At 43.0% G+C, this 243,793-nt stretch overlaps 4 protein-coding genes and 2 long non-coding RNA genes across 17 annotated transcripts; 2 read left to right on the forward strand and 4 right to left on the reverse strand.

The window, feature by feature from the left end:
• Nucleotides 1–15,252: 15,252 nt before the first annotated feature.
• On the reverse strand, nucleotides 15,253–65,787 carry PLA2G4F (phospholipase A2 group IVF). 3 transcript variants are annotated; one of them, XM_053266641.1, is made up of 20 exons: nucleotides 65,593–65,787; nucleotides 60,417–60,489; nucleotides 58,236–58,372; nucleotides 51,703–51,828; nucleotides 50,988–51,028; nucleotides 49,863–49,905; nucleotides 47,115–47,181; nucleotides 46,415–46,587; nucleotides 46,223–46,336; nucleotides 43,807–43,844; nucleotides 43,052–43,187; nucleotides 42,623–42,759; nucleotides 39,553–39,775; nucleotides 38,113–38,227; nucleotides 37,237–37,374; nucleotides 33,500–33,607; nucleotides 21,953–22,147; nucleotides 21,490–21,656; nucleotides 19,053–19,239; nucleotides 15,253–18,064 (listed from the first exon to the last, which is right to left on the reverse strand). In XM_053266641.1, the coding sequence occupies exons 1-20, from the start codon at nucleotides 65,701–65,703 to the stop codon at nucleotides 17,844–17,846; spliced, it is 2,550 nt and encodes an 849-aa protein (XP_053122616.1). In that variant the 5' UTR covers nucleotides 65,704–65,787; the 3' UTR covers nucleotides 15,253–17,843. The 3 variants fall into 3 exon arrangements, with proteins under 3 accessions (XP_053122616.1, XP_053123364.1, XP_053124183.1); XM_053267389.1 differs by lacking the exon at nucleotides 21,953–22,147; XM_053268208.1 differs by lacking the exons at nucleotides 58,236–58,372; nucleotides 60,417–60,489.
• A 14,825-nt stretch (nucleotides 65,788–80,612) lies between these two features.
• VPS39 (VPS39 subunit of HOPS complex) lies at nucleotides 80,613–123,410 on the reverse strand. Of its 2 annotated transcripts, XM_053264696.1 has the most exons (26): nucleotides 123,143–123,410; nucleotides 119,282–119,347; nucleotides 118,134–118,160; nucleotides 117,657–117,721; nucleotides 115,358–115,400; nucleotides 110,903–110,997; nucleotides 109,836–109,934; nucleotides 108,034–108,126; nucleotides 107,574–107,757; nucleotides 104,339–104,459; nucleotides 104,041–104,161; nucleotides 102,305–102,434; nucleotides 98,808–98,950; nucleotides 98,154–98,297; nucleotides 97,306–97,447; nucleotides 96,448–96,534; nucleotides 93,132–93,205; nucleotides 90,536–90,634; nucleotides 90,125–90,242; nucleotides 89,108–89,236; nucleotides 88,324–88,426; nucleotides 86,340–86,385; nucleotides 85,177–85,326; nucleotides 84,812–84,946; nucleotides 84,491–84,582; nucleotides 80,613–82,745 (listed from the first exon to the last, which is right to left on the reverse strand). In XM_053264696.1, exons 1-26 carry the CDS (start codon nucleotides 123,213–123,215, stop codon nucleotides 82,670–82,672), a joined length of 2,655 nt encoding a protein of 884 aa, XP_053120671.1. In that variant the 5' UTR covers nucleotides 123,216–123,410; the 3' UTR covers nucleotides 80,613–82,669. The 2 variants fall into 2 exon arrangements, with proteins under 2 accessions (XP_053120671.1, XP_053121476.1); XM_053265501.1 differs by lacking the exon at nucleotides 118,134–118,160.
• Nucleotides 123,411–123,452: 42 nt separating this feature from the next.
• On the forward strand, nucleotides 123,453–129,725 carry LOC128335579 (uncharacterized). The gene is made up of 5 exons (XR_008311720.1): nucleotides 123,453–124,046; nucleotides 125,053–125,114; nucleotides 125,913–125,993; nucleotides 127,599–128,859; nucleotides 129,589–129,725. It is a non-coding gene; the product is annotated as an uncharacterized LOC128335579 (long non-coding RNA).
• Nucleotides 127,409–172,092, reverse strand: TMEM87A (transmembrane protein 87A). Of its 4 annotated transcripts, none has more exons than XM_053271127.1 (20): nucleotides 171,786–172,092; nucleotides 167,599–167,659; nucleotides 164,449–164,546; nucleotides 161,358–161,474; nucleotides 157,453–157,506; nucleotides 157,305–157,361; nucleotides 156,121–156,286; nucleotides 152,966–153,027; nucleotides 151,160–151,343; nucleotides 149,691–149,790; nucleotides 149,116–149,209; nucleotides 147,817–147,892; nucleotides 141,636–141,740; nucleotides 141,013–141,071; nucleotides 140,054–140,157; nucleotides 139,153–139,226; nucleotides 137,996–138,057; nucleotides 137,230–137,282; nucleotides 130,978–131,008; nucleotides 127,409–129,793 (listed from the first exon to the last, which is right to left on the reverse strand). In XM_053271127.1, exons 1-20 carry the CDS (start codon nucleotides 171,939–171,941, stop codon nucleotides 129,752–129,754), a joined length of 1,755 nt encoding a protein of 584 aa, XP_053127102.1. In that variant the 5' UTR covers nucleotides 171,942–172,092; the 3' UTR covers nucleotides 127,409–129,751. The 4 variants fall into 4 exon arrangements, with proteins under 4 accessions (XP_053127102.1, XP_053127922.1, XP_053125403.1 ...); XM_053271947.1 differs by lacking the exon at nucleotides 147,817–147,892 and adding an exon at nucleotides 145,438–145,510 and having other exon boundaries at nucleotides 171,786–172,088; XM_053269428.1 differs by having other exon boundaries at nucleotides 137,230–137,285; nucleotides 171,786–172,086.
• A 3,726-nt stretch (nucleotides 172,093–175,818) lies between these two features.
• GANC (glucosidase alpha, neutral C) lies at nucleotides 175,819–240,749 on the forward strand. Of its 4 annotated transcripts, none has more exons than XM_053285842.1 (25): nucleotides 175,868–175,956; nucleotides 176,087–177,595; nucleotides 181,070–181,132; nucleotides 183,599–183,707; nucleotides 185,655–185,782; nucleotides 189,358–189,540; nucleotides 189,682–189,733; nucleotides 191,861–191,927; nucleotides 195,356–195,452; nucleotides 206,436–206,616; nucleotides 209,055–209,205; nucleotides 211,774–212,012; nucleotides 217,561–217,687; nucleotides 219,978–220,057; nucleotides 220,540–220,683; nucleotides 223,116–223,212; nucleotides 227,497–227,598; nucleotides 227,991–228,234; nucleotides 230,484–230,548; nucleotides 232,620–232,696; nucleotides 233,563–233,637; nucleotides 233,771–233,884; nucleotides 235,515–235,627; nucleotides 237,207–237,310; nucleotides 238,588–240,749. In XM_053285842.1, exons 2-25 carry the CDS (start codon nucleotides 177,267–177,269, stop codon nucleotides 238,695–238,697), a joined length of 3,051 nt encoding a protein of 1,016 aa, XP_053141817.1. In that variant the 5' UTR covers nucleotides 175,868–175,956; nucleotides 176,087–177,266; the 3' UTR covers nucleotides 238,698–240,749. The 4 variants fall into 4 exon arrangements, with proteins under 4 accessions (XP_053141819.1, XP_053141820.1, XP_053141817.1 ...); XM_053285843.1 differs by having other exon boundaries at nucleotides 189,685–189,733; XM_053285844.1 differs by lacking the exon at nucleotides 176,087–177,595 and having other exon boundaries at nucleotides 175,819–175,956.
• On the reverse strand, nucleotides 190,405–211,077 carry LOC128340578 (uncharacterized). 3 transcript variants are annotated; one of them, XR_008313810.1, is made up of 4 exons: nucleotides 211,034–211,077; nucleotides 201,725–201,791; nucleotides 198,052–198,142; nucleotides 190,405–191,486 (listed from the first exon to the last, which is right to left on the reverse strand). It is a non-coding gene; the product is annotated as an uncharacterized LOC128340578 (long non-coding RNA). The 3 variants fall into 3 exon arrangements; XR_008313809.1 differs by lacking the exon at nucleotides 190,405–191,486 and having other exon boundaries at nucleotides 197,303–198,142; XR_008313811.1 differs by lacking the exons at nucleotides 190,405–191,486; nucleotides 211,034–211,077 and adding an exon at nucleotides 209,865–210,339 and having other exon boundaries at nucleotides 197,303–198,142.
• Nucleotides 240,750–243,793: the final 3,044 nt, after the last annotated feature.

Here is a 243,793-nt window from a genome sequence, read left to right on the forward strand (position 1 = left end):
TCTTAACCCCTCATCCACACTATCAAGTGCCTCAAGGACTTCTCAACCTGAAACACAGCAAAGAGCAGCTTAATGTTCTCATCTCCAGCCTCAACAAAGCCGTTCCTTTCAGTCCAGTTCCCATTAAGTCACCCTAAGTGCCAGCTAGGGTTGCAAGGTGGCAACCCAGAGAGCTGGGCCAGCACTTCCATGAGGCAGTCAACTCACATGCGGGTGCAAGGAGGGGCATGGGAGTTGTCAACCACTGGACTACCACCACGAGCACCACACCACTGGCCTCCCTACCTACAGTTGTCACTGCTCTTCCTCACCCAACTGAGGCATGCTGTTCACTTTTCCCCCTGCTAACTGGGCAAAGAGGCACCTTTTTAACATTAGCAGGGGGAGATTACAGCCCCCAGCACAGTACCTCCAGTTACTGTTGCTGGTGTCTATCTTATGTTTCTTTTTAGATTGTGAGCCCCTGGGGCTCTATTTCTCTGTGTAAACCACCCTGAACCATTTTTGGAAGGGCGCTATAGAAATCAAATAAATAAATAAAAATAAATAAATAACGATGGGCACTGGGTACATCCAGAGATGCACCTAGGTAATTTTGGAGCCTGGACCTAAAAGCCTTTGGAGCCCCCTTTCCCCCGCCCTGCAAATTAAGCATCATCATGCTCTGCTGGGCAGTCACACCACCCAGGACAGACTAAGGAGGAATGGGGGGCAGGGGCTGTGGAGTCCTGGACTTTGGCCCCAAAGTCCAGGGGTAAGAGTGCCTCTGGGTACATCTCCAAAGGCATGAGGTTCTGCCATCTCCTTTGTGCTCCCCCTACACCTTTCAGCTGCTGATTAGCAGTGATGTGGTGTGCAGAAGTGTAACCTTCAGTCTCCATCAGTTTTTAGAAAACATATGAGGTGAGATAATCATACTTTGCATAAAATTACAATTTATGTATTTGATAGCTATTTACCTCCTTACAACTGGCAGCGGGCTCCTCAGACATTTTGCCGTCTCAAAAGCATGCAGTCAGATATGCAAAAGCTTCAGGTTGTGCTGGAGGGAACTGGTTCCTTTCTTAGCCGGAGGAGACTGGTCCTGGTTTCTGCTAGCTTTAAAAGGACAGAACCTGGAAATAGTTGAAACACAACTCCACCCTCTAGAAGATTTTTTAAAAAAATCTTCAAATGAATGTTCCATACACATATAAATAGCAGGGTCTGGATTATTATTTTCAACACCTTTGCATTGTATTTTTATGGTGTGGCCAACTGAATTATACACAAACAAATTTCCAGAGTTTCTGTCCAGGTACTGATTCATTGCCATTTGTGACCTCAGTCTTTTTGCCAGATTATAAACCGATTCATGCCCAAACTGTTTGTTGTTGTTGTTGTTTTTAAATCACATACTGTTCCCATACATTGCTACTGACACAATAATCAGCCCCCAGGCTGATTACTACCTGTACTGGGGTGTGTGGGCAGGGTGTGTGTGCTGAGAACTGTATTACTGGCTGAAATTTATTGTAATTCTGTCTGGGGAAGCATGTTGGAAGAGATGGGGCAAGCATTTGGGAAGAGAGGGAGAGCACTGAGAGCTGTGGGGTTGGGTAGAGTCATGCTGCTGTAATCCCTCTTTAAACAATGTCAGTCAATCTGGAGTTGAGCAGATTGTACAGTTGTGAGCTGCCTCATTCCCATCCACCTCAAACACAATGGCTGCCTTCAGATGTAATGTAATTCTGTGCCCCCTCCCGCAGCTCTCCCATCCGCTTTCGGACATGCAGGAGAGCTGCCTCTCTTCAGTCAGCGAGACTGCAGAGAGGCATGGGAGCTGGCTGCGTGGGCTTCCTTCTTGACAGATGAACAGCCCACACAACAAATCGGGCCAGAGTGAAGGAGGAGCTTCCTCTGTCAACTCCAGTTCCATGGAGCCGAAACTGCAGTGCCAGTATTTGGATGTAACGCTGGAACTGCAAAACTGGAGTTGAAGGCACGCAACCTCCTTCAACTTCTTTGGTTCAGAGTAGAGTTTGGGGAGGGAAACCACAGGTCCCTTTTTGCCTTTAACTCTGGTTTCCCAGATTCAGACATGCAACTAAGGAAGCCAGAGGTGAAGGGACCTCCAGTTTCCTATTTCGTCTGAATTCGGCCAAAGTTAGACAAGTACTCTCTTAACAGAGCTGCTATTTATCATGTGAACTGAAGGAACCACTCCTAACTAGGCAAAGAGACCACTTTTAAAGTGGAGGGTGACTTATATTTAGCAAGGGGAGAGCAATCGTCCCACTTTAGCCTCAATACAATATCCTTCCCTGTGACTCTTGCTGGAGTCTATCTTGTGTTTCTTTTTATATTGTGAGCCCTTTAGGGCCAGGAGAGCCATCATCTTTTTGTTATTCTTATTGCTATAAACTACTTTGAGAACTGTTTAGCTGAAAACCAATGTATAAGTAAATTTTACATGTATTTATTGCTTGCTTGCTTGCTTGGTTATATGATGGCAAATTCCCCTAACTGCCCCTTTCCCTAGGAACTGCAGCAGAGACAGCCATTAGAAGGCTGTTACATTGGAACATATGAAGCTGCCTTATACAAAGTTAAGCCACTGGTCCATCTAACTCAGTATTGTCAACACTGACTGGCAGCAGCTCACCAAGGTGAGCTCACCTAGCTCAATGCAGTCTTTCTCAGCTCTACCTAGAGATGCCAGGATTGAACCTGGGACCTTCTGCAGGGAAAGCAGATACTCTACCACTCAATTACAGCCCCGTAAAAACTATCCCATCTAATATCATTGAAGTCAGGGGGAGAATATATAGTCCATTTGTAACTATCCTTCCTATACCATTTGTGATTACCATATTTTCCTTCCAAGTCTGTTCTCTTCATTTCTAAATAATATTAGTTCCTAAGACTGATATATTTCATGCAATTCTTTGTAAAAAGTGCTTTCCCCACCTCCTTCTCATTTGGATCATTTTGAAAACTTCATCACATATGTTCACTTATGGTACTAGTGTTCTTTCTTTTGGACAGAGGTTTTCTCAGAGATGAGTAAAATTATAAGGCAGAGGTTAAGTTTGAGTCCAGATTTGGCATTACTAAATATATTTCCGGGGGTTAACTCAGAGTTGTCATTTAAGGAATTGACAGTATTTATGTTAACAGCTGCCAGATTGTCTATTCCACAACACTGGAAAAATAAAACTATGACTCCTAATACTTGTCATCAGCTCATGTGGCACATAGCTAAATTGGAAAAACTGGCCCATGCTTTCATCTTTGATTGGATCAGGCTAATCACGATGCTTTTTTAACCAAATGGTCTGATTTGATTTGATTTACAAATCAGGAAAACTTTGGTCATTCGCCACCTTCTGATTATATTATTATCTGGAAAAATTGTTAAATGAGGCTGCTGTGTCCATAAGTAAAAATTAGAGCTTATGCGACTTGTAAAAAGGGATATAACAGCTTGTGATGCTGCTTGTTCTATTTTAAATGACTGTATGTTTTGTGTTATGTTTACCCAATAAATGTAAGGGGGGAAAGAGAGGAAACAAATGATATCCTAGTGGTAATGTTTCTGAAGGGGTGCATTCTTTCTTTGCTTTTGAAATATGCTTTAAGGGGAATTAATTAATTAATAACCCATCTTTTCATATTCAGAAATTTTAAAAGAATACAGTAACATAAACACATCAAAGCATTATTTTTTTTTAAAAAAAGGAGACAGATCCTGCTGCTGCTGCTGCCCTGTACCTCTGCCCAATTCCACATGGAGTCTGCCTCTGCCATGCACCCCTGCCCCACAGCTGGCCAGTGTGCATGTGCAGGGGCCATTTGAGAAGTCAGTTTGAGAAGTCATGTTGGGGTTTTTTTTTTAACCAGGCTGGTCCCACAAGAGACTGCCGTGCATGTGCACAGGCCAACTGAGTGGCAGGGGCAAGGCATACAACAAGGGCAGACTCTGTAGGGAGTGGAGCAGCAGCCGGAGGACATTTTACCAAATTTTAAAGGTATAATCTGCTTCCTTGTTGTTCCTCCTGCCCAGCTGCCACTAGGAGCCACAGCTATTCATTGCAGGGGAAGGGTACCCCCATTTCTACACCCCACAGTATTTGGTGCCCTAGACAACCACCTAGGTCTGGTTAGTGCACAAGCCAGCACTGCATGCAGATGCTTCCACTCAGTGCTAAACCAAGTAACAGCAACCGTCCTTACACAGATGATCTGTGATCAGGAAAGCTGGTCTTGTGGTAGCAAGCATGAATTGCCCACTTTGCCAAGCAGATTCAACCATAGTTTGCATTTGAATGGGAGACTACATGTGTTGGCACTGTAAGCTATTCCCTTTAGGGGATGGGGCCGCTCTGGGAAGAGCATTTGCATGCATGTACGCAGAAGGTTCCAAGTTCCCTCCCTGGCGTCTCCAGATAGAGTTGAGATAGATTCCTGCCTGCAAACAGGGATGCATCTAGATAATTTGGGCACCCGGACCACCCAACCATAAGGTCCCTTGGCCCGCACAAGGCCTCCCAAAACCTCCTCACCAAACCTCCATTTTATTCTTTGGAGGTTCTTTAAATTATTAATGTGACTGGGGGGGAGCAGAGCAGTCCTTCTCCCCTCTGCCCCCCCTCCCCTGGCGGCGGCAGGAGCCGGAGCAATGCTGGGCCTATGACATCACAGGCTTGCAACGATCTCAACCATGCAGGCACACCTCGCAGTTGGAAAAAGATGCTGGCCCGAACAGATGGGGCCAGCGTCACTCCAGCCCCTGTCACTGCCTGGGGAGGGGAGAGAAGGACTGCTGCACTCCCCCCAACTGCAGCCAACCCTCAGCCACAGTAATACAATTTTTTTAATTAAAAAAACAGAGGTTTGGTGGGGCTGTTGTGGGGTGGCCTCCAGAGGCCCCAGCCCCAGGCATTTGGAGGGCCCCATGGACCTTGGAGGACTGAACTGGGTCCCCAAGGTCCAGGGCTTAGAGTGCCTCTGCCTGCAACCTTGTAGAAGCTGCTTCCAGTCTGTGTAGAGTCAGACAATACTGACCTAGATGCACCAATGGGCTCAGTATAAGGCAGTTTCCTATGCTCCTAGCTGTGAAACAGCAAAGACACCAATTACTGCTCCTGCACTACAGGTTGATCCACTGAATGAGGGTTGTCAGCAACTTTGATGTCATGATATCCCATGGATGCCTGGGCGTTAGCCAAACAAAATTCCTCCCCAAGGTGGTGTCACAGTTTTAACCTAATGTACCAGGTTGTTTCTTCTTGTATGACCATGTCAAACAAGGTCCTTTTCAAAACCCAAAAGCATGATGTGTGAAAAACTTTCTTGTCTAAAGTCTGTTAACACACTGAATAAATATTTTGATGATAAGAAAATATTTTGCTGCTTTAAAGAATCATGTTAAAGGCTTTAGGGTAAATCATTCACTCTAATGTTTCCTTTGATGTCCAACTATTTAATCACTTTATTTAAGCAAATAAAATATTGTAATATTATGTATGCATAGCTGGCTCATTATAAGCTGCATTCCTCTACAGTGACAATTACATGAGTTATGATCACTGCTACATTCATACACCGTTTATTTTTAGGAATTTTTTGAGGCATTTAGACTCTTAGGTGTGTTACGACCTTTCCTCATAATGAATCCCTATGAGGATTCATTATACACCAAAGAGTCTAAGCACTTCAAAAATTCTTTAAAAATAAACTAAGTACCCCATTGCATTGCTGGTTGGGGGGTAGTTAGCACCCAATATGCTCTATCCCCCAAGAAATCTCATCAGATTTGATTTTGCAGATTCGAGTTCAAATTGAATCTGACTGATTTGGTTCAAATTTGAATCGAATCACAAAACTTGAGTTGAATCGCAAAAAAACCCCTTGAATCGAATAGCAAAATCAATTCATGCACATCGCTAAGGGAAAGTACATTTTAAACAGAAGCGACAGATCTCAGCTTCCTGTGTATGTAATATGCCCCCTCTGGAGTGAAGAAGTGACAGAGCCTGTCCTCTGCTTCCATAGTCAAAGGTAAAGAAGGAGAAGGAGGAAGATGAGAGGGCAGAGAAGTGGGGTTCTAACACTTCTAGGTGTGTGTGTATGTGTCAGCCTCTTCCATGAGACAACCACACATTTTTTACAACACACATTGTTTAGGAATGTGTGGTGTGCATGGAATTACAGTCACAACACAATAGTCATGAGAGAACCTCTGGACTCTGCGTTTGTAAACAAACATATAGAATGCACTCAGCAGAAAGTAAGAGGAGTATCTGACCAAAAACAAACAAATGATATTTACATTGAGCTCCAGAGGACCACCAATAGCAGTGAAGCCTAAAGATACAATCCAGATAAACTTAAGCATTTTGGGTCCTGTGTAATTGTTCTAACTGAACAGCTGCCAAAGTATTTACTAAGAATGTTGCTGTGTCTTCTATTCCATGTCAACTAAAGGGCTCAGAGTATTTTATTTATTTATTTTTTAATTGCATCAGCAGCCAGCTAAGCATCAGAGAATGGAGCATGGGCGGCTGGGTTCAGAAATGTGCCAGGTCTGCACTGAACATAATAGAGGCTTTGACATCACTAGCCAGTTTCATTGTAAGAACAAGTCTGCTATGCAGTCTGCTCAAGAAGATGATGCAACGTGCCTCTTAATAGTGGCCACGGAAAACAGAGAGACCTGTCACATCTGCTTGATAGACTTTGATAATACTGTCATGTTTTGAAACAGAATTATGTTCTATGGAGATATAGCATTCTGTAGTTGGGATACATTGGATAACCCTATTCCCCCCCACCCCCAACTACTTTATTAAAACAAATTTACAATGCTAAACAATATTGAACCAAACACAAACAGCAAAACATAATACAACAAACCCCAATCATTCAATCCTTCCAAACTATAATATTGTCTGGGGTAGGAAAACAACCATAATTTTGTTTACATAGTTACATAATGTAATAAATAAATAATTGTTCCAATTCGTGAAAAGAATAAAATCTGACCAAATTACATAAAAAGCATTATTTGTAGTCTGGTTTGAACAGGACCGAATAACATGGGTTAACTTTTCTGAGATTGCGATATGCCATAGTGCTTGTACCAGATGTCCATCGACATGGTTTGATTTTTCCTATGTTTGGCTATAGCTAACCTGGCAGCAGTTACCATATACACAATTAATTTTTTTAATGTCACATCTGTATTTACCCCAGAACATACATTTACTAACAAAAGCTGGGGGCATTATCCTATTTCCTGGTTTGTAATGCTGCTCATCTCCATGAATACCTCTGCCCAAGAGGATGAGACCCTCGGACAGGTCCACTAAAGATGAAAATGGGTTCCCTTCATCCTGTATATGTCCAGCTAATCACAAGTTACATTGAACACATGTACAGCAGTACACTTCCTATGGGCTGGACCAAATGATACTGCCTGGGAGCAGAGACATGAACAGGAAAGGGCACACAAACAGTGCGCCAGTCAGGACAACCTGCACAGGCGTCCCAACCTCCTGATGTGTCCCTTAATTGCATGTGGGGGTTGTTCATCTGAACAGCCCCTAAAAAAGCACTCCAAATATTTAAGGGAGAGTGTCTAGATGTCAATGGACACTGTCTCAACAGGTGTGCTCTTGGCACACCCCTTCCTGTTCACTTGTGGTGCTAAGCTGTATCGTTTGAACCAGCCCTTCTCTACCTATATTTGAGAGGGTTTGCACCCAGGTGTACTTTTAAAATGAACACATGCACAGTCATTCACACATATGTACAAACATCTGAACACACATACAGTATAATTTTAACTTAATGGGACTTAATCTAGTCATGACTAAGTTGTCTCATTGATTTCTGTGATTCTTAGCCATGACTTAATCTGGAGGCTGCCCATTAGTAGTAATTTTTTTTAAATTCCCCTAGTGCAGGAAATCTGTCATTGTGTCCCACTTTTACTTGTGTGTGGCGGGGCAGGGGCAGGGGAGTAGAAGTGGCCCTCAGACATATAGGGCTGGTTCTCATGATCAAAGCAACTGGAAATCCAAAATTCCCATGGCACAAACACTCCCACAAAATATGAGAACCCGGAAAAAGTTGGTGATCTTCCATTGGCAGTGCACCAACATATTTACCTAGGATTGACAATCTGGTTCAAATCTAAGATTACCAGTCTTGGAGATTGAAGTGCACTGCAATCCTGAAGTGAGTGCACTACAAGAATCTCAGATTTCCAGTTAACTGAGATTGCTTTAATTATGAGAACCAGCCCGATGTTGTATGTGCATACAGTTGTCTGTACATATGTACATGTTTGTGTGTGAATGACTGTGCATGCATTCATTTTAAAAATGGACCTGGGTACAGGCCCCCTCAAATGCAAGATACAGATAAATATATTACTGTTTGTGTGTTGAACATAGCATATGAATAGGCCTATTATGCTCAGCACATATACAGTAGTACACTTCCTATCTGTACCTTGAGTTTGAGGAGGCCTATTCCCAGGCCATTTTTAAAATGAACATATGTACACAGGCATTAATATAATTCACAGGCAATATATGTACACAGGCATTAATATAATTAATATAATTCACAGGCATATGTGTGTGTATGGACAACTGTATATACATACAGCATAGTGTCTTAATAGGGCTACAGATCCCACCAGTTTAGCTTGTGGTCTTCAAACTGTGTATGAAAACTCACAGTACATACATATTCTTTCCCCTAAGATCTCCACACCCTTGTCTCTGTCTGTTATAGGAACCAAGTATAGTCTCTCTCAGAGAATTACACCCATATTTTTGCTGCAGAAATTAGTAACTAAGGGTCTAAGGATGGGTGGAGAACTATATGTAGCTATGAATTTCCTGTTTGGTATGATGTTTGTTTCAGAATTATACATGAAATGTGCCTATTCTCCCCCCACCCCCTTTGACTGGGATTTTTACTGCCCACATTTTCAATTTTCAGGAGTACACACTGCTGCTGCATTTTGGCTGGAAGCTCCTCCAACTTACTTGCTATTGTGAGAACCAGTCCTCTGTCTGTTTTTCTATTCATACTCATTTTCCCTTCCATCTTTCCCCCCTTTCTTTCCATTAGAAAATTCTGAGGATGCTTATGGATGGTCATGAGCTGCCTCCACCACTTGTGCAACAGGAAACAAAGCTTAGAATAAACCTTTGCTTACTGCTTCTTAAGGACCAGCTTCTCCAATTCAAGATATTAAGGTCATTCACACAATAAAAAACTGTGTTCAACCCAGATTTGGGAGATGTATGCGCTGCTCCCAAATTTTCGGTTGTGTGGAAGCAAGGTAGGAGGACAACCTGGATAGAAGTGATTGTGTGGAAGCAAGGAAAAAGGAAAAGCTACCCTGGTTATCCTCCTACCTTGCTTCCACACAACCAAAAATTGGGAGCACACACAGCTCTCAAACCCAGGTAGAACAGTTTTTGGTTATGTGAATGACCTCACTGACTGCAGTATTGTGTACTACTTCTTTAAGCAGCAAGCACAAAATGGGTGAGTTCACACATAAAATGCAACCTATTTGCAAAGTAATTAGGTAATTAACTAATTTGTGACTGTCTGAACCCACACCAAGGCAGGAGCCTGAGGTTTATATGGGGCCTTAAACCAAGATACGTCAACAAGATTTGAAGTTGGCTTGCCAAAGTAAGTATACTGCTCCCACTGAGGTGTCTGCTATGTCTGAACCCATGATCTTCTTGAACCTCTGATTCATTCCAGGTGAACCTGCCCTCTTGGCCCACGGGACCAATGGCTGCAAGGTGGCACAAGGCAGGCTGGGATAGCATCCAGGAGGCCTAGCCAGGGGGCTTACCTCTGGTTCAACTCAGCTCCTTCCAACAAAACCAAGATATGTGATATCCTCCATATCTCAGGGTTCAGGAACTGCAGGTTGCTTACCTGTAACTGTAGTTCTTCTGGTGGTCATCTGTCCAGTCACACAGATGGGCTTCACGCCTGCATGAAGAAGCATCCAGAAAAAACTCACAAGCTCTTCTTTCTGTCTCTCCAGACAGGTAGCTAGGCTCCTCCCACTAGGTCATGTGGTCCGCACCCTTCTCCTCAGTTCTTGAGTCTGCCGCCACAGGCTCTGCAGCGGGGAAGGATGGGTGGGTGTGTAACTAGACAGATGACCACCAGAAGAACTACAGTTACAGGTAAGCAATCTGCAGTTCTTCTAAGTCGTCTCTGTCCATCACACAGGTGGGCACATCGCAAGCTCCCAAAAACATTAGGAGGAGGGAAGCAGAGCCCAGTGACCTGTGGTTAGAGTATAAACATATCACACCCAATATAGAGGATCAGAGATAAATGTTATGTCCTCAGCAACAAGAGGAAAAACTTGATTGAGAACCAACAAACAAAGAACCCAGATGTAAAGATACATTTTCTACTGAAACAAGGCTTGCAAGACCAATTTTCCAAAGGCCATGTCATTACAGGCCCTGACATCCAAAGCATAATGTTTTATAAAGAATGAAGGTGACGCCCACATCGCAGCCTGACAGATGGAATCCAGTGGGAGTCTACGGTCAAAGGCTGTGGAGGTAGCTACGGCTCTAGTGGAATGAGCCTTCAATCCTTTTGGTGGTTCCATCCCCGCCACCTAATAAGCCAGTCTAATGGCATGCACCATCCAGGTGGAAATAGACTGGGACGATGTCTGCTGGCCTTTATGTGGAGCACCATATGCACAAACTAGTCTGTAGTGGATCTAAAAGGTGCTGTGCATTGGATATAAAATGCCAGGGCCCTCTTAACATCTAATGTGTGCCATCCATGTTCCTCTTCCGAATTTGGGTTGGAGAAGAAAACCGGCAAGGAGATGGACTGTGACCTGTGAAAAGTTTAGACCACCTTAGGTAAGAAAGAGACATCAGCTCTCAAAACCACCTTTTCCCTCTGGAAAATTAGATAAGGGGGATCAGAGCGCAGGGCCCGGAGTTCTCCCACCCTCTGTGCTGATGTAATTGCAACCAAACACACAGTTTTAAGAGTCAACAAAAAAGGTCACACGTCTCCATAGTTTCAAACGGTCTCCCCATGAGGGCAGATAGAATATTGGCAGGTCCCATGAAGGTACCATAGACAGTGTGTCTGGGTGGAGGTAGGCCAAACCTTTCAAGAACTGTTTAACATCTGGTAGGACAAACAGTGGGGGGGACGATGGAGGGGCAGTTCGAAAGGCAGATATGGCAGCTAGGTGGACCCAGGTTGATGACATTGACAATCCAGATTTTTTAAGTTCCAGTAAGTGTGGCAGGACAACTGGCACTGGCACGGTGGAGGGATTGGCATAAGAGGTAGATTTAACAAATTCTGAAAAGCATTTCCATTTTGCCCTATACGAGGACAAGGTGGATGATTTCCTACATGCTGCAAGGACCTCCCTCAACTCCACAGGCCAGGCACCTGGATTCACCACGCTGTCAGCTGCAGGCTCTGCAAGTCCGGATGGAGTCCCCTCCCGCCCTGCTGCGATAACAACATTGGAAGGAGTGGGAGCCAGATATAACGCTGCCTGGACAGATGGAGCAGACGCAGAAACCAAGGGCGTCGCGGCCACCACAGAACCACCAAGATGCAATCTGCTTTCTTGTTCTCCAATTTCTGTAGAATTCATGGAAGCCAGGGGACCAGCGGAAACAGGTAAGTGAAGATGCCCAACCATAAAATTGCCAGAGCATCGCCCAATGAGTTCTTTCCTATCCCTGCCCTGGAGTAGTATAAAGGGCATTGAAAATTGTCCTCGCTTGCAAACAAGTCTATGCAAGGTTTTCCCCACTTTTGAAAGATGTCTTGAACAACATCCATTTGCAACCTCCATTTGTGTGAAAGTGACTGCCTTCTGCTCAAGCTGTCTGCAAGTGTGTTGTTCAGTCCCTTGATATGCACCACAGACAGATGAACGTGGCGTTGCAATGCCCAGTGCCATAGATCCAGTGCCAAAGGAAGCAAGGTCCGTGAGCCACTCCTTGGCAATTTATATAGGTCTTCGTAGTGGTAATCCGAATGTGTTGGCCTCTCACTTCTGGAAGGAAGCCCTTCAGAGCTCTGAACATTGCCAGAAGTTCTAGGTAATTGATGTGATGTCTTGCCTCCATCCTGGACCAATACCCATTCAGGTGAAGTCCTTGGAGATGAGCACCCCGTCCCCAACCCTCTTCGGAAGCATCCACTATATGTGCCTGAGGATCGATGGCCTTGAAGGGAGCAGACTGAAGAAGGTTCTGCTCTGAAGTCCACCAAGAGAGGGCACATTGTACATGTCTTGGGAGGTCTAGGACCCTGGAATTAGGATGCCTCATTGGGTGAAAAATGTCCAAGAACCAACTCTGTAAGGCTCTCAAATGCAGTCTGGCCATAGGCAAGACATCAGTGGTTGACGCCATTAGTCTTAGCATACGTTGAATCTGGTGTGCCATGTGGGTAGTAGACCCTCATAGTTGGAGGACGAGATCTTTTATTTGCTGGATACGGTCCTCTGGTAAGCTGACCACGCCCTCGACTGAGTCGAACAGCACACCTAAGAACTTTATCCTGCACGTGGGAGTTAATTGTGACTTTTTGTAGTTTACATTTAGACCTAAGTGTCGCAAAAGTGTGATCGTTTCTGCAAGGTCCCTTTGAAGATGATCTGGTGACACAGCTGCCAACATCCAATTGTCTAAATACGGAAAAATCTGAATCCCTCTCTCTTGTAAGTGTCTCACAACAATCGCCATGCACTTTGTGAATACCTCAGGACCGAGGATAGTCCCAAGGGCATGTCCTTGAACTGGAACGCATTTTCGCCGACCTGAAAATGCAGATATTGCCTGTGTTGAGGATCGATGGAAATATGATAGTAGGGATCCTCCAGATCTATGGATATGAACCACATCCCTTTTGATAGGAGTGCCTATCAAAATATGAAATATGATAGTAGGCATTCTCCAGATCTATGGATATGAACCACATCCCTTTTTATAGGAGTGCCATAATTTCTGAAAAAGTGAGCATTCTGAAGTGCTTGTACTGCACATAGGAATTGAGGAGTCTCAGGTCCAAAATGGGTTGCAGGCCTCCGTCCCACTTCAGTATGGTAACGTACGGGATGGGGGGGAAGACCATCCTCTTTGTGAGAAGCGACTGGTTCTATAGCCCCCTTTTGAAGGAGAGTTTCAATCTCCCCTTGAAGGATGGCATTCCAGGGTGTGGTTCTTCTCCCAGAATCTTGAGGTCATTCCATGAATTCTATGCCGTATCCTAGATGAATGATGGTGAACCCAATCATCAGAACCCAGTCATCTGACATGATGCTCTCCCACTGTTCCAGGTAAGGTCTCAAACGTGTCCCTATCCAGGAATAGTCATGCTCTTTTTTGAAAGGTAGAATGCTTGGACTTTTGCTGAGAAGCCTTGTAGACTGAGAAAGGTCGCACCTTATGCTGCAGGTTGTACTGAGGGTATCTGGGCTGACGAAAAGGCTGGTCGTAATTCTGAGACAAAGAGAAATGTGAAGAGAAAGACTTCTGCAGGCAATGAGACTTATTAAATCTGGAGTTAGACTATGAGTATAAGCTCATGGACGTGGCTGTATTCCTCATCTTATGGATGCATTCCATCGTCTCATCCAAACTTCCAAACAAGGCTAAGCCATCAAAGGGCAGGACCTCAATACGAGTTCTAGCTTCAGGGTTTAAGTCAGAAGAGCGCAGCCATGCATGTCTGCACAGCAAAATCATTCCTGCCAGTGCCCTGGCAGCACAGTCAGTGGAATGCCGGGAGGTATGTTGCAGTTGTTTACTGAGAGCAAAACCTTCATGCTGTAAAGAAAGGATTGCGTTCTTCTCAGTCTGTGGGAGGTTCTCCAAATGTTGGGTAAGCCGTTTCCAGAGCAGTTAGTTGTAGTGAGACATACACGCCTGATATTTTGCTTTCTTAATTTGCATGGTAGAGCTTAATTTGCAGGGTAGGTGCCCTTTGGGCATTCTTGGGGCATTTGTGCAGCTGGGCAACTGAACAGGGGGTGGGAGCAGGAGCCTGGCATCCGCCATCAGAGCCCACAGGAGGCACGGACGAGGTCAGCCCAGGAAACCACTGACATCAGTGTGCAGCAGGCAACAGTGGAGTTGACAGGGGGGTAGAAACTGAGGCAGAGGGGGTCACTGACGGAGTCCCAGGCCCTCCTGGTGGGATAGTCACCGCCTCAGTGCCCGAGCTATCAGTAGATGATGCTGGAGGATTGGCAGGTTTCTCCATAGTGACCCGGGCTGACAGGGCACGCTCCCCAAGTAGAGGTGGAGTCTAGAGGCCCTGTTTCTTCATGCCTGTCTAGAGAAATTCTGGCAGTGAACACAAGCAGAAGTCAGGTGAGTCTCACCCAAACAAAAAAGGCAGAAATTGTGGCTGTCTTAAGAGGGGATAGAGGACCAGCATAGGGGCAAAACCTTTACCCGAATAAAACTAAAAGGCACAAAAGGTGAAAGCAGTGAGTACAAGAGTAGGAAAAGGGAGAGAATAAAACTAAAAGCAAAATTAAGGTTTTCTAATTATTTCTTACAGAAGGGCTTGTAAGGTTCCCAGAGATTATTCTCCTTTGGCGGAAGAAAAAGAACTGAGGAGGAGGGTGAGGAGCACATGACCTAGGTGCCAAGTGGGAGGAGCCTAGCTACCAGTCAGGAGAGACAGAAAGAAAAACATTTGAGGTTTTTCCGGATGCTTCTTCATGCAGGCATAAAGCCCACCTGTGTGATGGATAGAGACCACTTAGAAGAACCTCAGGTTCCATGTTATATATGAACCTGACCACTGTCTCAAGATGAGGCCGGCCACGTGAGAAAATAGAAGTTTCACTTTTTCAGCAAAGTGAGCAGAGGTCTGAACAGTCTTAGGCCCAGATGGATCAATAACCAGGGAATTCTAGGAAGTTCGGCTTTTAGCCATCTAAGTTTTTTTCTGCGCAAGGCCTTTCCAGAGGGTTGTGAGCATAAATAGATATTAGAAGTCTAATTCATGCCACTGTTCTCACATACCTCATATTCATGAAACTTTGAGCTGGAAAACATATTCATAACTCTAGATTTGGATACAGCCAGGTATGGCCTGACTAAAGCTACCATCCCCTGCAACTTGCCAATGGTACATTTCTTCTCTACAAGTCCATTCCTTTAGACTTTTACCCAAATGCCCCAAACTACTGGAACCATATTGGAAAAAAATAATTTTATTCATGGAAGTACATAAATGTGTTTCTTTACAAAACATTACAAATTAACATAACTTTTTGAAATACATAGAAGTGCAGTTTCCTGTGGATTTCAAGTGAATGCTAATATTTCTGCCCTGACAATCAAAATGTATGCTGACTGCTTTTCAGATAAGTCATGAATACTCCTCCTCATGCACAGATGTTGGCCAGTTCACCCAAACCCAGGATTAAATATGTTGGCATCACTAGCCCTATTCACACATAATGTTCAACGCAGGAACAGTCTGGGTATACCATATAGACATAGTTATTCACAAGTTATGTTGAATGCAGGTACAGAAGTACACTTCGTTTTTGCATCCTACATTTCAGGGTCCCTGTGCCCAGGTCCATCTTTAATATGAACACAGGTATAGTCATCCAGCCGAGAACATGTACATGTGTACTATACAGAAACCTGGACCTATGTACAACATAATATCTGAACAGGGCTACAGTTTCTATTCCAAAAGCTTCCCACTTAAGCACGTAGTCACTGCATCCCATGATCCACAGGAACAGCATCTTCAAGTCATATCGATTCTACATTCATTAAGACAATTTACAAGCATAACCATAAAAACAAATATAAAAAGTTCTCAGATTTTCTCAGCAGATTCTGCCTGAGGTAAGGAGGAGACAGAGAGTAGAAAAGAGCAAGCCTAAACAATGAGCACTTTCTCACGATCTGTGAGAAAAGGCTTGGGGTGTGTGGGGAGGAAAGCTTTAAACCTTACCTCCCCCAGACAACTGCCCCGTCCAGCTGGGTGTGCGGATCGCATGCCCACACAGGCTCCTCCCAGCAGCGGTGGAGAGTCGGGGGTGGGACATGTTGTCCCACACACACCTCAGAAATCCCATAATGCACCACACGAGTGTCTCCCTGCCTCGGTTACAAGTAGCCAGGGCTGGCAGACAATCAACAAAATGGGGCCAAGAGAGCACGTGCTCCCTTAACCTCATTTTGGAGGCGGGCTCCAGAGGCAGGTTTGCTGCAGCACAGCTACTGACAGTTCACATGAGCAGCAAAAGTAAGGCTGAGGTAGCCAAATTCGATCTTTGCTGCATGTGTGAACAGACTCAATGAATTGCCCAATGAATGATTTTGTTAAAGGGACCATTCCCAGACTAACAATGTAGTTGAGAAGGAAGGTCAGACAGTCAAAGGAAAGTGAATTTTCCACCATGGCCCGAACGTTCATCAAATCCAAAAGTGACAGATGAGAGAAGAGAGAATAATTTCAGAGTCAAGTGTACCATACCTAGACAATTAGTTTGCTCCTAATTAAAAGCAGGAAATTGCAAATACTCTGGTATGATATTAGGTTAAAAGGGTAATTTTTTATTTTGTTAGAACTCAGGTCACTTGATAGTTTAAAGCTGAAAATTAAACTCAGATGTTCTTGTTGCCCAGAATGAGTTAAACTCCAAACAAGAGCTAGCTTAGCTTTGCCCAAGTGTTATCATAGGAGGCTCAGCTAACAACAAAGCCTTGTTTTTCACTGGGTTGGTTTACAAGTCCTCTCACACAATGAGGGTTTTCTTGCCTCCAGCTTTCCATGACAGCCCCCTGCTTTCCATGACAGCCCCCTCTCAGCTCACCCCCCACCAAAGCTGAGAGTTAGAAAAGTTGGGATGTAGTGTGCAGAACTGAAGGATGGCCAAAAATTGCTGACACATCCGTCACACCCCTGTGGACACCCCTTCTGACACACCCCTGTGGTTTGTCAACATAGATCTTAAATACTGGACTGGCAGCACCAATAGAGCCAGCATAGCATAGTGGTTAGAGTGTTGGACTAGGACCAGGAAGACCCAAGTTCGAATCCCCATTCAGCCATGAAACTCACTGGGTGACTCAGGGCCAGTCATGTATCTCTCAGCCTAACCAACTTCACGGGGTTTTGTGAGGATAAAAATAACCATGTAGAATGCTCTGAGCTCCTAGGAGGAAGAGCGGGATATAAATGTAAAAAATAAATACATAAATAAACAGATTATTCCCACGCTCAGGGTTGGCCCATCCACTAGGCAGACCTAGATGGGCACCAATTTGAGCGGGAAGCTACATGCCTCCCTTTTTCTCTCCAAGCAATTACTGACATATCTGATTTGCTGGGGTCGCCCACCCACTTTCCTCCCCTGAGGGGAGTGGTGGAGTGCATGGGGAGAAAGAATGAGCAAAGCCAACTTTGCCTTGCTTTGCTCTCCCATCCCAGCAAATGAGCAGTCTGTATGGCTCAAATTAAAGTCGGGGCTCTGCACTTTTTGGCTGGGGGTGTGCCTAGACAAACGTCATGTAGGGTGTCAGAAACCCTAACCCTGCCCATGCTCCATCCTCTGGGGCCTTTTCTGTATACAGGTGGGAAAGTTAGAAAAGGGAAGAGTAAACAGTTTATTTGTATATGGATGTGTCCAGTGCAGTCTCAAGGGAATTTATTTGTGTAACTTACATTCACATAAAAGGATACTTTGCAGGCTCATTATTCTCTTACGTGTATCCTTCATGAAGTACTGCAATCCATTCACGTTTTGGTTTCCAAGGAAATGCTCATTTCCTACTGTCATTTTTTAACTTGCGCCGGTTTAAACCCAAACTCAGTGCTTTCAAAATAGTGTCCTTGTTATTCAGTACATTATAGCAACTTAATTCTACCAGCCTGTCAAAGTCATGTGACTCAAAGGTGAAGTTTAGTGTCCGATATGGCGAGTCTTTCCCCTCAATTGCAAAATCACCAAAAGATCTCTCTTCTTCCGATTCACGCTCTATTCCTGCATCCAGAGGAGGGATGGAGAAAATAAGATACATTGTGTGAGTGCCTTCCTTCATACTTATTCTTTATATTTATACTTACCAGAATCAGAGCAACTAAGGAAGTAACCCAATATTCAGTTCAATTTACCTCAGAACAGGAGTAAATGTTATACATGCCATGAAGCTGCCACCACAGATATCATCCCCATGATATAAGTAATTTGAGAGGAAACACATTTTACTGTAGTACATTATATGTAGAATTTATTTATAGAAGTTACATCGTGAAAAATTCAAAATTAATTATTCCTGTGCTCCCAAATTTTCAAGCAAGTCTGTACTTACTTTATAAGACATTTTTATTTGGGTTATTTTGTAGGAAAAACATTACTGGGTGCCTCAACTTACCAGTCTGGTTACCAAAAAAAAAAAAGATCTGGGATTTTTGTGGGGTTGTTTTTTTTAACAATACATGAATATTGATACCATCAGGACATCCCATTAGTTAAATATAAATTACTAAAGTGTCAAATCAGATCTCCAGCATGCATGACAGAACTGGTTGGTAGGGCAGAGACTTGTTCATACTGGAGTTACTAATTTTCTTTTGAGATTTGCCAGCTCCACTACTTAAAACAGACTGCTCTGAAGACATCCAGTTAATCTCTGTACTTCTTAGGTAAGCTTTTTATGTTTGTTCTATGAATAGTCCTGACTCTTAGGGTTAATGCTATCTGTTTTATTATTGTTTCATTGCTTTATGCATTATTTTAATTTTGTACCTCACATAGAGAATTTCAGTTGAAAAGCAGGTTATACATTGTATAAATAAATAATAAAATAGCTCTCTTTGCCCAAACAGAAAGTTTCTGCTGTTCTGTACAACAGTCTAAGGACCACACCAAAATCTGAGTGCAAAATAGTTTAGTCAATCCAACATTTTGCCTGAGAACACCAACCATCAATGTACTTTTAAAAGCAGGATATTTAAGCATACATCCTTACCTGGTGCTTTGTATTTGTGGAATGTGTCATTAATCAGAGGGAAGTGAAGAATTATGGGAGCCTTTGGATTCTCAGCATCCATAAACATGTAACACTCCTTAGGATTTTCTTCATCCTCTTTGTTCAACACAATTTGTGGGAAGGGAATTTCCCGTTCTTTGCAGTACTTCTGAGTCAGCTGTAAAACCTACAACCAGAGGGGGGAGTAAATAAGACCAAGCAATCATTTGATAGGTATCTGAATATATACAGACTTTTCTCTACTACTAGCACAGTACACTTTTGCCTCAGTCAACTCCCAAAGGAGCTTTGGAAATAAATAATGGAAAAGTGTTTGAACATAACCTATTGCTTCTGTGCATCTGTCTGTCAGATTTTCTTTCCAAGCACGCAACCAACTTTCACAGGGTTGTTCTACCTAGATTAAATTAGCTTATTCAATGTTATTTATTCAATGCAGTTTAAAAATGAGATTCAGCTAAAGATCAGTTATCTGAATGGAAGAACAACTGTGTCAATAAAGATGACCCCTGCTAACTAGGCAAAGAGGCACCTTTTCAACATGGTGCTTTTCTTTATTTAGCAGGGGGAGAGTAACTGGCCCTATCCACACCCAGCACTGTACCTCCAGTGACCGTTGCTGGTGTCTATCTTAGGTTTCTTTTTAGATTGTGAGCCCTTCAGAGACAGGGCTCCATCTTATTTATGTATTTGTTATTTCTCTATGTAAATCGCTTTAGGGACTTTTGTTGAAAAGCAGTGTATAAATATTTTTTGTTGTTGTTGTTGTTGTAAAGATCAAGGATAGCCAACTGTTTAAACCTTGGAAGCCTTGTTCTTTAGCAGCTGGCTACTCAGAGGCTGGCTAATTAGAAGTAGCAATCACTGTTGCTGCCAGCTAATGTAAGGGAAGGCAAAAGCCCCTTAGCTTCCTTCCTGAGGGCATCATTTTCTCCTATAGGCTATACAATCTCAGTGTATTGAGAGGCAAGGAGGCTGATGCTATTGAGATCCTTGCCCTCATTGATCTGTCCAAATTAAAATTTACACTGACTGGCAATGGCTCTCTGGCATCTCAAATTAGGTCTTTTCCAGCCCTACCTGCAAATGCCAGGAATTGCACCCGGTATTTATTTATTTATTTACCGTATTTGATTTCTTCGATTTCTATACCACCCTTCCAAAAATGGCTCAGGGCGGTTTACACAGAGAAATAACAAATAAATAAGATGGATCCCTGTCCCCAAAGGGCTCACAATCTAAAAAACAAACAAACATGATAGACACCAGCAACAGTCACTGGAGGTACTGTGCTGGGAGTGAAGAGGGCCAGTTACTCTCCCCCTGCTAAATAAAGAGAATCACCACATTAAAAGATGCCTCTTTGCCAAGTTAGCAGGGGCTAGTATGTTGTGCATGTGAAACAGGTGCTCTACCACTGAGCTATTACCTCAGGCCCACCTGTTAAACCCTGTGGGTCAGAATCAGGGCCCTTTATACCACAGGGCTGCTGTTCAGAGGAGAGAACTGCATGCACTTATAGCTAGAACTAGGAATGTGCACGAAACCTGATTCGGACACCGAATCGCAGTACATCCCTTTAACAAGGAAGGATTACACACCCCTTTAAAATGGAGAAGAACAGGTCCATACTACTACTCCGCCACTCACCACCACTTAATTAATTGCTATGCCCCACCTCAGCTATCATCACACGCTGGCAGTACTCTTCCCTAGCTGCCCCTGCATGACGCCAGCACGGACATGGTCTTAATGCATATGCGGCAGCTATTTGCAACCACATGCGGAGGCCATGTGCATGCAGACGATGCACAGGGGCAGCTGGGGGAAAGTGTCATCGGCACACAATGACAACCGGGGGGATGCCACGATTAAGGAAGTGGTGGTGAGCGGCACAGGAGCAGGTATGGACCTGCTCTCCTCCTTGTTAAAGGAATGTGCTGTGATTTGGTTTCTGAAGTGTGTTTTGTGCATATCCCTAGCTAGGAAAACCACACCACAGCCCATAATTCTCTTGTCTGTGAAGTTTGGTGATACCAGAGGACCAAACTGGTGCTACTGATTTGATAGAAAACTCTCTGGTGCACTTCCTTTCCTCATTCTGGGCCACCAGCCTACGGACCTTCAGTCTCCACTCAGTCTTCAAGATCAAGGTACTGAATGGTTAAGGAGGGAAGTGGGCAGTCCTATCCCTGTTCTGCTAGGTTGATTCCACAACTGTTGCAAATCAGTGGATAGCTCCACACTCCTCCTACATCTTGGGCTTGATCTGGGACATACAGAGATGTTCCTAACAGCTCTCAGAGTGCAGGAACTCCTGTGAAACCTCTGTGTCTTACTCCTCCACACAAACTCAGTTTGTGCTCTATAATGACTATGGTGGTGTTCTGACTAGTTCTGCCCTTTTTTCTCTCACCTCAAATGGTGCTTCCCAAGAGTTATTGAATGACAGGATGATATCAACATCTCTTTCCGGCTGAAGCACCAAGGGAAAAGGAGAATTGATAGAAAAGCCACCATCCACTAGATAAAGATTCTCTTCCATTGGAGTCAGCATATTAGGAAAAGCATCTAGATGGGTCCCTAAAGTAAAACATTAACAGTTAAAATACATTTGCACTTTTCTTCAAGTGGCAAAATAAAAGTAACCAAGCCTTCAGTGAAATCTAAAATATCTTATAAATGAAAGTATTGTACTAAAGGAGAAAAACCATGTTTGTAGATGTATATTTACAATACCTCACTGTGGAGATCTACCTTATTGTCCAATCATATATATTTCCCCCACTATGAATGGATTTCATGTACTGATTTAAAGACCCTGGGAACTGTCAGGTTTTTCTAAAAAGAGAAATGGCGGGTGGGGGAGAGAGAATTACCTTTCCAAACCACAAATTTATTGAGGCTGACATAATCCCTATGAAGGTACAAGCCTTGCATGTAATTAAAGGTTTCCCCAGCAGTAACACGGGACTTGAAGAAGTCCTGGAAAATTTGTATCAAGGGTCCACCTGGTATAACTAGACGTGTTTTCAACCTCATAGGGTCCCGGAGATGGAATCGTCGACAATCATCTATAATCATAAACCATGTTAAATATGTAAATTTGATTATTATTGTTATTATTTATAAAGCATTATCTATGTGTATAGCTCTTGACATAGAGCAAAAATATAAAAATCCAATATAGGCTGCGAGGCATCCATCACTTGTGGAGAATTAAGACATTTCAGTAAGCATGAAAACTATCAACATTGTGTGTCACTTTGTAACCATGTGTACAAGTTCTCAATATGAGATACAGGCACCGCCTAAGTTACAAACATCCAACTTACAAACAACCACACTGACGAACAAAGCTCCATAACATATTACATTAAGGAAGTCCTCTACTTAAAAATGCCAACCCATAGATACAGTACAAAAAGGTCACCACTCTTGGGAACTATATGCGTTCCAAATTATGAACATCTGACTTACAAACGAACTTTTGGAACATGATGAGGTTGTTCACACGACCGGGCAGGGCAGCAGGCAGGTGGGAGGGAAGGCTGGTTAAATTCACCTTCCCCCCCACCTCAGACAAGCGCTGGACTCTTGCTTAGTGTGTGTACTGCACTGCCAGACTATCAACACTGAGTGGTGCAGCACGGAGCTCTCAAGACTGGGATGCATCATCCCAGTCTTCAGATATCCCACAATGCACCACGGAGCATGTGTGATGCATTGAGGGATTCCTCCATCTCTGTGTCCACTAGGGCTGAACATAGCTCCAGCGAACACATGATCCCAGAGCTTAACCTCGAGCCCTTAACTCCGGCTAAGAGCTGGGTTTCAAATGGCCAGCTGGGTTTCAACTGGGCTTCCCTAGCCTGGGTCAGGGTGTGCGTAACAGGTTCAATCTGTTGTAAGCACTGTTCCCTCTAAGGTACCTGTGTGCACAAGCACGTACAAACCCCCAGGCCACCACGCAGCAGTTTCTGGCGAGCAGTTTCTGCTGAGCCCACCACCACCACCCAACAGCCTGGCACCCCATTTCCCCCTCACCCCAGCATTGCCCCGTTTCCCCCCTCCCCAGTTGGGCCACCATTGCCTCCTCCCCACTTCCTGGCCAGGCCTCCTCCTCTAGTTCCAGCTGCAGATCTCGCAAAACGTCCGTCAAGATCTGCAAGTGGAGCCAGAGTAGGATGGGAGGCAGTGGTTCCCCCCGGCAGCTCCCAGAGGACTGAGGGAGGATGATGGGAGGCAGCATTGGCTCCCTGCGACAGCTGGAGAAACTGCACATGGAAGTAGGTGTAATGGCAATGTCTATTGCCCTGTTGTCACCAACATACCTGCTGCAGTCTCACCTTTGCTAGGCACAGGTTCAACATGCCCTGGCAGCCCCACCACCGCCGCAACCCAAATATTTGCATGATGTATTGATAGTGTGTGTGTGTGTGTGTGTGTGTGTGTGTGTGAGAGAGAGAGAGAGAGCGAGAGAGAGAGAGAGAGAGAGAGAGAGAGAGAGAGAGAGAGAGCGCAGAGGCGTAACTAGGGAAAACGGCGCCCGGGGCAAGCACTGAAATGGCGCCCCCCCCGCCCCCCCCCAACATACTACATTATACTACATTTCCTCACAAGTGCCCGCCGCCGCCGCCAAGCCAGGCCACTGACTGGCCACCAGGCGCCAGCAAAGCAATGGGGGGGGCGCAGGCGGCGCAGAAGGGACCGCTCATGGGGAAGGGGGCACCGACGCGCTCCCTTGACTGCTGCAGCGCTGCTGGACTGAGCAGGAAACATTTGTATTAACAAAAAAATTTTAAAAATTAAAAAACAATTTGGTCATGGCGGCACCCCCCACGTGACCAGAAAAGATGGCGCCCGGGGCACGTGCCCCCCCTGCCCCCCCTATAGTTACGCCTCTGAGAGAGAGAGAGAGAGAGAGAGAGAGAGTTTGTTATGTGCATGCACTGCCTTTATACTGCAGCCCAGAACAAAACTCTTTCCGCTCACTGATAATCAAAATTAGAGGGAACACTGGTTGTAAGTTAGAGACTTCCTGTATTTTATTTTGCAGTTATTTTTGCCATCAGAAATATTAAGATGACTGACATTTTTTCCCCTTTGAATATGTAATAAGATAATGAATGAAGCTCAAATTTTGATTTTCACTGTCAATCCTCTTACCCAATGACACTCAAGGCTTCACTGCTTATAAGTAATCATTTCAGACTTCCAGCAATGTAAATATAATATGCTACCATGTGATGTTACTGATAGCTCTCTATATACCATATATATTATTAATTCTCATATGGATTTTGGGGTGGATTTCCACCCCTAGATGCATAAAGGTGCATAAATAAGCCAACCACTCCACTCCCAACTATCCTTTTCTTATCAAACCCTTATCTGCACTCTGGTACACGATATATCCACATAACCCTCACCAGTTATGATATTTATGTTATTAATAAAAATATTACACAGGGTGGAAAACTTTCCCAAAATGAACAGGCGTCATATGGTGGGGTAGTTTCTATCCCATTCCCATTTTAAGTCAACTGGGAGAACAATCACCCCAGAAATAAATGGATTTTCTATGGTGGGTTGGAATCTATCCCATGCCCATGTTAAGCCCTTTGGGATGGAGGAGAACACCCTGTTTCTCTTTGGAAACTTCATTTCCATTGATGATGATAGTGTATCAAAACCATTCTGACTGTGTAGTTCTGGGCTCTCAAATCACAATGTCAGACCTAGCGTTTAGAACAAGTAAAGCACTTGGAAGCATCTGACCTTGCAGAAGCAGGGATTTTAGCCAGCACAACAAAGCCAAAGGGATCACAACAGCAGCAACCACAACAACATGTCAGTTTCACTAACACTGGAATCAGTGGATAAACCATCCACAATATATCTCTGGTCTTTCCCCATTTCTTCTAGTGGGATACAGCCCAGAAATGGAGGGTTGTGGTTGGAACTTGGTTCCAGGTGGAGAGAGCAAGAAGACATAGAAGTGGGATGCATTGCACTGAACAGTCTACTAAACCTCACTCACTTGCCAGTGCAGGTACTCAGATAATGGGCTACATGAGAAATAGAAATAACAAAAGGTGGCCTACAACCAGGCTATCACTTGCCCACTGCACTGTGGTGAGGTGGGGTTGGGGACTCTGGTGAGAGGCCAGACCAACAGAAGTTTAGTCCAGCAGGAGGAGGCAATAAGTGAATCAACTCTCTCCCCTGCAATCTGAGAGAAAGAGAGAGAAAACCCACATCATGCACCCTGAAGGAAGAGTCCAAATACTGCCTGAAGTCCTGGAGAGCCACTGCCAGTCAGAGTAGACAATACTGCTCTAGGTGGACCAATGGTGTCCAACCCAGTAGGCAGCAGCTTCCAATGCTCCGATGGAAGTACCTTGACCTAACAGAACTGAAGGAGTATCTTGGCCTGATATCCCTGACTGGTGTGTTTCATGCCGATCAGGAAGCACTGCAGGGACTGTAGGCAGTATATTTGAGGGCCTCCTATTTCTGTGCCATGATGCAGCAGAGATGATTTGAGGACATCACAAGTAATTTAAGGTTCCGTGACAAAGCCACATGACCATGCTGGCAACCATTAGAAAAATCTGGACCTTGTTTGTGCAGGAGTTGCAGCACAGCTACATGGCCAGCCATTGATGAGCAACTGTTAGGTTTCCGAGGCACTGTCCCGTCTGGCAACACATACCAAGCAAGCCAAATAAGTATGGTTTGAAGATATGGTTGTGCTGTGATGCAAAAACACCGTAACTACTGACAGGAGATACTGAACTTGGGAAGCAAGCTGGAGGACTACTACAAAGACAAGTAGGCTTGCCGGTTTGCAGCAATGTGTACGGCCATGGAGCAACTCTTGGGGCTGCTTCAGGTGAATGGCCCCTCTACATGCACTCCAAAACCTTGTTGAAGCACACGTAAACGGAGCATTGGTGTTCACTTACCGTGAAGGCTCCTTCTGGTTCTTGATGCCAGGGACATCTCTGGGTTATCCTTTCCCACCAGCTCCAAGCAGGACAGATACTGTGAAAAAACAAACAGAAAGTGCCCGCCCACTTGGGGCTGCAGAGGATAACCCCGCCCCAGTTCTCTGTTCGAGCGAGGTATTAGCAACACATAAACTGAACATGTAACCGGTTAAGACCAAAGACAACAAATAGAACTGTAACGGAGAGGTACCGTTTAGTAAGGAGAGACACGTGTTTATCCTGTCTAAGAGATAGGGACGAACCTTCCATCCGACGGGACCAGGCAGAGCGTACCACTGGGTGGGTCGAGATGTCCCTGGCATCAAGAACCAGAAGGAGCCTTCACAGTAAGTGAACACCAATGCTCCGTTCTCAGTTCCTGATGCCAGGGACATCTCTGGGGATATACCCCAGCTTGTTCAACAGGGAGGGCAACCGCTTCTGCCTAGTCCCGTGGAAGGACCTGCTGAAGGATTCTCCTGCCGACGGCCGCCTGGACAGTGGCGTGCGTCTCAATTTTATAGTGTTTTGTGAAGGTTGAGGGCGTAGACCATGTTGCCGCTCTGCATATATCCTGAACCGGTGCGTGCGCTGAGAAGGCCGCTGAGGTCGCTGCCGATCTAGTGGAATGTGCTGTGATTCCGGGAGGAGGGTCCTTGTGCATAGACTGATAAGCCAGTACTATACAGTCCTTAATCCATCGAGCGATGGTTCTTGTGGAAACGGCGGACCCCTTTCCCTTTGTTCGAACTTCCACGAACATGGTGTTGGTGTTGCGTAAAGAAGCTGTGCGCTTAATGTAGGCTTTCAAGCATCTACGCACATCCAGTTTGTGCCAGAGCTTTTCACGTGCATGCGTCGGATGAGGGCAGAAGGAAGGCAGAAAAACGTCCTGAGATTGGTGAAAAGTGGACGGCACCTTCGTGCGCACGAAAGGATCAGGGATGAGCCGTACCGCCTCCTTTTGGAACACACAGAACGCTCTATCGACCGAAAGAGACCTCAATTCCGACACACGGCGTGCTGACGTAATAGCCACCAGAAAGGCCAATTTCTTCGACAGTGTTTCTAGTGGAATGGATGATATCGGTTCAAACGGAGGATGCTGTAATGCGGAGAGGACCAGATGGAGGTCCCATGATGGGAACCTGTGTATTACTGGGGGAGATAGTAGGGTAGCTCCCCTCAGGAAACGTTGCAAGTGTGGGTACGATGACAGATACTCTTGGGGTCTGCCTGAGATAAGGCCCAGCAATGACGCAGCCTGGCGTTTTAGAGTGTTGGGCTTGAGGCCCTTGTCTAACCCATCTTGAAGGAATTGTAGGATGTGTTTGATGGAAGCCGACCCTCGAGGGATGGAGTGCAGGGAAGACCATTTGAGGAACGCCCGCCAGGTTGTCTGGTATATCCGATTCGTGGAAGGCCTCCTGGATGCCAGGATCATGTTCGTGACCGCCGTGGAGTGTCCGAACTCCTTCAACAAGTTCCGTTCAGTTTCCAGGCGGTCAGCCTTAACCACGCCGGGTCGGGATGGTAAACCGGTCCTTGGGAAAGCAGGTCTTCTCTGACAGGTAGCTGCCATGGTTCCTCCTCTGCCATGAGAACGAGTTCCGGGAACCATGGTCTTCTGGGCCAGAAGGGGGCGATTAATATGACTCGGGCCCTCAAGAGGCGAATCCTCCTGAGGACCCTGGTCAGTAGCGGAGTCGGGGGGTATGCAAACAACAGTCCCTCGGGCCACGGGCTGGCAAGGGCGTCCACTGATGCCGCTCCCTGAGAGGGGAACCTGGACATGAACTGGTGCACTTTGGAGTTTATCGGGGACGCAAACAAGTCCATGCAGGGAACGCCCATGCGGAGGGTTAGCAGGTGGAAGACCTCTGGGTGAAGACTCCATTCCCCGGGATGAATGTCCTCCCTGCTTAGCCAGTCTGCCTTTGTGTTTAGCTCCCCTTTGAGGTGATGAGCTATTAGAGAACGCACATTGGCCTCCGCCCAGTGTAATAGTAGCATTGCCTCCAGGTGAAGGGAGTGGGATCGAGTGCCCCCCTGACGATTGACGTGTGCCTTCGCTGTCGTGTTGTCCGTTTTCACTAGGACGTGGCGATCCCGAATTGTTGTCTGGAAGGCGGCGAGTGCTAACCGGATGGCTCTCAGTTCTCTCCAATTGATACTGTGTGCTTTTTCCGCAGGATCCCAGCGACCCTGGGCCGAAAGATGAAGACAATGAGCTCCCCATCCCCGGTCGCTGGCATCCGTCGTAACCAAGACTCTTGGTGGATCGAGGAATTCTCTTCCTGCAAACAGGTTGAGCGGGCTCAACCACCATCTTAGGGCCTGGCGCACTTGCTTCGGTATCTGCAGGTACAGGAGCTTCTTCTTTGCGATGGAGTGTTGGTGAGGTAGGAGGAACCATTGCAGGGGTCGAAGATGGAGTCTCGCCCATGGGACGACGTCCAAGGTCGCAACCATGAGACCCAATAGCCTGGAGAGGGACATCAGTCGACTTTTTGATGACATCAGTGCCGACTTGACCTCCTTTGTGATGATTTCGAAGCGGTCCCAAGGTAGGTACAGGCGATCCTCTTCTGTGTTCATCACCACCCCGAGATGTTGCAGGTGGTGTGTTGGCTCCAGGTTGCTTTTGTGGTAGTTGATGAGGAATCCGTGAGTCTCCAATTCCCCGAGGGTGACCTGTAAGTCCCGCTGAGCCTCCTGGAGGGTGGGGGCTTTCAGGAGCAGATCGTCCAAATACGCAAACAGTCTGATACCCCTCACGCGCAGGAGGGCGACCAAGGGTGCCAGAACTTTTGTAAAGATTCTGGGGGCCGCTGATAGGCCGAACGGTAAGGCTGTGTACTGGAAATGCTTGCCGGCGTATTTGAAGCGCAGGAGGTGTCTGCTGTCGTTGTGAATGGGCACATGTAGATACGCTTCTTTCAGATCGATGGAAGCCAAGAAGTCCATGTGCAACAGAGTTTCCGCTATTGATCTGAGAGTTTCCATCCTGAAGTGGTATTTTTTGACGAACTTGTTGAGAAATTTGAGATCCAGGACTGCTCTTTTTGTTCCGTCCTTCTTTGGGACGGTAAATAAGATAGAATAAACGCCCCCCCCCCCTCCTGACAGGATGGGACGGGTTCTATTGCAGCAATTTGCAGAAGATGCTCGATGGCGAGCATCATGTCTGCGTGTTTGAGGGTGCAGCGAGATCGAGGCGTTGGAATGAACCTGGGGGGAGGAGGGGTGTTTAATTCTATCTTGTAGCCCTGCTGAATCACTGACAGGACCCAGGAGTCGTTGACTGAAGACTCCCAAGCGTGGGAGAATTCTGACAGGCGACCCCCCAACCTGATGACTTTGCAGTCATTGTTGCGGTTTTTGTTTAGGCTGCGAGCCCTGTTGTCTATAGCCGCCCGCACCCCTGTAAGGGAATCGCTGACGACCCCATGTTCCCCTCTGCTGTCTGAAATCCCTGAACCGGCCTCTAAAAGGCCGGGAGGGCCGAAAGGGCTGAAAATTCTGAAACTGTTGGTAATTCTTTTTAAAAGGTTGGCGTTCTGCCTTCCTAGTTGTTGTGGGCATCGTTCTGCGCTTGTCCACTGACTCAACTAAAATATCCTTGAGGGCCTCCTCCCCAAACAACTTAGTGGCATCATAGGGCACAGCGGTCAGGTTGGATCTTGAAGTATTATCCACTGCCCAATTTTTTAGCCAAAGGTGGCGCCTGCCGAGAACTGAGGCTGCAGCTACTCTAGCTGAGTATCTTACAGAATCTAGAGTGGCATCCGCCATAAAGGCTTGCGCCTTCTGAATTTTAACGAGCTGCTGTCTAAATCTGATGTTGTCAGCAGGTGGATCGTTTAAAAGGCCATCAATCCACAGTAGGGAGGCCCTAGCTGCCATGGATGCCGCAGCCGCCGCTCTTGTAGCATGCATTGAGTTTTCATGAGCTCTTTTAAATGCTGATTCGGCTTTTTTATCTGCTGGGTCTTTGAGTGTGACTTCTCCATCCCTAGGGACCAAGGAGTTTGACACCAGCTGAACTATCGGGGCATCTGTTGCAGGAGTCTTGAGCAATTCAGTCACTTCAGCCTGGAAAGCATAAAAGCGGTTAGAGATAGCTAAAGGCTTTCTGTTGGCTGCAGGTAACTTCCATTCTTGTTTGACTACATCTGTGAAAAGAGAGGGAAATGGCAATAAAATTTCTTTAGGGGTGGCCCTGGGGAACACCCAATCACCCTTTTCATTAGATGGTTCCTGATTATTCGACTGCTGAAGGCCAATAGTCTTTAAAATCTTATTCATCAGTGGATTAAAATCATCAGCCACAAAGAGCCTTTGAGACACTGCAGATGTGTCGTTATCGTCTCCCCCTGACCAAACTGCCTCCTCTCTATCAGGATCCATGGGGTCCTGGGGCATAGGTTCTGTGGGGTCAGCGTCTTCCCCCCCAGGGAGTGGGCTCTTAGGCTCATTACTGATAGGGGTTCTAATAGGCCTGGGATTTCGTGGGTTAGGGACCCCTGATCCCTGGTCTGACAACTCAGAGGAGTGTGCATCACTGCCCTTATCCACAGGTTTTTTAGGATTAAGGTGCTTAATCTTCTTTTTGGCCTTCCTGGGGGGAGAGGGGGAGCATTCGCTGGAGGAGTCTGACTCCGAGGGGGAGGGGTCCCGCTTCCTCCGTTTCTTAGACTTTCCCGCCTTACGGGGTGGCCTTATTTGATAAATGGTGTCCACAATCGCATTCTTGAACCAGGCTTGCCATTCTGGGGGTACCGCTTTGGGAATAGAGATAGTAACGCCATGGCTAGGGCCCACATCTCCCCCGCCCCCTACCGATTCGCCTGGTACCTCAACCTGCTCTTGTTGCTGCAGGGAAGGCTTCGGAGGGGCCTGCTGCGATGACTTCAAAATGGCCACCGGCTGCTTTCGCGCCTTTTCGAGTTCCGTCGCCATTTTATCCTCCTTCCCACTCTTACTGAGGCGAGCTTGCTGAGGCGATAAAACTTCCGAGGGGCCACGAGGACTCGATATGGCGATGGCACCCTCCGCTGCCCTCCGGGCCGCTGAAGCACGTGTCTCGCGGCCCGAAGGCAGGAGACACGCCGCGTACCCGGGAGCGACCGGTGCGGGCGGCTCCAAGGCAGCCGTCACCGTCGCCGCAGCTAAACTAAGCAAACGGAGCTTCTTTAACTGCCCGATGTCTTTCCCTCGCTCCTCTGACCTTGCGTTTGATGCTGAGCAGCTGGGGAGTGTAGAGATCTCCCGCCTGCAGGAATGCCCCGGTTCTGGAGAGCAGAGCGGCAAGCTCGGTCGCGTCGGAGCTGGGGCGTGAAAAGCCCTGGAAAGCCCCGGACCAAAACGGTCCTGATTGCAGCCTCTGGGCACCAAGACGGTTCTTGCCCTAATAGGGCTGCCCATGAAATGAGGAGCTGAAGGAAGGGGAAGGCGGGAGGAGAGGTAAGGAGAAGACTAACAATTTTTTTTTTTTTTGGTTAGGGAACACACACAACAAGGTAAAGAAGGAAAAAGCTGACAGAAAAGTACAGTTAAGAGGCAAAAGAGAGAGTCAAATTCGAGAAAGACCAGGAGAGAAGAAAATCTGCTGCTGGAGCTGAAGCGAGGACAGAAAGAACTGGGGCGGGGTTATCCTCTGCAGCCCCAAGTGGGCGGGCACTTTCTGTTTGTTTTTTCACAGTATCTGTCCTGCTTGGAGCTGGTGGGAAAGGATAACCCAGAGATGTCCCTGGCATCAGGAACTGAGAAAGGGTGATTTAGATGAGCATCCCTTTCACATGATTAAAGAATGTGCCAAGAGTGCATCGGCACATCCACCTATGACATCAGGGCAGGTGTGTTCTTGTCACAAATCTGATGTTCTCATATGTGCAGGGCAATATTAATCTGAACCCACCCTCAGAGAACTGTGGTGAGGGATAATGTTTTTCCCAGTGTATAGCTGGCAGAGGCACCCCTGAGCAAGGGGTTAAACCTGTGTGTGTATTATGAGACACAACCACATTCACAAAGAGAAGCACTGTCATCTGTGTTTGGCTTGGATGAACATTAGGGACATGCACAAACCTGTTCGGAGGCCCCTTTACAGGCCTCTGAACAGGTTCAAAAGCCCAGCGGTTCAGTCCATTCAAAGACAGGGGGAGTACCTTTAAGGGCGGAAAAGGGTTTTCTTACATCTCCCACCGTGTTTCCCCCACTGGTGCTGCTGTTCAGACTGGAAGTGACTGAAAGTACCCGGCATGCGCATGCCCAATGTATGCACAGGCGAAAGCAACGTGCGCCAGGTACTTCCAGTCACTTCTGGTCCGACGAGGCAATGGGGCAGCAGGGAGATATGCTGCCGCACCACCGGACCCCTTTAAAGTGCAGTGCTGGTGGGGAAAACATGGTGGGCGGGGTAAGAGCACCCTCCCCAGCCCTTAAAGGTATCTCCCCCCTCGAGCCACCCCCCTGATGGTTCTGTGCACATCCCTAATGATCATAAGACAGAGTTTTGTCCAAATCTGACACTAACCACTACAGCAAAAACAGTAGAATTTAATATATTTAGGGCAAAAAGATAGAGGTTACTTTTAATTAGAAAAGTAGCCAAGAAGGTAGTCAAGATATCTGGGCTTGATTCTCATTGCTGGGCTTGGATAGATCCCACATGTTTCACCTCAATACCATGGACTTGGATGTACCTGCTAGCACAAAACCTCTTCTTCTCACAGAAAGGCTGCTTCTGACAGAGCAAGAGTGTTGTGTGAGAAATATGTGCAAGCTTTTACGTAAAACTTTGTACAAGCAGTTTTCATGGTCCACTAGAGTGTATATGCTAAGTGTATATGCACAGTCTTCCTTATACATTGGCTTCTTGCTATATGCTTTGGCCTGTATCTTCCTTATTTACTTGTTTCAACTCCCCATTACATTGTGATTCAGTACTGCAAGAAGTATTCCCTTAGGTTTTGTTTAAGTCTACAGAACAGCATGCAGTCATTTTCTCGTTTTGCTTCACTATTCTTTGGATCCAAGCAATGGGACTTTCTTCAAGGAAATGTGCTTAGAATACATTCACAGCTGTTTTTGAAAAACAAAGCTAGCACTTCCTTGCCTTGCTGCTAAATGTTCAGGGGGGAAAGGGTAGCAACAATCAAGTAGCTATTCTGCATTTCTGAAAGATCAAGCTAAAAATAATCATCCCACAGTAGCTTGATGCTTAGTTAAGGAAAATCTGCTTTCATAACATTTATGTTTAGGATAATTGAACTTTCCAGTCTATAAATGCCTCTGTTGTAGCTGTCTATTCTACAAGAATTTTCAAACATTTCAGCATCATGTTTCTGCAAAAGATCTCACATCTGAGAAACCAAATTCTAATACAAAGGTATGACTGTGCAAAGTATGGATGAGCAACTTACTTACCTATAACTTTGACAACAGCACCCAGAGATTCGAGAAAACTGAATCCTGAACCAACCACCTTCAAAAAAACGTCATCCAGACTTGCAGCAAAGGCACTGCCCCACATTCCTGTAGAGATAATGGAGAAGGGTGATGATATCCAGTCCAAGTCCACTTTGCCAAACAAAGACACATAGAAGTAAGGTACAGGTGAGATCTTAATCTTGCATTGCTTAATGTTAAACCACAGCTTTTTCACATGAAAAAGCCCTGAGGGCCTTTAAGCTCCTAATTTTAATTTATGAGCTTCCTCCTCTGTAAATTTCAAAGCATCACTACGTAAGATTATTTCAAAATATCTCATATGAAGCAATAAACACAAGTCTGTGAGAAGGACACAAGTCTTTTTCCAGCTAAAAACTGTGGGCTGTGAAGTTACTGCCAAATTCTTCAAAACTGCCTCCAGTGTAATTAGCTGCTGATTAAAGACTACATGAGTCCAGTAAGAAAATCAGAAGAGCCCCACTGGATCAGACAATTATGTTTATCACAGTAGCTAACCAAATGCATGCAGGAACCCCACAAGCAAAGCACGATGGCAACTGCAATTGTTCCCTCAGCAACTGGTATTTGAAGTATATTACCTCTGAGTATGGAGGTTCCACACCACCATTACAACTAATAAACCATTTACTAATGGTACATGTATACATCCTCAGACAATAAATGCAATGGTCACAATGACTGTAAATGCAATGAGTGCAAAAGAAGCAAAATGCCATCATTCTTCTGCACAGGCAAAAAGTCTGCACAGGCAAAAAGTCTGCCATAAATACAAAAAGGTAAACTTTAAAAAATGAGGTCATTTCTTGAGATGAATGAAACAGTGGTACATATGCTGGTAACCTCCAGACTTGACTTCTGAAATGCACTGTATGTGGGGCCTTTGTATGTAGTCTGGAAACTCCAGTTGGCACAGAATGCAGCAGCCAGGTTGGTCTCAGGGTCATCTCGGAGAGAACACATCACCCCTTTGTTGATAGAACTACACTGGCTGCCAGTAGGTTTCCAGGCAAAATAAAAAGTGCTGGTTATAACCTATAAAGCTCTAAATGGCTTAGGACTTTCCTTATGAGCCCCAACGCCTATTGAGGTCATCTGGAGAGGTCAGTATCCAGTTGCCGCCAAGCTCAGCTGGTGGCCACACAGGGATGGGCCTTCTCAGTTGCTTCCCCGAGACTGGAATATGATCTTCCTCATCTCTGACAATTTTTAAAATGCAGTTGAAAACCCACCTCTTTCACCCAAGCTTTATCCGCTTTTTAAATTTTTAAGTTTTAATCTGTTCTTGATTTCTAGACCGCCTAAACTGTTTTAAGATCTTTGTGTATGTTTTAACTTGTTTTTTGTTATTGTTAACTGCCCAGAGATGAAAGTTTGGAGCTGTGTACAAATTTGACAAACAAAAATCATAAAAATCATAAAAATTAGAGTCATCTGCAGGGCTATCCCTGAACCAGTACATTATTTCAAATATATGACATTAAAGCTTCTAAGAAATACTTCTCTTAGAAGCTTCACAGGATTCTTGAAGATGCTGTTCTCAAATAGATTTTTTTTACCCTCAGCCACAACCTCTCAAAATTCATTCCTACAGACAGAACAATATCTATCTATCTATCTATCAATCTATCTAATTATTTCTCCAAGACAGTCCAGTCTTGGATGCGTGGCAACCTCTCGCGAGAGAGGCAGCACTACTCGCGAGAGTTCCACACCATGCGAGAGAGGAGGCAACAGGCGCGGCAAGAAGTTTGAGGAGAAGGGCGGGTGGGCGGCTGGCGGGCAGCAGGCAAAGCCCCACCAACCAGGTGGGGGAAGCGGGAGGTGGCGGCGGGACAACCTGGCACTGGCCCACCCACCAGGATGAGGAGGAGGTGGTGGTGGGCCAGCCTAGGCTGGCCCCCGGGAGGAGGAGGCAGGAGGTGGCGGCGGGATGGCCTGGCCCTGGCCCAGCTGCTGGGGTGAGGAGGAGACGGTGGCAGGCCCTGGCCTGGCCACCAGGAAGAGGAAGCCAGTAAGGGGGGGGTGCAAGAAGTGGGTGGTGTGGGGGGGTGGCTGGGCCCAACTAGAGGTGCAGATGCTCTGCGCCTAGGCACACTAGTTATTGTTATTATCACTTTAAGTGTGCAAAATGCTTTCTGTTTTCTCCTAGTACATCTGCGAGTAAAGGTAATTACTGCTTTATTCATATTTTATTAATTATTTTCAAGGTACAGCAACTTAGCCAAGACCTTACAGAAACAACAGAGTTGAGGTTTTATTTGAAACAGGGTCTCCTGAATTCAAGTCTAATACACTCCTTACACGACCACACATTTAATGTTAACTGACTTGGGAAAGAGTCTTGATCAATCTGACCTTGGAAAATCTGTGGCCATTTTTGAAAAAGGGAGAAATGCATACATAAAACCACTTGGACAAAAATGTATGAAGATACTGGTGGCACATACTTCTAGACCAGTAGCTCAGGAGTAGCATACTTTGAAATTGTAGAGTTAGAAGGGGTCAAAGGGCTGCCTTGTCACAACACCAGTTCCCCAAAAGTCAACCCATGTCATTCTGTTTACTGTGTGCCACAAGCAGATGTACTGCCAAGTGTGTTTGCAGGGCAAATTATTAAACAAGACAAGCTACACTTTGTAACAAAAGGAGGTGTGGGATCACTTACATCAACACCCACTTGCCCTGGCCTGCAGAGAAATCCCTTCTCAACTCAAAATATGGCAAGCAGACCACAAGTGCAGACAAAACCAGACTTCTGTGGGCTACAACTGAGGCATTAGAAGTAAATCACACAATAGCCTTCATTAATTTATCCAATAGTTTCTAAAATTACTGCACTGACTGGCACCAATGTTTGAGATCATGACACCCTTCTCCCATATTAGCTCCACTGGCTGCCGACAACCTTCCGGTGCAATTCAGGTGCCGGTTGTGATCTTTAAAGCTTGAAACAGATTAGGCCCCAGATACATAAAGGACCCTCTCCCCACATAAGACCCCTGTGTTCATCTGACAAAGTCCTATTGACAATTCCACCACTGACAGAAGTCAGAATAGCAGCAGAGTGTATGGGTGCCTTTTCCACAGTGATGTCTATAATGTCCCCTGCTAACTGAGCAAAGAGGCACCTTTCTAAAGTGGTGATTCTCTTTATTTAGCAGGGGGAGAGCTAACTGAACAAAGAGGCACCTTTCTAAAGTGGTGATTCTCTTTATTTAGCAGAGGGAGAGCAACTGACCCTATCCATCCCTAGCACAGCATCCCTCCAGTGGCTGTTGCTGGTGTCTATATTATGTTTCTTTTTTAGATTGTGAGCCCTTTGGGGACAGGAAGCCATTTTACATGTTTATTTATATCTACGTAAGCCACTTTGGGAACTCTTGTTTAAAAGTAGTATATAAATATTTGCCATATTTGTATTTGTATAGCATGCCCAACTCTCTGCCATGAAATTTTCATCTAGTTTCCTCTTTCAGGTTCTGACACAACTGAAACTGCTTTTTGTCCCTACAGCTTTCTAGTTCTGTGGCTTATGTTCCATTTCTCTACAGTGGCCTTTTTATGTCCTGTTTTCAAACCTGTTTTGATTGTTTCATGCAATTTATTTTTATTTGTTTTATGTTAGCTGTTTTGGCCACCACCAGCAGGAGCAAAAAAGCAGAATATATACATTTGAAATAAAACATTCATACCCTGCAAGAAGCAGATTCTGGGCTCAGGATGTTTCTTAATCAGCCGTCCCATGAAGAACTCGCTGTCAAAGTCTTCTGTTCGGACAAAAGCACCATACTTGCGAAATCCAACTTCATAGGGGGTGAACTCGCACCATTCTAAGAGGAACAACAATCACTATACAGGAAACATGTAACCAAGCATGTTCATTACATTCCCATTCCACTTGAAAAAGCTAGCTGAGACGTCATCAATTGTGCAGGGGGAAAGACACTATGCTATCAAATTAAGGAAGACAATGGCTAACCTCATGACTAACGAAGTGCTTACACAATGAACAAAGTTGTGCTAGTGCAAGAAGATTGCATAGCTGTGCTAAAAGACAGGGATTTGCAGAACAGCACTCTTATGCAACAGTTCCATTTAAAACAGATGAGCCATGCCACAGGTTGTGTGACTGCTATGCAAGCATGCTTGCGATAGTACATTAGTCTGGAATACAAGCTCCAGAGCAAGTTGCTTGCTCAGTAGCCTTGCACTAGTACAAGAACCTTCTTGAAGCCCTTCGTTAGTCAGGATGCCAGCCAATGGTATGAAAACTGGAGTAAAATTATGGAACAGAAATGGTGGAACCTCATGCAAAGCACCTCCTAATCCATATCACCTCTTCTTTACTGTCTGCTATCAAATAACCCTCCCTCGTCAATCTTGTTACTGCCTTTATCAACCACCCTCACCCGTCTTTTCACTGCATTTGTGCCTTTCATATTAATGGGCAGGCACAGTGTCACCCATGCAATGACTGCTAAATTACCCATGTGAAAGGAATGTTAAACAATAACACTACACTACTTACAGGTTTAATAAGGGAGTAATAAACCTGCCACATATTGTACCTGCAAAGTCATCACCACTAACATTGGGCCTCACATTAACAGCTGCATAGATGGGATAGGGATTTTGCCCCTGTTTCACCGCTTCCTGCTGGTCAGAGAGTTTTGACTGGTCCTCCTGAATAAAGGAGAGAGGGTATTTATTTATGTTTACATTTATGTCCCACTTTTCCTCCCATGAGCTCAGAGTGGAGCAAATGGTTATGTTTATTCTCATAACAACCCGGACAGGTAGGTTCGGCTGAGAAATAAGCAACTGGCCCAGAGTCACCCAGTGAATTTCATGGCTGAATGGGGATTTGGGTTCCCTGGTCCTAGTCCAACACTCTAACCATTATTCCATGCTGGCTTAGACATGGTGGGATTAGTCCGTGTTCCAGTGAAATTAGAGCCTTATTTTCACTAATTCTATACTAATTTCTATTACTATTTTCACTAATTCTTACATGCATTTCTTAATGCATATACACAACATGTTGTACACTGTCCATTTTCATGGAACATTAGATTTTCACTCTAATCTATCAGCATTTATCAATATTTCTTATTTAACTTCACTGAAGCACATGCAGATGGCTACAAATCAGTGACTGGTATTTCACTCACTTCAAGAGTGAAATGTGCAAGCTCAGAACTCATATATGGGGCTGCGCAAAGAAAAATTCTCTCTCTCTCTCTCTCTCTCTCTCACACACACACACACACCTGTGGAGCACCTCTCTCAGACCCCATGCCTGCAAGTGAATTGCCAACTCAGGGAATCATCCACAATCATTATGAAACACCAGCATTATTTTGTCAAGTCCCTGACTTCACAAGTTTTTTGTCTTGAAGAAGTTTTTTGTCTTAACCTCTTGACAAGAAGGCAAGAAGTATGGTCAAATCAGCCAAGCTCACAACAATATAATGCATTCAATTTCTTTTTAAATCTAAAGATTTCCAGTCCACTCTATATGGGTATAAGCTGTAAATGGAGGGGAGAGGAAGGGAGTCGGATGAGTAATGCCAGCCTTATTACTTCTTGATGTACCTTTCCTACAAAATTCACAGAAATTGATGTGCCAATGGGGTAAACCAATGTCCACCAGCTAAGATATTAAAAAATAACAGACACAAGCCAGTCAGAGTTAAGCACATAAACATTAAGCTCAACAGGAGACATAAGCATGTGCTTAACTCCCTCTCACCAAAACCAAAAGGAATTTAACAGTACCTAACTTTGGCTACATTTAATTGTATATTTTGTGTAATATTTATGATTTATTTAAAAATATATTTATTTTAAAACAAAAAATGAGGGGAATCAAGTTTTGTTCAGGATTCTCTAGTTTCTGAGGGAATACAGATAACTTACACATGTCTGACAAAAACAAATGTGAAGTAATATAAGAAACTATCTGTTGAATAGGTAAATACTAAAATGTTTAATTTATAATTTATTACCTTTTGCTGGAGGAAGTACTCCACAATAAGCCCCCATAAATCTGTGAAAGACACTTTCCGTCCAGCATTCTCCATTGCATTCAGTTCCTGAAAGTAATACTTCAGCCGCTCTGAGGAAAATGCTCCCACTTTACTGCTGGACATTTTTTTCTGGACATTGCTGATTGTGTCTCTAAGCTCTTTACACGACCATTCAGAGTCTTGGTACAACATTGACAAACACCTGCAAAAGTTTCCATCAGAATACATCAAAATCAAACTGTGCCATATTATCTAATAGAACAGCACTTAATAACCATAGCTTCCTGAGAACCTTGAGAGATACAAACACAGCACCTTATTGGATGAAGCTTCCTGGAGAATAATATCAAAGATTTGTAATGAGCAGTTTAAGAATGATAGAGGAAGTAAAATGATTCTAGAGGAATATCTAATTTTGGGGTTATTATACTTCTACTTGTTGAATATCCCTCACTTACTATTGCCTCTGCAAAGCATCTGAACTTCAAACCTCTGAATTAGAATTATCATAATCCAATATGATGTGTGTTCTTGCCAGGCTATGTGTAGATGAGATATTAATAACAACAAATATTTATATACCCCTTTTTAACAAAAGTGTCCAAAGCAGTTTACATAGAGAAATAACAAACAAACAAGATGGATCCCTGTCCCCAAAGGGCTCACAATCTAAAAGGAAACATAAGATAGACACCACCAGCAACAGTCACTAGAGGGGTACTATGCTGGGGGTGGATAGGGCCAGTTGCAATCCCCCTACTAAATAAAGAGAATCACCACATTTAAAAAGGTGCCCCTTTGCCTAGTTAGCAGGGAATTAAGACAAATAACTGGGATGAAATATACTTCATTGTGACTTCAGTACAAAAATGCACACTGCAGAGAAAAGAGAAAATAATTCTTGAGTGAAAAATTGTTCCCACAGTCCAAAGGTCCTCTTTAAGGGCAAAACAGTCTTTAGTTAATGAAATAAGGATGTCTGATATTTGAGCATTCCCACTAGAAGTAAACCTGGAATTTCTAATCTGAGATAAGAGATAAGAGAGCCATTTAGGAGAGCCAATATCCAAGACTGTTAATTTGATTCCTAGCCAAAAGTGAGTAACAAGGTTTATTTATTTAGTTATTATTTTAAAGATATCCTATTTTTTACATATGCAGCCTAAAAGGCTTACAAAGAAAAACAAAATAAAAAGTTCAAAAAATAACAAAACATCTCCTAAAAATCAGCACACGTAGTGTCAACAAAATAATTTCAAAGCAAACAAAATTCAACCAGCTTCAAAAGCTCTCTTTAAAAGCCAAAGCTTAATAGAAGAGCTGAAATAGTTCAAGTTGGTGACCAGATGAGCCTCCACAGGGAGGTAATTCCACAGCACTGAAGCCACCATTGAGAAGGGTCTGCTCCTAGTGTCACCCATCTCATCTCAGGGGGCTATGGCATCCAGAGCAGGCGCTCAGATGTAGAACAGAATTGCAAGGAGGCACATAAGGGTGAATGACCTCTTTCACATGTCGGTATATGAAGCTTGGGCTCTAAAAGTAAGAACTAGCACCTTGAATTGAGCCTGGCTACTACGGATGTGTACAGAACCGGCATGAGGTGGCTTGAAGTTGGGGAGCATACCTTTAAGGGTGGGGGAAGGTGCCCTTACCCCTCCCAACGCGTTTCCCCTGCCAGTGTTTCATTTTAAAAACGTCCATCAGGGTGGTAGCATACCTTCCTACCACCCCATGTCCTCTTCAGCTTGAAGTACCTGGTGCGCATGCAAGTGCAGCATACGCATGCTGGGTACTTCCTGTTATTTCCAGCTGAAGAGGACATGGGGCGGTAGGGAGGTACACTGTCGCCCCAATGGACACTTTTTAAATTGAGCACTGGCGGGGGGGAGCGGCAGGAGGGGTAAGGGCACCCTCCCCCACCCTTAAAAAGGTATGCCCCCCACCTTCTAACTGGCTGAACAGCCAGTTATTCAAACCGGTTCAGGGGCCATTAAAAGGGCCTCCAAACAGATTTGTGCATATCCCTATTGGCTACCTATTTACTTTCATTGTAGATCAAACAAAGTTGAGGTTAAATATTTCCAATGAAGTAAATGAAGTAAGTGGCAAGACAACAAGAACCTTTGTCAGGCCAGTTGTCAAAGTAATATTATTTCTGTCGAAGGAGAAAAGTCAGTTACAACGCAGTAAGTCATAGGACAGTAGCTAGTTTGTTAAAACTGATATTAGTCTAAGTAGATAGTGGAATTTATCAGTTCCAGATGGGGAGTCTACTGCCTATCACGGGTTGCATGCAAGTAGCAAGCCAGGTTAATATGTCTAGACTTTCTGTTAGTGTATGTAACTCTAGAAAAATGACTTAGTCTATGTTGTTAGATGAATCAGAAGCATGCTGATCACAAAAGCAGAGAACAGCTAGTGCAGCCTATTCAGAATTGATGTACTGGGAATAGTTTAGTAGGGCTGTAGAGCCAATAAAGCACTGGCTCCTCCTTTGGTTGAGCTTTTCGCCTTTTCTCTGTTGGTCCTACCAGTAGTAGAAAAGGCCCTCTCTGGGAAGGAGGGAAAGAGGACTTTGATCCTCACCTGAACCCAGCTGAAGACAACTGTCTTTTTACCTGATGGGTTTAATGTCCAAGTATCACCAATCTGAATGAACAAATTTTGAGGAAACAGCATCTATGATATGTGAGTTATTCTTTGCATCATGTTAGACAATAAAGATCATATAGCCGTCTTGGATGTTATCTCATTTGAGTAAACTGCATGAAATCATCTGATGTTCAGAACAGTGGTAGATGGGTCCTAAAATGTTCCTTCCCTTTTACCCTTGTAAAAGACTGCTCCAATAGTTCAGAGATAACTTGAGTGAATGTACCTCATACCCCAGAAGACTGAATAAACTTTATGTCTAACTCTTGGAGCTATACTGGCATAATGTAAGAAGTATTCTGCCATAGGGCATGTGGTTCGAACAGGTGACTCTCAAGTTCCTTCTAGCCTAACCTATTAGAAATAACCTATTAGAAATATCTTTCTCACATACCACGTAGTGCCAGAGATTCCAGAAAGGTATATGACACTGTCCAGAAGATTTAGCTGCTGAAGCCCAAACAGGCTGCCATAGAATGATGTCAGTGCTCTCATCCCTCCACCAGATCCCAAGACTGCTACTACAGGAACCTTTAAAAAGAGGAAACACCGCATATAACAGAAACTCAGGAGTGTTATGTTACAAGGATATACAGACAAATATTTTTAATTGTACATTACAATAACCATGACTGGCATTTTGAATATAATTTTAATGAAAGTAATAGTGTTAAAAAAGAATCACTCACTTAATTAGATGATGCATGAGATACATGAAATATATGGTGCACAATGTATTCTTAAATATAAAAATGCCCTGTTCTATTTTACTGAGCTATAACCAATTACAATTGGCTCTCACTGATTACTATAAATCACATACCTCATCTTCACTAGGGTCCTCTCTCAATTTCAGGGTCTGCTTTAGTGCCTGAGAAACTATTTTCTTCCTCTTGTCCAAAAATTCTCGTTCTTCTTTACAAAGATCAAAACCCAGACGTACATCAAGATCTTTTCTCCTGGTTTAAAAAGTGGTGTAAGAGCGGGGGGAAATAAGCACAGACAACTTAAACATTTCCACACACCTTTTTAAAAAAACCTGAAGGATGTGTCTTAAGTGTTTCAGTGTTAGTTCTGGGAAAGAGACTCATTTTAAACATATTATCCTCTGACATTTTTTCCTGTGGCAGCTCTGCTAGTTGAAAGGGTCCGCTGCTTTTTAAATAAATCAGTGGCTTGCCTCTTTTCCACTGGGAGCTTTTGCAGCAAAAGCTACAAAGAGAGATCTATCCTCACAGGGTCCTCACCCCCATGCACATATATTTTGACTCACAGCCAGTGGTCCTCTAATTTTTTTCATCTCTGTGTGGAATGAGTTTTGTTCTGGGCGGCAGTATCAAGGCAGTGTGTGCACACGTGCATTCAGAATGGGGCCTTACTGATTCAACCTGAGCGGGATCTAAAATTAACTGAGCAGACATCTGAAAAACTTGTGAGTGTGTGCACATGCACACGCCTTAAAGGGAACAGTGCTCACAGCCACAAGTCCCACAGAGCAACTGAAAATTCAAAAACAGTCTCCAAGTACAGTTTGAAAGCACAAGACAATCTTCATCTGCAGAGGAACACAAGACTTACATTTGTTCAGCTTTCATGTGCAGATCTACACTTTGTCCCTAAAAACAAAGATAGCATAAATGGAGACGGTTGCATGGAAAATAAGCAGATTTCCTAATTAATTAACCCACACTATCTTTGTTGCCTGGCTAGCGGGTTATTCACACATGCCTTCATGCTGTGGGGTATCTGAAGAGTGAATCTGCTTTGCAGCAGATTCACAAGGTGTTTAATTGGGGGGATTAAATGGATAGTTCACATAGGGTCAGCTCCTCTCCGCAATCCCTGGCAGATCTTTTTCCTGTGCGTTCCCACTGGCTTATTTTGGGTTTTTCCTCCAACCAATCACAAATCACATCAGACAGGAGGAGAGAGAGAGAGCTTTATTGTTAGTTTGAGCTACGGAGGAATGGAAGACCAGCATGGCAAGTTGCCAAACAGTAGAACACTTAACCCTTGCCTTTGTGAGTGACTGCCTTCATCACCTCATGTTCCTCTACCCACCCACCCACACCCCAGATGATTTAAGAGGCAGGGAAGTTTAAAGCAGAAATCAGAGCTATCTCTTTGTCATGAACAAAACTGCAAGCTAATGGAATCAGCACAGACAAAAAAGGCTCAGGTTACATCCATTCAGCATATCTAAAGCCTATGTAAACTCCCCTTTATTGAGTTTTGAAAAACTCAATTACTGGCATGGCCACTCCACACATCAAGGAGAAGCGGCGGGGCATAACAGAAGCCTCGGATATTTTTGTTCAACAGCAGCTGAAACTAGAGGATTTTTTAAAAGCCAGATATACTTCAGGCTAAGCCAGAATGTGCAGCCTTGATTTGGGGGGAAATAGAGTCCTGTCTGTACTGGTCCCTGATAGCCTGCAGCTACTTTGGGGTAAATGCAGCTAATATATGGACTGGCCCATTCCATTCCGAAGGAGATTTGAAGTAAAAGCCCTGTGTATGAAGCCTCCTGGCTAGCGAAAGCAAGTCAAGCAGTCTTCCTGTTGAGCCTTTATACCACTCCCCAATGCACACAACAGGAAACAGAGACCTAATTTTGGTCCCATTCTCAGGATGTTACCACAATGCAAGGAACACAGGATGACACACCTCTGGAGGCCACCATACCATCTTAGGTGCTTAACTAAAGACAATATTAAAGGTAGGCTAGCATAGTGTCCTGTCCATGTGGAAGTGTGTTTGCATGGTATTACATAGTGACAGAAGATTTGTAAGAACATGTAATAACTGAACACATTTAATTAGGTGTTCATGCACTAAAGTCTGTCCGCTGCTGGATAACCCCAATGTTTGGTGTCCAAGGCTGCTATTCTAGGGCTACCGGGCTGCACTCAGTTAAGTAAACACAACTAGTGCAAGCCTACCTTGGACAGAAAGATTTTTATGCAGGCTCAACTGCCCGCCAACCTTCCAAAAGCTTCTGGGCTCAAATGCCAGTTTCCACTTGCCGTAAGGCAATCCATGCAATGCTGGTTCTCCCCAATCCCATATTTAGGGACATCTTTACCTAAAAGATGAATCCTTACAAAAAGAGTTCCCACTGTCCAGGAGTGCCTTTTATCATCTTTGGATGATGCACCAGCTGCATTTGTTTCTGGAGGAGAAAAACCTTAAAACAGTGGTGCACATGCTGGTAATCTTTAGGTTTGAGCACTGTAATGTGCTCTATGTAGGGCTGCCTTGTGTATAGCCTGGAAGCTTCAGTTAGTGCAAAATTTGGCAGCCAGGCTTTTCTTTGGGATAGCTTGGGGAGACCATGTCACTCTTGTTTGGAAGCACTGCACTGGCTGCCAATACGTTTCTGGGCAAAATACAATGTGCCGGTAACTACCTATAAAGCTCTAACTGGTTAGGTCCAGGTTATTTAAGAGAATGCCAAATTCTATACAACCCCACTGCTTGTTAAAGTCATCTAGAGGTGTCCACCTGCAGTTGCCACTGGCTTGTTTAGTGGCAACTTGGAGTCAGGCCTTTTCTGTAGCCGCCCCTATAACTACTATGAATATTTATATACTGCTTTTCAATAAAATTTCCCATGGATGGATAGATACGTTCCTGTCCACAAAGGGCTCATGGTCTAAAAAGAAATGTAAAGTAGACACCAGCAACAACCACTGGAGAGGAGCTATGCTGGGGACATGCTCTAGGACATGCTCTAGGACATGCAGCCTGTCAAGATTCCAGCTTTTCTATCAGCTTTCAAATAAGCCTTAAAGACACACCTACTCAGCCAGGCATTTGATGGTTGCTTTTAATTAGGTTTGTTTTAACTGTTTTTAATTTTTGTATATAATTGGTTTATTTAGTTTGTGTAATATCATTTTTGACTGATTGTAAACCAACTAGGGATTGTTGATTAGGTGGTATACAAATATAAATAGTGCTATAATGTAGTCAAAGGTAGTAGCACACGTACCTTTCCTAGTGGAATTGTCATATCAATATCCTTTCCCAAAGGAAGTGACTGCAATGGAGCAGTTCCTGATCCAAGAACAGTGGTGTGCTTTTCAAAGTCAGGACTCACTCCATCCTAGGAATAAACAGAGTATATTCACAAGAAAGGGAAGTTAGTCAGCATTGCAACATGGACCATGCAGCCACGTCTCACCTGAAGGACGGTAATAGTTTGCTCCAGCTCCACATCCAGTTCTGAACACATATCTTTGCCTATGTGAAAGACAAAGGGGATTCCACAATCCTGATCAGAGTCTGGTTTGCAAGGAATGCACAACTGCTTCTCATAGGATCCAGGAAGCGAAATCTTGAACAGATGACTGCTTGCTACAGATGACAGAGAGTGGTTTAGAACATATTGCTACAACAAATGACAGAGCAACCAGATTAGCAAAAGCAACATTCCAAGCTTTAATAATCTGAACTGATAATATCTGAACTGTAATGCAAATTGGTACAAATGGACTGAAAATATTTTAATTACCTTTGGTTACTTTAATTAAAAATTTGCAATATGAAGAGACCAAAGTTCAGTTCTCTTCCACTTATTACTTTTAGGAGTGCACACTCTATATATAGATATTAATATCTATGCAAAGAAGTTGACTGAACAGTCTTCAAGCATCAATATAAATTGAAAGCCCTAAGTGTTCATAGTTTGCTGGATATTAGTCAAAAGATAACTTACTTACTGTCTATGGAGTTTTCCCCCCAAGTGCTCAATGCACATTTATCTCAGATCACTGGACCAATTCAGATATAATGTGAAGCCAAGATTATCACCCCACTAGGGCTTCTGAACTTGGGCTTTATTCATAGGTAGGAGGGGGGACAGAACAGCAAAATAAACCTACCTTGCTCTCTCAGCTTTGACATGTCATCTTTGTTAAGTACCCCTTTCAGACAAAGGCAAGGATAAGCCTAAGAAGGAGTCAAAAAAAAATTACTGCTTTTGAGATATGGCTCTTTGCATGAATAAATTCTAGTGCCATGAATATGCAATAAAAATGTTTAAATGTAAATTCCAGAACATGACAAAGTTCTGCTTTATTGGTTATGGTTAGATAGTTAATCCCAAAAGGATAGTATTAAAATTCTTAGTAATTGCTTCTATTCTGTGAATCATTCATCCTGCACCTCAAAATGACAATAACTCCTGGGTACAATACAAACTTAAGCATTCTGCATTTGGAAAAAGCCTAATAAAGGGAAGGGAAGATTTTTAACACACGTAGACTGAGAAGAGAAGAGAAGAGAAGAGGACATGAGTTATTTATAATTTCTTTGAAACCTAACTTATACAATGATTTTGCAAACAGTGCCCGACATGCTGCACAACAGTAGGTGGGTGAGGAAAGGGCTGCACATTCACAGGAAGCCTTCAGCATCTCTGAGGTAAAAGCTTTTTGCGCAGCTAAGTGGGTGCAGAGTCAAGGAGCCTTTTTTGCATCTCCCTCCTCAGTGCAAAGGACATTTCTCCATGCATAAATATGTTCCTGAGGGTTGTGCAGCCCTCCAGAAGATATTTATGCAAGGAGAAGCAAGTGGAGAGATATGAAAATCACTCTCCCCTCCAACTCCACACCCACTCAATTGTGCAAAAAAAACTTTATGGCAGGGACGCTGAATGCTCTCTGTGAATGTGCAGCCCTTCTTCTGCCTAGCACATGGGCCAGTGCTCTGCACAATCCTGGGGTTCCCTAGAAACTTATCACATGTTCCTCAATGAGAAGATCAGTAATGGCAGACATATTTCCAGGAAAGACAGACTGTACACTATTACTGTTCTCCCCCTACACTGTGCAGAAGGGTGTTGCATGTGTCTCAGAGTGCACTCTTGACTCATACAAGGCAGTTATGAGAGCCAGTAGGCCGGGTCACACACTGTGTGAACTGATTTTGAACTCTGAACAACACCCCAGAATTTTTACAACACACAGGGCTGTGTCAGACAAGTCAATGCAAAAAGAGTTCCCTGAAAGAAGATCTGAACACCAGTGTTATGAATTGGTCTTGGCAAGTAACTGCCTTGCTCAATCTGACCACCCAATTGTCAAGCCCCTCCTGTTCTCCCTGCCTTCTTGAGACAGCTCACAGGGATTTAGCATCAAAGATGAGAAAACAGGAAAAGATGTTAGGGAAAGGGGGGTTTTGTTGGAGTATGCTAGGCTCACTTTACATTCCCACTCACCTTTCTCAGGTGAAAGGCAAGGGGGGAGACATGTTAAGTGGTCATGCAAGCAACTAGAGAGTTGAACTCCTCTCTCTCGCTGTCATGTTCCAAGTTCTCTCTTCCTTTCCACTTAAGGATGAACCAGGCAGGGGCGTATCTAGGGGTAGGGCAGGCAGGGCACGTGCCCTGGGCGCCACTTAAAGGGGGGCGCCATTTTGTAAAATTATTGTTTAGGGGAAAAATGGCTGCCAAAAACAAAATGGCCACCATGCATGCTCAAATGGCCTCTGTGAGGCCCTAGGTCATGCCAGGCCTTGCAGAGGCCATTTGAGCATGTGCGGTGGTCATTTTGTTTTCAGTGGCCATTTTAAAAAAAGATTTTTAAAAATGGCCACTGCACATGCTCAAATGGTCCCTGTGAGGCCCTAGCGGCCAGCAGGGGGAGGAGGAACCTTTGCAAACCCCCCAGCCTTTAGGAAGCCCCCCGAAGGGACTACAGGTAAAAAAATAATTATATATAATATAAGTCACTGTACACATATTCAGATTGGCACTATGTAGAGAGAAATCAGGGATTGTGAATAGAGCTGATGATTATGAGCTAGGATTGTATTCATTTGCTCTTACTTTGCTTCTTGTGATAAGTGAGTTAAATGTGATGTCTTGCTAATATGGCTATTAATGGTGAATTTGTCTTTGAATCAGTGTGAAATCCTTAATATTAAGGCCCACTGGGAGTTTCTTGCTCTCTTTCTCTCATTTTAACTGTCTTTCTGAAAGACTAGAATATATTCCAAGCAGTGACACAGTTTACTCTGCATATCCTTTAATTATTCACAGAGTATCTGGGAAAAGTCAAATTCTCCATTTATTTTTAAAACTTATGTAATGGTGATGCTACAATACATAGTAGAGAATTAGACAGGCACTTCTGTTTAGTTTTCCAAGTACACCTCCACAGAGTATTTGGATATTTCATGAGCCCCAGCATCCTGAAATTTGTAGTTTTCCAGCATTTTTTGATCTGGCTAAGTCCACTGCTAAAATAATTTTTGAAATATTAAAAGATTAACGAGCCTGACTTGTATTTTTCAGCTGATATTATGGTAAAGTTATCTGAAAGATTGGTGTCAGATGCTTGGACAGGGGGCGCAATTTCAGTGTTTGCCCTAGGTGCTATTTTCCCTAGATACGCCTCTGGAACCAGGGAAGCACTTGTATTTAGCAGAAGATTGGATGATAGCCTTTACTTCACCAGATACAGACATCGGTAAAACTAGTAGCTGACCAAGGCACTAAATCTCCAGCAGAGGGACATAAAGTGCCTTAAATTTCAAAAAGCTCTCCTGCTAAGTTCATACCTTGAATTATTGAAATCTACAATAATCATTTTCAAGCAAGTAGCCATTTGATTTTTCCAAACACTCACCACAAGGGCTCCGTTAGTGATGACCTCTGTAGGAGCATCTGAACTACAAATGTAAAAAACTGATGTGAACAAAAATACTGTATTTGTTGCATTTGCTATTCTGTCCCTATTTAAACCCTTAACTTTCATTTCCAGCTCTTGCCACCGAGAACTTGTAACAGATAAGAACTGTGTAACTGGTTATAGGATGGATTCCTACAACTATTTTTCCATTAATAGAAGACCTTCAAGCTCTTCATAGCTGGGATTTACATGAACCACAGTCTTCTGAATAGGTTCTCAGACATGTGAAGATTAAAAATCCTATTAATAAGATATTTACAGCACAATCCTAAGCATGTTGACATCCAAAATGAAAAATGCTGCCTAGCACTTACTCAGGATTTGCTGTCCACTCATAAAGAGATGTCCAACAGCAAAACACAAGAGTGCTGTGTAACTCAGTACTTCCACAACTGCTTCTAATTTACTATGTGGCAGCTTTTTTTAAAAGGGCAGGTTCACACATAATGGTGGCAAGTACATACAGAAGAGCCACCAGTTCCTGCTGGGCATGCATTCCCACTTCTGTGTCAAGTAAATGCAGAAATGTTGGGTGCAGAACATTGGTAACTGATCTCAGTCTGACATTTGTAATCCACACTGAAGTCAGTTACCAACATTTCCAGATTTGTATATTTATAAGGAGATGCTGACAGGCATCATCTCATACTACGCGGGAGGCATCATCTCATACTGACAGGCATCATCTCATACTACACAATGGTAAACCCCTCCTATATTCTACCAAAGACAACCACAGCGCTCTGTGGTCACCAAGAGTCAACACTGACTCGACGGCACATTTTACCTTTATCTTTACAACACAGAAACAGCAGCAAAAAGAAGAATTAGCACCCGGTGGGAACCATCGGCTCTTCCATACTTACTTGCCACTGTTATGTGTGAACCTGCCCTAAGAGATTTCCCAAATGAGACTTGAGGTCTCATACATTGGTTAAACATGCCTAGCGCTATGTTAGTTAAACATTCCATTCCTATACATCTTTGTTTAGAAATGTAACTATGAATTCCATAGAGCTCACTTCTTAGTTAGCATGCTTATGAAAATGTAGTAATACTTACCTTTTTTCCAGAAAAAACTCTACATCTAGCTCCTCCCTGTCCTACATATAAACAAATAGTATAACATCATATTAAAACATCATACGTGAAGCATAGGAACAAGACAACGAAACAAGTCAAAGTATAAGTGCTATTATTTAGCTCATTTTTAAATGCAACTTTGGCCTGGTCTGAAGGATGGAGGCAGAGAGCTGTATTAATCAGCTTTCTATGTGTGATTTTTCCACCTGGACAATTTTATCTCTCTCTCAAAAGCATTATCATGCAAAAGCAAATGCAAGTCGAATAGAAAGCCAAAATAAACCCAAGTTCCAAATATTAAAATTCAGAGGTTGTGCAAAATCTACCTAATCTCACTTTTGCAAACAATGTTTCTTATATAATTATATTTAATTATATTAGTATAATTATATAGGAAGAGAGGCTGAGCAGGCTTTGGGCTCCTCACTCTTTTAACCACAGGGGAAAGTGAATGACCAGCTTGGGAGATCTCATGGCTACTGAGCACAGAATTCCTTACGGGGCTTAATCTCCCAGGCTAATCAAATAGACATTCATGAATGACTCTGCCACAGTCAAAATATCAGATGTACCTGATGAAAATCTCTGAGTCATAACCACCATCCAAAATCCAGGAGCAAAATCAGGTTCAAAAAGATTCTAAGGCTACAAAGCTGACTTCCCCCCGCCCTTTCACCACAGAACAAAGACTCACTTCTTTTAGCTTGAAAGTGTTTTTCAGAGGACGGCCTGGCACCATCCCCGTCACATCAAACACGACAGAAGTAAGTTCGTCACTTACAAGAACATCTTCATCAAAGAGTGTCAACTCAAGAGTGTTCTGAAACAACAGGAGAGAGGAGAGCTGAAGCTAATGTTCAGTGAAAATATGGGAAACTCCCTATTGGATCCAGTAAGATTCCAAGAAGCCTTGGAGGGATTCAATGTTGGCTTTGCTGGTGATCCTGTTGATGCCCTGGTTGAGAACTGGAACAACTTGCTCACCAGGGCAGTAGACACAATTGCCCCCAAGCGTCCCCTCTGACCCGCTTCAAAACTGGCCACTTGGTATACGGAAGATCTGCGGGGGCTGAAGCGGCAAGGTAGGCAACTGCAGCGCAAGTGGAGAAAGACTATACTTGAATCTGACAGACTACAACAAAGAGCACATTTAAAGATCTATGCTCAGGCAATACGTACTGCAAAGAAGTGCTTCTTTTCTGTCCGTATTGCCTCTGCGAGTTCACGCCCAGTGGAGTTGTTCAGGGTTGTGAGGGGACTGGTATCCGCCCCCCCCCTTGAACCAGAATTTGGAGTCATCAGTTACCCGCTGTGATGTATTTAAAGAGTTTTTCGCAGATAAAATCTCTCGGATTCGGGCCGATCTAGATGGAGACTCCACAGTTAATTTGATGCCTGAACTGGAGGTGTCCAGCAACTCCTCTTATGCGATTCGACTGGATGGGTTTCAGTTTGTGACTCCTGAAGATGTGGACAAGCTGCTCGGAATGGTGAGGCCTACCACTTGTTCTCTTGACCCTTGTCCAACATGGCTTGTTCGATCTAGCAGGGAGGCTGTTGTAGACAGCCTGATAGAAATCATAAATGCTTCTCTGAGAAAGGGCAGGATGCCTCCTTGTCTTAAGGAGGCAATCATTAGACCTCTTCTAAAGAAGTCTGCATTAGATCCCTCAGAGCTGAGCAATTATAGGCCTGTTTCCAACCTCCCATGGCTGGGCAAGGTAATTGAGAGGGTGGTGGCCTCTCAGCTCCAGTCGGTCTTGGAGGAAACTGATTATCTAGACCCATTTCAAACTGGTTTTCGGGCAGGCTATGGGGTAGAGATGGCCTTGGTCGGCCTGATGGATGATCTCTAATTGGCAATTGACAGAGGAAGTGTGACTCTGTTGGACCTTTTGGATCTCTTGGCGGCTTTCGATACTATTGACCATGGTATCCTTCTGGAACGTCTGAGAGTGTTGGAGGTGGGAGGCACTGTTTTACAGTGGTTCCGCTCCTACCTCTCAGACAGATTCCAGATGGTGTCAACTGGAGACTGTTGCTCTTCGAGATCTGAGCTTAAGTATGGCGTCCCGCAAGGCTCCGTACTTTCTCCAATGCTTTTTAACATCTACATGAAACCGCTGAGAGAGATCATCAGGGGATTTGGAGCTGGGTGTTACCAGTACGCTGATGACACCCAGATCTACTTCTCCATGCCAACTTCTTCAGGAGCTGGCATATCCTCTCTAAATGCCTACCTGGAAGCCGTAATGGGCTGGATAAGCGAGAATAAACTGAAGCTGAATCCATATAAGATGGAGGTACTTATTGTGCAGGGTCAGAACTCCAGAGACGAATTTGATCTGCCTGTTCTAGATGGAGTCACACTTCCCCAAAAGGAAAAGGTTCGTAGTCTGGGAGTACTTCTGGACTCACACCTCTCCCTGGTTTCTCAGGTTGAGGCGGTGGCCAGGGGTGCTTTCTATCAGTTCTGGCTGATACACCAGCTGTGCCCATTTCTCGAGATCAATGACCTCAAAACTGTGGTACATTTATTGGTAACCTCCAGACTGGATTTTTGTAATGCGCTCTACGTGGGGCTGCCTTTGTATGTAGTCCGGAAACTTCAGTTGGTTCAGAATGCGGCAGCCAGGTTGGTCTCTGGGTCATCTCGGAGAGACCATGTTACTCCTTTACTGAGGGAGTTACACTAGCTGCCAATAGGTTTCCGGATGAAATACAAAGTGCTAGTTATAACTTACAAAGCCCTAAATGGCTTGGGCCCTGGGTATCTAAGAGAGCATCTTCTTCATTACAAGCCCCACTGCCCATTGAGGTCATCTGAGGAGATCCATCTCCATTTACCGCCAACTTGTTTGGTGGCTACACAGAGACGGGCCTTCTCGGTCGCTGCCCCGAGATTGTGGAATGCGCTCCCTGCTGAGATACAATCCTCCTCATCTCTGGCAATTTTCAAAAAACACCTGAAAACCCATCCCTTCACCCAAGCTTACTCAGCAACCTAAATTTGGGGGTTTTTTAAATCTGGTTTATTTTAAAATTTAAAACCTGATTTCGGGGGTTTTAATTACTGTAATGGTTTAATTGTTGTTTTAAAATGTTTTTAAATTGTTAGTTGTTATATTGTTTTTAATTTGTTTTAGCTCTTTACTGTTTTAGTGGTTTGTTTTAACTGTAAACCACCATGAGACATTTTGGAAGGGCGGTATATAAATCAAATAAATAAATAAACAAATAAATAAACTAATGTGAATTAAATGCCAAATGTCAGCCCAAAATGCAACCATTTTTAAGTAAAAGAAAAATCTTACTGATTTCTAATGGCTGATACATTGTGCTCTCCACATTATACTATCCCCTGTCTCCCTAGGCCAGGCACCTGTACTGGAAACTAAGAGACTGGCAGGAACAAGAAAACCTCCTAGCGGAGGAGCAGGCCAGATTCAGAGAGGGACAATCCACCACTGACTACCGCCTAGTACTCCAGCACCTAACTGATAAATATTCCACCCACAATATAGACTCCCCATATGCTGCCTTCATAGACCTCAAGTCTGCATTCGACTCCATCTTGCGAGCCAAATTGGGGGGGAACTGGAAGACTCTTCTATCGATCAGTGCCTGCTATCTCTCATTTGTACCCTTCATGACGGCACATCCCTGAAAGTCAGATGCAACCCCCAAGGACATCTGTCAAGTAGACATCTGTCAAGTACCCTACTTGTAAGGGCGTTAAACACGGTTGCATACTTGCCCTGCTGCTTTTCAACTTCTACTTAAATGCCTTGGTGGGCCACTTTCACACACACCCCAACAAGCTGGCAGAGAAACACATCTCCATCCAGATGGCAATTCTCACTAGGACCCCCAGAGGGCACAGAACAGCATTGGGGATCTTCGCTCAATACTGTAAAGAGGACCATCTGGAAATATACTACCATAAAATCAAAATCATGGCCTTTTCCAGAAGACCAAAGACACACTCCTGGCATATAAATGCGAACACAATTGAGCAGGTCTTATACCTGGGGGTGATCTTTCATGACTTTGGCACCAGGAACGGCCATGGCAGCTATGTTACTCAAAATACCCAGAGGAGCACTGCCACCACCTTAAAATTCTTCTGGTCAAAAGGAGACCACTGCATACCTGCAGCCCTCAAATTACTTGAAGCTAGTTCCTGGCTCAACTTAGCTATTGAGCCCAACTGGGCCCCTTCTCCAACACCACCCCTTTGGAGCAGAGTGCCAAAGTGAGCTAGGCAGAGCCCAAACTTCCCTATCGCTGAAAGCCTAAGGTAAATAGTGGCACCTGCTGCATATCTAATGCAACTAGAGGTCCCTAACCACAGAAGAGCCTTTACCTTAGCTCTCTGCAGCACCCTCCCATCACTAAATGGGAGGGCGCTGCATTAACTAAATGTGTTAAATGGAAGATGTACTTTTAAATGGAAAATCCCCTTCCCCTGCCTGTACCCCTGTGACACTGGAAAAGTTGAAACCACCAAGCACATCCTCCTACACTGCCTATTTTACAGAGGCATCCACAGTAACCTCATTCTCCCATTGCTTACAAGGTTCCAAGGCTGCACAAGCCAGTTCTGCATCTCCCTACTACTCTCTGACTGCAACCCTTTTATAACACATAATGCTGCCAAGTTCTGCACAGCAACATACAAAATTCACTGGGTTCTGAACACTAGCCAGAATTAATCAGGCCCGACACAGCTCATACCTGCATGCTGCCCAACTATCCAGTTATACAGTTCTCATTTTAATCAAATTTTTATTCTGATCTTAACTATTTTATAACTTTTCATATATTTTAGCTTTATGCTCACAGTCTCTAACTTCTTAGCCTCTGTGTAGTTATTTTATAATATTCTTATATTTTAATTAATTTTATAATACTCCATAGATTTCAATCCAACAACAAGCAGATTTTAGCATTAATTTCAGTTACTGTCTCCACAGGCATAGACTGTTTTTAACACTACTGTTGTCATGTTTATCATTACTGGTCAAAGTCCAAAAAAAAAAAAGATATTGAAATTATCCCCCATCTCCAAAAAGTACACCATACTATGATTATTCCCCCCTTATCTTATCTCCAGATAGCTCTGCAAACATAATAAGACCTGGGCATGTACATCATAGCAGACCATAGTAGTGATCATAGTCCAATGAGTAACTGATGTCAATTCAATGTCTGACATTCTGACAAATTTTATTCAAGGAAGTCCCATCGAAATTAGTTAGAATGTCAATAATTGCCTTTTGCACAAGATTAGATCAACTATTCATTTTTTAACTTTCCTGTTTAGCGGGTTTGTGTTGCCACTGGGACCTTCTCCCAGATGCGTATCTAGGGTGGGGGAGGCAGGGCACATGCCCTGAGAGCGGCTGAACGGGGGCGCAAAGTGCCTGCCATGCCCTGCTCCCAATTTGAGTCCGGGCTGGCGGCACCCCCTCCCCCTCTTGGTGCAGATGTGCCACGTGGCCCGTCAGTCACGAGATCTGTCTGCGTGAGGCTCCTGGAGAGCGGAGGCAGAGTCAGTCACAGTGGCAGAAGGGTTAAAACTAAGGAGCTTTCCTCCCTCCCTGTTGGCAGCCCCACCTTCTCCCTGCAGCTACTGCAGCCTGACTGGTTCTCCTCTGAGTTCTGCCTTGTGCTCTGCCCCTCTTATTATGCAGTTGCCCAGCAAAGAAGCAAAGCTAAATGGGACAGAGGAGGGAATTGTTTGCTGGGCTGCTCTCAAGGAAAGTACAAACGAAACCATATGATAAAGCCCTTATCTGGGGTGTGTGTGTGTGAGAGAGAGAGAGAGAGAGATTTCTACCCTCCCTTGCTTAGAAGCCATTGGGTGTGTGTATGTTTTCCGTGTGTGTGTGTGTGTGTGTGTGTGTGTGTGTGTGTGTGTGTGTGAGCAAGAGCAGTACTGCCTCCAAAAGCCTGCATTTGATTTGTGTGTATGCATTTCTTCCCTTCCCAGCTCAAAAAGCTGTGTATGTGTTCTGCACTTTGAAAGCCTGTCTCTCTCTGTGTGTGGGTGTGGGGGGGGGGTGTCTTCCTCACTTCCCTTCTCCTGCCCCCTGATTTGGAGCTGCTTATTTATGTGGGAGAAAGACCCCCACCCCCACATACTTGAAAAATCACCCTTTCTGTTCTCCTCTGAGTTCTGCCTTGTGCTCCCACCCCCTTGGGATGCAGGCTTTCAAGGGGAGGCAGTACTGCTCTCGCTCACACACACATGAGGAACACACACACACACACACACACACACTGGCTTCTAAGCAAGGGGTAGAAATATCTGCCATGGATGTTATCTCCACGGGACTTCACAATTTTGCTCAATCTCCTGCCTCTGTCAGTGGTGACTACTCATATTTCAAAGGGAGGTGAAAACACATCCAAAGTGCACACTATAGGAGAAGATGTCTGAAAAAGGCAGTACCCTCATTTTTCATAATGTTGTGGAATTTAGCCCTAAGACATGGATATTTATGCCCCTCCAGCTATGTAACACCAATTATTCTTACTCTACTTCTCATTTATGGACCTGTCCAGTTTTACTTTAAATCTTGGCCAAATTCTAATCCCCAAACATAACCTGTGGCAAATATTTTCATAGGTCAATTAAAAATTATGTGAAAGAGAGTTCCCTTTAATCATTTTGGAATTAGCCAACTTAAAGTCCATTTGTGTGTTATGATAAAAAGAAAGGTCACATACTACTGTTTCATCATGAGTGAGCCTGTGTCCACTTTCTTCTAAGCAACTACTTCCTGCTAAGCAAAATATTTCAGTATGTATTTTACATCAGTTTATTTTTTGCATTCTGCTTTGAATCCTATTTTAATTCCACCTTAGTTCTAGACAGTGTCAGTCTCCTCTATTTGTATATATAGCAACTAAGCTCCTTCTTAAATTTAGAGTTGTCCTAACAAAGATCTCCATGCTGCCCCAAAATACTTTTTATTCCATTGTGAGTTTGGTTATAGGGAAATTTTTCACTAGCAGTCTCAGACTACTGGGTTGAGGCAAAATTGATCCAAGAAAATAGGATAGGAAGAAGCTTTATACCAGGGCTGTGTTGGATAAGAGCCCCCTGAATCATCCAAGATTTTCCTATGAACACCTTTTGTTTTGGAGAAATGAAGCCATATCACCCCATCCAGGAATGTTATCTAGTATTGTTTTGTAACAATATGCATCATTTCTCACCTTAACAGCATTGTGAATTTTATACCGGAATGTTTCATTCCATTCTGGATCGCTGGAATTATCAATTACTCTCGTTTGGTAAGTGATTGGCGATGCAGTTGGCAGACGCAATTCCACATAACAATCTGCCTTGGACACTAGAATGGAGAGAGAAATGGTCATGCAAATGTTCCCTGCATCTGCTCATCACTTTCTCCCCATCCAACAACCAGCTAGGAGAAAGGAAAGGTGCTCAACAAAACAACTGTTTCTTGGGACAAGAGCATTCTTCCCATTTCTTCCAAAGTAAGAAGTGTCAGTATTAAGGATTGGGTGTTGTTGTTTTTAAGCCATTGTCTAAGAAATATCAAATCACTAATTAGTTTAATGTATTCCATATGAATTCAGCATGGTTTGTGCACTGCACTGTAAATCCAAATTCTGTGCTCAGAATAAGTCATGTAATAGACAACATTTGTGACTATTTTTCATTCATTTTCAAATCTGTACTTATTCCAAACTAATTATTTAAGTTTTCAACATTCTGGATTTAAAAACAAAACAAAACACAACACAATGTGCTGGTAAGGAAATACACAGCCATATATATATGAATGCTCTAGAAAGGAGAAGAATATGCCAGGACACTATATGAAGTCATGCAAGGCACTGAAGACAGCCCATTATTATCCAGACCTAGGAAGAAAGGCTTCCAGGTCAGTGGTGTATAGTTTCAAAGAAGAATTAAGCCTCAGCAATTCTTTTTGGAAACTAGATACTGGCAGAACTATTAAAGTTAAGAAAGTAGTTTCACTCTTCCTTACTGCAAGTTAAGTCAAACAAACCCAAGGGAACCCTGAAAGCACAAATGAATACTGGTATATATTTAATGTCATGACATGTCAAAGGGTGTAGATTGGGTCATATTGACTTGTTTTGAGTGAAAGCAGTAGAACAGCTCATTTGGGCCTGTCCTAAATTATTCATGACTCATGCCACAACCTTTTTTCCTTCTTTTTAAATGGCTCTGAGAAATGTAGCATTATGTGAAAACCTTCACTTTTATTTCTTTGTGATGGGTTCAGTTTAAAAGAAGGTTAGCTTCTTTTTAGAGGGTAACTGTAAGGGACAGTTACCCTCTAAATGTCAGATGTGTGGGAGAAGGGTAGTTATTAATAAAGTATTATTGTTATTAATATAAATATATTGCTTTTCAACAAAAAGTTCTCAAAGAAGTTTACACAGCAAAAGGAATAAAAGAATGGTTCCCTTTTCCCAAGATTTATTTATTATTGGATTTATTTTCCTTAAAATAAATCCAAGGGAGACATGAGCAACAGCCACTGGAAGGCCACTATGCTGGGCTGAATTGGAACAGCTGCTCTCCACTGCTAAATATAAGAGTTAAAAGGTGCCTCTTTGCCCAGTTAGCAGGGGTTAACCTACATGCCCTCCTTTTGGACTTCCCAAAGGCAAATGGCTGCCCCCTGAAGAAATCAGAGTGGTGGACTGGATGGACTCTGGAATCCTCTTGTGTTCACTGCTAGAAGAAGATCATTATTTGTACATGTATATGTTTTATTGGTTTTCGCTGGCTGACATCCAGACAAACCCTGTACCAGTGTGCCATTTTCTGTCAAGCAGCAGGGGAGGAGCAATTTCCAATAATCTTTTGTTCCCTCTGCAGTTTCCTGTTCCTCTCAGCATTACATACCTGGGGTACCGCAGCCCTCAGGGACATAGTTTCAGGAGACATGGGCCACTACAGAGGGAAGGGAAGATTGTTGAAATTTGCCCCTCCCCCACTGCATGACAGAAAATGCTGGTATTTCTGTGCCGCTTTAGTCTGGATGTCAGCCAGTAATATCAAGATATGTCAAAGCACTGAAAAGACTGTCTTAAACAGAAGCAAGTACACATGAAGGACAGATATGAATGGGACTAGAAGTGTGAGCATTGCAAGATATTCCCCTCAGGGGATTGAGCTGCTCTGGGAAGAGCAGAAGGTTTCAAGTTCCCTCCCTGGCTTCTCTAAGATAGGGCTGAGAGAGATTCCTGCCTGCAACCTTGAAGTCTGTGAAGACAATACTGAGCTAGATAGACCAATGGTCTGACTCAGTACATGGCGGCTTCCTATGTTGCTATGAGTGCAGCATTAAGACAGGCAGAAGAAACCCAAACCAAAGGTCTCCAGGCACTTACACAGATCTGTTCCTTTTATGTTTCTGGCTCGGAGGATTTTCACTGTGAGGTTGTAGTAAGGATGTTTCTCACGCTAAAAAGATAAATCAGTCCAAATATATCAAATGTAACTAGGTGCACCTTTCAAACATGTAAAAAGATAATATCACTCCCATGATGTCAACAATGTTCTGCTCAGCAAGTAGTCACTATATGAAGAGATCAATCATGAAGCCAAAGACTAAAACACATAGCGAAACTAAAGGGAGGCAAGCCCAAAGGAAGTCAACATTTGTATAAGGTTCCATCTCCCAGGCCAATCAAAAAATTTTTTACAGTCAATAGAAAAGTAAAGTGTTTGTTTTTTTCAAATTTACTTGGGTCTGAGGTATTTAAAAGAATGCATTCTTCTTCATCAACTCTGATACTTATTAAGATCATCTGAGGAGGTCCGGTTGTGATTGCCACCAGCTCCTTTGGTGGAGACTCGAAACCGGGCCTTTTCTAGAGTTGCCCCAGGACTCTGGAATGCACTTCCTAATGAGATAAGAGTTTCCCCTTCTCTTAATGTTTTTAAGGAGGACCTAAAAACATACCTGTTTAGCCAGGCTTTCAGTTTATAGTTTTAAAGCTTCAGTTTTTAAAGTTTTTATTTATATTTTTAAATTGTTTTAATTGTGTCTATGTTTTAATGGTTTTTAGATTGTGAACCGCCCACAGACCTTCCGTATGAGGCGGTATAAAAATGTAAGAAATAAAATAAATAAAATAAATCTTTTTCCATTCATGCAGCTTACTAAGATATGTTTGGTCACACTAATTATCTTTATACCTCTCTCCCACAGAGAAGAGTACAAGACTCTTCAGGGGGAGGCACAGGAATAAATGTGCTGTAATCCACCCTCTGCTATCTCTTGAAGTTTCCAACAATCAGACATTTGGGAATATGCAGATCAGGAAGCTGCATTCATATCTATCTTGACAACTAGCTGATGCTGACAGTGGGCTGTGCTGCAGACCCCTGACTCCCGAAAAGCTGATCCCAAGGGTCAGGGGACCCTTGGGAATAGCATTCAAAATGGTGCATAGAACTGCCAATGAAAGCAGTGGTGAGTCAGCAGAAATAGTACACACATGCATATACGCACATGTCATTCTGCTCATGCAGACCCTCCTCTCGATGAACCCCTGCATCACTCAAGAATTGTTCATATCTCCATTTGTTGTGTATTGGTCACATTCATATGTTGTAAATTGGTCATCCATATGCTTTGAACTTTCTCACCTTATATATAATTGGATAACGAGCAAAAATTAAACACATTTTCACCAATTCACTTTCTCCTTGTTATGTATGATGATGTCCAATATTTTTGCCATATCTGTTTTTACTTGTCTCTTTTCTAAGCTGAACAGTACCACAACATTATGTTTTACCACCTTGATCATTGTGGATGACCTAAGGAGTGAGGTACAGAAACCATTTGGAGCACACACAGTTCAAATTTTAGAAAGAGAGCAAGATTTTTTGAGTTGGAGTTTGCTGAACCTGGGATGCTGCCTTATGACTCTGTGTGTGTGTGTGTGTGTGTGTGTGCACGCACGCGCGCGTGCGCAGGGGGGGAGGAGGGATGGGGATAAGGGTGTTCAAAAGTTCCTTTCTGAGAATCTGATGAAGACAGATCTGCTCTCTATTTTTAGGAGTCTGCTAGCTTCTAATAGTCTCTTGTCTGTGCATTTAAAAATAACACAAATATTACAAGGTCTCCATAAGAGACATTTCCATAAAAATATCCTGCTTCTGATTGTTGTTTTTATGGCTGTTGTGTTTTGGTGTTTTACGGATTTTACTATTTAACTGATTTTAAGGTTTTAAATGTGATTTTTATTGAGTTTTATTATATTTTAACTTTTGTAATGCACCTTGGGATGCCTTATGAAATATGGTATAAAAACTGAACAATAAATAAGTCCCAATGCTCTTCCAAAGGAAACTAAGGCTGCAGTCCTGCACACTTTCTAGGAAGCAAATTTCATTGGACTCAGTGGGATTTACTTCTGAGTAAACTTGCCTAAGATTGCCCTGTTAATCCTGTAGCACTACTCATGCCCTTCTTACCTCATAGAAAGTAACCAGCTCTTGAAAGAATGTATCCTATAATGTCATCTCTCTTTTTGCCTCTCTAAATTCCTGTAGTGCCACTATGTCCTCCTAACAAGAATGGCTATTCGCATGCAAGTGGGAGAGCATGGATTCACAATCCTGCATCATAGTCCCTATAACATGCTATACTATTTGCCCTTTAATTTTTCAAACACACTGAGCTAATAATTTCAGTAAACTATTCACAATGAACTCAAAATGACAGCTGATTTAGAGTCTACCATCATACATGTCAGAAACCTTAACATACGTATCTAACAATCTAGAACATTTAAAGGATTAGACACACAATAAGAACTAGAAACTTATTTGACTTTCATGGGTTTATATTAACAAAAACAACACCAGTACTGAGAGGTCAACTGTCAAACAAGAATGGGAAGCGGTTGCATTTGTAGGGAAAGTTTAGAACAAACATCAGTTGCAAATGGCAAGAGGAAAGTAATAAAGCAAATCCAATGACTGCAAAGTAAAAGCTAGTGAAGTCTGTCTGAATAGTCAAGGTCAAGTTTTGACATATTGACTTTAAGAAGTGATCAGTAACTTAGATGAGAATCAATCCTTGTAGGCTTTTACATAAGAAAATGCATACAGGTCATGTAAAGTGGCAGTTTCCTACATGTGAATTCCTACAGGTTCACACAGAAAAATTCTGGAAATTAAGGCAAACATTATTGGACACTGCACAATTCAAGCTGTGCCACTTTGAGGAGAGGGGGAGCTTTCCACTAAAATGAACAAAATGCAAAGGTGTAGACACAAAAATTCTGCTAGTGACCTAATTGCTCAGCCATTATGGTTGCTTGTAATCAAAGCTGATCTATCCTTGTGTATTAGGTTTTCTTGATTTTTTTCCCCATCTTGCCATTGCATCACCTGACACAAAAGGTGACTATCGTGTCAGCCTATTTTCCTCTTAGTTTTCTTGGTTTTTAATTAAGGTTGTTTACTGGGTATTCTATGTACAGTTGTACAGATCTACAATATGTATTTGGGCAACTGCACAAATTACTGTACTATACCGCTCTATTTGCATTTCCAACAATCAGTAAGCTTGCCAAGTCCACATTTGAACCAGGGTCTTCCCAGTCCGAGTCCAACACTTGAATCACTGATGGATCTCCATTCTTGGTCATGAAGAGAGATCCCCATGTGCATGCAAATATACACGCATGGGCTCACTACAGGTGTTGCAATATTGGGAAGAGAGCTGGTCTTGTGGTTGCAAGTGTTAATTATCCCCTTTGCTAATCAGGGTCTACCCTGGTTTGCATTTGAATGGGAGACTACTTGTGTGAGTACTGTAAGATATTCCCTTTAGGAGATGGAGCTGCTCTGAGAACAGCATCTGCATGCTTGCATGCAGAAGGTTCCATGTTTCCTCCCTGGCATCTCCAAGACAGGGCCGAGAGAGAGACTGCCTGCAACCTAAAGCCCTAAACAGCTTAGGTCCTGGATATTTAAAAGAACATCTCCTTCGCCATGAACTCCACCGCCTGTTAAGATCATCTGGAGAGGTCTGTCTGCGGTTGCCGCCAACTCATCTGACGGCTACTCAGGAACGGGCCTTCACCGTTGCTGCCCCTGGACTTTGGAATGTGCTCCCTGTTGAAATAAGAGCCTCCCCATCTCTGACAACTTTTTAAAAAGGCACTGAAGACACATTTATTCACCCAGACTTTTAATTAGATTTATAGATTTTAAAAGTTTAATACTTGGTTTTAAATGTTTTAAACGATTTTAATTGTTAATTTATCTGATGTTTTAAACGGTTTTAATTGTAAACCGCCCAGAGTTGCAAGTTTGGGGCAGTACAGAAGTATTATTAAATAAATAAATAAATAAATAAATAAATAAAATTAAATAAATAAACCTTGGAGAAGCTGCTGCCACTCTGTCTAGACAATAATGAGCTAGATGGACCAATGGTCTGACTCAGTAGAAGGCAGCTTCCTATGTTCCTAAATGCGCATAAGGCATATCTCTCTCTCTCTCTCTCACACACACACACACACACACACACACACACACAGAGACACACACACACACACACACACACTTTCTACCCAGATAGCATGTCTTAAATAGGCTAAGAAAGTACCAAGCATTATGCTCTTCTGTCACAGAAGCAAATGTGAAATTACACCACTTGCAACTCACGTCAACTCATGCTTTTGCGCAGGACCCCAAATAAAATGAATAGGCTAAGTAGAGTGAACAAAGTAGATAATAGCATGATGATGATGATGATGATGATGAAACATATGTATATACCACTGTTCCCTCTCAGGCGTGCGAATATGCGCCCACAAGTTTTTGGCTGTCCACTCAGTTCATTTTAGATCCTGCTCAGGCTGAATCAGGAATGCCCCATTCTGAAAGGCAGGTGCACACACGCTGCCTTGATACTGCCACCCAGAACAAAACTCATTCTGCACAGAGATGAAAAAAATTAGAGGGGCCACTGGTATATACCACTTTTCAGCGTGCACACACACACACAAGTTAACATGGTCGACACAGCAAAAGGTATGAGAGAATGGTATGAGCCCTATTCCAGAGTGGCTCACAAGGGAGACACCAGCAACAGTTGAATAGGGACTTGCTCTCCTCACCCCACCCCGCTAAATAAAAGCCCATCCCTGGACCTTGAACAGAGATGGGCAGAAGACAGAACCCGGCTAGGAAGCAAGGTTAGGAAAGCTTCCTGGACTACAAGGAAAACGGCGGATCCCTTCCTCTTTTGCCTGTGTGACCCCGCCCTACAAGTTAGCTGCTGGAATGTAAAAACGGACAGGCAACCCAGGCTTTTCCATTCGCTTCCTAACAAAACTTTGCGCCTCAGGTGGGTACTGGCAGTTCTTTCCAACTTGACAGAGTTCGGCTCCCTCCCTGGATGCGGTCTTAAGGGGCAGCTTCCCCTAGCATGAAATAGGGGAGGCGCTGGGAAACTGCCGCCTCCGTTTCTCTCCTCCTGCTGGCAAATGTTTGCTTGGGGGAAACCGCCGCCACTTGCTTCCCATTCGATATTACCCGCCAGTGATAGAAGCCAGTCTCTTTCCTTTCCTTCCTCTGGAGCAGCAGGGCAGCCGCGAGAGGCAGCATTCGGGGCGACAGGCGGCCCACCAGCACCTGGCGGAACATGAGGCGCGCTGAGTCCGAGGCGGGGGAGAACGCGAAGAGTTAAAAATCTTCAGGCGCTCGAGTTTGCTGGCTCCGCGTCGCAGCGGCGGCTGTAACCTTTGCCAGGGTGAAGGTACGTGCCGAAGAAACAGGCGGGCAGGGGCGGGGCTTGGTACACCTACAGCCGGTTGAGCAGGCCTTGTCCCAAAGGCGAGGACAGGTAAGGAAGGAAATTAGCTCAGTATCGTGAAAAGATAAAGGGTACAGCCAGGACCGAAAAGGACAGGATCTAAAGCCTTTTAATATTCCCTTCTCTCTCGTCTCCGTTACCAGCTCGTTTTGCCACTTTAGGGCAAGTTTTCAAGTAACTCCTGCATTTCTTCCTGCAAAGCGCGCAGCCACCTCCCAGGAAGCTTTGGTTCAGGAGTGCCTGTGAAACACCTCAAACTGATAGAGCGCTGCAAAGGTTCGATGTTATTTAAAATGTTAGATATTTAAAATATTTAAATATTTTAAAATAATAATAATGTGCATTTCATTCATTTTAGGACACATACTTATCCCTTAAAGCTGAGTTCAAGCAATTTTTTTTGCCCGTCATCCAAGTTTGATTACCCAACCTCCCTGCCCCTTCAATTCACTAGTCTTATATAACATTAAATCCTTCAGAATCATAAAGGGACACAGTGCACCATTTGCAAAAAATAAAGGTCATGCTATTCATGAGCAGATGGGAACTGAATGTAGAAAAGAGACATGAAGACAAGGGGAAGTGATTCATGTCATTTATCTTCACCCTACATTTGGTGATGAAGTTTCTAGACACCATTCAAAGTGGCTGTTCTTGCCTTTTTAAAAGCCCTAAACCAGTACTCAAGTCTCAGGCACTAGTATCTCGCCACAGTGCCTGAAAATTTAAGCATGGCATTTGAGGCAGGTGAGGGGCAGACCCACCCAGGGAGAGAGGCAAGCATGCAAGGTCGGGGTGGGTTGTTCCCTTCTCTGCCTGGTTGAGTTGGTCCATCACCTGCCTGAGCCAGACAGATGCTCCAGCCCACACGAAGCAGGGAGCATTACTGGCTGTCTGGACTCCATACTGGCGGCATGCACACACACAAAACTAATGGAGACATAATGGACAAAATAAAATAAATCAATGTATACACACACGTTTGGGGAAGGGAGGAGAGAAGATGATCTGTTTAAACCAAACATTTGAAATCCTGAAGGCTGAGAAATGAGTCTGGCTCCTAAGTTTTCTGGGTGGGCTCCTAGAAATTATCAAGGTCTGCCCTCAACCAAGGGTGGTCAACCAGAGATTTCCCAGTTGTAGTAGTAGTAGTAGTAGTAGTAATAATAATAATAATAATAATAATTCAATTTCTATACCGCCCTTCCAAAAATGGCTCAGGGCGGTTTACACAGAGAAATAAATAAATAAATATGTATTTGGACTACAACTCCCATCATCCCTAGCCACAATTTATTTCAGCTGGGAATAATAGGATCTTAAACAACAGTTGAAAAGCATCAGATTGACCACCCTTGTCCTAAACATCCTCTGTCTAAAGGAGCAACTCCCTAGGTGCTCCCTTCAAGATAATCTGCAGACGTCAGGCTCCAAATACCATCTGAGATTAGGTAGCTGATAGAATCAACAGTGCCTTCTCAGTCATTCTTTCTATGGAATTCTTTGCCTAAAGCAGGGGTGAGGAACCTTGTCCCTCCAGCTGTTGTTGAACTACAACTCCCACCATCCCCAGTAATTGTGGTAGGGGATGATGGGAGTTGTAGTTCAACAACAGCTGGAGGGCCAAGGCTCCCCACACCTGGCCTAAAGAGTCCCACTGGGCCAGCCACCCATGGATGTGTGGAATTAACCCCCTTTGAAACAGATTTTTTTGTGAATGACAAGGTTGGGTGTCCATCACCCAAACGTGGATATGCAAAACTGCAGAGGGTGAGTCCGTGGATAGTGAGGTTAGCCTGTACCAAGAAGTTAGGGGTGTGCACAAAACCGGTTTGCCTGGTTCGAGGCCAAACTGGACTCAAACCAAACCAGGCGTGTTCAGTTTTGTGACACCTAACACCACACACACACACCGTGGACCAGCTCGAATTCAAGCCAGTTCAGGGGGTTCTAAACTTTAAAAAAAAATTATTACTCACCACTATAGCACCGTGTGTCCAGTGACCTCCACCCCACCCAGGAGATTCTCCTTAGTCTCCCCCTCCACCCCCCAAGAAGGCTCTCCTTAGTCTCCCTCTCCCCCTGGTCCTGCAAGGGCCGTTTCAGCCCATTTTGGGGGTGTTGCGGCCCTTTTCCTGGTGGCGGTGGCCATTTTGGAGATCACCATGCATGTTCCATGGCCATTTGCATGACCCAGCTATGCAAATGCCCAGGGAGTGTGTGTGGCGGCCTCCAAAATGGCCACCGCCACTGGGGAAAGCGCCAAACCAGCCCAAAAATGGGTCGGGGGAGAGGGAGACTAAGGAGACACCCACCCACCCCCAGCCACGGCAGTACCCCCTGAGGCTGCCAGACCTGTGGTGGTGATCTTTTTTAAAAAAGGTTTAGAATCCCCATATTGGCCCTGAGCCAGCGGGGGGGGGGGTTGGCTTGAGGTCAAGCTGAGCCGGACCATTTCAGTGGCGAACCGGCTCAATCTTGAGCCAGTTCACACATTCCTACAAGAAGTATCTTCAGGATAGTCATTCTCTACAGTTAACTAAATCCAGAAAACTTAAAAGGAGCCAATGGTACAGTATGGAGCAAAATGGTACAAAGGTACAATCACAGTTAAGCCTTGGTGGGGAGCATCGTAAGAAAAAATTCCTTACTTCTATTTATATATCACTTTTCAATGAAAAAGTTCTCAAAGCAGTTTATGCAGAAAAAGAAATAAGGCGGTGGAAATAAGAATGTTTTTAAGAGAGAGATAACATATCAAGGCTAACCTTTTTAAACCCAAACACATAAATGGTTTGGGCTGCTGTCCTTTAACCCAGCAGCTCAGCTTGGTAAATTACACCAGGAAAACATGATTATTTCTGTGGAATATGTCACTAGGGTCAAATCCACACATGTTTCAGTGAGTGTTTTGTCATCCAGGTTTGTCATCCTTTGAATAAAACCTTTTAGGAAAAAATTGCTCTAGGTATAGTAAAGTTTCCTGTAAGACGGTCCAAGGGCCTATGAGTCAAGGAATGCTGCAGCACTTACAATACAGGAACACTTTATTGCTGATGACACGTAAATGGAAAATGGGTCGCACGTGAACATGATGACAGAGCGTATGTCTGACTATAGAAACTGTTGGCCTGTCACTTCATTAAAATTCTTAAGCACAGTACTGTACTAATCCACACCTTAGAACATCTGCGGAAGTATTCACCACTGAGTAAACACAAGCAGCTCTCACACTTCTGGTATCAAGGGGATAAGCTCCAGAATAATTTACTCAGCATGCAGTTTTGCGGCTAATGTATAGCTTTTTACTTAAATATATTTACTACACTTATATAGGATTTTCACACCTTGGCAAATGCCATTCTGAAAATGTTAGCCTCAGATGTGAAACATTAAGACAGCCTTTGAGTGAAAAAACGTTTACAGATTCATATCATCCATGGCGTAGTGGTTAGAGTGTTGGACTAGGACTGGGAGGACCCCAGTTCAAATCCCCATTCAGCCATGAAACTCACTGGGTGACTCTGGGCTACTCACTTCTCTCTCAGCCTAACCTACCTCGCAGGGTTGTTGTGAGGATAAACAAAACCATGTACACCACTCTGGGCTCCTTGCAGGAAGAGTGGGATATACATGTAAAAATAAATAAAAATAAAAAACATGGGGCTGCCTTTAGAGGATCTACAAGTAAGTACAGAACAGATACTGAGTGGGGCAGTTGTTTAGAATATATAGAACAAATCCTTCCATAACTGAATTAGCCTTTCTAGGCCCAAATCAAGGTTTTGATTTTAACCAAAGCCTAAACACTGGGTCCAGAATAACTGAAAGAGCACTGTTCTCCTACATGTACCCAACTGTATGGCAAAATCTTCCTCAAAGGCCCTCCTCAAGTGCCCATGCTTCAGATGTGAGAGGTGGCAACGTAGCAAAATTATAGAACTCCTTCCTTTCAGTGTTCTGTCTGTCTGTGTGCGGAATGAATTTTGTTCTGGATGACAGTATCAAGGCAGTGTGTATGCACATACATTCAGAATGGGGCCTTCCCGGAGCGGGATCTAAAATTAACTGAGCGGACATCAAAAAACGTGCGAGTGCACACACACTCGTATGCCTTAGAGGGAACACTGCTTCCTTTGGAAAGTTTTCCTGGCTCAATTTTAGCCTACTTTCTTTAAGGAAAGTAATCTTATGAGATCACCCAGCATTCTGTGTGTCCATGTGTATGTCCCCCGCCATCAACTTCACAATGCCTGGACCAATATGAACCAAATTGGGTACAGTTGTAGGGACACAGAGGGATACCTCAATGGCATAGTTTGTGATGTCATCCACCCTGGTTCAAGATAGCAGATGCATGAATGTTTGAGACATATGTGAGCTAACTTATGGACTCTCTAACCAATTTGAACCAAATTTTGGTACAGTTGTTGTGAATGACACACAGGGACACTTCATTGGCATAGTTTGTGGTTATGTCCAACGACTTGATGTCCCGGTTCAAGATGGCAGATGTGTAAATGTATGAGGTGCAAGTGGGCTAATGTGAACTGCCTGACTGATTTGAACCTCATTTCAGTTTGCTACAACTGTAGGACATATAGGAACACCTTAACGGTGTCATTAGTGATGATGCCATCTATCCTAATTCAAAATGGCAGATATGTGAACGTTTGAGGCATAATTGGGCTAACTTGTGAACCGCCTAACCAATTTGAACTTCATTTCAATATGCTACAGGTATAGGAACACATAGAGATGACTCAAGGGCATATTTTTAATTATGTCATCCACCCTAATTCAAGTTGGCAGACACGTAAATGTTTGAGGTGCAAGTGGGAACCGATTTGGACCAAATTTGGTACAGTTGTAGGGAAATGTAAGGACACATCACACAAATAGTTTGTGATGATATCATCCACCCCGATTCAAGATGGCAGACTCATGAATGTTTGAGGTGCAAGTGGCTAACTTGTGAACTGCCTAATGAATCTGGACCAAATTTAGTCCATGCATCCAATGTCAAATGCAACAGTGTGGCCAGCACACACACATGGGCAGCGGGGGGGGGGGGGCACTGGCAAGCCTCCTATACCCCTGAGGGGGGCATCAGCTGTGTGGCAGCTTGCTCTTTGTTCTCCCCCTTGTGTCTCTCTGAAGAAGGTGGGGGGTGAGACTCATCTTTACTTTTTGTCCCAGGGCCCACTCCAACCTTGCTGTATCCATTGTACTACTCTGCTGTTTTTTTATCAGCTGTGTTCAATCTGTTATGTTTTAAATTAGTACTAGCCAACCCCACACAGAGCATCTGTGCACTCTTTGGGGCCGGCGGTTACCTCCCCCATGCTTCTGCCCCAGTCTCTGCTTCCGGGCCCAGCCACCTCTCCTCCCTACTGCCACTTCTGCCCCCCCTTCTTTCCCCCCTCCTGGGCCTTGCTTCCGTGGCTGGGCCGGGCCCGCCACCTCTGGCCTCTACCATGGCTGGGCTGCCACTGCGGCAACCATCCCTCCTGGGTGTGCGTCAGCCAATCAGGCGCATCGGCCACCCAGCCAATCAGCTGGGCTCTGGGGTGCACATTCCAAGGCACACCCAGGTTAATTAATATAATAGATTTGTGGTTTTGAATGAAACTAGTCGACCCCGCACAGAGCATCTGTGTGCTCTTTGGGGCCAGTGGTTACCTCTCCCCTCCCCCTTCTGCCCCAGTCTCTGCTTCTGGGCCCAGCCACCTCTCCTCCCCACTGCCACTTCCCCCCACTGCCACCACTTTCTTTCCCCCATCCTGGGCCTTGCCTCTGCAGCCCGCCTCCTCTGGCCTTCATGGCTGGGCTGCCACCGTGGCAACCAATCCTCCTGGGTGCGCCTCAGCCAATCAGCTGGGCTCTGGGATGCACATTCCAAGGCACACACAGGAAAATTAATATAATAGATGCCTCTTAGTCAAAAGGTAAAATACACACATCATTAACTAAGAGGTGAAGCATTATGGGTTACATCTGAATGTTAAGCAACCCCCCCCCACTTCCCACAGTATTCTCCTGAATATGCGCCCCCAAGGATTGAGGGACCCTCCCAAAAAAGGGTGGGATGGAGTGTAGGGGCTGCATGGGGAAAGGGGGATGCGGGGGGATAATTAGGGGGATAATTAGGGTCCTGCTCATGCAAGCAGCCTAATGTCATAGGATTCCTTTCATGCCCTGTTAATCCCACTTCTGGAGGGCCCTCTAGAGAGGTTTTCTTTTTTTCCCTGGCAGGGGCAGGGGGCAGTGAGAAAGTTCTCTTGCACAGGTTCCCTTATTTTTAAGCCAAGTTTGAATAGAACTTCAGGGCCTCTATTCTTTAGGGGCTACTGATATATTTCTCTTCTGCTTTTTTGCCTCTGCATTTTTATGGCTGCTGCTGTGTTTTATTGTTTCTATTGTTTTTAATGTTTTAGTGTGATTTTAAATGGATTTTATAGTATTTTAACTTTTGTAAACCACCTTGGGATGAATTTTATGAAAGGCAGTATAGAAATCAAGCTGTAAATACATAAATTCCTTGTCATTGTCCCCTCCCATGATTTCCAAGCATCAGAGGTCCTGCTCCATGTTCCCGTGCTGACAGACTCAGCAGAAAGTGCCTTTTTATTTATGTTCGGCAGATATGCAGGAATTCCTTTGGCAAATCGTGTTTGTCCTTGTGCGTTGAAACAATAGCACATGCCTTTTTACATTGTAGTTTTTATGATGAAGCCAGAGGAAAGTTATTTTCTCCTCTCTTGATAAATCTTAATGGAAGAGAAGATGATGTCTTATTGAGGTTTTTATTTTCTTTATGCGATGAAGTTAAAATTAGAACTGTGGCAAAATATTGTTATATTCTCTGTAAAACACGTTCTAATGTTTAGTTCATGTTTGAAATGTTAGTATTTGTAAAACTGCTGGTCAAATGACCGAATACATATTATGTTGTTGTTATTGGGTTGGTTTTTGGTAGCAACCGGCTGCTGTTTGGAAAGTTTTGCTGTTACAAATGTAACATTTTCCTGATTGCTATTTTTGTAAGAAGGACTTCAGCTTGATTGTAAGAAAGAGTGGGCAGCACAGACGGTTCCTCGACCAAGGCCATATTTTTGTAAAAATTTGTTTCTGATACGTTGATTTTGTAACTTCTTGTGGTGATAGTAGCCATCTTGAGTTTACTTGTGAAAGAAAGGCAGGCTGCATAGCTAACTTACAGAATTTCCAAGTGTGGCCCATACAAAACCCATACTTCCCCATACGTTAACCCTCCAAAACCCATACTTCCCTTCACCTTCCATGGCATGTAAGAGTTTAGAAATCTCATACATGGCATACACTCCATCCCCTTACAGAAAACAGCCACCTCAGGAACCTCAGATATAATTACACCATTATTTTCAACTAGCATCCTCTGAGAATCCAAGGAGACAGCAGTATTCTACTTTTCTGTGTTTCGTGTTCCTGCTTTTCTCTTCACAATGCTCATATCAACCAGCAACATCTACTGGTTGTCTAAGAAACTTAAATTGTCACTAACTCACCAAACCAGTTAAAAATATAGCTAACCCTGCCCCCAAAAACCTAACAAGAAAAACATGGTTCATAAAACCAACACCTTTCACCAACAGCCAAAGGGAATGCCAGGAAGGAAGTGAAGAAAAGGGGAACATATACTGCCATATACTGAGTCAGACCATTGGTCTATCTAGCTCAGTGTTGTCTTCACAGACTGGCAGCGGCTTCTCCAAGGTTGCAGGCAGGAATCTCTCTCAGCCCTAACTTGGAGAAGCCAGGGAGGGAACGTGGAACCTTCTGCTCTTCCCAGAGCAGCTCCATCCCCTAAGGGGATTATCTTACATTGCTCACACATCAAGTCTCCCATTCATATGCAACCAGGCTAGATCCTGCTTAGCTAAGGGACAAGTCATGCTTGCTACCACAAGGCCAGAAGAAAAGAATAGAGAAGTAGGCCAGAAAAACCAAATGCCTCAGAGGAGAAGAGGACTTCTCCAGCCACACACAAAAAGAGAGAAATAAAGGAGCGCAAGGAAATCAACATAAAAGCAGCAGGAGGAGAAAGGTGAAACATAAACCAACAACTGTTCCTGTCAGTTTTAATAGGCCTTCAGCTAGTTTTTAAGAGAATCCTTTAACATGCTTTGTTGTCATATATTCACTTTGTGAAATCGTTAGCGCTAGACACTTTTAAAATAGGATGAATTCTACCAAAAAAATCCAAATGTGTCAGTATTTATTCAATGTCACTTCAGTTTAAAGGAACTGAGGCCCTTTCACTTAGACAGCAATAATATTTAGATGTATCTCCATTTTGTTGAATGTGAATTTAGTCTTATATTCAAAACATTACTGTACAAATGCACTCCTATCTTTCCAAGTACAGTCATCCCTTGCCAACTACGGTTTTACCAACCGTGGTTTGAGTATATGCAAATAGGAAATTGTGACAGGTTTTGCCAACCGCGTCTCAAGTATCTGCAGTTGGCGAAGTTATTTAGTGATGGGGGGGGGGTTTCCCAGCAATCTTGGGGTGCCGGTTCAGAGGTTCAATCTGCTTATTCCTCTTGGTGACCCTTGCTGTCCTTTGTCAATTTAAAATGCCCTTGAGTGATTTGCGGGGGGGGGGGGGGTTCAAAAAATTTCCAAAGGTCAGTCTGCTCATTCTTCTTGGTGACTCTTGGCAATATTACAGGATTTAAAAAATATCGGGGTGTGTGTGTATTTTTTTTCCTTGATTTTTAGGTCTTTTTGTGGTCATGGTTCCCCTAATCCCATTTCCCATAGACTTTAATGCCGTGCCAACCACAAATTTGCCAGCAGCGAGGTTTTGCCAGAATGGAACCCTTACGTTTGGTGAGGGATGACCGTAATGCAGAAAACAGAGCAATGTTAAAGATTGTTTGCAGTAACAGAAGGCTATCTACTCCTTTCACCCAAATTCTAGCAATAGGAGAGGTGCTTGTTGAAACTAAGGGTGGCTGCCCTGCTGGCTCTTTAGTCTAGTAATATCAGCATTTTGCTACTTTTAAAAATGCATCTTGAATGCCTTCACCCTGCAAAGTCTGTTTCATTACCACAGCTGGCCATCAACCAATATACAATGGAGAAATACCCACCCCAAGTAATGCAGACAACACTATGACCACATGCAGGAATTGCCTAAGTGAGAAAAGTAACTACTTTTTGTGTCAGTAGTTTTGCAATCCCACTGTATTTAAGGAGCCGAAACCATTCTAGTTAGATAGATAGTAATGATACTTTTGATTGGACCAACTCAGTAGCAGAATTTTCAGGCAAATAAACAAGCTCTGAAACTTGTGCAACATTTATTCAGGCTAAAGTAGTCACAAAAGTATAACAAAGTGTAAAGGGTGTTGAGCACCCAAAGAACCATGGGAAAAGGAAGCTTTCTTATAGAGAGAGGTTACAGTATATAATAGGTCTAGAAATAATGAATTTATTTCTAATCCATAATAATGGACCCTGCTAACTTGGCACACCCTGCTAACTTGGCAAAGAGGCACCTTTTACTATGGTGATTCTCTTTATTTAGCAGGGGGAGAGTAACTGGCCCTGTCCACCCCCAGCACAGTACTTCCAGTGACTGTTGCTGGTGTGTATCTTATGTTTCTTTTAGATTGTGGGCCCTTTGGGGACAGGGATCCATCTTATTTATTTATTATTTCTCTATGTAAACCGCCCTGAGCCATTTTGGGAAGGGCGGTATAGAAATCGAATAATTAATTATTATTTCTTGTTTACACAGTCAGACAGGTGTTATTGACTGGTTTGTTTTATCCAGACATAGAGTCCTTCCCAAGGACCTGGGATGCCAGAATTTTATTGTCAATAGTTATAGATATCGTCGCAGAATATAGGCTGTTCCCAGTAAAGCTGCTTTTTGTAATTGGCTGATGGTGATTTCTGTGGCCCCTATGGTGTTGAGGTGCTCTTCAAGGTCTTTTGGGACGGCACCCAGGGCGCCAATGACCACTGGGATTATTTTGGTCTTTTTCTGCCACAGCCTTTCAATTTCAATTTGTAGATCTTTGTATTTGGTGATTCTATTTCTTTTTCTTCTATTCTGCTATCCCCTGGTATTGCTATGTAGATTACTTTGACTTGTTTTTCTTTCTTCTCAACTACAGTTATATCTGGTGTATTGTGTGGCAGATGTTTGTCTGTTTGTAGTCGGAAGTGCCATAATATTTTTACATCTTCATTTTCTTCAACTTGTTCAATTTTATGGTCCCACCAATTCTTGGCTACAGGTGGCTTGTATTTTTTGCAGATGTTCCAGTGTATCATCCCTGCTACCTTGTCATGCCTTTGTTTGTAGTCAGTCTGTGCAATCTTCTTACAACAGCTGATCAGGTGGTCCACTGTTTCATCTGCTTCTTTACAAAGGTGGCACTTGCTGTTTTTTGTTGACTTTTCTACTTTTGCTCTTATTGCATTTGTTCTTAGTGCCTGTTCTTGTGCAGCCAGTATTGAACTCTCTGTTTCTTTCTTCAAGTTGCCATTCTTAAGCCATTGCCAGGTCTTGGTGATGTCTGATTTTCCACTTATATTGTGCAAATATTGACCGTGCAGGGGCTTATTTCTCCATTTTTCTGCTCGGTTCTTGACTTGTTCTTTCTTGTAGGCCTGCTTTCTTTCATTGGTGTTGAATAGTTTCTCGTTCTTGACCATTTGAAGTGCATCTTCTTCACTGTCCTTGATATATTCTTCAAGGCCTCTTTTCTCCTCCTCTACTGTTTGATGGACTTGCATCCTTCCTCTTCCACCTGAGCTGCGAGGGAGGTAGAGCCTATCTACATCACTGCGGGGGTGCAGAGCATGATTGATGGTCATGATTTTCCTGGTCTTACGATCTAGCGTCTCTAGCTCTGCCTGGGTCCAGTCTATTATTCCTGCAATTGAAATTGAAAGGCTGAAAAAGACCCAAATTATCCCAGTGGTAATTGTCGCCCTGGGTGCAGTTCCAAAAGACCTTGAAGAGCACTTCAACACTATAGGGGCCACAGAAATCACCATCAGCCAATTACAAAAAGCAGCTTTACTGGGAACAGCCTATATACTGCGACAATATCTATAACAACAACAACATTGACAATAAAATTCAGCCGTCCTTGGGAAGGACTCGATGTCTGGATAAAACAAACCAGTCAATAACACCTGTCTGACTGTGTGTAAACAAGAAATAATAAATAATAATAATAGGAGCAGCAAGAGTTATAGCTGCATGCACTCTTTTCTTTGGTAGCAAAGTTACTTCATTGGACCACAGCCAGGATCTTCTAAATGCCTGCAGAATTAGGCTTCATGTCATTAATCTTCAGTTAAGTTTGCCACATTTATTCCACAGCTATCAAGAAGTACTTCTTTTGAAGCATTTAATCCAGCCTACCACTAGAGCAGAGAGAGATGGAAACAACTGGAATACAGCCAGCTTCCACATAACAATTTGTTTGCTTGGGAAACAAGTAGTTGAACATCTGGATAAGCTCACATATGTTTCTTAAATCAACGTTCAGTGACACTGAAGATGAGCCTTTACATTTTATTATTATTTATTATTTATTTATTTGATTTCTATACCGCCCTTCCAAAATGGCTCAAGGTGGTTTACATTAAAATAAAACTAAAATCAATTAATGATTAAAATAGAAAACTGTAAAAGCATAAACTATTATTAAAACAATTAAAACTATTTTTAAAACCCTGGAAGGCCAGGTCAAACAAGTCTTAAGGGTTCTTCTGAAAACCAATAATGAACTCAGATTACGGATTTCTACTGGGAGTGCATTCCACAGCCCAGAAGGAGCTACAGAGAAGGCCTGCCTGAGTTGCCACCAGCATGTTCGTAGTAACTGAAGATGGACAGGTGAACTTAACATGCAGTGGGGATCATGCAAAAGGCGGCGCTCTCTAAGATAACTCAGACCTAAGCCATTCAGGGCTTTAAAAGTAATAACCAGCATTTTGTATTTTGCCCAGAAACATATTGGCAGCCAGTGCAACTGTTTCAAAACAGGCACAATATGGTCTCTCCGGATTGCCCCAGAGACCAATCTGGCTGCTGCATTTTGAATTAGCTGACGTTTCCGAACTACGTACGAAGGCAGCCCCACATAGAGTGTATTGCAGTAGTCAAGCCTGGAGATTACCAGCTGACACACCACTGTTTTGAGATCATCCTCTTCAAGGAATGGACGTAGCTGTCGAATCAGCCAAAGCTGCTAGAAAGCATTCCTGGCCATAGCCTTCACCTGAGATACCAGGGTAAGGCCTGGGTCCAGGACTCCCTGCAAGCTGCGTACCTGCTCTTCCGGTAGAGTGCAGCCCCATCCAGTGCAGGAAGGTCTAACTCATCCCTCAAATTCTAAGCCCCTACAATAAGCACCTCCGTCTTGCTTGGATTCAGCTTCAGTTTGTTATCCCTCATCCAACCCATTACTGCCTGTAGGCAGGCATTTAGGGAATGAATGCCATTTCCTGATGATGAAGATGAAAAGGAGAAGTAAAATTTGGGTGTCATCAGCATACTGATAACACCCAGCACCAAATCCCCTGATGACCCAACCCTGTGGTTTCATGGAGATATTAAAAAGCATTGGTGACAGAATGGAGCCTTGAGGGACTCTATATAACAGCTCCCATTTTGAGGAGCAACTGTCACCAAATCCACCATCTGGAATCTACCTGAGAGATAGGAGTGGAACCACTTCAAAGCAGTGCCCCCATCCCCAACTCCCCCAGGCAATCCAGAAGGATACCATGGTCAATGGTATCAAATGTAGGAATGTGCACAGACCGGTTCGGAGGCCATTCTAAAGGCCTCCAGACCGGTCCGGTCACTGGGTGGTTTTGGTTCGGGTGGGGAGTTTGGGGGCTTCCATTAAGGGCGGGGGGGGGCTTTACTTACCCCTCCCGCGCTTTTCACACACTGCCGCCGTAATTATTGAAGAAATTGCTCCTCCGATGGCTGTTCCTATTTTAAAAAATGGCTGCCCCCTTGAAGCCCTGGCCCCCTGCTGCTGCCTTGAAGCCCCCTCCCACCCCCTTAAATCTCGCCCCGGGCCCTTAAATCATGCCCCGATAACATTAAGAGGCGGGCGGCGGGGAGATGTCCTCCCGCCCCCTTCCCTGCTAGGCTGCAAAAGACTTTAGGAAGGCTTCTGCGTGCGCACGCGCAGAAGCCTTCCTAAAGTCTTTTGCAGCCTAGCAGGGAAGGGGGCGGGAGGACATCTCCCCGCCGCCCGTTTCCCTGCCGGTCTACAAAAGTACTTTTACTTTTGCAAAGGTTCTTTGCAAAGTTCTTTGCAAAAGTAAAAGTACTTTTGCAGACCGGCAGGGAAACGGGCGGCGGGGAGATGTCCTCCCGCTCCCTTCCCTGCTAGGCTGCAAAAGTACTTTTACTTTTGCAAAGAACTTTGCAAAGGAGAAACAGTTCTTTGCAAAGTTCTTTGCAAAAGTAAAAGTACTTTTGCAGCCTAGCAGGGAAGGGAGCGGGAGGACATCTCCCTGCCGCCCGTTTCCCTGCCGGTCTGCAAAAGTACTTTTACTTTTGCAAAGAACTTTGCAAAGGAGAAACAGTTCTTTGCAAAGTTCTTTGCAAAAGTAAAAGTACTTTTGCAGACCGGCAGGGAAACGGGCGGCAGGGAGATGTCCTCCCGCCCCCTTCCCTGCTAGGCTGCAAAAGACTTTAGGAAGGCTTCTGCGCGCGCACGCGCAGAAGCCTTCCTAAAGTCTTTTGCAGCCTAGCAGGGAAGGGGGCGGGAGGACATCTCCCTGCCGCCCGCCTCTTAATGTTATCGGGGCATGATTTAAGGGCCCGGGGCGAGATTTAAGGGGGTGGGAGGGGGCTTCAAGTAGTGGAGTCCAAGTTGGCCCCAATACAGGAAATGAAACTGGCTCTCTAAGATCCAATCATGGATACGCGAAACCACAGATATGGATTCTGCAGATGACGGCTACCTGTACTGCCTAAATGAGAACAGCTGCTGAAATTGTATTCAATTATGGTTTAAAAACCAAAGCTTCTGAAGCCTTCAAAGAAACAAACAGGTCCGTGACTGAAGTTTAGGAAGAAACAATATTCCAGTTCAGAGCCTGTGCCTCACTTCGTAGAACTGCATTATCAACACCATTAGTCGGAACTAGGGATGTGCAGAACGTTCCAGGCTTGGAACAGGCCGTTTCGAATGCTCCAAATTTGGAACAGAATGCCCTTCAAACAAAGGGCCTGTTCCAAGCTCGGAATGGAAACCAGTTCTGAGGCAGAACATTCCAAGTATTCTGAGCACCATTTTGGACTGCAAATGGCACTCTTCTGGTCTCTGCACATGAGCGGCAGCCATTTGCATGGTCAGCACCACCATGCAAATGGCTGCCGCACGGGTGCTGAGGCCAGAAGAGCACCATTTTGGAGTCCAAAATGGTGCTCAGAATGTTTCTAGTGTTCTGAGCTAGTTCTGTTGGAACAACTGACTTGACCTGTTGCTCCAATGGAATGTTCCGGGCATTTGCTTTCCATTCCAAGCTTGGAACGGAACACAAATATCATTCCGTGCACATCCCTAGTCTGAACCACACAATCCTTACTAAAACCTTAATGGCAATTAGAGCTTAGAGTACTGCCAATATAAATTACTAATTCTAAAGAATTACACTGTGTGTGTGCGTGCGTATATTTAAAAAAACAGAAACATGCCGATTTTTCAAATCTTTACAATAATTTATTGCTTTAAATAAACCTGCTGTACAGTTAGTAAGTCTCAGATACTGTGCAAGATTACCAGCAGGCAATTATAGCACAAACCACATCTCTGCAAAAGCTATGTAAGAAAGCTGAACTGAGGCACATACATGTTTTGCTGTGAAGGAGGAAAAGTACATTTGAGTTACTTCAGTAGAGCACACAGCTTTATTGACAGCAGACGTATCAGTAGTGCCACAATGGTCTGCACAGATTAGTTTTTGTAGAATAACTTCCTTTTGCTGTCCATTATAGATGAATCTCTCATCCAATCTCCAGCCACAATGCCTGGTCTGGTTTAGAAACAAAAGATCCTTAATAAATGCACAAATACAACCCAATATAATTGTACACTCTCTTGCTCAAATAGAAGAAATACAAAGTACCAAAAAGTGTTTTCATCTCAGCACAAGAACAACCCCCAAACCAGCAGTAAGACACAATCGGTATTTACTGCCCAAATCACTGACCTTGAGGATAGAATTCACTGCAATTGTGATGGAAGTAACCAGGGAAGGAGCTGCCAAAAAAAGGGCCAAGCTGTTTTGCAACAGATAAACACCACTTTATCCTCCTGCTTCAACAAGTCCTTGAAACCTTTCAAACATGTACTGTGAGTGAAATCCAAAGATCCTGGTAATGATTTTCCTTATCTATTATTTCCTCAATGCACTTATCTAGGGACAATGGTGAATTTTAGGCAAAAAAACTTGAAATGGATTCTATGCCCTAATCACCAAATGAGTAGTATTAAAAAAAAAAAAAGCTCAACTGGTATGTTGAGGTAATTTCCCCCTCCAGTTACTCAAATCACGAGCCTAGACTTATTTGCTGAGATTGTTTTTACATTCATGAGGACACACAAAAGAAAAAAAAGTATATGCCTTTCATAATGGATTAGATGTTGAGGGAAAAAGTCAGACAAAAGTGTTACAACCTGTGAGGGCATGTGTTGCAAGCTAAGATTTTCCAGTATTAAGAGTGATCTAGATACCCAAAAAATTACAGAACAGTACCAACTTGACTTAGCTTAAGGAACTTGAAATACTGACATTGAAGTAAAAGTCTGCTTTACTTGAAGCTGAAGGGTGCATAAAAAATTGATTGTTTCAATGCAATTGTGACTCCAAAGTAGATCAAATTCTCAAGCAGCATGAAAAAAACCACCCCTTTTAAAAATGAAATTCTCTAAAGGGTTGCTCATTTTACTTTTTGGTACGAGTGCAGATGCTAGTTCCCCTTCCCTTCAGAAAACCATTACCACTTTTCATTCCATTCATAATGGAAGTGACTGTACACAGTGCAAATAGTATCTTCATTCATATTTACATAGTTCTCAAAAACAAAACTAAAAGAATACGTTTTCCAGTTTTTATCATATTGTATGAAACTAGTTCCTTTGGAACTCTTATCTTAGTGATAATAACCACTTCAGATGCAAAGGGCAATATTCTCCAGCCAATATTCCTAACACTAAGAGGAAGAAAAATCTGGGCACAGCCTTTCTGGAAGTGCCAGCCTCCAAATGGCTGATAAAAGTAGATCTCAATGCAATGCTGAAAAGTTACAATGTAAGAATTTTTCCATCTATGATTGGAATGTAGAATCCACACACATAATGTATTCTCTCCCCCCACCCGCCCCATTCCCATCTCATTTTTAACATGACTTGGCCTTTATTGGTCAATATCAGAACAGTCTGAAGGTTACTGCTGCAAGATCTGTAGTGCAATAGAAGCTCATTCCCATTTAGTTTTAATTCTTCCTCATGCTGAAATGCTATGAGGTTAGTTTAGTGCCACGTATATCAAAGCATTGTTAGATGTCCGTTTTCCTACTAAGCCAATGTTGGCAGCTTGCAAGGGGAGTCATCTGGTGAAACAACTTGGGGCTTGAGCTGTTTGTAACCAACATGCCTCAGAAGATTCCTTGAAGACAAAGGTTGCTTGTCTCATCTCTCCTTCCATGTGAGCACCATGGCTACTGCATGTAATGCATGAATGAGAATGTTTTCATGTGTCCACTGCACCAACTTCCTTGGAACAGAAATAATGCACAACTATTGCATTTGGATAGCGGGCAAAGGCACTGCAAGAAAAGAAGTCAGATTGTTATGATTTAGTTATTTTTACTACAAAAGACCACCATGATTTTATGATCCTGAGAAGTGGCTCAAGCTATTATATTTCGGACACATTATGCGAAAAAAACCCTTGAGAAGCCCATAATGCTGGGAAAAGTTGAAGGAAAGAGAAGAGGACAACCAGCAGCAAGGTGGATGGACTCAATTACCCCATCAATGAATGTATCACTGGGAGACCTTAAAGGCCAAGTTGACGACAGATCATCCTGGAGAGAATCTATCTATGTGGTCACTAAGAGTCAATACTGACTTGACGGCACTTAATCAAAGTGCATTAAACAGGCACCTCTTTACAAAATCATTACTTGTCCACAGCTTTCTCTATACCAGCAGATCTCTGCTGCAGATCTTAATATTTTGTTTCCAATCCTTTGTCTCGTCATGTTGCTGTGCTGCGTAGGAATGCTTCCTTCTCTTGTAATTAGTAAAGTGCTTAATGAATATTTGGGACAATTTAAATGTTTTAAAAAACTACCAAAGCTGAACATAGGCAACTGTGAGTCCACACAGATACTGCCAGTTATGCTAGGTTATGTAAAATTTAGGAATGGTTAGGTTAGAATATTACGAGACTGCAAAATGGCTGGGAATGTACAAGATGAGAAGAGCAGAAAGGTTATTTTGTGCACAGATTAAAAACATTTACACAACAGGGGGAAAGCCTCAAGAAAAGATACAGTAGGATGAACAGGATGCTGCTGGCATGAAAGAATCTTGTGAAACTTTTTTTCAAAATGATAAGGTGTGTTAGTACTTATTTTGAAAGTTCTGGAAATGACATGATGAGGCAGAACATGGGAATAAGGGTACAGTGTACTGCACACTCAGAAACCAACTAGGGCAAACACACTCAAGCTGCAATCCTCTACACATTTACTTAGAACTAACCAAACTGAACAGGATTAGGCTGTAAACCTATAACATTTCAAACATGCTTCTGGTATGGTCAAACACAGAAATGTTACAGACTTGCAATCCTAGCAGCTTTTTTTTAAAGTAAGTAAACCTTATTTAGGTTGCAACATGTCTTCATCTCCAAAGTAAATGTTTTTGTTTTTTTTTAATTGAAAAAGCTGAGCTGACCTACATAAATGGAGCTTATACATTGCATAAGTTACTTCACCTGCAGAAAACACAGGCTTCACATAAAATTCCAAGATCATCACAGATTTTGGAACAGTGAATCAGCACATATTTATTTAGTACAATTTATTCTGAGATTGCCTCAGCATCAGTGTTCCCTGCAATAGGGGTTCCCAGATGTTGTTGACAAAGTTTGGCTGGGGTTTATGGAAGGTGTAGTCCGCAATATACAAGCCACCTAATGGCGCAGCGGAGAAATAGCTTGACTACCAAGCCAGAGGTTACCAGTTCCAATCCCCGCTGGTATGAAACACCTATATCTGGCAGAAGTGATATAGGAAGATGCTGAAAGGCATAATCTTATACTGCACGGGAGATGGCAATGGTAAACCCCTCCTGTATGCTACCAAAGGCAACCACAGGGCTCTGTGGTCACCAGGAGTTAACACAGACTCGACTGCACACTACTTACTCAGCAATATATTGGCATCCCCATTATACTACTCAGTAGCCAGCCCCTACCAAATCTCTACTGCTGCTCTTCCAGAAAAAGCAAACCGAGTAGCATTTTTGATTCTAAAGACTTCTCCAGGACAATTTCACATACCTATTTCCAATCTTCTTTTTGCACACACTGCAAACCTTTTCTTCTGTGATTATACATTTCACTTGCTGATGTAAAATCCGTTCCTCTTGTACCTATGGCAAGATAAGAACTGTTAGAAGAGCAATAGAACAATCCCCACAATCCCCAAAGATCTACTTGACATTTTAACCAATACAATGCTTTGGTAGTACAGTTCACTTTTTTTGCACATGTGCCTCTAACCCTTGCTTCATCTCTGGTAGCAATACAAATGTGCAAACATACATAAATATTTGCTTTAACTTGCACCTTTATAACAACAGATGAGAAATAGACACATACTCTAAGGAATTCAGCATGGAGGAGGTTTTTAAGAACTTGACCAAACCGCTTCTTCTGGGCATTTTCTTCAAGGACTTTTTCCAGGAAGATTCGGATCTCACTAATTTGAGTATTTGCTGGGAGGAGGTTTATAGCCTATAAAAACAAAGAGTTAAGATGTTTCCAGAATATGGTTCCAGTATTCTAACCAACTACTCTTCTACACTTCATTTTGCCTCCACTTTTTATTATGGCCACAAGAATACTCCCTTATATGGTTATGTATACAGAAGCCTGTTTCTTCAATGCAGAAGAGGATCTCCACATCACAGCCTATGTATCCATATCAGCATTCTAACACAAATAAAAACAAGAACAATCCTTACTTTGGTAGTATCCAACTTGCTGTGATGAAGTTCCAAAACTTGCAATGCAGCCTGGAGATTGGCTTTAGGCTCTAGTATTTCCATTTTTATTGGTCCCAAGCAATGAACACTAGGTGGTGAGAGATACATCCGGAGCAGAGACAAGTACACCTGTGACACAAAATTAATCACTGCATTTTAAACCGTTGCTCCTTATCTTTGTAAAGTGCCTTTGCACTGAACATGCTAAATTAAAGAGAAAGCCCATTAAAGCATTCAGTGGTCATTTTCTCTTGAATGACATATTTATGTTTTTAGATAACTTCCTAAAATTCAAAAGATGATTGGTTATATCAGTAGGAATTTGTATTCTAAAGATCTATTGCATTAGTATACATCACCCCAGTCCTGAGTGAGTGAGTGAGTGAGTGCGTGCGTGCGTACATACACAGAGCTCCAGGGCATTTAGGAATTTCTGTTTATTTCAGCCGACGGAGCTGATCTATAGTCCCCAGAATGCATGCACTGACTTCATTTGAGTAGAGGAAAACATTCTGGATAGCATCTGCATCAGAGCTCATGTACACAGAACAAATATATGAGTCATAATGCTTGGCTGAGTACATAGGGTTAATGGAACTTTTGCTTTCAAATTTCCAGGCCATATGCCAACCAAATGTCTTGGTCTGGCATCTAAAGATAATATTGGGAAAGGCCTAATCTGACATCCCAGGGCATAGAATTCCAGTGTCTCAGTGCCACAATGGAGAAGGCTCCAGCATCTCTACCAGCTGTAGCTGTAATGGGGGCAGAGCCCCAAGCCCAGCCTCCCCGAAGATCTAATCAGACAGGCAGGTTCATGCAGGATGAGGTGGTCCTTCAAGTAACCTGGTTCTGTTTATTACATTCCTATCCTTCTGCCTGATGAAAGGTGTTACCAGAGGCAACCAAGGTGGCTTCTAAAGGGTGTATACAAAAGCAGTCTATTAAATATTTAAATAGCCTTGAGACCTGAGTGCTTACAAAATCCAATTCTTGCAAGCCCATTAATTCCAAACATAAAATATTTTACCACCAACATGATTATCACCCATGCAATTGGCTAATATTACAATCTTGATAACTAAGAGGTGTGTTTTGTATATGGGTAGCATCAACTTCAACATGGAAAATAAACTACTCACATCTTTATTGCCATCTTTGCTTCTGTCATAGTGTTTGTGACAGTAGCTGAAACAACATCAACAGGAAATTTAAAGTCACCATGAAGTTCAACATATCATAGGAGCTACATATTTAGATGTATTAGCTACAATGGTCAGTGAGCACTAGGAGATAAACAGGGTTTGATTTTGTAAAACAAATTCAAGAATGGCAACAAATAAGAATATTCTCAATAGCAATCTTTACACATAGGTATATGACTCCTTAATTAGTATACCTTAATAAGTATATACACTTTGAGGATGCACCTGCTAAATTCTGTTTTGTTTGTAGTTAATGAAGCTACTTCTAGACAGTTACGAACTAACTGCTAGAGCCTCTTGGTTGTTGTAACAAGAGGTTAAAGTGATCTAACAGTTTTATACCAAATCAAAGGAAAAGAGTGACATGGTTGACAATAAGGTGAGCTAATACAAATGTTCAGTAAATCAAATGAAAAAGTGTTCTGGTAAGAACTAATCTTCCTACTTCCCTTTCACTATAATTTCAATTGATTATTACCATCCTCACAAGTTAGCCCACTTGCACTTCAAATGTTCATGTGTCGGCCATCTTGAATTGGGGTGAATGACATCATCACAAACTTATGCCATTGAGGTGTCCCTCACTACAACTGTACCAAATTTGGTTCAAATTGGTTAGGCAGTCCACAAGTTAGCCCACTTGCACCTGAAACATTCAAACATCTGCCATCTTGAATCAGGTTGGGTAACAACATTACAAACTACGCAATTTGAGATGCCCCAAATTCAGCACATTTGGTTCAACTCAGGCAATTCACAAGTTAGATCACTTGCACCTCAAACATTTACACGTCCGCCATCTTGAACTAGGGTGGATTACGTCATCACAAACAACACTGTTGAGTTGTCCCTATGTATCCCTACAACCCTACCTAATTTGGTTCATATTGGTCCAGGCCTTGCAAAGTTGATAGGGGGCACACCCACCTACCCACACACAAAATGCCGGGTGATCTCATTACTTTCCTTAGGCTAAAAAGTTGTGAAAGAACAATTTGCCAGCAACTGTTTAACAGCTCTACAATATAAATTTAAGAATTTAGCCAATAACATTGAGTAAATATTTTTACGCAAAAAAATAAAATTGAGTAAAGTGCTCAAATGAGCACTTACATGGGTACTGTTTCTCACTGTCAACAGGGGGAAAAAATTGAAACTGTGGAAACACTGACCACACAGCAATGCACAGGAAGATAAATTAAGTTGGGAAATAAGCAACTGGAGATTGCAGCATATCTCATAGGCTAAATGCACCTCTTATTCATAGGCTAAGACTAACAGAGTATCAGTGTTGTATCTATATACTGCTTTTTTAAAAGTTCTCAAAGCAATTTGTATAGTAAGAAGGATGAGAAGATGGTTCCCTGTCTCAAATCTAAAAAGAAATCCAAGAGACACCCCACCAATAGCTACTGCAAGGCACGCTATGCTGGGCTGAATATGGACAGTTGCTCTCCCCCTGCTAAACAGGAAAAGAGCCACCAGCGTAAAAGGTTAGCAGGGGTAGCAATTAGGACTATAAACTTAACTATAGTGGACTGTCCACCACCATTACAGGGCACTTAAACATGTGTTCTGGCACCCTGACATTTCCCCCCACATTGGAACCCCCTCCTGTAACTGCTCAGGTCAAGGATGAATTATCAACTCCTTCATTTCCGTTTGTTTTATAAAAAGTATTCTGGAGCATAATTCCTTTTGTTCTGTCTTGCTAACTTCAATTCAAAAAGGTCAGAATTGATATGAGCCAATTGTAAAATATAATTTTAGTTGTCTTTTGCTAAAATTAGACACACATTATTAGTTACATCATCACGCATGTCCATATGACACATTCACTGCAACGTGATATTCCTGTTGCTTAAACAGGATTTACCACTTTTGTGTACCAGAAAGCAAGCAGTAATCTGCAGAAACATACTTCTCAGCCATTTTTGTATCCTTCAGGATATGAACGTATAGGAAAAGGGCTTGTTCATGATTCCCCATCCGTCCCAACAACAGAGCACGTTCTTCTAGGAGGCCTGGGAGCAAAGTACAAAATAGTTGCTTTTATCCTGGCAAAGTAGACTATAAGAACATGTCATGAAAATGAACAAGAACAGGAAGGAACTAAGTGATGGAAATTGAGGAGCAATAGCAACTGGAGTATTACTTTCACGACAGTATCTGGACAAGATCAACAGCAGACTCTGATTATTCTAGACTGGGGTCAGTAGCATTATCCTAGCACATCTGTTTACTGAACACCATTTTTCAGTCACTTCTATTCTTCCCAAAAAACAGTGAGCAAGAAAACAGCATAAGCCTATCTATTCTCTCCTACAGACTCCAGCAGGTATATTTACAGAGAGGTTGTCATGCAGCAGTTCTACTGTCATTAGCCAGCACAGAGATAATGAGAATCTCTTTACATCAGTTACAGAAATATTACTGTACTAATATTAATGCAGAATGCCAATGGCAGAGTAGTATAGTAGTAATCAAGGATAACTTTTTCAGTATTTAAAGTCTCTTAAAAACACACACACACACACACACACACACTCTCTCTCTCTCTCTCTCTCTCTCTCTCTCTCTCTCTCTCTCTCTCTCACACACACACACACACACACACACACACACACACGATTTTCTGGAATAAAAGTTAACTCTGTGGCCCAGCATCAGTTGGGCCAGGCCAAATCGTCTTGACCATTCCTTACCATCAAAGGGAAAGTCACTGATGAGCTGCTCAGCATCATAGCAACAGGACGTCTCAAGAAAGAAGAGAAGATTTTTCCTGTATTCTCCTAATTCCCCCTCCTCTTCTCCTGCAGGCACTGTGGCTTTATCTGCAAGGAAAAATCAATGCAGGTTAGCAATAGCATATGAGAGGCAGTTTTAAAAAGCCAACTACAGAGCACCACCCCATTATTTATTTATCTATCAGTTTGTAGACTGCCCAAAACTTCCATCTCTGCATGGCTTACAATACCACAAAACAAATTAAGACAAAAATGAAAACCTTAGAACAATTTAAAACCACAGTCAAGTCAAAAAGCTTGGGTGAAAAAGTCTTTAAAGACTCCTCAAAAGTTGTCAGAGATGGGGAGGCTCTTACTTCAGCAGGGAGCGCATTCCAGAGTATTGAGTCAACAAGGGAGAAGGCCCGCCCCTGTGTAACCATCAGATGAGCTGGTGGCAACTACTGACGAACCTCTCTGGATTATCTCATTAGGCTATGAGGCTCATGGCGAAGACAACATTCTCTTAAATACCCAGGGCCATTAGACATTATTCGATACTAGATTGTTTTTGTACCTATAGATCATCGACGGCAAGGCAACATTTCTGAATAGGGTTTCACAAACTGAGGATGAGATTGGTAGCCAACAATTATGTCTACTAGTTAGCAGGAATATAATAGTAGTACCTCTGAGCATACGCAGAGTGCCTTTGCTTTTCCACTAAGCAAATGCAACCTGCCCTCTCCTCTCACAGAAATCAAGGTCACTGTGATGACTGTGGCATCCATCATTTTGAGATGTTCAGAAACATCTTTTCTTTTTAAAATGCTTCTAGCAGCACTTACTATGAAAAAAGGTGCATTATCTAAAACTAGCTACCTACGGACTGGAATCGACAGAATTGCTCTTCCTCAGAGATGTGTCTTGTCTGCATATCTTCATTAGACCTCTTATTTTTTTTTTAACATTCAAGCAGATCATAGACAGGCTTACCCAGAGGAAAAGAGCTGAGATATTCCTTCATTAAGCCTTGCACCTTCTCACAGTAGAGCTGAATCAGGCAGTTGTGGAATTCTGAACCAGCCTCTTCCCATGTATGGATTATATGTTCCTGTGAATAAATGTACACATTCAGTGTATGAAGGCTGCCTAGATCCACACAGCCCCACTAAAATTTCATTGTTTGATAGTCACTTTTCCCCCTTCTTTCATTTAAACCAGGAACTCCAGAAGATCACTAAATACCTTCTGGATTAGTTGCTACTATATTGTAAGTCATTTATAATTTTCAGTTTTATGGCTACAAACTATGTGCCTTCACAAATCTGTTGGAGATACCCCTAAATCTGATATGCAACAAATCCACATTGGAACAAAATATGCTCCTACATTCTGAATTCTTACCAAATAGGGAATAGCCAGGTTTTTAAAGTTCTCTATCAAGAAGCTAAGAACCTTGTAGCGTGGGAGAGATTCCACCTCAGGAAGATCTTCTGTAAATATCTGCCAGACAAAAGTTGAATTCACGTTGGCTTTTACACACTTACACTCAGCAAAACTTTTTCAATGACCTTCTTTAATGTGCAATAAAAGTTAAACTTTTAAAAACATTCAAAAGTTTAAAACGTAAAAACTAAACCACAGATGTAACAAAATAGATGTTTCGATGTAAGACATCATTCTCAGTGCTATACAAAGGTGGTTGAGTTTTGTTCTTAAATACAACTCCACACCTTGATTCAGCTAAAGAACTGAAGGCAATCAACCAATCCTGTGCAGCTCCCTATATCACATACAGTGGCGGGGGGCATGGAAGGAGGGAAAAGAACACAAAAGCATGATGAAGTTCATACACTCAATTTACAATCATTTTTTAAAAAAAATAAAACCAAAAGGTTTCAGTTCACAAGCTCACAAAGCACTCTGAAGGAGCAGTGGGCTTAGGGCACTTTACATTAGGAACTGGTTGCAGCCCTGTGCAAAATCTGTTCACTTCAAAAGTTATTGTACAAGGGATGTTTCAGATGAATTTTGTCTTTAACCACTTGGGTCAGGTTGCAGAAAATGCAGCCAGCCACGGCATTTTTGAAGCTACGCAGTGAGAGATTCTCCACTTATTTCTAGCTCACCATAGTGTTACCATTACTCATTTTATTGTTCTTGAAGCCAGAAACAATGCAGCAGATACTTGTGCTTGTTTTGCATGATGTAGAAAAGCTATGCTACCCAGCAAGCGATATCACACAAAGCAAGCAAGGTTTCAGAAACTGAAGAAATGGCTTCATCAATATGGCAGTGAAAAAGTAACCCATCCCTGACATGTGCAAAACCATGTAAACCTTGCCCAGCAAGTGCAATTTGCTACTGCTCTGTGTATGTACAGAGTACTAGTGAACCGGGCTTGACGTTTGCAAGCATTCTTCCTGTACCACAAAATGGCTGTGCACTCTCCCTTCATTTATTGCTAGTTGATGTCCAGAAGAAGAGTTTCTGTGTTTAGAAAAATGTGTTTATAGCTGCAGCACTTAAGCTTTTTCTTGCTTTTCTATTTTTAAGCGATTTTCGTACAAATCGAACATGGGTTGAAATGCAGTGAACTGAAAAAACATAGCCTGTTCAGAATTCAGTGGAAGTCCAGACTTTCTGTCTTGAAAAGTGCCCGAGGAAACTGCCAAAGTTTGTCAAAAAGGTATGGCTACTAATCTGCTGGCTGTGGGCCACCTCCAGCCTCAGAGGCAGGATGCCTCTCAATACTAGTTGCAGGGGAGCAACAGCAGGAGAGAGGGCATGCACATACCTCTTGCCTGTGGGCTCCCCAGAGGCATCTGGTGTGCCATTAATTCCAGACCATAAAGATGTGGTTGATGTAATGCCATCAAATAAGTGGTTTATAAGTAGCCTTCTTTAGGATATCCTGTTCAAGTTTTTCCATGAAAAAAACTGCATAGGATGGGACCATACAAGCACCCATTGCTGTACCTTAAAGCTGTAAGTAGTGTCTTTCACTGAAAATTAAGTTGTTACAAATGAGGACTAGCATGGCTGAAGTACTAATAACCTCTAAGAATGGATCATCGGAGTTTCTGTTAAGTAACTGAGTACTTGGATGCCATCATTATGTAGAATATTACTGTACACAGATGTAAAAGTATGAACTTCTTTCGGGTTTCAATTTTAAGTTAAAAATCATTAGTATCCTTAATATATGATGGAAGGTTTTGCACGATGTTGTCCAAGTTTAAGTCACTATAGAGAGAGATTCTTTTGGTGCAAGTGTAACCTGAAACAATGGAGCACCCTGGGTTGTTGGCTTTATGTATTTTTGGTAACATGTCCAGGAAAATTCTACAAGGGCTTGGATTTATGAGATTTTTCTGTTGTCATAAGTTCTCTTTGTAAGTTTCTGTATGGTTTCAGAGAGAGATACTGAGATACAGATACACACACACTTTCCAGAATTATTCATTGTGACAAATGATGGTGGAACATTAGTTTAACATACCCACAGTGCTTTTCAACTTTTATAACTGGCATTTTTAAGTATGCCTTGAATATTTCCACGTACAAAAGTCCTGCCCAAGGACAGTAATGAAGAGGCTCACCACCAGCCTTTCCTACATCCTCAACCTTCTCACTGAAAGCACCGACACACTTAGACTACTAAATTCATACCTCTTTTCTACTTAAAGTTTCCTTTTTCAAGGACTGCTGAGCTGCTGCATCAACACAGATAGTCAACAGAATAAACTGTGCAAACTTGCAACCAGTCAAACAGAGGCTCCACTCTGCCTTTAGCTTTACAATACAGCTAAACAAAGCATCTTTATTTTTGGATATGCCCAATAGCATAGCCAAAAATCACCAATCTATGTGTGGAGCTGCTACACACAAATGACTCACAACAGCTGCTACTTCGACCAATTTAAAGGTAGGAGAACAGATTCCAGTCCTCTCTGTCCTCCTGTTTTTTATTTTCAAATGTTAGCAAGAGATCACTTACTTTCAATCCATCCTCAGGAAAATCTCTAAGCACCCAAACAGAATAGGCAAATATTAAATTCAAGTTCTCAGTTCCTGGAATAAGACACAAAGCAGAAGGAAAATTTAATGACCCATGCAACAAGAGTAGAGTGTGTGAAAAACTAGACACATTCTTAAACACTCCATAAACTCAGCTTGGCTTCTGGTAAGCTGCAAAGAACATAATATACCTGTGCTTAAACTGCTGCATCAGCTTCCAGGAATAACACATGGTGCTGGTTTTAATATAAGGCTCTAAAGTGACTTGGGTCCAGCACATTTTTAGAAAGTGCCTTCTTCCATATAAGCCTCATGCCCCTTAAGGCCACCTTAAAGAGCTCTTGCTCTGTATGTCTCCTCTGCAGATATTAAGAGTACGTAGCTTCATGGGATAGAGCCTTTACTCTTACACCATCACAATTTCTGAATGTGTTCCAAGGTTTTCCATAGTGTTGCTGTCTCTAAATGTCTTATTTTATGAAACCAATTAACCTGATCATAGTTCTATTTCAATATGTATACCTAAGTCTAGGGAGCAGGGATAGACTGGGACTTGTGCTGGTGTACCGATCACCCTGCTGCCCAGTGAAGTCCCTAATTGAGCTGACAGACCTGGTTGCTGAGTTGGCATTGGAGTGGGCAACTACAATTGCTGGTGGTGGGGGACTTCAATATTCATTTTGGGACCGGGTTGTTGGGAGCGGCTCAGGAGTTCATAGCGGCCATGACGACTGTGGGCCTATCCCAATTGATCTCTGGACTGACACGTGATGCTGGTCACACGCTAGATTTGGTCTTTTGCTCTGATCAGGGTGGTGTTCTGTAAGTGGGGACTACTGTCATCTCCTCATTGGACAGATCACTATCTGGTTAAGGTAGAACTTACAGTCACAACCCACCTGTGCAGGGGTGAAGGACCTATTAGATTGGTCTGCCCGAGGAGGTTATTGGATCCAATAGGATTCCAAGAAGCCTTGGAACGGGATTCAAGGTTGGCTCTGCTAGTGATTCTGTTGCTGCTCTGGTACAAACATGGAATAATGAACTCAATAGAGGGGTAGACGCAGTCGCTCCTAAGCATCCTCTCAGACCTGCTTTAAAGACAGCGCCGTGGTATTCGGATGAACTACGGGAACTGAAGTGGCAAGGTAGACAACTAGAGAGCAAGTGGAGGAAGACTCGGCATGAGTCTGATCAGACACAACACAGAGCACGTTTCAAGATCTATGCTCTGGCAGTCCAGGTAGCAAAGAAGCGGTTCTTTTCTGCCTGCATTGCTTCCGCAAATTCACACCAAGCTGAGCTGTCTAGCGTTGTGAAGGGGCTAATATGTACCCCTCCCCCTTGAATTTAAAACTGGAACCATCGGTCACTCACTGTGACATTTTTAATGATTTTTTTGCGGATAAAATTCCTCACATTCAGGCCAAGCTGGATTCCACAGCTATTGCAGAGTCTACTGTGGAGGTGTCCAGCAACTTCTCTTATGGGATTAGATTGGATCATTTTCCGTTTGTGACTCCTGAGGAAGTGAAGAAACTGCTTCAGACTGTGCACCCTACAACCTGTTCTCTTGACCCTTGTCCAACTTGGCTTATCTCATCTGGTAATTATATTATCAGAGAAGGTCTGGTAAATATTATAAATCAATCCCTTCTCTGAGGGAGGGCAGGATGCCTCCTTGTCTTAAGGAGGCTATTATTAGACCACGTCTGAAGAAACCCGCATTGGATCACTCAGAGTTAGCTAATTACAGACCTGTTTCCAATCTTCCATGGTTGGGCAAGGTGACTGAGAAGGTGGTAGTCTCTCAGCTCCAGGAAGTTTTGGATGATGCAGATTATCTAGACCCATTTCAAAGTGGCTTCCGTGCAGGCTATGGGATTGAGACTTCCATGGTTGGCCTGATGGATGATCTTCAACTGGCTATCAACAGAGGAAGTGTGACTCTGCTGATCCTTTTGGATCTCTCTGCGGCTTTCAATACCATCAATCATGGTATCCTTCTGGACTGCCTGAGGCAGGTGTGATTGAGTGGCACTGTTATACAGTGGTTCCGTTCCTACCTCTCTGGTAGAAACCAGATGGTGTCACTTGGAGACTGCTGTTCTGCAAAGTAAGAGCTGAAGTGTGGAGTTCCACAAGGCTCCATACTGTCTCCAATGCTTTCTAACATCTACATGAAACCGCTGGGAAAGATTATCAGGAGGTTTGATACAGGGTGTTATCCATATGCTGATGACACCCAGATCTATTTCTCCATGTCAACCTCATAAGGAAACAGCATATCTTCTCTAAATGCCTGCTTGGAGGTGGTAATGGGCTGGATTGAATCCAAATAAGACAGAGTTACTGACTGTGAGGAGTTGGGACCCGAGAAATGGTTTACATCTGCCTGTTCTGGACAGGGTTACACTCCCCCTGAAAGATCAGGTAGCTTGGGAATGCTCCTGGACCCAAGGTTCTCCCTGGTTTCTCAGGTTGAGGCACTGGCCAGGAGTGTTTTTTATCAGCTTCAGCCGATACGACAGCGACGTCCATTTCTAGAGGTAAATGACCTTAAAATGTTGGTACATATGCTTGTAACCTCCAAACTTGACTACTGTAATGTGCTCTACGTGGGGCTTCCTTTGTATGTAGTCCAGACACTACAATTGGTACAGAATGCAGCAGCCAGATTTGTCTCTGGGACAACACAAAGGGACCACATAACACCAGTTTTAAGGGAATTGCATTGGCTGATGATACATTTCCAGGTTAAATACATAGTGCTGGTTATTATCTATAAAGCCCTTAACAGCTTGGGTCCAGGCTATTTAAGAGAGTGCCTCCTTTGTCATGAACCCTGCCACCTGTTATGGTCTTCTGGAGAGGTCAGGTTACGTATGCCACAGGCCCATTTGGTGGCAACCCAGGACTGGGCTTTCTCTGTGGCTACCCTGGAATATGGAATATGCTCCCTGCTGAAATAAGAGCATCCCCTTTTGTTTGTTTTCATGAAGACCCTCAAGACTCACCTCTTCTTGCAGGCTTTTAATTAGAATTAGTTTTAAGAATTTATTTTAATAATTGTTTTATGCTATGGTTTTAATTGTTTCATGTATTTTAATTTGTGCTGATGTTTAAGTATTTTAAATTTTGTACACTGCCTACAGATGTACATATCAGGCTGTATAAAAATATGATAAATAAATAAATAAATAAAACAATTGTTTTTCCAAACCACCGCAAACTCAAGTTTGAAAGGTGGGATGTAAGGTTTAAAAACAGCAGTTGTGCTTCTCAATAATACTCACCCAAATGTTGCAAATACTGTACTGTCCTCTCATGGCCCTTCAAAGGCGAGTTAGCTTTCTTTGACTGGTCCACTAGCACCTGCAAGGCTTCAGCAAAACAGAAGAAATGGCAATGGGATTTAATCCTTTAGGCAAAACAGCTTCTTGTCTTTATTCAGATTAATGTTCTGCAGTCAATATAAAAGTGTATTGGCCCCCAGTATAAGCCAGAGGAAATACATACACACACACAAAATATTATAGGAACCAAGTCAGGCATCACAGGGTATTGTAGCCTGGCGGGGGGGGGGGGGGGCGCTTCATCCTTCAGGAGGTGCCAGTGGCAGCAATGGACCAATCAAGTAAAGCTGGCTGTAGCATATACCAGCATTTAACACATTTTATGCTCTGTACAACGATACAGTATATAGATAGCTCAGATTATGTTCAAAGGACTGTAAAGTCTCTTTTTGATACAGCTTTGTCTTGATCCTAAGAAGCCAATTGAAAAGTGAAGGTTGCATTAACCTAAAATATTGAATCCATTACGCCATGAAGATTTGTGGTGCTTGTGCCTTAAAAGCATAACTGTCTGTATCTGTACCATTTCCACCCGCTAGCTCCATGGAGTCAAAACATTAAGACTTTGGGGTTCAGGTTCATCGGTATTTTTTCTTTTTTTAAACAAGAGTTAAAATAGATTTAGTCACCAACTTTATAATTTAACCTCATAGTACTTAAAACAACCTGTATTCAGTCACTAATGTTAATATTTTTACATGAGGCTGGCATCTAACTTACATGAGGCTGGCATCTGATCTATCAAGTCTGTACAATATGTACACATACTTACTGCTTTTCCCCATCTATGGCACTTACCTTTTTCATGCAGACCTTTCTTCTCATATAGTATGATCAGCTCACTGTATTTATGGGCTTTCTTGAGCACATGCTCACTTTCCTCAATGTGGCAATGATTGTTTTCCAGTCTCAACAGTGGTGCCACTAGGGCTACATTGGTCTGCCAGTAAAGAAGAGCAATTATAAGGAATCGCAGTTTACTAAAAAAGCATCAAATTGCAAATCGGAGAAAAGAAGATATGTGCTTTCACAAGTTTAAGTACTGGGCCAGTTCAGATATTATACAGAGGCTATTTTAAATCTTGACTTCACAGGCCATCTCTCAGCTTCAGGACTGTGCATTCCCCCAACTCCTGCCTGTGAGTCAGAAAAGTGAAGTGAGGGAAATAAGCATACCAACCAACTGAACGCTGACTTAGCCATCTGTCTCCCCTCCACTTCCATGCTATGGGCTGGCTGTCAATGCTTGCTTTTAAGAGTGTTGCATGAGCATTCATGTCTTTCTCTGTTAGTGTGCTGCCTTATTCACTGAATAAGGATTTTTAAAAGAGAACTAGTGCAAATGCCCAGGGAGCAGTTTTTGATGACATTGTGGGTGCAAGTCAACTGGCTCTCGGCATAAACAGCTTCTGCTGCAAACTTATAGCCATTTTCCTGCAGCTTTGTTCTAAAGAGAAAAGTGTACACATGGAACGAATCCAAGAAAGATGCTTCTAGAGTAGCACAGAAAATTTTAAGGCCAATTTAATTCCTTGATGCTATTCCTGGAGTGAGTTCCTAAATCCACAACTCTAAATATCTGATCTGCAGCAGGTCTGTTTTCATTTCATTTCAGAAGGTCTGTTTTCAGTAAGCGGAGGACTCACATGGAGGTAGCACTTCAACAGAGTTGTGTCAATGATCTGCAGCAGTTTTTTCTTTGATTTGATGGTGGGAGTTCCTTCCATAAGTGGGGAAGTACTAGACTGATGGTCTGAATCATTCAGCTTCTTCACCAGCTGACTTCTTTTCTGCAGAAATTAAAAGTCAGAGTTGGAAGAAGCGAAGCCATGCCTGGCCATATTACCTCAGGGAAAACCATGTACAATTTCAATATCATTATTCAAGTGGGTCCAGACCAATTGCATTTGTTCATTCATACCTTGTTAGCCTGGCCTCTTCTCTCCTCTCTCTACTATTTTGCTATCCATGTCTCACCCTTCCCTCTACTATCTTTCCCCACCATCAAATTTTTATCTGTAAGCTCCTTGGAGACATGGACCTGTCTTAGTCTGTATAGAGCCATGTGCTATAATGATTCTATATGAGCAGCAGCAAACAAACACACACACACCTGAGCTAATCATTTGAATGTGACAAAACATACGGTCTGAACTTACAAGCCATTTGCTCGTCTAACATTTTAAAAGAAATTCCTGCTGAGCTACACTCTCATTACTGGTCTGTGTTCACATGAACAGCCACCACTACCAAGTACAGGATTCACTCCTCTTACTCCATATTAGGTGATAAATGCTTACCTGAGTTAGGTAGTCTATAAGTGCCAAATGTGCTTTCTCCAGCTCTGCTGGGGAAAGAACTGGCACTGGGTTGGGATACTGGAGCTGTTTCTTGTAATCACTGGGCAACAGTTCAGGATAGAGACCCATTACATGGGTGGGATCTAAACAGCACACACAAACTGTGATAAGTAAGCTACAATTATTATATTATATTGCAAAAAATAGTTTTCGCGTTAATTTTCACATTGAGCTCACATTGCAATTAGTGCTGTTTCTCACATCCACAGCATTTAACTCTTATTTATCCTTGAAGTGCTTTGAAAATAACTGTTACTGTACTGAGATAGTAAAGAAACTAATTAGATACATTCAAATTTGAATCCAAAAGCCTGATGCTATAAGATTCCAATTACAACACCAACAACAACCAGCAGGGCTCTCTCAATTAAAACTATACTGCAGATGCTCATTCTATTTCTCTTTTTAAAGCAAGCATGGGGAAGGAAACTTCAAGATTTCACAACTGCCCTAGAAAAATTGGTCCCCTGTCTGCCCAGCTGCTCCAAGGACAAGTTTTCACACATCAGGTCCCCCATGGAAGGCAGCTGAAAACATTCTTCTCTATATTGGCAGCAGCTCCATATTGGGGCAGGGGCAGAAAAAGTAACATCTGCAGGTTGATTACTCTGAGTAACAGTTATCCTAGTCTGGAACAGAACTTCTTGCTCCAGAGTAAGGACAACTGGGGTTGCTACCCCATGTGCATTGGCCCAATCCTGCTACATACTAGCAGAGGCACAATGATTCCTCATATAATTGGACCAATCCACATGGCAAAGATTAAGGCCCCTTAATGAAATTTGTGCCAAGTGGAAGCATTTCCTCTTGTGGGTTTCCAGTGTGGGCTTATGAACACATTTGCTGATATCCAACCAAAGTCTGTTTTTATGCAATATGACCAACTATCACAGTCCATAGCTGTGAAAGTCCACAGCTGTGCAAGTCCACCTTAAGCAGAGATGGGCAGTATCTAAAATACAAGTATTTAAAATATGTATTTTTCAATACTTTTATATTTTGTATCTAAAATACATTTGCTCAGGTATTTTGTATTTTTAAAATACATTGCCGAAACCAAAATACACCTCAGCCAATCAATGCTTTGCTTTCTTGCTTCAAGAACTGCCTTTTTATTGCACGTAGGCAGCCCATTGGCTTCCAAACATCCTCATATGCGTGCTCTGTTTCTCCTTCTCTGCCCCCTGGAGTTTGAATAGTTTTACTTTGCTGCTGACTGGACATCCAGCCAAGTCTGAAAATCAAAAGTGGGGAAAGAGAGAGACTGTCCCTGTTAGTAAAATTGTTTTAAAATTTATCTGTAACTCTAGCTGCAACTAGAAACCTGACCTGATGAGGCTGTAGTTCTTCTGGTCCAGTCTCAGTGCAAACCTACAACTTGCCTAAGGCATAGGCAGGTTGTTTTGAAGAGCAGTTAACAAATATCTCCCTGTCTGTGTTCCCTGTTGTTTACTGTGGCTGATAAATGGTAGCAAATTTCCATTTCTTTCTTCTCTGTGAAACAAAGCATCAGCATACTCTGTCTGAAGTTAGAGAGCTTTGTGTTCAGATTGCTGGAGGACATGCAGAGTGCTTAGGTGGCTTTCCAGTTACCTGGCTGTGGTGGGAGTGGAGCACACTGAGGCAACTCTCACAATCAACGAGAGTGGGTGGGGAGGCTGCTTTTAACTCAACTTCCCCCCGCAGACAGCCAAGCCCTGGATCTTTGGCACACCTCCCGCATGCCTGGATGAGCAGCGCTCCACAGGGGAGCGTGGAGTGATATGCAGCTGGAACTCATTCTGGCTGCCACAACGGATTCTGGCCATATATCAAGATGGATTGCCCCATCTTTGTGACTTCTCAGGCTGCATGCTGCCCGAGGAGACACACAATAGCCAGAAGCAAGGTTAAAAGGTGCACTCGCACCCTTAACCTCTGCTAACAGCCAGGTTTAGTAAGGGGATCAGCCTGCACGGGAACACCAAGGTCCATCAGGATCCCGATGCTTCATACGAACAGCCTCAGTATCACTGTAGGACACGCAGAACAATACGGGAAACCAAGAAACCATGCTTGCTTAGACTGGATTAAAAGCGTCTAAAGTTTTAAAAGCCATCTTTTTCCTCCATCACACTGGCTTGTGGGGCAGTTAGAATCTTATTTTCTGATTTGTAGGAGAATATTCAAATAAACTGTTTTGATTTGTATATAAACTAGAAGCTTTATTTAGCTTTCTTTCTGAGTAACGCTTGGGTTTAGGGGAATCCTTGTTAAATCTTGGCTTTTTATCCAGGCCTTTACATGACTGTTTTTATTTCTGCTTCTATGTGTTTTTACCTATGTATAGTTTTTATGCTTGTATTTTATAGATTTTAAATTTGGTTTTTTTAAAATATATTTTTAGCTTAATATTTTTATTGTCATTTTACTGTATGCTTTTTAACTTTTGTAAACCGCCTTGAGATTGTTTTTAATGAAAGGTGGTATATAAATTCAACAATAAATAATAAATAAATAAATCCCTCCGAGTCACGCCTGTCTCTCACACACACACACACACACACACTTTCAGTGCTTCAAGAATAGCAGAAAGAGAGAGGAAAGGGGAGGGAGTGGATTAACTGGTAAAAGGAATTGTTCTCCACCCCTGTATAATTTGACCATATGATTACTTCACCATAAATTCAACTTGCTGCTCATTTAATTATGCCACAGCTATAGGATTGCAGCCTTTGTCGTGACAATTCTTTATTCAATTTCAATTATTCAATTTATTCAATTTCAGTGAGTCTACTCTAAGCAGGATTAACATTGGATACATCCTGTAGTGTTTTGATTTCCATTGACATACTTTGATGATTGTTTAAAAAGCTGAAAATAATCCAGTTTTGTAGGACAAATCCAAGTACATTAGTATGTTGGATGGGTATCCCATTGTTCGATGACTATTTTTAAAGATATAATACAAGTCTAACATCAAGTGGTCCCGCAGAACAGTTATTTTCCTTTGCTGGGTTGATTCACAGCCCCAGAAGGCAAAATGTGAGTGATTAAATCTTTGAAAAACTTGTATTGCTTAAAGGAAATTGAAACAAGATCGGATACGTAACAAACACCTCCAAATTGCTTCCTTTTTTCAGGCATTGTATTTTGTATTTTAAGATGTATTTTAAAATACTACTTTGTAGTTTTATTGGCTGTTTACCAAGGATTTTGTATCTAAAAAACATTTGGCTCAGGTATTTTGTAGCTAAAATACTTTTTAGAAGTATTTTGCCCATCTCTGACCTTACGTTCTTCTATAGAAGCTAGTCTCAAGATCATCACCATGAACAGTTAGCAGTCCTTGGATTTTAAGAGAGGTCACTGTTTTCAAGTTCATCATTACATTTTGAAGGTTACAGTTATCGCCCCAAGTTAATCCTCCTTCAAGTCCAGATGCACAACTAATTTACCTGTACCAAGTTTGGCAAAGACTTGCATGGATTCATCAAAGCGTTTTTGGCAGAAGAGGTTGAAAGCATAGAGATTCTTAATGTGATGGATTTGTTGTTTCTTTTCACTATCAGAGTCATCTTTCATATCCTAAAATATAAAAGAGTAGCAGCAAAAAAATTTCCAGAAGTACAAGTATCTGAGAAAATATCAGGATGGCACTTCAAAAAAAAACAAAAAACACCCACGCACAGTATTAACACGATATAGAAAGATGAAAACAGCATGTAGTTTTCTGCAAATTGCACAGAAATAGTAAAATTAGAAGAAAGTTTGGGCAGAAGAGTCAAGAATAAATGGAGGGAGGGAGGGAGGCAGTGGCCCTTCTATTTTTTTTCATCTGTGTGCAGAATGAATTTTGTTCTGGGCGGCAGTATCAAGGCCGTGTGTGTGCACCTGCATTTAGAATGGGGCATTCCCGATTCAACCTGAGCGGGATCTAAAATGAACTGAGCGGACATCCAAAAACTTGTGAGTGCATACACGTGCGCATGCCTTAGAGGAATCAGTGGCGGGAGGGTGTATTTTGCATGAATCACAAGGCAGACAGAATCCTGATTCTTTTTATGGCACCCAAGACCAATAGCATAGGAGCAGCTCATGTATGAGAAGTTGGGCACCTTATATTCGTGCTTAAAGTCAGCTTCACCCACATACAGTAGGCACGAGAGAGAAAAGAAGAATCTTGAAAAGCATTTTGTTTTGGTAGAGTCATGACTCAATTACTGCACAAGGCAATTATATCAATGGTTGGTTCTTGCACTTGAGCATCAAAATAAATTGCCCACAGTGCTCCTCACATTTTTGGAATTTTTAATTTAAAGCAGTACTCCTAGCACTCAGCACTATAAGTACAGCAGGATAAACATGATAACTGAGACAGGTCAATTTCCCAGACTATGGGAAACACCTATATCGGGCATCATCTCACAATGTAGAGGAGGAAGCAATGAGGGGAGTAGTTTTGAGTTGCACAAAATTCCTTTTCAGAGCAAAGGTCTGCAAAAACCCAAAAGAGCTTATGTAGCTCTTCTACATAAGCATTTTGCCCAATAAAAAGGTTTAGTCCAAGAAGTTATCTTTGTAGTTACTGCATCACAGAGACAAGTTATCTGCATAGTTAATAAGAATATTTAGGCCAATGTAAAATAAACTACATCAAAATATTGGGGCTTTAAAGCATTAAGTCTAAAAATCTGGCCATTGATAGTGTCACTTTAATTGCAAAGTTATAATAAACCTTTTGGTTGCATCAGATATTTAGAACAATGTTTTACAACATCCAGAAGTCACCAAGAAACAAGTCACACACACTCAATATAAGTTTCCTTTTTTCAAAAATTAGCTTAATATTAAGCAGTGGTAGAAGACTGCAATAAAAACTTTTCAGAAATATGTACATTAAAGACACAATTAAAAAAATCCAGAACCAAAATCATGCAGGTTTAGAGAATGAATGTTAAATACTAGAATTACCCAGTACCTAAAAGCTACATGAAATAACTGTTGTGGGTCATCTTCTGTTAAGATTTAAAACAGGAAGATTTAACTCTTCTTAACAGAAGATTTAAATCTTCTGTTAAGATTTAAAACAGGACCCAAAACAGTTATTAGATGCAGTTTTTGCTGGGTAGTAGCTAACAAAAGTAATAGGTCAATACAAATACAGATTGAACGCCTCAGCCCCATCACTTACTGCCAACTGCAGAGCCAATTCAAATTGTTTATCTTGGAGAAGCTGCTGGATTTGGGTTGCAATGGAAACCGGAATGAGGCGCCAAACAAAATGATTGCTGGCCACATACACAATATTTGTGCTAAAAACAAACCAAAAAACAGTTACCAACGTACACAGAAATAAAAGATTTCTACACACACCCTGTACATTTTAAAGATCAAGATTTCAAACTGGGCTAATTCACTACAAAAATGCACACATGACATTATAAGTTCATAAAGATAAGGTAAAAGGAAGGCAACTAGAATTTTCATACCCCCCAGAAGTAATGAAGCGAGGCCTCTGTAGTTCAATGCTCTGCACCAGGAGACGGGGCTCAAAAGTACGGATCTCTACATATCGTGGCAGTACTGCCACAATGTATGGAGGCTGGTGTTCTGTTTTGGAAAAGAAACATTCAGTAGCACAATACAGTTCTAGAGAAATGTCCCCTAAACCTGCATATAGAAATAGTAGACTGCCGACTGCATTAACATTTGTTATGTGTATTTGTTTTCTTTAAACTTTTATGCCTTCCCATCTACCTATATCAGGGTTTCTTAACCTTGGGCCCCCAGACGTTGTTGGACTACAACTCCCATCATCCCCAGACATGGCCTTTGTGGCTAAGGATGATGGGAGTTGTAGTCCAACAAAATCTGGGGGCCCAAGAACCCTGATCTATATATTTAATTCTCTAATCCCATGTCTGGCAGCTCTTGCGAGAGTTCATGAGCAAAAGCACCTGATTGGGCAGTGGGGTTTCCATATGCAGATAGGGAGGAGGAGACTGAGACCAGAAGCACCATCGTGATTGGGCAGTGGGGATTCCGTATGCAGATAGGGAGGAGGAGCCTGTGATGGTTAAGGTCAGTTGGAATGCAACTGTTACTGGTCAGAAGATGTTCTTGATTGTAGAGGAGAGGAAAATCTATAAATACTAGCTGACCCGAGTGCCGCTGCCGCGGCCGGGCCAAGTGCCGCCACCGCAGCTGGGTCGGGCCGCCCCCACCCCGCCGCACCACCACTACCACGCTGTCGGGCGGGCTGGGGCCCACCGCCGCCTGGCCCGCCGCCGAGTGCCGCGGCTGAGTGCCGCCGCCGCGGCCGGGCCGAGTCCCACCGCCGTGGCTGGGCCGAGTACCGAGTTCCGCCGCCGCGGCCAGGTCAGGCCGCCCCCACCCCGCCGCACCACCACTACCGTGCTGTCGGGCAGGCCGGGCCGCCCCCGCCGCCTCACATCTGCGGCTGGGCTGGGGCCCGCCGCCACCTGGCCCGCCGCAGCTGCCTGGCCTGCAGCGCGGCCAGGCCCGCTGCCTCGCCTCCACAGCCGGGCCCGGCCAGGCCCGCTGCCTCGCCTCCGCGGCTGGGCCCGCCTGGCTCCCCGGCCATGGCCACCGCCACCGCTGTTCTCCTGGGTGCGCCAGCCAATCAGGCGCCCCGCAGCCCAGCCAATCAGCTGGGCTGCCGGGACGCATTTCTCCTGGGCACACCCAGGAGAAATATATAGATAGATAGATAAATGGATAGTGGACAGAGATCCGTGAAGAGAGGGGTTGTGAGGGAGGAAAGAGCTCCTTCAGGAGGAGGAGGCTGCATTGTGTGAATTAGATGAGGAAACAAGATGAACAAAATCTGTTCACTCAGGAAGGGATAGAGAGAGGGGGGAGAGGGGAAGACAGAGGGGGAAGTGAGTGAAAGAGATAAAAGGAGGGGAATAGAGGAAGAAGGAAGGGCGAGAAATGGGCCCAAGCCTGTCAGTGGCCTGAGGGGAATGAGCAGGCATGGCAGCAGCAGCAAGGAAGGGCCCAGTCAACCACTGCTGCTGTTTGGGCCATTGGCAGAGAGAGGCAGGCAGGCAAGGTACGGGCCCAGGCCTGTCAGTGGCCTGAGGGGGAACGAGCGGCCATGGCAGTGGTGGCAGCGAGGAAGGGCCCAGTCAACCACTGCTGCTGTTTGGGCCATTGGCAGAGAGAGGCAGGCAGGCAAGGTACGGGCCCGGGCCTGTCAGTGGCCTGAGGGGGAACGAGTGGCCATGGCAGTGGTGGCAGCGAGGAAGGGCCCAGTCAACCACTGCTGCTGTTGCTCCTGTGGGGAGGAGCAGGAGCGGGGCTCGGTTGGGGAGGTCTCTAGGGATAGGAGGCTGCATCATCAATAGGTGTCAGCAAGGTTGCAGTCACGACCAAGAGGGATGAGGGGAATGGAGTAAAGGGATGGAGGAGTGACCAAGAGGGGTGAGGGGGATGGAAACAATGGGATGGAGGAGGAGGAGCAGGAGTACAGCTCAGGTGAGGGTGGAGAGATCTCTGAGGTCAGGGGGGCTGTGGAAGGGAGTGAGGGGGGCAATCAAGTACATATGCTCTGCACAGGTTAAGCTAGTGTGTGTGTGTGTGTGTGTGTGTGTGTGTGTGTGTGTGTGTAAAACCACTAAGAGTGTATGTGGCAAGCACCACCCACATAGTGCTTTACCAATTGGAGTTAACAGAGCGGAAGCACTGTGGCAGTGGTGATTCCATATGCAGATAGGGAAGAAGAGGGGGCAAGTGAGCGGGCAGCCGAGAGTGGGTGGCTGAAACTGAGCAATAAAGCAGGGGCTGTGGCGGGGTGGGGGGGGGCAAGGAGAGCAACAAAGTCCTAGCGCACAGTTGCTCTGTGTGGGTTCAGCTAGTCGTTATTGAACTCATTCTTTGGGTGGGCCTTCTATGTTTATTTTTTTGGTGAGTTTTCTATAGGCTGGTTCCTGTACCTGACTGCCTGAGAGCCCCTGGGCATGGAAGAGAAATATTTGAGCCACTATGGCTCTGCCAGCCTACATGGATTTGTTTGAGCAAATCCTCATGCTGCACCTGACTGCTTGTGAAACCGAGTGCCACAGATCTTGGAATTTGATGTCAGGCTGGCACCCTGCTGCCTCTCCTTGCCTGCTGTTTTGTCAAAACATTTACAGCTGGGAACTCTGAATCTCCCCCAGTGGAAGTTATTCCTTCTGGCATCACATACACAACAGCAGACTAAGGACAGCTATCAAAGCTATTCTTGATTCTCTCTTTTCTCTTTTTCTTCCCCTCCTTGCTCCCTGCCCCCTCATCTCATCCCATAAGTCACCTTCACTCCCTGCACAACTGCAATTGTACTAAAGGTGCCAAAAGCCACATTTTATATTGTGCCTCTGCATTTTACAAATTAAACATCTTTGTTTTCAAGCACCTTGCCTCCAAGTCCATTGCTCCTCTGGGGTACCCTAATGTTGTCTTGCCTCTGTCTAGATTGTGGCCCATTTGTTATTCACACCTGCAAGTTCAGTTTTTAGTAAATTATCCTGAGTTAGCTCAAAAACATGTGTGGCATACATGTGTGTGAGCAGGCATAGAAACAATGCTTTCTCATCCTGCCTCTTACACAAAAACCCTAAGAAATCTCAGTCACCATATTAGCTTCACTTGGATGAGATAACTATAGAAGACAAAAGTCATCACTGCCTCTAATAAAAACAAAAAACTACTAATTCTCACCCATGGCTATTGGGATATCAGTCCAGTTCAAGGCACATTTCTGGGTACAGGTCCCTTCTTCATTTAACACAACAGTTAGATCATCTTGGCCTACAGCAACTTTGCCATCTGCCAAAGGGGCTACCAGTGGCTCAAGCTGCTTTCCTGTGGGGAAGAGTTCCTTGATTGACCCTTTTCCATCCACCTGTGTGGGGAAGGAGAGGAAACAAAGCCAGTCACTCCAAATAAGCAACCACATTAGCTTGGCTCTCAGCACTGCAAACAAGTGAGTTCCACTCTCCCAACATCCCACAATTACTTAAACTCCTGCAAGCCCAACACAAACATGTTTTTTGAGAACCCTAAAACATAACTAATTTGTACAGCTTTCTGTGAGGCTATCTGTAGCTGTAACCACCCTTTCCACTTCCATTTCCACAGAATCTTCAGAAAAATCAAGGTTTTTTCCCCCTTTTCTTACCCTTATGAGATAGTAGTCTCTCTTGAAACCCACACAGATGGAATTTTTACACCATGCCATTGACTTGGGTACATCTGGCACACTGAAGTCTCCCTGGAAAGCAAGGAGAGAAAGAATCTAGCTGGCTACAAAAATATCAGGGGCTTTAATACTATACCCCATAGAAATTAAACACAGTGGTATTTGAAGACCATTCTCTAAACCAGACTTGCTCAACCTTGCTCCACTGGCTGTTTTCGGACTACAACTCCCAAAATCCCCAGCTACAGTGGCCAATAGCCAGGGATTATGGAAGTTGTAGGCCAACATCTGCAGGAAGGCCAAAGTTGAACAGCCCTGCTCTAAACAGAAACAAAATATTGACAATTCTCAGATTCCAACCCCCCAAAACCAATGCCTCCCCCACTGGGGGCCAATTCTAACATATTTTATTCTCTCCATGGAGAAAATACCCTTCAAGAAATACATGTGAAAAAGATGTTATATGAGAGGTCAAATTCCACAGGAATTCTGCAGGAAAATCCATGATCAAAAACTATATGGCTAAATGGCCTAATCTGCAGTTTAACTTGAATCACCTTACCTTTAGTTACTCTTCCTTTGTTAATACATGGAAAGGAGTGACATCTTTTTCATGAAGAAAAATACAATACATTGGAATTAGCCATTAAGTGAAGAGACCTTCATTACCGAAAAGAGCAACATTTTGCAGTCTCTTATCAGAAAACTAGAATATGGCATGACTAATTATTTTATTTATTTATTCATTCGATTTCTATACCGCCCTTCCAAAAATGGCGGTTTACACAGAGAAATAATAAGTTCGGAGAATGGATTCGTGTCAACATCCTTTTCAGTTAACATTCCCTTCAAGAAATGTATGGGAAGCTTCCATGAACAGAAAGTCTATATGAAGCCTAATTCTTTAAGTCAGTCTTGTCAAATTCTACTTCTTTGACATGTGACTACAAAATATCAATTCCTTTTGTAATACCCTTTCTAAATGTGAAGACTGTGCACTTCTAGCTTCATGGTTAAATCTAAAAAATTACAATTTGAATGGTATTGCTATATGACATGTTATCTTCCCTGTAGCTATTCCATCAGTTCCTGTAGCCTTCCAACTTGGTAATGACCGGACTGCTGATCTAACTTCATCTTAAGAACATAAGAACAGCCCTGCTGAATCAGGCCCATGGCCCATCTAGTCCAGCATCCACTGGGAGCCTACAGGCAGGAAGGCATGTAGGTCTCTCCTGCTAATACTCCCCTGCAACTGGTATTCAGAGGCATCCTGCCTCTGATGTTGGAGGTGGCCTATAGCCCTCCAATCTTCCCATACTAGAGGTTCTTGCAAGTAGGGAATATCTTCTAGAGTATCTTGGATGTTGACATCCCTGCTGTACAGATATTCAGTATACTCCTTCCATCTCTGTTTGATCTTCTCTGAGTCAGTTACTATCTGCCTTTGGCATCCCTTAACATACCAATTCAAGGTTGGAACCGCCTTCTGAGTTCAGAGATCTTTTGGAAAACTTTCATTGTTTTTCCTTGGCTATTTCCATCCTCAAGACCTTATTTCCCATGGTTATTACTTACTTTGAGCCCAATTCCTAATCTACAGTTTAATTTGAATTATTTTACCTTTAGTTCCTCTTCCTTATTAATGTATACTTCACTTTTATCAAGAGTAACTCTGAAAAAGGAGCCAAGACTTACATTCACATTAAGAACTAAACAGCACATAACAGCTTCTTACTACAGCAGAGGCACTTACACTATTAGTACTGTACTAAACTCACCTGCAGCTCGTGGAAATCTCTGTCCTTCCAGTAATACAGCTGCAGCTTCTTTCTAACTGCCACACACATCCTCAGAACTTCTTCTCCTGTCTCAGAGTGCTGCAAAAATAAGGGACATTCTGCATCAGTGCTGGAAGAAATATCACTAAGTACTAGGGATGTGCATGAAACATTTCAGGCAGGCGTTCCTGCAAACAGGCTGCTGGAAACCAGGAAGTAGCCACATGTGGCCTTTTGAGCGGCACAACACTGTGACTGGAACGACGGTGGTGGAGCAGGTAAGAACCTGCGTACCTGCTCCTTAAAGTTACCACTTGCCCCCTGCCGAAACATTTAGGCTGCGGCAACCCGAATTGTTTTGGCGCCTCTCTAATGAGGCACCAAAATGTTTCATGCACATCCCTACTAAGTACACTAATGTGTCCTTGGTGTTAAAATACTTTAAACTTGGCACTTAGTAACCTCCATTCTATTGAAATATGCACATTTGGTCACTTTGTATAATTTATTCAACTTCTAACACATTCAGGTTTTCAGAAAGTTTGGAATATTTTGAGGAAGTACCTGAGGACTAGCTGGCCAAGAGTAACAGAAGTGCCATTTCCTGCTCCAGTGTCCATTTAAGATATTCCTTCCTATAAAAGAGCTCACAATCCCAGCCCCAGTGGGAAGCTCCCATTCTAGCCTGCTTCTGGTTCCCTGTTCTGGAACAGCAAGGCCTTCAAATACACTGGCTTGTTCAAAGGTTAGTCCAGAATACAAATGAGCTCATTTGGAGTAGTGCCTGATTAGGTGCCACTTCCAATCTTTTCCCTCACAGGAAGAGAGTCCAAGACCTGCCATTAAAACCAAGCAGCATAGGTCTTATGGGAAAAGAAAACAGATCTTAAAATTTCTTCTCTGAGGTGCAATAAGAAGTACACTTCCCCATGAAATCTACCATAATCTAATGCAGCATTCTTTTCATCTTAACTTCAAATATCAGGTTCTCACACAAACTGTAAACGCCAGTCCTCCTTCCAGAGCTGGAAAAGAGATACACGTTTTCTTACAAGTATCTTACTTACCTGCAGATCACATGTGAAGAGAGTTGCACCCTTTGCCTTGGGAACAGTTGTGATCTGTTGAAATGTCAACAGGTCATGAACATAAACGTTGTTTTCTGTTTGGGACAAGATACTCAGATTACTGTTTGATAATTGCTTATATTATAGTATATAAGTAATTCAGATACAATTCTATAAAGTTTCTCAAAACCATTTTAAAACTAAGAACAAGCAAAAGGTATGGTATTTTAAAGCCAAATGATTAATTCAGCAATCCAAAAATGCTTGGTTTTAGATGACAGTTAAGATGCTTTCAGATTTCTCTCGTGCAGTAAGCAGTATGGAAATTGCAAATGTGGAAGAAGTGTGGAAAGTGCTAATCTTCACTTCCGTGCCATATGAACTGTACAGATTTTTGTTTATTTAACATATTTCTATACCACCCAAAACTTGAGTCTCCGGGCAGTTTACAATTAAAATCATTTAAACAATCAAACTCAACAAAACAAACTCAAACAATCAAAATCAATTAAAACCCAACATTTAAAATATTAAAACTATAAATCTAATTAAAAACCTGAGTGAATAAATATGTCTTCAGTGCCATTTTAAAAGTTGCCAGAAATGGAGAGGCTCTTATTTCAACAGGGAGCACATTCCAAAGTCCAGGGGCAGCAACGGAGAAGGTCAGTTCCCGAGTTGTTGCAGTTATCGCCAGATGGGTTGGTGACAACTGCAGACGAACCTCTCCAGATGATTTTAACAGGCGGTGGGGCTCATAGTGAAGAAGACGTTCTCTTAAATACCCGGGGCCTAAGCTGTTTAGGGCTTTATAGGTAATAACCAGCACCTTGCATTTTGCCCGGAAATGTATCGGCAGCCAGTGTAGTTCTTTCAATACAGGAGTAATATGGTCTCTCCTAGATGACCCAGAGACCAACCTGGCTGCTGCATTCTGAACCAACTGCAAGTAAAACCCTAGATTTTTACATATATATTGTGCTATTTAGAAATGTGGTTCCATGCATCCACTCAATCTTTCAGCTTGAGATTGGTTTGGGGAGAGATGCATCCAGGCAGAAATTCAACAGGTGCAGCTTGCCCAATCACTTGCTAGAGATGTGCTGAGTACAACATGAATGGGAGATGCACACAGGAATCCTACAAAATCTGTTTGCGACATGAGGCCGTCCGGAAGTAGATCTATTTGCGACAGCACACAACAGGAAGTGCAACACATATTGTTCCAGGATGGGTCTGGGCACACATTCCAAGGGCGATGCCTTTCAATATCAATGGATGTAGAGCTTGTTTTATGTGTATCCACCAACTCCACTCCCCCACAAGTGGTGGCCAAACATTTGCAAGAACAAACATGGGCAATTGTGATAGCTCCGTGGTGGCCCCGACAACCCTGGTTCACGCAGCTACTCAAACTGTCGAGGGAGACATACATATGTCTCCCCAAATGGGAGGATCAGTTATCTCAAAATCAAGGCCAGATACTGCAGCCCAATCTATGTGCGCTCAATCTCACGGCCTGGAGGATAGGCTTCTAAGGAAGATCCTTCTGAACACTCGTAAAGTTTCTACCAGGCGTAACTATGGGGCTAAATGGTGTAGGTTCTGCTCATACGCTTGGGAGCATCATTTCTCACCAAAGGCAGCAGAGCTTAAGGAGGTACTCCTCTATCCTACCACTTTGAAGAGAGTGGGTTTGGCCAATGTGTCCATAAGAGTTCACATGGCGGCTTTATCGTCGCGACACGCTGGGAGAGATGGCAAGACTGTTTTCACTCACCCTAGGTGTAAGGACTTCCTTAAAGGAATAAACAATCTTTATCCACCAGTTAGACAACCAACAGAGAAATGGAGACTGTCTCTAGTGCTTGGAACTCTTACAGAAGGCCCATTTGAACCCATGGCTTCTGCGTCGTTGAAACCAACGACCTTAAAGACACTGTTCTTAGTGAACTTAAAGCACTCTGGATAGATGAACCATATACCAGGTTCCCAGACTTATGCACTTAGATCCGGACTTCAGGCCAAAGATAGTCTCCGACTCAGATATCGTTTTGCCGACCTTCTTTAGGGATCCTCTCTGGATCCCTCTGGATGTGAGGAGAGCTCTGCTTTACTATCTGAAGGCTACACATCATATCCATAAGACAAATCTCCTTTTCATATGTGAAAAAGGCCTACATAAGGGCCAGTCTCCCACATGCCAGAAGTTGGTGTTTTGGTTAATAGAATTAATTAAGATGGCCTATGAACAGCAAAAGGTAACTCCACCATCAACAATACGGGCTCACTCCACCAGGGTGTATGCCGCTCCGGCAGCATCAGTTTCCAAGACATCTGTTTGGCAGTAACATGGGCTTCACACCAGACATTTATCAAGCATTACGCATTGGACATTAAAACGCTGGCAACGGCGGCGTAAGCCATTTAGGTTTTTTTGCCTGGGGCCCTGACGCCAGTGCAAAGCCTTTCCTTTTAGAGGTCGGCAAAGAGCCCTCTGGCTTCTTAAAGCCCTGGGATGCTCTCGAAGTCGAAGCCGTCGAGGCTTTCGTAGCTGCCGATGTCAAGGCAGCTCTTGTAGCTGTCAATGTTGAGGCGGCCTTTTTAGCTGTCGAAGATGATGCGGCTGACGTCTAGGCGCCCTTTGATGACATAGCCTCCGAGACTTTAGACTGCATTATCGCTGGTTTCGACTCCGTAGTTCCTCGGCACTTAGGTTGCAGCGCCTGCTCCAGCAACGCCACTTTAAGGCAAGCCGCTCGATTCTTTAGTGTCTGCTTATTAAAAGTAGAGCAGACTGAGCAATTCAAAGTATTATGGGCCTCTCCTAAACAGAATCGGCAGAGTTCATGCCAGTCAGTAGAACGGATCTTCCTGCGGCAATCACAGCACTTTTTGAAGGTGGTTTTCTCCCTTGTTTTGTCCTTGTTGGAACTCGTGAAAACAAAAGGATATTACCAAAGGAAGACGTGTCGAGTGGTCTGGTTAGGGTAGATCCGTCAGAGTGATCTGCCGAGAGATGTCCGTTGTCTGATCCAAAGTCAGCTTGGGATGAGTGAGGGAAACCGAAAGAAAAAAATTGATGTCCATTCCAAGTCGTTTTGGTTTGTTTGTTTTTGTTTTTTCCAAATTTGTCCATGTCGCCATAGTTTTAAGGATTGTCCAAAAAAGTTAGTCAAAGTCCGAGCCAGTCGTAAGAAGTTTAGTAAGAAATAGTTCTCTGAGTAGCAGTTGTTTCCGAAGACGTGATCGCTTTGGCAGTCAACAAGAAACTGAGGAAAGGGACACCTAACCACCGCTTAAGGGTACTGCAGTCATATGCTGCTGGTGGTTAGGCGTCGCAAGGAGCTAATGAATTCTATCTGAAGCATGGTCTGCGCAGGCGCAGAACCCAATCATTATGAATGTCTGGAACCACTATCCAGATCCTTGTTGTCGTGTCAGTGGAGGGAGAAAAGAAAAGTCCATCAAGGAAAAGGAACCAGAGAGGCTAAATCTAGAGATACCAGAATGTTCATAGACACTCCTTATTAAACAACTGTTTTCAGTCACTCTCCAGAAAGTACCAGGACTTGCCCCTTCCAGCTCTGGCTTCAGAGCCCCCAGTAAGCAAAACTGATGCTAAAAGCACCCTTAGTTGATTTTACCCTGTTATGGGACTTTGGAAGCTAATAAAGCAAGATGTATTGGATTGGTTTTTTTCAAAACAAGATTATGCTTCAGCATATACCTGAATTTAAAGGGACATTAACCTATAATTGTTTTATCTGATGGCAAACAAATAGTGTGGCAAACAGTTGTTTTACAGAGTCAATTTAAGGGTCAATTTTTAAACTGTTGTATCTCAGCCATTTTACAGCAGATCTGCACCAAATGGAGAGGTGGTGTCTTGTCACCTAGTTGATTTCTGCAACTAGTCAGGCAGATTTAAACAGATGATTTTATTTTTATCACTAATAGAATGTTCAGGACTTATAATGGTAAATTGTTAGAACTCCTCCTCATCTTAACTATAATGGCACTTCCTTGCCAGTACTATAATGTTTTCCAAACATCTCTGGATGCCTTGCAGGTAATAAGTTGACTATTGGGTTGCTAAGAGAGAACACTTACTAACAGGGGAATGGATCACATGAAGAACAGATAGTGGCTGAACAACTATCAGCAGGAAATCACCCAGAACTTAATTCATTATAGAAATGGGTTTAAGGGATGTTTTAAACAGGGTTTTTAAAAAATCTAGCAAGTACACAGATTTAAGATAAGCATGATGCAAACCTACAATATTAAGATGTAGAGGAAAAATTCTATATAGGCTAAAGGACATTAAAAGGTCATGAAGGAAATAGTTACAACGTAACTAAAGCACGGGCGGGGGGGACGGGACATGCTAACCGGTTAAATGCCTCCTTGACTCAAAAGCCAATCAACTCATCATTTGGTTATTTTGCTTACCTGACAAACTGACCAAAATTTTGAATTGGGATACAACATGGATCTACAAAGAGAGAGAAAATGAGTTATTGAGCTGCACACAAGGTTTTGCTAGCAAAGAAATTTACTTATCAAAACAGAATTGATTCACATGCAGGCTACCCACTGTCAGAAAAATGACCTTGCAGTGATAGCAATAGAATGTCTAATTAACTTTAGCTCTAGTTTGTAGTTTAGCTAGCGAATGAAGCCCACTTCATCCTGAAGTCCCAGAAGTAGTTAATGTTCTCTCTCTAACAGCATTTTAGAACTTGTAACAATTATACTTAGCACATACATCAGAGTATAAACCTGATGCATCACGATTAGCAGGAAACACCACCTACAAATAATCTTTCATGCTCAGAAATAGGAGATAGATGGCATGCCTTCAAGTGCCTTCCTGAACTTGGGAGAGGAACAAAGAGGGCAAAAATAAAATCCTCTCTCCCTCATTAATGGCACTTACATTTTATTCTGATTTTTCCAGGGGGCAGCTTATGCTGATTTTTATTTATTTATTATTTTATTTTATTTTATTTTGCTCTCTCCCTTCCTGGATATTTGCAATTTTATCTCTTTTTTGTGCTGACTAATTTTTAATGAAATTTTAAGCCTCCACTGATCTAATACTTGCCAAAAGAGAAGCATAGATGTGTGTGTTTTTAAATTAACTACCAACTCTCTCTTCCTCCTCCTCTTCACTAGTCCACATATGTTTTGCAATTTTCAGGACTATCAAGAGTTTACGCTAAACCACTGTTAATTATCACTGCTGGGATGGTCCAGCAGTAATAGTTAACACAGTAAGTCTACCAATTAGAACTCCCTAAGGTCTTGCTCTGTTCTCCACTCTCCTCCTTTACTTGATCAAGAATCATTAACAGAATTGTGTTCCAAGGTTACCACTAGCCAATGGTGATTAGGATACCCCACTATAGGAGAGTCTACTGATGTGGTAAGAAATAAGAACAGGAAATGAAAACAAGGCATTGGGATGCAGCGACTATTGCTTAGATTCTAGCTTGCAGTAGAGGAACTAACTGAACAAGACTCAATTAGAAGTGGAAGCACATACAAAAAACAGAGGAAGCCAGATCATCACAGCAATGTTGCTTATTAATGAGCAGAGGAAAAGGATGAGTACTAAGATGGCAAATGTTTATAGAAACAGGCAGGGACATAGAGAGCTTACCTGCAGCCAGAGAACCAAGTCCTGCCAGGGGTTCCCATGTATCTTTCTATTTTCAATCGCATGTGCAAAGCAAGTACATGCACCAAGCCACACCCCTTGCATCTGACATCTGATGTAAGGGGTGTGACAGCAGGGAAAGGAGCTCCCAGTCAGCAATTCAACAAACTGCTGACTGGGGAAACTCTGCAGGGGCTGAGTTGCCCCGGGCTGATACATACCTCCTTGTAGCCCTGGTTAGAATCCAGTCCCGGTCAGCATCAAACTGGAAGTGGCCAACGGACGCGCACAGCACCAGCAGGGGAAACGTGGCGATGGTAAACCCCCTCCACCACCGCCGGACCTCTGAACCAATTCATGAACATCCCTACTGCCTGGGAGAAGGTTCATTCAGACCCTCTCCCATCCTCCCCAGTCAGCATTTCATTGAAATGCTGAGCTTTTCCCCCCAGCCCAGCCAGCATTTCAGTGAAACACTGGCTGGGGAGGAGAAGGGTGCACCTCATGCTCCCAGCTGGTGAGTGCTTTGTTCATCGGCTGGGTACAGGAGGGGGCAAGGGGTTGCCTTGGCAGCCCCCTCCCCAACCCTGGTAGCCAAAGGACCCTGTCCCCCCTTACTCCATTGTCCCCACACTCCTGGAAACAGGTATTCAAAATAAGATTTTGAATACCTTCCAAAATGTTCAAATTTCACAGCTAAACTATCATTTAACTGCTCAGAAAAAGATACTCACTTGAAAGCACAAGGCTGCACCAACCTCCATGTTGTCCCGCAGCTCTTATATCAAGTAAGAATAGACATGAATTGCAATTTCCCAACTGCTTCTGAAGTAGCCTCAAGGATTTTAGGACAGCAATCCAACAAATACTAGGAGTAAACCAGCTTAACTCAGCAAGACTTAGGATAACTACTCATATTACAGTTGGTATTATACACACAAATATAGTAATAAAATAGCAAGAGCCCTACTAGAAACCAAGCTCAACTGCCCAACTACATCTGCATCCAAACCCAATCAAATTAGGTCTAGATCAGATAAATACTTTAATGCCACTATCTTAGCTGGACCCAAAATTTAGCACACCTACCTGCTGAATCTTCTTGGAGAAGTTCTTGTTTGATTTCTCTAGAGTCACTTCAAATCTGTTGCAACCTAACAAACAGTAAAGAGATTTATTTAGGCCACAGATACATTTCAAATTAACAACTTCATAAACATGTATTTCATCAACAAAGGCAACGTGTCCCACAAAGTTATATCATCAGTTTAGAAGAACTGTGAGTCTCACAGGACCACCTGAAGATTGCTAGAAATTAAACAACTGAACATTACAACATACCCAATTACCCCACCAGAAAACCAGGTCACAGTCTTGTGATCTCACAGACTAAAAGTAATTAACAAAATATTTCAAAAATATACTCTAAAAGACAACAAGCCCCCAGCACCCTTTATCTAGACCAAATACTAAGAAATCAGATTCTTAGGGAGCACTGTGAGAGGAACAAATAATAAAAACACTTCACCACAAGGGTTTAAAGGAGGTTTATGGATACAAACTTACAGCCACTTTCTGATGTCGTAACCTCTCCTGATGTTGATGCAAAAAGGGGGAGAAATTTACCAAGTGAGACAAGAGTAATCAAAACTAGCATGATTTGCCTGGAACAGATTAGCTAAAGTGGCTGAGAATAAATGCAGCACCATTGTCAGAATTTAGACTGTTTAGTGCAGAGACCAACAAAAGCAACCCACACTGTAAAATTGCAAATGAACATGTAGTGAAAAGAGTTAAGTTTTCCAGTAAGGGGAATCTACAATTTTGTTATATGGAAATGGCCCCACAAGACTACTATTATATATAAAGCAAGAGGAAAAGTAATGCTGTATTCCTCTATCTCAACTATGGTTGTATGAATTTGCTTTCATTAACTGTTGTGAGGAAAGCACAAGCAGTGTATCTTACGACAATGAAAAGTACTGCTGCTGGTGCAGCTGTGGACAGAAATGACACATTTTTTGCCTCTTTCATTTGAAATCATACAAAGTGTTCTTTACAGGTGGATTTCGGCACAAAAGAATAGACTTGTCTCTTAGATATGTATCCCTTTAAATTGTATATCCAATTCTAAATTATAGAAGATCCCCATAAACGAGCCATAATTGAAAATAGGTTTAAAGGACAGAAGGAGCACACACTTGACTTAGAATGTAGATACAAAAAAGATATAAATTTTTTTGGCATGTACCAAATTGAAATAATGAATGGGCCCCCACATTTTGCTCAATTGCCCTGTAATTGGCAAGCTGAAGGAAATTATTATTATTATAAATGTATATTATTTTGAAGCAAATATTGACCTAGCCATTAAAGACTGAGTTTTTGGAGTCTGGATTTTTTTTTTTTTTAAGCTTCACAAGACAGCTTGGCTTATTGTATATGAAAAGGTAGAAATGCTACAGAGACTCTCAGATGTTTAGTCTGTTAATACAGCCCCTCAGCATTGAAGCTCTACACATACTATGTTGCCCCAGTGAGTCTCGGGATCTTGCACACAACATATACAGCCTATATACAAGAACCAGAATAAACCAGCCCCAAGATATAATTCAATCAAATGGCACTTTTGTGCTAGTGTTGTCAAGTAATGGAAGCACTAGAATATCAAAGTGTCGATACATAGAATTTTGGCTCAATCATTACAAACTTACCAATTTCCTTTTGAATTCTATAAAGAAGGAGGTGTCCTTGTTTAGTCCCAACGAGAAGCCATTCCTCTGCAAATTAAAAAAAAACATTTTATCAGTCCCAGACTATGGGAAACACCTATATTGGGGAGAAGCGATATAGGAAGATGCTGAAAGGCATCATCTCCTACTGCGTTCGAGATGGCAATGGTAAACCCCTCCTGTATTCTACCCAAGAAAACCACAAGGCTCTGTGGTCGGCAGGAGTTGACACCAACTGTGACACCAACTGTGGTCGGCAGGAGTTGACACCTATTTATTCCATCCAAGAACAATTTAACTGACCCCTACACATCTCATTGTGAAAAAATCCAGAGACTGAGCAATATATGCCCACATTTGAGGTACTTGTGCAGCACATCACTTCCACCCTTTCTTACCCTTGTTTATTCAAAAGCAAGTTCCACAAATTACATTGGTACTTCCAAGTACATACTATGCTTAGAAGTACTACCTTTTAAAAAGCCTATCTTGCATTTTAAAACATTTCTTGCCTTCATAATAGTCAATAGCAGCATGAAAAAATAAAATAAGAAAGCACTAGAACTGAAGACTTAGTAATTTACTCTCCATGAAGGTATTTTCAGCCTCTCTAGTTTTCTATGGCTGAAAAACAACTCCTTTAAGTGGAGAACTTAAAATTAACAGTTGGGTCTATTCCCAAACTCTAGGAATTGTTCCTGAAAGATGAAACATCATACAAAGCATTTATCTACACCTCTAGAAGACACTAAGGACCAAAAGCAGCGGCAGACAAGATATCACCATCCCTTTTCTGATCTTTTCCTGGTATTTATATGACCTGGTCCTGGAGCATTTCCAGATGGGGCTTTTAACTCACTTCTCCTCCAGAATGGAGGGTGTGTGTTAACATATCGGCCAGATTTGCCCCGTAGTCCCTGCGAGCTACTGGGAAGCACTCCACACACAATTTGGGTTTTTCATTACACATTGGAACATAGCCCAATTTATGTTCAGGGTTTTTAAAAAAATACACTTTTTGCATCGGTTTTTTGAGGCAAATTCGAACTCACAGTGAAGCCTTGCAGTAAACCTGAGGAAAAGCCTGTTTTCTGGAAATATTCCTGGTACAGAAATTACCAAACAGGGGAGAGAACATCTGATCCAGAATGATAACTATGCTCTGATCTATTTTGCTGACCTGTACTGCTATCAAGCATGGATAGCAGAGGATTCTACATAACTTTGCAATGCATGTTTTTGAATGAAGATAATACATCAAAAATAAAATATTAATAATAATGAGCTCCTCAGAGAAAGAGCGAGATATAAATGTAAAAATAAAACAAATAAAAAATCAATCTGCTGAATGTAAACTTCCCTATTTAGCAGTAAGTATATTTGTAAGCAAGGTTTTCACTGCTTGACATTAGTAATGTATGAATTGAGAGCCAAACTGGCAGTTTCCCAAAATATCCTAACTATAAGAAGTCATGAAAATGGCATTGCCAAATAAAAACACACTATTATATTTTAAGATAAATTACTTATGACCATCTGGATCATAAAATATTGCCACAAATTATTTTCCTCTCAGAAAACAAACACAAACACACACCTCACAATAATGCTTAGCGCCAAACTAGACAAAATTAAATGCATAATCTAGTCTGGGGCTTACTTTCATTTTCAAATAGCAAACATACAGTGGTCCTCCAGATCACGACCATGGCACAGAGGTAGAGTATGTTAAAACCTTTAATTCTGCACTATTTTCCTCCCAAATGATCATCCTGCCAAATGATCATCATGGCTAAGGGCCCCAGAAGATACCACTGCAGCAAGCAGCAACTTTGGGGGAAGATTTTAATCAGGCAAACGGCTAATATTTTGAAGTGAAAGTAAGAACCAAACTAGACAATGCCACATTTAATGTCAGAATCTAGTTTGGCCCTAAATATAAACAGGGATGCTTCAAACATTATTTTGTCCAAAGCAAGCATGTCTAGGTAGGAAAAAACCTAAAACACACATACATCATCATATATGAGTATGTACAGACAAACTAGGAAGTTATCACAATCACAGCTTACATAGCATGTGTCTAGAGCAAAATAAACACATATACAATCCCCCAGGACCTATACATTATTTTAACACTTTCCCCCGCTACATAGATGTTCTTCACACATTTGCTGAAGGTCTAATTTCATATCTTTCTTTTTCCAGTACCAATGCCACAAATTCCATCTGTTTGATCCAGCCTTTAAGTACTATATGTCAGTCCTACATTAAACCAAATCAAGCAGATTCACTGTTATCAACTATATCAGAGTGAAAAAGAAAACACCCATGAGTTTTCTGTCTCACTCCCTGCCTGCTATATCTAGAAGATAATGCATGGGTAATGTTTAATCAATAGTAAAAAAAAAAAGAGATGCCTTTAAAAAAACCAAAACCTAAATTCACATAGCCTTTTGACTGTCAGACAAGACTTCTGACTGGAAAGAATATGACAGACAGGCACCTGAAGAATGACTGACTCACTGGCAACATAAATAACTCACAAGGGTATTATTTAGAAGCACAAAGTAACAGGTCTTTTAAGATGCAACAAACTTTAAAAGCCACCTGACATACCTTGTGAAGGAACTGGCAGAAGAAGGGGGAGAGAAGTACTGATGAAGTGATTTAATAAAGATTAAAAATACAAACCAAGAAGAACAGGACTCTAATGTTATCCTGTCGTTGTGGAATAATCTAATGTTATCCTCCTCAACTCTTCAGCTGAACTGTTAGTCAGGTAAGAATGGGGAATTATTCCTGAAATTCATATACTTACTATTCTAGCTACATACCGATACAGTAAACAACCCATGTTGTTTACTGTAACACATCTCCATGTACCTTGGAGGTTTCTAGATGGCTTTATATGTTGCCACAGAAGGCCTCCTTATTTCCACTGCATCTGATGAAGTGAATGTTTACTGCATTTTTTCAAGCACCCGATTGCCCTTTCTGCATTTTGTGGAACATGTGAACTGTTCCTATCACAGCAACCACACTCATGACTAGACAAAAAGGGATACAAAAATGCACAGCGGACAAATCAGAGGTACTTTCCCCATTTGTGAGACACTTGTCTTGGAGAACAGGAGGCAACAGACTGTGGTGGGCCAGGGGCACTCTCTTCTTTTTGTGTCTTGTTCTTTCTTACAAAGCCTGTCCCAACAAATAAAGGCTACTTTACACACCAGCCTTTTTAAAAGCACACCCACCATAGCAGGGGAGCCACAGACATTCACGACCCTGTGCCATGCACACACACCCCTTTGCTTACAGACACATGTCATGCTTTACAGTGTTCACCACGTGACATAAAGCACACTCAGACGGAAGAGTCAAGTGCGAAGCAGCCCTTACAACACAGTCCTATGCATTTTTTACTCGAAGCAAGTCCCACTGCGCTTCCTAGTAAGTGTGCTGAGCAGTGCGACCTTAAGGCCTCCTGTCAAGATCCAAATTGAAGATATGCCGTTTGTTGCCATCAGATTTTTCTCCCACCCTTCCCCTGCAGGCTCATGGATAACACATCAGGTACTGAATCACCTTAGCAGCTACCAGTCCAGACCCAGGACGTGGTGGTCGCTCTTCCAGATGAGCTAGAGCGGGCTCATAAGGGTCTTGATCTTATGCATGGAGCACAAAACTAACTAGAGGGAAAGGCAGAATGAAGGAAGGTGTGCAGGAAGAGAGGGGAGGGCCAGGGAGAGGTGCGTTTGCAGCGGGCTGACACGGGTGACTGAAGGAGGGGAAGAAAGGGAGAAGCGCTCGGCCAGCGCGCGACGGTCCCACTTCACTCACCCCAAGCAGCCAGACAGTCGATCTGCAGAGGCAGTTTTTCCAAAATCGGCACCGGCTCGAAGGCGTCGTGCATGATGGCGACAGGCCTCGGTGGGTCGCCCCCTTCCGAAAAGGGCGCAACTGCCGCGGCCCGTTTAGGAGCGCCTCGGCTGCGACAGGGGTCGAACCAGAAACAGCAGTCGCGACAGCCCCCGCCCCCTCCGAGCCCAGCCCCGACTCAGCCAGGCCCACCACGACGTCACCGGCATGGGATCAATTTCCCTTATTTACCATTTCCTCCTTTCCGGCGCACCTGAGTATGCGCAGATGTAGTGGAACATGCGCAGTATGGTCAAACGAAGCTGCTTTCTGCCCACAACTCCTCCGCCTCCAGGAAACCCCCTTCAGCTTGGCCTGCTCTAAAGAAACGTCGCCTGCCAGTTTCGCTCTGTCGGGTTTTTCGGCCAGTGGCAAAGCCCGTCCAAGCATGCTACTGGCTCCTTTCCCTGCTCTGTGCACCTATTTATGTTAATTGCCTGGTGGTGGCCGCGCAGCCGGGCTGTCAGGGCCTATTTTCAAAAATAAGAGACGTTGTGGAGCTCGATGCCTGCAATAAAGAGGCATCCATAATGTTCTTGGGAAATGTGGGGCAGAAATACAGTGTTGTATGGGACTGGGGGAGTCTGGAGTAAGGGGAGACTCTTGAAAAGAAAGGACATCTAGCAAGTCTAGCAAGCCAAAGTGACTGACATTTCTCATCAGTCTGCCCTGATTATTACAGACTCGTTTTTAATTTGCTTTCAAGAATAATGCTCATATTCTTGGATTCTGATCGCATACATATAGTTAGTTGAGATTTACTGGCGGGAAGGAACTCTGCACATGATCCGAGGTCATTTCTTCATATTTCCTGGTCTGAGGCATGGTATTTAACCAATTTTGTATTTATAAACTGTATTAATAATTGCCTTACCGCAAGAGAGTGCTCAAGGCAATAGAGAACACACAAAAGATACTGATATATGTTAAAACCCACAACAGAAACAACATATTAAGAAGGACAATAATTAACTATATATTAAAAGCCTGATGAATTAAACATAACTAACAAATACCTAATGGTGCAGCGGGGAAATGACTTGATTAGCAAGCCAGAGGTTGCCAGTTTGAATCCCCGCTGGTATGTTTCCCAGACTATGGGAAACATACTGGTATATGTTGGTATACATGCTGGCATATGTTTCCCAGACTATGCAAAATACCTATATTGGGCAGCAGCGATATAGAAAGATACTGAAAGGCAGCATCTCATACCGTGTGGGAGACGACAATGGTAAACACTTCCTGTATTCTACCCAAGAAAACCACAGAGCTCTGTGGTCGCCAGGAGTCAACACCGACTCGACAGCACACTTAAAAATAAACACCTAATCTATTGTTCCCCTGGGAGTTATTCGCACATGGCTTCATGCTTCAGGATAGATGTTGAGCAAAGCCACTTTGAAGTACACTCGCAGCACTGAGGGAAGCAGCTCCTCCCCTCTGCTCTCAGGGTTGCTTCTGATGCAAGTTCACATTTTCCTTCATCTAGCCAATGGTGAAGGGTGGGGAGAGGGAGAGAGTACTGAAGAGCTATATTTGCATGTGTAAAGAGTATCCTTATCGTGCTATTAATTCTACATCACTGGCCTTTTCATAAAAAGTTGCTTAAGAACCCAGAAATACCTCCAGATAAGCTAGAATTCGCAAGACAAAGCCCAACTTGTGTGTGGAGTGGGTCCAAGGATCTCAGAGGGACTTCGGGGTAAGTTTGGCTGGTATGTGAACACACACACTCTCCTATGAAGTAGATTCGGGGTAGAAGCCTTGTGCGTAAAGCCTCCTACTGAGCAAAGAGGCGCCTTTTAAAAGTGGTTATTCTCTTCATTTAGCAGACAGAGAGCAACTGGGCCTATCCATCCCCAACACAGCATCCCTCCAGTGGCTGTTGCTGGTATGTCTTATGTTTCTTTTTAGGTTGTGAGGCCTTTGGGTATAGGGAGCCATTTTATTTATTTCTATGTAAACTGCATTGTGAACTTCTGTTGAAAAGCAGCATATAAATATTATTCGTATTTGTATTATATATTTTGAAGAACTTGTTTGTCTGAAAAAAAGTCATACTTCCTGTAGGGATGTGCACGGAACTGACTGCTGCTTCAAAGGTGTGTATGTGTGGGGGGTAGCTTTAAGGACTGAGGAGGGTGCTCTTACCCCGCTCCCCCCGGCCACATTTCCTCTGCCACTGCTACATGCAAAATCAGTCCCTCAGGGTGGCAGCGTACCTCCTTGCCACCCCAGTGTGTCACGGACTGGAAGTGGCCGGTGCACTTACTCATGACACACCATGCAGTTCCGGTTCATGATGCACCAGGGTGGCAAGGCGGTATGCTGCCACCCCACAGGACCAATTTTGCACACAGTGTTGGCGGGGGAAATGTGTGGGGGGGGGACGTGGGGGGGGAAGAGCACCCTCCCCAGTCCTTAAAGCTATCCCCCCACCTTTGAAACAGCAGAACCGCCGGACTCTTGAACCTGTTTGGAAGTCCATAAAAGGGCCTCCAAACCAGTTCCATGCACATCCCTAACTTCCTGATGACCTGCAGCTACCAAATTCTGCATACACAATCCTGCCACTGAAATTAGCTGAATGCACTTCTTTTTACCCCAGAATACGCTGGGAGAAGGATTTAAATATTTTTGGAAGAAATTCTGACTATAATCATATTTTAACTGTTCTTGTTCTCAACAGATTTTTAACCATCAATAATTCCAAAATGGCATCATGCCCAAGAGAAGATGATCTTTCTCAGATTCAAATTTACCATATATGGTAATAATTTAAAGAAAATGAATGTTTAAAGTTGAACTCCTACAAATCTCAAACTGTTTACTTTCATTTTGCAAGCACAAAATTATATTACATACATTTAATTTCTTGAACTTTCCTAGAAGTATATTTTACACAAAATGACTTTGCCCAGTCAACAACAGGCTCCCCAACTAGTATCCAATAAAGTATATATGGGAACTATCTTATACCAAGTCATATCATTGGTCCATCTAACCCAGTACTTTCTATGCTAATTCGTAATGACACACCAAAGTTTCATGTAGAAATCTTTCCCAGCTCTGCTATTTGAGATCTTGAAATTGACAATGCCAGGGACTAAATATTGGTGTTTTTTTGGTGGTGGTTATTTTTTGTTTGTTTTTGCATGCAGCTTGTTTCACCACTGAACTATAGGCCCTCCCGTCAGAGCAAATTGCAGTTTTGATGTCACAACAGAGCAGCTCTATCTTGAGTGCCCACAAGCACACCTCGTTCATGAAGATGTTTGCAGGTCTTCCCCAGATGTTCTCAAGAAAGTAATTGAGGTGTATTCCTACCGATACAGATTCTACATCATATGAAGGCCTATAGCTTATGGCCTGTATTTATCAGCAAAATATGAAAAATTTCATGCCAAATCTAATACAAGAAACAAAAATCGTAGGTAACCGTGGTGACACATGGTGGGAGGTAATCCAGAAACAGAGTAATACTAATAGCTGGCTCGGGCACAGAGCATCTGCGCTTCTAGTTCTCCTCCCTCCTTCCCACCTCCCTCTTGGCTCTCCCCCATTCTCAGCCCCACCCCAGGCCACCACTGCTTTCTCTTTCCCCGCTGCCATTTCCACCACACACACCCCGGCTGCCATTGTTTTCTCTCTGCCCCACCCATGCCACCTGCATGCCTGTCCGCTGCTGATTTCCTCTCCCACTCCTGGCAGCTTGCTTGCGAACTCTCGCAAGAGCTGCCACACATGAGATTAGCAACAGGTACTTCTTAGAGAATTATATATAGAGATATTAGTACCTAAAAAACAGTAAAGTGATAAGCAAGGTTTTGAATTCTCAAGAACGTTTAATCAGGCTGGATGTTAAGTATTAAGTAAAACAAAGGGGGGTGGGGTGTAAGGAAGGAAGGCAGGCACAGAAGCACCTGAGGTCTTCAGCTTGTAATAGTTTTAAAACAAAGTACAGTTTTTATGCAGCCTTATCTGGATTCCTTCTCCTCAACAGCTGCTTTTTGAGAAAAAGAGGCACTTCAAGCTGGATACAGACTTCTTTAGTATGCATTCCAAAGAACATCTAGATTGACACTTTATATGTGAATTTGTATTTGTTTAAAAGGCATGTATAGCAGTATTTATAACAAAGCAAGAAAGGAACATTTAAATATTTAAATATTGACTTCCACCAACTTTAAGAAAAAAAGAAACTTTATTATACAGAACAGAAATCTGCAAATGAATCAAATGAAAAAATGCCTGTTAAGTTACAGGGAAACCCATTACCAAACCACTTATGTATAAGTACAATGAAAACAAACTAGGGAGACAGAATTCAAACACTGGCAGATTTCAAAAATTTGATGTGAAATTTTTATTCCAGATTTTGCTGGAGCGATGTGTGTGTCATTACCACGAGGAAAGCCCAAATGCTGGCATCAACATTTTAAAAATACAATTTTACATTCAAAAATGATCCTCCTTTTCCTGCAAGCAAAACATTTTGAACAGAAGTATCCCAGCAGAGCACAGAAGTATTATTGCAGTACATTTGTCATCACAAAAGTAACCAAATCTGCTCGTTTTCCAAGACTGTATCGTCTTCCTAGGGTTTAAGCTCAACTTTCTGGGGAGTCTTACAAAATCCTGTAAAGTACTTGAATTTTCCAATACACTTAATTATAAAAAGAAGTTATTAGAGGTAGCCCCTCCTCAAGAATCATGAAGTGAAGAGCTCTGGGGTTTCAGAGGCATTGTGACAAAGAATTGTGAGGGGAGGACTGGATGGGGAGAATTATACGAGTGTTTGGAGCATGTGATAGGATGCTTCCTGATTTTTTTTATTTTGGCAAGGAGGGGGACATGGGGCAGTTAGGCACCTCACAGAATGAGGATGTGCTGTACATGCTGTAGGGAAGAGGGGATATTCAGGCTGCACCTGACATGATATTATTTGAAAACAGCAATGGGAATAGTGGCTATTTTGGATCACATTTATGTATAGAATATGTGCAAATCTAGGTCAGATTACACCAAGTACACAATAATTTGGAACAGTTCTGCAAATCTGTGGCCAAACATAGCTCACCAGGGCTTTGATAAAACATCTGGATTTTGCTGCCTATCTGTAACTACAAAACATATGAGTGTAGTCAGGCCCACAATACATGGCTAGTGAATTGCATTTGGCTTGGTGGGTCAAAAGCTGTACAGGTCTAGTTCACAGAGTCAGTCTGCACAGGATGGCTGAATCCAGCCATATGATATGGGTTCCAATATAGCAATATTGGAAGCAGAGAATGGGCATAGGACTACTGGGTGACAATGAACAGTTGACAGGGTATTTTATTAAATTATACATGGCTCAGACTTGAAAATTGAATGCTCATGCTCACACCCCTTTGCCAGCAATGAGATGGGCAACACACACTAAAAATTAAGCAATCATTGCTTCAAAGTATGTAAAACTTAAAATAGACAATATTCCCTATCCAGGGGGGTGAATAAAATTGCACTTCATTTGATTAAAAACATTAGCCATTAGATAACATTTTCAAATTTTCTTCTTCTAAAGCCCTCTTCTTTTCCCAAGCTAGACAACAGAATCTTCAGTCAACTGCTGCTACATTCAAGAAGAGTGAAAGGTACTGACCAGTGAACCAGATTCTTGCACACAGCAGGCTGCACACACACAACTGGGTGTAAGGCTCTCTTATAAATGGCTGATGCTGCCAACACTGACAGTGCCAATCCTCTGCTGGGGAGCAGAGGGGTTGGGATTCAATCTCTCTACACATAAGCTATGGAGAGGGGCTATAGCTCAGTGGTAGAGCACATGCTTTGCATGCAGAAGGTTCCAGGATCAATCCCTGGCACTTTGAGGTAAAGGTGGGGAAAGCCCTTGCCTGAAACCCTGGAGAGCCACTGCCAGTTAGAGTAGACAATACTGACATAGATGGACTAATGGTGTGACTCAGTACAAGGCAGCTTCCTATGTTCATACAAGCCCCAGAAGCCAACTACAGGAATTACTACTCAGCGCAGCACCTTTTTGACTATGTGGATTGCTGCAAACTGTTGGCACGCAGAAGGTTGCCTTTGTGCACATATCACCTTTGCTGGTTTGGGGAAACTGGTCATAGTCGCTCTTCCTTCCTTCCTCCCCGTATGTAGTTAAAACATATGGGATTTCGCTAATATGTTGAATTAATAGTTCTTCAGGCAGTTAAAGAGTTTTAGTTTGATATAAAGAATTTTTAAGTAACAGAATATGCTGCAATAAAAGACATTTAGATGGCTTAAAAATCCAACTTGCAGCAACAATGCAAATGCTTTCCTAGATTTACCAACACGTGTGTAACTCTCTTCCACAGTGACCCAAGTAAAATGTTCTCCCTGTGAGAACAGTATCTAATTCCAAAGGTGAAGATCAAGGAACATATTAGAAGAATGCAGCACTGGAACATTCTGAGGGAGACAGAAGTTTCTTCCTTTCTCCAACAGCAGGGAGTCTTATCCTACAAACTGTTTGCTGTTTCACTCCATTTTGGATCTTTCAAAATGTGTGATCATTCTTTCCTGCAAGATTAACACACAGAGAGATTACAAGGGTCAACATTTCTTTTTTTTCTTTTAAATAATATATTATTGCAATATAAAAGCTCAAGTATTATTTAAGTAATGGGTCTTCTCTGAAAAACTTTATCTAGATTCAATTATCTAGGTCATTTCTAAAATAACAACTCTATAATGTGACTTGTTAAGATGATGAACCATGATAGAAATTAAAATGATAATGTCCTAAATACTATCTAACAATCTAAATATCATCTTTGTAAAAGCTAACCATTTTCAAGGCTTGGTAAATATTAGATCTCAGCACACGGGCTCATTCAAAAGAACAACTTTGCCACATAAAATGACAGGTAAAAAATTATTCTGTAGTGACTGTCACCTTGAAAATGGACATCATGTCATTGTACATGCAAATTGTGACCATAATGTGTCTGTGGGCAGAAACTGAACAGGGAATACAAGAAGAATGAACTTTCCAAGAACACACTACAAGTGTTTAATTTAAGTTGCATAGAATTTGCTTGCTGGAAAATACATAAGCCATGTATCATCTATTTCTCTGATCACTCAGACCATGAGGTTCCCTATGTCCAATCCCTATAGTAACCCATTCCTTCTACATCCAACACTAAACTCCTTGTCTTTACCTTTAAAGGTATGGCCTTACTGCACCTATCTTTCTGCCCTAATTGCCCAATATATTCCTGCCTGTAATCTTTATTCCTCAAGTTCTATTCCCATCTTCAGTTGCTTGAAGGCTCCTTCCCTCCCAGAACAGTCTCAATGCAGCCATTATGGTATCCAGATCTGCACATTTCCCTCTTCCCTTCCAATCCTTTTTTCCTTTTTGTATCATCATGATTAAACTGAAAGTCATTATTTTAAACTACAAACTCCCTTGAGTTTATTAACAATGCAGTATATTAAAATACCAAATGACTTCAATAGCTACAATATTCAAATTCTAGTTCAATGCCTTGATTATAAAAGATTTAAGGCAAATATAAAATCTTTGTCCTCTATTTCTCAGTACTTCCTTTTTGCCTTTATTTGTTCCCTGATGCACTGACAGGAACACTTGGAGCATTTATGTTATAAGAGGCTGAAATCATCTCCTTAATAGTTGGCTCATGACTTCCCTTGCATGTCACAGGACTTGAACTGCTACTGAAGGCTTATCTACTGACCTCATCTGAATCCAGAAGCGCTGGGAGAGCACTGCATTGGGAAGGGGAAAGAAACACATATTGTTGATAAGCAGAATTAATGCTGGCAATTATAACTATAATACTAGCATGAAAGGTTATTCATAAACACAGAAGTTATATGTTATTACAGTACAGACATGCCTCGCCAATCACAAGGGATCCGTTCCAGGAAAACCTTGTGATTAGCAAACAATTGAAAACAACGGGAAATGGGGTTAGAGGAGCCACAGTCGCAAAAGCACCTCAAAAACAAGGAGAAACAAATAGAAAAGCACCAAAATCCACTCAAAAACAAAGGGAAACAAGTTAAACACTAAAAATCCACTCTCACTCTGTCCTGGCCCAAGCAAGGTAGTGGAGGACCAACTTTCCCCTCCCACCCACTCACTTGCCCACCAGCCGGCTGACCCACTCACTCACCACCCCATGGACCAGAATGGCGGGTGCACTCTTGCTTTCTTTGCTCTTCTGCTCCCACTTCTCTCCCTCTTTCTCTCTTCTGTCTCTCTCTCTCCTTTGCTGCTCTATTCTCGCTTCTTTCTCTCTGTTCATATTCTTCGCTTCCTCCAAGGTGCCTACCCTTTTCCCCCAGCCCGCCCTAACTTTCCCTGCCTGCCTGCTCACGCACTGGCTGACCCACTCATTCACAACCCCAAGGCACTCGCTTGCTTTCTTTGCTCTTCTGCTCCCAGTTCGCTCCCTCTCTTCCTCCTCTGATGCTCTCCATCTCTCTCTCTCTTTCCTCCCTCCATATTCTTCACTTCCTCTGAGGAGCCAGCCCTTTCGCCCCAACATGCCCCTCCTGTGGCTGCCTCGCTGAGAGGAGGAACGGAGAGTTTTGCTGCGAGGCAAACCAGCAGCAGCTGCTCGTCACATTTTGCCAAAGTGGAACTAAGGACGGAGAAGCAAGTAGAAGCACACTCACCACCCCCAGCAGGACCTAGGCAGCTCACAAGCTTAGCAGGACACGATTAAAACAGACAGCAACCTCCTTCCCGCAGCTCCTGCCTACCCCTCTCCCCGTCCTTCAAGTCAGTACATCTCCAACAAAGCTAGCCCTGTCTCTCCTCCTGAGGACTCTCTCGCCCATGAACGACAGACTGACTTGCCTCTGCTTCTCTCCTTCTCTTTCCTCCCTCCCCTCTCACCTCTGTTGCCCTCTTTCTCTCCCTCTTTCCTCCCTCCCTCTCTCTGTTCATGTTCTTTGCTTCTTCTGAGGAGTCTGCCCTTTCACCCCAGCCCACCCCTCCTGTGTCTGCCTCACTGAGAGGAGAAACAGCTCACAAGCTTAGCAGGGTGGTTTCCAGATAGCAAGCCTTACAACACAAGACGTGGTATAAACTGCAACTTTTTGTGTGCCGAATTCAAACCGCAGTTGAAATCTGTTGTAAGGTCCTTTGTAAGGCATTATGGGCAAATACAGCTATTTTTCTGCAAAGCTGATGCAACGTTATAGGGCTGTAAAGCAGCAATAAAATCCAAAAGAATGCATCGGAAATGTGTATGGCACCTTGCTTACAGTAATGTCACAACACAGGCAGTACGGAAGCACACTTAAGGGATATGCCGTGACACTGTGGTAGCGTGCAATCTGGAAAGCGCCCAGGACACGACTAAGACAGACCGCCACCTCCTCCCCTCAGCTCCTGCCCACCCCACTCCCCGTCCTTCAAGTCGGCACCTCTCTGCAACCAAGTCAGCCTTGTCTCCCCTTCCTGAGGGCTCTCTTGCCCATGAACAACAGACTGGCTGTCTCTCTCTTGCCTCCACTTCTCTCTCCTTCCCGCTTCTTGCCACCCAAATCACATGATAACTCGCAGATACTTGGGTCACATTAGGCAAGAACAGTCACAAGCTTCCAGTCGCGGATACGCAAAACCGTAGTTGACAAGGGAGGACTGTTCAAGTGAAAGCACAGAACCAGAAAACACCTGTATATTTTTACCAACAGAAAAAGAAGCAAAGAAAATTTGCAGTGAACTGGTCAGCAGGGATTATCGTGCGCTAGAGCAGTATTTCTCAGCCGCCGGTCCGCGGGCTGATACCAGTCTGCAAGGCATTGGGTATTGGTCTGTGGGGCATCACTAATACAAACCACCCCCCAAAAAACAATTTAGGGCCGGTGGGGGCCACCACTGGGTGCTCTCCAGAGCTCATTTCCAGGCAGCCCTTGGTGCTGGATAACGTTCATGAATGTTATCCAGCAGCAAGGGCTGCCTGCCTAGAAATGAGCCCTGGAGAGCTCACTTGGGCTCCGTGGATCCTGGGCCCCGTAGATCCCAGGCACCACCCCTTTTGCACGTGACATCATGAGCAGTGGGGCGGGGCCTGGGATCCACAGAGCCTGGGCAAGCTCTCCAGAGCTCATTTCTAGACAGGCAGCCCTAGCTGCTGGATAACATTCATTTCACTTCCTCGAAATAAACGTTATCGAGCATCAAGGGCTACCTGGAAATGAGCTCCTTGTGGTGGCAGCCTCTGCTGGCCCAAAATTGTTTGGGGAGTGCCTGGGGGTGGGGGCAAGGGGGACAACCCCTTTACTAGCTTCTGGTCCTGGAAACTGTGCACAAAGAATGTACCAGTTTTTTCTTTCAGTTATGGGAGAACTTAATAAGATCTCCTCACAAATAGATAGTATGACGACTGCAAAGTTATCTTTTCAACAGGAGGGATTTCAGACCAATTCAGAGGCTAGATCTCAGATGACTTCTAGTGAGATAATGCAGTCTGAACAACATAAGGCTTCCCCAGGATAGCTGCATTGATAAACAAACGCCGGGGGATCCATGTGTTACTCTATCAGATCCTGGAAATGACTATATGATGGGGCTTAGGGGAAAGATTACATATTCAATCTTCGATACAGCTAAATGTTTCACAAACTCATTCAAGTACAGATGGGTTTTACTTGCCTGGCATTATCCTTTCTCTGAAGTTAAAAAGATTTGGATATATATGTTTTTAGATTCAAAATAAGTCTTAACTGCATTATTTTCTCTCTTTTCAGCTTTTACTGGTTTACTGGCAAGTCTTTGATAACATTCTGTTATGGCTTTTTCTTGTTCCTGCATTTTACTATTTTCATTTTAGTTTAATAGCATTACCAATTGGCCTGGGTCACTGATGATAAAAGGCTCCCCCCCACTCTCTATTCCAGTATAGATTATTACAATGTTTTAGTTTACTAGTTTTCCTTTGTCTAGTAGGAAATAAGTTTTTTATATTTACTAATTTGAACATCTTTGTTATTTTTCCACTTTGGTATTATCTATTTCTAATTAATCTGATCTATTTCTAATTAATCTGATAGGCTTCCAAACAAAGCTTTTGCCATATTTTTGGTAGTCCTTCAATTTCTTTCTTTCCTTTTAAAATCAAATTGTTTAGAGAAAAACTGTATTTAATTACAGATTACTTCACTCTGCCATTTTCTTTCATTATTATTATTATTACTATCATTGTTTTTCTTTTCCTTTTCCTTTTCTCAGTTTGCCTTGATGTAATTATTCAATATTTTATGGGAGATAATACACTAAATACCTGAATATATAAAAACCAATGAGATTCAGGTTTAATTTGAAGCTCATAACTGATAGAGTTGCCACTTTTTTGTCACTATACTTTTTTCCCTTGGATTTTGCTTTAAAAGGATGCTTGGCCAGACTAGACAGCTTTGATGATAAGAATGTACTTTACTTGTGGATAATAAGTTTGCTAAACAAGTATGCAAAACTGTTTTTATTAGTGGCTATTGTAAGTTTGGACATGTACCTTATTCTTTTGATCTTATATTTATTTCTTTTCCCCCCCTAAGACCATAAGAACAGCCCTGCTGGATCAGGCAGAAGGCCCATCTAGTCCAGCATCCTGTTTCGCACAGTGGCCCACCAGATGCCACTGGAAGCCACAGGCAGGAGTTGAGGACGTGCCCTCTCTCCTGCTGTTACTCCCCTGCAACTGGTAATCAGAGGCATCCTGCCTCTGAGGCTGGAGGTGGCCTATAGCCCTCACACTAGTAGCCGATGATAGACCTCTCCTCCATGGAGTTATCCAAACCCCTCTTAAAGCCATCCAGGTTGTTGGCTGTCACCACATCCTGTGGCAGAGAGTTCCACAAGTGGATCACACGTTGTGTGAAAAAGTACTTCCGTTTGTTGGTCCTAGACCTCCTGGCAATCAATTTCATGGAGTGACCCCTGGTTCTAGTGTTGTGTGAGAGGGAAAAGAATTTCTCTCTCTCCACTTTCTCCACACCATGCATGATTTTATAGAGCTCTATCATGTCTCCCCGCAGTCGTCTTTTTTCTAAACTAAAAAGCCCCAGGTGTTGTAGTCTTGCCTCATAAGAAAGATGCTCTAGGCCCCTGATCTGTACCTTCTTCAGTTGCCCTCTTCTGTACCTTCTCCAGTTCAACAATGTCCTTTTTAAGATATGGTGACCAGAATTGTACGCAGTACTCCAAGTGTGGTCACACCATAGTTTTGTATAAGGGCATTATAATGTTAGCCGTTTTATTTTCAATCCCCTTCCGAATGATCCCTAGCATGGAATTTGCCTTTTTCACAGCTGCCGCACATTGAGTCGACACTTTCAACAAGCTGTCCACCACGACCCCAAGATCCCTCTCCTGGTCCGTCACTGACAGCTCGGATCCCATCAGCATATACTTGAAGTTGGGGTTTTTCGTCCCAATGTGCATCACTTTACACTTGCTAACATTGAACCGCATTTGCCATTTTGTCGCCCACTCCCCCAGTTTGGAGATATCCTTTTGGAGCTGCTCACAATCCGTTTCGGATTTCACTACCCGGAAGAGTTTGGTATCATCTGCAAATTTGGCCACCTCGCTGCTTACCCCTGCCTCTAGATCATTTATGAATAAATTAAAAAGCACGGGTCCCAGTACATATCCCTGGGGGACCCCACTTCTTACTTCCCTCCATTGTGAAAACTCTCCATTTATACCTACCCTCTGTTTCCTGTCTTTCAACCAGTTAGCAATCCACACATGTACTTGTCCCTTTATCCCATGACAGCTAAGTTTCCTTCCTTTGATGAGGAACTTTGTCAAAAGCTTTTTGGAAGTCCAGGTAGACTACAGGTATGTCAACTGGATCACCTTGATCCACACACTCGTTGACACTCTCAAAGAAGTCCAAAAGGTTGGTGAGGCAAGATTTACCTTTGCAGAAGCCATGCTGGCTTACTCCCAGCAGGGCCTGTTCTTCTAGGTGCTCTACAATTTTATCCTTGAGGATGCTTTCCATCAATTTGCCTGGAACGGACGTTAGGCTAACCGGCCTGTAATTTCCCGGATCGCCCCTAGATCCCTTCTTGAAAATCGGTGTTACATTTGCTACTCTCTAGTCCTCAGGTACAGAGCCCGATTTCAGGGATAAAGTTAAATATTTTAGCAAGGAGGTCGGCAATTTCACATTTGAGTTCTTTGAGGACTCTTGGATGCATGCCATCCGGCCCTGGTGATTTGTTAGCTTTCAGTTTTTCCAGACAGTTTAGAACATCATCCCTTGTCACTTCTATCTGACTCAGCTCTCTAGCCTCTATCCCTAAAAAGCCTGGTTCAGGAACAGGTATATGCTCAGTATCCTCTGCCGTGAAGAACTAATTTAGTTTCTCTGCAACCTCCATATCCTCCTTAATAATCCCTTTCACTCCCTCATTGTCTAATGGCCCAACCGCCTCCCTGGCAGGTTTCCTGCGTCTGATGTACTTAAAGAAGTTTTTGTTATTCCCCTTGATACTTTTGGCTAAATGTTCCTCAAACTCTCTTTTTGCCTCCCTTATTGTCACCTTGCATTTCTTTTGCCAGAGTTTGTGTTCCTTTCTGTTCTCTTCGTTTGGACAGGCCTTCCAATTTCGGAAGGAAGTCTTTTGTATCTTTATATCTTTAAAACCTTTTGTATCTTTATATCCTTAAAACCAATAAAATTTATTTTTTTAAAAAAAAAAGAATGTACCAGTCCATGACTCCAAAAACGTTGAGGAACACTGGGCTAGAGCACCAGGTTATGCACCATCACTGCAGCTGGTTACAACTCAGATTCACAGTGTACAAAAAGGACTGGTAGCAGGCACCCCACAGACAGAATCCATACTAATTCAAGAATTCAACTAGCAACATCTTCTCTATTCTAGAAATTGTGATTATTTTCAGTGCTTTTGCTTCAACTGCATCTGTAACCAAGATATGTCAAACTACATATGCTTACACATCAGTCACTGAAGAAGGAACGTTCTCTTCTACCCATTTCAGATCATCATCCTGCTAGATTAAAACAAATCCATGTATTAGTAGATGGTGGTTCTATCCGAAAATAACATTACATATTTTCTCCCATAGCATTCTCTATAACAGATGACTGGTGTAGCATTGTGGTTAAGAGACGGAGGTACAAATCAGAAAGTCTCTGGTTCGAGTCTCACCAATGTCATCAATTCACTAGGCCTGAGGCAAGCCACTTCCTCTCAGCCTCAGCACCCTCTCCCAATTTGCAACATGAGGATAATACTTTTTTTTTTGCAGTTGTTAAAAGAATAACAAGATAATGAATGTGAAGCACTCTGAGCGCTCAAAAGCACTATACAAATTGTAAGTATTAACATTTTGCCATTCTTCTGAACAAGAAAGATAAATAATGCATAATACCTTGTATTTCTTTATTTTCCTACAAAGCAAATTTTTAGTTCTGAAAATATTTTAACTTTAAAACACTTTAAAACTACATTTAGTTTTGGGGGGGAAAATAAAAGTTTTATATTGTTAGTTAATTTTTCAAAATGATTTTAAATTATTTTAAGGTTTTAATTGCTTGGTTGTGTCTTTAATGTTTGATCTATATTTTGTAAACTGCCCAGAGATGCATATGATGGACAGTACAGAAATATGAAAAATTAAATTAAATTAAATATAACTATATTTGACATCCATCCACCTCTTTCAATGGCACAATGTAAATATGACAAAAATAAACTTACTGCTTTGGTGGCTTTAGGATTTCCATTTGATTCTTGTTTTGAACTTCTTATTTTCATTCCCTCTGTGGGGAATAGCAAGAGAAAAAAACCTCATTTAACTATACCACCAGAAAAAGGATCAGGGGTGTAGCTATAATTGAGCAGATGGGTTCAAAGAACCCAGGGGCCCCCAAGTCCACCCCTCCCTATTTGCTTGATTATCTCCTTCACTCCAAGGTGCCGCCAGGGAGAGGGGTGAACACAGGCCCCCTCTCCCTTAGCTACGCCCCTGAAGAGGACGATTAAAGACTATGGCTGACATCCAGACTTATGCAGTACTGATACACCAGCATTTCCCCTCACACAATGGAGACAGGGCGATTTTTGACAATTTTCCCTTTCTTCAGCAATTACGGTACCTTTTGAAACTATGTCCCCAAGGACATCTGCCCTTATGACTAAATTGTGAACAATTTTTTTTGCTATCTAGCAGAAAGTTAAACGGTGCAAGTTTTTTTTAAAAAAATTACGTTATCTCCACATAATGAACAGAAAATTCCAATATATTAGGTTTTCAACTACTGTCCAAATTCTGCTGATGTACAAAGGCTGGTAGACTACCATATGAAATCAACATGTCAGTTTACTCACTTGGGGACAAGACTGCATCCTTAGCAACATCATTGACAGTAACAGAATACAAGAAGGCAACTAATACAAACAGAAGTTGAACCTAGCAAGCACTATTGGCACTCCTCCTCTAGACTGAAGTGGGGGCAGGGTCAGTTATGTTGTTGAAAAGTCTATAAAGCCAGTGTGCTTGTTAGTAATACAGAGAACACACTTATTTATTTGATTTGATTTGATTTGATTTGATTTGTATACCGCCCTTCCCAAATGGCTCAGGGAAGTTTACAATTAAAACAAACCACTAAAACAGTAAAGAGCTAAAACAAATTAAAAAACAGTATAACAATTAACAATTTAAAAACATTTAAAAACAACAATTAAACAATTACAGTGATTAAAATCCCAAAATCAGGTTTTTAATTTTAAAATAAACCAGGTATTAAAACCCCCAAAATTTTTAGAAAACTGAGAAAGCTTGGGTGAAAAGATGGGTTTTCCTCACTTTCCTCTCCAAAGGTACCCATTCAGAACTAAGACTGTCTTCTTACCAAAACTTTCTTTTAGCATTGGCTCCTTCTGTTCATCATCCTCCTCTTCCTCAGACAGTGGTGAAAAAGCAAATCTTTTAAGGATAAAATAAAGTATAAATGGCTGTTCCAGTTCAAAAACGCATACATACTTTTGTGTATACACACAAATATATGTATACAATATATAAACACGTTACGTTGTTCAAAGGCTTTTTTCAATATTTATTAATGCAATGCTGGTCATAAGATCTAAGGATGTGATTCTATGGATATTTGCATGGGAGTAAGTCATACTGGCTGACATGATAAGGAAAATTACACAAAGCAGTCCCATTGAAATTAAAAGGACAAGTTAGGCAATGCCTCAATTGTCCATTTAGTTTCAGTGGAACTACCGTTAGTAATTTCCCCCATCCCATTAGCCACTGAACATAGTGCAGCTTGCTCCTAAGTAAACATGCAAGATTGTGCAAGATTGTGCTGTAAATCTTTAAAAAGTAGTGGATACCCAAAATAATCAAGTAACATAACATGACTGTTGTACAGCTTTGCAGTTATAGATTTACATGGCATTCTTGATATTACCTTTTTTTAAAACTTGCATTTTATTGAAGAGCATAAACAAAATTACAGGTGGGACAAGGATAGAGGTGTGTAGTTATGTGTCAGAGTACATGCTTTGCATGCAGAAGGTCTCAGGTTCAACCCCTGAAATCTCCAAGTAGGGCTGGGAAAGACACATGGCCAAAACCCTGGGAAGCTGCTGTCAGTCTAGACAATACTCAGCTAGGTGGACCAATTATCTGACTCAGGATGAGGCAGCTTCACATGAACATACATGGTAGATCAAGAAATGGATGGTAAGAAGGATTCAAGACAACCTTAGCTTGCAAACTGTTCTAGATAATAAGTGTTATACCTCTGGTTGTTGGCAGATGGCCTCCAAAGAACCATGATGACAAAAAGGATCATTGAAAACAAAAGCCGCCAGATTGCATCATCTACCCACAGCTCCTGCCAATCCTGTTAAAATATAAGGAAATTATAGACACAGACAACACCCACCCACATCATTTTTATAGGAGAAAAACAAACATCTTCAACATAGCAAGGCACAGACTCCATACTAAATGAATCTACAACTCTTATCCACCCCCATAATGGGTTGACCTGGAGTCATTATTAACTTCCTAAGAACATAATCCAGGGTTTTAAAACTGTTTTGAATGTTTTAACTGTTAATTGTTTTATGGTGTTTTATAATCTCTGTTTTTAACTGTTAATTGATTTTAATTGTTTTGTTTTAATGTAAACTGCCCTGAGCCATTTTTGGAAGGGCAGTATAGAAATTGAATAAATAAATAAAATAAATAATAACCAAAAACATACATTCTTCATGGGCACATCTATATATTTAATTTTCTTAGCCGGCATGCATGCCCAGGATTTGGCAGCGGAACTCTCGCGACATGCTGCGAGAGTTCCTGCATTAATAATGGAGGCAGCCCAGCCCAGCCGAGTGAGAAGGGAGGAGGAGAGGGGGAAGAAAGCGGCGGTGGCGGGCAGGCGGATGGATGGGGGGGAGAAAATAGTGGCGGCGGGCGGATGTGGGGAGAGAAAAGTGGCAGCGGCGGGCAGATGGGGGGAGGAAAAACCAGCGGCAGCGGGTGGGCAGACGGGAGGGAGAAAAAAGCCGCGGGCGGGAGAAAGCGGCAGCCAGTGGGGGGAGGGGGGAAGAAGCGGCACCGGCGGGCAGGCGACTGGCGGGTGGGCTTGCGGGAGAGAAAGCCAGGTGGGGGGGGACTAGAGGCGCAGATGGTCTGTGCTTGGTTCAGCTAGTTAGTTTACTATTTAAAAAAAAAGACAAATGAAGCTTACCGACTGACAGTCTACCAGCCTGAATTTCATTGTGGTCCAGATGATAAAAACAACAGATGCTGAAGGGGGGGGGTTGCGGTTAATTAAAACAAAAACAAAAACACATTTGGTAAAAGAGTAGCAAGTGAGACTGAACTGCAGAACTTCTCAGATACTCTGAAATCATCTATGACCATGGGAATTACGTTGAATAGCAATATATACTATTGGGCTTGTGGTTATCCACCTGTATTTCATTAACAATGTAACAAATGCACTTTTGAGCACTTACTCCTTATCCTTCTAAAACAAACAAAAACCCTATTTTGTTTAAACTCATTCTGCTCTCATAGTTTCATAGTCAGTTCACCAGATTGGATGAGGTTATAGATAACTTTGCCTCTTATCTAAACAAATTTTTTTAATTAAAATAAGAAAGCTCTGTCTATATCATGGTCAGAGTCAACAAAACATTAAAGCACAATTTGTTTGCTTGCTTAAGGCACCTACTTTGTTTCCTTTCTACACTTCCTATTTAATGTACAAGCATTGAGGTTATGCTCCATGATAAAGTGTGCCCCTGGAATACCTGGCACAAAATGTCCCCTTAAAAGGTTTAGGAAGAAATTATTTCTAAAACTCACCTGCTATTGCCAAGATAAGAGTATTGGTGAAGTGTCGGTAGAGAGAGAGCTTCACAACGTTCCTCCGAAGTTTTAACAACTTCATTGTTTGCGTCAAACTGATGAATATGTATGATGAGTCAAGAAAAATAAAGGCTTAATAAAAAGAGCTAGCCAAATTAACCAAGAATATTTGGATTCAGTGTACGCAAATACTGGCATTCTACTGGAATGTTACTACTATACCCCTAAACAATGGCAGCCCACCACAATAAACACAGAACTCATAAACATCAGAGGGAAGATCACTGTTATTCTAGAGTGTGCTTCATTTTCCAGTTATTCTCAGGACCCGCACATGGATGCTGTCGAAACCCATTTCTGTGTGGTGATGCTCCCAAGGCTGTTACATGTGGAAATTTTATTTATTTATTTATTTAAATTCCCTTATATACCACCTCCTCCAAAGACTCTAGGCGGTGAACAACAATGCAACTATGCTAATAACAATTAATTAAAATAATTACTACTACTACTACAGGATAAATGTCTGGCGAAACAGGTGGGACTTGAGAAGGGCCTTAAAAGCAACCAGGGAGGGGGCTGAACAAATTTTGGGGTGAAGAGTGTTCCAAAGAAGAGGGGCGGCCATAGAGAAGGCCCTCTTACAGGCTCAGGCACCATGCACTACACCAGAGCCTAGGACACTAAGGAGGGCCAGCTGAGAGGATAGGCCTCACAGGTTGGGATACAACTGGCCAAGAGAGGTAATCCCGGAGATATACAGGTGCTAAGCCCATAAGGGTTTTATAGGTGAGAACCAGCACTTTGAATTGGACCCAGAAGCTAACAACTAGTGCAGCGACCGTAAAAGAGATGTAACACTATCAAATCTATGGCCACCCATGAGGAGGCGGGCCACTGCATTCTGGACTAGTTGAAGCTTCTGAATCGTTTTCAAAGGCAACCCTAGGTAGAGCACATTACAGTAATCCAAACGAGAAGTAACAAAGGCATGAGATACTATTGCCTTTGGTGGATAACTCCATCCACACGAAATATATAGTGATGGTATACAGACAATCAAGAATGCATGTGGTCACCTGTTTACAAACTTTACAGCTCCACTATAAAGCACTAACACATGACAGCCATTTTCAGCAGTTTCCATATAAGAGCCATAAATGCTATATATACGTATACATGCACAAATATGCTTCAGAAAAATCAAGAGGTTTCTTTGGAGAATCAAGATTCTCTCTTCCACAAATGCAATGTGCAGACAGTTCTGTCAAGTTCTAGTGATTCTATCAACACCCTGGGTGACATCTGGAATAGGGTCATGGCTAAGACCATTAACATGCTTAGTTGTAAGTGCCCTTTCCTATTTGGTAGTCAAATCGGCTCCCTGGTTTTCTGGGGCTCTGAATATGATGAAATAGCTGAGATAATACTAGAGTAAAACTTGAGTCAATTGGCTAGAGCCCATTTTAGGGCCTAAACCATGGCAGCCATAGTGGCGGAGGTGTCTCGCTTTTTCACAATTATTCAATCAGCCACCAGAGCTTTTCCAAATAGTGAGAGGCCTCTTGTATCTTGGCCCATAAGATGGTGGGGTTGCTAATTGTAACCAATTTGCAAAATAAATTGCGGACAAAGTGACTCACATCCATACTGAATTGCCCCATACTAATTATAGTACTGGAGAATGCATTGCGGACAGTATGTTCAGAGGTATGAGGTCAACCACCTGTGTGCACCATCCTTGCCCAACCTAGCTAACTAAAGTAACAAGAGGAGGGCTGGCCAAGTTGTTCAAGATTTGAGATATGCTGTTTTGTAGGAGTGTGCATAAAGGGGTTTGCGCAGACAGGTTTGGTCAAACTGATTGGCTAGGCAAGTCAGTTCCACAAACCTGTTTGCAACTGAACCTCTTGAACTGGCCCAGTTCGTAGTGGTCTGGTTTGATCATGAACTGGTTTTGCGCATCCCTACTGTTTTGTCTAAAAGGAGGCAATAGGGAGACCATTATTGGAAAAAAGCACTCTCTCAATCCCATTGTATTGGATAATACAGGCCCGTCTCAAATCTTGCATGATCAAGAGGTGGTGCCCCAATTCCAGGCATTTCTGGATGACATGGATTATCTAAGAATAAGAACACAAGAACAGCCCTGCTGGATCAAGCCTAAGGCCTATCTAGTCTAGCAACCTGTTTCACAATGTGGCCCACCAGATGCCTCTGAGTAGCCCACAGGCAAGAGGTGAAGGCATGTCTCTTCTTGCCGTTGCTCCCCTGCGACTGGTATTTAGAGGCATCTTGCCTCTGAGGCAGGAGGTGGCCTATAGCCATCTAGATCTATTTCAGTCTAGTTTCCATCCTGCTGATAGAACAGAGACAACCTTGGTAGACAATCTACAACAGGGACTGGATGAGAGAGTGTGTCCCTATTTTTCTGGACCTCTCAGGGGCTTTCAATATCATCTTTCTGGGCTGAATGGCTATGATGGTGATTGAGGGCATTCTTATAGTGATTTACAGGGGCAGTCTGGAAGTGCTTGTGAACCCAGCTTTGCTCCTAGATTTCTATGTGGCAGCTGTGGCCAGGAATGCCTTTACATAGATTTGGCTGGTGTGAAAAATATACCTGTTTCTGGATAGAATGGACCTAGTCACAGTCACACATGCTTTAGATATACAGTACTGAGACCGATTCTGTAGCATGCTTTGTATGCACCTGTCTTTGAAAATCATCTGGAAACTTTAGCTTGCACAAAATGCAACAGTTAATGTTTAGACTGAGGCCTGATTTGAGGATTTATCTTGGCATGAAACTCCTTTTCTATACCAATTGCATAGGCAGACAAAATTCATAGTTCTGGTTATTACCTTTAACGTCCTAAATGACTTGGGATCATATCTAAAGGTCAGTCTCCTCCTATATGACCCTGCCCACCCACTAAGGTAAAGCGGGGCAGGGCGGGGGCCTCTTACGTGTCCTACCACCATCCAAGACACAGTTGGCAGAGAAGTCTTCTTTAGTGTAGCACCGCTCTTTAGAATGCTCTAACAAGGGGAATCCATGTGCTCCCCACCCCACATGATCCCATTCCACCGCCTATTAAAAATATTATTTCATCAGGTTTTTAGTCAATCTGCTAACTGACTCTACACATCTTTCTTGGTGTTTTTAACTTACTGATATGGCTGATATTCCATCATTGTTCTTGCTTTTTATCTATTTATGATCATGTTTTTATTGTATTGTTAGCTACTGTGAGCGGTCCAGTTCTTGGACCAAAAATGCAAGGTATAAGTTTGTTTACTGTGTACTGGCAAAGAGTGAACAGCATTGGGGGGTGGGTGAGTGTGTACACACACAGCGCACACGTGCACACACACTGTAGCTTCTGTGCCCAAAAGAAGCAGAGCCATTCACTGGTTGCCAGGAAACAGAAATTCTTACTGCAAAAATGCAGAATGAGGACAAACTTCACCTATCTGAAGGCAGTGACATCACTGCCCTGAGGAGCAAGATCCCTTCCAAAACTTACAACCATTTGTGACCCTATCAGATTTCTCACCCAAGTTCTGAAAGTGCAGCTTTCACAATGCTCTGAGATTAACAGACATGTAGCGTGATGCTAAGAATTTGACAAATCCTGATGAGCTCACTTCCTTGCAAGTGAAATCAATTCAATCTTAGCCTTAAAGAATTATATATGTGAAGAGAAATGGTCAACAGCTGATTCTGGCAAAAAATACCACCCACCATGAAAACCCAAAGAAATTAGCACTACACCAAATAAGCCAGTGAAGAAGGATATCCACCAACAGAGGGCAGTATCTAGGAAAGCCAGTGGAATAAAAGCCAAGGAGGCAAGATCATTCTGTGCCTAGAGAGACAAAGAGAAAAAGGCATTGAGACCAAGGCAGATGGGAAGCAAGAAACAAGCCCACAGTTGCCAGTCATTACATTGCTGTCAGAAGATATGACACAGAATCCCAAAGGCATAAATATGCCCTTTCTCTACTCAGTGAAACAAGAGATTAGTATTACACCAATCAGGAGTCTTTTGCAGAAAAGCTGAAACATTACCAGTTCCAGTCACTCAGGTTTACAATATTAATTTTTTTTTAAATTGATAACTGCATCTTCTAGCTTTGATTTGCTTTTCACCAACCATGCCTGGTAAGAAAACTATTCACAATACCTCAAGAGTAAAGCAGCAGCAGCAGACATGTTAGTTTAAACAAAAGTCTTCCCCAAGTCTATATCAAGCAAGGACAGGAGGGGTCCGATTTTCAAAGCAAATGGATATGCAGGCATGGGGAGCTGAACCCTTTCCATACCCAGCACTTACCTCCCTGCAGTCTCTCCCCGCCCCCCAGCACTCCCCCCTCCCAGCCAAGTTCACTTCTTGCATTGAAACTAGTCAAAGAGAAAAGCATCTGGGGAAAGGGACATACTGTGGGCAGGATTTGGCCCTCCATACTAACATGTGCCTTTTGCTGAAAAATGTATTTCTATCTTTCTTTCTAGGACAGATCTGGGTTTAAATATGCAGATCCACCACTGTCACAGCTGGTTTGGCCTGAGTCTCTTTCCGAAGCATTTCAAGATGCCCCTCTTTTGGCTGACTTTTAGTGGCAAAACTTATTTATTACATGTTTATATAGATTATTATACCCCACCTTTTGATCATCCGCCTCAAGGTGGCTGGCTTAATAATTATTTAGTACTGAATGGAGTCTGCACTAGAGTTATTAGTTTATTATTTCAATCTATTTGCAACTGTGTGGGGCTTTCATTCATATATGTTTAATATTATGGTTGTTTTTATTTATTTATTTAGCTCTATTTTAACTTTATTTCTATTGAAACAATAATAATCTCCCAGCCCCAACTAATGATGGCCACTAGCTTGGATGGCTTTAAAAGGGACAAATTCATGAGGAGAAGTCTTTCAATGGCTAACCCCTGCTAACTGGGCAAAGAGGCACCTTTTACTGTGGTGATTCTCTTTATTTAGCAGGGGGAGAGTAACTGGCCCTATCCACCCCCAGCACAGTACTTCCAGTGACTGTTGCTAGTGTGTGTCCTATGTTTCCTTTTAGAATGTGAGCCCTTTGGGGACAGGGAGCCATTTTATTTGATATTTTTGTTTTATTTCTCTTTGTAAACCGCCCTGAGCCATTTTTGGAAAGGCGGTATAGAAATTGAATTATTATTATTATTAATAATAATAAGATCTACAAATTGAAATTGAAAGGCTGTGGCAGAAGAAGACCAAAATAATCCCAGTGGTAACTGGCGCCCTGGGTGCAGTTCCAAAAGACCTTGAAGAGCACCTCAACACCATAGGGGCCACAGAAATCACCATCAGCCAATTACAAAAAGCAGCTTTACTGGGAACAGCCTATATTCTGCGACGATATCTATAACAACTGACAATAAAATTCAGCCATCCCAGGTCCTTGGGAAGGACTCGATGTCTGGATAAACCAGTCAATAACACCTGTCTGACTGTGTAAACAATAATAATAATAATAGTCTGGTGACTCTAGGCCACCTCCGGCCACAGAGACAAGATGCCTCTGAATATTAGCTTCAGGGGAGCAACAGCAAGAGAGAGGGCATGCCCTCACCTCTTGCCTGTGGGCTTCTCAGAGGCATCTGGTGGGCTACTGTGTGAAACAGGATGTTGGATTAGATAGCCCTTGGGCCTGATCCAGCAGGGCTGTTCTTAACAACATTAAATTAAATTAAATTACAAAATATACAAAACATAAAACCAGTGTACTGAATCCTGACCTGAGGACTGGAGAGCCTAAATATCCAAACTTAATAAATAAAATTAAATGAATCATTAAGACATAGCACTTTACTGGAACCAGTGCCAGTTGTGATGAATAAGTTCTGTGGTAGGCAGTATGCTGGTTGCACAACCATTTCTATCAATCTACACTGAATGTAGAGAATGCTGTTTGGGACAATACCCTACAAACACCTGGAACAGAAAGGCAATGATAACTCTTAGGGAGAGATGATACATGGGTAACTTAGCTAGTTATCAACTCGGTTTTCATATATATCTTTGACAAGTTTCTCAGTCACATAGAATTTTTGCACCAAACAACTAGGACGTATACTTTGGTAGTTGTTCATAAACTAAAATCACACCATGCAATTTTTAAAAGGATATCCAATAAATAATACAGGAGTCAGTAACTGACAGCCCAAAGTTAGCTACCACAGCTGCAAGACCATGGAAAAACTGGAAAAGTATCAAAAAAGAGCAAAAAATTACTGAATTATTAAATAATAAATTAAATTAAAATTACTGAAATACAGGTGTGATCAAAAAGTAAATTATTCTTAATTTAAACAGCACAGAAGTGAAAAACAATGGCCTCTAAGCTGCTGATTTCAAAAGCATGAAGAACAAGTTATCCAAATACAAGCACTCTTTAAGAGTTAGTTAAAGCCACCTGCTTCCTAAGTTCTGCAAACTTTTAATAGCCCATAATGATTGTACAAAGCCCATGTTTTTCTTCAAATTCTAGCTCAGGGAAGCATTTGAAGAATTCTATATTTTTAAACTGGCAACATTATTTCCAGTAGAATAATTTTCAGAAACATAAATTCTCTTACAAAAATAATCAATGTAGATATTTTTATTATTTTATGTAAGAGAATTTCTGGCTTTTGCAACATCATAGACATCTCATAAAATCTACTCGGAAAGGAAATATATCTTTCTCGTATTAGACAGAGGTCCAGCCATGTTTCTGTACCTCACGCTGTAAAACTGCAAAGCTATATGAGTAACAAAAAAGAATTAAAAAGTGCGAACTAAATGGAGACAAGGACAATCTTCATCTTTCGAATGGGTATGCTTCTGCATGCCCATGCATGCACCAAGGAAGCAAAAGTGAAACAGAAACAAAGCAGCTTTCGCCCACAAATGATAATGGTGAAATCATGATCAATCAACACAAAGTTTTAAAGCACACTGAGGTTCAAGAAAGTAAACAGCCTCTCTTAAAACAGACTGTTCATGAAGAGCGTACCAATCAGATGAATAGTAAAAAGCTACTACAGTCAAATATCCATTACTACATACTATATAGTGTGATTTTGTTGCATCCCAGTCATTGGCTTAGATAGCACCCAGCACCCTGTTCTTCCCATCAGTGGAACACACACCGGCTCCCTGAAAGTGGACAGCCTGTCATCACCCCTTGCAAATACACAGAACCTCCATGGCTCTTAAGAATCACGCCCATGCTATAGGATGCTTGTCCCATAATTCCCAATGGGAGAAGTGCCCTACAGCAATGTGAATAGGCATGAAGGCTCTGCATGTTTGCAAAGAGTGTCGATGGGCTCTCCACACACAAAGAGCCAGCACGTGTGCTCTGCTGATGGAGGAGTGGGGCACTGTACAGTATCTAAGCATCAACTGCAATGTATACATGAAACTCCAAAATTACTAACCCCTGTGACTCTAAGAACACCTTCCATGCCAGAAAATAATAAATAGAGGGCTCCAGCCACAACTACTTTATGAAGAGTGACTCCAAGGCGAGGTCTGTAATGGGGGGAAAAGGAGAAATTTAAAACAAAGTCAAGACATAACTTCAGCCTAATAAATTATATGAGTCACATCATGCAAGTCAACTAACACATTATTTGCCAGTCTTGATAAATGCTTGATGTTCTTGAAGCTGCTAAGAGAAAAGCTGCAGACCTTGTCCATTACCCTAGTTTTGCAGACATGAGACTCAGACTTGCAACACACCCAAGAGGAAGTCACTGCAGGTTTTGTTTAGTTTGCTCATGTTTATGAGGCTGCTTTCTGCAAGACACGTAATAAAGCCTGCCACTATTTAACTATCAACTTCAGTGGGCACAAGCCAACTTAAAAGTGCAAGCATATCAAATTAAGAGACTTGTCAATCACAGTATTAAGTGTGTTGCATCAAAATGGATAACGAGAAGCAAGTGACATTTAACTCCTTCAGTGATGCTGATTGACAATATGTGATAACTTCAGAAAGGTTAGTACTCACTTGACTATCCCATATCCCAGACTCACTATAATGACAAGCGTTCGAGCAAGTGAACGTTTCAGTGCTGAAAGCAGCTCAGCTAAGATCATTGCCCCTTGTACTGCAAACAAAGAAAACAGAAGGCACCTGGGTTACTAAATGTATGGTGTAGAATTTGAAGCTTGCACCGAGTTGTCACAAATATTACGACACAAGGAAATCAAAATATATTTTATTTAATATTTTTTATCCTATGTTAAGTTCTTTAGAATACCTCACACTTCATTCATGGGGAGCCAAATATTAAAGAGAAATGGGCTGTCATCCAGCCTAATGTTGCACTAGAACGATGATACTGTGCTAGCAAAAGGACTTGGTTCAATGAAGTTCTGCAAAGAGAGAGTTTCCATTCCAGAGCAGTGCTGTATTAGCAGAAGATGGAGCACAACTGCTAGTGCAACATGGAGCAGAATTCCCTCCTAAGGCTGCATAACCTCTTGCCCTATTCCATATATGTTCTGGGAGACATTTGGCTTATTGGCCTTCTTCTAAGGTGATGAAGTGATAGCGTGTATTAAACCAACTCCAGGACCAGAAGTGCCTTGCACAACATCCATTATTCCTATGCTAGCTGTCAGGCTATGATTGCACACATACATTCACATCCTGTCCTGGGAACCCTCAGTTATGCTACTGGATCTGTTTGTGTTAGTGGTTATACAACTTAGTGCACCACTGTAAGCTCCTCAGGTACACAAAACTTCTCTCATAGGAATGTAGGAAGCTGCCTTGTATCAAGTCAGACCATTGGTCCATCTATCTCAGTACTGCCTACTGACCAGCAAAAGCTCTCCAAGGTTTCAGGTGGGAGTTTCTCCCAACCTTATCTAGAGATGCCAGGGAGTGAACCTGGGACCTTCTGCATGCAAAACAGATGCTCTACCACTGAACTACAGCCTCATCCTCAAGTTCTGGTAGCACTGGATGTCAGCCACTATTTTAAAAGAAGATACATACAGTTTAAAGTACATCAAAAAGACAACTATTTTTCTCTAGTAAATCTCCAGTAAGAGATTTCTCCATGCAATAGTTTCAATCAAAAGCATACCTATGCTATGAAGAAGCGAGTCCCATCAAGCTCATGGGGCTCATTTTGGAGTAAATGCGTTTACTCCAAAAATAACTTCAATTCTTTATGACACACATCTCGTTAAGCCTTGTCCACGGATGCAAAATCACCTCAGAAACAGGGCTGCATGTTTCCATGACACATATTCTAGCTATTTTCATATAATAAACATGTCCTTTCAACAATAATGTTGAATTCATAGGTGTCACATGAATAATAACAGAGATGAAGGAATCTTGCACATTTTTACTCTTGCATTTAGAATATCACTAAAAATGTTACTGATGTATTAACAAGAGCAAATTATCCATGCCCTTGTGTTCTCACATTAAATATATTTAAAGATGTCATTTTCACATACCAGATTCTCCTGTGTAGCGAATATTCTGGAATTCTGCATAGAAAACAGCTTTCTCTAACATTCCCAGTAAGATAACTGCACCAATCCAGAACTGGATCCTCAGGAGGTCCCTCCAGTAGCAGGCTGACCATGCAAGCCAGAGAACTCCAAACAACACATATACGATACACATCACCATGAAAAACTTAAAGCAAATTGGAGAATAGGATTGTTATAACCAACATTTCTATAACAGCTCATATGCCAATATTACTCTTCTTTTTTTCTTAGTTCTGACAACTTTTTACAGTTTAGATAATTATGTGAGAGGTAAAACCCTGACTCAGGCAAAGGTTTTGATCTTCAAATACATTTTAGGACTAAAATTCCAAACTATTAAAAGTTTTCTGTGAATTTAACTTAGCCTGAATCCGCATCTTGGTCTTGTAGCTAAGGATTCACCTACACTATCAACTAACCTTAAGGTATATTTTTCAGACTCATGCTTGTTTCTACCAGGAAACATCTAAACTCTAGGAGAAGCAAAGTGTTTCACTTTCCCACAAAAGAAAGCAAGCTCTAAAGATCAACATCACTTTCTCATTTACACAAGAAAAACAGAGACATATTAAAGCAAAATGTCTAGCATTAAGAGAACAGGAAAATTAAAGAAATATTTAGAAAAACAGAAAATGAAAAAGTGATTTTCCTATGCATGAACCAAAGAAATAGAATCTGAGAAAAGTTATACAGTAAATGTATTAGTAGCTGTACTAATAATACCTATCTACTCTTGCATTACAAGAAGATAAACTTTTACACAACAGCTTCAAATGTGAAGTTCTAAAAAATATTACATATTAAAAGACTAAATATTTGACTTTGGCAAACAAGAAAACAGATTAAATGTGCTAGTATGTCCAGGAAGAGACCAACTTCAAAGGTCAAGTAGACTTTCAAGGACAATATGCACAAAATAAAGCTCACCAACACATGTACTTGTAAGAACATTCTTCTGATATATTTTCTGATAAATTAATATAATATAATATAATATAATATAATATAATATAATATAATATAATATAATATAATATAATATAATATAATATAATAAATATATCCCCATTCAGCCATGAAACTAGCTGGGTGACTCTGGGCCAGTCACTTCTCTCACAGCCTAACCTACTTCACAGGGTTGTTGTTGTGAAGAGAAAACTAAGTATGTAGTACACCGCTCTGGGCTCCTTGGAGGAAGAGCAGGATATAAAATGTAAATAAATAAATAAATAAATAAAATATTATTACAATATCATAATGAGATTGGACTCATTATGTCTATGTATCAGAGACAAAACTAGGGGTGAATTGTTGTCCAGACTTTGTTTATTTATTAAATTTATATACCATCTAATTAAAAATCTCCAGGCGATTTAATAATAATAATAATAATAATAATAATAATAATAATTTGATTTCTATACCGCCCTTCCAAAAACGGCTCAGGGCGGTTTACAAAGAGAAATAACAAATAAGATGGCTCCCTGTCCCCAAAGGGCTCACATTCTAAAAAGAAACATAAGACACACACCAGCAACAGTCACTGGAAGTACTGTGCTGTGGGTGGATAGGGCCAGTTACTCTCCCCCTGCTAAATAAAGAGAATCACCACAGTAAAAGGTGCCTCTTTGCCCAGTTAGCAGGGGTATGCCCAGTTAGCAGGGATTTAGACTTCTGAAAAAGCCATTTGCTACCAATAAACTATAAATATAAGTTATATGCTTATCAGTTATAGGTATTGTGTAGCAAAGAATCACATGAACTTACATTCATAAGGGGGTAATCTGCAAGAGAGAGGTAATCATATGGGCCCTTCACTTCCACGTCCACTGTCAAAACACAACCAAAGAAGAGAGCAGGGAATCAGGAAAACCCATAACACAATCAGAAGTCAAATCAAATGCCTTTGTTTTTTAACCTTGGTCATGGAAATGCACCTCATTCTCAGCAAAATGTTTCCACTTTCTTGTAAACCTGCATGAACAGACACCTTCCTTTAGTCAGTTCTACACAATTGATCTAGCTATTCATATTTCTTATGGTACACTTTTTAAGACCCCTCCACAGGTTCTTTCCCACTAGCCACATACTGTGATATACAAGTGCTTGACAATCCCTATAGTACTGCTACTACAGGGGTCCCCCAGGGATCTATACAGGGATCGGTGCTTTTTAATTTATTCATAAATGATCTAGAAGTTGGGGTAAGCAGCGAGGTGGCCAAATTTGCAGATGATACCAAACTATTTATGGTAGTAAAATCCAAAACAGATTGTAAGGAGCTCCAAAAGGATCTCTCCAAACTGGGGGAGTGGACGACAAAATGGAAAATGTGGTTCAATGTAATCAAGTGTAAAGTGATGCACAACTTCAAGTATACACTGATGGGATCTGAACTGTCAGTGACTGATCAGGAGAGGGATCTTGGGGTTGTGGTGGTTAGCTCGTTGAAAGCGTTGACTCAATGTGCGACAGCTGTGAAAAAGGCCAATTCCATGCTAGGGATCATTCAGAAGGGGGTTGAAAATAAAACAGCTAATATTCTAATGCCCTTATACAAAACTATTGTGAAGCCACACTTGGACTACTCCATACAATTCTGGTCACCACATCTAAAAAAGAACATTGTAGAACTAGAAAAGGTGCACAAGAGGGCAACCAAGATGATCAGGGGCCTAGAGCACCTTCCTTATGAGGCAAGACTATAACACCTGGGGCTTTTTAGTTTAGAAAAAAGATGACTGCGGGGAGACATGATAGAGGTCTATAAAATCATGTATGGTGTAGAGAGAGTGGATAGAGAGAACATTTTCTCTCACACACATAACACTAGAACCAGAGGTCATCCCTTGAAATTGGTTGCCAAGAAATTTAGGTCCAACAAATTGAAGTACTTTTTCACACAACACATAATCAAATTGTGGAATTTTCTGACAAGATGTGGTGTTGGCTACTAGTTTGGATGGCTTTAAGAGGGGTTTGGATAACTTCATGGAGGAGAGGTCTATCAACAGTTACTAGTCGGAGGGCTATAGGCCACCTCCAGCCTCAGAGGCAGGATGCCTCTGAATACCAGTTGCAGGGGATTAACAGCAGGAGAGGGGGCATGCCCTCAACTCCTGCCTGTAGGCTTTGAGTAGCATCTGGTGGGCCACTGTGTGAAACAGGATGCTGGACTAGATGGGTCTTGGGCCTGATCCTGCAGGGCTGTTCTTGTGTTCTTATGTACAATGACAAATATTTACATACCACTTTTCAACAGAAGTTCTCAAAGCTGTTTGCACAGAAAAAACAACAACTCAAGGTGGCTGTGTGTGTGTGTGTTGGCTCCCATACCTAGGTTAAGCCTAACCTTAGTTCCATGTTATGTCAGGATGCTGCCACTGACAGACATGCCCAGAGGAACTGTGAAACACAGCCACTCTAGGCTTCAAGCATCTGTCACTGGTGCCAGCATGAAGCCATCTCTAGTTCTGCATGTTCATGGGCCACCATAAAGCTCCGCTCGGTAAACTTTACCTCCCCTTACCCTCCTATAGCTCTAATGCTTCAGGTTAGGCCTTTCCTAAAATCTCAACGCCTTTCACTTTCTCTGCACTAATGCTGGCTCTTTTCAGTGTCTCTCAGCTTTCCTAATAGGCATTAGCATACCTTTCTGCTAGTGCAATGCGCTTTCTGACTATTGCAATGCACTCTACGTGGGACTGCCTTTGTATGTAGTTCGGAAACTTCAATTAGTTCAGAATGCGGCAGCCAGATTGGTCGCTGGGGCAACCCGGAGAGACCATATTGCGCTTATTTTGAAACAATTGCACTGGCTGCCGATATGTTTCCGGGCAAAATACAAAGTGCTGGTGATTACCTTTAAAGCCCTGAACAGCTTAGGCCCGAGTTACCTTAGAGAGCGCCTTCTTCTGTGTGATCCCCACCGCACATTAAGGTCATCTGAGGAGGTTCGTCTCCAGTTACCACCAGCTCGTCTGGTGGCGACTCGGAGGCGGGCCTTCTCTGTGGCTGCTCCGGGGCTGTGGAATGCGCTCCCTGCGGAAATCCGTAATTTGAACTCTTTATTAGCCTTCAGGAGAGCCCTTAAAACCTATTTGTTTGGCCTGGCTTTCCAGGGTTTTTAAACTTTAACCCGATTTTGGGGCTTTTAATTACTGTAACTGTTTAATTGCTGTTTTAAAATGTTTTAAAATTGTTAATTGTTGTTATATTGTTTTTAATTTGTTTTAGCTTTTTATTGTTTTAGTGGCTTGTTTTAACTGTAAACCGCACTGAGCCATTTTGGAAGGGTGGTATATAAATCAAATAAATAATAATAAATAAATAAATAAATAAATAAATAAATAATAGTGTTGGCGTGAGTAGGAAATGGTGAATGGTGCTTGGTGTAAGAATGCAGCAAGGGGTGGATAGGAGGATTCATGCTTTAACAGCTCTTTGCCTTCTGAGGGGACCCAAAAGGTCCAAAGAACTCCAAAAGCAGGTGGAAAGAGTTGATGGAGCTCATTCCAGGAGCGCCTGCCCCCTTTGTAATCGGGACCAATGGTTGGGAAGTGGTTGACAGGATGAAGGCTTGCCAGGAGCGGGGCACAGTAACTCAGCTTGGCACTATATATGGGCCCTTCCTGGGAGGGGAAGATGGGGGCAGAACACTTACAACCCATGGTTACAAGAAACAGACCCAGATAGCTGATTGTCCACAGTGCCATTCTGGGTCGATTTAGAAAACCTTTGCTAAATTTCACCAAGGCCCCATATGACATCTGAACTAACCCACTAACTAACCTGAGTCCAAGGCCCACTCCCAGACCTACCACAGATACAACCCTGAAGATCAAGTATCATCTGATTAGTCCCTGGTACCTAAGCATTCACAACAAAATTCCAAAATAAATGAATGACTATGCATGGCTTACTGATAAAGAGAGTTTCCCGTGAATTAGAGGAAACTGTAACTTTTGACAAGCCATCACTTGTCATCCTTTTAACTTTCAAATTATTATCCTTCATGGAAGAAACTCCAATCTGTACAATAAAGATATAAGGCCCATCTTGCCAGGTTTTCATCACAGCATTCGGTTCCTGGGGAAAAAACAAATCTGCATGAGTATGAAGCACCACACATAGCAAGTCATGCTGAGCAAAGAGGCACCTTTTTAAAGTGCTCATTCTCTTTACTGAGCAGGGGGAGAGCAACTGGCCCTATTCAGCTCCAACACAGCATCTCTCTAGTGGCTGTTGCTGGTGTCTATCTTGTGTTTCATTTTTAAATTGTGAGCCCTTTGGAGATAGGGAGCCGATTGATTGATTGGTTGGTTATATCTATGTAAACCACTCTGGGAATGTCTGTTGAAAAGCGGTATATCAATATTCGTCGCATTCATAATCAAGGAAAAGGAAAGTAACACAAACTGAACTTCAGAACAATATACAGTGAGGCTGTTCACAAGTGCAGCCCAGCCTGGGATAGGCTGCATGTGTGAAATGCTGGGACTGAGCCTGAGCCCAGCACTGCCCCTGCAATTAGCCCCACTTTTGAACCTAGCATTTAGCCAGGGTTAAGCGATCAGCAGGCAACTGTCTGGGTGATCGCCGCCAGGTTAAGAGGCTTCCACTGGGCCCACCACCATTTCTGGGAGCAAGCCGGAGGAAAAGAGCGGCCATGCCGAATGTGGCGGCTGCTCTAAGGAGAGCAACCCCCAGGCTCATAAAGCATGGGGCACTCTGGGATGTGGGAAGGGGGAAGTCCTCCCACTCCCAGCTCCTGAGGTCGTTGCACTGCCGCTCATGTGGGCACATGGCGTGGCAGAGCGGAGGTCGGCCACTGCTCATCTTCCAGGGAAGGCAGACAAGCTCCTGTCTTCCCTGCAGCCCTTCGCAGTGGCCGCCAATCATGTGAAAGATCTTAGGCTGTGCTAATCTAACATGGGTACTATAAAGTCAAAGCTGAACTCTTACTGATTTTAATGGGAGAGAGTTAAACACAGAAGGCAGCAGGGGCATACCACTTCAACCAGCAGAAGGAAGGAGTGGCCAAACTAAATCAAGAACAGAAGTTGCCCTCCCTGTATTTGATACATACCACCTCTCTTATACTTACAGGATGTTCCACTGCAGCAGTATGGTTTGTTCCATTCTCTCTCCCATGCCTTGAGTTCTAAGAAACAAAAGCAGGTTTAAGCAAAACTCCAGAGTTGTTGTTGTTTTCCAAATGAAAATTCACATATTATAATAAACTTTAAAAATACCTCTGATGGCTTGTCTAGGAGGACTTCTGGAATGACAAATTCTTTGTAGAAAATCTAATAATAAAGTAAGAAATTATTTATACATATAAACATAGTTGTAAAGTTGTGCCATTGAATCAGTGTCGACTCCTCGTGACCACAGAGCCATGTGGTTTTCTTTGGAAGAATACAGGAGGGGTTCACCATTGCCATCTCCCATGCAGTATGAGATAATGCCTTTCAGCATCTTCCTATATCGCTGCTACCCCGATATAGGTGTTTCCCATAGTCTGGGAAACATAGTCTGGGAAACATACCAGTGGGGATTTGAACCAGCAACCTCTTGCTCCCTAGGCATGTTACTTTCCCGCTGCGCCATTAGGTGGCATACATATAAACATGGCACATACATATTATATATTACATTTTACATCATTCACTTGAGTGGCCCAGGAGGCATACAAAAATAAGAAGTTTGGACAAACAAAAATGTTATTTATGTAGTGTTACAATGATATGGCTGTGGGCAGGGGACCAAGGTCAGATAAGCAAGAGTTCTGGATAAGCAAGATTTTGATTGTAGAGTTGGCATGTTGTATTAGGAGAGCAGTTCTACATCCCAATAAGCACTCACTACAAATAAATTAGGAATAAAAGGAACATTTGAACCATGGCCTCCAAGCAGGTATATTCACTTCCTCAAGATCATGCCTCCTTAAACCATTGATAAACATTTAGATAAATAAATGGAAGAGTTGTGCTATACAGTAAGTTTTCATTTTACAGATCAGTGGATTTCAAACTGGACTTCCAGTGAACCCTGGTATTCACTGAAAGCTTATCAGTGCTTCCTCAATAACACCAGTAAGGGGGTGGAGGGGTGGGAGCTTTCCCAATAAGGAAATCCCCAACTTATGAAAGGATCATGTTCTAAAATTTGGTTTGTTAAGTCAGATGATCATAACTCAAAATGCATATAGTTTGCAAGAGTGATTATTTATTTGTATGTGTGGGATGGCATTTGTAAGTTGGGGACTTTCTTAATGTAATAAGTTAGGGAGCTTTGTTTGTAGGTATGGGTGTTTGTAACTCAGAGAGTGCCTGCACTGTTCTTTCCCTGTAATGCACAGTCACAGGAGAGTGCTGGGCACGTTCAGGTCATGTGTTCAGAACTGAGGGTGCACCCTAGAACAAGGATTCCCCAAACCAGCCAGTACCCTGGGTTTATGGGGGTTCAGTCTACACCTCCCCACACTAGACTGCAAGGAATGCCACTGTTCCTTGCCTGACAAGCATCCCTTTCATTTCCTAATCACAGAGGTATCTGGGACAGCATCTCAACTCCCAATGAGAGCAGTTCCTTCCTGGCCCCATATCTTATTCTGATGCCCCACCCCCACCCCCTGGCATCTTCTTGAGCCAAAGTTAGCCAGATTCTCCACACCCAAGCTACTGAAGGAAAACAGTCACGGCCAGTGGCACTCTTACCCCTGGATTTCAGGACCAAAGTCCAGGGCCTCCACATACCCTGGGCCCCCCCCCAATCTGTCCTGAATGCAGCTGGCCCACACTGCACTGGGCAGCTGAGTGTGATTATGATCTGTGCCAGGTGCTTTAGAGACAGAGCGGGTGGAGGGTGGGGAAAGAAATATGTGGGATGGGAATACATTAAATAGCATGTTGAAATGTTTCTGCAAATGCATATTTGCATAAACATACCTGGTTTAGATTCTTATATACTTGTGAGTTCAGTTGCTCAAGAACCCACATATTAAAAATACTGTGTGTGTGTGTGTGTGTGTGTGTGTGTGTGTGTGTGTGTGTGTGTGTGTGTGTGTGTAGGGGGATGATGCATTGGGGGGCCTCCAAAGGCCTTTAGGTTCAGGCTCCAAAATTACCTAGGTGCACCTCTGGTCACGGCCAGGGGCAACAACCAGCTCCTGTGTTTCTTGGCTTGGGAATACCTAGCTTGGGAATACCTAGCACAAGAAATCAGCCATCCCCAAAAGTCAGCCATCTCCAAAACCCCAAACAGAACATGCCCCAAAACTTTCTGCAAAGTGTAGGGGAAAACAGTGGGTTACAGGCAGAATGAACTTCAGCAGGTCGAGGGCAGTTATGAGAATTTGGGCTCTAGCTGAAAGCAAGGCAGTGTTGACACATGCAATGTTGCTAGACAGGTCTAGAGTTATGAAAAATGATATGCTGATATAAAAATGATAAGAGCCCCTGGTGGCGCAGTGGTAAAACTGCCGCCCTGTAACCAGAAGGTTACAAGTTCGATCCTGACCAGGGGCTCAAGGTTGACTCAGCCTTCCATCCTTCCGAGGTCGGTAAAATGAGTACCCAGAATGTTGGGGGCAATATGCTAAATCATTGTAAACCGCTTAGAGAGCTCTGGCTATAGAGCGGTATATAAATGTAAGTGCTATTGCTATTGCTATTGCTATTGCTATGCGTAACTACACTGTATAACATATATAGTGATAATAGAGGGTGTACTGATGTAGAGAGGGCTTGATAGCAGGTCAGAAGGCAGGTATAGACATGAAGATGAGACAGGACCCAGGAAGTAATTTGCAATAACCTTGCTAGTTACATGAAAAGCTCTTCCAGAACCATAGTACCTTTTACTTGTGGGCCAGTGGGGAAGATTCTGATTTCTGGCAAATCTGGAGGGGAATTCCCTTGGCTGGAGAGCAAGGTCAAATTACACATTATGTTAAACATATGATTTGGTTTTTCATGCATTTTAAGTTTTTATCTCATGAAATTGCTTTAACTTTTTTATCCTGTGGAATTGTTTTACTTGTTTTAATGGTTTTATATTTGTTGTGAGCACTGCCTAGAGATACACATATCAGGTGGTATATAAATATGACAAATATGACTGATAGATAGGATAGATAGATGTGTGTGTTTTAAGTGTAAATAGCAGCTGGGGCAGGTAATCCAGACTGGAATCATGGCAGGCACAACGGGTTAAAGCTCCTCCCAATTCAGATTCCTACCTCCACCCCCAACAGTTGCTGATTACTTTAAAACAAATATGCAGGGCCAAGCAACACATATATCTCCCGTCTTTCACTCAAAGAGTTTGAAGGCGGCTTACATGTTTATACATATAAAAAAAAACACATGTTTAACTTACTGTGTAGTTTGGCCCTTGGAAGGTGACTAAAAGGAGCTGAGAAATTCCATCTGCTCTGTTAAGGTTGTACTATAGGAGACCCATAAAGACAGAAGCTTTTGCTCCCCCTTCAGCTTCATGCCACTTTGATTGAGTGCACAAACTCAATCAAACATAAAATATGCATTTGAAATACACACACAATCAAAAGAAGCAGATGAGTCCTGTTCTCACCCTCAAAATGTAATAGCCAAACAGGCCCTACAGATCCTACACCTGAGGAACACTGAGCCTGACGTGTCTATGTCGAAATAAATTTGTTTTAAGTTTTTCTTATGTTTTTAATTTATTCTAGAGAATAAAAAATTAAAAAGCAGAGCAACAAATTGAGTCCTTCCCTCCCATCCCCATTCCCTTTCTTTCTACTGAAGTAACTCTCCCAATTTCCTACTCCTTTCACATTCCTCCCCACCCGGCCACCCGGTTTTCACCCTTTTCTATTGGGAAGGGAAGAAGAAAAGCAGCGTGGTGCCATTTTGCCTTCCTTCCTCTACAGGCCATTCATACAGGGGGTTCTGGTTGGGCTGCTTTGCCAGATCCAAGAACTAGTCCACAATCTGCTGTCTGAAGCGGCCTGCTTAATGGTACAGTCAGCTCTGAGTGGCTCAAGCTGGAATAGGGAGTGTAAGCAAAGACACACTGTTCCCCCTCCCCCAAAAGGCTTTGCCCCATCTGGTTAGCTCCTTCCTGCTCCATTCTGTCCTGTCACAGGCTCTATTCTGTGCCCATATAGTACCTGTGAACTGAAGAGTTCAGAACAGTTGGGAAAGACAAGCGAAGACATGGCATAGGATCCTGACCAACTTGGACGTTCTTTATAAGGACCCCGAAAATATCGATCTGCATCTTTATCCTGTCAAGACATACAACATGGCTTGGTCTATTTGATGGAACAATGGAAATAAAAGGCTTGCTCTATAAGCAGCTAGAAAACCAAAAAGAAATATTAAACAGCATAATACATAGAATATCTTTATATTTTTAAATAGTATATATTAGCTGTCTACAAGTCAATTTTTTCCTTAAGTAGAAAACTCTCCCCATGATATATTGCAAAGAATAGGCAGGAACAGTATTTTGTATTGCCAGCACCTATTATTTTAAGAGCCAATATAACATTTTTAGCCAAGCACAAAGAAAAATAAATGCCCTACACAATACAGCATCGAGAGAATGAAGAAAGGATGGCCATCACACCACTACTGGGAACAGAGAGTGCAATGGTGGCAATTAAATTGCTAGAGACACAGGAACTTGGAAGGACTCGGCCATTCCCTCTTTGAGTTCCTCGCCAATATTAGGTGAAAACATTATTATTATTATTATTATTATTATTATTATTATTATTATTACATTTATATCCTGCTCTTCCTCCAAGGAGCCCAGAGCAGTGTACTACATACTTAAGTTTCTCTGTCACAACAGCCCTGTGAAGTAGGCTAGGCTGAGAAAGAAGTGACTAGCCCAGAATCACCCAGCTAGTATCATGACTGAATGGGGATTTGAACTTCAGTGCATTGAAAACATGCACTGAAAGGAGAAGAATGATGCAAAGATTTAAAATCTTTGGTTTGCCCAGTTTACTTCCTCATTTCCAAAAGGTTACCAACACCAACACTGCTCCTTTTGTTGCACAATTAAGTAAACACATGCTAAATGATAACTAAAGCTACAATCCTAAACACATTTATTACTGAGTAAGCCGTACTGAATACAGTGGGACTTACTTCCAAGTAAACATGCATAGGATTGTGCTGTGACTCAGTCTAAACAACTAAAACATCTGCAAGTAATAGAAGATTACATATGAGATAATTTAGAACATGTACAGGATTTTTCTTCTTCTAAAACATTCAAACTTTTGTTTATCTGTTTATTATTATTATTATTATTATTATTATTATTATTATTATTAATAATAATAATATTGTTAATTTAGACTGTGAGCCCTTTGGGGACAGGGGACCATCACCTTGATGTATTATTTATTTTTCTATGTAAACCACTTTGAGAACTTTGGTTGACGAGTGGTATATATTATAGTAGTAGTAGGAGTAGTAATTTATATACTGCCTGACTCCAAAGGCTCTAGGCAGTTCATAAAAACAAATACAACAAAAACAAAATAAAACAAACTTAAAACAATTTAAAATATTCAGAGAATACTTTTCTCTGAAAAGCCTGGCTAAAAAAATGTGTCTTAAGAGCTTTTTTAAAGGCTGTTAAAGCCATTAAACCACAAATGTCTATAGGGAGCACATTCCATAGCCCAGGAGCAACTACAGAAAAGATCAATTCCCAAGTCACTGCCGGACGAGCTGGCAGCATTCAGAGACGGACCTCTGTCAGTAATCTTAATGTGAGGTGGGGATCATGCAGAAGAAGGCACTCTCCCAGGTAATTTTTTCTTTAATTTTCTACCCTTTTAAAAATGTTATCCAGATGACTGCATTTTTCCACCAAAATCCTAACTCACCTAAATGAACTTTCAAGTAAAGCCTTTGAAGAACATTATGAAGGGAGACAAGAATTTCCTTTCTCACTCTCATTCACTCACACACATATAAGTGGAAGATACAAAGCACCACTTCCACAGTTTTCATAGCAGAGCCACAGTAGTTGCACATATGGCTCATGATTTCTGTCATCTAGCATTAAAAGCTTACTGGTCCCTTGCCTCTGCAAAAGAAAGAGGCAGTCACATTTGCAACTCCATAGAAAGGAACATGGTGAATTGTCACCATTTCCACTTGTTGCTACTTCACCAACTGGGATAGGGCCTCTCACAGAAACCACTGGAACTGACTGCTGTAAGCAGGAGAAGCAGCAAGCATGGCAAACAATCACCATCTCCACCTGCTGTGGCCCAGCCAAATTGGCCTCCACATGTTTACAACAGGTTATTTCCAAGTACACCTTTCTTTAAAAAATGTTGGAGGAGTGAGATTTTAAGACAGGGGTGGACAAACTCGGCCCTCCAGCTGTTGAACTACAACTCCCATCACTGTGACTGGAGATTATGGGAATTGTAGTTCAACATCAGCTGGAGGGCCAAGTTTGCCCACCCCGATTTAAGACTTGTTTTATTATCATTTTAACTATTTATTTCATTTAGTTGTTGACTGGTGGTCTCAGAACTGGGAGGAGGGATGGTGAACAGAAGTAGAACAAACCTTGTGTGGGGAAAGAACCTTATTTTGGGATAAAGGGAATCACAGAAACTAGAAAATATAAATTAGTGAATAGAAACAATGTATTATTTTTAGTTTACCTTCTGTTTCTTCAAGCCATCCCAACTTTACACTTAGGACCAAACTATACATTATGGTGTTATTAAAAAATGGGTAAAAGCCAGAAACTTCTATTATTTGACAAAAAGAAACCTCATCCACCGTGCATACGCAGAGGGCAATTGAGTGAGGGCCCAGCTAGGAGCCAAGACTCCATGCTACCGCGCACTGCTAGGGGAAACACCATTGCAGTACGTGCAGCACCTTCTCCTTTACTTCTCCTTCTAAAGGTGCCTCTCATCGTTGCCCACAGCACCACCTGCCTGCCCTCACTTCAGCTGACCTAAGATTTATCCTATTCCTAACTTTACAATATCTTTATCCTAACTTTACAATAGCTGCTCGAACCATTGAATCGGTTCAATCAAACGGACGGGACTGGTTTCACCGAACCAGTTCGCAGACAGCAGTTCTGTCCGAATTTGTTTCAAATTTTGACCAAACTGCGCAAAAATGGTCTGCACACACCCCTAGTTGCAGGTAACCAGATGAATAGCAGATTGTATGACTGAAGTAGTTGTTAATACCAACTCTTACCCCAAAGCTGAAGACCTCATTGTAGCAGTTACAGTATCTCAAGTACCAGCTGATATTGAAACCCTGAGAAGAATCGCATGCTTTTGTCTCATCTTTAACTAAAAAGAGAAAAACAGTATGTAAGAAATGCAAGAAATACCTTCTCCTCTTCATATGATTACTGCTATAATATTCTGAATAGCAATTCATTAAGCTCACAATAGTCAAGGATAATGTACCTACTGCAAACCAATAATTGATAACAAGAATATGAGGGGGGGAAAGCTGAAATTATCAAAGAAACCTTTTAAGAAAAATAGGTGCACAAAGCACTCTCCTCTGTATCTTCAAAATAATGCTGCAGGACAAAATTAGAAGATGCTCAAGAGTGACATGCTGCTATCATCTAAGAAGCACAGAATAGATTTTGGAATAATCAAACTAATAATCAAACTGGAATAATCAAACTATTTTAGCTTTCTGAATTCAAGAAATTACACTTTGGAATGCTCGTCCATCAAAATAAGATGAAAAGAAGAAGAAAATATTTCCACCATTAGAGTTTATTAAATTACTCCATCCCTGAATATCCTAGTCTAGATGCCAGAGGTAATTTCATAGGTGCCATGGCTCCCTTGCACCTGGGATTTGTCAAGCAAGCCCTGCTCTAAATAAACACCTAATTAAAAACTCATCACTTCACACTGGCTTTTTCTAATCAATCTCACACATCTCCCTTTTCCCTCTACTCCCCTTCCCTCAGGGGTGTAGCCACCATTGTGCAAATGGGTTCAAAGAACCTGGGCCGCCAATGGTAGGGGCTGCTGAAGCCCCCAGGGGGGAGTGGCTCAGGCTCCAGAAGAGCCCCGAACCCCCCCCCCCCCCACGCCTGGGTTACTAAGAGCCCCAAGCAAGTGCCCATCCTTTTCAGGCAGCGTTTGCTGCCTGAAAGCATCTATTCCCCTTTCTCTCCTTCCAGAGAGGGAGGAGTTTTTTGGGGGTTTTTTGGTAAATCTTTATGTAAATCTTGTAACAGATTGTTTTTTGTATTTTTGGGAACACCCTTTATTGAAGGGATCTTGCCCTGGTGGGTACTTTCAATTTGTGTTAGTTTTGTAATCTTCTATAATAGATTGAGAAATGTTATGGGATGCTGAATCTGATTGTAAGAATAAAAGGTATTATTATTATTGTCTTATAGTGCTTACAATAACCAGAGAACATTAAAAAAAACAAGACATCATGCATAAGGGAAGGCAGGCCTGGGTCCAGCCCAGCCCAGCAGCCCCTCTGATGATGTCCCGTGCATGTGACATCATGCACACGGGGCGTGCCTGAGCCCCAAGAGAAATCCCCTCCCTGTGATCATGCGCAAAGGGGGCGTGGCCTCGAGCTCCAAAGAGCCTGAGCGAGCCCTTCCCTGTCATTTCAGGCAGAGCTTGCTGCCTGAAAGCATCTATTCTTAGATTAATAGATCTATTAATAGATCCTTTCTCTATTAATAGATCCTTTCAGGCAGCAAAGGCTGCCTGAAAAGGATGGGCAAGAGCTCGCTCATGGGTGGGGAGGGGATTTCTCTCGGTGCTCTTTGCATCAAGCAATTAAAGTGAGCACAAAAGAATGTAAATAAGCTGATAGTGCATTGCTATGCATACATGCTCACTCATTGGGGGGAGACTTTTTTTTTTTAACAAGTTGCAATACTGTTAGAAATGATTTGTCACAGACATGTAAGGCATTTCTTTTTTTACAAATAACCACTTACTCAAAATAAAGAATGAATGCATATTGAAAGAAATATGAAGTAGGAGAACCCACAATAAAAAGCCAAAAGATATTTACCTCCACACCTGTTGTGGGAAAATTTAATTACTCAATCCATGGGAAGGTGTGCCTTGTTAAGCAAGATGTGGTCCTTAGGCAATACATTGCCTACCCTTGGGACTAATTCTGGATACCACTTAGGGACTCAGAATGCAAAATAAAACTATAGTCAGAAGAACCTTCGATGTAAGTATTCATAAAAAGCAATAGCACTCCAATCTAGCCATTACAGAACGAAAGCAAGCAAAACAGAAGTCCATTCCATAAAAATCAGGGAACCAATCCACCGAGTCCTGACAATCCACTTAGTCATGCAATCCTATGCATATTTACATTGGCGTAAACCCCACTGAAATTGAAATCTTACTTCTGAGTAAACATTTTTAGGCTCATGGTGCACATCCCACTGAAAACAAGGGGACTTAAGAGTAGGCTTGTGCCCGAAACGTTTTGGAGGCCATTACGGAGGCCTCCGAAACGTTTCAGCTCCAGGGGCCGTTTCGGTGCTTCAGCACCGGCGGGGGTAGTCCTTTAAGGGCGGGGGAGGGTGCACTGACCCTTCCCGCTGCATATCCCCCGCCGGCGCTCCGTCACTGTTAAGCCCCTCGGGGCGGCAGCGTTCCTCCCTGCCACCCCGTTTCTGTCATTGGCCAGAAGTGGCCGGAAGAAGCAAGCACGCGTGCGCCCATCGTGCGCGCGTACCCGCACGGCAGGTGGGCACGTGCACACACGCAACGGGCGCACACGCACTTGCTACTTCCGGCCGATGACAGAAATGGGGCGGCAGGGAGGAACGCTGCCGCCCCAAGGGGCTTAACAGTGACGGAGTGCCGGCAGGGGATATGCGGCGGGAGGGGTAAGTGCACCCTCCCCCGCCCTTAAAGGACTACCCCCGCCAGTGCCGAAAGAACTTCGTGCACATCCCTACTTAAAACACATCTCTTCAACCAGGCTTTCTCAGCTTTTTAAAACTTGTTTTTAAATTGTTCTGATTATTTAATTGTTGTTTCATGATGTTTTTAATTGTTAATCATTGTTTTTGCTTTATAATTTTTGTTTTAATTATTAACTGATTTTAATGGTGTTTTAATGTAAACTGCCCTGAGCCTTTTGGAAGGGCGGTATAAAAGTTCTAATAATAAATAAATAAAATAAATATAGTACAATCCTATGCATGTTTACTCACAAGTAAATCTCACAGGAGTTCAGTGGGTCTCACTCTCAGGTCATTGTGCACAAGATTACAGCTTAAATTATGTCATAGTCCTAAACAGAGAACGTGCTGACTTAAAACTATTAGAGAAGACCAGCCACCATGCTATACGTAAACTACATGATTGTACTTACATGTTAGGCGAATGGTAGTGTTACTGAAGAGAACCTTTCCAAAACTAAAATATGTCTTTTCCTATAAAAAGAAAAGGAAGCAAAAAGAAGCAACTAGATATGGCAGGCCATCAAATTCAATATATATTATCATCTCCCCAAGAATGTCAAGTAATTCCATAAGAAGCATGATTTAAAGCACTCCCATGTAAGTATTATATTGTATCCTTACATGTTGTTGCTGCTCAGATAACATAGGCTTGTTTCACATGTGTATATAGATCACCTGATAATGTTCATGTAAGCCAGCTACATAGAGAATCACTGTGTGGAAGTATGTTTTGTTTTGATTTTTCTTCTCTGCTTATGGCCTAATCAGGATTTCTGGTCTTTGATACACACCTGTAGCTCACTGATGAAAAAGAAACATGCATCGGGGCGGGGGGGGGGCAAGTAGGGAAAGTAAAATGTGTTCTTGAGTGAATTGTTTGTGGGTGAAAGATGCAGGCTTCAGATTTAATCTCACCTCACTGAGTGCCTTAGGTTAGCCTCTCAGCCCCTTCTGTCTGATGGTGATAGTAAGATTGCTCCATCTCACAGGGATGTTGTAAGGATTACTGTGACTGTGGCCGGCTTCACAAGTCACACCAAACTGAAAGTTCAGCAACGTGACTGGAACCCCGAGAACATGCACACACCCTCCTTCTGATGTCAGGGAGACTTTGTTGAGATTAGGCATGTCCTATGAACCCACCAGTCTCGGCATTGAAGTGAGGGACAGATACCAGGTTCCATAACACAAGCACGATGGGATGAGGGTTCATACTACACACCCAATTTCAGCACAGCCTTCACAACACTGGAAGTAGGGCGCACGCACATTTCTGGACCTTGGCCACTCTATCAAGCTTCAGGTTCAGTGTGACATGTGAAGCCATCCGCAGTATGTGAAATGCTTTTAGCACCACCAATGCGGCAATCCTATTCACACTTTCTTGAGAGTAAGATCAATTTACAGTGGGACATACTTTGAGTAAATAGGTAGAGAATTACACTATACAATACTATACACTATCCAGAGGCGTAACTAGGGAAAACGGCGCCCGGGGCAAGCACTGAAATGGCGCCCCCCCACCGCGCCCCCACCGCCGCCCCCCCAACATACTACATTATACTTAGGTTTTTCCTCACAAGCGCCCGCCGACGCCGCCAAGCCAGGCCACTGACTGGCCGCCAGGCACCAGCAAAGCAATGGGGGGGGGCGCAGGCGGTGCAGAAGGGACCGCTCGTGGGGAAGGGAGTACCGACGCGCTCCCTTGACTGCTGCAGCGCTGCTGCACTGAGCAGGAAACATTTGTATTAACAAAAAATTTAAAAAATTTTAGAAAAAATTTGGTCATGGCGGCGCCCCCCATGTGACCAGAAAAGATGGCGCCCGGGGCACGTGCCCCCCCTGCCCCCCCTATAGTTACGCCTCTGCCACTATCCAAGCAAGATGGAGGTGCTTAGTGTGGGAGCACTGGGAGGTCAGAACTCAGGAAGTAGTTTAGATCTGCCTGTTCTGGATGAGGTTACACTTGCCTTGAAAGGACAGGTATGTAGTCAGGGAGTACTTCTGGACCCAAACCTCTCCCTAGTATCAAAGACAACCACAAGGCTCTGTGATCACCAAGAGTTGAAACTGACTCGACAGCACACTTTACCAGGTTGAGATAGTGGCCAGGAGTGCTTTTTATCAGCTTCAACTGATACAGCAGCTACATCCATTCTGGAGATAAAGCATCTTAAAACAGTGGTGCATATACTGGCAACATCCAGACTTGACTACTACAATGTGCTCTATGTTGCACTGCTTTTATACATAGTTTGGAAACTATGGCACAGAATAGTTTGGAAACAATTGGCACAGAATGCAGCAGCCAGATTGGTCTCCAAGGCTACCTGAAGGGACTGCATTAGTCCCATTCTAAAAGAACTATAGTGGCTGCCAATAAGATCCCTGGGCAAAATACAAAGTGCTGGTTATAACCTACAAAGCCCTGAATGGCTTGGGTCCAAAATATTTAAGAGAGTGTCTTCTTCTTCATGAACTCAGCTGCCTATTAAGATAGTCAGGGAAGGTCCAGATATAGTTGCTACTGGCCCATTTAGTGGCATCCTTTCTCTATGGATGCCCCAGGACTCTGGAACACACTCCCAAACAAAATTAAAGCCTTCCCATCTCAGCTGGTTTTAAGGAACAGCTGAAGACATACTTTTAATCAGGCCTTTTAGTTAATAAAGTTAAAGTTTCAAAGTAATTTTATTTATGTTTCAAACAGTTTTAATTGATCTAACATTTTAAACTGTTCTTTCTGTTTTAAAATTGTAAACCACCCAAAGATTGGTATATGGGGCAGTATAGAAGTGTACTAAATATACATTATCGATGCAACTTTGAACTGTCTAAAAAAGCATGTATGCAAAGCTTGTACACAAAGATGGATAGGGATGACCATTTACCCAGTGGTAACTTATCATGGTATGCATGTAACCATGAGACAATTCATTTACAAATATGACAAATATTTATACACCACTTTTTAACAAAAGTTCCCAAAGCGGTTTACATAGAGAGATAGATAATGGCTCCCTATCCCCAAAGGGCTCACAATCTAAAAAAGAAACATAAGATTGACACCAGCAACAACCACTAGAGGGATGCGGTGCTGGGGATGGACGGGGCCAAATTCATTTATTTTTAACATGTTGCCAGTGCTGAGAGTTTTGACACAGATCCACACCTCCTGGTTTAAAAAATCAGGAATCAGTAGAATGAACTGCTCTACTTACAGGAGCAGTGTAGTGTGGGATGAGTTGATCGTGAAAGATAACAGTGGTTACTTTCATGCCCAGGGTAGAAGCAGCTGCTGCAATCTTCCCGTGAACAGCTCCTCCTACCTTGCAGTGCCAGACCCCTAGCCTGGGGGTGGCAAGGCTAAGGGCCCACCCCCATTTTTTCCAAACACATTATTTTAAAAGAACTGGATGTTGCTTGCATTTAGAACCAACTGGGATCCGCTCAGATAAGCTGTCCCCACTTTTAATGCTTCTCATTTGAGCAGAGTAAAACCTCAAGTAGTCACTTAAGCAGACTCCTCTCATGAGCAGTCATCCATGCAGATAATTTCCAGAAAACAACATCCTGTTTTTTGTAGTAGCTGTGCACCCAGCCATATTCACTAAATAAACCTTGATAGGCTTGTTTAGCAGCAGTAAGATACAAAGGTAAAGTGTGCCATCCAGTCGGTTTCGACTCCTGGTGATCACAGAGCCTTGTGGTTGTCTTCGAAGAATACAGGAAGGGGTTAACCACTGCTGCCTCCCGTGCAGTGTGAGATGATACCTTTCAGCATCTTCCTATATTGCTGCTGCCTGCCAGCCCTATATAGGCGTTTTCCATGGTCTGAGAAACATACCAGCTGGGATTTGAACCGGCAACCTCTGGCTCGATAATCAAGTCATTTCCCCACTTATTAACAGCAGCTAGAATCAGAAAAGTCTTAGTAATCAACCCCCCATATTTTAGTTCCGAGGGACTGATCACCTTTCCATTTAATCCCAATCCCCTATTTTAGGTGTGTGTAGAGAAAGGCTGCGGCTCCTGGAGTGGTAAAGAAAATGGACTATACATAGCAGGGGCCTGCTCTCCCTTGTTATTCCTTTCACTCGTTGCAGAGTTGAACCCTGGCATTAAGAACAGGTTAGGCTAGAAGACCAAGCTTGGGACCCAAGGGAAGGCTCTTGCAGCCAAGAGCAGGAAGTGGAGCGCCGCCTTTCCCATACGACGTGTAGCACTGGCTCCTGGAGCAGCCGCGGAACTGGCTTCAAGCAGCACGACTGCGCCTCCGGTGCTGCTGCTGCAACATACCAAGAAAGAGCCAGCAAATCCCCCCTCCCCCCCCCCCCTCGATGCAGATGGAGCACCCAAGATACGGAGCGCAGAGCGGGGAGAAGAGTCTTGGAGAGGTGGCGGCAGGTGCAGGCTGCAGCCTCACCTGCAGCGCAAACAGGGGCAGCCGAACCGCCTGACGAGATCCTACCTCACCCGTAACCCCATTAAGGGCAGCCGACCCGCACCCTCCCGAATGCCGCGCCACCCTGCCACCTCTCCCGGGGATCCGTCCACGCGCGCTGAACCGGACGGGCAGGGGTCCCGGCTGGCTCACCATGGGCACCGGCACTCGCCACCTGGAGAGCGGGCCAGCTCCAGCCGGGATCGGCGCCCACGCACATAGGAGCTGGAGGAGGAGCAGCGTGGCTCTCAAGCCAAGCTGCCCCTGCGGCTGCAGCATCCTGCTCAGCGCCAGCACTCCTGCCGCCATCCCGCCACAGGGAAAGGGTCAAGCAGCAAACGCGCTGCCCCGCCGCTCTTGCGCCGCCTCTTCCGCTACCCAGGCCTGAGGCTCAGTGCGGAGGCGGGTGATGGGGCGCCGCCGGATTGGTGCAGGCCACCGTGGGGTGGGTGGGGGACGCTCCTCTTCGGTAGGATATGGTATCTTGTCGTCACCATGGAGTAGTGACGCGAAAGGTGTGACATCATTGCTGCTGTAATGTTCGAAGGTGCTCCGCAGAACCGTTCCAGGACAGACGTTCTGAATACCGCGTGTTAATTGTGACAAGTCATCTGCCCTTCATGTTGTGGAGCGGGTGGGACCGATTTTTGCATACTCTCTCTCATTTGTCAGATTAAAACACACACACACGCAGGCTTTACATTGCCTAAGAGCGGCACTCGCGATATGCGGGAGAAAGAGAGTTGAGCGTTGGTCACAGACTGGCAGAGGTGGCACATCGGCCTCTGCCAGCCCATTGCTTCCAGCTACCTCGTGTCAGGCCACCACACCTCCTCCCCTAAACTTTACCCAGTGGTGGCACATGAGCCGCCGCCGCCGCTGCTCTCTCCTCCCTTGCCAGAGAGGGAAAGGGGAGGAGAATATGGAGGAGGAGAGGAGAGTGCTGCATTAGCCCTGGCTGTCTCCCCTCCCCAACCTCAGTGTGGATCTCCTCCTCCAGGTGGCCCTGCTTTCTCCCATCCTGACGGGACAAGAAGCCTCACTCCCTGCTGGAGTACACTCTGCTCTCCTCATCCACGCTTCCTTCCTCAGCCCCTCTGACTGATTGATTGAGTGCCGTCAAGTCGTGTTGACTCTTAGCGACCACATAGATAGATTCTCTCCAGGATGATCTGTCTTCAACTTGGCCTTTAAGGTTTCTCAGTGGTGCATTCATTGCTGCCCTAATCGAGTCCATCCACCTTGCTGCTGGTCGTCCTTTTCTTCTCTTTCCTTCAACTTTCCCTAGCATTATGGACTTCTCAAGGGAGCTGGGTCTTCACATAATGTGTCCAAATTATGTCCAAATTATGATAGTTTGAGCCTGGTCATTTGGGCCTCGAGTGAAAATTCTGGTTTGATTTGTTCTATGATCCATTTGTTTGTTTTCCTAGCTGTCCATGGTATCCTCAAAAGTCTTCTCCAGCACCAAAGTTCAAAAGCTCAGTGCTCTTCTCAAGCTTTTGAAAATTCCAGAGGTGGGAGTGGAGGAGGAGGAGGAGAACAGCTTAAGGGCAGCTAAGGGGGGCAAGTGCTCCCCCCATACCTGCTTCAGAAATATAATATGTTGGACACAGTTCATTAACCCAAAAATGCGCTTTGCACCTTCCATGCCTTTCCTCATTTTTTTTTCTCTCCTGCTGCCACCAGGGAGAACAGCAAAAGTGAAGGGGAGGAAATTGGAACACACAGCTGGGGTGAGAGGAGTGGAGGTAGCCTTGCTTTGGTGGGGAGCAGAGGGGAGGTTGAAAGAGCAGCTCATTTTGCACACTGCTGGGAAGATGGGAAACAAAGAAGAGCCATGGTGGGGAAGAAGACTAGTGCGTGCAGCATGACACCAGTCAGGACTGGGATGGTGGCTCATCATAATGCTTCCTCAGGCTGCAGAAGGGCTTGAGTTGGTCCTGGCCTTTCCCAACCCCACCGAGCGATGTCAGGGACTGAACCCAGGACTTTCTGCATGCAAAGCATTTGCTTTCCTCTTGGCATTTTAAAATGCCATTTTAATAAAAAAAATCTACCATTTAGGGGGAATGTTACATAAATTATGCTTGTTTATGTCCTCTGTCCCCACCCCTCGCCACTTAGTTCCATTAGCTCTGCCCACCTGGTTGTCTGTAAGTGCCCTCTGAGTCCATGAACATTCTGCTCAACTGAATTACATTGGGGCAGTGGGGGGGGGGAGTTGCCACCTTAGAGTTTCTCTCCAGTGGTTTTTGTGGGGGGAGTGGTGAACTATCTGCCAGTATCTTCCTCTCCCCTGCAGGCACTCCAGTTTCCATCTATAAGGATCGTAACATTTCCAGATCTTTTGGAATTAGTATATAGATTACAATGCAAACTAGCAACTGGTCCACATACGGGGGATGGGGAAATAAGCTCTGTGCCTATTTAAAAATTATAAAAGGTACAATGTGAACATATGGTTGCAAAACTGAATCATTCCATCACAGGGCAGCTACCACCATACAGAGCTTAATTTGCACCAGTGCTCATCAGCACTCAGTTCCAAAAGTTTTTTAACTGAAGCTGGTGATAGAGCCCACCTAGAAGTGGTGATAGGCTCTATCACCTAGAAGTGCATAGTGCATTCCTCTCACTAGTCAACAACCACAACTTGCCCCTGCACATATCACAGCAGGGGGGTTCTCAAACTTGGGTCCCCAGATATTAGTGGACTACAATTCCCATCATCCCCAGCCACAATGGAAGGCATTGTGGCTGGAGGGTGATAGGAGTTGTAGTCCATCAACATCTGCGGACCCAAATTCGAGAATTCCTGGATTCGGGTAGAGGGTTTCTTGGACTTTTAAATGCATTTTTTAGCCCAGGTTCTTCACATGTTGTTGTTTTAAAGAAACCATTGCTGGTATTAGTGGTGGCAGGGATGCCAACTCTGACATTATCACAAACACACACACACACACACACGGGCATAGCAAGGTTGTAGTGGGCCCAGAGACAAGATTTTAAAATGCGCCCCCCACCCTCACTGAAGCTCAGCTCATGAAGTAAAGAAATCTTAAATGAGGCTGAATAGTGGTAACAAAAAGCATAGAAAAATGTAAAAAGACATGCTGTTCTGGTAGCTCAAGGTCTTAACACACTTCAGTTTCGGAGGATGAATACAACTGAAGGAAACCCGGGCTGGTGTGTGGCTGGGGGAGTCAGTCATGTGACTTGCCTCTGGGGGGCCCCCAAGGCAGTGGGCCCCCGGACAACTGTCTCCCCTTGCCTTATTATAGTTACGCCCCTGCACACACACACAACACACACACACACACACACACACCAAGATTGCTGAAGATTGGTGCCAGTTGCTGGAAATTCCAGTGTAATCCTAGAGGACTGGCAACCCTAGAGATTGTGGCATTTGAATGCTTGTCTGCTGCTCTGGACTCAGCCTAATTGTATATAGTCGTATATAAAGGTGGTTATAAATAATATAACCACCAAACACTAGTAAACTCTGAAACCATAACAAAATGGAAACTAGTTTTAAAAATTACAACAGCCTGATTCAGAAATGAATCCCACTTATTTCAGCTTCAGCCATTAAATCTATTCCATTTATCCCCAGGTAAAGTGTGCAAAGGACTGCAGCCAAAGACTAACGACCTCACCTGGTCCCTTGGAGTTTACTTCAAATACAAGAAGTTGTTTGTCTTTAGCTGCACAGTGGATATTTTTCTCATCAATAACACAAATAGCTGTGCAGTGTGCACTTTTCCTAAGCTGTGTTCTGGGTGTTGATTAGAAGTTATAAGGGTAAATACACAGCTCCCAATATTTATTTGTGTTTTTTGCAGGTTGTCCTGCTTGCTGCTCTCCTACACCGTTAAGGATCCTAAAAAACACTCCCCCTGGTCATGCTTTCTTTCCATCTTTGTCTCCTTCCCCTGGACCCAGAAAAGGGAAGGTGGGAACTGACAGAGTAGATGCCTGTGGTTTTCTTGCAGAAGATGGAATTAAAAACAACAACAAAACAGCGTTGATTCAGCGTTCGTCATTATAGCTAGAGAAATAAACACGTCAAACTATATGCAGAGTCATTTACGTTGTCTTGCCAAGATCACTGCTAGGCAGGAATCAGACTAACGAACAAAACTCAATATCCCAGCATGCTTTGAGATAAAGAGAAATCGATCCTCGCCATTGGTTGCAGGCTTTTTCTGTGTTTCCCTTTTGCTTTCCTACAGCAAGAACGACGGCGCTGGCCACTACGCTCGTTTAAAATAGCTCCGTGAAGGACTGCCATGGGGTCAAGTAGCGAGGAAGAAATAAGGTAAACACAGTTGATTCTGCAAGAGGTATAGCATAGTGCATGCCTCTCACTAAGGAACAGAAAACAGCGATTTATGTTCTTTGTTGCTTTTGTTCTACCATTAAGTTATATTGTGTTCTGATTCATGCAGATAATGAGGGATAAAGCTAAGTAACGTTGGACCCTGGACCTAATTGCTTTATGGGGGCCCGCCCCATAATTTCTGGTAATCTCAGCCCACTGTTTCTAGTCCTGTGCCTAGTCTAGGAGCAACAGAAAAGAAGTCTGCTCTTTCTTCTATACACACGCACGCAGATATCCTTGCACTCTTGAAAAGATCCAAGTTTCTTCATGACTTTTGAATGCTAAACCAAGCAGTTGGTAATCTGCAGATTTCTCCAAATCACACCAGGGTGGTTTCCAGATAGCGAGCCTTACAATGCAAAAAGTGGTGCAAAATGCAACGTTTTGTGTGCTGAATTCAAACCGCAGTTGAAATCTGTTGTAAGCTACATCAAGGAAATACAACTATTTTTCTGCAATGAGTATGTGACGTTATAGGGCTACAATGCAGCAATAAAACCCGAAAGAAGGCATCGGAAATGTGGACGGCATCTTGCTTACAGTGCAGGGATATGTTGTGACACTGTGGTAGCGTGCAGTCTGGAAAGTGCCCAGGGGATGGAAACATATGTAAGGCAGACTTGAAAGGAATAGATAGTCGAGAGAACAAAAAACCAAGCCTAATGGTGGTTCCTGCCTTTGGATCATTCACAAACTAAATGGAACATTAGTGCAACTTGTAAAACAACAACAACAACATGGATTTACCCAACATTCCTGAGCGCAGAAAACCGACTGTGGAACATATTAATGCATCCGTAAAGCACACACCCAAGTCCCATTGTTTCACACAGCATTCTTGAGCACACAACACCCACTGTGGGACATATTAGTGCATCTGTAAACACACACAGACACACACTCCCATAGTTTCACACAGTGTTCTTGAGCACAAAAACTTGGGAGTAGACAGCAGCAGCAGAAACAAAGCAGCAGAAGCGAGGACAACTCAGGACGCCAGCAGGGAGGAGGTGACAAATTCAGGCAGCAGCAGCAGGCAGTAGGCACACGTGCACACACACCATGCAGTGCAAGCCACTCACCAACACCACGCTGCCCCTGTGAAGCTGGGAGAGGAGTGGACAGAGGTGCTCTTAGCCACAGACCTTGGGAATCTGGTCTGTGGCCTCCTGACTCCAGGGGTCCTCCAAGTGTTCTGGTGGGCCTCCAGAGGCCTACCACCACCCTGCGCCCACCCCACCGCTGCTATGGGGCTTTCCTTCTCCTGTTTCCGGAGGAGTCCTGGGAGGAGGCATCAAGGGAAGTCCAAGGGTGCCTCTCCGGGAGCAGAGGGAGGCCAGGGCAGTCGGCAGGAGGGGACCACAGGCAGGGCACAAGCAGCCACGATGGAGCATTCCTGGCAGGCCAGAAGAGGAGCTGCCGCCGCTTCCACACAGGGCCAAGCAGGAAGGGATGTTGCACGGCCGCTCGGCTGCTGCCTCCCTCCATCCCTCAGTGACGCAGTGGAGGAGCGGAGGAGGCGGCACAATGAGGCACATCGAGTGGGCCAACGAGCAGACATGGGCCGCCAGCCTGAGTGAGTCTTCTTCCTGCAGCGGGGGGAGCAGGCGGGGGGAAGGATCGCACCTCCCTTTGCACCTCCTCCCCGTAAATGTGGGCTGTCCCTGGGCGCGCCGGTACTCTCTGCCTACAGAAGTTCCTTCCCCCCAAGGCCTAACTCTTGCCTGCCAGCAAGAGGCAGGTTTTATTTTTAGGGGGGGGAAATAAGGGGGGAGGCCTCACAGCGGAGGACCTCCGAAGCCCTTCAGGTCTGGGCTCCAAAATGACCTAGGTGCACCAATGTGACAGGTGACTGGCAGGCAGGGAAGCGGGCACAGAGGCAGAAATGTGCACATTAAGCCCTCTGTCTCAGCCAGGGGCCCACCCACTGAACAGCTAATAGTGGAGTGGGGGCAGGGGAGCAGTGGCCTGGCATGTACACCCAGGAGAGCCTCCCATTGGAGCGGAGCAGACAGCTTAGAGCGGCGACACAGGACACTCTCCAAGTTGGTGGTCATGCTGATGTGGGGAGGAGATTCCTGGTGCTGCTGATGGGACCCTTCATGAGAGTAGGGCCCCCCAGGACTTGGGCCCCAAGGTCTGGGGCCAACAGCACCTCTGCAGATAACAACAATAGGGCACTTAAAGAGCTAATAATTGAATATATTGAAAGATCCCTTGCTTATGAATCACATGTTTATATTGACCAACTGTAAAAAGTTATAAATAGGAATATTTACATTGGAAAATAGCCTGTGAAACTGAAGTGAAAGAAACAGCTTGCTTGCTTATTTACTTATTTGATTGATTGACTGACTGATTGATTGATTGATTTCTATATTGCCTTTCCAAAAATGGCTCAGGGCAGTTTAAATATGAACTTGAAGCTCATATTTAAATATAAGTAGGGGGGAAAGAAGCTCCAATGTCACAGAAAAGAAATATGCAACCATTTCTCAAACGGAATGTTACTGCCTTTGCGCAGAATATAGCAGGGGATTATAGACAGTGGACAATACATGGAATAAAAACCAAGGGGAGAACTCCATTAATTCATGATGCATTAACAGTTAATTATGAATGCAGTCCACACACCATTTGCTCTGAGAGATGTGGGTTTTCTGGAAATTTTTGAATTGGAAAGTTTTCCCATGTGCATTAATTTTTTTCCTTAAAAAATAATAATAATAATACTGTTGAAGTTTTTCTGATGTCCTAAATAGATGGTGATCAGATTTGGCATGTTATTTGTCCTATTTATACAGTTTTTAAAAAACAAAAAACAAATACCTCCACCACCACAGCTATTTCCCCCCACTGTATCAAGCCACCCTACATCTTTGCTCTGGTTTGATGAATAATTCCTTTTAATAGGACCAACTAGTGTCCAAAATGCACTGTGTGAATGTTCAAGTTACACAGATTTTTTCCTTAGGCTCTTTGTTGATGAAAAATGGGCGGATCTTAGTGTGGGAAATTATGTATTAAATGCAATCTAAAAGTAAACTGGGTCTGTTGGTGGACTACTTACCAGTTTGCAGTGGCCACCTGGCCCTCCAGCTGCTGTTGAACTAGTAAAGTAAAGTGTGATGTTGAGTCGGTGTTGACTCCTGGCGACCGCAAAGCCCTGTGGTTGTCTTTGGTAGAAGGGGGGGTTACCATTGCCATCCCTCGCGCAGTATGAGATGATGCCTTTCAGTATCTTCCTATATCACTGCTGCCAGTGCCCAATATAGATGTTTCCCATAGTCTGGGAAACATACCAGCGGGGATTCAAACCGGCAACCATCTTGCTAGTCAAGTCATTTTCCTGCTGTGCCATTAGGTTGGACTACAATTCCCAGGCCATAATCACCCTGGGGATGATGGGAGTTGTAATTCTACAACAGCTGGAGGGCCAGATTTGCCCATCCCTGACCTAGTACCATCTGAATATATGAAGTTGCCTTATCCAGAATCAGACCCTTAGTCCCTTTATGTCAGTATTGTCTGCACTGACTGGCAACTGCTTTCATGGTTTCAGACAGGGATCTTTTCCAGTTCTACCTAGCGATGCTAGGGGTTGAACCTCCATGCAAAATAAGTGTTGTACTACTAAGGTACAAACCCTTCCCATTATTGTTTACTAGGATTATTGCAAAACGATGCTAGACTGGCTGGACCTTTGTTCAATCCAGCAAGCCATTTCCTCTTATTTTCTTAAGCAAACAGGCATGCTCAGGAATCTCACACAGATTAATTTTGCCTTAATTGTTTAGAGATCTCATGTACAGTATGCACTCTGGTTTTGTAAATTTAAAAGAGATAGGTGGACCAAAATGATTTTAGTTTTGTTGTTGTTGTTGTTGTTGAAGTTATGCAAATAGCCTACCCTTAGGCTACATGACTTTTCTGTTTTAATATGTAGGGATGTGCACGGAACCGGTTTGGAGGCCCTTTATGGGCCTCCGAACCAGTTCAATTGGCGAGTGGTTCCGCCAGTTCGATGGTGGGGATTGCATCTTTAAGGGTGGGGGAGGGTGCACTTACCCCTCCCACCGCATTTTCCCCAGTGGTGCTCCATTCTGTTAAAGCCTCTCGGGGCGGCAGCGTACCTCCCCGTCACCACGTCTCCCAGAAGTAACCAGAAGTAACAGATGTGCCTGCGTGTGCCGGGCACGAGCACCTGCATGTTACGGGCGGGTGCACACACGGTGTGCACGTGGGCACGACGGGCACGCACCTGTGCTGGCACGTGCAAGCGCATCTGTTACTTCCGGTTACTTCCGGGAGACACAGTGACGGGGCGGCAGGGAGGTACACTGCCGCCCTGAGGGGCTTTAACAGAACGGAGCGCCAGCAGGGGAGATGCAGCAGGAGTGGTAAGTGCACTCTCCCCTGCCCTTAAAGATGCACTCCCCCCACCATCAATCCACCCCCGCCTGGTTCCATGCACATCCCTATTAATATGGAAAGGAGAAAGTACTTGCAGACTTCATTAGGTGACAATAAGTCCATGTGCTAGAATTGCCAAAAACTCAATAGAGGCCTGCTGGAATAAATTATTAATGGATAATATGCTCATTTTGAACATCTATAAAGAAGAGAAAGCTTAGGAGATCTATTCAGTATTACTCCAGTAATTCTGTAGTTTTTGTTCAACTGAAATAATTGCCATGATATTTATGTCATCTGAAATAGTATTGATAATGCTTTTAGGACTATTCCCAGATTATTGTGGCATAAGTATTTTAATTGATTGTGCATTTCTGTGGTGGTTCATTTTTTAAAATAATGTGGAGTGGGTGGGTATGGGCATTGTAAAATATTACCCTTACCCATTTAGTCCACACCTACATACTGGTAATCTGCTTCCACAAGATACCACAAGCAACCATAGTAACTAGAGTCTGCTTTTATGCAACCCACCTTTTATGCTGAACAAAATGAGTTTGCACCAGTGTGTACAGTCTGAAAAGGATTCATAATTGCTTATTCAGTAGGGGCCAAAATTATACTTTCTTTTATCCAGTGTTGAAGATGAAGCCGTGGACAAAAGCAGATTTAAGACCTGCAAACAAATTGCCTTCTACAGGTAAGGAATATGAGTGTTTGTCACAATAAGCCGCACAATGAGGTTGTTCATGTGACCAATACCAGGGCAGGGGATGGAGGCAGGGTTCAACCTACCTTCCCCCAGAGAATCAATCATCATTTCACCAGTGCACCCACATGATCCAAAGTTGCTGGGAGCAGTGTGGATCACTTTCCACACTGCTCCCATCAGCATGAATCAACAGAGACTAGGACTCGTTTTCCCGGCCTCCGGATATCCCACAAGGCACTGTGTGATGCGCGCGGTGCCTTGGGGATTCCCCCATCAGACAGACGCTCTAGGCACCTGCCTCTGTGCATGCAGCCCAAGGCGACACATGACCCCAGCAGCCAGGTTAAGGGAGCTCTCTCTCTCTTAATCTCAGCTAATAGGTGGACTAGGAAGTGGGGTTAAGCTGGGCGGGAGTGCCGAGATCCATGTCCACATGAGCAGCCTCAATGATTACTATGCTAATACTTGAAATAAAATGACACATCCTAATGATATAACCAGAAACAACAAAAACCACTAAATATGTGAATGTAAATTATATTAAAAGTAAAACAATCAAATGTATATGGTGATCTGGATAAATACAAGATATGACTATAAAGTATTATTATTATTATTATTATTATTATTATTATTATTATTATTATTATGCATTTTATATCCCACTCTTCCTCCAAGGAGCCCAGAGCAATGTACTACATACTTAGGTTTCTTCCTACAACAACCCTGTGAAATAGGTTAGGCTGAGAGAGAAGTGACTTGCCCAGAGTAACCCAGCAAGTATCAAGGCTGAATGGGAATTTGAACTCAGGTCTCCCCAGTCCTAGTCCAGCACTCTAGCCACTACACCATGCTGGCTCTCCCATACATCTACAGCAATATATACGTAGGAACAATAGGACAGTATAGTATCAAGAACTATGGAAACACAATAGCTTGCTGGTAACATACAATGTTTCGATATGCTTTTTCAAGTGTCCAAAAAAGTTCAGTTGTTCTTCGATAAATATCAGCAGTATTGTCTTTCTGTTTTTATGTTGGATGACAAATCCTTCTCAGTGGGAATCCATCAATCTTTTCCCATCATATGTCAGATCTTTTACGTTGTTGATTTGTTGTTTTACTATGCTAATACAGCATCACAATGTGCAGCACTGTGAGAAGGCCCAGGATATTGCACCTTCATGGTACTTCTGCTTCTGTCAGTATTTCCAGCTTGTAAACAGTTACCCTTCCCAGATTTATTTATGTATTTATTTAGCACATTTATATATCGCCAGAACATATCTCAAGATGGTTTACACAAAGTTTAAAAAAAAAATTAAAAACCCACAAGTTCAAAACAATACATATTTTGTTTGTGGTGGCAGCCCACTATCATGCAAAGTTGTTTATTATGTGTCAAAAGAAATGGATGGAGTCAGGATGTGGGACTTGGCTACCTTCTGTCGTCTCACAGGAAGTGGACTCCGTGTGGGACTCAATGTTGTGAGGAATGCTCCTCTCTTGCATGATCCAATTAAATGTAGAAAAACAGTGCTGTATATGTAAAGACCAATACATGTAGAATATGCTGTTTCTTTCCGGTTATGAAATGTGTCCTTTGTTATTTATTTATTTTTTAAGCGGCTTAATCTTTCTGTTTGGAAGGTGATGGGAAACAGTTTTTCTCTAGCTAATTAAAAACAATTCTCGTGTTTTTAAAAAATCACTTTATCCAGTGAGAAGGTGGTTCTTCTTTGCCAGCCATCAGTTTATCAGCCCTTTCCAAACTCTTTTAACCCTCAGTGATTTCAGGGGTGCTGTGCTCTTCCCCAACTTGTTGCAACAGAAATCCTTTCAGTTATTGAAAAATTTGCAATCCGCTCACAGTAACTCTATGTATGATGTCCTTCTCTAGAAATATACTTTATTATTTCTGAGCAGTGAGAATTAAATATTTACTTCAAGTTTCAGGACTGACCACAGTAACGCTAGTTCTTCCTTTGAGATACTCTAGTTCTGAATCTTCCAGTAATAACTGAATTAGCTACAGAATTGCCACAGAAATGCAGACAAATACCTCAGATCCATTTGTCACTAGCAGTAATTCCAGCACTGAATAAATAGTAAGAACATACTTTTAAAGAATCAGAACATTGATTGATTGATTGAACATAAGGACTGGATTTCTGAAGGAAGCTAAGCAGGGCTTCGTTAAGGATATACAGTACTATGCATTAAATAGGATTTTATATTTTTGTATTGGCAAAAAGAAAAACCTAATTTGAAAACATAAGGTAGATAGTTTACTTCATATATCACTTCTTAAGGTAGTTGTAAATGTGGGCTAAAGTCCTGCTTCAACCTCTTTGAAGTCAATAGGATTTAAACAGCCCAATTGTATACAGGAATTGAGCCTTTGATCATGACAGAGGTGAATTCATCAAGTGCGTTTTCTTCTTTCTGTGTCAGGCGACAGAAACGTTTGTGTCCTGGGAAGTCCTCATACCGAGCCTTGCTGGACACAATGGACCTATCTAATGGCAATGTTAAATTCCAAATTATCAATGAAGAGTGCAAGGTAGGAGGAATACATTCAGAATGGTATTGGTCAAGTAAATGAATATACAGGCTTTTATACCAACATGTATCTGCTATTTATGTATGTATGTATGTATGTATGTATGTATGTATGTATGTAATATACTACCCAATCCACAGACTCAGGGCAGTGTACAAACAAGATGGCATCCGAGATTTAAAAAATAAATAAAATTAAAAGGCAAATGCCTGGTGGAAAAGAAATATCTTCAAGAAGGTTGTAAACACTACTTGTTTCTGTCTGCACCAAGCCCAAATAGTCACTGCAATTGGGTGCAGTCTGCCTCTGTTAATACAAATGAGAGTTTTGCCATGATATAGATGTAGAGTATACTAGAAATCTTTCTTTTTCTTAATTGGAGTGATTGCCCATTTAATTAATTGATCACCTAGATTTAAAATCTTAATTTAAATCAGAGCTGTAACCTCAGAAAGGCTGTTCATGCTGGCATCCCTGCTGAAATCAATTTAAAATTACTTTCCAAATGATAAATTATTGCTGTATTTACATGAGAGAAATGGCTGTCTCAAAGGGCAGCATCACATGACTGCCAGCAATTTTGTAAGTGGGGAAAATGTCGGGGTTATATTGGGTCCCAAGAACGTGCACTCCTGGTGGGTGTGTTATCTGGATCCACCCAAGTCTGGTTCCTGAGATTAACTGCCCGACATACTCCCACCTTCCTCCTGTCTTCAGTGACCAAGACTTGGAAGTCAGGGATAGAATTTCGGGAGAATGTTAGGCAGAGAGAGCGGGAACTGGATTTGGGCAAGTTTGGACAACACACCCACTGGAAGCATGTGCTCTCAGTTCCCAGCATTTCTCCTACTTACAACTTTTCTCCCCTTACAAACTTGCCAGCAGCTGCCCAAAACATTGCCTGTATTGAAAAAGACTGTAATGGTTATTTTAGCTGCTTAGCTACTCTAGAAAAAATATTGGAAAGCTAAATTTTAGGAAATATTGGTCTACAGTCCTACAACATAATTCTGTATACTGAATCAGAAATCAGCAATGAAAATTTTATTTTTCAACATTCATTTGCTTCCTTTTTATTAGAATTAGCAGATATTAACAGTTAACTATGCTTTTCTGTACTTTAATGATATGATGATAGGGCTTTCATATATATATTTTTAAGAAGCAATATTGTGTGATAGACAACAATAAACAAATTGATTAACTAATGGTTAATACTGTTTTGCCATTAAATGCTCAAAGCAACTCACGAATAAGGTACAGTATTCAGTCAACTGTAGGTTTAATAAAACAGTTTCAACATATAACATTGTAAGGTCGTTCTTACAACTAATACCAGGGCAGGCAGTGGGGAAGGCAGGGTTCAACTTACCTTCCCCCAGCCAATAGCTCCTTGTGTCTTCAGCACTCAGCAGGAATCAGTGCAGATCAACAGAGGCTGGGACTCATTTTTCCCACCTCCAGGTATCCCACAAGGTGCGGTGCCTTGGGGGATTCCCCTGTCAGATTGGTCCTCTAGGCGCCCATCTCTGTGTCTCCTCAAGCTGCGTGCATTTTGAAATTCCCTCCAAAAAGTGTCTCCCTCTTCGCTGTCAGTGGTGGCACAGTTGCCTATTACTACACTTGATCTGTATGATAAGCCAACCAAGAAGCAAGGAGATCACAAGCCAGTTATAAGCCAGTGCCAGAAAACTAACCAGCAAGAGGAAAACAGGTCTCCAAAATGGTGCTTGAAACATTCAAAATGTTTGGATTGCAATGGGGTCGTTCTGTTTCGAGCTCAAAACTTTATTTTAAGGGCATTCTGTTTCGAGCTCGAAATATTCAAAACAGCACGCTTTGAGCTCAACAATTTTCAAACTCATAACATTTTGCACATCCCTAATAAAAAGATGTTTCTGCTATATATAGATTCTAACTGTTACTTCTTTATTTGCTCATTACCAGATACCTCTTCTAGTAGAAATTTATAAAATAGAGGGCAATATTCTCAGACTCAAAATTAATGAGATAATGCCACTCAAACCAAGATATGAAGTTCCTGATGTTCTCATAAAGGAACCTGCTAGCCTCAGGTAAGCAACTGAAAATAATCTGCCTTCTCAGCAGCATCACTGGCATTACCAGATAGGACTCTGAAACAGCCCTTCCTGAAACCCTGGACAGCTGCTGCCAGTCAGTGTAGATAATATTGAGGTAGACACACACACATCAAACAGGCTTGCAGTTTGCAAGCATTCCTCCTGCACCACAAAATGAACATGCGCTCTCCCTTCATTCATTGGTAGTTGATGTGCGGAAGAGTTTATGGGTTTAGAAAAATGTATTTTTATCTCCAGCACTTTCTTGTGTTCTGTTTTTATGCAAATCCTAGACAAATTGAAATGCAATGAACAGAAAAAAACATAGCTTGTTTTTTGGTTCATGATTCGGTTAAAGTCTGAACTTTCTGTCTCAAAAAATACTTGAGAAAACTGCCAAGGTTTGTCAGAAGGTATCATTCATAGGAACATAGGAACCTGCCATATACTGAGTCAGGCCATTGGTCTATGCAGCTCAGTATTGTCTACACAGACTGGCAGCGGCTTCTCCAAGGTTGCAGGCAGGAATCTCTCTCAGCCCTAGGCAAGTCAGCATGGGGCATAGCATGGTGGGGAAAAGGATCTTTCAATGGTAATATCACACAAGTATTAAAAAGAGAACACCCGGACTACTTGAGAGATTTGTTATTCACACTTTAAAAATGGAAGGTTGAACCGGATCTATTTAAAGGATCCTCCTCAGTTAAGCAGCTAATGAAATCAATTTATGGAGAGATTCTAGAAGTGGGTTTCTTAAAACCTGATTTAGAACGTAAACGTTACAAACACCACACTTCACAGTACTTGTTGCAACCCGATCACCCTATTGCTGTCTTTAAGGAGAAAAAAGTCCCTTTCCATTTAGGGAAACAAGGTGGCGCTTATACCATCAAGTACTACCACTTAATGCGGCCAAGCCATGGCTCCCAGCAAGAGTGCCCTAAAATCACCTGCAAACAGAAAGCTAGTGAGCTAGGTAAAACATTCAGGGAAACCCACTCACATTTCTTAAAAGAGTGTGTGGTAGCCAAAAGAATGTGGCAGGGAGTAAGCAAGCTGTTAGAGTGGCCTGATTTGGAAAAACAGACTTGGGAAGAACTAACCTCGGGTTTGAGCGATAGAACCTCCTTTCGAGGTCCCGGAAAGAAATTTTCAAGGAAATGGGACGGAACGGGTGCCCTCATACTAGGCAATTGGAACGTTCCCCTTCTCGTAATCAGGTTAGTAAACCTGTATGTCATTTATGCAATGCTCCTGCATAGGAATAGGGAGGGAAGACGTGACCAAGAGGTTCACGCAGATGAGACAGTAAATCTCTTCTGGAAAAGTTTGTATGGTTATGTGCAAAAAGACAAGAGTTATCTCTTCTAAACAGCAATGGGACAAATTGTGGAAATGGACGTTGGACGTAACCCCCCCCCCCATTACCTCATGTGCCCTGAAATCCCCCACCCCCGAGTTACAGTACTACCTGCATATACTTCATAACCTTGTGGGTTTCCAAATCCTTGTGTGTAAATCTTTGTAGATATATCATGTACAAACAACCACTTTGTATATAATTGTGCTTTGGCAACGTACTGTATGCATTGGTAGTTTGTTGGTTCAATAAAAAAATCTTGTCCTATTAAAAAAAATAATCTTGTCCTATCTTGGAGATTCTGCCAGGGAGGGAACTCGAAACCTTCTGCTCTTCCCAGAGCGGCTTCATCCCCTGAGGGGAATATCTTACAGTGCTCACACATCAAGTCTCCCATTCATATGCAATGAGGGCAGACCCTGCTTAGTTAAGGGGACAAGTCATGCTTGCTACCAAAAGACCAGCTCTCCTCTATGCTTTTCCCATGAAAGAGCTTTTTTGCATTTCCCAGTTATTTGTTTGACAAATTTCTATAAAACAAGGTTGAAAATGTTAAAACAGTAATAATTAATCAGTTTTTCTGGGATTTTCAAATGTTCTGGTAGCCTGGGTGAGGTCTGGAACCTATATGTAAAATGGCATGTTTCTATCTTCTGTCTGACTTGATCTGGGAGGTTCGTGTCAGTGAATTATTGACACCCAAGCCGCCAAAGGGTGTTACCCTCAAGGGTGGTCCCACCCTGTCTTGGGGGTCCAAGGGTGGGCTGCCCGCTCTCAGGAGACTAAGCCATTGGATGTGTGGGGAGACACAAGGAACCAGATCAGGGATGTCTTTTGTAGTTTTACTTAAAGAAATAGATTCAAAGAATTACAATGGATATTAGGTCCTGGCAAGCAGAAGCTAATCTTTCTAACCTGAATACAAGCAGGTCTGTCTAGCAGAGGAAATGTAACTAGCATGGGGCTTGGGATTCTACTAATCTAGCTTTACAACCAGCAAGTTACAATCAACTTGCTGATTGTAAACTAGATTAGTAGAATCCCAATCAGTTTTTACAATCAGTTACAATCAGCAAGGCTACTCATGAATGAAATGAATGAAACTCATTCAAACATTTGGCAAGTTTGGTATTCAGTAGCCTTGGTGCAATTTCCTTCTTCGCAGCTGCTGGTATAAACAATGTATGTATACAATCTGAACAAGACTAAATGAAAGTTATAACAATTAAAATGGCCATGAGGACTGGGGTGTGCATAACAAGTTGAACCAACATGCCATATTTTGTTGTGTAGGGAACACAGCCTGAATCCTCCTGAGTCTTCTTCGCCCCTCCCCTTACTAGGGATGTGCACGGAACCGGTTCCTCCGGTTTGATGGCAGCGGGGTGTCTAACTTTAAGAACAGGGGAGGGTGCACTTACCTCTCCTGCTGAATTCCCCACACCAGCGTCCATTTTTTTAAAAGCCCATCGGGGCGGCAGCATACCTCCCTGCTGCCCTGTTGCCCCCATTGTCAGGATATAACCGGAAGTCTCCGATGCACGTGTGTGCACCAGCACTGTGCATCGGAGACTTCCGATCATATCCAGACAATGGGGGCAACGGAGCGGCAGGGAGGTACTCTGCTGCTCCAACTGGCTTTTTAAAAAACAGACGCCAGTGGGGGGGAAGCGGCGGGAAGGGTACGTGCACCCTTCCCCTGCTCTTAAAGCAGCACCTCCGCCACCTTCGAGCCTCTCCACCGCAGTTCTGTGCACATTCCTACCCCTTACCTCCCCTGCTTACCCTACAGCTATTGTTTAGCCATTATTTCAAAACCACCAGTTAAACCAGCATGTGAAACCAGTGTATACTCTTCCTGGTTTAATTGTGTGGTTTATGAACCACAGTTAAACACCAACTCCAGGTTCAAATGAGCTGTGGAGTTGGTGTTTTACCTAACCAGGATTTAAATTTCACAGCTCCATGCCAGAGCTGGGAAAGTAAGGGGAGGGGGCAATATTGGGATTTGGCTTTACGATTTGACATTTGCTTTTTTACAACTAGAATATGTTTCAGTGCTCAGTTTCCTGATTTGCTGCTGTTTATTTATTTATTTTTATTTTATTTTCTATATTTGTACACCTCCCCAAACTTCCATCTCTGGGATGTTTACAGTTTAAAAACAAGTGTTCAGAGGTTTTATGTGCTGTCTTTTCTAATTTACCAGGCAAACTATATCAGAGAGAGATGCAGGCAAGCTTGTATTGGCTTGTGCCAGTGATGACCAGCAGCTTCACATCACAGCAAATCCATTTCAGATACAGGTTGTCTCAAAGGATGAGATTGTACTGAGCATGAACTCAAAAGACCTGTTATATTTTGAGCACCTCCAGTCACCACCCCAAATCAGGTGTGATATCTCACTAATTTTGTTGGTTGCAGTCTAAGAATTAATTATTATTCTGAAGTATTTTCCATTGAAATCAGTAGTGCTTACTTGTAAACAGATACTTATACATATGCTAACTGATTCTTTGTCTTGTTTTGTAAGTAGCAAATCTACATTGCAAGAAAAGGCAGATGGATCAGCTGACTCCTCTAAGGTAAGCCAGTGTTCTGTTTTTGTGGATTCTTGCCTTGACAGACTGCTTGGAAGACAGAAGAGTCATAATCAGAAATGCTGTATTTAACATTACCCTGATTCAGACATTATGCTGTACGAGTGTATAGATGTCTGTACACTCGTGACAGTGTGTTAATGACCATACCTGGGTTCATTTTAATAGTGAACCTGGATACAGGCCCTACAAATGATTAGTATAGATAGGAAGAGTACCTCTGTACCTGCATTCAACATACTCTATTTACCTGAATCCAAGGCTAGGTTTTTTCCAAGTTTTTTTTAATATTAGAAACTGGGAGGTTGTCTTAAATTCAGAGTCCTGTTCCTTTTGAGTAAATGCAGGTATAACCTGTATTTAGCCTCTATTTTAAGGGGGAGTCATCTTCAGAGTTGTCTTCAATTTGGGTAAATACGGTAACATGTGAATGACTGTACCTGTGTACAGATCTGTACTTGTGTACAATATAGGTTCATTGTATGAATGTGTGAATGTGTTGTGAACAACGCCCCAATCCACACCCAGCAGTGGTGGAAACAAGGCTTGATCACTAGCCAAACAGTGGCTTACTCAGTTCTTTTTGTGGTGGCCATGTAGGATTTGGACTCGAAAGGAAACACAAGTACTTCTGTAATCCAATGGACTTTATTAAGGCAATTGGTTACATAGGCAAAGATGCCAATCAATCAAGGCAAGCAAGGCAATCAATCACATTTCCCAAGTGTAGTGTAGTTAAATCATTTCACAGCTAACTTAGGTGTTGCCTGCATGTTTTCTCAGTGATTATTCTGGCTAATACAAAACATCAAAGCAAGCACGGAGAAAAAGGAAGAGGGGGATGGAAAGGCAGATGGTGGGGGATGGCAGAATGCCAGTTAATAGGAGAGGCTGGGACAAAGGCAAGATTTTCTGTTGGAGAGTCATATTACCAGATCTTGTAGTGGGTATTGGACGTGGGTGGCGCTGGAGTAATGCAAGGCTGGCATTCAAAGCTCATTATCATCCACTCAGGTAGTCAAAGTAGAGCTGTTTATCATGGACAGAAATCACCCCGGTCCCTCACCACATGGCAGGGATCGCCAGTGACCTCTTGTCCATTTCAGGAGTGGAACCCTTGCAGTGACTCCGCAGCCGCAGCAACAGGTTCTCATGTGGGCTTGAGTAGCCCAACTCAGCGCTTGCTCCGCTCACCCCCCTGTTCAAAAGGGACTTCCCTTCTTATACCTTTTCCAGGTCTCTAATCTGGATCTCCTATCAGAGGGAGATGCTACCATTTTCCTCATGTCTCCAGGAAATATCAACAACCTCTCATCACAGGATTTCTCTTATGCTATGTATGGGTTGAGGATTAGGGGTGTGAGGGTCGTATCTGGCACTGTTTACTGGATCAAACAGAACTGTTTCTCTCCCAATGTACTCAAAATATTCCTGTCTCCCCAGGGGTGATAGTTCTGTGGTCAGTTGTTTAAGCGAACATGAGGTGCCTTCTTGGTCCCAGGAAATTGTTAGTAAGATAAGATGCACAGAAATCAGCATTCACTTTCATGTGTATATGTGATGTACCCCTAAAGTATGTAGGTACCATTATCTATGCGTTACTTCCGAAGGCCTTCTAAATATGATTATTCTCAGCATATGCAGTTTCAAAGCGGATATCATGATTGCACTTGGCATAACAGAAATGCCTAAACATAGTCAGAGCGGAGATGGACAAGCTTCTTCCCCTCAGTCAAGCCTTGAACAGAGAATAAACAATTTCATTCATTTTCTTGTGCTCAGCATAGTTAAATTCACCCTTCAGTTACTAATTGATCTTTCAATATGGCAGAGTCAGACACTGGCCTAAACTTTGTCTTTTGAGCTCGCAACGCCGGGCCAAGTTCAGCAAGGGTGCTCACAACAAATGGCCCTATTGTGAATCACATGATCAATTTATGACTGGAGGCCGGGGGTGGGGGGGACAAATGCACTGTTTAGCAGATTTTCTTCAGAACTACAACATACTCCTCTAGCAGTATGGGAGGAGTTTCCAAATGTACAAATGGAAAACTTAGTTGGCAATGTATGCAAAGTTCATAAACTACAATTTTCTTATTTTTGGACATATAGGAAAATCAAGAAGATTTGGGTCTCTGGGAAGAGCGATTTGGCAATTTTCTTGACATCAAAGCTAGTGGTAAGACTAAGTGTAGCCTTAACAGAAATGTTTGTGCTTTATTTTGATTATCATATTAATTAATATTTTTCTATTATAAGTCTTTCTAGAAATGAACATATGTGATACCACTGGTAGAACAAGACCCATGTGTACTAGTGATCATATCACAATCTCTTAACATATACTTTAAGGCCTAGAAAATGCCCACAGAATCCATTTTTAAAGTTATTTGCTTCCAGATTTATTACTTGGGGTTGCCTAACAGGAAAATGTGCTTTTGTACAATGTGCTGACATAAGCACATTGCAAGAGAAGAATGTACACCATGTACAACTCAGCTCTGATAGCTAGCAATGATGAGGTTGAAAGACAGGCATGGATACTGTGAGCCATCAACTAAATTATTCATTGTGCCAAAAAAAAAAAAGTTGGATTCACATGACCTTCCCCCAGCGTGATATGCTAATATTGATATTGAATTCAGCAATAAATCCAGGACTAAGCAGGGTGTGCATGTGAGTGTGCGTGTATGACATTTTTGTACACACACACACAATTTCAGGTGCAGATTAGTGCAATTGATAGAAAGTAGATTTATTCTTAGGCAAAAAAGTTTGGAACTGAAAACAAAAGACTATGTTCCAAAAACACTGTCTGCCCTGGGGATAAGGTTCCCATATGTTTTAGTTACAGTAGCCAATATTCTGCTCAGTGTAACCTTGGCATTAGGAAGCCACTGTGGCTGCTGAGCACCTAAAAGGCAGCCCTGGGGCTATTGCAGAGGCAGGCTGTTGCGAACCTTCTTAAAACAGAACCTTCATGCTACTTCCATTTGAAACAATAGCCCAGTTCAGATATTATCTGTACACTCATACACATGTTTGTGTGAATGACTGTACCTCTACTCATTTTAAAATAAGCCCTTCAAACACATGGGTACAGGCCCTTCAAATGCATGGTACAGATAGGAAGTGTACTTCTGTACCTGCTTTCAGCATAACATGTGAATGACTGTAACTGTCAGGGGCATAGGGACCATTGAGCAAGGGAAGACGACTGTCCCCCGGGCACCAGGTCTGGGGGGGTTGCCAAGGCACCCCATCACCCTTGGCCAAGGCATCCCCTGGCCCCCTCCTGCACCCAGGTGGCGAACATAATGCTTGCCAGCTGGGAGTACAAGGTGCACTCCTTTCTTCCCCAGCTGGTGTTTCACTGAAATGCTGGCTGGGCTGGAGTAAAAAGCCCAGCCAGCCAGCGTTTTAGGGAATCTGCTGTTCTAAAAGTAAAAGTCCATTTTCAAAACCATATGAACAGCAGAGCACATGAACAGGGGAGGAGAAGTTATTTTTGCTGTTCTTCCCTGCTTTTGTAATTGCTCTTTGCCTTCCATAAATATGTCCCTTCCCCCTGCACATACGCTCTGCTGCTTGGGAAGATACTGATTGAGTTAAAAACAGCCTCTTTGTGCAGAGCTGCACCCCAAGATTGCTGCTCTGGATGTCAGCTGGTGTTCCAAAAACAAATATGACCCTGCTTACAGTGTGTGTGCTTTAAGGACTTCCCATTCCCTTCCAATTGCACCAAAAGGTGCAATATTCCATAAATTTCTAGGAAGAAAAGGCAATCACTCTAGAATTGCAGTTCACAAAAGGCAGATGGCAGTAGTAGATGGAGGATTCTTGCTAAAAAATTCCAAGATTTATTATAATGCTTTCCTGCTAGCACAGTGCTAATACGGGCAAGAAGGTTTAGGACCCCAGATAGCACTCTGGATGGAGACTGAAAGGAATTTGGCCCTCTGCCAGGTGAAGGAGCACTAATCTCTAAATAACTTATGATATCTCAAGATAAAGCAGGAGAGCTGGTCTTGTGGTAGCAAGCATGACTTGTCCCCTTAGCTAAGCAGGGTCCACCCTGGTTGCATGTGAACGGGAGACTTGATGTGTGAGCACTGTAAGATAGGGGATAGAGCTGCTCTGGGAAGAGCATATAGGTTCCAGGTTCCCTCCCTGGCTTCTCCAAGATAGGGCTGAGAGAGATTCCTGCCTGCAACCTCGGAAAAGCCACTGCCAATTTGCGCAGACAATACTGAGCTAGATGGACCTATGCTCTGACTTAGTATATGGCAGCTTCCTATGTTCCTAAAACACCTGCTATTCATGCAGCTATGCTAGCTTGGCATAGGCTGAAACATAAATGGAAATGTGACATCTGCTCCCATCAAACTGCAATGCTCGTGAGCAACCCAAGACTGGTTATATGATCAATGACAACATTGTGGAAGCTCTGGATAAAGAGAGGGACTTGTAATATTACCCATTTGACATATGCTATAGGGGATATCCTCAAATTTGAACTGCTGTCTTGAGATATTAACTACCAGGTAACCTTTGTAAGATTTTAGATTAATAAAAAATATAAATTCACTTATTCTCTCCCTGGTGTGGCCAACACCATGGTAGAGAAACAGTGAGAATAAATAGCTAGGTCCTCCAGTACTATCTGCTCTTTTTAGCCCTCAGGAAAAATGGTCAGACACCATCAATTCAGTTAATAATATGCAAACAGTTTATTGTGCTCACCACAATCTCGGCGATAGGAGTCAGCAGAGGCGGCACAATTGCTTTTCCAGCTAGCAGAAGGTGTCCAGTCTCAGGAGGGCACGCCGGCTTCCTCTGAAGAACTGGAGATCCTTACCACAATAGTCTTTAAGCTTCTATACCTGTTTCCTTCATTCGAACCCCTGTCCATTCAAGCCACAGATTGCTTACCACTTGTTTACATGCTTATTGATTGCCTAAAATCCAGGTTCCTCATTTTATGCCTATACCTAATTGGCTACGAGCCCAGTTAGTGACTAATCTTGCAGTTTCCCCAAATGTGTCTTATTTTCTTTTACGTCAGCTTGTGATACTTGTTATTACGTGTTCACCTGTCTGGGATCCAAGAGATACAGTCTGGACATTGCAGAGGGAAGTTCATTTTTTGGGTGTGTGTGTTTATATTAAAAATAAAGAACAAAAAAAAATTAAAACATTTGAGAAATCATGATGATATTGGCAGTTATTAATTATAGAAGTTAATATATTTTTAGAAATCCCTAAATAGCATAAAATGATTCCAAACCTTTTTATTCTGTTCTCATCTTGTGCTGTGTGGTTTATAGTGTCTACATTAAACTGGGGTGGGAGTAGGGGGGCACTCCATTGGTCTTTCTTTATAAATCTGGATTAGACATCTTGGTTCCTTAGAATTCTGTAATTTTTGGCTAAATCGTTCTTTTATACCATTAGGATATAAGTCACTAACAGCAAGCTTATATATCATAGGTGGCAAACTACCTCAATAAAAGTCAGTTGTGAATCGCTTACTAATCAAAATATTTTTACACTACATGTATTTTAATCACATCAGAGTGTTCCACTGTTTTAATATTCTTCTTATAGGTCCTACTTCCATAGGCTTAGATTTTTCTTTACATGGATTTGAACATATCTATGGAATACCTCAGCATGCAGAGACACTTCTCCTTAAAAACACCAGGTAATATAATCAGATTTGCATCAGAAGATAGCTATAATTCTGAATGTAATGATAATTACAGATTTGCTGTCAAAGATTTGTCTTGTTAATTCAAATCAGTGTTTCAAATTCAGCTCCTCTTTTAATCCAGATTCCCTGGGCTCTGGCTCATGCTTCCCCATTTTCCATAGGCTTCCTGTCTATACATTCCTTTTGTGTCCACAGCAAAGCATCCCTCCTGTATCTAGGTAGTATGAAGTTTTTCCCAGCCTCATTGTTTCTTGGTTAGGACCCAGAGGCATGTAGTATGGCAGGGAACATGTATCAGATGGCGAGGTGGTCAAGCTGGAAAGTGGGTAGTCAGAGGGAGGTGCTGTAATCTAAGATGGTCAGGTTCCCAAAGGCAGTTGAGGCAAGACAACAGGAGTCTATTCAGCACCTACTGTAGGTGACAATTTGCTCAGATGGGGGAGCGAATATGTATTTAAGGTCAGCAGATCCAGGCCATTTAATCTAACTGGACTGATGAGCTGCAGTGTGTATTGCCACCATTATCAGGGCGGTGCTATGGAGCCGCAGGACAGGGACCAGCCATGTTCCCTACCTACAAGCCCCCCTGGTGGTAAGAGAGTAAGGGGTCTAGTCCTTGCTGCCAGACTCCTCAGTTTCAACTCTTTGACACCTTTCCTCAGTTTCTTCCTCAGCTGATCCCTCCTTTCCTTCATTCCCTTCCTCTATCAAGCGCACTCCACTGCCTGAACTCTCCCTTTTCCCCCATCCAAAATGCCTCTTGGCTTTTCCATTCCACTTCTCAGCTCTCGTTCTCTGTCTCAGCTCCCTCCTTCCTGTCAACAGCACACAGTCCTTGTCTTCTCTCAACCCTGTAGCTGGTTTTTCCTAGGGTCAAATTTTCTTTTTCCCCTCCCACTCTGTGCCACTCCCCACCGCCCCCCTCCACTTCTCAGCTCTTGAGGACAAAGTAGACCTCTGCCTCCTCAGCCTTCAGGCCTCTGCCTCTTCCACTATCAAAATCGCTGCTTCACAACCTACAACCTTCTTTATCCCCTCAGCTGCTCTTTTTCTGCACACCAGTTCTCACAGCTCTTCTACCTGCTAGGCCCTCTCACTCCTCCACTTCTGTACATCGGTCCCTCTTTCCTGCACACAGCTTGTCCTCTCCCAGGTTGTTTTCAGCCAGCCCAACACCACGTCCCTCACAGAAGCTGCATTGTTTATCATCATTTTGTTGCTGACATTTTCAAACTGCATAGTTAGAATGTTCACGAACTTCCAGGCCATTGCATCAATTCAGCCAGTGGAAGAGGAAGGATGCTAACATGCAGGCATATGATGGAAAGATGGAACAAACAATGGGAAAGCTGGCACAAACACAATAGAATAGCGTACTTAGCCAGAGCATCTTTTGTACGCTGATGTGAAATGCAGCTCTGAAATTCCTCCCTTGTTTCCCTTAGCACTTCTTGGACAATTCTGAAATTAGGGATGTGCACGAACCAAGGTTCGAGCACTGGTTTGGTGCTGTGGGAAGGGGAGCAGTGAGCAGGAGCTTTAAGAAAGAGAAGAGCAGCTCCTTACCTGCTCTCCCCCACCCCATGCAGCTTCCTGCTGGGGAGGCACGCATCCCAAGTACCCACACGCAGTGCCAGCATGCACATGGCATGTATGCAGGCACCACTTGCATGATCACCATTGTGTTGCTAACCACACAAATGGTGCCTGCAAATGCGAGAATGACATGTGCATGCTGGCACTGCGTGGGGGTACTTGAGATGCGCGTCACCCCAGAAGGAAAGCTGCATGGGGAGGCAGAGAGCAAGTAAGGACCTGCTCTCCTCTTTCTTAAAGCTCCTGCTTGCTGTTCTCCTCCCTGTGGCGCTGAACTGGTTCAGCACTGAAGCGGTGCTCAAACCACAGTTGTGCACATCCTTATCTGAAATTTCCCCATCAGTAACATCTGTGATCCTGTTGAACTTCTACTTCTCCACAGATCTTCCTTGTCTTACGGTTTTTCCTCACCAAACTCTAAATAAATGTATCCCTGCCTTCACTGGATCTTAAGCCCCTTTCTCATGCACTGCAACAGTTTAGCAACCACTCAGTCTCATCCACACTATACACCAGTCCCAGAGATTCCCCCCTCAAGATCCAGTATCCTTCTCCTGCTTGCTATCCCCTCCCATTTCCCCTCAGCAGGAAGTTGTACATGATATCATATCTCAGCAAGGTGTGTCCTCCTAAGAATGATAGCAACATAGTGAGAGTGAGAAGAGCTGAATTTTGATCATTGCTTTGTTTAAAGACATATTAAGGCAATTCACACAATTGGAAACTGGGTAAGACAAGTGTCCTACCCAGCTTCAAGAGCAGTGCACACTCCCAGTTTCTAATCATGTGTGAACAAATGGGAGTTTGTGTGAATCATTGTGTGAATGTTTGAAGCGGGAGTGATCATGTGTGAAAGAGGAGATGGGTAGGATGGCTTTTCTTCATTGTGGCCGGTTATTCATACTAAAGAAGGCACATGCAGAACATATCTCGGAACCTTCCAGAGTTTAACTAGCATTTTAGCGGTAACCCCACACCCCTTTAGCTTACTCACTGTGGTTCCTGCCTCTTTCCCTCAGTCTCTTTTCGACAGCCGTAGCAGTCGTATCAGAGATCCTTCCTATTCGCCTTTGTCCATGACAGAGCTAAAATAAATAAATAAATAAAAAGAACTGTTAGACCTTTTCTGTTTGTTTTTGTTTCTTCTTGTCTTTCTATTTCTTGTTCTCTTCTGACTCTTTAATGTCTTTGGTTCATTCGCCACCCCACCCGCAGCCAGTCAATCAATTCATCATGATTTATGGCCATGAGGGCCACTTTCAAGCGCTGCGTGTCTTGCACTGTTCCCTCTAAGGCGTGCGCATGTGCGTGTGCTCACAAGTTTCTGGATGTCCACTCAGTTCATTTTTGATCCTGCTCAGGTTGAATCAGGAAGGCCCCATTCTGAATGCACCTGCGCACACACTGCCTTGATTACTGCCGCCCAGAACAAAACTTGTTCCTCACAGAGATGAAAACAATTAGAGGGACCACTGGTGTCTTGTTCCGCAAAACTCCCAACATCCAGTAACCACTCCAAGTGCCTCTCCTGTCTTGTGGTAGCCCACCAGGTGGATATTTGCAGGATCTGCTAGGTTTCCACTAGACAAACACGCAGAAACAGCACCTCCACACTTTGTGTCATTTCTATGGGAAAGGGTTCTGCATGCCATTTAGACACTGGGGAACACAACAGCCCTCAGTGATCTAAAAGAGCACAGCCCTGACGCTGCGACTCCATCATTGGAGCCCATGATCACTACTACCATGATGAGCTACCATTTTAGGCGTCGTTGTTACCGAAGCCTAAAACTCCAAAGCGTCCGTCGGAGCCAGGTAAAAAGAAAATGAAAAGGAAGGCTGGAAAAGGAAACCCATGACCACAAAACCAAAGAAATCTGTGTTGGTAGCGACTTCCCCACTTTTGGAGATCCCTCCCCCATCTCCATCGGCAGCGGATGTGTCCTGGACTTACAGCTCAATCTCAATCCCGACAGGGAAAGTGACACAGATCATGCTCTTGGGTCCAATGGAGGCTTCGACACCCGACTCCCATCATGAGCTGCAACCACCGGACTTGGAGCCTGACTCCCCCTCCCATGACAGAGACCACAAACACCCACCTGGAGGCTGGAAACCAGACTGACATCACAGATCTCCAGATTACAGGAGGTCACCAGATTATAGAAGGGATCACTACAAATGCATTTATTCCCCTGAGTATTATGATAGAGCCCGTGTGGAATACATGTGGATGGAACCAAGAACAGACTTATATCGCTCCATGCATTCAAGACTGCAGACCTGGGACTCTGACGGTTGGGAAAGGATCCCAGTCCTCTTCACCACTACTTCCGTTCCAGATCCCCTTCACCACTTAAGAGGTGAATGGGACAACCCAAAAACACTTCTGCTTCAAACAAGAACAAAGGGACTGCAAAACCTAAAGAGGTCATCAAAGACAAAGGGGGAGGAATTTAAAAAAAAACCCTACCATTCCAATGACTCACAATTTGAAAGCACCCCTACCAAAGGAACCAGTGCCACCTCCAGACTATGAGTCAGATTCAGAGGACACACCTTACACTCAAGGAGACACGGAGCTACCACAAGGTTCTCTGCACTCAGAAGAGTGGCTGGATGACGAGAAATCATCTTCCTTTGCTGAAAATCATCGCCCATATATGGAGCAATTGCAGAGGATGGCTACTTCTCTGTGTCTTGAGATACAGCTAACCACAGAGGGAACCAAGGACCCAGTGTTTGGTCTCATCCAGACTGAAACCACTACCCTGATCTTACTACCTCTTTTGCCAACAGTCACCAACAGCTGGTGTGGGGAAAATCAGCTTCCATCCACCCTTCTTCCAGGAAACTGGAACACTTATACAGATTTCACCAAAAGGACACTGATTACTTATTCAAGCATCCTAAGCCTAACTCCGTTGTAGTGGAATCATCTCAACAAGGCTCTTGCCAAAATCTGCTCTCAGCACCAGCTGACCAGGATGGCAGAAAGTTAGATGCTTTGGGGAAAAGAATATATGCGACTTACAGCCTCCAACTACGGATAGCAAACTACCAGGGCTGCATAGTACAATACACATACTTTCTTCTGGAGAAATTGGAACCCTTCATCAACCAGTTGCAGTCAGACCAAAGGGATACAGCTCTTCCTATTATGACATTCCTATTAGAGGGCCTTCAGGTTATGAAACCACAGCTGCATTCAGCTTGGCATGGGGCTGATTGTGGGTCATGGCTGCGCCATCACTCTGTGCAGACTCACTTGGTTAAAATCGACAACACAGGCTCCAGAGGCAAAACTGAGGATAGAATACCTACCCTTTGATGGGTAGAAACTGTTTGGGAAGGAAACAGATGATACCCTAGAAAAGGTTCATAAGATCTAAGCAAGATCTATGGGGCTGCAATCGTATAACCTGAAGCAAACTAAACACCTCTGGTCATCACAAGGGCAACCAAAGTCACACTACCAGCCCTTCCACCAACAGGACTATAGGAAGAACCATTACAAGCCATACAACATAAGTGCAACTGTCTAAGCTTCCTCAGAAACCCAAGTCTTCCTACTCCAAAAGAACATGACTCCACACATCAACTAGGGTCTCAACTACTCCCCTTCATGGAAACATGCCAAGAAATACCTACAGATCATTGTGTTTTGCCTATAATAAGGATGGGATATGCCACAGAATTTGTCAGCGCCCCCCCCCCACCACACACACTTCTTGGGAATACTGCTCCAACACCAACTTTGCTACAGGAGATCCAACACTTCCTGTAGAAAAACTTCTCTTGGCACACCTACGCATGCAACCACTACAGGAATGGTTTGTGTCTGTGTTCCATCCAAGCACGGGCCATTCACAGACCAGATTAAGAATACCAAAAGATACACAGGACTCCATCTGATGGTGGTCCAGCTGCTCCAACCAAGGGGAAGAATGGCCATTCATCCAACCCTCCACCAAACATTGCCATAAAAACAGATGTCTCCAGCTTAGGTTGGGGCACCCACTGCAACAAACTGATGGTCGCTGGCTTCTGGTCAAAACAAGAAAAATCATACCACATAACTGTGTTGGAACTGTTAGCAATATGGAATGCTCTTTGTGCCTTCCAAGGTCATCACTATCAAAAATCGATACTCATACTGATACACAATAACAACCCCCATGGCCTGTCTAAACCAAGGTGGGACCCAGTCCCATAGCCTGTCATGCCTAGCCACAGATGTGTGAGAATGGTGCCTAGACTACCACATTTGGCCACTTGCAACTCACATAGCCAGGTCACAGAATATCAAGGTGGACTCACTCAGCCGTCTGATCCAAGCTTCCCACAAATTGAGCCTGAACTGCTGTATGTTTGAAGAAATATTTCGGAAATGGGGTCAGCTTCAAATACAGGTCTTTGCCACAGCAGACAACACACAATGTGCAGTCTTTTGCAGCAGGGGAGGACATCACCCAAATTCACTGAGGGATGCTTTTCTGATCCAATGGCACACAGACTTCCTTTACATGTTTCCCCCATTGCCTTTAATAACAAGAGTACTACAGAAGTTCCAAGAGGACAGGGCTGATTGCCTAATGATCACCCCATGGTGGCCAACTTGTGGGATCGCAACGAATGCACTTACCACTGCGACCGGATCTACTCACCAGGGACCATGATGCAGTGTTCCATCCAGACAGAAAGACTCTACATCTAACAGCTTGACACATATCTCTGAAGAAATAAAGAACCAAGAAATCTTAGATGTTCACACATCCTCTCACAAGCCCTCAACCCCTAATTGATATGGGACTAAATGGAAAATATTCTCTTCATTTGTGGCTTCAAAAGGGATCCACCCCAAGGAAGCATTAGTTGAGTTCATACATACTTACCTGTTACAATTTTAAAAGTTGGGGTTATCGATTGCATCCTTAAAGGTTCATTTGGCAGCCATTGGCAAGCACCTAATTTTTCCTTGCTGCCTGTTAAACAGTTTTTTAGAGGTTTACTTTGTTTATACCCACCAACCCCTGGACTGGCCCCACCATGGGATCTGAACATGGTGCTCTCCACTTTCATGAGGAGGCCCTTTGAGCCCCTGACAACATGCTCTCTCAAATATTGTCAGTCAAGACTGCCTTCCTCCTGGCCATCACTTTGGCCCGTCGTGTGGCAGAGTTGAGAGCTCTTCGTACTGACCTGCCTTACTTATCTTTTCAAACAGATAAAGCATTGCTCCACCCAGATATGTCCTTGTTTCCCAGTTCCATGTCTCTTAGGATATATGCCAAAACTGGGGACCACACAGGGCTAAGAGATCAAAAACGAAGAAATCCCTCGTGTCAGACCAATGCATAAAAGTCTGAAGAATACAATGGACTATATATATCTTATTAAACCTCTTTGTAGAACTCTCTAGAGAGAATGCTTAGATAAACCATCATGAAGAAAATGGCTTCCCCTGAAGATGCCAAAAACATAAGTATAACCTGATAACATTATAATACATAAATCAAAAACAACATTGTGAAATAATCACAACACTATAAACAGTAAAAATAATAGAATATACAAAATCCCAAAATACTAAATACACAAACATAAATATATGTACATAGTTTGAATGATATAAATTAACTATATGTTCACATGTGTGCATACATCAGGAGATAACAAGTGAAATAGATATGTAAAATAATAACCACCATTATTGATGTTAACAATCTTAATAAATGCCCAATGGGTCATAAAGGAACAAACAGTGTACTATATCAAAATGTCCAATCCACCAAGGTGGATAGCCTCAAATAAGATGGTAAATACCGCTCTATGGAAGTGCCAAGAATCAAAGATTCCACTCCATAAAAGTGTCAAGTTGAAATAGCTGGTAACGCTCTGTAATTCTGGTTTAATAAGATATTTATAGTCCATTATATTATTCAGACTTCTATACATTGGTCTGACACGGGGGATTTCTTCGTTTTTGGTCTCTCGGGATATTTGCCTGCTGGTCTTCTTTCCATCCCTGTCCTCCGAGGCTGATGAGAATGGCACAGCCTCAATGTGAAGAGTTTGCTGTTCTTCTACCTACACTGCACACGCGAATTCTGGACCTCTACAGCTCTCTTCATCTTTTTAATGGGGCCCACTAAGGTGAAACATATCTCATCACAGCAACTATCATCCTGGATCACTATTGCAATCAAGTTGGAATATTCACTTTCTGGCAAAACACCACCATTGCCTCTCCGGGCCCATTCTACTAGGGCAATGGTGACTTCGATGGCATTCCTTCAGGGCGTTCCCCTAGAGGCCATCTGTAGAGCAGCCACATGGAAAGGACCACTATTGTTTGTCACCACTACGCACTGTATACCAGATCACAGAGTGTTTCTCAATTCAGCACAGTGGATCTCCAGACGGTTCTTCAGTGACAGGCTCTGCTACACTCACCAGCCAGGTGAGTAGCTTGCTTATCACCTTTAGTGCAAATGACAGTGGGCCACTATGAAGCAAGTCAGGTGGGCTACCTGTAACAGTAGTTCTTCTAGTGGTCCATTGTCCGTTTACATGACCCTCTCTTTTCTCCGCTGCAGCAGCTACCTGGCAGGTATATGTAAACAGGTACATTACGACGGTCTGAGACTGAGGGGAAAAAGTGGGAACTGCAATGAGTTAGCTAAAGGTGGGGTGGGGTTCAGTGTTCCATCTAAGCCATGCACATGTGTGCTGCTCACAAGTTCTTTGATGTCCGCTCAGTTAATTTTAGATCCCACTCAGTTTTAATAAGGAAGGCCCCACTCTGGATCCATGTGTGTGCACACTGACTATCACTAGCCAGAACAAAACTCATTCCACACACAAATGGAAAAAATTAGAGGGAACACTGGTGGAGTTACCACTAAAATGCTACTTAAGCTCTGGAAGGTTCTGAGATAGGATCTGCATCTCTGGAAGAACTACAGTTACAGGTAAGCAACCTGACTTTCCTCTTACCTTGTTAAAAGACTGGGTACAAGAGCTAGGTAGGATAGTGCCATCCTATCCAACTCCTCTCTCACACACTCTCAAAATAAAGAGCCCGCACAGCTCTCAAGCTGGGTAGGACATTCTTACACCCAGTTTTCGATCGTATGAATTGCCTTAAAATATTCCTAAGAGCTGCACCCTGCACATTTAAATCAGTGGGACTTACTTCCAAATAAACTAGCTTGGAATCAGGCTGTATGTGTAAAACCAGAGAAGTAGTGATCTCATTAGCAAACAGAACTAGAATGAGTCAGCTGTACAAAGAGTGAAAGAAATGGCAGGCTCTGCTTTCAAAACTAGTGTGCCAAAATCTCAGTGCTCTCATTCACTCAGTCAAGGCATTTTATGTTCAAGCTTTCCTTGCAGTGAGCCATACATAATAAATGTATTTCAATGTATAGTATCTTTCCCTTTCCTAAAAAAGAACTTGCTAGAATGCAGAAAACAATATGTTCACCTGCTGTAGCTCCCAGTGTAAATGTGACACTGTCCTGGAGTTTATGCATTACTTTTTGCAGATCATCTTACTCTCCCACTCCACCATATTGTGGAAGTGGGGTATCTGGGACAATACATCCTTAAAACAAGTCTGATTTCTAGTGATGTGCTAAAAATAAGATGTGTGGAGTACACATATATACCTGCTCCCCATCATTCCTTTCTCTCAAGAAAAGATTGGAAGGATCATAAGAACCAAGCATATGCACATTTGGGTGTACATGGATGTGGCCACTAACCTAATTGACTTTAATCAGTGGTTAGACAAATTCATGGAAGACAAGTATATTGATGAATGTCAGTCATGATGGCAATAGGCTAGCTTCAGGTTCAGAAACCCTATGCCTTTGAAATACTATTTGTTGGGAAACAGTTGCAAGAGAGGGCTATTTGCCCAAATGTTCCACTGCTAGGCTTCCCAGAGGCATCTGGTTAGCCACTAGGGCAGTTCACATGATTGACATTAGGGCAAGAGAAGCCTCCTACTCTAATTTGAAAGCTCTAGTACTCCTGATCTTATTTTTGATTATTATTATTATTATTATTATTATTATTATTATTATTATTTTATTTATTCGATTTCTATACTGCCCTTCCAAAAATGGCTCAGGGCAGTTTACACAGAGAAATAACAAGCAAATAAGATGGATATGTCAGTTAAAAACTGTTGGGGTTTTTAATTTTTATCCCGCAGTTAATTAGCAGAGCACTAAAGAAGCTACCCACTTCAGTTACAGAGTAGTTGCAGAGTTTAGTTGTTGCATAGAAGACACATGGAGATTCTTGTAGAACTAAATACTAAGTATTGATTGGTCAAGTACACTTTGGATAGGAAAGACCTAACCCTAATCTATAGAACTACATAATGAATAGGCAGGGGGAGAGAGAGAGATGTAGAGCGATGTTTCCATCTGCTCTCTAAAAGGAAAGGAAGGGATTTTGACTCAGCACAGGAAATACCTGTAGGGTCATATCAGGGGTCATAGAGTAGAGACAGGTAGAACAGTTAGGGAGACCATTACTCACTATCTCTACTCCCAGTGCCACTAGTGGTCATTAGGATAGTTTGCACAAAAGGTTGATGCACTAGAAATCCATCTCCAACAAAAGCCAGGTTGGAGGTGGGTAGGACAATTTTAATTCCTACCTTGTTCCAAAGCTGAGAATGGAATCTGGATAGAGTTGCTTGTCCTACCAAGCTGAGACTTAGCTCATGATCAAGCTCGCCTGCACCCTTGTTTTTAACTGACACACAATTGAAAACCAGGAGTGCGTAGAGCTCCCAAATTAGGGTGGGAGACTTCTCCTACTCTAACATTGATAGTGTGAACTGCCCTACTTTATGAAACAGGATGCTGGAGTAGATGGAGCATTGGTCTGATCCAACAAGACCCTTTTTATGTTCTTGTGTACTGCAGATCTAATCCTTAACATTGCACAGTGTAAACAGTAGTCAGCTCTATAGTAATGCTGAACTAAGCCTCCAGTATAATGAAGCATTCCACTTATAGCATAAAATATTACTATAGATATTGCTTCTGCTGATCTATTTTCCTCACAAGGCAGTGACTAAATACAGGGAGGCTCATCTGGCACTAACGGTGATGTCATTCTGGTGCCAGACAAAATCATTTTTCTTTATTCCAACAAGTGGTTTGAGCTGGTTTTAATGTTGGTTTTATCTTTTCAGCCATTTTTATTCTACACTGCTCTGATAGATTTACTAAAGGGAGGCCTAGAAATCACATAAATATAATGTCTGTTTCTTGTATTAAACAAAATAACACCACTGCATGCAATGTAGAGAAAGTGCTCTGTAAAAACAACATACATCTCTATCTGTTCCAGTGACAATGACGTCTACCGGCTTTATAACCTGGATGTCTTTGGGTATAGAATACACAGCAAAATGGGCATTTATGGTTCAGTGCCCTTGCTCTTGGCACACAAAGCTGACAGAACCATTGGGGTCTTCTGGCTGAATTCCTCGGAAACTCTAGTGGAGGTTGCTACAAAAGCTGCCATGAAGGTGAGTGCTGCCTTAGAATCTTGTTCAGCTTGGAGCCTGAAAATGCTCCTCTAGTAAATGTTGTGCTAATGTTGCTAATATGGCCGAATAACTATAGATGTCAGGTTGGGATCTCCTCTAGGACATCTGATATTGATTCAGATGATCAGTTGCTGTATGACAGATGTTTTTATCTTATTTATTTATTATTTCTCTCTGTAAACCACTTTGGAAACCTTTGTTGAAAAGCGGCATATAAATATTTGTTGTTGTTTTAAAACTTATCCTGTGGTCCGTCTTCCTGGATGAGAAATCTATTCTGTCAATTAGCAGCCGATAAGAGTGAGATGGGGTGGGGGGTTGGTGAACAAGCTGCAGGCCTTGTCCTCATTCACTCTGTCCTCTCCCTTCGCTGACAGCCTTGCTTTCCCTTCTCTTGCCTGCTGCTGCATTAACCCTTGGCACATGAGCTGGTTATTCACCCAGTTCCCCAGCCAGACAAATAATCAGCCCATGTGCCTAGGGTTAGTGCAGCAGCAGGCAGGAGAAGGTAGAGTGAGGATGGTGGGTCGAGGAGGGGGACAAGCCACACCTGAGGCTCATTTACCACTCCCCTATCTCACCCTTACCAGCCACTCTTGATTCTGCTTCTGGCCATGCGGTGAGGCAAGTGTTCAACTGCTGGCCACTTCTCCCCAGTACAAACACACACACACACCCTGCTTCTACAAGCTTCCAAGCAGTCGGAGGAAATTAATTATAGTTGTCTTACAACATGGTTGGAGGCTGTAGAGGACTGGCTTTCCATATAACTGCAGCAAATATGGTAGTTTCAAATGGCCACTAGGCCTCATTTGAATCCACCTTTAGATGACTACAGTTGTCGATGCAGTGATCCTGGGAGTGCACTAGTTGTGCTAAAGTGCCAAGACAATTTTCCCTCAGTGACATTTGGTGGACTGGTTTTCCTCAGGCTCAGAAATCTGTCTGATCACTATTATGGGTATTTGAGAAGAGATTTAACGCCACACCTAACTGGGCACAGTTCCTGGAATAAGAGGAAACTTACCAGACTCATGAGTTAGACATAGGGAAAAGCATAGGGGAAAGCACCAGTTACTTCATCATCTTTCAAATATTTGCACAGCTAATTTTTAAGCCATACAAGAGAGGGGTGCCACAAAAGACCAAAGGTAAACAGCAAACTGAAACCTCAATCAGAAACCATGATCAAAAGCAAATACATGAAAATATATCCGCATTAAAGCTACAGATTAGATGACTATAGACATTTGGGTCACTTAATCCTATACATGTTTCTTCCCTAGAGTATTAGTACAACTTTTTCAAAAGCTTGATACAATTTTGAAACGAGTTATTATCCAGAAAATTCATCAGATGTATCTTTTATATGTACGTATTGATTATTGTTTGTATCTATAGTCATTTGTAACTTTAATGCAGATTTATTTTCATATATTTGCTTTCAATCATGGGTTTTGATTGAGGTTCCAGTTTACTGCATACCTTTGGTCAGCTAAATTTTGCAGCTTGTTGAAGTAAATGTTATTGGAAGATACCCAGGGGTGGAGCCACCATTGAGCGAATGGGTTCAAAGAATCTGGGCCGCCACCAATCAGGGGCCATGAGCCCTAGACACGCCCCTCGTGTCTGACGTTAGACACTGGGACATTATTCCAGTCCCGAACAGGGCCGCGTGACCCTGTTTGGGACCGAAATCGGCCTGCACTGCATTGGCAGCGCAGCCGGAGTGACTTTATTTGCATTAAAGGCAGGGAGAGCCACTCCTGGTCTCTCTGCCAACGTAGTGGGGCCGATCGATCTCCCTCCCAAATGGGGCTCCTGTTCTCTCTGCCAACATAGTGGGGCCGATCGATCTCCCTCCCAAATGGGGCTGTGCTGCCCCATTTAGGAGAGAGATCGGCCTGCACTGCATTGGCAACGCGGCCAGAACAGCTCTCCCTACTTTTAAGGCAGGGAGAGTCATTCCGGCCCGTGCTGCCTAACAGAGCGCAGGCTGATCTCCCTTCCAAACGGGGCCGTGCAGCCCCGTTTGGGAGGGAGACCACGTCCTCTGCGTCTGATGCCCCCGGGCTGCTGCCAGCCTCCCTATGCTCCTGAAGATACCGACTTAAATTAATTCAGATTGTTCAGATGCTATTTGATATATTCCTGTTATTTTGACCTCTGATCCTTGCACTGTCATGTTCTGGTCACCATTGCTATTTGTTTTATCATAGTTTGCCCTCTTTGTAAAAGCTGAAGTAAAAAGTAGGTACAAAAGAGCTCAGTTGTCTTTACCTCCCCTGTCCCAATACTTTCTTTGCTGTCCTTTATTATTATTGTTTTTTTCCTGTGAACTCCCTTTTCATTTCTAACATCCACCACTAGGGAAATTCATTTACCACTATTATCTTTATGTATTGTTTGTTTCAAAGGTTGCACCCTCCGGGACTCCAGACATTTCAAAGCAGAGAGTACTGCCTCAAACGGATGTGCACTGGATGTCAGAAAGTGGAATAATTGATACTTTTATCTTAATGGGACCCAGTCCTTTTGATACTTTTAAGCAGTATGCACAGTTGACAGGTACAGCATCCTTTTTTTATTCCCATAAAACCTTCAAATTGCCTTAAAAGAGAAGATGACAAAAGAAAGAATTAAACCTTAACCATTCATGCAAAATATCCGGCATGCATGTATATGAAAAGAAAGAACTGTTTATGAACAGTACTGTTTGGTTTATGAACAGTTAAAAATGCAAAACCATTTTTATAGCATAATCTGGGACCCCAATATTTTTAAAGGTAGCAGCCTGCAAACCAATTCGTTCTCCCTTCAGTCTGCATGGACCCACTGTGTCAAAGGGCCGCTCCAGTGGCAAGGCTGACAAGCTACTCACTCAGAAGGAACTGCTACCTTGGGCAAGTGAGCCAAAGCACCAACTCCTGCTTGCAAAGCTATTTCAGTAGCTTGAAGCAATATGAATAGACTGGGTTGTCTGCACAATCTGCTTTCTAGGTTCAAAATTAGGAAAAAGAACCTGTGCTATCTTCATTCAAGTATCTAGATGCTATATTTTGTTTTTTTTAAAAACCCAAACCTGAATGTGGCCTAGCACCTAGTGAGGCTAATCAACATAAATATGCATGAGTCTTCCTGACTTCACTTTTAAACAGTTATAAAATGCAGACCTTTGGGGCCATATCACGAGGCCTAACACCCCATCCCCTTTTTGCTTATCTTACCATCCAGACAGATGAAGAGTACTTCAGGACTCGAAAGATAGTTGCTCAAGATTTTATTTTATTTTAGTAGGTCCTATTAAAGATGGCTAATATCCAGCAGCATTCCAGAAGCATGAAAGGAAGATGCACCTAAGTGAGGGAGAACTTTTCTAGCTGCACTGGGACACACCAGTGCAAGGGAGAGTGCTGGTCATGCAGCCTCAGATAACACAGCAATGGGGGAGCAAATTTTGATGACTCACTCTGACAAATCACCAGGAATGCTCTGTGTGTCATCTGAAAACGTGTCTATGGGGTCTGGGCAACCCTGGGACACATTTTCAGGAAACACAGGACATTCCCAGAGCCAGAGCAATTCATTAAAACTAACTTTAACCCGCACGGAACTTCTGCACGCTAGTACTTGATTGCTCCCCCACCCCTTGCCACAGCCTCCCTCATCTCAGAAATCTCTCCACCTTCACCTGAGGTGCACTGCTTCTGCTCTTCCTCCATCCAGTTGCTTCCATTCCCCTCACCCCTCTTGGTCACTCCTCCATCCCCCTGATCCCTCTTGGTCGCAGCTGCAGCATTGCTGGAGCCTATTGGACAAGCTGCAACCTCCTATCCCCAGAGACCTCCCCACCCTCACCAGAGCCCCGCTCCTGCTTCTCCCTACAGGAGCAGCAGCAGCAGTTGACCAGGCCCTTCCTCACTGCCGCCGCCACCGCCATGTCCACTTGTTCCCCTCAGGCTGCTGACAGGCCTGGGCCCATCCCTTGCCTGCTTCCCTCCCTCCGCCAATGGCTCCAGTAGCCCCAAACAGCAGCAGTGGCTGACTAAGGCCTCTGCCGCCACCGCCTCCATGGCCACTTGTTCCTCTCAGGCCACTGACAGGCTCGGGCCCATCCCTCGCCTTCCTTCTTTCTCTCTTCCCCTCCCCTTTTCCTCTCTTTTTCTCCCTCCTCCACTTGCTCTTCCCCTCTGTCTTTCTTCCCCTCCCTTCTTTTTTTCCCTTTCTTTCTCTCTCTCCCTTAAGAGTTAACAGATCTCGTTCTTCTTGTTTCCTCAGCTAATTCACACAACAGCAGTCTCCTTCTCCTGAAGGGGCTCTTTCTTCTCTCATGACCCCTCTCTTCGCAGACAATCAAGAACATTGTCCAACCAGTAACAGTTGCATTCTAACTGACCTTAACCATCACAGGCTCCTCCTCCCTATCTGCGTATGAAATCCCCACTGCCCAGTCACCATGGTGCCACAGGCTCCTCCTCCCTGTCTCCATTTGGAATCCCCACTGCCCAATCACCATGGTGCTTCAGCTCTCACAGGCTCCTCCTCCCTATCTGCATATAAAATCCCCACTGCCCAATCAGGTGCTTCTGCTCATGAACTCTTGCAAGAGCTATCACTCACAGGATTAGCCATGAGTACACCTTAGAGCAGGGTTTCTTAACCTTGGGCCCCCAGATATTGTTGGACTACAACTCCCATCGTCTTCAGCCACAAAGGCCATATCTGGGGATGATGGGAGTTGTAGTCCAACAACATCTGGGGGCCCAAGGTTAAGAAACCCTGCCTTAGAGAATTATATATATAGAAGTTTCTCTCCCCTTGTTGCACACTTGAAGTTTCACAGAGCAGTAGTGGGGAAGCTCTCCCTCACACTGGCATGTTTTCCTTTCATGCTACCAGAAGTTGCCCAGGATGTCAGCCATTATTACTAGATTGTGGCTTCTGGATTTCTTCTTTTTAAGGGACTCTTCTTGTACAGTTTTCATGATTCTGGCTTAGTGCTTTAGCAACTGATTCTTCAGCAAAGAAATCTGCTATGCAGAGATGCAATGAGAAGCAAGAAAGAGCAAAAATCAAATATTTATTGCATCATCAGTTTTAGTTCTGATGGCAGCATTATTCATTTTCCCTTGCCAGGCACTCAAGCCCTGCCTCCTCTCTTCTCTCTCGGCTACCACCAGTGCCGCTGGAACTATGATGATGAAAAAGATGTAGAAAATGTGGATGCAGGCTTTGATGTGCATGATATCCCCTATGATGTTATATGGCTGGATATTGAGCACACTGATGGCAAACGGTACTTCACATGGGATAAGAAAAGATTCTGCAATCCTAAGAGGATGCAGACACAGATACTTATGAAGAAAAAGCGCAAGGTATGTAATTCAGAAAAAGCAGGGAGAACATTTTGTATGGAAGTCTATAGCCTATGTGATTCCATGCACAGTATGCCCACTTAAAACATCCAGACATCAACAGATTACTATGCTTATAGAGCACAATAGGGTAATTTGGACAGTCAGATTTTGGAGCAAATAGCCCGTTTTATTTATCTAATGGAGCACTTTCACATCTTAAGTGGTAATTACTTTTAAATGACAAAGCTGTAGCGGAAAACATTTACACTAAAAATTAAGTTCCTTTAAAATTTTTGAAACATACTTTATTACTGGAGTGATTTTTTTTTCCAGCTAAGGTTGACTTTGTGGCTAATTGAAGACTACTGAAGCAGCTCATTGAGTATTATTTCCCACCTACTTATGTTTTCTCTTTCACTTGCAAATAGACATCACAGTTAGTGATAATTTCTATGATAAAATTCAGTAGACCTTTCTGTGAGCTGCCTTGTTGGGTCAACTAGTTTGAATGGCAGACTATATCTACTAACAACAATGACAATAAAAGTTAATAACAATGATGATAAATATCAAGATTGAATAGGCAACTCATATTCCAGTACAGAGATATTTATGCTTAAATCTACTGATTTCAATGCAGGCATGAGGTCTCTTAAACTTGCTTAATGTTGTGTTCGATTATGGCTTTAATGCGCATATGTACCATTATAAACAGTATCCACCATATTTCTTTGATAATGTCCTCTTCCTTATCCTTGCCATCTGGACATACCCAGAACTGTATGTATTCTGTACATGTGTGAATTCATTATGCAAGTACAGAATCTGTCTGGCATGAGGTTAATCACTCCAAGACTTTAAGGTTTCTATTTTATTTTAGATTTCAAATTATTCATTTATATTCTAGAAAATAAAACATTTATTGGGATATATATCTATAATATAAAGCTGCTTGAGCCTTACTCACTCATTCACTCATTCACTCACTGACTGACGTAAAGCGTGAAAGATAGAAACGCTGTTTCCTCAGGTAGTTATCCAGATATTTCTGGAAAATGCAAGAAAACTCTCTCATTGGAAAAGCATGGGTTAGGGTCAGCATGAGGGTTGGGTTAGTGTTGCAGTTCAGGTTTTAGGTTTAGTATGAGCGTTGGGCATAGGTTTAGGAGTAGGGATAGGGTTCAAACAAAATTTGGACATTTTCTCAGATACATTTACACACAAAAAGTCCAGATTTTGTGGATGTGTGCTTGCAAATTGCAAGCTGTTTTGTTAGTGTATACATGAGAACCTCAATATCTGCAGATTCAATATCTGTGGAATCGTGTATCCACAGTTGGGTAATTGACACCTGACCTCGGCATATGCAGGGGGAAAACAGCAAAAATTGGTTAATTTTGTATATCCGAGGGTTGGGGATGGCAAAAAATGACCTCATTTCCAGCCACCATTTTATGACAAGTATCCATTTTGTGGCTCATTTTGATTAAAAACAGCATTTCCTCCCCGTGATTTTTCATGGAAACATGGGGACTTTGGGCATTGGGTTGGGGGCAGTGGTCCCTCTACTTTTTTTCATCTCTGTGCAGAATGCATTTGTTCTGGGCGGCATTATGAAGGCAGTGTGTGCAAACCTGCATTCAGAGTGGGGCCTTCCTGATTCAACCTGAGCGGGATCTAAAATTAACTGAGCGGACATCCAAAAACTTGTGAGCATGCGCACGTGCACACGCCTTAGAGAGAACAGTGGTTGGGGGGCATCATTGGACTGCTGAAGGCCCATGGAGCATGGTAGGGCACTTTATTTTGCTGGTTTGGGCAGGAATTTTGCTTTCTTGCAGTCTCTGGGAACCTACCACCCCATCCCATTTACTTTAATGCCTCGTTATCTGCAGTTTCATTATCCGTGGAGAACGGAACTTCTATAAAGTGGAGAACAGAACTCCTGTGGATATCTGAGCAAAGTCTCCTGCTAACTGAGCAAAGAGACACCTTTTAAAGTGTTGATTCTCTCATATTTAGCATGGGGTGAGCAACTGGTCCTATCCAGCCCCAGCACAGCATCCCTCCAGTGGCTGTTGCTGGTGTCTGCTTTATGTTCCTTTTTAGATTGTAAGCCCTTTGGGGATGGGACCATCTTATTTATGCATTATTTATTTTTCTATGTAAACCACTTTGAGAACTTTGATTGAACAGCGGTATATAAATATTTATTGTAGTTGTTCTAGTGGATAATGAGGTTCTCCTGTATATATAATATATGCACACACCTATATAACAAAATAGCAAATACCAGATAAGACTATCATATTTAAGTAATTAAACAATAAAATATAACAATTTACAAATACATGTACACGTATTTACACCATTTACATCATTTACATGTATGTATATCAAATCCATGATAATCTTTAATATGACATATCAATAAAAATAACAAACAAGAAGCTGCACATTTTATGCTTCTAAATACATTTAAATACATCAATCAAATATATTTAAATGTTTTTCATTATTTTTTTTCTTGAATTCCTGTCTCAATATAATTTATTGTGTTTAATGTGTATATACACAATTGCAAAAAATATATTAAAATATACCAAAGTTAGGCTTCTATTTAGATTGCTGGCTTTTCAGGAGGCACAGCCAGCTGCAGAGGAAAATGGATGCGGCGGGGGGAGGGAGCGGTTTGCTGAAAATTGCCCTTCCCCTCTATGCACAAGCAGGAGCATTCCCAACATCCAGTTCTCAGTTTGGACATTGGGTCAGACATAATCAATAGTCTTAAATATTTTACAACTGGTAAGGAGTATTCTATTATTTCAAGCTATGGAAAAGTTTGCCTTCTTCTGAACTATAACATATTAAGGCTGTTCTCACGATCAGCCTAACCCAGGCTAGGGCCATGCTGGGATCCATGTGGATCCCAGTGCTCCCATCTGCCTAACCCCACTTTGAAGCCCAGACTCTGTCTGTCTATCTATCTATCTATCTATCTATCTATCTATCTATCTATCTATCTATCTATCTATCAAATTTATACACTGCCCCAAACTTTGGGCGGTTAACAATAGCATAAAACAAGTTAAAAACATACAAAAACTTAAAACAATTTAACAATTTAAAAATGAACCAGAGATTAAAACCCAAAAATATTAGGAAGCTGAGGAAGCTTGGGCGAAAAGATGGGTTTTCAGGTGTTTTTTGAAAATTGCCAGAGATGGGGAGGATCGTATCTCAGCAGGGAGCGCATTCCACAATCTCGGGGCAGCAACCGAGAAGGCCCATCTCTCTGTAGCCACCAAACGAATTGGTGGTAACTGGAGACGGATCTCCTCAGATGACCTCAGTGGGCAGTGGGGCTTGTAGTGAAGAAGATACTCTCTTAAATACCCAGGGCCTAAGCTGTTTAGGGCTTCATAAGTTATAACTAGCACTTTGTATTTTGTTCGGTAACCTATTGGCAGCCAGTGTAGCTCCATCAGTAAAGGAGTAACATGGTCTCTCCGAGATGACCCAGAGACCAACCTGACTGCCGCATTCTGAACCAGCTGAAGTTTCCAGACTACATACAAAGCCAGCCCCACATAGAGCGCATTACAGAAGTCAAGTCTGGAGGTTACCAACAGATGTACTACTGTTTTGAGGTCATTGATCTTGAGAAACAGGCACAGCTGGCATACCAGCCGAAGCTGATAGAAAGCACCCCTGGCCACCGCCTCAACCTGAGAAACCAGGGAGAGGTGTGGATCCAGAAGTACTCCCCAACTGCAAACCTGTTCCTTTTGGGGAAGTGTGACCCCATCTAGAACAGGCAGATCAAAATTGTCTCTAGAGTTCTGACCCCGCACAATAAGTACCTCCGTCTTATCTGGATTCAGCTTCAGTTTATTCTCCCTCATCCAGCCCATTACTGCTTCTAGGCAGGCATTTAGGGAGGATATGCCAGCTCCTGAAGAAGTTGACATGGATAAATAGATCTGGGTGTCATCAGCGTACTGGTAACACCCAGCTCCAAATCCCCTGATGATCTCTCCCAGCGGTTTCATGTAGATGTTAAAAAGCACTGGAGAAAGTATGGAGCCTTGAGGGACACCACACTTAAGCTCAGATTTCAAAGAGCAACAATCTCAAATCAACACCATCTGGAATCTATCCTAGAGGTAGGAGCGGAACCACTGTAAAACAGTGCCTCCCACCGCAACACCCCCAGACGTTCCAGAAGGATACTACGGTTGATAGTATTGAAAGAACATAAGAACAGCCCTGCTGGATCAGGCCCAAGGCCCATCTAGTCCAGCATCCCGAGAGATCCAAAAAGCCACCAAGAGATCCAAAAGGACCAACAGAGTCACACTTCCTCTGTCAATTGCCAATTGGAGATCATCCATCAGACCGACTAGGCAGTCTCCTCCCATAGCCCGCCCAAAAGCCAGTTTGAAATGGCTCTAGATAATCAGTTTCCTCTAAGACCACCTGGAGCTGAGAGGCCACCACCCTCTCAATTATCTTGCTCAGCCATGGGAGGTTGGAAACAGGCCTATAATTGCTCAACTCTGAGGGATCTAATGCAGGCTTCTTTAGAAGAGGTCTAATGATTGCCTCCTTAAGACAAGGAGGCATCCTGCCCTCCCTCAGAGAAGCTTTTATGATTTCCACCAGGCTGTCTACAATAGCTGTGGTTAAGGGCGCAAGTATGCCCTTAACCCTGACACTAGGATTGTGTGTTAGCTTGGGTTGCTGGTGGCCTGAGTTCACATATCGACGGGAGCCTAGAGCACCCGTCTCACAGGGGTATCCCGCAATGCACCAGGCTCATTGTGCGGCATTTTGTGGGATATCCAGAAACCATGACATGTTGTTCTGGCCCCTGGAGATCCGTGCTCCTTGGAGCAGCACTGATTGTCTAGGAGCGTGTGCTACTTTCCTAGTAGCATTTGTTGGTTGTCTGGGAGAAGGTAACTTGGGCCCCGCCTTCTCCCCACCCCCGCCCACATGATAGTGTGAATAGCCTCATTGACTCTAATTTTATCATTAATCCAAATAGGTATATATGTATTGCTGCTAATCTTATTATTTTAAAATAGTATCAAGAGACTAGCAGCAATACATAATGTACATATTAAATTAATGATAATGTTGATTTAATGATAAAGTGAGAATGCATGCCCAAAATCAAGAGCCAATTCGAAAACGTTGAGAAATATGCATTTCCCTAAGGGGCTGTTATTGCCTCAGGATGCTTGTGGAAGACTGCATGTTTGAAAGTATCCCAACATTACAGTCTTCCTACACATAGTAATCAAGCACTTCTCCTTCAGGTAGTTTTAACCTTTTACAATGTCAGGGTAATCCATGAAGCAATGGTGTCTATTTGTTTGTGGCATTTATATGCCACTTTTCAGGCAAACTTTCCAAAGCAGTTGCATACAAGCACTGAAAGAGTAAGCACCAATACAAACTCATACCATAAACAAAAAGACTCTACATGTCTGAACCTTCTCTAAGCCTTCCTGTGGCACACTGAACAGTCAACACATCTTATTTGTTCTCTCATTGACAGCTCGTCGTCATTCTGGATCCTCATATTAAGGTTGATCCTCAGTACACCATATACTCAGAAGCCAAAGAGAGAGGGTATTTTGTAAAAGATCGTGAAGGCAAAGATTTTGAGGGCATCTGTTGGCCAGGTAATCCTCTCTTTGTTTTTAAAAATCCCATTAGCAAAAATGGCTTTTCCTATGGTTAGAACTGACTTCCTCAAAGGAAATAAAGTATTGTCAGTACTTGGGTCAGTGTTGGTAACACCTCTTGTAAATCTCCTGTTTCTCTCTCACATGCACACGCTATTCATAGCTCCAGCAGTAATAAGTGTTGCTACTATATGCCAATCAGCTGGATCCAAAATATGTTTATATGTATTTATTGCATGTATCTTATTCATTGATAATGACAAAACACTGATCGTGAAATCTTCAACATTTAATCTAAAATATGTGTATACACAACATTGACCTTTGCACAGCAAAGATTACATTGCTGAGTGTGCATGGAGATATAATAAGAGTGTGATCTAATTCTCTTTCCAATCCTCCATCCCTGCCAAGTAGGAATTAGTTTGCCTGGAGTAAGATGATAATGATGACAAAAAAACTATACAGCCCAAGGAACAAGGATGAGATTTGGAGCCTATAAACAATTATAAGGGATTTGTTCTTTAGAAAGATCATGGATAACTATTTTACCCTCTTTCACTGTATATATCAGACTTCAAATATTTTGAACTATGAGTGTTTTTGAATATTCAAATATTTTGAACTATTTTGAGTGCATTTGAAAAAGTTGCCTAAGGTTTGATTCTTGCTTCACTTTTCATATTTGTGTGCCATTCTGGAGTACAAAATACACGAGTCCTGTCAAATGTGAAGGGTACATACCTGTAGAAGTGGGCACTTATGTGCCATTAATAAACTGCCGTATCTCAGATTTTAAAAAGGAAGAAGTGCCTAAATCACACACACACACACACTTTACATTGTCAGGGCTTAGCTTGGTTCCAAGCAAGGGGCAAGATGCAGCTAAGGGGCTCAGTTGAGGAGCAGGCAGATGAGGGTCAAAGGGGCCAGAGGCTACAGATGTGGCCAAGACAGGCTGAGTTTGAGTGTCAGATCAGGTAGATGAGGATCAGAAGGGCCAGAGGCAGAAGACATGATTGAGGACAGGCAGGGGCGTAACAAGGCTGGAGTGGGCCCAGAGACAAAATTTTAAAATGGGCCCCTCGCTGATACACACACACTTCACAATATATAGTGCACTCACACTCACATCCCCATTATGCCCGCTTCTCTAGAAAACTCCACTCCCTCGCTTTCACCCCGTCCCTCCACCCTCCCATGGGGAAGAGCGCTCCCGGCTCAGAGTTGCTTCTGCAGACAAGGACTCTGCTGCATGCGTGCCGCCTTTGCTCCGAACTTGGGGCTGGCTTTTCCATGGCACCGAAGCTCTGCGGGTGTTGAGGAGTCATGTGACTTGCCTCTGGGGGGCCCCTTGAGGCATGGGGGCCCCCAGGCAGCCGCCTCCCCTTGCCTAATGGTAGTTACGCCCCTGAGGACAGGTGAATGGTCAAATACCAGTTTCTGAAAACAAGAAATTTGTGCAGTTGCTCAGTTGAATGACATTGCTCAGATTGAGAAAGCAAGCCTGAAGCAACTGTTATATGAGGTTTATCTAGGGCCATATTGGTTCCAAAGGTCACCTGGACAAAAGAGCTGCAATACCAGTTTTGGCCATTATGTGGATGTTGCTGCAGTACAGCAGAGAGCAGGCTAATGGCTCACTCTTCCTGGGAGCTGCTGTGATGGTGTAAGACAGGACTGCACAATTTTGACCCTCCCGCAGATGTTGGACTACAGCTCCCATCATCCTTGACTATTGGCCACTGTGGCTGGGGATGATGGGAGTTGAGTCATACTCCAAACCAGTTGGAGGGCCAAAGTTGTGAAGCCACGATATAGGGAATAAGGCATCTGAGTCCCCAGTTCAAGACCCTAGCACCTTACATACGTTTGACGGGGCAGTGTCTTTTTGTGTTCAAGAATACATATCCAAGTGCAAAAAATAAAATGAGCATTGACTGAGCTTAGACTTGAGTATCTACCAGCAATATACTGTACAGAAGAGACATGTTACATTAACTTTGCCTAGAGGCATTTACCATGCACAGAAGATGGTAATAAAATTAGCCTTGGCTACATTGCAGTTTAACGTTAGTTTTCTCTCCCTCTCTCTCTCTCTCTCTAATTGTGGGTATTTTGTGTTCCTTGGTGTTTGAAGAGACAATAATAGCAGACACCTCTGTGCTATCATCATGGGAATTTTGCTTTGATATTAGAGGTATTTTATTATAATGCTTTGGGTTCCATGACATAAATATGCTATTCAGTTTAATCTGCAAATGGTATTGCTCCTCCATGCATACAGGTCTCTCTTCTTATTTGGATTTTACTAATCCTGAAGTCCAAGAATGGTATGCAGATCAATTTGCCTTCAAAACATATCAGGTTCGTGTTCTTCTCTTATGATCCTATGTGGCAAAATCCTTAAAAGTCAGGAAAAGAGACAAAGAAGCTTAAGCTATTGAAAATAAGAATATGGACTTGTATCTGGATCCTAAATATAGTAAGACAAACAAAAAGAGAGGTTGCTTCTGCACAGTCATCTTTGCACAAGAATACATAAGGACTAATCCAAAATGCAGCTTGGTTCATACAAGTACCATTGGAAGTTGTGATAGAACTGCACCATTTCACCAATGTTCCTCATTCCAAATTATTTTATGTGGGAAGTAAGTAGCCCATAAAAATGCAAGATTTCCACCATCAGCTAATCAAGTGCCTGAGATACACTAATTACATATGTGTAGATAAATGTCCTCTTATGTATTTTTAGAGATGCTTTCTTACACTTTTGGGAACTGTAGTGCACTTCAATGAAACATCAGCTGAGTATACAATTTGCAAATAACTAGGTAGTTGCTTTGTAGGGTTCGTCTGAAATCCTTTTCGCCTGGAATGATATGAACGAGCCCTCAGTTTTCAGAGCGGTGGAACAAACCATGCAGAAAGATGCAGTTCACCATGGCCAATGGGAACATCGGGAAGTTCATAATCTCTATGGTTTTTACCAGGTACAGTGTTTGTAGTTGAAACAATTCAAGTCCAGTTCCTATTATTCCTCCTCCTCCTCCTCCCCCTCATCCTCATCATGATGATGATGATGATGATGATTATGATTATTATTATTATTATTATTATGCTATTTACACACAGTCTACCAGATGTTATTGACTGGATTTGGTACTTTAATTTGTTGTTGTTGTTCATTATCCAGACTATTTATGTATTTATGGTTCGATTTCTATACCGCTTTTCATTAAAATAATTTCAGAGCAGGTTACAATAGATCATTAAAACAATGCACGATTAAAATACAAAAAGTACAGATATTAAATATAAATATATCTATTTAGAAATTTAAAAACCTCTACAAAACATTAGCACAAAGAACACAAAGCAACAGCAGAAAAAACTGTACTCTCATATAAAAGCCTGAGTGAAGAGCCACATTTGAACTTGTTTTCTAAAAATGTAAATGTAAATGAGGAGCGGATGCCACCTGGGAGAACATTTCAAAGCCTGCAGGCAATGACTGAGAAGGCCCTATCCCACAGTCAAACCTCTCTCACTGTATGGGAGCAGACTACTAAGGTCCAGACTATCTCATGCAAGCAGAGAAAGGGGCAATTTTCACCAATCTCCTCTTCCCTCGGAAGTCTACTGTGTGTAATCCAAATATGCCCCTGAGGATCATGTAACTGCCCCCTGGACATTTTTTCATGACACACAATGGACTTCAGAGCCAAGGAGAGATTGGTGAAAATTGCCTCTTTGCCTGCTCACGTGGCAGTAGTCTGGAACTCAGCACTGCTGCACTCAGTACTAGTCTGAATATCAACCGTTGTTTGTTTGTTTAGATCTTACAGAGTATAGAAACCAGTATCCTTACCTTATTAAAGATAAATCATAGAAATATGCCACTAAATCATAATTACAGTTAATGGTGTCATTGTTTATGGTTCAATATAGTCTTGTACTTTCCTATTCCTAAACATTACAAATAAGTCCCATTTTTGTCTTTTTCCTGTGACATATATTAGTAATGTGCACAAACCGGTCTGGAGGCCATTTTAGAGGCCTCCGGACCTCCGGTTCGAACGTGGCCTGGTCCGGTGCTGGAGAGAGGGTTGTACTTACCCCTCCTGCTGATTTTCCCCCTCCGGCGCTCTGGTTTTTTTTGCAAAGTTTTTGGGGCGGCAGCATTCCTCCCTGCTGCCCCTGCCCCCGTTGTTGGCCGGAAAAAGCGGAAGTAGCTGCTGTGCATGCGCCCGCCACCGCACGCACATGTCGCACATTGCGTGTGTGACATGCATACACAATGTGTGACGTGCACGTGCGGCAGTGGACGCATGCACAGCAGCTACTTCCGCTTTTTCTGGCCAACAACGGGGGCAGGGGCAGCAGGGAAGAATGCTGCTGCCCCAAGAACTTTGCAAAAAAATGGAGCGCCTGTGTGCCCACATGATAAGGAGTGGGGTAGGAGGGGGCCCAAACCAAGTACTGAATACATATGCATGCTTATACTTGTCAGAGGTCCGATATTGTTCTATTCTTCAATCCTTGTCTTCTTGGTTCCATGTAATATTCTAATTTTCTGAGATTGTGGATTTGGGGTTTTCATGAGCTGTACGCCATGATCATCACAATTATAACAAATTAAGGCTTGACTTATCTCGCTTTGCATGTAATGCATCTGTCTCATATATCAGTTTCACCTTTTAATTTGCATTACTGAAATTAATGGACTTTTGCACAATATTCTAATTTTCCGAGTTTCACCTGTATAAGGTCATTCACATAACTGCTGGGGTTGGGGAGAGCTGGGGGGAAGACGGGATCCTACCTACTATCCCCTCACATGATCCTTGCCACTCTGGCCACCGCCACTCATGCACCCATGTGATCATCACCATGGCACACAAATTCAGAGGCTGAGGGAAGGACGTCCAGCCTCCAGATATCCCACAATGCACCATTTGAAGTGCATTTTGATACCACTCAGCTGCTGGGATGCTCCTTTGCCCAGCCTCTATGGGCAAAAGGAGCTGCCAGCAGCCCTTTCACCCACACAACCTGGCAGTGAGGTGCACGCACAGCCTCCTACCTCACTTTTAGCCTGGGTTTAAAACCTGGGCTATCCGATGGAGGAGCTTCAGGATTGGGAGCAATCCTGGCAGTTTTCATGATCAGCCCTAGCTGGACTAGCATTGCCCTACCCAGGTAGGGCTGGTTGTGAGAACGGCCTCCATATTTCACAGGAAGTTTTTTACAAGAGCATATTTTACAGAAAGATTGATTTTTATCATTCTATTCTTTCCCTCTCTGGCTAATTTAAGGTGCTAATGTTAATTCTGTTTTACTGTTCCTGACTCTAGCTCTGTAGGGTTATAACAACAGTGGCAGATGTGATGTTTTCCTTGCTAGTTACTCTTGTGCATTTCAGCAAATGGCAACTGCAGAAGGACTGATCAAACGCAGCGGGGGTCTAGAGAGGCCATTTGTCCTCACACGTTCTTTCTTTGCTGGATCACAGAGATATGGTAAGTAGGGGGGAAGAAGACTCCTTGCACAGCACCCTCTTTTTTTTTTGTCTGTAATGTTTTTGTTTAAATCATATTTGCCAAGCAGTGGCAGCAGATAAGAAAATAAGAACAGCCCTACTGGATTAGGTCCAAGGTCTATCTAGTCCAGCATCCTGTTTCACACAGTGGCCCCCAGATAATGATAACAGTAATAATAATAAACAACTTTGTTAGCCACCCCATAACAAATTGTTCTCTGGGCGGCTCACAACAGAGGATTAAAACATACAATAAAAACACCTAACACATTAAATCATAACAAACAAAAAAGGAAGAAAACAAAATAAAAAACAGCTTAAAAACTCATTTTTTAAATTAGCTAAAAATCAGATCAAATATGAAAAACCAAAATTTAGGCCTGGGTGAACAAAAAGGTCTTTACCTGGCATCTAAAAGAACAAAGTGATGAAGTCAGATGAACCTCACTGGGGAGACTATTCCATAAACGGGGTGCAACCACCAAAAAAGCCCTCTCCCCGATGTCTCTGGGAAGCCCACAGGGAATAAATGAAGACATGCCCTCTCTCCTGCTGTTGCTCCCCTGCAACTGGTATTTAGCAGCATCCTGCCTCTGAGGCTGGAGGTGGACTATAGCCATCAGACTAGTAGCCATTGACAGACCTATCCTCCATGAATTTGTCCTTCATGAATTTCTGCATCAGCCAAAGAACAGAGGCTGTTAAACCAATACTAAATATAATTCTATCCAAACTTAGCTTCTTCAGTTAGATAGGCCTTATGTTTAAAACATTATTTTGGATGTAGGAGGCATTATATGGCATACCAGCTTTACAAAGATACAGGTCAAAATTCACAGCCTTATCAAGGTCTGGCCAAATTAGAAATTCTAGGAGCCACTCAGGAACTACTCTGTTCTTCAGATGTGTCCAGGAGACCAGATGCATATTTTGCAAAAGAAGCTGACCCCCCTCAAAAGTAGCCATGTTCTTCGATCAGAGCATGTGCATGCCGTGATTCCACAAGGGAACAAAGAACATTGGGCACAGAACTCAGCTTCATGAGAAACTCAACTTTTTTTTTAAAAAAAGCATGTTTCTGCTAAGCCATGCTCCAAATTAAATGAGGCGCAACAACACAATAGTGTAAGTAAGTGCAAAATGATGCACATTGGGCAAAAAAAAAATCTCAACTGTACATATATACTGATGAATTTGGAGCTTTTGGTGACTAACCAGGAAAGTGATTTTGTGGTTGGGGTGAATAGCTCAATGAAAACATCAACCATCTTAGTGTATGGCACTTGTGAAGAAGACAAGTTCCATGCTAGGAATCATTAAAGGGATTTTTTAAAATACTATAAATATGTCTCTATATAAATTAGGGGTGTGCACATAACCAGCTGGCCCGGTCTGGTCCAGATCTGGACCGGCCCCCATTGGAAAACGCCCCCCCCCGGTCTGGTCCAGGTCCAGACACATTCTCTAATTTTAAAAAATTAATGCATGGATTTAAAGTACCTTTAGCCCCTTCGGGTGGCTTCCTGTATGCCGCGGGGGGATCCGTAAAGGTTTCCCTCTGCCCGTTGGCCTCTGAAGTCACGGCTGCAGCCTGGGAAATTGATCATTTTTGGTCAGTTCGGGCCTCTGTAGTGTGTGGCAGTGGCCATTTTAGCCACCGCCGCGCATGCGTAAATGATCCCTGCGAGCCCTGGCATGACTCAGGGCCTCACAGAGGTCATTTGTGCATGTGCAGCGGCCATTTTGAAATGGCTGCTGCACGTGCGCAAATGACCTCTGCAAGGCCCTGGGTCATGCCAGGGCTCGCAGGGGTCATTTACGCATGCGCCGCGGTGGCTAAAATGGCCGCCGCCGTGCACTACAGGGGCCTGAACGGGCCGAAAATGATCAGTTTCCCAGGCTGCAGCAGTAACTTCAGAGGCCGGCGGGGGGAAGGGTAACCTTCGCGGACCCCCTACCCCGCGGCATATAGGAAGCCCCCCAAAGGGGCTAAAGGTACTTTAAATTCATTTTTTAAAAAATTGAAAAAAAATTGCGAACATGTCTGGAGGTTTGGTTCCAGTCCAGACGGAACCGGGGGTGGGGGGTTCAGTTCGATCCCAAACCTTCGAACCCTTGGACCGGTCCGCACATCCCTAATATAAATCTATGGACAAATTTATAAAGGACAAATTTATCTATGGGTACTAGCCTTGATCACTATATGTTGTCTCCAAGTTCAGAGATAGTTGCTGACATGATGAGGAAAATTACTCAGAGTAGTCCCACTGAAATTAAAAGCACAAGTTAGGCAATGCCTAACTTTGAGGGATATTAATAGAGTGCATTTTATCACAAGACAAAGATTTTAAACATACAGCTGTCAAACCTCACTCTTTTCTTCAGTCTCCACGTTCTCAGGAAGAGATCTTTTCCAGCCCTGCTATCTGAAACCCTTTTAACTGAAAAGCCAAGGACTGAATCTGAAATGTTAGCCATCTAGATCACAAGTCATACTGATGAGCTTTCACCTTCTCCTTCTAGTAGAAATAAATGAAACAAGGAGTACTAGCTGAACTGAGAGGAGAGCTGGTCCTGTGGTAGCAAGCATGACTTGTCCCCATAGCTAAGCAGGGTCTGCCCTGGTTGCATCTGAATGGGAGACTTGATGTGTGAGCACTGCAAGATATTCATCCCCCCAGGGGATGAAGCCGCTCTGAGAAGAGCAGAAGGTTTCAAGTTCCCTCCCTGGCTTCTCCAAGATAGGGCTGATGAGAAAGATTCCTGCCTGCAACCTTGGAGAAGTCACTGCCAGTCTGTGAAGACAATACTGAGCTAGATAGACCAATGGTCTGACTCAGTATATGGCAGCTCCCTGTGTTCCTATGTTTCTATGTTCCTAACCCTCAGAGAGCATCTGTGTGTTAGGACTTTGATGCTCTCCTGGCCCCCCGCCACAGCCCCTACTTTACTGTTCAGTGTTAGCCATCCATTCTCAGCCACCCACTCCACTCGCTCAGTCACTCGCCCCCTTCCCACTGCTCGCTCACTCACCTGCCCCCTTCCTGCCACCCGCTTGCTCACTCCCTGCTTGCTCACTCACCTGCCATCTCCGCACCACTGGGTCACCCACCCACCCTCCCCACCGCTCATTCACCCACCTCCTCCTCACTGCTTGCTTGCCCATCCGCCCCCTCCCCGCCACTCACTCGCTTGACCCCACCCACTCCTCTTCCCTATGGAATCACCACGGGGCTTCTGCTCTGTTACCTCTGATTGGTAAAGGACTGTGTGGGTGGGGCTTGCCACGTACGTCCTAAGCGTTTATTTATACATACACACACACACACACACACATACACATATACATACACTTGCTGGGCCTGGCGCAGAACATCTGCGCCACGGCCCACCTGTGGTTTCTGGGTTCTTCTCCGCACACCCACCCCTCCCGGCACTTTCTGGCTGGTGGTCCGGCTTGAAAGCCAGCCCACCACCGCACACACACCAATTCCCGGCGGCCAAGCCAGCCTGCCACCACCTGCTCCCACCGGCCAGACTGGCTCACCACTGCCTGCTCTCCTCCAGTCAGCGGTCAGCATCCCTATTTTCTCCCCCATTAGCTGATCCGCTAATCAGCAGCTGCTTGTGAACTCTTGCGAGAGCTGCCACACATAGGATTAGCAACGTATACACCTAAAAGAAATACATATATAGATAGATTGTTATCCAGTCTGAAACGGATAGGGTAGGAATTAATAGCAATATAATATGGGTTGCAACTTCCAAGCTTTCATAACAGACAGATTTCTAAGACATTGACAGGTTGGATGGAAATGCCCTCATTGATGTTCTAAGAGAGGGTGCCCCATCTCAATGGCACATGTTAATTAAAACACCTAAAGTCAATCTTTTCCTTTGCCAACTACCTCTTTTTTCATGGAAATTGAGTAGAAGTTGTGCTAGTTTAACATAAGTTACATCTGCCTTGTCCAGAACTGCAACATTAAGAAGAGCTTGTTCTCTTTAAAACAGGAACAATGTAGTGTGTGACAACACAACTGACTGTTCCTGCCACTATGCAGAAAACAGCACAGCAGTTTCCTATGTGACATTAGCATACAAGTGACATACCAGCAACCTGGAGATTTGTACCTGTGCAGACATACAACATGAGCCCGAGCTTGTTTACACAAAAGTAAAACCTACTTATCAAAAGGAGTTATTTATTAGTAAGGCAGGATAGGATTGCATCCCTAGTGTGTGATGTTCTCAATACTTTCAGGTGCAGTATGGACTGGAGACAACAAAGCAAACTGGAGTTACTTGAAAATCTCCATCCCAATGTTGCTGACAATTAGTGTGGCAGGAATTTCTTTCTGTGGAGGTAAGGAATATACTAGTTTGTGATCTGGTCCATTAACCTAGGTAATTGGATTCAGTTCATTTGTTTTTTTTCTTGAGAAACTTCAAAAGCCTCTTTTACTATAATGTATATCAAAGAAGTTTCATATGGTGAATTATAACTTATCTTAAAACATCACTTATCCAGAACCTATCTTTGGAAGTGAAGGAAGTCCAGTTTTGGATTGTGGGATTCAAATTATTTGTCAACAGCTTGTTTCCTCTCTCTGAATGGTATCTGTGTGGGCAAAGGATTGCTTTTCTGGAAATTCAGTTCAGATGGTCATAGGACATGCATAATTTAAAAAAATAATAAGAAAACTTAGCATATTCTGCTTATTCCCAAAAACTAATTGATGCCTTTCTGAAATCTAGCGGATGTGGGTGGATTTGTTGGCAATCCAGAACCAGAGCTGTTAGTTCGATGGTACCAGGCTGGTGCACTCCAGCCTTTCTTCAGAGGCCATGCCGATATACGCACCAGGCGGCGTGAGCCCTGGTTGTTTGGCGAAGAGAATACACGGATCATCCGAGAGGCTATCAAGGAGCGCTACTGCCTTCTTCCTTATCTCTATTCACTGTTCTACCGAGCACATACTGTGGCTGAACCAGTCATGAGGTAAGCTTGTAAAGTCTGCAACATATTAAAATATATCCTTTTAACATGCAAACATTTCTATTTTGTTGGCTGTCACCAAAATATTAAATTAGGCAGAGAAAAGTAGTGAATGTAGGGCAGTCAGTAAAATATGTTGAAATGTAGGAATTTGATGAACAAGAGCACAGTGGCTGATATCCAGCCTAATGAAGTGTTTGTGCAATGGACAAAGTTGCAATTTTCCGAGAAGATCATGTAGCGGCACCAAGTCACAGGGATGCTCAAAAATAGTGCTATTGTTCCCTGTAAAACTAATAGAGCATGCCACAGGTTGCTCACCTTATTTCACAAGTGCAAACATGTTTGCATTCGTGCAACCTAGTCTGGAATACAAGATACGGACTTAGCGCAACTAGCTAGCACAGCAAGTTTGCATGAGCGCTTCATTAATCTGGATGTCAGCCATGAGTCTTTTCTCTGAGAAGAATCTATCAAAGACAGAATATTTGCCATCACAGCCAAGAAAGAGAATTGCAGAGTGTGCACACATGTATGCCATATTTTTGTGGCATATAATAAAGGTCAGCACCTGAGCCAGATTTTTCCAAGTATCTCTCCCATGTGGGCAGCGTTGATTCCATTATCAGATTACAGGAGGTCCAAAGGTGGCCCAGCCACCTTAGCTATTGTGAAAATCCCTTGGTTACTGTTTTTAGAAGGCTACTGCACAATTTGGCAAAATTAAGGAAGTCATGGATTTGGGCTTAATAAAGAGCCTCTACCTCCGCCCCCACCCCATATTTAAGCACTGTTTACACATGATCCTGGAATGTATATTCGGTACATATTTCTTTGTTGTTTATTTAAAATATATATACCCCACCCTTCTAGTACACTACTGCTCGGGGTAGCTAACAAAGTCAATAAGAACTATTTACTATAAGATGCTACAAAACTAATAAAATAGAAACAAATAAAAAAAACCTCAATTATAACCAATATTTAAAATTACAAATTAAAATGTTAAAGGTTATGAGGTTGAAAGGTTAAAGAGGTTAAAAGTTTACATAGCAGATTCAGGAAATAAGGCTCATTCCATTCCACCATGCCGTATGTCAGATACTGAATGTGAAGGGAAGTAAATGAATGTACAGTCATTCCTCGCCAACTGCAAGGGTTCCATTCGAGGAAGGTTGGCGAATTCGTGGTTGGGAAGCAATAGGTAATCATTGCGAACAGGCGGTTAGGGGGATCACAGTTGTGAAACAACAGAAAAACAAGGTAAAAACCAGGGGAAAATTGTACCCTGACCCCCCAAAATCACCCCCTGACCCCTGGAAATGACACCCTGACCACCAGAAATGAATCCCCAAACTCCTGGAAATCACCCCTTGGCCCCTGGGAATCACCCCCTGGCCCCAACCCCCCCAAAAACCCATGGTTTTTTAATTTAAAAAAAACACCTCACCAAACCACTGATATTCGGGTTGCAGTTGGTGAGGCCAGTCAGTCACAATTTCCCAGTCGCGGATACTCAGATCCGCGATTGGGAAAACCATGATTGACAAGGGGTGACTGTATACACAGAATCACTGGTACCCATTCAATGTCCTACATGCCAGGTATGTGAGTGAGAGAGAGAACTGACCCTCAAAAAAAGAACCCATGTGCTGGCTGCCAGTGAAATTAGAAAATGAGTCATGATGTAACTTTTTGCATTTCTGAGAACAGAGTTGAGGCTTCAGCAAAGGGGAATCCACATTTCAAACAAGCTAGAACAGAATCAATGTGCAGTGGATTCTAAAGCCTACCTATTTCTTCATTTCTGAAAAGAAGGATTACTGTTGTGAGATTACAAGAAAAGGGTTTGGGGGAGCTGGAAGCTCTAAGATTTCAAAGGAGACAACAATATACCATGATCAAAAATTACATTTTGCTGTGAACTGTTTTTGCTCTCAAGTGAGTAGGCTGTGTCTTTGAAAAAAGCGTGGAAGTAGTTTAATTGTTGTCTAACAGCCAGTCCCAGTAGATGCCTATAAAAACATTGTTTAAACACACTAGCTGAATACCTGCAACCATGTCCCTATTTTCCCATGGGAAAATAGGGACACGTTGGCAGGTATGTAGTTGTATGCATGAATTTCCTTGGAGATTTATAGCTGTGGCATAAGCCACAGTGTGATAAAATGGGAAATACTGTATCTGTCTTGTGTTACAGAGTACCCCTTTTAGAATGAGAACAAGTTTATGATTCCAGTTACTTTTCATAGGCCTGTCTGGGTTGAATTTCCTGAGGTCCTGGAAACTTTTGGTATTGAAGATGAATATATGCTTGGTAAGTTCAAGTGTTCCATAGGTGGAGACATTCTGTAAAACATGGCAATTTTATAATCTGAAAATGTAGTAGCTGTGCCAGAAGGATGGCCTCATACAGTGTGTGGAGGGCAGTGCATGAAAAGATGTATCACCTTCAGTGATTAGGATTAATCCAGATGCCTCTGATCTGCGGGGTCAATATTTCAGCATCCCCAATTTGGAGGGCTGCTTTAGCCTGGACTAGTTGCCCCTAGTCCACTTGACTGACAGAGTTAATTAAACACTCAGCCAAATTCCCATGACAGGCATAGGAGATGTACATGGGCCCTTCCCTCGGATACTTCCCATACATAGCATCACACTGACTATAAAAGGGGGGGAAAGTGAAATTCATTAGCATTCTAATATGGAGGAATAAATATAAATATAGATGTATTTATTTTGCATGGTACATCTAGATGCTCCAGTTATTACTTCCTAGTAATATTGTAAGAAGAGGAAATTTTTGAAGGAGTGTGAGAGCTTCCTAAATAATCTTTCTCCCTACATCTTAGAAAGGATTTGCTTTAAAGACCTTTTTACCATCTGGTTAATAATGTGCCCCTCTTGTGAGCACAAAAAGCCACCTAATGGCACAGTAGGGAAGTAACTTGCCTAGGGAGCAAGAGGTTGATAGTTCGAATCCCCTCTTGTATGTTTCCCAGACTATGGGAAACACCTATATCGGGCAGCAGTGATATAGGAAGATGCTGAAAGGCATCATTTCATACTGTGCGGGTGATGGTAATAGTGAACCCCTCCTGTATTCTACCAAAGACAACCACATGGCTCTGTGGGCGCCAGGAGTCGACACGGAGTCGATGGCACAACTTTACTTGTGAGCACAGGTGAATTTAAATAGTTTCTGCCAGCACTGGCTTGCTTTTGAGGACTAGAAATTACTTCTGTAATTCTTCTGGTATATAAATATGTTTTCTTTGCCTCAAATCATTTTCTCCTCTGCCACAAACACACAGACACACATCACCATCATCAATTGTGCAATGCTATTCAATTAGCATACTCAATAAACATGTACCCTGTGGTATGCAAATTTGATGGCATTTGTTTACCAAGTAATGCTGTTTCTTGGCTTACTTTGACCTATAAGAAAGTACTGTTTGGCTTGAATAAAAAAGTAAGTGAATCCTCAGAAGGCTTGGTTCAGCACAGGCTAAATGGACCACTGTAATGCAATGGATAGCAGTTTAGGTTCAAGTACAAAAGACTTATGTTCTGGTCTCACTCAGCTATGAAACCAACTGGTAACCTTTGACAAATCCCTGTCAGTCTAACCTGCTTTATAGAGCTGTTGTCCTTGGAAAGTGCTGTAGAAATTATTCCTGATACAGGTGGACCTTGTTATCTCCAGGAGTTCCATTCCCGCCAGTTTCCATGGATGATGAAACCTGAAGTCAATGGGAATTGGGGAGTTAGGTTCCTGGAGATTAAAATATGGCAAAAACAGCAGTAAAAGAAGGAATAAGTGAATTAAAGTTCCGTGCCATGTTCTGCGAGTGTCCAGCTGTCCAGCAATGCCCCCCCCATGCCAGAATCTGCTGGTTTTCCATGAAAGATAGCTGGGGAAGGTTGAGTTGAACTGAGAGCCATAAAATGGCTTCTTTTAGCAAAATGGTGGCTGGAAATCACTTTGGAAATGACCCTCGAACACGGATAGGCAAATTTTAACTCTTTCATATCCGTGAATAACAAGGTTGAGTCTCCATCACTTGACCAGGTGCTGCGACTGCGAATGATGAGGTCCACCTGTAATTTAGATGGAATCAAGTATTTATTTATTTATTTATTCATTCATTACATTTTAATACTTTTCAAATCAACGGTCTCTAGGTGGATAACATACTACTCAAAGACATGTTATGTATTCTGAACAGGTTTTTAACTTGGGATAGTAATATTTCTTGACAATAAAGTAGAATTTTTTTAAACATGCAATATTGAACTCATGGTAAAACTGTCTGCTTATGACAAAATAATGATATAATCTCATAGAACAGCATCCCATACCTTTCTCTGTTTTTGTAATTCAGGAAATGCTTTGCTGGTGTGTCCAGTCACTGAACCAAAGGCCACTACAGTCAGTGTCTTTCTACCAGGTCCATGTGAGGTAAGGATAGCTGGTATCAACTTATTTCCCTCAGGGATATATTGTCAAGAAGTGCAGTGGGCCACAGTGGGAAGGGGAGATAGGAGAAAATCACTGCTCCCCATTGCACATACCCAACATTTTTCAGTGTGTGCAACATTAGTCTGAATGTTACCCAGTAATGGGTATAATTACTGAATTAGAAACTGTACAAAAGGTTAGCAATAGCTAGAATTTGAATTGGTTTCTGTAATGTTTAGGGGAAATGAAGCAGCAAGTATTTGTTCTCTATTAAGTCAATACTTTTACTGATATGTGGAAGGGGAGGTGACATCACAGTCAATGTGATATCCTCTAATGCCATTAACCCAGAGATGCTTGTGGCAACTGCACTGGATTCTGTTTCGCTTCTCGGTGCAAATTCAAGGTGCTGCTTTCAGTCTTTAAAGGTCTTAGTGGCCTTGAATCCACCTATCTCAAGAAGCTCCTCTCACAATATAGAATGTTTACCTGTTAAGATCTACAGGAGGGAAGTAAGAACTGGTGCAGGAAATATCGGAGTGGTTTCTCTAGTTCCTCAAAGATAGTGAAATGAGCTCTGTTGAGACACATGAATATATAAATCACTGCTAGATTTTAGTGGATGAAAGTAAAGCTAATTTGAAAATCCACTAAATAAATTTTAGAGGTCCTGCTGATACTGTGGTTTTATTGTTGTTTCTCTTTGTTTTATTTCTCTTGTGTTTACAGGTATTTATGAATTATTTATATGGGAATTTTATGTTGCTGTGACTAATTCAAAATTCTTGAATGAATAAGGAGGTGGAATATAAATTTATAAATCTGTAATTCATCCTAATTTCTTTTTCCTGTTTATTGTGATGCAGATCTGGTATGACTTCCGAAATTTTAGATGTCTGGCAAGTCAAGGCGTACTGAAAATCCCAGTAACACTGAATAATGTATGTTTGTGGTTTTTATATCATTGATTTTAAATGGAATTTTAAAAAAGTTTTCCATTGTTTGATCTCCTTCACTCCAAGGAGGCCTACTGTATTTAAATTTTTCTGTTCTTCTGACCTTTGCTAATTGCAGATTCCTGCGCTTCAGCGTGGGGGGACTCTTATACCACTGAAGACTTCTGTTGGAAAATCCACAGAATGGATGACAGATGTTTCTTATGAACTGCGTGCTGCCCTAGATCACAAGGTAATCTGAAACATTTGATTTATTTTTAAATATGTATACCCATTGTATCTCCCAACATGGTTTTTCAGTATCATTATGCTCCTGCCTCCCATTTCCCTTTGCTAGCTGCAAGGGTCTCCCACCCAGACCAGCAACTCAATTGAAAATAGAGAACGTACAAGTTTGGGGAAATTTGTGAGTTCTTGCTACCACTGATTTTATTTGCATTCTCTAAATTCTCAGTAAAAAGCACTCATTACACAAGTAAAATAAAGGTAGGTGTTTCAGGCAACACATTGGTATCTAGTTAGTAGGATACATATTTTTATGTCCTTTCATATTCTAAAGCTGGCAGGCAACCCGAAAAGGCACGTATGGATGACGGTTTGCCGAGTGGTGACTTTCCACAGTGTGCAAGTAACTATTTGGCAAGCCAGTCACCCGCAAGTGTCCTGCCAAGTAGTGAGCAAAACGTACCACACTTCTATGCCTGATCAGAAATCTGGAAAAGCAAGGAAATTTGATAAGGTAGATTGTTTGGTAAAAATGCTTTTCACAACTTGGCAGGACAATACAGATGAGTGACTTGCCAAGTGGTTCTATGCACACTGTGGCAAATTAACACTTTGCAAAGGGTTGTCTGTATTTACTCACTGTCATACATACTGAGATTCATTTACAGGACTCATTAACTTCTGCATTGAAAAAACTTGCCACAATTTGGCCTTCCAGGTTACAAGTATAGATTTCCTCCCACCCCTATCCCCAATTTCTCCCCACTTGTCCAAAACCCTGACAACTGACTCTTCTACTACATGCATACTAAACATTTTGAAGTTCTTTTGAAGCATTCAATAATGCCCCAACATTCACCTAGTAAACAGGTTGTATAGGTCTTTACATTGTTTCAAAACTGTGCAAAGCCTCAATTACCAGAACAGCGGTTCAACAGAAATACATTAGACCCTCGTTATTCGTGGGGATTCTGTTCTCGCCTATAGGCACGAATACAGAAGCTGCGAATAACAAAACCTTGAGTCAATGAGAATTGGGGGGTTGGGTTCCTTAAGCTTAAAGAAGGTCCAAAAAAGCAGAAATAAAGGGAATAAAGCACAGCACCTTGCTCTCCAGGCCTCCTGCTCTCCAGAGAAGCACCCCAAAACCCACAAATCCTCTAAATATTTGAGAATATTTTCAAAAATTCTTGTTGGGAAGGTCAAAAGAGCCATAAAATGGCTCCATGCTGCAAAATGGTGGCCAGAAATTATATCAGAAGTTATTTCCAGCCATGCAGGAACCACGGATAGGCAAATTTTGCCTATTTTAAAAACCATGGATAAAGAAACTGGGTCCCTATGACCCAACCGTGGATATGCAAAACCACACATGCCGGGACCGTGAGTAACAAGGGCCACCTGTATGTCCATACTCTATGAGGAGTGATCCTTCTCTTTCTGGAACCACATTGAACTCTCTAAACAGTATTGTCTGTTTCCAACCTGAATGTGTAGTGTAGACTAGTCTTAAATACTTTTCAGATAAATACTTTTCAACTATTTAAACACCAGCATATAGCAACAATAATTATTTATATGTTTGTTTAAATGCTGCAGAGCTTTGTTGATTGCTTTATATTTCATCTGCTGTGTAGGAATCTGCAACAGGTGAGCTCTACCTAGATGATGGTCATTCATTCCAGTATCTCAATCAGAAGCAGTTCCTGCTCAGGAAGTTCACCTTCCACCAGAATGTCTTCTCATCTAGGTAATGTCCACTGTGAAGAGAAAGGGACTGAGGTAGAAGGTATTCAGCACCCTTGGTTGAGTCTTACATACGATTAACTGATAGATGCTGCTCCACACAGCCTTGTTCTAGTCCAGGTGTAATGAACTTCCCCTAAATTCACAGTATTTAGAGAAAAGAACCAAAAATGACAGACATCCAGATTAATGCAAAGAAAGAATTGAAAGACTGCCAAGGGGACTGCATAATAAGCAATATGAGATGTTGTAGTATGATGGGTCTGCTTTTTCACTCCACCGAGAATACCATGAATCTTGTTGCTCCAAACTTGGGCCTGATACTGTCCCCTGCACCAGTAGTGTCTGAGCAGCTTGTCGATAAAGGAAGTAAAGCCACTCATACCACATCTGTGCAAGCTCAAAACCAGGCCATCCTCAATTCAGAACTCACTTCTGCCCTAAGCTTGCTAGGTGGCCTTAGTAAGCCTCTGTCTCAGAGGGGCAATTCAGTGAAATAGCACAAGATCATTTGTTTTGGTCTATTTCGTTTTTTAAAGAGCTAAATTCAGCCGTTGGACCTCCCAATTCGGATTGACACTGTAGTGCTGGGAGAGAGAAGTTAACCCTTTCCCATGTTATTTTTAGATGCTGACATCTAGACTAACAAAGTGCTTGCGCAAGGGACAGGGTTCTACTAATGCAAGAAGACTGCATAGCTGCATGAAGTCTCATCATTGCACTCTTGTACTATTGTGAAAAGGTTTCCTGCAAAACATACAAGGCATGCCCCAGGTTGCGCACTTTGTTGGTAGTGTTAGCACTAGGCTAGAATGCAAGCTCCAGACTTAGTGCAACTAGCTAGTGCAACAGTCTTGTGCTAATGCAACTTGTTTGTGCAAGTGCTTCATTAGTCTGGATGCCAGCCAGCATTTGAATAACCCCTCGGAGCTATTTGCTGTACAGAGCAAATGATAAAGGTACACATGTGGCACTGGTATGTTTTCTCCTGGATGTCAAATATCAGCTCCAGTTTAGAGAGTCAAATCCAGAAGATCATGGGGTGTGGGGAAGTTCAGCCACCACTCACAGCAGCGTTGCAGCCCCAGTCCAAATTGGGGACCTCGATGACTGCATTTAACCTTTTTTCACAAGTGGAGATCCATCATGGATCTCCCACCATCGTGTCTAATTTGTACCTCCTCTTCAGTCATCTCCTATCTGCAATATGGGGATAACCATACATAATTACTTGTCAAGGTTGTTGTAAGGAGTACTTAGATAATACATGTGAATCTCTGAAAATTCTAAAGCCCTGTATAAATGCAATCTTATAATTTTAAGAAGTTCAGTCATATATAATTTGGTTCAACCTGTTAAGATTTGAACTATGCTACACTGTTTCCAACAAGATACATTTTTGGTAGTAAGGATTAACTGTATTTTTCTAAATAACTTCTGGAGTCCCGAGTGTATCCGTAGATTTTAAAAGCACATAGATTTGGTAACAATAAGACCTTCTTGATACAAAAGCATGCTGGAGAAGAAAATGAGCATAGTGGACAAAGCAATACTAAATTAGGTTCTCCCTCTTTCTTCCCCAGGTGTGCAGATGAAAATGGACAGTTCCATACAAAATGTGTAGTTGAACGGATAGTGATTTTGGGATTTAAAAAGCAACCTTCTTCTGTGACAGTCAGCATTGGTGGTAAGAGACAAACGTTTTATGTTTCAGTATACTGTTAGTTACAGTATTGCCAAAAAGATGGTATATGTACAAAACAAAGTAGTAAACAGTGAATCTACATAGTTGAATAAAATATCTGTGACCTGGGCAGAGAGCTAACAAGCTATAACAGCATAACCCAAAGGTGGGTTAGGGTTACAAATATATAACATTAATAAATAATAATTGAATTATATTCCTTTACAACATTGAGCAAGTCTCAGCATCGCTGTACCTAACAAAACACTAGTTTTAATATAAGTTCATAAAGGTTCATCCATTTTGGTGCAGATGCAACTGCTGCATACAAAGGAATCCCCATTGGGCTCAAAGAGCCGTTCTGCCACCTCTGTCAGTGTGGGAACACAGGCACAATATAGGCTGCACACAGGGGCATTTCAGGGACTGGGATTTCCCATCCATGTTCCCATCCAGGCCCCCCTTGGTGCACCTTGAATTTATGCATGCCCTTTGCCATCTTTGGCTTTTGCTTGGCTTCTCAGGTAGCAAGTAATCCAGTTGATTGCCTTGAGTTGGATCTATTCTGCTTAATCTATATCGTAGTCACTTCTGATGGGACACCTGCACCTATCCTCCATTCTCTTTGTGAAGCCATAGGGCAACTTTGTGTATTCCATGTTACAAGCTGAATTTCTCAGCCAGGAGTACCAGGAATACCATGGAGAGTGTAGACACCATTTATCCCTAGATACCCCCAAGCTCTCTGCAGCAAGCCAACTGTGAAGTCTTTATACCACATAGTGTTCTTGGTCAACTGTGTAGACTGGAGTTCTAGAGCTGCAGAGACTGGAGTAGCTGGTTCATCAGGTCATTATCACAGCAGTACAGTTCCTCTGAAAATCCTAGCCAAAAGGACACCTTGTGTTAGCCACATGTTTCCCTGGCATAGATAAAACTGGGTCTGAACCACCTGGTGTTGCTTCATATAAGCAGCTAACCATCTGGAAGTATCCATGTGGCCTTGGTTTCTGGCAGCACTCATGTCAAGAGGAAAACTTGTGAAAAGCCCAGGAGTAGTTTGGTGGATTGCCTTGATGAGGATGAGGATGAGGATGATACAGATACATACCAGTTGTATAGCCTTTTTTGAGTGTCTGGATGAAATGAATGAAAGCTAAGTGTTCTGGAGTGTGGAGGAACTTGCTTCAGAGCAAGGGGCTGGACTGAGGATTTGCTCATAACAGTGCTAATATTTTAAATGAATTTAATTTATTTGTTTTAATTCTGTTGACATTCAGATGGAAAAGACAAAATAGTGGCTTTCGCATATGATGCCAAGAGCTCTGTGCTGACCCTTCAAAAGCTTTCACTAAATATTGGTATTGACTGGGAGCTTCAAATCAAGTGAGAGATGACACTGCAGCTTTGGATGAATGGATTTAAATGTTGAAAAAGATGGATTTGGTTGGTGATGGATTTGCTTGGATTGGACTTCTGGAAATAGACAAAACTTGTTCATTCACAGGCTACTCTTCTACAGTTTCTATTAGATTCATTGATTGAGATTAAAAAAAAATACTTTTAAAAATATTCTTGCCAGTTCTAGTTGCAAGAAGGATGGTTTGTTTCCCAGATTCTGAGGTTGTAAACTAAGTTTTGCCTCAGATTATCTATGCAACAACATCTGGAATTAGTCATGATTTCTTGCTTCTGTGAACTATTTCTTTCAATCTTCTGCTCTAGCTTTTCTGTTTGTCAGCATTATGAAACGCCCACTTTCTCATTAGTGCAATGAATATTTCAGAGAAGGAAACAGCCTAGAAGATTTTCTGTCAAATCCATTATTATAGACATACTGTCTCAGAATTTGCCCTGCAAAATTTCGCTGAACAGAAGAAATATCAAAAATGAGGACTGTTTTTTATGATCTGCATTCTACTCCTGCTTAGAACAAAAATCCATTTTTTTGTATGTAAAAGAGAGAAATTCAATCTGGATGCACAATTTACAAGTTGGTTGTTATAAATTGTGTAATTGTGAGCACTGTGCTTTCATTTACATGAATAAACCAAAATCATGTAATGAATTTGGGGTGAGTGGGTTGGTAATATTGTAAAGGGAACGCACTGAATCCTGTTAATATCCAGAGGATTTTAACTTTGTTTTATTGAGCACTAAGCACTTTAAACTTCAGTTGGCTCATAATACAGATGGCCCTTGTTATCCATGGGGGTTCCGTTCTTGTTCATAGACATGAATACAGAAACCACGAATAACGAAAACTTGAGTCAATGGGAATTGGGGGCTTAGATTCCTAACCAAAATAAAAAAGGGCCAATAAAGCAAGGGAGACATAAATAAGAGAAGAAAAAGACAGTACCTTATTCTCCAGCTATCCAGCAATGCCCCCCCGCAAACTCCAAAAATGGTCAAATATTCCCCAAAAATAATTTTTTATTTTAAAAAGAGCCACAAAATGGCTCTTGGCTGGATAATGGTGGCCCGAAATGACACCGGAAGTCATTTATAGGTAATTTCCGGCCACTCATTATCTGTGGAAAATGAAACTGGGTCTCCAAGACCAAATTGCAGATATGCGAAATGGTGGATATGGAGTCCATGGATAATGACAGCCAAGTGTACAAAGGATGAACATGTATGTCTTATAATACTATATACCATACAACTTACCATTATGAAATCTTCCTTTATGTACTGAGAAGGAGCACAATGGCCACTCTTGCTTTAAGTGTTGCTCCTTATTTTAGCAGGTTGTCCAGAACATTACAGCCCATAGAACATAATTACTCACATAGCATTGTGAGCCATGCATCCATGAGGGAAGTGAGCTCTCTAGCCACATGCCACTTACCAGCCTGTGGATGCTCCTAACAGCAGTGGGAGACGCTGTATGTGAGCAATGCTGTTTGTACAGTAGGGCACTGTGTGTATTGTCCCTAGGGCGCAATGACACACAACGTCACTTGCATGGAGTCTCTCCCTCCATCATTAGGAGTATCCATGGGCTGGTAAGTGGTGTAGAACCAGTGAACCAGCATCACTCTTGCATGCACAGCTCTCAGCACTGTTTATGAGCCAGCAGATGCCCCATACCTATATAGCCTGAGGCCAAGTTACTTAAAGACCATATAAGCCTACTCAGGCTTTACTATCAGCCTTACAAGCCCTGCTCTTCGGACTGTCTTTAATACAAATTCAGTTGACAGAATCCAGGGATAGGGCTTTTTCTGTGGTGATATCATGGTTTGAAACGTTGCCCTCGAGGAAATTCACCAGACCTGCACTCGTGCTGCTTTTCAGCATGCCATCAAGACCCATCTAGTCTGCAAAGCTTTTCATTGAATTGCATGTTAATGCTGTTTTTGTCATTAATGATTGTTGTTGGTTGCCTTGTAAGGACTTTGTCCTGAAAGGCAGGACGTACCTCTTTAAATAAATAAATAAAACACAGTGCCATTGAATTCCATATCCTTTCCTTCCTAGGTTCTGAGCCTGAAGAAAGCACAGGATATTGTTTTCTTGCTGGAGACCTGATATCTAGTCAGCAATTAGCTAGCTTTATAAAGGCTCTTTTTCAGTTGACTGGCTTTATATACTACATAGCACAGATACAGGTGTGTAGTGAGGTTGGCAGTGGCCCTGGGACAGTTCACTGCCTATCTTCATAGCTGCTCGCACACTGCGCACCCACACCAACCATGCCCCTTGCACTGGCCTCACATGCACACTGATGCGGAGGCATGGCCAGTACTGGGGGGAGGGACGCATGGCCCTTCAGTCCTTCCCAGCTGGTGTCAGTGCTTTGTTTGCTGACTGGGTGTTCTTTCTCTCCCACCTGGCAAACAAAGCGCTCACCAGCTGAAAGGGACCGATGGGCCATACCCATCTCTCCCAGCAGCAAGCAGTTCATTTGCCAGCGGGGTATCCTTTATCTCCCTCCCTCACTTGGAGCAAGGAAGGGAAAGAACATACAGCCGCCAAACGAACCACTTGCCTCAGGGAGGGGGTGAGGGGGTGTGCCTTCTGCTCCCAGTCATCAAACACTTTGTTTACTGACTGAGGGAGGGGGGATCCCTGGCAGTCCCCAGGCCCTAGCAGCCCAAGAACATTTGTCTCCTCTTGCTCAATGGTGGATATGCCCCTGCACAGACATTATCATGAGGTCTTTAGGCTGAAGACAGCATATAGGCCCATGCCTTAATCTCACGGTGTGGTGTGAAACATTAATAGAAACATCTTTTATACCAAAGACTTCTATTTTATCATATGGTTTCAATCAGATTTCTAATAGGATGAAAGAATCATGGTGGTTTCACCTGCTTAGCCTTATCTTAGAAAAGAAGGCAGTCTTTCTCACCCAAGAAATGTATTCTTCTGAAGTTGAAGACAACATGTGTTCTGCCTTGAACCTTCACACTGTCTGACAGTCCCTCTACAGAGAGACAAGGGAGAAAGAAACAGCAGCAGATGGAACTATGAGTAAGTGCTGTGGAAACAGAGGGGCAAATACCTTTCACATTTGTTACTATCCATGGAAGGAGTTAAACAAATGTGAAAGACATTTGCCTCTATGTCTTCACAGCACAACGTTCCACCTGCTGTTTCATACCCTGCTTGTCTCTCTCAGTAGAGGGAAAGTCTGACAGAGCCAAGGCTCAAGACAGAAATTTGCTACCACTGCATGTCAAGCTGCTGAGTGTAATTGATCTACATGAACCTACTTTCCAGAGACTGTTAAAGATCTCCTACTTATTCCATAGAACTATTTTGGGGACAGAGCATATCCTGCATTTCTAGGTGCATGCCATGCACCAAGGGTTTCTTGGTGCATCTTGATCATCTCAGTTGCTTTTGTAGCACTTGCAGTAGTAAAGCTCATTCTGGAAATGGGTGGGCAATGTCTGCTGAAGACTCAAAACTCCAAAGAGAGCCCATGAAGTCAATGAGACTAAACCTGAGTATTCTTGATTAATTGTTTTGTTGTTTAACTTGTGACAGTCTCCCCCAAATCTCCCAAATGTGCCTGGTAGCTATAAGCCATTTCATTTAGGTATGTTAGTGAAATAAAACCTCCATATTCCAAAGGAGGGGCAAACATCACCCTAGCCATCTCCATGACAACCTATTGTGAATTTCCAGTCAGTACCAGCATCAGGTTTGTGAGGGCCCATGGCCAAGTACCTTTGTAACCCCTTTGGCAGCAGCAGTGGAGTCGGCGGGGCAACCACTAGGAGTTGCCATCTTTTTAAAATTACACGGCCCGCCCCCATTACATGACTGGATGCAGTAGCAAGGGCACTGCATTATAGGTAAAGGAAGCTGGTGGCTACCAGCACAGCTGCTGAAGATGGCTCTGAGCCATGACCATTGATTAGCCCCTGCACGTTTTGGGGCTCACCTTGGCAGAGGCAGCAGCAGCAGCAGCTTAAAGTGCTCTGTGGCAGCCATAATCTTTTCGCCAGGGCCTCAGGGGTCAACCCTAGGCTTTTTAATGGCCCTCGGCCCTCAGCCAGTGCCTAAGCTGGCCAACCCCTGACACCGAACCTGCTTCCAGAGCCATCCTGCTGGCCACTGTTGGGAAGAGAAAGCTGTACTAAATAGATCTTTGGTCTGATCCAGGAAGGCAATTCTGAGTGGAGAGGCAGTGAAGATACACACACACACACACACATACACACACACACATATATATACACACACACATACATACACCCCATGTGTGTACACCATAGAAAATATTATCTCAAACCACTTTCAACTCATTTAAAAACTAAAGCTTGAATGTGTCTGTTTTCCCTCAGCGCACTGCCCATCAAAGAGGAACACACTGCAAGCCAGCCAGGAGTCCATCCTCGCTGGCAGCAGTCAGGGGAGGCTCTGTGCACACACAGCCAATTTCTTCACATGATTTTGGCCTTCATTCCCAATGGCAGTAGCAGCAGAGCAGTGATTAAGCACAAATGAGTGTGCATGGAGTCTCCCCTGCCAGTGAGGACAGGCTCTTGACTGGCTTCACAAGCTACACACATGCAACCTTCAACAGGCAGCACACTGCACAATATGTCAGCCACTGTGTATAGAAATACATTTCAACTGTCTAAGCATCTGTACAGCGGGGAAATGACTTGACTAGCAAGCCAGAGGTTGCCAGTTCGAATCCCCACTGATATGTTTCCCAGACTTTAGGAAACATCTATATTGGGCAGCAGTGGTACAGGAAGATGCTGAAAGGCATCATTTCCTGCTGTGCTGGAGATGACAGTGATAAACCCCTCCTGTATTCTACCAAAGATAACCACAGGGCTCTGTGGTCGCCAGGAGTCGACACTGACTCAACGGAACACTTAACCTTACCTTTACTACGATTACTATCAATCTGGTTCATGATTCGTTGAATCCATTAGAAATGGGTTTTGCGCCTGCACTGAAGCCTATTGGTGTGGAGAACCATAGCTCCTCTCGGCACTTGCACCCCACCCCAAG

Source organism: Hemicordylus capensis, chromosome 1 (assembly GCF_027244095.1).
Source record: "Hemicordylus capensis ecotype Gifberg chromosome 1, rHemCap1.1.pri, whole genome shotgun sequence".
NCBI classification, from domain to species: domain Eukaryota; kingdom Metazoa; phylum Chordata; class Lepidosauria; order Squamata; family Cordylidae; genus Hemicordylus; species Hemicordylus capensis.

Excerpts from the sequence above, each read along its gene's own strand:
- PLA2G4F (XM_053266641.1), bottom strand. The coding sequence starts at position 65,703 with ATGTTCCGCCAGGTGCTGGTGGGCCGCCTGTCGCCCCGAATGCTGCCT. Across the intron at positions 49,906-50,987 it reads GAGTTTTTTCTGGAAAAAAG|TTCAGATGCTCCTACAGAGG; the intron begins GTAAGTATTACT and ends TTACATTTGTAG. Across the intron at positions 47,182-49,862 it reads TCACTAACGGAGCCCTTGTG|GCTTATCCTTGCCTTTGTCT; the intron begins GTGAGTGTTTGG and ends ACTCCTTCTTAG.
- VPS39 (XM_053264696.1), bottom strand. The coding sequence starts at position 123,215 with ATGCACGACGCCTTCGAGCCGGTGCCGATTTTGGAAAAACTGCCTCTG. Across the intron at positions 118,161-119,281 it reads TAGAATTCAAAAGGAAATTG|GAGAGGTTACGACATCAGAA; the intron begins GTAAGTTTGTAA and ends CATCAACATCAG. Across the intron at positions 104,460-107,573 it reads TGATATCCCAATAGCCATGG|AACACCAGCCTCCATACATT; the intron begins GTGAGAATTAGT and ends TTTCCAAAACAG.
- TMEM87A (XM_053269428.1), bottom strand. The coding sequence starts at position 171,941 with ATGGCGGCAGGAGTGCTGGCGCTGAGCAGGATGCTGCAGCCGCAGGGG. Across the intron at positions 167,660-171,785 it reads GGCGAGTGCCGGTGCCCATG|GAAAAGACATATTTTAGTTT; the intron begins GTGAGCCAGCCG and ends TTCTTTTTATAG. Across the intron at positions 153,028-156,120 it reads ACGGGAAACTCTCTTTATCA|TGGACGTGGAAGTGAAGGGC; the intron begins GTAAGCCATGCA and ends GTGTTTTGACAG.
- GANC (XM_053285842.1), top strand. The coding sequence starts at position 177,267 with ATGGGGCTTTCCTTCTCCTGTTTCCGGAGGAGTCCTGGGAGGAGGCAT. Across the intron at positions 181,133-183,598 it reads AAACAAATTGCCTTCTACAG|GCGACAGAAACGTTTGTGTC; the intron begins GTAAGGAATATG and ends TTTCTGTGTCAG. Across the intron at positions 195,453-206,435 it reads CTTCTCCTTAAAAACACCAG|TGACAATGACGTCTACCGGC; the intron begins GTAATATAATCA and ends TATCTGTTCCAG.